The sequence below is a fragment of the Hyla sarda genome, chromosome 1, assembly GCF_029499605.1.
Source record: "Hyla sarda isolate aHylSar1 chromosome 1, aHylSar1.hap1, whole genome shotgun sequence".
Classification (NCBI taxonomy): Eukaryota; Metazoa; Chordata; class Amphibia; order Anura; family Hylidae; genus Hyla; species Hyla sarda.
The window spans coordinates 229,446,157-229,723,844 of NC_079189.1; the positions used below are offsets into that span (position 1 = coordinate 229,446,157).

General features: G+C 44.3%; 3 protein-coding genes and 1 long non-coding RNA gene across 15 annotated transcripts in view; 2 read left to right on the forward strand and 2 right to left on the reverse strand.

Moving 5' to 3' along the window:
- The window catches only part of LOC130304568 (protein spinster homolog 1-like), a 5,795-nt gene extending 1,386 nt beyond the window's left edge, over positions 1–4,409 (reverse strand). The window contains exons 1-2 of the mRNA XM_056551943.1: positions 4,278–4,409; positions 1–167 (exon numbers count right to left, since the gene is read on the reverse strand). The exon at positions 1–167 is cut by the window's left edge and continues 1,386 nt beyond it. Of these exons, the coding sequence (XP_056407918.1) occupies positions 1–142 (142 nt within the window). The 5' untranslated portion in view covers positions 143–167; positions 4,278–4,409. The remainder of the gene's footprint in view (positions 168–4,277) is intronic.
- Positions 4,410–81,205: 76,796 nt separating this feature from the next.
- On the forward strand, positions 81,206–146,142 carry LIN54 (lin-54 DREAM MuvB core complex component). Its single transcript, XM_056568910.1, has 14 exons — positions 81,206–81,417; positions 81,568–82,304; positions 97,426–97,549; positions 98,996–99,138; positions 100,725–100,880; positions 109,899–110,103; positions 114,168–114,241; positions 114,535–114,717; positions 126,379–126,470; positions 127,437–127,508; positions 127,748–127,850; positions 134,890–135,027; positions 143,166–143,368; positions 145,473–146,142. Exons 2-14 carry the CDS (start codon positions 81,666–81,668, stop codon positions 145,672–145,674), a joined length of 2,334 nt encoding a protein of 777 aa, XP_056424885.1. The 5' UTR covers positions 81,206–81,417; positions 81,568–81,665; the 3' UTR covers positions 145,675–146,142.
- On the forward strand, positions 145,596–242,399 carry SEC31A (SEC31 homolog A, COPII coat complex component). Of its 12 annotated transcripts, none has more exons than XM_056568900.1 (29): positions 145,596–145,620; positions 188,846–188,925; positions 193,083–193,206; positions 193,779–193,977; positions 194,162–194,257; positions 196,720–196,860; positions 197,852–197,994; positions 198,205–198,304; positions 202,178–202,339; positions 202,473–202,625; positions 203,981–204,214; positions 204,539–204,613; positions 205,655–205,693; positions 208,935–209,012; positions 209,312–209,387; positions 211,116–211,294; positions 211,791–211,917; positions 213,547–213,692; positions 224,457–224,630; positions 225,851–226,006; positions 227,312–227,407; positions 227,775–227,907; positions 229,158–229,475; positions 231,007–231,045; positions 237,258–237,313; positions 237,433–237,663; positions 237,861–237,980; positions 239,132–239,203; positions 242,040–242,399. In XM_056568900.1, the coding sequence occupies exons 2-29, from the start codon at positions 188,847–188,849 to the stop codon at positions 242,217–242,219; spliced, it is 3,726 nt and encodes a 1,241-aa protein (XP_056424875.1). In that variant the 5' UTR covers positions 145,596–145,620; position 188,846; the 3' UTR covers positions 242,220–242,399. The 12 variants fall into 12 exon arrangements, with proteins under 12 accessions (XP_056424875.1, XP_056424874.1, XP_056424873.1 ...); XM_056568899.1 differs by lacking the exon at positions 145,596–145,620 and adding an exon at positions 175,636–175,656; XM_056568898.1 differs by lacking the exon at positions 145,596–145,620 and adding an exon at positions 175,663–176,077.
- On the reverse strand, positions 167,399–175,501 carry LOC130366002 (uncharacterized). The gene is made up of 6 exons (XR_008891900.1): positions 175,451–175,501; positions 174,455–174,545; positions 173,380–173,430; positions 170,335–170,396; positions 169,928–169,972; positions 167,399–167,542 (listed from the first exon to the last, which is right to left on the reverse strand). It is a non-coding gene; the product is annotated as an uncharacterized LOC130366002 (long non-coding RNA).
- Positions 242,400–277,688: the final 35,289 nt, after the last annotated feature.

A 277,688-nucleotide genomic window follows, 5' to 3' on the forward strand; every position in this document is an offset into this window, starting at 1 on the left:
TGATGGAACGTGCGGTGGACATCACGCTTAGAGATGGCAGGTTCTGCCTCTCAGGGATATCGCCCTTTTCTACATCCATATCACTATGGTCCTCCATTGCTTCTTCCTCCTCCTTCAGCAATGGGTCTTGTGGAGAGGCCATGGTCACAGGTCAGAGCCTGAAAACTCTAGAGAGAGAGAGAGAGATAAGTGAACACATTAGACAACATGTCATCATTTCTGTCATTATACAATAGATCCTTCATACAGAGCAGAAATGTCCAGCACAGAACCACAAGATAACACTAAGACCATCGCAGTCTCAGAAGAAGACGCTTCTCTATAAGTGTTTTATATGGAGACGTCTTCCCTGAGGTTACCAATGTCTGATAACCCTGAACCTGTCCGGTCCTAGTAATATCTGATAACCCTGAACCTGTCCGCTCCTAGTAATATCTGATAACCCTGAACCTGTCCGGTCCTAGTAATATCTGATAACCCTGAACCTGTCCGGTCCCAGTAATATCTGATAACCCTGAACATGTCCGGTCCCAGTAATATCTGATAACCCTGAACCTGTCCGGTCCTAGTAATATCTGATAACCCTGAACCTGTCCGGTTGTTACGCCTAGCGCTCCGGGTCCCCGCTCCTCCCCGGAGCGCTCACGGCGTCTTTCTCCCTGCAGCGCCCCGGTCAGTTCCGCTGACCGGGAGCGCTGCACTGTCATGGCCGTCGGGGATGCGATTCGCACAGCGGGACGCGCCCGCTCGCGAATCGCATCCCAGGTCACTTACCCGTCCCGGTCCCCTGCTGTCATGTGCTGGCGCGCGCGGCTCCGCTCTCTAGGGCGCGCGCGCGCCAGCTCTCTGAGACTTAAAGGGCCAGTGCACCAATGATTGGTGCCTGGCCCAATTAGCTTAATTGGCTTCCATCTGCTCCCTGCCTTTATCTGACCTCCTCCCATGCACTCCCTTGCCGGATCTTGTTGCCTTGTGCCAGTGAAAGCGTTTAGTGTGTCCAAAGCCTGTGTACCTGAACTTCTGCTACCCATCCTGACTACGAACCTTGCCGCCTGCCCCCGACCTTCTGCTACGTCTGACCTTGCCTCTGCCTAGTCCTTCTGTCCCACGCCTTCTCAGCAGTCAGCGAGGTAGAGCCGTTGCTAGTGGATACGACCTGGTTGCTACTGCCGCAGCAAGACCATCCCGCTTTGCGGCGGGCTCTGGTGAAAACCAGTAGCCTCTTAGAACCGGTCCACTAGCACGGTCCACGCCAATCCCTCGCTGACACAGAGGATCCACTACCTGGAAGCCGAATCGTGACAGTAGATCCGGCCATGGATCCCGCTGAGGTGCCGCTGCCAAGTCTCGCTGATCTTCCCACGGTGGTTGCTCAGCAATCGCAGCAGATTGCCCAACAAGGACAGCAGCTGTCGCAGTTGACCGCCATGTTACAGCAACTTCTGCCTCTGCTACAGCAGCAACCATCTCCTCCGCCAGCTCCTGCACCTCCTCCGCAGCGAGTGGCCGCTCCTAACCTCCGCTTGTCCCTGCCGGACAAATTTGATGGGGACTCTAAACTCTGCCGTGGATTTTTGTCTCAGTGTTCCCTGCATATGGAGATGTTGTCGGACTTGTTACCTTCAGAACGGTCTAAGGTGGCGTTCGTAGTAAGCCTTCTTTCAGGAAAGGCCTTGTCTTGGGCCACACCGCTCTGGGACCGCAATGATCCTGCCACAGCCACAGTCCAGGCCTTCTTCGCTGAACTCCGGAGTGTCTTCGAGGAGCCAGCCCGAGCTTCTTCTGCCGAGACTGCCCTGTTGAACCTGGTCCAGGGTAATTCTTCCGTTGGCGAGTACGCCATACAATTCCGTACTTTTGCTTCTGAACTATCCTGGAATAATGAGGCTCTCTGCGCGACCTTTAAAAAAGGCCTATCCAGTCTCATCAAGGATGTGCTGGCCGCACGAGAGATTCCTGCCAACCTCCAAGAACTCATCCATTTGGCTACCCGCATTGACATGCGTTTTTCTGAGCGACACCAAGAGCTCCGCCAGGAAAAAGACTTAGATCTCTGGGCACCTCTCCCACAGCATCCTTTGCAGTCTTCGCCTGGGCCTCCCGCCGAGGAGGCCATGCAAGTGGATCGGTCTCGCCTGACCCAGGAAGAGAGGAATCGCCGTAGAGAAGAAAATCTCTGTCTTTACTGTGCCAGTACCGAGCATTTCTTGGTGGATTGCCCTATCCGTCCTCCACGCCTGGGAAACGCACGCACGCACCCAGCTCACGTGGGTGTGGCGTCTCTTGGTTCCAAGTCTGCTCCTCCACGTCTCACGGTACCCGTGCGGATTTCTTCTTCAGCCAACTCCTCCCTCTCAGCCGTGGCCTGCTTGGACTCCGGTGCCTCTGGAAATTTTATTTTGGAGTCGTTTGTTAATAAATTCAGCATCCCGGTGACCCGTCTCGTCAAGCCGCTCTACATTTCCGCGGTCAACGGAGCCAGATTGGACTGCACCGTGCGTTACCGCACAGAGCCCCTCCTCATGTCTATTGGACCCCACCTTGAGAGGATTGAGTTCTTCATTCTCCCCAACTGTACCTCTGAGGTCCTCCTCGGTCTGCCTTGGCTCCGGCTTCATTCCCCCACCATTGATTGGACCACCGGGGAGATCAGGAACTGGGACTCTGCCTGCCATAGGAAGTGCCTCTCCCCCCCTCCCAGTCCCGTCAGGCAAGCCTCTGTGCCTCCCCATGGCCCCCGTCCTGGTGTCACACTGCCCCGTGCCAGGCCTCGCCCTCTGCCCTCCCTCCCCATTCCCACTCCTGCTGTACTGCCTGCCGTTGAGGAAACCCTCCATTCTTTCCCGGTGTCCTCATCCCAGGGGAGGCAGTTACCGGACAAAGAGAAGGGGAGACCTAAGGGGGGGGGGTACTGTTACGCCTAGCGCTCCGGGTCCCCGCTCCTCCCCGGAGCGCTCACGGCGTCTTTCTCCCTGCAGTGCCCCGGTCAGTCCCGCTGACCGGGAGCGCTGCACTGTCATGGCCGTTGGGGATGCGATTCGCACAGCGGGACGCGCCCGCTCGCGAATCGCATCCCAGGTCACTTACCCGTCCCGGTCCCCTGCTGTCATGTGCTGGCGCGCGCGGCTCCGCTCTCTAGGGCGCGCGCGCGCCAGCTCTCTGAGACTTAAAGGGCCAGTGCACCAATGATTGGTGCCTGGCCCAATTAGCTTAATTGGCTTCCATCTGCTCCCTGCCTTTATCTGACCTCCTCCCATGCACTCCCTTGCCGGATCTTGTTGCCTTGTGCCAGTGAAAGCGTTTAGTGTGTCCAAAGCCTGTGTACCTGAACTTCTGCTACCCATCCTGACTACGAACCTTCTTGCCTGCCCCCGACCTTCTGCTACGTCTGACCTTGCCTCTGCCTAGTCCTTCTGTCCCACGCCTTCTCAGCAGTCAGCGAGGTAGAGCCGTTGCTAGTGGATACGACCTGGTTGCTACTGCCGCAGCAAGACCATCCCGCTTTGCGGCGGGCTCTGGTGAAAACCAGTAGCCTCTTAGAACCGGTCCACTAGCACGGTCCACGCCAATCCCTCGCTGACACAGAGGATCCACTACCTGGAAGCCGAATCGTGACACCGGTCCTAGTAATATTTGATAACCCTGAACCTGTCCGGTCCTAGTAATATCTGATAACCCTGAACCTGTCCGGTCCTAGTAATGGCGGATTATAAGGGCTTGGCTGTATGATTACTAGGCCTTGGGAAGTTCGTACTGTAGATACAATTGGGCTATCCTGCTATATACATTTACTATTAATGAACCTGCCCAACCTCATTGGGATCTATTCGTACCCTATATGACTTTTTGCCAATAGTTGATTTAAAAAAATGTTTCCCTTTCGGAGTACCCGGAGTATTTCTATTGTTAGTATACACAGAATACTATTATATACTATTATATTTCTGCCCTAATCTTTCTGTCATTCTTTTACTACACCACCAAATCTTTCTCATAGACTTATATCTTTTAGAACTTCATGAATTAGGACTCATTTTCTTGGGGGCTTTTTTGGGCATAATTGCATTTTAGCAAGAAAAAGCTCTGGTCATGATACTATCTGTGCATTTTATTATGTTTAATGCCTAAGCCAAGTATTGTCACAATGCTATGAGAAATATAACTTTTGTTATTTCATTTTTGTTATAAAAAAAAAAAAGCAACAAAAAAATAAATAAAGTAAAACCTGACAAACAAAATGCCCTGTGTATGTATGAATAGAAGAGGCTGAGACTTACCTTGTGGTTCTCTCTTCAGACAAGGAACGGTCAAAATCTTGAATTCTCTATCGCAAATAGAAACTCTCTAACAAACACTTTACACCACAGGTTGTGAATGCAAAACACACTGAAGAGACTGCAGCCGGCGCGCACCTCCTTGTACAGCTTATGGTGACATCATCACAAGCATGTGTGACATCACAGGGTTCTAAACCATCTTCAGGTATGTGTATATCTGTATAGTAAATGTGAGTAGCCATATTAGTCCAGTGATGCAGATTGTAATACCTTTTTTATTGGACTAACAGAATTTTGTAGAGACAAGCTTTTGGGATTCCTCCCTGACAATTTATTAAGTCCTTTGATCATTAGTCCTTGACTATTGGACTTGATAAAGGGAGAAATCCTGAAAGCTTGTCTCTACAAAATTCTGTTAGTCCAATAAAACAGTAATTTGAAGATACTGCAACATTTTTTGATTTGTATATATATATATATATATATATATATATATATATATATTTATATTAATATACACCTAGAAATACATCAAGTACATAAAAACATCTTTTAGAAAAATATTACTCCAAGCCTGCCATGTATATCGCTGTACTTCACAGTGTCTTCTCAGTTTATGTATTTTAATCTTTTGACCTTTTAACCCCACCAGGACCAAGGGCATCCTGTGACTTAAGGGCTCTCGGTGTTTCTGTTCACCACTGGTAACAGGGTGTTGAACGGAACAGGATGCCAGCTGAAATCGTTCAGGGGTCATCCCATGCCAACTCCTGGGGTGGTCCTGAGACCACCCCCCCTCTCATGTCAGCAATCGCGATCTGCGACCATTCCGGGTAAAACGGGTCTCCAGTGACCCGGTGACCAGGAAAATAAGGAGGATCGGGGCTGACAAGACAGCACTGTTCCCCCTGAAGGGATAGGAATGAGGTGCTAGGGGTGCCACCCCTCATATCCCTGCTATTGGTCAGTCAGAAGCAACCAACCAATAGCAGATCGGGGAGGGGGGGTTAAAGTTCGGTCCTGCTCTGCCCACCTACGGTAGTCTGGGAAGAGCGGGGGAACTGTGCTGGGAGCCGCGTCGGAGGTCCCTTACCGAAAGCGGGCGGCGATTGGCGGCGGCCGGCGATCTTGCTACTAACAGAAGCCAGTAGGTGAGTTGTTGCCTTGCAACATCTGGAGGCCCACAGTTTGGAGACCACTGTACAGTGGTCTCTTATCTGTAGCCCTCCAGATGTTGCAAAAGTACAACTCCCAGCATGCCCAGAGAGCCGTTTGCTGTTTGGTTATGCTGGGATTTGTAGTTTTGCAAGATTTAGAGGGGTACAGTTTGGAGATTACTGTGCAGCGGTCTCTAATCTGTGGCCCTCTAGATCTTGCAAAACTGCAACTCCCAGCATGCACGAACAGCAAACGGCTGTCTTGACATGCTAGGAGTTGTAGTTGTGTGCCTCCAGCTGTTGCATAACTACAACTCCCAGCATGCCCTTCGGCGATCAGTACATGCTGGGAGTTGTAGTTTTGCGAAAGCTGGAGGCACACTGATTGGAAAATACTGAGTTAGGTAACAGAACCTAACTCGGGTTTTCCAACCAGTGCCTCCAGCTGCTGCAAATCTACAACTGCCAGCATGCATAGTCTGTCAGGGTACACTCACACAGGCAGGTTTACGGTGAGTTTACTGCTTCAAGTTTAAACTGCGGCAAATTTTCCGTCACAGCTCAAACTCCTAGTGGGAAACTCACCATAAACCCCGTCCCTGTGAATGTACCCTAAAAACACTACACTACACTAACGAAAAATAAAGGGTAAAACACTACATGTACACCCCCTTACACTGTCCCCCCCTTCCCCCCCAATAAAAATGAAAAACGTCTCGTACTCCAGTGTTTCCAAAATGGAGCATCCAGCTGTTGCAAACTGACTTTCCAAAATAATTTTTACACTAACATGCTGGTGTAGCTCCATACTTTTCATTTTCACAAGAGGTAAAAGGAAAGAAAAGACCCCCAAAATTTGTAACACAATTTCTCATGAGTACAGAAATACCCCATATGTGGACGTAAAATGCTAGGCCGGCGCACAACAGGGCTCAGAGGTGAGAGAGAGCCATGTACATTTGAGGCCTAAATTGGTGATTGCACAGGGGTGGCTGATTTCACAGCGGTTCTGACATAAACGGAAAAAAATAAATACCCACATGTGACCCTTTTTTGGAAACTACACCCCTCACGGAACATAACAAGGGGTATAGTGAGCCGTAACACCCCACAGGGGTTTGACAAATTTTTTTAAAAGGTGGATATGAAAAAAAAATATATATATATATATATTTCAACACCTTATCGCGGTGGGACGGTCCAAGCTATTTGACCGCCGGCGGAGACAAATTTGCGAGCTAAGTGCCTCACTATTTCATAGTTTCACATTTGCATCTATTACACCATAGCTGTATAGCTCTCCATGTTTTAACTGCATATTCATGTTGCACCTATATCCTTGTGCTGGCAGTGTGCTGCTGCATTCTTCTGTTGCTGTATATCTAGCCTAGTAGCGTGCACCTGTAGGCCAGGTCTATATAATAGTTTGGTATCAACTAAAGTGCTGGCTGACTTATTCTTTGTCTATATATATATTTCACTACAATGCCGTTGTTAATTTTTCATTTTCACAAAGAAAATAGGAAAAAAGCTCAATGTCGCTCCTTCTGAACATTGTAGTTCACCTGCAGAGCACTTTACATCCACGTATGGGGTATTTCCATACTCAGAAGAAATGGTTTACAAATTTTGGGGGGGCATTTTCTCCTATTACCCCTTGTAAAAATGTAAAATTTGGGGAAAAAACTGCATTTCAGTGTAAAAAATTATTTCATTTACACATTCGATTTTAATGAAAAGTTGTTAAACACCTGTAGGGTGTTAAGGCTCACTGTACCCCTTGTTACATTCCTTGAGGGGTGTGGTTTCCAAACTAGTATGCCATGTGTTTTTTTTTTGTTTTGTTTTTTGCTGTTCTGGCACCATAGGAGATTCCTAAATGTGACATGCCCCCCAAAAACCATTTCAACAAAATTCTCTCTCCAAAAGCTCAATGGTGCTCCTTCTCTTCTGAGCATTGTAGTTCGCCCACAGAACACTTTACATCCACATATTGGGTGTTTCCATATTCAGAAGAAATGGGGTTACAAATTTTGGGGCGCATTTTAGTGAAAAAAATATTCATTTACACATCTGACTTAAACAAAAAGTCGTCAAACACCTGTGGGGTGTTAAGAATCACTGTACCCGTTGTTACATTCCTTAAGGGGTGTAGTTTCCTAAATAGAATGCCGTGTGGGTTATTTTTTTTTTTTTGCTGTTCTGGCACCATGGGGGCTTCCTAAATGCGACATGCCCCCCAAAAACCATTTCAGGAATCCCTCTCCAAAATCCAATTGTTGCTCCTTCCCTTCTGAGCCTTGTAGTGCACATGCAGAGCCCTTTACCTCCACATATGAGGTATTTCCTTACTCAGAGAAATTGGGTTACGAATTATGGGGGGCTTTTTCTCCTTTTACCCCTTGTAAAAATAAAAATTAGTATAAAAGAACATGTAAGTGTAAAAGATTAAGAGTTTGAATTTTCTCCTTCACTTTGCTGCTATTCCTGCGAAACACTTAAAGGGTTAACAAACTTTCTGGATCACATTTTGAATACTTTGTAGGGTGCAGTTTTTATAATGGGGTCATTTATGGAGTATTTCTAACATGAAAGCCCCTCAAGTCCACTTCAACTGAACTGGTCCCTGAAAAATTCCGATTTTGAAATTGTTGTGAAAAATTACTGCTGAGCTTTGTCCTCTGATGTCTTCTAAAAGTAAAAACATCTCAACTTTATGATGCCAACATAAAGTAGATATGTTGTAGATGTGAATCAATATATAATTTATTTGGAATATCCATTTTTCTTATAAGCAGAGAATTTCAAAGTTTAAAAAAATGCAACATCAAAATCAAGTTTTGGAATTTTTCACCAAGAAATGATCCAATTATCTCCGAAAATTTACCACTAAAATAAAGTAGAATATGTCACGGAAAAACATTCTCGGAATCAGAATGAAAAGTAAAAGCATCCCAGAGTTATTAATGCTTAAAGTGTCCATAAGGTGAAAACAGGCTTGGTCCTTAAGGGGTTAAAAAATACTTTTGCACCTCAATTTGCCCTTTGGATTGTTTATTTATTGCATTCTCCACCATTATAGTGAGTTTCACAGTATTCCCGTAGGTCTGGTATCTTTTTGCTCGCGCTTTGTTGCACCTTTGACATTTTTTATATTTATTGCAGTTTGACCCATGTGCTCTGTATACTTACCTTTGCGGCCGTCTGCCCATTTTACATTTAATTTACACAGTATTTTCTTAAATTCACCACTAGTTTTTAGTTTATTTAATTTAATTGATATACTCTCTATTCACATGACACAATCCTATTTCATTATTTGTGAGTGTTTATTTATTTATTTTTTATCATTTTTACATTATGCCTTATTATTTATGAATGTTTATTAATAAATAATCTTCACATTATACCATATTTATACAATGAATGACCTCCTTATTCCTTTTTGTCCATCACATACATTATGGTTGTCGTCTTGTCTGTGGTGTCTTTCTCGGCCTGTATCCTCGGCACTGTGCACTTCCTCACCGGTCCCCTTTGTCATTAGGTCCCTACAGCACTATCTTTTTCTCTCGCCTTCTCTACGTTGTTCCGTGTCATGTCGTCTTGCGCACGTCACTTTTCATCCGGCTGTAGAGATCCATGACACTCGGAGGCTCTGGCTCAGAACTGACAGCAGGGATTACAGTAAGTCACCACAAGGCAAGCTGCGGGGAAGTGGGGTTTCTCTATAAACAATAAACATGTCGCTAATATTGGGGTACAATTATTGGAAATGGCCTGCCAAGGGGTACTCAGTGGAAAAAGGGAAAAATATATATATATATCAACTGGCTCCAGAAAGTTAAACAGATTTGTAAATTACTTCTATTAAAAAATCTTAATCCTTCCAATAATTTTCAGCTGCTGAAGTTGAGTTGTTCTTTTCTGTCTGACAACAGTGCTCTCTACTGACATCTCTGCTTGTCTTGGGAACTGCACAAAGTAAGAGAGGTTTGCTATGGGGATTCACTTCTTGTATGGACAGTTCCTGAGACAGGTGCCATCAGAGAGCACTTAGGCAGAAAAGAACAACTCAACTTCAGCAGCTCAAAAGTACTGAAAGGATTAAGATTTTTTTAATAGAAATAATTTTCAAATCTGTTTAACTTTCTGGAGCTAGTTGATATATAAAAAACATTCCCTGGATAATCCCTTTTAGAACCACTGCTCTAAACGAACGGCGGGTGCAGCAGGGAGATCGCGAGGGTCCCCAGTGGCGGGACCCTCGCGATTAGAAATCTTATCCCCTATCCTTTGGATAAGGGATAAGATGTCTAGGGGCAGAGTACCCCTTTAACCCCTAGGTGTTTTTCTTTACAGCAACCTGCTGTTCACTGCTTGTTGTTAGGCTTAGTCCATCTCTAGTAACAGAAAGACTTTTATGGAACATAGGAAGTGGGGGTGGGGTTTAGCTTTTGCAGGAGAGTGACAAGGCTGTATACCTTCAGTCTGTGAGCCTGACTGCTTCCTTCAGATGGTTCACACTGTGTATTTAAATCAGTGTTTCGTTTCTCAACCAGGGTTCCTCCAGCTGTTGCTAACTTACAACTTCCAGCATGCCAGGACAACCTTTGTTGCTGCTCATATGGCAAATTGATTGTATACCAGAAACCCCCATCTCCCCCCTATATGCCATCTATAGTAGTGTACTGCAAATCATCCCTCAGCACAGTGCCAGCTATCTGTCTTCTTTCCTGGTACATTGTTAACCCTTGATAGGGACGAAGACAGATAGCTGAGTTATACTATATTTCTTATATTTCCTCCTCCCCGTAAAAAAACCTCATTAGACCAGTGTGTCTCCAGCTGTTGCCAATGGCTGTCTGGGCATGCTGGGAATTGTAGGTTTGCAACAGCTGGAGACACACTGTTTGGAAAACACAACATTAGACCTTCTGGCTGTGCCCATCCGTAACCCCCCCGGCCTTCACCTGCACTGTTCCCGGCCTCTGGCCTCCGCCCCCACCAGCATACCCTCTCACCCCCCCCCTGGCCTTCACCTGCACTGTTGACAGGCTTAGTAGTGGAAGCTGTCTTATAGACGGAGTCCATTACTGAGCTGGGCTTAGCGTTAGCCACAAAAACAGCTAGCGCAAACCCCCAATTATTACCCCGGTACCCAACACTACAGGGGTGCTGGGAAGAGCCGGTACCAACAGGCCTGGAGCATCAAAAATGGCGCTCCTGGGCCTAGGCGGTAAAAGGCTGGCGTTATATAGGCTCGGGAGGGCCAGTAACAATGGTCCTCGCCCACCCTGGTAATGTCAGGCTGTTACTGTTTGGTTGGTATTTGGCTGAGAATAAAAATAGGGGGGACACTATGCGTTGTTTTTTTTTTTAAATAAATAATTAAATATAAAAAAAAAAACATATAAGGGTCCCCCCTATTTTTATTCTCAGCCAAATACCAGCCAAACAGTAACAGCCTGACGTTATCAGGATGGGCGAGGACCATTGTTACTGACCCTCCCCAGCCTAAATAAAGCCAGCCTGTTACCACCTAGGCCCAGGAGTGCCATTTTTGACGCTCCAGGCCTGTTGGTACCGGCTCTTCCCGGCACCCCTGTGGTGTTGGGTACCGGGGTAATAATTGGGGGTTAGAGCTAGCTGTTTTTGTGGCTAACGCTAAGCCCGGCTTAGTAATGGACTCCGTCTGTAAGACAGCTTCCACTACTAAGCCTGTCCAGTAAGTTAAAAAAAAAAAAAAAAAACACAGCAGGTTTAAAAAAAAAATTATTATTACAAAAAACACTCCCCCACAAGCCCTCGTTAACCATTTTATTAACATCAAGCAAAGAAAAATGCTGGTCATCGAAGTAGTATACCGAATCCGAAGGAGTCCACAGGATACACGGATCTGTAGAAGAAGTAACAAAATAAAAAAATGAGTAAGTACATTTAGGGAGAAAAAACTGTGTTAAAAAAAAATGTAATAAACATACACACACATTATATATATATATATATATGCACATTTTTTTTCAAAGCTGCATAGTGGTGTTCTGTAGTCATTATTTGGTTTTTGGTCATGTGTGCTAAAAAAAAAATGGTATTTAAAAGTGATTTCTTGGTTTTTGCTCATGTAAGCCAAATTTATCAACCCCCTGTGATAGTATGACAAATATGTCATACATAAGCAAAAAAATAGCAAGAAAAAAATGACTACAGAACTTGCTTACCAAAGCAACGATGATAAATGTCCCCGATTGTCTTTGAGTCTTGCTTAAAATTGCTAATTCAAAAAGTACCATGTATTTGTTATCATCTACTGGACAACTGGAATCACAGTCCAAACTCTGGAAGACATGTGGGATTTGATATCTGTCCTCTACATAATCTGTACTTAGAAAGCATCCATCTTCCTCCTCAATAGGGTATGTTCACACTGAGGAATTGGAGAGGAATTTCCATGAGTAATTCTGCTCGCTTTTTCCTCTCCAATTCATTCAGCAGTGAAAATCCCCATAGAGCTCTGCAGAATTTCTGCCCCTCAGTTCACACTGAGGAATTTCCTCAAGCAGAATTCTGACGAGGAAGTCTGTTCCGCTTGAAGAAAGAACATGTTCTTTCTTTCAGGCGGAATCAGCGTCTTACTCCCATAGAGATGAATGTTAATTTTTTTCTTCAGTCAGAATCATTTCCACGCAGAATTGGTGTGGAAATGGCGCGGAATTCGCGTGGAATTTCCGCATGAAAAAAAAGAGGATAATATATATATATATATATATATATATATATATATTATACTCTTCTCCTCCTCCGCTTGAAATTTTCATTTCCACGTGTGGAATTCCGCTCGAATTCCACGCCAATTCCGTGCGAAATTCCACGCAAAATCTCTGTGAGATCTTGTGGAAAAGTAACAATATTTTAAGGCAGAAAATTTCTGCTTGATTTCCGCCCCAATTCCTCAGTGTGAACATACCCTTAGAGTTATAGTAACCAAGATGAAAGGCATCAATTTGGGTCATCTTCGGACTGAATATTAGATGTTACAGTTGACTGTAGCCTTTCAGATATTATTCCTCTACACAAATGACAAGCATTTGTTATGTTAATAGGTGCTACTTCAGTACCTATTAATCCAAAAGGACTAATATATTTTTATGGAAGATTTACTGGTCACAAAGGTTTGACCTCCCTGAGGTATGGATGTGAAAACATTCAATTGTTCATTTTTATTGGTATTGTAAATAAAAAAGTTTTGTGAATTTCTATACTCCAGCAGAAAAAAAAATGTTTCAACTGATGCCAGAAAATTACCGTATTTATTGGCGTATAACACGCACTTTTTAGGCTAAAATTTTTAGCCTAAAGTCTATGTGCGTGTTATACGCCGATACACCCCCAGGAAAGGCAGGGGGAGAGAGGCTGTCGCTGCCCGCTTCTCTGCCCCTGCCTTTCCTGGGGTCTAGAGCGCTGCTGCCGGCCCTTCTCTCCCCCTGGCTATCGGCGCCGCTGCCCGTTCTGTCCCCCTGACTATCGGTGCCGGCGCCCCATTGCCGGCGCCGATAGCCAGGGGGAGAGAAGCGGCGCTGACAGCCAGGGGGAGAGAAAGGGCAGCGGCACCCATTGCCGGCGCCGCTGCCCCGTTGCCTCTCCCCATCCCTGGTGGCATAATTACCTGGGTCGGGTCCGCGCTGCTGCAGGCCTCCGGCGTGCATCCCCGGCGTCGTTGCTATGCGCTGCACGGCGCGGCGCATGACGTCAGTGCGCCTCGCCGTGCATAGCAACGACGCAGGGGACGCGCGCCGAAGGCCTGCAGCAGCGCGGACCCGACCTAGGTAATTATGCCACCGGGGATGGGGGGAGGCAACGGGGCAGCGGCGCCGGCAATGGGTGCCGCTGCCGCTTCTCTCCCCCTGGCTATCGGCGCAGGCACCGATAGTCAGGGGGACAGAACGGGCAGGAGCGCCGACAGCGAGGGGGAGAGAAGGGCCGGCAGCAGAGCTCTAGACCCCAGGAAAGGCAGGGGGAGAGAAGCACGCAGCGACGGCCTCTCTCCCCCTGCCTTTCCTGGGGGTGTATTGGGGTATACATGCGCACACACGCACCCTCATTTTACCATGGATATTTGGGTAAAAAACTTTTTTTACCCAAATATCCTTGGTAAAATGAGGGTGCATATTATAGGCCGGGGAATGGTATGCCCCGATAAATACGGTAAACAGATTTGTAAATTTAGAAAACAAGAGAGTACTCAGTCCTCAGTCTCCCACCTGTACAAACAGGTATGTGATGGAGGAATGGATTCACTAGACAATAATTATAAAATGTATTTATACAAATATAACCAATCCACAAACCGCAGGGCCCTACGGATGTGTAATGGGATTACAATAAAATATTCAATAATGACTTCTGCCCATATTCAATCATACAAAGATTCAATTTGAATAATACAAATAATAAACGATAATCTACTTATGACAAGAAAAAATAATAAAAAAGATTTTATCTATAAGAATGTCCTGAAAGAAAAAATATTTTGGTGGCCGTCCTGTAACAAAAAAGAATGATGTGGCAAATCTCTGGATATCGTATATCAATTTCATAAATAGCTTGTGACAGTTCCGTAGACAATTTATATCCAAGGATAAATTATAACAGTTTTTAATCCTGGAAAGGAAACATATAATATTTCTCCTGTGCGGTAATAGTATTAAACTGTATGTTTTCTGGTACGATCAAGTATATAATCGTCTCCGCTATTAATCCTGAAAAGGAAAACGTTCTCGGCACTGTGTGGAATTCACCACCCTTAAAGTTCGGGGTCCCGGTATCTAGAAGTTCAGTCCGTACGCTGGAGGCTGCAGAGGTACCGTATCTCGATGCAGCCGCTGCTCACAGGGTGTTCCTCGGTAATCCCCGGTGGCGTGTGATGTCACAGGTCAGCTGATTTCAGTCAGCTGACCTCTAGAGCCGGTGTGAGCCGTATACGGGCAGGTCGATAGAGGCTCCAAGGGTAGTTTCAATAATGATACAAATTAGCGGGGATTCGTACACAGAATTTAGAAGGTCATGCTGGGACTTATAGTCCGTACCGCTGAGTGGAGATAGATAGTCTCTTATTTCTGTCACAGCTGTAACAATAGATGTTCCATCAAAAGATATCCAGATAATGTCCAAAAAATGTCCAAATAATTAATCCATATAAATCGCAGGTAAAACGCTAAATATGAATAGAGCAGTAGTCCAAAAAACTTCAGATCTCAAAACAAAAACCGAACGCGTTTCGGGGTGTCAAAAGGAATAAAATATTAAGAATATTAAGACACCACTGTATCAGGCATTTAATATGTTTCTTAGACCATAGAGAGCGGATTTTTTTTTTTGCTGAATTCCGCTTGTAAATTCTGCAATGTCTGCAATGGGACCTAAGCCTGTGTATTATCACAAGCCACCATGTTTAGAGAAGTCTTAAGTACCAATATACAATATCTCACATAAGTGAGTACACCTTTCACATTTATCTTTTATGTGAAAACACTGAAGAAATCACACTCTGGTATAACAACAAAGTACTGGGTGCACAGCTACTGTATAACTGTGCTTAATTTTGCTGCCCCCTTAGAATAACTCAACACACAGCCTAAACCATGTCTAAAACTTGGCAACAAAAGAAAGTACACCAAATGTCCAAATGGTGCCGAAAGTGTCAATATTTTGTGTGGCCACCGTTAATTGCCAGCACTGCTTTACGCCTTTTTGGCATGGAGTTCACGAGAGCTTCACAGGTTGCCACTGGAGTCCTCTTCCATTCCTCGATGACATCACGAAGCTGGTGGATGTTAGAGACCTCCATCACCTGCCATTTGAGGATGCCCCACAGATGCTCAATAGGGTTAACCCTTTAAGGACCACAGGTTTTTTTCATTTTTGCACTTTTGTTTTTTCCTCCTCACCTTCTGAAAATTATAACACTTAAAAAAAAATTTGGGGTATAAAAAGTGACCAAAAATAGGCAATTTTGCACTTTGGTATTTTTTTACATATACGCCATTGACTGTGCGGTTTAATTAACATTATAGTTTTATTGTTCGGACGCACATGGCGATAACACATATGTTTATTTTTAATATGTTTATATGTTTTTAATATGTAATTTGGTAAAAGGGGGTGATATAAACTTTTAACCCCTTAACGACGCAGGACTTAAATGTACGTCCTGGTGAGGTGGTACTTACCGCACCATGATGTACATTTACGTCCTATACATTAAGCAATCAGGCAATAAAACAATAAAAGAAACAAATCTCACTATCTATAATAAAACAGAGTATTGACAAACATCAACTTCATAACATCACAATATAAAACGTTGCTGATAGTTGCGGAGGGCTTCGGATGTTCGGGGCGTTACACTTCCCATATTTATAGTAATTTACTGGATATTTTTCATAATTATTATTATTATATTTTTTTTTTTATTATTGATTTTTTTTAATTTTTTTAATTTTGGTTCCTTCTACATACCGCTGTCTGTCTTACTAACAAACTGCCAGCATGTCCACTATGGCTCTTTACATTCCACCACATCGCTGCCCATTTTTACATTATGCAACGTGCTGCCAGCACATCACATATGGCTACGGATTATCTATGTCCCACTATTTACAGTGGTGGCCCGAAAGAATACAGCGCTATGCCAGCGATGTATACATCGCAATTCCTCCCGCAGATCGTCCCTCCCTGTAGCTGTCATTTTAGAAGGTGCAACGTTCTGCAGCTGATTCTTTTAGCTCCGTTAGTGCCCTTTTTTCTTCTGCATTTTATGTTAACCTTCTACTGGTCCGAAGCCCTCCGCAACTAGCAGCAACATTTTATATTGGGATGTTATGAAGTTGATGTTTGTCAATACTCTGTTTTATTATAAATAGTGAGATTTGTTTCTTTTATTGTTTTATTGCCTGATTGCTTAAGGTCATTGTGGGTATGTCTTTCAATTAACCCGGTGCATTGCCATAGAATGAGATTTGCCATAGAATGAGATGGTCCACCTCCATCACATCCTATTGGCTCACACTTGTCACGTTAAATATTTAAATGTCATGCATCAAGGCGTACAGCAGTCTCAGTTTGACTATCACAGGGAGAGGATCTCCTCTCCCTGTGATAGCTGAAGCTGCACGGAGCTCTCATGGCCTCTGTGGCCCGACAGAAGCTCACACATTTACGCAGCTCATACGGCTGGCTCATATACATTTACTCTATTATTACATGTACTGTTGATCCACAGCGCTATCGGGATCCCTATGCCCGATGGCGCTGTCATCCCTATGCCCGCAGCTCTACTCCCCGTCCCCCGTTAACGCTCAGGGAGCGATCCACAGCGCTATCGGGATCCCTATGCCCGATGTCGCTGTCATCAGTGTACCTCTCCACGAGCGTCCCCCGTTAACGCTCAGGGTGCGGGGAACAGAAAGTAGAGCATCGGGCGCAGGTAAAGTAGTACTGCGCATGCGCAGCACTACGCAAATAGCGTAGGGCTAAAGTTAGTACTGTGCAGGAGCAGCACTACACAAATAGCGTAGGGCTAAAGTTAGTATTGCGCATGCTCAGTTGTCCTTCCCTATGCAATTTGCGTAGTGCTGCGCCTACGCAGTACTAACTTTATCCCTATGCTATTTGCGTAGTGCTGCGCATGCGCAGTACTACTTTACCTGCGCCAGATGCTCTACTTTCTGTTCCCCGCTCCCTGAGCGTTAACGGGGGACGGGGAGTAGAGCTACGGGGGACGGGGAGTAGAGCTGCGGGCGTGGGGTGCTCGCGGGGACGTACACTGATGACAGCGCCATCGGGCATAGGGATCCCGATTGCGCTGTGGATCAACAGTACATGTAATAATAGAGTAAATGTATATGAGCCAGCCGTATGAGCGTGGATCAACAGTACATGTAATAATAGAGTAAATGTATATGAGCCAGCCGTATGAGCTGCGTAAATGTGTGAGCTTCTGTCGGGCCACAGAGGCCATGAGAGCTCCGTGCAGCTTCAGCTATCACAGGGAGAGGAGAGCCAAACTGAGACTGCTGTGCGTGTCGATGCGTGACGTTTAAATATGTCACGTGACAAGTGTGAGCCAATAGGATGTGATGGAGGCGGACCATCTCATTCTATGGCAATGCACCGGAACTAATACACGGCCATGTATATTACCTGTGTCTTGTACTCATTTTATTTATCTCATATGTATACAGGCATTATCTAAAATTCTATCCATCTTTATATGCTTTTTCTATCTATATACACTGACCTACACATACAAATGTAATTTCACAATCCTTCCCTCACCTGAATTTTTAGCAAAAAATCTGATTAAAAAAAGATGGCTATTGTATGCATTTTTCCAGAAAGAAGGAGCCCTTTTCACTGAGAGGAATCACTAGTCCTTATGTTGGCAGGGGATTGAATAAATACAAATGCAGGAAGGTAACATACAGTAAGATCATTGGTCCTGAGGAAACTATCATGCAAGTGTGTTGGGCTGTCTATCCCCGAATGCTATACTGCAGAGCAGAGGGCTACAATACATTAGATGAAAGCAGGTGCATATGTGGTCATAATTATTCTGGATTATCAGTTCTGCTGCTTCTATGCATCAGGTTATACAATGACACCTGCTACTTGTCTGACATGCTGCACACCCATTTACATTAGATGATGACAGGTGTACCTACTGTAATTCATAACCTAATGATATACTGCAGAGCAGAGGGCTACAATACATTAGATGACAGCAGGTGCTTGTGTTGTCATGATTATTCTGGATTATCAGTTATGCTGCTTCTATGCATCAGGTTATATAATGATACCTGCTACTTGTCTGACATGCTGCACACCCATTTACATTAGATGATGACAGGTGTACCTACTGTAATTCACAACCTAATGATATACTGCAGAACAGAGGGCTACAATACATTGCATGACAGCAGGTACTTGTGCAGTCAATGCTGTTCCGGATTATTGGTCCTGCTGTTTTCTATGCATAAGGTCATACAACAATACCTGTTATTTTTCTGGCTGAAATTAGATCACAGCAGGTGTATCTGATGTCATCTAATGTAAATCAATATGCAGCAGGTCAGAAAAGTAGCAGCTATCATTGTATGAAGAATAAATAAAATCAGCACTATCCCATCCAGAACATGAAAAATTTGCAGATTCAGCCTGGTCTCCTGGATTTGGAGGAAGAAGAGCAAGAGTATGTGCTGGAGCAGAAATTCTGGAATAGTACTCTCTCAGCTGAGTTTCCAGAGCAGGGTTGCTTGTCTACAGTGGATACAGGATGCCGATCAGGACTATGCAGCCCTGGCTGGAGCAGCACCACTCCACCAAGGGATTTTGTTTCATCAGCAATGAGGGCTTCAACCTGGAACAGGCAGTTCAGTGTGATTAGTCAGTGTAAAGTATTGAGAACATACATTGTGGGACCAATAATCCAAAATAGCAATATCAGGAAAAGCACCTCCTGTCATCTAATGTATAGTAGCCCTCTGTTCTGAAGTACAGCATTAGGTTATAGATGGTTTCCTAATGCTATACTGCACAGCATAGAACAAATATCCAATAGATGACAGCAGGTGCTTGTACTGTCTTCGCTATTCCAAATTTTCATTCCCACTACTACTATGCATCAGGTCATACAATGTGACATGCCATTCATCTGACATGTTGCACACTGTTGTATAATAGATGACAGCAGATATACCTAATATTATCTAATGTAAACCAGTGTGCAGCATGTTACTACCGTACGCTATCCACTAAACCGACAAAATTAATGTATTGCAGTCCTGCGCAGGTGTAGCAGGGAACAGAAAGGAACACTGAGACGCAGAGACTGGAAGCACCATGTGATCTCTCATAAATCCACATTGATATGGACAAAGAGGTCGCATGATGCTCCATTAGAAGGCATCTTGGGAATGTTCAATGGACACAACATACTTTGTCTCCTATACAGATCGTCTTGGGACATAGGAAGTGTGGGAGAATAGATCTAGCAAAAGAAGCAAAAAGGCTAATTGAAATTTTTTTTTTCTTTATTGAAATCATGGCTTATAGGGGTTTCCATACCATCCAGAACATAGTCCTGTCCGACTGCAGCATCATCTTTGTCCCAGCTGAAGCACAGACTAGGATAAAGTCCAGTAAGTGAGAGTGAGACTAGCAATTCTTTTTTTTTTTTTTTTTTTTATAAATGTTTATTTATATGGTTTTCAAAAAGAAAATAACATATACATTTTCAAAATCAACAAATGAGAAAGACAGTAGTACAAAGAGAAATTAGAAAGTAAGCTAATATTCCCAGGTACGTCTTTGCCAAATATAAAGAGAGTACACTGCTCAAAAAAAAAAAAAAAAAAAAAAAGAACACTAAGATAACACATCCTAGATCTGAATGAATGAACAAATAGTATGAAATACTTTCGTCTTTACATAGTTGAATGTGCTGACAACAAAATCACACAAAGATTATCAATGGAAATCAAATGTATCAATCCATGGAGGTCTGTATATGGAGTCACACTCAAAATCAAAGTGGAAAACCCCACTACAGGCTGATCCAACTCTGATATAATGACCTTAACCTTTTGGGGACGAAGGGCGTATGCATACACCCTTGCGTCCTGGTACTTAAGGACTAAGGGCGTATGCATACCCCCGTGGGAATTTTGGTCCCCGTCGCGCTGGGACCGGATCGGGGTGACTGCTGATATCGATCAGCAGGCACCCCGTGCAAATGCCCAGGGGGGTCATCAGACCCCCCCCATGTCGGCGATCGGCGCAAATCGCAAGTGAATTCACACTTGCGATTTGCGCCAATTCCGGGTCATACGGGATCTATGGTGACTCGGAATATAAAGGGGATCGCGGTTGAAGAGCTTAAAACTCGCAATCACGGCAGATCTCAGGACAGAGACACAACTGCGATCTGCTGCGATTGCGAGTTTTAAGCTCTTCACTCCCTTGTCAGTCAAATTCGATTTTTTTTCTGCAGGTTGAATTTGCTGGCCAGCCTGAGAATGGAGCACGCAGCTGCCGGCTTATAACTCACGAATACAGCAGATCTCAAGACTGACATGCCGACTATAACTTTTGACATGTCTGAGCCACAGGTCAATTGTATTTCTTAATAGTAGTAACCCTTTAAGGCAATGTTCACAATGAGACCATTCGGCTCCTTTTTTTTGCATCCAATGGCCCCAAAACTGGTCTGTGCACAACTCATCCCACGGGATCACAACCTGGTACCGACTTGGTAATGGGGTCCGTAGGGATCCATTCGTTTACTAGTGCATGCACTTTTTTTTCTCCAGTAAACTCCTGTTTTGACAGAATTACTGACACAGTTCCATATAGCGGTACCCGACGGAATTGTGAAAGAGTTCCGTCATCCTGCACCCTCCCGATGCTGATTTTAATCAAGGTGGAATAAAAGATATGCTTTTTATTGGAGATATATAGTTACATAGTTAGTACGGTCGAAAAAAGACATATGTCCATCAAGTTCAACCAGGGAATTAAGGGGTAGGGGTGTGGCGCGATATTGGGGAAGGGATGGGATTTTATATTTCTTCATAAGCATTAATGTTATTTTGTTCCAGGAATGTATCTAATCCTGTTTTAAAGCTGTTAATTGTTCCTGCTGTGACCAGTTCCATAAATTCACAGTCCTCACGGTAAGGCGTGTCGCCCCTTTAGACTAAACCTTTTCTTCTCCAGATGGAGGGAGTGCCCCCTCGTCCTTTGGGGGGTTTAACCTGGAACAGTTTTTCTCCATATTTTTTGTATGGGCCATTAATATACTTATATACGTTTATCATATCCCCCCTTAAACGTCTCTTCTCAAGACTAAACAATTGTAACTCCTTTAATCGCTCCTCATAGCTAAGATGTTCCATGCCCAATATTAGTTTAGTCGCGCGTCTCTGCACCCTTTCCAACTCCGCAGTGTCCCTTTTATGGACAGGTGCCCAAAACTGAACAGCATATTCCAGGTGAGGCCGTACCAATGCTTTATAAAGGGGGAGTATTATGTCCCTGTCCCTTGAGTCCATGCCTCTTTTGATACATGACAATATCCTGCCGGCTTTGGAAGCAGCAGCCTGACATTGCATGCTATTCTGTAGTCTGTGATCTACAAGTACACCCAGATCCTTCTCTACCAGTGACTCTGCCAGTTTAATCCCCCCTAAGACATACGATGCATGCAGGTTATTAGTACCTAGATGCATAACTTTACATTTATCTACATTGAACCTCATTTGCCAAGTGGATGCCCAGACACTTAGTCTATCCAAGTCATCTTGTAACTTATGCACATCCTCTATAGACTGTACTGTGCTACAAAGCTTGGTGTCATCTGCAAAGATAGAAACAGAGTTGTTAATACCATCCTCTATATCATTGATAAATAAATTAAACAACAGCGGGCCCAGTACTGAACCTTGGGGTACACCACTAATAACCGGGGACCAATCAGAGTACGAATCATTGACCACCACTCTCTGGGTACGATCCATGAGTCAGTGTTCAATCCAGTTACAAACTAAAGTTTCCAAGCCCAAAGACCTTAACTTACCTGTCAGACGTCTATGAGGGACAGTATCAAATGCTTTAGCAAAATCCAGAAACACTATATCCACAGCCATTCCTCTGTCAAGGCTTCTACTCACCTCTTCATAAAAGCAAATTAGATTGGTTTGACAACTTCTATCCTTAGTAAACCCATGCTGGCTATCACTTATAATACAATTATCCCCTATGTATTCCTGTATGTAATCCCTTATAAGTCCTTCAAACAATTTACCCACAATGCACGTTAAACTTACCGGTCTATAGTTTCCTGGGGGAGTGCCGTGATCCTTTCTATCTTATGTGGTGGATGTGTTGTGAAAGAGGCCTAAAGTCCCATCCTATGCACCCTATGTGAACCCCAGAATCAATAAAAAAATTAAAAGGCAGCACTAGCATCATATGGACAGAGACAGGTGTACACTTACTTCGCAGTCAGGGAAAAATGGACACTATAACTTATGCGCATAAGTATTACCACCATACAGTAATTGAAGAGCGCCGTTGTATACCAGGTATATGACCCCTGTGCAGAGTATTATCACTCTGCAGACAATAAAAGAGAATATAGCATTGATCTGATGCAGAAGGCAGAATACAGTATGTAATTAACTTAGAGCAGTGGTCTCCAACCTGCGCACCTCCAGATGTTGCAAAACTACAACTCCCAGCATCCCCGGGCAGCGCCAGCCATGCTGGGAGTTGTAGTTTTGCAACATCTGGAGGTCCGCAGGTTGGAGACCACTGTCCTAGAGGATATGACATGTCGAACAGCCCCAAAATGGGTCGGAGTACAACTGACACCTCCAGGTCCCGAGGGATCCCATTGACTTGAATGGGGTCTGTAGGAGATCCGGTATTATATCGGAGTTTAGATGAGAAAAAAATGGTCATTTTCAGATGTGATCTAAAGTTTTAGACTGCACCATTTTTGTTTTGATTTAACTTTTTTTTAAAGCTTTTTATTATTTTTTTCTGAGATATAATGTGACCACAAATTAGCATTTCTGATTTCTGGTATTTTTATCACACTGTTCACTGTGTGCGATAATAAACATTATATTTTAATACCAAAATAAAAAACATGAAATATGTCGTATTTTCTTTTTTTTTTTTTTTATTATGAAAAAGGGGAGGTGAGGAGACCTCCAGCAGCCATTTGAGCTCATCAGACCACAATGATTGCACAGCTGAAGTCTGACGAGCCCGCCTGAATGTGCTGGAACTTGTATTTTTACTATAGATGCCATATTTGGTATTGATCACACCATCTATAGGGTGATCTTGAAATCTGCCATTATCGTGAGTCCCAGGCTGCTGATAGCATCTGATGCTCACTAGTGTTGCTTGCGAATATTCACAATACGAATTTTATTCGCGAATATCGCATATTCGCGAATATTCGCGAGTATAGCGCTATATATTCGTAATTACGAATATTCGTTTTTTTTTGTTTTTTCACAGTACACATCACAGTGATCACCCCTCTCTGCTTCCAGCTTGTGTGGTGTAAAGAAGGCTCTAATACTACTGTGTGAGACTGGTGTGCGAATTTTCACATATGCGAAAATTAGCATATGCTAATTTTCCATTGCAAATTTTTTGATTATACTAATTTTGTATATGCTAATTTTCGCATATGTTATTTTCTCATACGCGAATTTTCGTATATGCGAAAATAAAACCAGAATATTACGAATATGCGAATATTCACGAATATATGACGAATATTCGTCCATATATTCGCGAATATTCGCGAATTCGAATATGGCCTATGCTGCTCAACACTAATGTTCACCTGCTAAGCAGTGGCGTTGCTAGGTTTGGTGTCACCCGGTGCGGTAGAAAATGGTGTCACCCCATACCTCCCCCCCCCCCCCTCAGTAAGTTTTTAGCCTGTTGTGACAGACACCACTGTTGTAGCGCATTGTGAGAAATTCCAGTATAATAATCAGATATACCGGTTGCCACAGAATGGGAAAGTGTTAAAGAAGTTTTCACCATTTAAATATACAGCTCCCAGAATTACTTAAAGGGGTACTCCACTGGAAAACATTTACTTTTATATCAACTGGTGCCAGAAAGTTAAACAGATTTTTAAATCACTTCTATTTAAAATCTTAATCCTTACAGTACTTATAAGCTGTTATATTCTCCACAGGAAGTTGTGTAGTTCTTTCCAGTGTGTCCACAGTGCTCTGTCTGTCCATGTTAGGAACTGTCCAGAGCAGGATAGGTTTGCAATGGGGATTTGCTCCTACTATGGACAGTTCTTGACATGGACAGAGGTGTCAGCAGAGAGCACTGTGGTCAGACAGAAAATAAATTAAAAAAGAAAAGAACTTCCTGTGAATCACTTATACAGCAGCTAATAATTACTGGAAGGATTAAGATTTTTAAGTAGAAGTAATTTATAAATCTGTTTAACTTTGTAGCACCAGTTGATTATAAAAAATGTTTTCCAGTAGAGTACCTCTTTATGCAGTAGTAAGGTTATGCTGGGAGTTGTAGTTTAACTCACCATAACTGTAGAACTTACAAGTGACTAAAGCTCTGATAGGACATAGAGAGGAGAATGTACAATGATATCAGTGACTACAGGTGACTACAGGTGACGTCTTCTCTATAGTGAGGAGAATACAAAATGATATCAGTGACTACAGGCGACGTCTTCTCTATAGTGAGGAGAATACACAATGATATCAGTGACTACAGGTGACGTCTTCTCTATAGTGAGGAGAATAGACAATGATATCAGTGATTACAGGTGACATCTTCTCTATAGTGAGGAGAATAGACAATGATATCAGTGATTACAGGTGACGTCTTCTCTATAGTGAGGAGAATACACAATGATATCAGTGATTACAGGTGACATCTTCTCTATAGTGAGGAGAATAGACAATGATATCAGTGACTACAGGTGACGTCTTCTCTATAGTGAGGAGAATACACAATGATATCAGTGACTACAGGTGACGTCTTCTCTATAGTGAGGAGAATAGACAATGATATCAGTGATTACAGGTGACATCTTCTCTATAGTGAGGAGAATAGACAATGATATCAGTGATTACAGGTGACGTCTTCTCTATAGTGAGGAGAATACACAATGATATCAGTGATTACAGGTGACATCTTCTCTATAGTGAGGAGAATACACAATGATATCAGTGACTACAGGTGGCGTCTTCTCTATAGTCTTCCCTTATCTAATTCAGATGGTACATACCGCCAGGACTTGTTCCAGCTAAAACTTCTGTCTGTAGAATGTGACGCCCAGACGTCTCCTCACTATGTCAGTGCATTCTCATCCACTATATGAAAACAAGTAGTATTATAAACCTGCCAGACACTGTATCCTCTAAATATAATACTACTATACACTACACTCTTTGATTATAAACCTGCCATACACCATACCCACTGAATATAATACTACCACACACTGTACATTCTGAATATAATACCAACACATACTGTACACTCTGAATATAAATCTGCCACATACTGTACTCTCTGAATATAAATCTGGTGGTGTTGCTAGTGGATGATGGGGGTGCTAGTACTGGGGTGGGGGTGTTGCTGGAGGATGATGAGGGTGCTACTGGCCATCCCCCCTGGCAGTATCACCCCCATCATCCATCGGCAGGATCATTCTCCTGGCAGGAGCACCCCCATCATCCACCATCAGGATCTGCTGATGGAGGTGCTGCTGCTGGGGTTTTTTCTGGTGGATGATGAGGGTGCTACTGCCGGGGGGGAGCATTAGGTAGGCAGCAGTTCCCCCACTTAAGGTAGGTAGCAGTTCCCCCACATTAGGTAGGTAGCAGTTTCCACACATGAGGTAGCATAGATTCCCCACATTTGGTACCAGTTACCCCACATGAGGTAGTAATTTCCCCACATTAGGTAGCACAGATTCCCCACATTAGGTAGCACAGATTCCCCACATTAGGTAGCAGTTTTCCCACATTAGGTAGCAGCTTTCGCACATTAGGTAGCAGTTTCCCCACATTAGGTAGCATAGATTCCCCACATTTGGTAGTAGTTTCCCCCCATTAGGCCGCAGGTTCCCTTGCATGTTCCCTCGCATGTTCCCCACAATAGGTCAAAATCTCCCCACATTAGATCGTTGGTTCAAACAAACCTCCCCCCCCTCCCCCCACATAAAAAAAAACTCATACACACACAACACAGAGACACACACACAAATAGAGAAACACACACACAACCAGAGAGACACACACACAGTCAGAGAGACACACAGACAGTCACACACACACACACACACACAGAGTCACACACAGTCACACACAGACAGAGAGTCACACACAGACAGAGAGCCACACACAGACAGAGAGCCACACATAGACAGAGATAGCAACAGACACACACACACACACACACACACACACACACAACACAGAGACACACACTCTCAGAGAGAGACACACACACAGACAGTCACACACACACACAGACAGTCACACACAGACAGTCACACACACACACAGTCACACACAGTCACACACACACACACTCACAGAGTCACACACACAGACAGAGACACACAAACAGAGATAGAGTGAGACAGACACACACTCACTCACCCATCCAGCACAGCGCTCCTTCTCTCCACGCGCTCTGCGAGTGACGTCACGTCCTCCTGCGCGGCCCTGCAGAGGCACGTCGGGCCGGCGCAACAGAAGACGCGGGGGCGCAGGCCGGTTCACTGTGCAGGTGACGGGGGGGTATGTTCCTACTAGTACAGAGACAACGCAAGTGAGGGGTGTGGTTGGTTTGCTATTACAGAGACAGCGCAAGTGAGGACGGGGGGGGGGGTGCTAGTACAGAGACAGCGCAAGTAATGATGGGGGGGGGGGGGGTGCTGCTAGTACCGAGTCAGCGCAACTGAGGTCCGGGGGCGTACCCGCTGTCACCCTGTCACCCCATCAGGATGGTGTCACCCTGTGCGGGCCACACACCCCGCACCCCGGTCGCAACGCCACTGCTGCTAAGTAGCAAGTGCAACTCCTGCACTCTCTCTGCCATGACCTGTATAAGGGCTGATTTTTACAAGTCAGAGGTCATTTCACTGGGGTGATAGAGGCTAAAATGACCCCCAGGGTTAGGAATCACCTGTACAGATACTGTGGGCTGAATTTCATAACTAGCCACATCAGCCTCTATACTTGTTCATACTCCAGCCCCCCAGTCTGGGGCAGCTTGTGAGAGCTGGGATGGCTCCTAGGAAAACGTAGGGAACTTCTTCATACAAAGATCACTTCCCGCGCAGAGCGGCCTAAGGTCTGGGGGGTGGAGCTACCATGTGTAATGGGCGGGGCTACAAAAGACCAGGGGCGGAGCTACGAGCACTCCCAAGGGCTGAGGAAGATAGGATGCAGGCTATGCATCTCAGCTGAGTGCGGCTCAGCCAAGCAGTGCCGCACAGAAAGACGTCCTCCTGGCTCCTGAACAGACTATAGTAAGATAAGAATATATTACTGTGTGTGAGCAGGAGACTGTGCGTGCGACAGCCACTGAGTGTCCAGGCATGCTGGGAGTTTAGCAACAGCTGGAGGCACCCTGTTTGGGAATCACTGGCGTAGAATACCCTTATGTCCACCCCTATGCAATCCCTAATCTAGTCCTCAAATGCGCATGGCGCTCTCTCATTTCGGAGCCCTGTCGTATTTCAAGGAAACAGTTTAGGGCCACATATGAGGTATTTCCGTACTCAGGAGAAATTGCACTACAAATTTTGGGGGGGCTTTTTCTCCTTTTACCCCTTGTGAAAAGGAAAAGTTGGGGGCTACACCAGCCTGTTAGTGTAAAAAAAATTTACACTAACATGCTGGTGTTGCCCCATACTTTTTATTTTCACAGAGTTATTAATGCTTAAAGTGACAGTGGTCAGATATGCAAAAAATGCTCCCGTCCTTAGTGTCATAATTGTTACGCCGAGCGCTCCGGGTCCCCGCTCCTCCCCGGAGCGCTCGCAGCGTCCTCTCATTCGCAGCGCCCCGGTCGGACCTGCTGACCGGGCGCGCTGCGATATTACTCCCAGCCGGGATGCGATTCGCGACGCGGGACGCGCCCGCTCGCGATGCGCATCCCGGCTCCCATACCTGACCCGTTCCCCGTCTGTGTTGTCCCGGCGCGCGCGGCCCAGCTCCTTAGGGCGCGCGCACGCCGGGTCTCTACGATTTAAAGGACCACTGCGCCACTGATTGGCGCAGCAGGCCTAATCAGTATCCTCACCTGTGCACTCCCTACTTATACCTCACTTCCCCTGCACTCACTCGCCGGATCTTGTTGCCATTGTGCCAGTGAAAACGTTTCCTTGTGTGTTCCTAGCCTGTGTTCCAGACCTCCTGCCGTTGCCCCTGACTACAATCCTTGCTGCCTGCCCTGACCTTCTGCTACGTCCGACCTTGCTCTTGTCTACTCCCTTGTACCGCGCTTATCTCAGCAGTCAGAGAGGTTGAGCCGTTGCCGGAGGATACGACCTGGTTGCTACCGCCGCTGCAAGACCATCCCGCTTTGCGGCGGGCTCTGGTGAATACCAGTAGCAACTTAGAACCGGTCCACCGACACGGTCCACGCCAATCCCTCTCTGGCACAGAGGATCCACCTCCTCCCAGCCGAATCGTGACAGTAGATTCGGCCATGGATCCCGCTGAGGTCCCGCTGCCAGTTGTCGCCGACCTCACCGCGGTGGTCGCCCAGCAGTCGCAACAGATAGCGCAACAAGGCCACCAGCTGTCTCAACTGACCGTGATGCTACAGCAGCTACTACCACAGCTTCAGCAATCATCTCCTCCGCAGCGAGTGGCTGCTTCCAGCCTCCGATTATCCTTGCCGGATAAATTTGATGGGGACTCTAAGTTTTGCCGTGGTTTTCTTTCGCAATGTTCCCTGCATTTGGAGATGATGTCGGACCAGTTTCCAACTGAAAGGTCTAAGGTGGCTTTCGTAGTCAGCCTTCTGTCTGGGAAAGCCCTGTCATGGGCCACACCGCTCTGGGACCGCAATGATCCTATCACTGCCTCTGTACACTCCTTCTTCACGGAGATTCGAAGTGTCTTTGAGGAACCTGCCCGAGCCTCTTCTGCCGAGACTGCCCTGTTGAACCTGGTCCAGGGTAATTCTTCTGTTGGCGAGTACGCCATCCAATTCCGTACTCTGGCCTCCGAATTATCCTGGAATAACGAGGCCCTCTGCGCGACCTTTAAAAAAGGCCTATCCAGTAACATTAAAGATGTGCTGGCCGCACGAGAAATTCCTGCTAACCTGCATGAACTTATTCATCTTGCCACCCGCATTGACATGCGTTTTTCCGAAAGGCGTCAGGAACTCCGCCAGGATATGGACTTTGTTCGCATGAGGCGGTTTCTCTCCCCGGCTCCTCTCTCCTCTGGTCTTTTGCAATCCGTTCCTGTGCCTCCCGCCGTGGAGACTATGCAAGTTGACCGATCTCGCTTGACACCTCAAGAGAGGACACGACGCCGCATGGAGAACCTTTGCCTGTACTGTGCCGGTACCGAACATTTCTTGAAGGATTGTCCTATCCGTCCTCCTCGCCAGGAAAGACGCACGCTGACTCCGCACAAAGGTGAGACAGCTCTTGATGTGAACTCTGCCTCTCCACGTCTTACTGTGCCTGTGCGGATATCTTCTTCTACCTTCTCCTTCTCTGCCATGGCCTTCTTGGATTCCGGATCTGCAGGAAATTTTATTTCGGTCTCTCTCATCAACAGGTTCAACATCCCGGTGACCAGTCTCGCCAGACCCCTCTACATCAACTCTGTTAACAATGAAAGATTGGACTGTACCGTGCGTTACCGCACGGAACCTCTCTTAATGTGCATCGGACCCCATCACGAAAAAATTTAATTTTTGGTCCTCTCTAACTGCACTTCAGAGATTCTTCTTGGATTACCGTGGCTTCAACGCCATTCCCCAACCCTTGATTGGACCACAGGGGAGATCAAGAACTGGGGTACTTCTTGCCACAAGGACTGTCTTAAACCGGCTCCCAGTACTCACAGTCGAGACCCTGTTGTTCCCCCGGTATCTGGTCTTCCTAAGGCCTATATGGATGTTTTTTGCAAGAAACAAGCAGAGACTTTGCCTCCTCACAGGCCTTATGACTGTCCTATTGACCTCCTCCCGGGTACTACTCCACCCCGGGGCAGAATCTATCCTCTGTCTGCTCCAGAAACCCAAGCCATGTCGGAATACATCCAGGAGAACTTAAAAAAGGGGTTTATCCGCAAGTCCTCCTCTCCTGCCGGAGCTGGATTTTTTTTTGTCTCCAAAAAAGATGGCTCCCTACGCCCTTGCATTGATTACCGCGGACTTAATAAAATCACGGTAAAAAAACGCTACCCCCTACCTCTTATCTCGGAACTCTTTGACCGCCTACAAGGCGCCCACATCTTTACCAAGCTGGACTTAAGAGGTGCTTATAATCTCATCCGCATCAGGGAGGGGGACGAATGGAAGACTGCATTTAACACCAGAGATGGACACTTTGAGTATCTAGTCATGCCCTTTGGCCTTTGCAACGCCCCTGCTTTTGTAAATGAAATTTTTCGTGATCTTCTATATACCTGTGTTGTGGTTTACCTGGACAATATTCTGATTTTTTCTGCCAACTTGGAAGAACACCGCCAATATGTCCGCATGGTTCTTCAGAGACTTCGGGACAATCAACTTTATGCCAAAATGGAAAAATGTCTCTTTGAATGTCAGTCTCTTCCTTTCCTAGGATACTTCGTCTCTGGCCAGGGACTACAAATGGACCCAGATAAACTATCTGCCGTATTAGATCGGCCACGCCCCTCCGGTCTCCGTGCTATCCAACGTTTTTTGGGGTTGGCCAATTATTACAGACAATTTATTCCACACTTTTCCACTATTGTGGCTCCTATCGTGGCTCTAACAAAAAAAAATGCCAATCCTAAGTCCTGGTCTCCTCAAGCGGAAGACGCATTTAAACATCTCAAGTCTTCCTTTTCTTCTGCTCCCGTACTCTCCAGACCTGACCCATCTAAACCCTTCTTATTGGAGGTAGACGCCTCCTCAGTGGGAGCTGGAGCAGTTCTTCTACAAAGAAATTCTTCCGGGCATGCTGTTACTTGTGGGGTTTTTTCTAGGACCTTCTCTCCGGCGGAGAAAAACGACTCCATTGGTGATCGAGAATTACTGGCCATAAAATTGGCACTTGAGGAATGGAGGCACCTGCTGGAGGGATCCAAATATCCAGTTATTATATACACTGATCACAAGAATCTCTCTTATCTCCAGTCTGCCCAACGACTGAACCCCCGCCAGGCTAGGTGGTCGTTGTTCTTTGCCCGTTTTAACTTTGAAATCCATTTTCGCCCTGCTGACAAGAACATTAGGGCTGACGCCCTCTCTCGTTCATCGGATGCCTCTGAAGTGGAAACCTCTCCGCAACACATCATTCCTCCGGACTGTCTGATCTCCACTTCTCCAGCTTCCATCAGACAAACTCCTCCAGGGAAGACCTTCGTTTCTCCACGCCAGCGCCTCGGGATTCTCAAGTGGGGACACTCCTCCCACCTCGCAGGCCATGCGGGCATCAAAAAATCCTTTCAACTCATCTCTCGATTTTATTGGTGGCCTACTCTGGAGACTGATGTTGTTGATTTTGTGCGGGCCTGTACTATCTGTGCCCGGGATAAGACTCCTCGCCAGAAGCCTGCTGGTCTCCTTCATCCTCTGCCTGTTCCTGAACAACCTTGGTCACAGATTGGTATGGTCTTTATTACTGACCTGCCCTTATCCCGTGGCAACACAGTTGTTTGGGTGGTCGTTGATCGATTTTCCAAGATGGCACATTTTATCCCTCTTCCAGGACTTCCTTCTGCGCCTCAGTTGGCAAAAATTTTTTTACACACATTTTTCGCCTTCATGGGTTGCCCACGCAACGTCTCGGATAGAGGCATCCAATTTGTGTCTAAATTCTGGAGGGCCCTCTGTAAGCAGCTCAAGATCAAATTAAACTTCTCTTCTTCTTATCATCCCCAATCCAATGGGCAAGTAGAAAGAATTAATCAGGTCCTGGGTGACTATTTACGACATTTTGTTTCCTCCCGCCAGGATGACTGGGCAGATCTTCTACCTTGGGCCGAATTCTCATACAACTTCAGAGTCTCCGAATCTTCTGCTAAATCCCCATTCTTCGTGGTGTACGGCCGTCACCCTCTTCCTCCCCTCCCCACTCCCATGCCCTCTGGTTTGCCCGCTGTTGATGAAGTGACTCGAGATCTTTCCACCATATGGAAAGAGACCCAAAATTCTCTTTTACAGGTTTCATCCCGGATGAAAAAATTTGCTGATAAAAAAAGAAGAACTCCCCCCATTTTTGCTCCTGGAGACAAGGTATGGCTCTCCGCTAAGTATGTCCGCTTTCGTGTCCCGAGTTATAAACTGGGACCACGCTATCTTGGTCCTTTCAAAATCTTGTGCCAGATCAACCCTGTCTCTTACAAACTCCTTCTTCCTCCTTCTCTCCATATTCCCAATGCCTTCCATGTCTCTCTCCTTAAACCACTCATACTTAACCGCTTTTCTCCCAAAGTTGTTTCCCCCACTCCTGTTTCCGGTTCGTCTGACGTCTTCTCGGTGAAGGAGATTCTAGCGTCCAAGACAGTCAGAGGTAAAAAATTCTTCTTGGTTGATTGGGAGAATTGTGGCCCAGAGGAGAGATCTTGGGAACCTGAGGACAACATCCTAGACAAAAGTCTTATCCTCAGGTTCTCATGCTCCAAGAAGAGGGGGAGACCCAAGGGGGGGGGGGGTACTGTTACGCCGAGCGCTCCGGGTCCCCGCTCCTCCCCGGAGCGCTTGCAGCGTCCTCTCATTCACAGCGCCCCGGTCGGACCTGCTGACCGGGTGCGCTGCGATATTACTCCCAGCCGGGACCCGCTCCTTAGGGCATGCGCGCGACTGGTCTCTACGATTTAAAGGACCACTGCGCCACTGATTGGCGCAGCAGGCCTAATCAGTATCCTCACCTGTGCACTCCCTACTTATACCTCACTTCCCCTGCACTCCCTCGCCGGATCTTGTTGCCATTGTGCCAGTGAAAGCGTTTCCTTGTGTGTTCCTAGCCTGTGTTCCAGACCTCCTGCCGTTGCCCCTGACTACGATCCTTGCTGCCTGCCCTGACCTTCTGCTACGTCCGACCTTGCTCTTGTCTACTCCCTTATACCGCGCTTATCTCAGCAGTCAGAGAGGTTGAGCCGTTGCAGGAGGATACAACCTGGTTGCTACCGCCGCTGCAAGACCATCCCGCTTTGCGGCGGGCTCTGGTGAATACCAGTAGCAACTTAGAACCGGTCCACCGACACGGTCCACGCCAATCCCTCTCTGGCACAGAGGATCCACCTCCTGCCAGCCGAATTGTGACAATAATGGGCTCCGTCCCCAAGGGGTTAAAACAAGTCAAAATGAGGCTCAGTAGTGTGTGGCCTCCACATGCCCGTATGACCTCCCTAAAATGCCTGGGCATGCTCCTGATGAGGTGGTGGATGGTCTCCTGAGGGATGTCCTCCCAGACCTGGACTAAAGCATCTGCCAATTGCTGGACAGTCTGTGGTGCAAAGTGGCGTTGGTGGATGGAGCGAGACATGATGTCCCAGATATGCTCAATCGTATTCAGGTCTGGGGAACGGGCGAGCCAGTCCATAGCATCAATGCCTTCCTCTTGCAGGAACTGCTGAAACACTCCAGCCACATAAGGTCTAGCAGTGTCTTGCATTAGGAGGAACCCAGGGCCAAGCGCAACAGCATATGGTCTCACAAGGGGTCTGAGGATCTCATCTTGGTACCTAATAGCAGTTAGGCTACCTCTGGCAAGCACATGGAGGGCTGTGCAGCCCCCCAAAGAAACGCTACCTCACACCATTACTGACCCACCGCCAAACAGGTCATGCTGGAGGATGTTGAAGGCAGCAGAACATTCTCCACGGTATCTGCAGACTCTGTCACTTCTGTAACGTGCTCAGTGTGAACCTGATTTCATCCGTGATGAGCAAAGGGCGCCAGTGGCGACTTTGCCAATCTTGGTGTTCTCTGGCAAGTGCCAAACGTCCTGCACAGTGTTAGGCTGTAAGCACAACCCCCACCTGTGGACCACCCTCATGAAGTCTGTTTCTGACTATTTGAGTGGACACATGCACATTTGTGGCCTGCTGGAGGTCATTTTGCAGGGCTCTGGCGGTGCTCCTCCTTACACAATGGCGGAGGTAGCGGTCCTGCTGCTGGGTTCTTGCTCTCCTACGGCCTCCTTCACGTCTCCTGGTAGCGCCTCCATGCTCTGGACACTACGCTGACAGACACAGCAAACCTTCTTGCCACAGCTCACATTAATGTGCCATCCTGGATGAGCTGCACTACCCTGAGCCACTTGTGTGGGTTATAGACTTCGTCTCATGCTACCACTAGAGTGGAAGCACCACCAACATTCAAAAGTGACCAAAACATCAGCCAGGAAGCATAGGAACTGAGAAGTGGTCTGTGGTCAACACCTGCAGAATCACTCCTTTATTGGGGGTGTCTTGTTAATTGCCTATAATTTACATTTGTTGTCTGTTCCATTTGCACAACAGCATGTGAAATTGGTTGTCAATCAGTGTTGCTTCCTGAATGGACAGTGTGATTTCACAGAAGTGTGATTGTGTTTTTTTTTTTGTGTTCCCTTTATTTTTTGAGCAGTGTATATCAAATAGGAGCACAAGTAATTTAACAGGTATCTATAGCTAGTTCTGACATAAGTAAAGTAGATTTCATCATATAATACAATACCTATAGATAGGGTATATTCTAGACCTTATTGTGCCTCTCAACTCATCCCATTTATTTAGTTTAACCCCTTGAGAACCAAGCCCATTTTAATCTTAAGGACCAGGCCAATTTTATTTTTGCGTTTTAGTTTTTTCCTCCTCGCCTTCTAAAATCCATAACTCCTTTATATTTCCATCTACAGACCCATATAAGGGCTTGTTTTTTGCGTGACCAATTGTACTTTGTAATGAAACCTCTCATTTTACCATATAATGTACGGCGAACCCCAAAAAAATTATTTTAGGGAGGAAATTTAAATGAAAACCACAATTTTGCACATTTTGTAGGGTTTTGTTTTCACACTATACACTTTACGGTACAAATGACATGTGTTCTTTATTCTGTAGGTCAACACGATTAAAATGATACCCATGGCTAGATACTTTTATATTTTTGTACCACTTAAAAAAAATCTAAAACTCTTTGTACAAAATCAGTAATCTAAAATCACCCTATTTTTACCACCTATAACTTTTTCATTTTTCCATATACAGGGAGGTATGAGGGCTCATTTTTTTCGCCGTCATCTGTACTTTTTATCAATACCACATTTGCATATATAAAACTTTTAGATCATTTTTTATTAATTTTTTTTAATAAAATGTGACCAAAAAGCTGCACTTTTGGACTTTTTTTTATTTTTTACGTTTACGTCATTCACCTTACGGGATAATTAACATTATATTTTGATAGTACGGACATTTACACACACGGCGATACCAAATATGTTTATAAAAAAAATTACGCTTTTCGAGGATAAAATGGGAAAAACTGACAATTTTCATTTTTATTGGGGGACGGGATTTTTCACTTTTTTTACTTTTTATTTTTACATTTTTCAACTTTAATTTTACACTTTTTATGTCCCCATAGGGGACTATCTATAGCAATCCTTTGATTGCTAATACTGTTCAGTGCTATGTATAGGACACAGCACTGCTCAGTATTATCGGTGATCTTCTGCTCTGGTCTGCTCGATCTCAGACCAGAGCAGAAGACCCCGGGAGATGGCCGGAGCAAGGTGAGGGGACCTCCGGCTGCCATGCTGGATGATCGGATCGGTATTGATCACGGCATCTGAGGGGTTAATGTAGGACATCCCCGCGGATGTTGCCCATTACCACCGGGTCCCTGGCTGCTACTAGCAGCCGGAACCTGCCGTGTATGACGCGAGCAGCGTTCCGATGCTCGCGGTCATACACAGGACGCAAATGTACGTCCTGGTGCGGGAAGTCCCGCCAAACCAGGATGTACATTTACGTCCGTGGTCGTTAAGGGGTTAAGGTCAGGAAAATCCTATTATATGGGGAAGAATTCTTAATAAGAGGTAAAGAGAGTGAAGCTATCAAGGACAGACCAGCTATCCTGACAGTTACGAGAACAAGTGGCATTAGGGAGGAGGAGTGAAAATAATGACTAGAGTAATAGTCAGCCCCTGCTAGCCTGTGCACACACCAGGCACCACCTCAGGTCCCGCTTCCTCCGTGCACCGATCGCTGGAACTCACGTGAAGAGCAGCGCCATGCTGCACATGGAAGCGCGGCCTCCTCCCAGTCCTCTCATACATCTCCTGGGAGTGGAGGTCCTTCCCCACCAGTGCACGCAGACACCAGATGTGAGCCAGAACCCCACTAGCTATCTCCCGGACCGCAGAATACCCCCTCTCCCCTCACTATTAGAGAGGCTGCAACCTCCTCCATTAACCCCCTGCACACCTAATGAAGGGATGAACCTGACCACCAGGGGAGCCTCACTGCGGCCCTCTCCTCATGCCCAACCTCCTCCACAATATGCCACCAAGGGGTCCACAAAACCCACCCACCGACTCCTAACCGCTCACCAGTGCCGTGCACCCGAAGCTATGCTGCTACATTGGCGCCTACTGCTCACCCTGTTACTGACCATCAAGTTCCACTGACATCTTACCAACTGCCTGTTCTTGGTCCTCCTGCTGTTAATGCGCTTACCTAGGCCGATACTATGGACTCAGATGAGTCACACTCAGACAGTCACCCTCAAGACTCCGCGGCAGACAGTGATACCCATGACTACTGGGGTACCAGCCCTCTTGCCAAAAAGAAGTTGTTTAAAATGCCAATAAAAACATATGCAGGCTCTGCTTTGCACGCCAACCACTCATCCTCAGATGACACCCTGACTGAACACAGACAGAATCGCCGCTGAACCCGCACTCCAGATCGCCTGTTCAGCTCCAGCTGACCCATCTTTACCGTCTCCTGAGATGGCTACAAATATATTAAAAAAACACCCAGAGCTACAAGCCTAACTAGCTCTACTGCCGCCGAAATCAGATATCCAAGCAATGGCGGTGGACTTACGCCTTGCATGGCGACAAAACCTTAAACCTGTCAAAACAGATGTGCAACACTTGAAGGAGGAAGTGCACTACTTAGAGGACTTTCGTACCACTGTTACCAATCAAATCCAAATTCTACAAGAAAACCCACAGAACCTTTCTCTGCACCAGGCAGCTGAAATTGCTCACCTAGATGACCTAGATAACAGAATCAGACGAAATAATATAAGGATCAATGGCTTGCCGGAATTGGTCCCACCTCAAGAAATTACACCAACCCTGCAGAAAATCTTCAATGACATTCTACAAAAAACTCTGGACTCCCCTCTGGAATTAGACAGAGCCCACAGAGCACTCAGGGCGAAAAACCCTGACCCAGCAAAACCCAGAGATGTCATCTGCAGAATCCACTACTTTGTCCTGAAAGACAAAATAATGATAAAGACCAGGAACCTGAAATCTATTTCATACAATGGTCATCCACTTCATCTATTTCCTGACCTCTCTTTGCACACACTCAAACTGAGGGCCGCACTTAAGCCGCTTCTTCTACTACTACAGAATTCACAGATCGTCGACAGATGGGGATTCCCATTCTCCCTAATAGCTAAATACGGGACTACTACAGCAGAACTCCACTCCCCTGCGGATTTCCAGAACTTCCGATCCACTTTTCGACTGCCTCACATACCCCTACTGGATTGGGCTAGACTCTTTCAACTCACTTCTGCTCCCCCACTGACGCAGAACCCCTCTCAACACCCAGCACCACTTCGCCAAGAAGTGCACCATCAGACATCTCGAATGCCTCCGACACGATGCAAGACCTGATGCTCGCACCGCCCACCTGGAATAATCATCCTGTGAGACGGTCCTGAATGGCAACGGACTCCTGTGTGGACCTCTCGGTCCTGTCCCAGTTGCTACGTATTTCCTCTATTTTACTATTTTCTTGTATTGTCGAATTAGATATATTTACTGCTTGATGTCTAGTCACACTCCTAGGTACTGCCCACCTTCTATTAGCTTTCCTCCATGTTGCTGGGTCCTGATATAGGCCACCTAGTTCTATACGGTTTAGTCCCTGTTGTGCTGTGGCATATAGTTTTCTGCCCACTCCTTACCTGCTCTGTTGCAGTAATACACCCACTTTAGTACTGACATGTAGGTTGGTCATATCCTCCCATACATCCGCTATCACCCGAGGCGGCCTAACGGCACACCTCACTAATTGCCCATGGCTCCACCAAGACCACTGCAGACACTCTGGTGTCTCCAGTAGTGCCTTCATTTAGTTGTTATAGCGGTCACGGCTTAGGCCCATTTGTCTTTTTCCTCGCTACTCAACCCTTGTGCTCTTTCTGCGTACCCCCAATAGCTACATGGTTAGGCTGGCCCTAATCTCCTTACTGGCCCTTATGGCCTCCCTTCTAGCCCCCGCATTCCAATTTCCTTATGGGTACTTTTTCCCTCCTTCGCTCTGTCACCATTTAATTCTTTTTTCCTTTCACTGTTCTATACAGGACCACATATCTTATTCATGGACTGGCAGGCGGTTTGGACACCGTGGAGCCTCCATTGTCTGGAGTAAGTGGCCCTCACTCAAATTGACTGACTATGTCGACTGACCATAAGCTAGCATCCCTCAATGTTTAGAGATTTAACACACCGGAGAAGAGGGCCCAGACCCTCTATTCTTTTCACAAACAGGGAGTACATATCCTTTTTTTTGCAAGAAACCCACTTTAAGGAAGGCCATATCCCGAAACTTGCTAATCAATACTACCAGACCTGGTTGCACAGTGTGAACCCCGACTCCTGTTCTAAAGGGACTTCCATAGCCTTTCACAGATCCCTCCCAGTCACTATTACTTCTTCTAACCTAGACCCCCTCTCCCGCTATGTATTCGCGAATTGTGACCTCCAGGGCCATAAGCTCACGTTTACGAATATTTATGCCCTGAATCGGGACCAAATTCCTTTCCTCCTTAGGACTCTGGATGCTCTGGAAGCTTTCGCCACTGGCCCGATACTACTGGGTGGCGATTTTAACCTCCCACTCCCAGGTTGATACATCCACTGGCTCCTCTACTATCTCTCATAACAAGCTCAGTGCTCTGAGGAGGAAACTCCATACGCTACAACTGAGTGATATCTGGAGATCTCACCACTGTCAGGAATGGGATTACTCCTCCTTCTCTCATGCACAGCAAATGTACAGCAGACTCGACTATCTGTTTTGCCTCCACCATCTCCTCGGCTCCATCACGCAAAGAGCAATCGGTACCATGACCCACTCAGACCATGCCCCAGTGTTCTGTTTGCTTTCGCTTCCATTCTTGGCCGGGCCCCATCCTATGTGGCGCCTAAACTAATCACTGCTCTCTAATGCACTATGTCTCCAGAATCTCAAGGATTCTATATCTCATTTAATCTCTGATCATGCCTCTGATACATCCTCCTATTTAGTCAAATGGGAGACCCTGAAATGTGTATTAAGGGGGGTCTTAGTAAAGCATGGGGCCCAGCTGAAGAGGGAAGCGTTGGCGAAATTCCTTGCACTCCAGTCAAAACTACAATTCCTTGAATCCTTACACAAACGCACTCAACGAGACATGGTCTATAGGGATCTTATTAAAGTTTGCACCGACCTACTGGCGCTTATGAATGCCAAACACAGACACTACAGACAATTGACAGGAAAACTTTTTTATGAATGGGGTAACAAGTCAGGAAAGCTTCTGGCTAGGGCGCTTGGGAATAGAAAATCTTCCCTCTTTATCCTGTCTATAAAGTCCCAGACTTGAACTCCCTCATTCCTGACCCCCGATATATTAGAATCCTTCCGGCAATACTACATAACTTTGTACAACCTCCCGGGGCCAAAAACCCCATCGACCCCTACGCCTGAGGCACCAACACTATCCCAATACATCTCAGACACGGTCTCCCCCGGCTGTCGACTGAGGCCATTCAAGCACAGGAGGAATTGATGGACGCCATCGCTTCGACGCCTGCCGGCAAAAGTCCAGGCCTGGACGGCTACACCTCCAAATTCTACAAAGCTCTCTGAACAGAGATCGCTCCTCCTTTAATATTTTTGCTACCCCCCCCCCCCCATCCTTTCTGAGAGCATTAATGACAGTCCTTCCCAAGGAAGGCAAAGATCCATTACTCTGTCCCAGCTACAGTCCCATCTCACTCCTCAACTCTGATACCAAACTGTTCGTGAAGTTACTTGCCAACAGACTGGCCCCGTACATGGGATCCCTAGTCCACCCGGATCAAGTGGGATTCGTTAGAGGCCGTGAGGCCAGGGATAACACCCTTCGCACTTTCTCTGTCATCCAACACACTCGTAAAAATACTATACCCTTGCTTTTTTGTCCCTAGATTTAGAGAAAGCCTTTGACTGGGTGGACTGGGACTTCATGACGGCTTCTTTGGCCCAAATAGGTATAGGGACCACCATGCTCTCTTGCATTTGTGTGCTCTATTCCTGCCCCCAGGCCCAGATTAGAATAAACGGCCAATTATCAGATCCATTAGAAATTTGTAATGGCACAAGGCAGGGATGTCCCTTATCCCCATTGCTCTATGTGCTCTGTATGGAACACCTTCTGGTGGCCATACACCACAACCCGGACATAAAGGGTCTTCCCATGCCCTTGTGCCATAGCAAATGTGCTGCGTTTGCCGTTGATCTCTTACTCTACCTTTCCTCTCCCCTTACCTCCCTCCCATCCCTATTATCCACAATTAAACGCTACTCGCCCCTCAGCAACTACAAGCTGAATATGGCCAAATGCAAAGCACTTAACATCACCCTCCCCCCAAACACAGTGCACCTCTTTAGATCCTCCTACCCATTTAAGTGGCAATCCACTCAATTAAATACCTAGGGATCCAGGTACCATCACTCATCTCAGACGCCTACAGACTTAATTACCCGCCGATCCTTCACGCGATACGGAATGACTTAACCAAATGGGAGAAAAAAGATTAATATTCTTAAAATTAACATTCTACCCCGCTTGCATTACCTTTTCTCCTGTCTGCCCGTGGTCCCCCCCCCACCGGCACTTTTTCAGGGAACTCTCAGCAACCCAAACCAACTTTGTATGGGCCCATAGGCATCCTAGACTAGCAAGACATACCTTGATCAGGCGGAAACGTGACGGGGGCTTAGCCCTACCAGATTACTATTCCTACTACTTAGCGACTATCCTCACCCGCATCCTCACCCGCACCCGCATCAAGCCTCGGATAAGCAATGGATTCAACTCGAATCCACTGCACTAGGGTGTGACCCAAGGACAATATTATGGCGCCCTCGCACGACTGTTTGCTCCTCAGACACTTATACCCTCTCACCGGTCCTCTCCTCTTTATGTCAGTCTAAAAAACTGTATATGACCCGCCTACCTTTTTTTACCCAAGATGGTCCCCTCATGCCCCTGTTTGACAATCCCACATTCCCCCCGACACAATCCTGTAGCTCCTTCCTTTCATACTGCAACCTTGTGGATATTTTGACGGTGCCCTTCTCCCAACCAGCTCTTTCAATACGCCCAATTACAACATTTCTATTTGTCTTCTAAAAACACCCTACATCTTCATCGCCAGCTCACTGGGTTTGAAAAGCTGTGTATGTCTACAGCGCCGATACCTCACACCATCAGCGTGCTCTATCCCTTAACCCTGGAAACACAAACTAACAAACCCCTTCCCTTCAGAGCTGGATGGGAGAGGGACATCGGGCACCCAATCTCAGAGACGGACTGGACGAATGCACAATGCCACACCGCCTTTGTCTCCTGCAGAGCCCAGGAAATAAATTATAAGATATTATCAAGGTGGTACAGGGTCTCAGCTCTGCTGGTCACTATGTACCCGGGGTCCTCCGACCTGTGCTGGAGATGTTCCACTGAAAGGGGCACAATGCTACATATGGCTTACTTGCCCATCCCTGTCGGCCTTTTGGTCCAGAGTGATTGAAGTAATTAAACACATAACCTCAGCGGGTCTCCAGTGCATGCCCGAATCCCTATTGCTCTCCATCCTTCCCTCATCGATCCCCAGGGCCTCCACACGCCTAATCTCATTCATGCTCCTAGCGGCTAGGATGGTAATTCCAAGACTTTGGAAAACGCAGACTTCCCCCTCTATTTCAGCATGGCTACAAGAGATCTCCCGGCTCCACAGAATGGAGGAGTTTTTGGCTGAATCCCCCAGCCAAATAGCCAAATATAGTCTCAATTGATCGCCCTCGGAGACTTGTGTCTTCAACGGATTACGACCATCTATACCTCCCCAACTGACCCATACTTTTTATTTTTTTTTAAAGCCGATGAACGTGCTCTTGATTCACCCAAAGTGCAAGAAAAAGTGCAAACGTGTTACACTAAAAAAACGTGCACAAAGGATGCGGTCTATCGCAAGCCCTTCTCCGATAGGAGAGAGGCCCCCCAACAAACCTTACCCTTCGCCTCCGGACCAAAAGGTACCTGCGAGGTTCCAGGTTCGATGTCCCTTTTCGCCGAAGCTACTAGGGGACCACAAATGCTCCCGGCATCCCCCTTGACGTTAGCCAAGGTATCTGCCCGCAGAGCCGATAACGGTAGGTACCCTGCCAAAGCAGGAGTACCCGGGGTGTTTGCAGGGAGTTGCGGAACCTAATGGCCACACACACCTCCCCTAGACCGCCAGGAGGGACACCCAGAAGGGCTACCGCATCCTGACAAATCCTGTGAACACACAACACGCAAAAGTGACACAGTGAGACAAAAAATAAATAAATAAGTGAATGTGTGCAGATATACTGCCCGGACATCCGGCCGGATCTATAAAAATTTCTCTGATCCTAGCCAGAAGGCCGGGAATCAAGAGGTGAGTGCCACAAGGTGAAGAGATTATGGTGCCCGTGCTTCAACTCAGTGAGCCTATCCTCCCAGTGAGCTTCGGCACCTCGGGGTCACCACTCCCCGAGGCACAAAAGTACCTCGGCTCTAGACCCTCTCAGCCTCATGGCGAGACCCGGAGGGAACAGGTCACATCGGGGCAGCCGTCGAGCTGATTCCTCAGAACCAGCCCCGGAAAGCCCTGGTACACCTGCATCCTCCATGCAGCACCCATCCCCACCAGCCCCATACCGGCGTCACCGTACACCGGCATGAAAAACTCATAAGAACAGATACTACACTTGATCTTAGCCAAAAGGCACCACCCCTCCCTCAGCGATCCCAACGTCCTGGACTTTGTACTCTCTACTGACCTGACTGCTTCCCCCTTCTACTAACACTTGATGAGACGCCGCTAGATGGGGCCGCTTGGTAAGTCCTATGTCCTACGCTTTAGGTTCTTTCCTCTTTCCTACCATTGCTCCACCTTACCCTTACTTTCTTTCATTTGTTCTTTCCTGTCCCTTCCTCTTTCTTCCTTAGCCTCTATTATCACATCAGGGCCCATGTGCCATTTACAGTGCCAGTAATGACCAGTAATGACCAGTTTTCATGTTAATCTCCTTTGTCCTGCATCTGCTGACACCTGATCATGCATTCCTGGTGACACTGACCGCAGCCAGATGCCAAACTTTTTTCTTTCCTGCTCTTTAGAAGGCTTCCTTTTTACTAATATAGAATCTTAATTTCAGATTTTTTTACTATGTTTCATGTCCTGACTGTTACTGTCATACGAGTGCTCGACACTCTTATTTACTTTACTTGTTCATTGTATGTACCAAGTTACAAACTTAAAACTTAATAAGGTTATATTGAAAAAAAAAAACATTTGTTTTCCACCGGAGTACCCTTTTAAGTCTCTACTACAGATTAAAGGGTTACTCCGCTACCCAGCATCCGGAACATTGAGTTCCGAACGCTGTGTGCGGGCTTCCGTGTTCACGCCCGCTCCCTCGTGACGTCACTCCCCGTCATGTGACGCCACGTCCCGCCCCCTCAATGCAAGTCTATGGGAGGGGGTGTGAGGGGCTAAATCCTATTTACTGCTGCTGAAGAAAAGGCCCGAGGCCTTGAAACGCATCTAGCCATTATAACACGAAGTCCAACAAGTATAGATATGGTATGCCAACTATAAACCTCTTTCCAGCACTTGCAACAGCTGGAAGTCCCCTATTTGAGGACCACTACAGCACACGTGCTACTAGCGCTTCATTCACATGAGGACACTGGCATCCACCTCCGTACCATCACTTACCCACCGCTCTTTCCATTTCAAGTTTCTCAGTCATGGATACTATCCCTTGCCAGGCCAGACACAGTCTGTACTAGCCGAAGACTACTAAGAAACAAGGAGATTCTGCGACCTTCACCTGATCAGACGGGCACCATTCAAGTCACTTCTTTGCCAAACCTCTCTCATATACTTTGTCTTTAGGAGAATTACTGCTCCTACTATACCATCAACAATTTTGTCCTATAAACGGAACTTTACTTATTTCACTACACCACCAATGAACATTTCTGCATAATACGGACAAAACTATGGACATAACCAGTTGCTGCTAATAAAATATAGCCTGATACCATAAGCTATAGTCAATTGGATTACGCTATTGAGTTGGTATATCTGCATGTTCTTTTTAACACAATTTTTATTACCATTTTATTTATGTATTAGCCTCTTCATCTCATACAAGGGCCCTGCTAAGGTGACAGTAGGTTAATACATTTTTTATGCATAATAAATAGTCATTTAGTTTACTATATTGTCCCTTTTTCTATCACTGGATCTAATCTTTTTCAATTTCTTGTCATTCTATGTACCTTTGAGGACTGGTTTCAATTTAAATGTATTTATATATCTTCTCACATTTCTTTATTTTCACAGTTGATTGTTCAAAAAATCTTGGAATTACCTTTGGGGTATAAATGCTTACTGCACAGCTTGTTACATTACTTCTGGGGTCTAGGGAACAAAATATAAAAGTTGGAAAAAAGGGAGTGTAGAGTGTAGAATGTATATATATATATATATATATATATATATATATATATATATATTTGTAAGTTCTCATCTTTTTGCCTATTGTTGCCTATTGTCTTTTTTCTCTTCCTCCTCTGGTGAGACTAACATTCAGCATTTGGGTACATTCTCATGTGCCTATTTTCTGCTGCAGATTTGCTTTAGCAAATTTTGCTACCTATTTAAGTCAATGAGCAGTAAAATCTGCAGCAGCAAAATTATGCACGTGTGAACATACCCTTTGGAAACGTTTCCACAGTGCAATTTCTGCTAAGAACAAAGCTGCAGTTTGCAAAAAAAAACTGCATAGACAGTGAGGGAGGGCAAATATCAGTAGGCAGGACCTCACCACTAATGACGGCCATTAACCCATTAGATGTAGTGATTAATGCCGATCACGGCATCTAAAGTATTAACTCCCACATGCCAGTAGCTCTATGGTGCTTATTGGAACCCAGCAAAATAATTGCAGGGGTCAGATAAGCTAAAATGTTGGGAGGGTACCCTTACCAGCTGCTGGATCGATGCTGCAATGATGCCGCTTGGCAGAGCCAATGCAACAGGTATAGCAATGAACAGTAAATACAATCTAATGACCGCATGTAAAAGTCCCCTATGGGAATGTAAAGTAAAAAAAAAGTTGGAATTATTATTTACCGATAATTCAGTTTTCATGAGTCCATCACGACAGCACCACAGGAGATTGTCCCCTATCTGCATAGGAACAGGAAGCACAAGAGAGGTTAAAAAAGCCCCTCCTTCCATACCCCCTCAGTGTTTATAAATTACTTAATTATTAAGAGAACAGTTATTAAATATACATGTACGGATACATATAAAGAATAAGGGTGGGAATAAATAGGGGCTGTCATGATGGACTGATGAAAACTGAATTATCAGTAAGTTATAATTCCGACTTTTCACGTCGTCCACTCATGACAGCACCACGAGACATACCAGATAAGTGTAGATATAGGGAGGGACCACGGCCTGCAGCACCTTTCGGCCAAACCCAAGATCCTGAGAAGAGGCCCCATCCAGCTTCTAATTCTTGAAGAAAGTATGCAGAGAAGACCATGTTGCCACTCTGCATATCTGTTCTAGAGAGGCCGAAGCTCTCTCATCCCAGGAGACTGAAACAGCCCTAGTGGAATGAGCTTTGATGCCTACCAGAACATCTTGATCCACAGCAGTATAGGAATGACTGATTGCCGACTTGCCGGTGGAAAACATTTTTTTTTAAATCAACTGGTGCCACAAAGTTAAACAGATTTGTAAATTGCTTCTATGAAAAATCTTTACCCTTCCAGTACTTTTAAGCAGCTATATGCTACAGAGGAAATTCTTTTCTTTTGGAATTTCTTTTTTGTCTTGTCCACAGTGCTCTCTGCTGACACCTGATGCCTGTATCAGGAACTGTCCAAAGCAGCATAGGTTTGCTATGGGGATTTTCTCCTGTTCTGGACAGTTCCTAATACGGGCATCAGGTGTTAGCAGAGAGCACTGTGGACAAGACAAAAAAGAAATTAAAAAATAAAAGAATTTCCTCTGTAGCATACAGCTGCTTAAAAGTACTGGAAGGGTAAAGATTTTTTAATAGAAGTAATTTACAAATCTGTTTAACTTTCTGGCACCAGTTGATTTAAAAAAAAATGCTTTCCACCGGGGTACCCCTTTAAGCCATCTGGAAATGGAGTCGATCTACAGCTTTTCTCCAAGGCTTGGATTTCACTTACTCTTCTGGCAGATGCTAGAAAAACAGTTTTCCAGGTAAGGAACCTGATAGCTGATTCCGACAAAGGCTCAAAAGGACTTTTTGTTAGAGATGATAATACAATATTCAAAACCCAAGGGGAACCAAGATTAGATATTTTCAGTCTATTCTGGATACTGCTGAAAAAAAACAACCTTTTGACCCATTTGTGTTCAGCAATGCTGACATAAAAAAAACAGCCAAGGGCTGCCGCCTGAACCTTTAGTGTACTCAGAGATAAACCTAGATCAAACCCATCCTGCAGGAAATCTAATATTCTAGGAATATCTGGGTTAAGAAGATCTGGAGGAGAGGAGCCACACCAGGATAAAAAATTCCTTCCATTGTTTAAGATAAATGGAGCATGTAGAATCCTTTTTACTTTTTAGGAGAGTGTCGACCACCTTTTTAGAGAGACCCTTTGGTTCTAGCACAAGCTCAATAGCCAGGCTGCCAGCTGGAGATTCTTTAGATCTTTGTGGAATAGAAGGCCCTGGCACAATAGATTGTCCCTCTGAGGAAGAAGAATGGGCTCTACTTTGGCAAGTTCTTTTAGAAGACTGAACCAGCCTCTCTTTGGCCACATCGGGGCTATGAAGATACATTTTCCCTTTCTAGTCTCACCTTCTGGAGAGCTCTCATGATTAGAGTAATTGGTAGAAAAGCATATGAGAGATTGAACAACCATACTTGTGGAAGAGCATCCACCCCAAATTTGAGTCAGAGAGAGAAAGACTTGAGCATTCAGGGACCATTGGCCTGGATCTAAAACATGGCGACTTAAAAACTGGGCTGATGGGTTGTCTAATCCTTTCAGATGTACTGCAGAAAGGGATAACACATTTTGTTCTCCCCAAATAAATATTTTCTCTGCTAGAATCTTCAGGGGTGTGTGTCTTCTGCCCTGATGATTGATAAAGGCCCCCTCTAGATTTTTGGAAGCTTTTAAAGCTCTGAATATCGCTTTTAATTCTCAATAATTCGAGGAACAGGTTCGGGTTTCTTGGGACCAGGAACCCTGAAGTTCGATATCTTCCACCACGACTCCCCAGCCCCACAGACTGGCATCTGTTGTTATGTAGATAGATGGAAGAGATTTTCCTTCTTCAACCACCACTTTAGGGATTTCTTTACAATAAGAGGAACCTATCACGCCCCCTCCCGTAGGCTTGCATTGGGGGGCGGAGCGTGACGTCACACGCCGGCGCAGGCGTGACATCACACGCCGCCCGCCCTGTAGTCGCCCGTAATCAGACCCGGAGCGAACACGCTCCGGGGACTGATTACAAACGGGGTGCCGCGTGCATAATCCCGGGGGTCCCCAGCGGCGGGACTCCCGCGATCAGGCATCTTATCCCCTATCCTTTGGATAGGGGATAAGATGTTTAAGCACCGGAGAACCCCTTTAATTGGACTGCAGACCGCAGGTATTTCTGGTGAGGCTCGTAGATAGGAATATGGAAGTCTTTTTTATGTCGATAGTCGCCATCCAGGTGTCTTTCTGAATTACCGTAGTGGAATGGCAGCCTTCAACGTTTCCATTTTGAACTTTTTGTATGTAATACATTTGTTTAGACCCTTTAAATTTATAATGGTACTAAAGGAACCATTGGGCTTTGAAACTAGGAATAGGTTGGAATAGTGTCCTAGGCCTTGTTCTTGCTGAGGAACCGGAATAATAGCCCCAAGGTATAACAGATCTTTTATACCTGAGCTGAGCCTCCTGTTTGCATTTTTTGATCCTAGATCTGTAATATGATATCTTTGAGGAGGAGGGAAGGCAAACTCGATTCTGAAGCCAAACTCCAGAGAGTTCAGAATAAACAGATTTTTTTAAATGTTTCCCCACCTGAAGACAGTCATTGTTTTTTAGAAGAAATATTTTTCTTTAGGTAAGACCTTTTTCCTGTCGACAGCTTGTTCCATCTTATCTAAGACTGTGCCAAAAACAATGTTACCTTGGAAAGGAATACCACAAAGTTTACTCTTTGAGGTAGAATCAACCTGTCAATTTTTAAGCCATAAGGCTCGCCTGACTGAGTTGGACAGAACAGCCAATCTGGAAGACATTCTGATCGACTAAGTCGAGGCGTCAACTAAGAAAGCTTTAGCAAGTTTTAACATAGGTACTGATGACAATGTATCCTCTCTAGAAGTTTTATTAGATTCGTATTCGTATCCTTCTCATTAAATGGAAATCTGGAACGGAATTCCTTGGAAAGTAACAGCCTTTTCTCAGGTTCTTTCCATTCCTCAAGAATAAGATCCTTAATATTGTCATGCACGCAGAAAACCTATTGTTTTTTAGGTTTCAATCCCGCAAACATTTGATCTTGGATAGAAGTGGGCTCAGCGGTTTCAGGTATGTTCATAGCATTTCTGAGAGCATTAACTAGAATTTCCTTGTCTTCAGAGGAGAAATAATATCTCTTATCATTCCTCTGTGTACAAGGTTCAATGACTTCACCTTCCTCTTGAGAACTGGAACCCAAAGAAACAATATCAACCTCAGAATCTGAATCAGAATATACTAAGACAGTGGTTTTTGTCTTTTTAAAGGAGGAGGATCCGAAAACGAAGGAAGATCTGACATATGGGACGGATCAACCGGTGGAGATGGATCAACAAACTGAGCTTTAGGCAGAGCCGCAGCAACAGAAGTTTGAACTTCAGATTTAATAATAGAGCGAAGTTCCTCCAAAAAAGATGGGGATTCCTGCTGAATTAACCTATTTTTATTTTTTATTTCTCTTTAGTATACAGCCCCTAAAAAGTACTGGAAGGATTAAGATTTTTTAATAGAAGTGATTTACAAATCTGTTTAACTTTCTGGCACCAGTTGATTAAAAAATGTTTTTTTTCCACGGAAGTACCCCTTTAACTTTTGGTTCCTTTTAGTTATTTTCTTCGGGGCCTCCTTGTCTCCCTAAAAGGAGAGAAGGAAACCCATAAGAACAGGGAATTATAAAATAATATCCCTACCAAAAAGAAGTAAGTGTACCCCCAATGGGTCAGCTACTCACGGGGGTTGCTGGGTCCTGTGCGCTCCAGAGATGCAGAGCGGGCAGCGAACGAACTATCCATGGTGAACCAGAGGATGTTGGATAGACCTGGGCTTCCTTATATGTCCCAGGGTTTGGATTTGGCGCCTGCCTCCTGAAATCCGAATTCTGGCATCTTCCAGCAGGTGCCACCATCTTGGAGGAGGAACTTCTGGTCTCCAGCCAATCAACGAGCACGCACGTACGTGCTGCATCACACGCGCGTGCAACGTCCCCACCGACAGACCCAGAAGCAGCCAGGGGAACCAAGGAACCTGAGGCCAGCCAGATAACTAGGTCCCCTGCATAAACTCCTGGAGCGCTGCAGGGGACCGGAGAGGTGCCCAAGGGATAGGCCGTGACCCGGTACGGGAAAGAAGAGAGGGAGGTAGACTCACCCCGCCTGAGCTCCACCATACACAGGCCGTAACAAACAGGTACAGACCTCTCTGCACCCCTGCTCCATAGGAACAGGAAAGACTGAGGGGGTATGGAGGGAGGGGCCTTTTTAACCTCTCTTGTGCTTCCCGTTCCTATGCAGATAGGGGGCATTTCTTTTTTGCTGTGTGCAAAATTGTCTGAACTAGTTTAATATTCATAATCAGTAAAATAGAAAGCACAGTTAAACAAAAACAAAAAATATATATATATACCAAATGCCAGAAATTAAGATTTTTTGGTCACATCACATATCAAATTTTTTTTTATAAAAAGTGATCAAAAAGGCCCATCATAACAAAAACGATACTGATAAAAACTACAGATCATGGCCCAATATATGAAAAAATTAAGTTGATTGCAGCGTCCAAAGCAAAAGTAAAAGAATCCCGGCAGCTCTGTGGAGCTGATCGGGACTATCGCTAGAAAATCGCGATGTCCTGAACAGCTTACCGTACGACGGGAGGGTCCCCACCTGCCTCTCAGCCGTCCGATCGGCAATCTACTGCTCCATGAGCAGTAGGCTAGAGCAGCAGATCGCCTGTTACACTGATCAATGCTATGCAATGGCATACCATTGAACAGTGTCTGCAATCAGAAGATTACATGTTTTAAAAAATAATAAAAAAGTGTAAAACAGTCTGAAGGGTTAACAGCGCGCGGCACAACGATCGGGAGCGGGCTTAGGACGTACAGGTATGTCCTAATTCCTTAAGGGGTTAAACTATAAGTTTAGTTTAACCACACGGTAGATGGCGCACACATACAAAAATAATAAAATTCAAAATTGTGCATTTTTGGTCACTTCATATACCATCAAAACAAAAATGGTACTGATAAAAAACTACAGATGACGGCGCAAAAAATTAGTCCTCATACCGCCCCGTACATGGAAAAATAAAAAAGAATTTTACTGATTTTGGTGCATGTAGTTTTATTAAAATAAAATAAAACCTAAATAAATTGGGTAGCCCCGAAACCGTATGGACCTAAAGAATAAAGTTGTCATTTTTACAGAAACGTGCACTGCGTAAAAACGGGAGCCCCCATAGGTTACAAAATGGCGTTTCTTTTTTTATTTCCCCCTACAAATAATTTTTTTTTGTTTCGCCGCAGATTATATAAAATAAGTGATGTCATTGCAAAGTACAATTGATGACACAAAAAACAAGCCCTTATATGGGTCTGTAGGTGCAAAATTGAAAGTGCTATGATTTTTTAGAAGGGCAGGAGGAAAATGCAAAAATGCAAAAACGAAAATTTGCTTAGTCCTTAACCCCTTAAGGACCCAGCAATTTTACACCTTAGGACCCGGCCATTTTTTGCACATCTGACCACTGTCACTTTAAACATTAATAACTCTGGAATGCTTTTAGTTATCATTCTGATTCCGAGAATTTTTTTTCGTGACATATTCTACTTTAACATAGTGGTAAAATTTTGTGGTACCTTGCATCCTTTCTTGGTGAAAAATCCCAAAATTTGATGAAAAATTTGAAAATTTTGCATTTTTCTAACTTTGAAGCTCTCTGCTTGTAAGGAAAATGGATATTCCAAATATTTTTTTTTATTCACATATACAATATGTCCACTTTATGTTTGCATTATAAAATTTACGTGTTTTTACTTTTGGAAGACACCAGAGGGCTTCAAAGATCAGCAGCAATTTTCCAATTTTTCACAAAATTTCCAAATTTTTCAGGGACCAGTTCAGGTTTGAAGTGGATTTGAAGGGTCTTTATATTAGAAATACCCCACAAATGACCCCATTATAAAAACTGCACCCCCCAAAGTATTCAAAATGACATTCAGTCAGCATTTTAACCCTTTAGGTGTTTCACAGGAATAGCAGCAAAGTGAAGGAGAAAATTCACAATCTCCATTTTTTACACTCGCATGTTCTTGTAGACCCAATTTTAGAATTTTTACAAGGGGTAAAAGGAGAAAATGTATTGTTATTTTTGTAGCCCAATTTCTCTCGAGTAAGCACATACCTCATATGTCTATGTAAAGTGTTCGGCGGGCGCAGTAGAGGGCTCAGAAGCGAAGGAGCGACAAGGGGATTTTAGAGAGTATGTTTTTTTTAAAATGGTTTTTGGGGGGCATGTTGCATTTAGGAAGCCCCTATGGTGCCAGAACAGGAAAAAAAAAACACATGGCATACCATTTTGGAAACTAGACCCCTTGAGGTACGTAACAAGGAATAAAGTGAGCCTTAATACCCCATAGGGGTTTCACGACTTTTGCATACATAAAAAAAAAATTCACTAAAAGGTGTGTTTCCCCCCCCAAATTTCACATTTTTTCAAGGGTTAATAGCAGAAAATACCCCCCAAAATATGTATCCCCATCTCTTCTGAGTATAGAGGTACCCCATAAGTTGACCTGAAGTGCACTTCAGGCGAACTACAATGCTCAGAAGAGAAGGAGTCATATTTGGCTTTTTGAGAGCAAATTTTGCTCAGGGGGCATGTCGCATTTAGGAAGCCCATATGGTGCCAGGACAGCAAAATAACCCCCACATGGCATACCATTTTGGAAACTAGACCCCTTGAGGAACGTAACAAGGCATAAAGTGAGCATTTACCCCCCCCCCCCCCACTAATGTCTGTCAGATCTTTGGAACAGTGGGCTGTACAAAATTTTTAATTTGCACAGTCCACTGTTCCAAAGATCTGTCAGACACCTGTGGGGTGTAAATTCTCACCGCACCCCTCATTACATTCCGTGAGGGGTGTAGTTTCCGAAATGGGGTCACATGTGGGTTTTTTTTTTTTTTGCGTTTGTCAAAACCGCTGTAACAATCAGCCACCCCTGTGCAAATCACCTCAAATGTACATGGTGCACTCTCCCTTCTGGGCCTTGTTGTGCGCACCCAGAGCACTTTGCGCCCACATATGGGGTATCTCCGTAGTCGGGAGAAATTGCATTACAAATTTTGGGGGGCTTTTTTCCCCTTTACCTCTTGTCAAAATGAAAAGTATAGGGAGACACCAGCATGTTAGTGTAAAAAATTTATTTTTTTACACTAACATGCTGGTTATAGAACCAAAAGGAAAAGAAACCACTTGAAAACGGACCATGTATAAACTAAAATAAATTTTATTTGGAATAATATAAAGACATATAAAAATTCCACACACAGCGTGGGCAAACAAAAGTGGGAACCAGGGAGCAGGGGTAGATAGAAAGGAGGTAAAAATTATATATATAGTGTCCAGGTGTGCTAAACAAAAGTGCAAAAAAACAGTTATATCAAAGTAAGATTGTATACACATAAGGCACATATCAGGGCAACATTGCCTCACAAATATAATAATAAATATGCACTTATTAATTATAGTGCTACTCACATGTTTTAAAGTGCCAACAGCGTGCCAAATAAATGGATAGGACCAATATGTTTAAAAACGCACACAAGACGGATCACAGAGAAAGCCACATGTAGTAGTGGCATAGATCAGTAACACTCCCTCCGCTCCCCAGTTACCCACCAGACCTCCAATGCGTTTCACCCAACGGGGCTTTATCCAGACTCCTGCGGAGCGGAGGGAGTGTTACTGATCTATGCCACTACTACATGTGGCTTTCTCTGTGATCCGTCTTGTGTGCGTTTTTAAACATATTGGGGGATATTTATCAAAGTTGTCTATGTCCCGCATCAATATAGACCAAACTACAGAGGGTTAGTCTGGTCTATTGTGCACCTAATTTATCAAATGGTGCACAGCTCTTAATAAATTCTGTTCACAGACTGCATGATCTATGCTTTAGTCTATATTTAAACCTGCTCCAACATGGTCTGACATTTCGGCGTACTTTCAGCCTATGCGACTTGTCGCTGAAAAGTCGCTTTTGATAAATTCAGCACCAATGCATTTTTCAATGCATTTCAGTCTAAAATAGACTTGCATGCATCATGTTCTAAAAATCCTCTAGAGCAAAAGTCGCAGAAAAGTCGCACATATTTAGACTGCGACTTTCTGTGCGACAAATTTAGACAAGAAAAACCAGTCTAAATCCTTTGATAAATCTCCCCCATTGGTCCTATCCATTTATTTGGCACGCTGTTGCCACTTTAAAACGTGAGTAGCACTATAATTAATAAGTGCATATTTATTATTATATTTATGAGGCAATGTTGCCCTGATATGTGCCTTATGTGTATATAATCTTACTTTGATATAACAGTTTGTTTTTGCACTTTTGTTTAACACACCTGGACACTATATATATATATATAATTTTTACCTCCTTTCTATCTCCCCCTGCTCCCTGGTTCCCACTTTTGTTTGTCCACGCTGTGTGTGTAATTTTTATATGTCTTTATATTATTCCAAATAAAATTTATTTTAGTTTATACATGGTCCGTTTTCAAGTGGTATCTTTTCCTTTTGGTTCTATATTTAGAGTGTTTACCACAGGACCCTATACATTTATGAGCATATCTCCTTTCCTTTTTTGGCGCTTTGACTAACATGCTGGTGTAGACCCCAACTTCACCTTTTCATAAAGGGTTAAAGGAGAAAAAGACCCCCAAAATTTGTTAGGCAATTTCTGCCGAGTACGGCGATACCCCATATGTGGCCCTAAACTGTTGCCTTGAAATACTACAGGGCTCCGAAGTGAGAGCGCCATGCGCATTTAAGGCCTGAATTAGTGATTTGCATAGGGGTGGACATAGGGGTATTCTACGCCAGTGATTCCCAAACAGGGTGCCTCCAGCTGTTGCAAAACTCCCAGCATGCTTGGACAGTCAACGGCTGTCCGGCAATACTGGGAGTTGTTGTTTTGCAACAGCTGGAGGCTCCATTTTGGAAACAGTGGCGTACCCGACGTTTTTCATTTTTATTGGGGCGGGGAGGGGGATGTGTAGGGGGATGTGTATATGTAGTGTTTTTTACTTTTTATTTTATTTTGTGTTAGTGTAGTGTTTTTAGGGTACAGTCACACGGGCGGGGGATTACAGCGAGTTTCCCACTGCGAGTTTGAGCTGCCGCGCAAAATTTGCTGCATCGCAAACTTGCAGCCTGATACTCACTGTAAGCCCCCTGCCCATGTGAATGTACCCTGTACATTCACAGGGGGGGGGGACCTCCAGCTGTTGCAAAACTACAACTCCCAGCATGCACAGTCTATCAGTGCATGCTGGTAGTTATAGTTTTGCAACAGCTGGAGGCACACGGGTTGGGAAACACTGAGTTAGGAAACAGACAATGTTTCCCAACCAGTGTGCCTCCAGCTGTTGCAAAATCACAACTCCCAAACATTCTCAGGCATGCTGGGAGTTGTAGTTCGGCAACATCTTTAGAGCCAGATGTTGCCGAACTACAACTCCCAGCATGCTTGGAGTTGTAGTTTTGCAACATCTGGAGGACTACAGTTTGCAGACCACTAATACAGTGGTTCCCAATCTGTGCCCTTCCAGATGTTGCAAAACTACAACTCCCAGTATGCCTGGACAGTAAGGGCATGCTGAGGATTTGTAGTTTTGCAACATCTGGAAGGGCAGAGTGGTCCCAAAACTGTGGACCTCCAGAAGTTGCAAAACTGCAACTCCCAGCATGCCCAGATGCTAAGGGCTGTCTGGGCATGCTGGGAGTTGTAGTATACAGGGTCCCAATACAGCAATGCATGTCGCTTTACGGCAACGTGTATTGCTGTAAAGGGCCCGACCGCGGCTGAAGATCTACTCACCTGTCGCCGCCGCCTTCACACCGGGATCCGGGTCTTCAGGGACGAGGTAAGTACTGGGGCCGGTCCCCAGCACTCCCCCGTCCCCCGCCGCATCCTCCGGTCTTCCTCCCGTCCTCTCCGGACTTCAAGGGGCCGGGCAGGGCGGGAGGAAGTAACCCCCCCCCCCTGCGATTGGTCGGTTAGTTAACCGAAGAATCGCAGGGGATCGGAGGAGGTGGCAGGCTTGCCACCTCGCTCCTATTCTTTAGCATGGTCCTGGTCCTGCAAAATTACCGGGCGGTCAGGTCCCAGAGACCTGATCAGCCCGGTATCGCCGCAGATCGCAAGGGCGATTTCCCTTGCGATTTGCGGCGATCGCCGACATGGGGGGCCTACATGGCCCCCCTCGGCGTTTTACCTGGATGCCTGCTGAAGCATTTCAGCAGGCATCCGGTTCCGATCTCTGCCCGGTGTGCGGCAGGGACTGGAAAACGCCAGGACGTACGGGGGACGTCCTGGGTCCTTAAAGCCCAGGGTGCGGGGACGTCCCCGTACGTCCTGGGTCCTTAAGAGGTTAAAGGGGTATTCCAGGATTTTTTTTTTATTCAACTATGCTCCAGGGGCTGTAAAGTTAGTGTAGTTCATAATATAGTGTCTGTACCTGTGTGTGACGTTTTTTTCACAATTCTTCAGCTATTTTCACCCCACTTTTTATTTTTACCAGCATACAAAATGACTGTTGTCTCAGATTTTTCCCAGCTTGCAGTGCGGCCGAGACCTGACTCACTAGTCAGCTGATGACAGGGAGCCTGTCTGCTTCAATGGGTGGAGGGATCAATCTGCAACTAATGCAACAGCTGTAGGCACCCTGATTGAAAACCACAGGTCTTTTGTTTCAATGGGTGGGTGGCTGATGTGTGGGAGGGAGGAAAATGGCATTGTGGGATTTGTAGTCAAAAAAACATAAGTTAAACAGGAAATACAAGTTCACAAAAAGCTAGCCACAGTGTTATGGTAATCTCACAACATAACCATTTAGCCCCAAGACAAGCGCAGATCCTTCCTAAGCATGTCCATTACTGTCTGCCAGGTATGTACTAAAATCACTTTATGGTGGATAACCCCTTTAAAGGGGTACTCCGCTGCTCAGCGTTTAGAATACACTGTTCCGAACGCTGGAGCCGGGAGCTCGTGATGCCATGACCCCGCCCCCTCACGACATCACACCCCACTCCCTCAATGCAAGTCTATAAGACAGCCATCACGCCCCCTCCCATAGAAAAAAAAAATTTCCACTAAAATGCTGTTTTTTCCCCAAATTTTAAATTTTTACAAGGGGTAATAGGAGAAAACCCCATCCAACTTTAACGAAAATTCGTCAATCACCTGTGGAATGTTAAGGCTCACTGTACTCCTTGTTACATTCCGTGAGGGGTGTAATTTCCAAAATGTGTTCACATGTAGGTATTTATTTTTTTGCATTTATGTCAGAGCCGCAGTAAAATCAGCCACCCCTGTGTAAATCACCAATTTAGGCCTCAAATGTACATAGTGTGAACAACAATTTAACCCCAAAGGGGTTAACAAAAAGGAGATTTTTTTGGTACTCACCGTAAATTCTCTATCTCGTAGCCTTCATTGGGGGACACCTTACTGATGGGTATATGCTCTAGGAGGCGCTGACACTAGGAAAAAAAGTTGGCTCCTCCCTGGCAGGATATACCCACCCACTGGAAGTGAGTTAACCAGTTTTGTCACAAAGCAGTAGGAGAAGCCAACCAAGAACATGTCCGAAGGACCGTAGAAAAGAATCTCAGATTAAAAAAACAACAACCGGATAAGATTATCCGGACGAAGAGTGAAGAAATGGGTGGTAGCGGTGTCCCCCAATGAAGGCTACGAGTACAAAAAAAATCTCCTTTTCTCGGTCGCTCTGATGGAACGTACCAAAGCAGTCCCGTAGGGTGGGAAAACCTTACTCATGAGACGTACCAAAGCAGTCCCCTAGGGTGGGAAAAATAACCACCAGAGGAAAGGAATCAGTCCCGAGACTGAAATCACGTGTCCACAAGGCCTGCGGATGAGCCCCAAGGCCAGAGCCAAACTAGGCCCAGCAATTGGGCTCCCGGAAGATCCCCCATCCACGGGCCATATAGCGAGACAAGAAAGGTCTGGTGCATGAGAACAAAGACCTGAACAGCTGCAGACCCAAAAAACCCTTCCAAGGGGCCCACCATGAGTACCCGGAAGGCGACAGTAGCCGGGCTGGTGTAATCCGGATGATCTGAATGCCCTCTAACTCAGGAGGACATGAACCCCGAAGGAAGCGGATTGCCCTGAAAAGGGGGCATCCGGGGTACCGAAGAGACCGACATGGAAACTAGAGATGTCCGATGCACCCGAAAGACGAACCCGTAAATCAAACGGCCAAGGAACAAGCGGAAGACCCCGAAAAGGAACATCCTAGAACACTGGAGTGGCGTACATGGGAATTGGAGATTCCTGAGTCACCTGGAAGACTCATATGTGAAGAGTAAGGAAAACAGACGTCCGCAAAAACTCTCCGGATGACAAACTTCCCTGTGGAAACTTATAAAAAGTGAAGAAGTGCAGTACAGAACGATCGCACCACCAAAAGGGATCGAGGAGGAGCCTGGGCCGGGTCACTACACATGCCCGAGACCTCAACCATCCCAAGGCCCAAGGACCGGAAGAGCATCCTAGGACAGGACTAACCAGTCTTGGATCCTAGTGGTCCGAGCGGACCAGAGCACTCCGAAGAAATGTCCCGCCAGAACAGGAACGGAGGGGGAAATAAGGGAGGACCAAGCCGGGACTCTCAGGTACTGGGCACAGGAAGGTCACTCCAGAAGACTATGGTGACAATGAAGTACAACTGACACAGACAAAAGGGAAGGAAGAACACACCCTTCCAGGGAGATTGCGCGAAGGGAGGAGAAGAGCAATGGCAGTACCCGAACAACAGACAGTGGCTAGACCAGCTGTCGCCAGCCATACAAGATAACATAAACTCCTCCAACAGAGGAGAGAGTCAAGGCCACTTGAGCAGCAGTAGATAACCAAAAAACTAAAAGAGAGCCAAGCTGCAAGGTGGACAGGAAGCACACAAGCCTAGACAGTAATAAGCCCTGTTGATCGCTCCAAGCAAAAAACAAGGGCCAGACAGATATCCCACTTACATAGTGGAACAGAGAAATGCCATCATCTTGGCGGTAGAAAAAACTCAACAAAAATAGCCCCCCTAGAGGAGGGAAAACAAGGGTGGCTGAGATGAAACTTAGATACAGCACAGAAGGAGCAGGGAAATGCTGCCCCACAGCCACAGACCAGAACTGGGAGGACGTAGCCCCCAGACCCCAGCGACAACCCCTTGCTGTATGGAGGAGCCACCTCGTGTCCTCAGGGGGATAGGAATCCTGCACACTGGAGCTGGGGAAAAATACAAGATGTATGGAGAGCCAGTCCGGACGATGATTAACCCCTTAAGGACCAGGCCATTTTACACCTTAGGACCGGAGCGTTTTTTGAACATCTGACCACTGTCACTTTAAACATTAATAACTCTGGAATGCTTTTACCTATCATTCTGATTCCGAGGTTGTTTTTTCGTGACATATTCTACTTTATGTTATTGGTAAAATTTTGTCGATACTCTCATCGTTTCATAGTGAAAAATTTCAAAATTTGCTGAAAAAATTGAAAATTTTGCATTTTTCGAACTTTGAAGCTCTCTGCTTGTAAGGAAAATGGATATTCCAAATAAAAAAAAAATGTATTCACAAATACAATATGTCTACTTTATGTTTGCATAATAAAATTAATGAGTTTTTACTTTTGGAAGACACCAGAGGGCTTCAAAGTTCAGCAGCAATTTTCCAATTTTTCACAAAATTTTCAAACTCACTATTTTTCAGGGACCAGTTCAGGTGTGAAGTGGATTTGAAGGGTCTTCATATTAGAAATACCCCACAAATGACCCCATTATAAAAACTGCACCCCCAAGGTATTCAAAATGACATTCAGTCAGCGTTTTAACCCTTAAGGTGTTTCACAGGAATAGCAGCAAAGTGAAGGAGAAAATTCACCATCTTCATTTTTTACACTCGCATGTTCTTGTAGACCCAATTTTTGAATTTTTACAAGGGGTAAAAAGAGAAAATTTATACTTATATTTGTAGCCCAATTTCTCTCGAGTAAGCACATACCTCATATGTCTATGTAAAGTGTTCGGCGGGCGCAGTAGAGGGCTCAGAAGCAAAGGAGCGACAAGGGAATTTTGGAGAGTACGTTTTTCTGAAATGGTTTTTGGGGGGCATGTTGCATTTAGGAAGCCCCTATGGTACCAGAACAGCAATAAATCCCCACATGGCATACCATTTTGGAAACTAGACCCCTTGGGAAACGTAACAAGGGGTAAAGTGAACCTTAATACCCCACAGGTGTTTCACGACTTTTGCATATGTAAAAAAAAAATAATAATTTCACTAAAATGTGTGTTTCCCCCCAAATTTCACATTTTTGCAAGGGTTAATAGCAGAAAATACCCCCCAAAATTTGTAACCCCATCTCTTCTGAGTATGGAGGTACCCCATAAGTGGACCTGAAGTGCACTACGGGCGAACTACAATGCTCAGAAGAGAAGGAGTCATATTTGGCTTTTGGAGAGCAAATTTTGGTCGGGGGGCATGTCGCATTTAGGAAGCCCCTATGGTGCCACAACAGCAAAAAACCCTCACATGGCATACCATTTTGGAAACTAGACCCCTTGAGGAACGTAACAAGGAATAAAGTGAGCCTTAATACCCCACAGGGGTTTCACGACTTTTGCATATGTAAAAAAAAAAAATTTTTTTTCACTAAAATGTGTGTTTCCCCCCAAATTTCACATTTTTGCAAGGGTTAATAGCAGAAAATACCCCCCAAAATTTGTAACCCCATCTCTTCTGAGTATGAAGGTACCCCATAAGTGGACCTGAAGTGCACTACGGGCGAACTACAATGCTCAGAAGAGAAGGAGTCATATTTGGCTTTTGGAGAGCAAATTTTGCTCGGGGGGCATGTCGCATTTAGGAAGCCCCTATGGTGCCAGGACAGCAAAATAACCCCCACATGGCATACCATTTTGGAAACTAGACCCCTTGAGGAACGTAACAAGGTGTACAGTGAGCATTTACCCCGCACTGGTGTCTGTCAGAACTTTGGAACAGTGGGCTGTACAAAATTTTTAATTTGCACAGCCCACTCTTCCAAAGATCTGTCAGACACCTGTGGGGTGTAAATTCTCAGTTCACCCCTCATTATATTCCGTGAGGGGTGTAGTTTCCGAAATGGGGTCACATGTGGGTTTTTTTTTTTTTTGCGTTTGTCAAAACCGCTGTAACAATCAGCCACCCCTGTGCAAATCACCTCAAATGTACATGGTGCACTCTCCCTTCTGGGCCTTGTTGTGCGCCCCCAGAGAAGTTTGCGCCCACTTATGGGGTATCTCCGTACTCGGGAGAAATTGCATTACAAATTTTGGGGGGCGTTTTTCCCTTTTACCTCTTGTCAAAATGAAAAGTAAAGGGCAACACCAGCGTGTTAGTGTAAAAAATAAATTTTTTTACACTAACACGCTGTTGTAGACCCCAACTTCACCTTTTCATAAGGGGTTAAAGGAGAAAAATCCCCCCAAAATTTGTAACACAATTTCTCCCGAGTACGGCGATACCCCATATGTGGCCCTAAACTGTTGCCTTGAAATACGACAGGGCTCCAAAGTGAGAGCGCCATGTGCATTTGAGGCCTGAATTAGGGACTTGCATAGGGGTGGACATAGGGGTATTCTACGCCAGTGATTCCCAAACAGGGTGCCTCCAGCTGTTGCAAAACTCCCAGCATGCTTGGACAGTCAACGGCTGTCCAGCAATACTGGGAGTTGTTGTTTTGCAACAGCTGGAGGCTCCATTTTGGAAACAGTGGCGTACCGGACGTTTTTCATTTTTATTGGGAGGAGAGGGGGGCTGTGTAGGGGTATGTGTATATGTAGTGTTTTTTACTTTTTATTTTATTTTGTGGTAGTGTAGTGTTTTTAGGGTACAGTCACACGGGCAGGGGATTACAGCGAGTTCCCACTGCGAGTTTGAGCTGCCGCGCAAAATTTGCTGCATCGCAAGCTTGCAGCCTGATACTCACTGTAAGCCCCCTGCCCATGTGAATGTACCCTGTACATTCACAGGGGGGGACCTCCAGCTGTTACAAAACTACAACTCCCAGCATGCACAGTTTATCAGTGCATGCTGGTAGTTATAGTTTTGCAACAGCTGGAGGCACACGGTTGGGAAACACTGAGTTAGGAAACAGACAATGTTTCCCAACCAGTGGGCCTCCAGTTGTTGCAAAACCAAAACTCCCAGCATTCACAGACATGCTGGGAGTAGTAGTTCAGCAACATCTTTAGAGCCAGATGTTGCCGAACTACAACTCCCAGCATGCTGGGAGTTGTAGTTTTGCAACATCTGGAGGACTACAGTTTGCAGACCACTAATACAGTGGTTCCCAATCTGTGCCCTTTCAGATGTTGCAAAACTAGAACTCCCAGTATGCCAAAACTGTCCAGGCATGCTGGGAGTTGTAGTTCTGCAACATCTGAAGGGCCAGATGTTACAGAACTACAACTCCCAGCATGCCTGGACAGTAAGGGCATGCTGAGGATGTGTAGTTTTGCAACATCTGGAAGGGCACAGTGGTCTCCAAACTGTGGACCTCCAGATGTTGCAAAACTGCAACTCCCAGCATTCCCAGACGCCAAGGGCTGTCTGGGCATGCTGGGAGTTGTAGTTTACAGGGTCCCAATACAGCAATGCATGTCGCTTTACGGCGACGTGCATTGCTGTAAAGGGCCCGACCGCGGCTGAAGATATACTCACCTGTCGCCGCCGCCATCTTCCTCGCCGGGATCCGGGTCTTCAGGGACGAGGTAAGTACCGGGGCCGGTCCCCAGCACTCCCCCGTCCCCCGCCGCGTCCTCCGGTCTTCCTCCCGTCCTCTCCGGACTTCAAGGGGCCGGGCAGGACGGGAGGAAGTAACCGCCCCCCCTCCTGCGATTGGTCGGTTAGTTAACCGACGGATCGCAGGGGATCGGAGGAGGTGGCAGGCTTGCCACCTCGCTCCGATACTTCAGCATGGTCCTGGCTGTCTGTGACAGCCGGGATCATGCGAAATTACCGGGCGGTCGGGTCCCAGAGACCCGATCAGCCCGGTATCGCCGCAGATCGCAAGGGCAATTTCCCTTGCGATTTGCGGCGATCGCCGACATGGGGGGCCTGCATGGCCCCCCTCGGCGTTTGCCCTGGATGCCTGCTGAAGGATTTCAGCAGGCATCCAGTTCCGATCTCTGCCCGGCGAGCGGCAGAGACCGGAAATACAACAGGACGTTCTCTAACGTCCTTGGGCATTAAAGCCCAGGTAGTGGGGACGTTAGAGAACGTCCTATGTCCTTAAGAGGTTAAAGGGGTATTCCAGGCAAACACTTTTTTTTATATATATCAACTGTCTCCGGAAAGTTAAACAGATTTGTAAATTACTTCTATTAAAAAATCTTAATCCTTCCAATAGTTATTAGCTTCTGAAGTTTTCTGTCTAACTGCTCAATGATGATGTCACGTCACGGGAGCTGTGCATGATGGGAGAATATCCCTTGCATGATGGAAGAATATCCCCATAAGAGCTGGACAGCTCCCGGGACGTGAGTCATCAGAAAGCAGTTAGACAGAAAACAGCAACTCAACTTCAGAAGCTGGTTGATATATAAAAAAAAGTTTTTGCCTGGAATACCCCTTTAACCCCTTAAGGACCAAGGACGTACCGGTACGTCCTTGGTCCTGCTCTTCTGATATAACGCGGGGTTACACAGTAACCCCGCGTCATATCATGGCGGGCCCGGCGTCATAGTGAAGCCGGGACCCGCCTCTAATAGCGCGCAGCGCCGATCGCGGCTAAAAGTGAAAGTGAAAGTTCCCGGCTAGCTCAGTCGGGCTGTTCGGGATAGCCGCGGCTAATCGCGGCATCCCGAACAGCTGACAGGACAGCGGGAGGGCCCCTTCCTGCCTCCTCGCTGTCCGATCGCCGAATGACTGCTCAGTGCCTGAGATCCAGGCATGAGCAGTCATGCGGCAGAATCGTTGATCACTGGTTTCTTATGAGAAACCAGTGATCAACATAGAAGATCAGTGTGTGCAGTGTTATAGGTCCCTATGGGACCTATAACACTGCAAAAAAAAGTGAAAAAAAAAAAAGTGAATAAAGATCATTTAACTCCTCCCCTATTAAAAGTTTGAATCACCCCCCTTTTCCAATAAAAAAAAAAACACAGTGTAAATAAAAATAAAAATAAACATATGTGGTATCACCGCGTGCGGAAATGTCCGAATTATAAAAATATATCATTAATTAAACCGCTCGGTCAATGGCGTGCGCGCAAAAAAATTCCAAAGTCCAAAATAGTGCATTTTTGGTCACTTTTTATATAATTTAAAAATGAATAAAATCAATAAGATATGATCAATAAGTCCTATCAATGCAAAAATGGTACCGTTAAAAACTTCAGATCACGGCGCAAAAAATGAGCCCTCATACCGCCCCATACACGGAAAAATAAAAAAGTTATAGGGGTCAGAAGATGACAATTTTAAACGTATTAATTTTCCTGCATGGAGTTATGATTTTTTCCAGAAGTATGACAAAATCAAACCTATATAAGTAGGGTATCATTTTAATCGTATGGACCTACAGAATACATATGAGGTGTCATTTTTACCGAAAAATGTACTACGTAGAAACGGAAGCCCCCAAAAGTTACAAAACAGCGTTTTTTTTTTTCAATTTTGTCGCACAATGATTTTTTTTCCCGCTTCAACATAGATTTTTGGGCAAAATGACTGACGTCATTACAAAGTAGAATTGGTGGCGCAAAAAATAAGCCATCATATGGATTTTTAGGTGTAAATTTGAAAGAGTTATGATTTTTTAAAGGCAAGGAGCAAAAAACGAAAATGCAAAAACGGAAAAACCTCCGGTCCTTAACCCCTTAAGGACCAGGCCATTTTATACCTTAAGGACCGGAGCGTTTTTTGCAATTCTGACCACTGTCACTTTAAACATTAATAACTCTGGGATGCTTTTAGTTATCATTCTGATTCCGAGATTGTTTTTTCGTGACATATTCTACTTTAACTTAGTGGTAAAATTTAATGGTAACTTGCATCCTTTCTTGGTGAAAAATCCCAAAATTTGATGAAAAAAATGAAAATTTTGCATTTTTCTAACTTTGAAGCTCTCTGCTTGTAAGGAAAATGGATATTCAAAATATATTTTTTTGGGGTTCACATATACAATATGTCTACTTTATGTTTGCATCATAAAATTTATGAGTTTTTACTTTTGGAAGACACCATAGGGCTTCAAAGTTCAGTAGCAATTTTGAAATTTTTCACAAAATTTTCAAACTCACTATTTTTCAGGGACCAGTTCAGTTTTGAAGTGGATTTGAAGGGTCTTCATATTAGAAATACCCCATAAAAGACCCCATTATAAAAACTACACCCCCTAAAGTATTCAAAAAAACATTCAGTAAGTGTATTAACCCTTTAGGTGTTTCACAGGAATAGCAGCAAAGTGAAGGAGAAAATTCAAAATCTTCATTTTTTACACTCGCATGTTCTAGTAGACCCAATTTTTGAATTTTTGCAAGGGATAAAAAGGAGAAAATTTTTACTTGTATTTGAAACCCAATTTCTCTCGAGTAAGCACATACCTCATATGTCTATGTTAATTGTTCGGCGGGCGCAGTAGAGGGCTCAGAAGGGAAGGAGCGACAAATGGTTTTTGGGGGGCATGCCGCATTTAGGAAGCCCCTATGGTGCCAGGACAGCAAAAAAAAACACATGGCATACCATTTTGGAAACTAGACCCCTCAGGGAACGTAACAAGGGGTAAAGTGAACCTTAATACCCCACAGGTGATTCACGACTTTTGCATATGTAAAAAAAATATATATTTTTTTTACCTAAAATGCTTGGTTTCCCAAAAATTTTACATTTTTAAAAAGGGTAATAGCAGAAAATACCCCCCAAAATTTGAAGCCCAATTTCTCTCGATACAGAAAACACCTCGCATGGGGGTGAAAAGTGCTCTGCTGGCGCACTACAGGTCTCAGAAGAGAAGGAGTCACATTTGGCTTTTTGAAAGCAAATTTTGCTCTGGGGGCATGCCGCATTTAGGAAGCCCCTATGGTGCCAGAACAGCAAAAAAAAAAAACACATGGCATACCATTTTGGAAACTAGACCCCTCGGGGAACGTAACAAGGTGTAACGTGAACCTTAATGCCCTACAGGTGTTTCACGACTTTTGCATATGTAAAAAAAAAATTTTTTTTTTACCTAAAATGCTTGTTTTCCCAAAATGTTTACATTTTTAAAAAGGGTAATAGCGGAAAATACCCCCCAAAATTTGAAGCCCAATTTCTCCCGATTCAGAAAACACCCCATATGGGGGTGAAAAGTGCTCTGCTGGCGCACTACAGGTCTCAGAAGAGAAGGAGTAACATTTGGCTTTTTGAAAGCAAATTTTGCTCTGGGGGCATGCCGCATTTAGGAAGCCCCTATGGTGCCAGAACAGCAAAAAAAAACACATGGCATACCATTTTGGAAACTAGACCCCTCGGGGAACGTAACAAGGGGTAATGTGAACCTTAATACCCTACAGGTGTTTCACGACTTTTGCATATGTAAAAAAATATATATTTTTTTTACCTAAAATGCTTGGTTTCCCAAAATTTTTACAATTTTAAAAAGGGTAATAGCAGAAAATACCCCCCAAAATTTGAAGCCCAATTTCTCCCGATTCAGAAAACACCCCATATGGGTGTGAAAAGTGCTCTGCTGGCGCACTACAGGTCTCAGAAGAGAAGGAGTCACATTTGGCTTTTTGAAAGCGAATTTTGCTCTGGGGGCATGCCGCATTTAGGAACCCCCTATGGTGCCAGGACAGCAAAAAAAAAACCACATGGCATACCATTTTGGAAACTAGACCCCTCGGGGAACGTAACAAGGGGTAATTTGAACCTTAATACCCTACAGGTGTTTCACGACTTTTGCATATGTAAAAAAATATATATTTTTTTTACCTAAAATGCTTGTTTTCCCAAAAATTTTACATTTTTTAAAAGGGTAATAGCAGAAAATACCCCCCAAAATTTGAAGCCCAATTTCTCCCGAGTACGGCGATACCCCATATGTGGCCCTAAACTGTTGCCTTGAAATACGACAGGGCTCCAAAGTGAGAGCGCCATGCGCATTTGAGGCCTAAATTAGGGACTTGCATAGGGGTGGACATAGGGGTATTCTACGCCAGTGATTCCCAAACAGGGTGCCTCCAGCTGTTGTAAAACTCCCAGCATGCCTGGACAGTCAACGGCTATCTGGCAATACTGGGAGTAGTTGTTTTGCAACAGCTGGAGGCTCCGTTTTGGAAACAGTGGCGTACCAGACGTTTTTCATTTTTATTGGGGAGGGGGGTTGTATAGGGGTATGTGTATATGTAGTGTTTTTTACTTTTTATTTTATTTTGTGTTAGTGTAGTGTAGTGTTTTTAGGGTACAGTCGCATGGACGGGGGTTCACAGTAGTTTCTCGCTGGCAGTTTGAGCTACGGCAGAAAATTTGACGCAGCTCAAACTTGCAGCCGGATACTTACTGTAATCCTCCGCCCATGTGAGTGTACCCTGTACGTTCACATTGGGGGGGGGGGGGGGAACATCCAGCTGTTGCAAAACTACAACTCCCAGCATGTACGGTCTATCAGTGCATGCTGGGAGTTGTAGTTTTGCAACAGCTGGAGGCACACTGGTTGTGAAACACCGAGTTTGGTAACAAACTCAGTGTTTTGCAACCAGTGTGCCTTCAGCTGTTGCAAAAGCTACAACCCCCAGCATGTACGGACAGCGGAAGGGCATGCTGGGTGTTGTAGTTATGCAACAGCTGGAGGCATACTACTTTGGCTGGGGATGCTGGGGATTGTAGTTATGCAATAGCTGGAGACACACTGGTTTACTACTTAACTCAGTGTGCCTTCAGCTGTTGCAAAACTACAACTCTCAGCAGTCACCGAGAGCCAACGGGCATGCTGGGAGTTGTAGTTATGCAACCACCAGATGCACTACTACAACTCCCAGCATGCACTTTAGCTGATTGTGCAAGCTGGGAGTTGTAGTTACACAACAGCTGAAGGTACACTTTTCCATAGAAAGAATGTGCCTCCAGCTGTTGCAAAACTACAAGTCCCAGCATGCCCATTAGGGCATGCTGGGAGTTGTGGTGGTCTGCCTCCTGCTGTTGCATAACTACAGCTCCCAGCATGCCCTTGTTGCATGCTGGGAGCTGTTGCTAAGCAACAGCAGGAGGCTGTCACTCACCTCCAACGATCCTCGCCGCACCAGGTCAGTCCCTCGTCGTCTCCGCCGCCGCCGCTGCTCCTGGGGCCCCGATCCCAACAGGGGCGCCGGGGATCGGGGTCCCCAGCACCCGGGGTGCACGTCCCGCACCCGCTCACGTCCTCCGGAAGAGGGGCGGAGCGGGTTGCGGGAGTGACACCCGCAGCAGGCGCCCTGATTGGTCGGCCGGTAATCCGGCCGACGAATCAGGGCGATCGTGAGGTGGCACCAGTGCCACCTCACCCCTGCTGGCTATGGCTGTTCGGGGCCGTCTCTGACGGCCCCGATCAGCCAATAATTCCGGGTCACCGGGTCACTGGAGACCCGATTGACCCGGAATCCGCCGCAGATCGCTGGACTGAATTGTCCAGCGATCTGCGGCCATCGCCGACATGGGGGGTCATAATGACCCCCCTGGGCGATATGCCCCGATGCCTGCTGAACGATTTCAGCAGGCATCGGGGACCGGCTCCGCTCCAGATGGTTGTGGGGGGCCGGTAAAACACATGACGTTCTCATACGTCATGTGTCCTTAAGGACTCGGAAATGGAGACGTATGAGAACGTCATGTGTCCTTAAGGGGTTAAAGGGGTACTCCGGTGAAAACCTTTTTTCTTTTAAATCAACTGGTGGCAGAAAGTTAAACATATTTGTAAATTACTTCTATTAAAAAATCTTAATCCTTCCAGTACTTATTAGCTGCTGAATGCTACAGAGGAAATTCCTTTCTGTTTGGAACACTGATGACATCACGAGCACAGTGCTCTCTGCTGACATCTCTGTCCATTTTAGCAACCATGCATAGCAGATGTATGAGAAGGGCAGCATGGTGGCTCAGTGGTTAGCACTTCTGCCTTGCAGTGCTGGGGACTTGGGTTCAACTCCCACTAAGGACAACAATAAATAAAGTGTTATTATTATTATTATTATAATAACATCAGCAGAGAGAACTGTGCTCGTAATGTCATCAGAGAGCATTCCAAAAAGATAAGAATTTCCTCTGTAGTATTCAGCCGCTAATAAGTACAGGAAGGATTAAGATTTTCTAATAGAAGTAATTTACAAATATGTTTAACTTTATGCCACCAGTTGATTTAAAAGAAAAAAGGTTTTCACCGGAGTACCCCTTTAATCCCTTAAGGACTCAGGGTTTTTCAGTTTTTGCACTTTCATTTTTTCCTCCTTACCTTTTAAAAATCATAACCCTTTCAATTTTCCACCTAAAAATCCATATTATGGCTTATTTTTTGCGTCGGCAATTCTACTTTGCAGTGACATTAGTCATTTTACCCAAAAATGCATGGCGAAACGGAAAGAAAATTATTGTGCGACAAAATCGAAGAAAAAACGCCATTTTGTAACTTTTGGGGGCTTCCGTTTCTACGCAGTGCATATTTCGGTAAAAATTACACCTTATCATTATTCTGTAGGTCCATACGGTTAAAATTATACCCTACTTATATAGGTTTGATTTTGTCACTCTTCTGTAAAAAATCATAACTACATGCAGGAAAATGTATACGTTTAAAAATGTAATCTTCTGACCCCTATAACTTTTTTATTTTTCCACGTACAGGGCGATATGAGGACTCATTTTTTGCGCCGTGATCTGAAGTTTTTATCGGCATGATTTTTGTTTTGATAAGACTTTTTGATCACTTTTTATTCATTTTTTAATGGTAAAAAAGGGACAAAAAATGAGCTTTTTTTGACTATGGAATTTTTTTTGCGTGTACGCCATTGACCGTGCGGTTTAATTAATTATACATTTTTATAGTTCGGACATTTACGCACGCGGCAATACCACATATGTTTATTTTTATTTTTTTTTACACTGTTTTATTTTTTTTATGGGAAAAGGGGGGTGATTCAAACTTTTATTAGGGAAGGGGTTAAATGACCTTTATTAACACTTTTTTTTTGCAGTGTTATAGGTCCCATAGGGACCTATAACACTGCACACACTGATCTCTTGCACAGATCACTGGCGTGTATTAACACGCCTGTGATCAGTGTTATCGGCGCTTGACTGCTCCTGCCTGGATCTCAGGCACGGAGCAGTCATTCGCCAATCGGACACCGAGGAGGCAGGTAAGGGCCCTCCCGGGGTGTCCTGTAAGCTGTTCGGGACGCCGCAATTTCACCGCGGCGGTCCCGAACAGCCCGACTGAGCAGCCGGGTCACTTTCACTTTAGAAGTGGCGGTCCGACCGCCGCTTCTAAAGGGTTAATACCGCACATCGCCGCGATCGGCGATGTGTGGTATTAGCCACGGGCCCCGGCCGTTGATGAGTGCCGGGACCGACGCGATATGATGCGGGATCGCGGCGCGATCCCGCTTCATATCGCGGGAGCCGGCGCAGGACGTAAATATACGTCCTGCGTCGTTAAGGGGTTAAGGCAACAAAGAAGTTGCGCGAGCCACCCTGGACAGAAACCCCAGAGATACCTGGAGGTATAGGGAGGGGTAGAACTGACTGCGTCCCCCCAGCAGGAACCTTGCCAGAACCAAAGTGCTCCACAGAACTGCGGAAACAAAATCCCAGGGTGCCCCGAGCCACAACCCACCGAACAGAAGGAAAGGTGGGTTCTACATTGACAGAGCGGCCTTATCATATGGAGGGACACAGACATGGGTACCTCACGATAGTAGTGGGGTACCAAGACTGCAGACACGAAAGAAAAATCCAAAAGGCCATGTAGGAAGGGAGGTATGCCTCTAGAAGCCCAATATTGCAACCTTAGGAAGGGGAACAGAGTGATGCTGCTGTGGCTGAGAAAGGCCCTGGCGCCTGCAGAAAAAAACCCACACGTGATCTCCTAATGGTGCCACACACCAAGACTGCAGGCACAGAATTAAGAGAAGAGCAATATATGTGGAGCAGGAAACATGCAGACAACATTGAACTTTACAGGTAGAAAAAGGTCTCATGTATCCACCGAGACCCACTTTGCGGAAGGTCACCTGGAAAGAGAGACACCGGACTACAGCCGTGGCATCGTCAGAAACGGAGGAGGAAACCTGGTGGATTAGAAAAGCATGCAGACCCAGACTGGGTATGTGGCATAGGGACCATGGCCATGGTCCTGCAGACAGAAACACAGTGAAGTGAGAAACCAGCCTTCAGACAGAGTATCAGGCATGCAGAGAGGGACCTGGTAAAGTAGGGAACCCTGCAAACCAGTATGTGGTGCATTGTAGAAGGCTCACGGAGCCATCCGAGGAGACTCACTCGGAACTGCACCTGGCAGTGGGTTATCTGAACCACCATCCACGGTGTGGAAAGAGTATGGTAGGTGACCCAACGTAGTAGTAAGCCATGCGGAAAACCGTCTGGCCGAACCAGAATAGGATTCCTGAGTGCACAGGATTCCTGAGTCACTCCATTCAACCACCCACAGAAAGCGGGGAACTGGAGTGCGGCCTATCCAACAGGCGACCTGGTGGCGTAGAAGACCCAACAGATAAAGTAATTTCTGACTGTCATCAATCCCGTGTAACTATAGGGACCCTCCTCCAGATCCCTCACCCAGCAGTGGGGTACAGGAAAACTGGCTATGTCCACGGCAGTCCTGAGATGAAATGCCAAAGGCGGCGGAAATCATGCATACAACAGCCTGGTTGAACAAGAACATCTCCAGGTGCTGGCGAAAAGGAAACAGACAGAATAACTGTGCCCATTTGTCATAGGCGTAAGGGCGGGGAGGCCTAGAAGACATTTGGAGAAAGGGGAAGGCAGAGGAGATGTGTAATGCATCCCTGTCATCCTGATAGGGTCCGCAGGAGACGCTTGGTCAGTTCTACATATACCGAGCACGACAGTGGGGCACCAGAACTCCAGTTGCAGATACATCAGCCGATGACGGGTTGTGTAGGAAATCATGCAGACCACTGTCCGGCATACTGGTACGGGTCCATAGTAAACAACAAGTCGTTCCAACGGGCACGACACACAGTAGTGAGGTACCGGAACTCTAGCCGCTTCTACATCAGCCGTGTGATGTGTGACAGGCGGTGTCTGGCTTACTGGTATGGGACCATAGTAGCCAACGAGTAACTCCATCGGACATCTAGCACAGTAGTGAGTTTCTGGAACCGATAGATGCGTGACAGGTGGTAGAGGAAACATGCAGACCACTGTCTGACTTACTGTTATGGTTCGTGGTGGACAACAAGTCATGCCGTCGGGCACCTCGCAGTAGTGAGGTTGCGGAACTCCAGCCGCAGCTACATCAGCCGTGTGATAGGCAATGTAGGAAACCATGCAGACCACTGTCTGGCTCACTGGTATGGGTCCATAGTAGACAACGTGTCACCCCATCAGACACCTCGCTCAGTAGTGAGGTACCAGAACGCCTGCCGCAGATACATCAGCCGTGTGGTGTATGACAGTCGGCAGAGGAAACAATGCAGACCACTGTCTGGCTTACTGGTATGGGTCCATAGTAGACAACAAGTCATTCCATCGGCACCTCACACAGTAGTCAGGTACTGGAACTCCTGCCGCAGATACAACAGCTGTGTGATGAGAGACAGGCGGCAAAGGAAACCACGCAGACATCGTCAGGCTTACTGGTATGGGTCCATTGTATACAGCGGAGCATTCCATCTGACACCTCGCACCGCAGTGTGATACCAGTGTCAGACGCAGACGTCGTGACATGCGAGACTACTGTCTGGCATAACGCTAACAGGAACAATCCATGCCCACGCAGGAATACTCCCATGGAGACACTCTGCTGAATGTGGGGATCCACAGCACTAGCCGTGGATGCGGTAGCCTATGGAGAAGGGAATCATATAGCATGACCTGCCAGGAACACCCCTAGGATGGGTGGCCGGCAGACCTAGGATGGGTGGACAGCAAATGCGGAATCTCAAAAGAAACCTGAGCATCTGACAGGAAAGCAAAAGGGCCTGCACATTATCTGAGCAGAGTGCTTGAATATATCCCCCGGCAGTATCCAAGGAAAACGGGAAGCCCTGGCAACAACACGCCATGGCTGTTTGCATATGCTCCATGATCGTGAGCAGCAAAGGATTAGGGATTCTTCAAGCCACAGAAATCAGAGTGCAAAAAGAGTATGGGCCACCAGGGGGTGCCAAAAAGGTGTGAGTGACCAAGGAATACTTACATATATATATATATATATATATATATATATATATAAAAATATATTTTTTCATTTTATTTATTTATTTTTATTTTATATCTGATAAAATATCATGCACTAAAGGCTGGAAGGCGGCATCAGGCGCAGTGCATATGTCCATATGCAGAAGCCCCTGGAGCAGCGACAGCTCATAGCAGCGTGCTATAGAAGCACCTGCTAGCTGTCTCGGGCCGGAACAGCGAACTCCGGTAGGTTCTGCCTCGGGGCAAAAGCTCTGCTCATTATCGGAGCACCGCCGACCCCCGCAGCGGGGAAGGAGGGCGGGGCTAGGCGTCATGGAGGGAGGGGACGGCCCCCAGCAGCGCGTGAGCCGGAGAGGAGGAGCTGTCTGACCTCCCGGCTCGTGCGTTGAGTCAGGGGAAGAAGAAAGGCGGAGCTACGGCCGCCATGATCCCCCCGAGCTCCCGCCGGCTGAACACCCTGGGAGCGCACTCCCCGCCGGGTCCGCACAGGCCGGACTGCAGAAGTGAAAGTGAAAAGGTCCCGCCGGGAGAAGGATGGCGCAGTTCCCTGGTAACCCCTCACCAGATAGGAGATGCAGCCGAAGCTGCATGAATAAAAGAGTGAGGGTTAACCACTCACCGCCGACCCCAAAACCAGCCCCAGAAATAGGGACACAATATGCTCGTTCGTCGAGGGGGGGGAAGGGAGGGGGTTTGTACACTCACCTCAGCCGCCGCATACTCACCCTCGAAGACTTCGACCAGCTAGGGCAACCTGCCTTAGGCCAGCCTGGCAAACGGGCAAATGGGGGACCTGGACCCAGGGTACACCGCCAGGCGCTGGTTCTTGGAGAGGAGGGGTTAATGGCCCATCCAGCAATGCACCGTGCCCCTAATTTGCAGGTGGGGGATCAGGCAGCGCCATGCCGTAGTCGCCCCACGCTAGAAAAAACAACAAAGGAAAGAAAAACTAAACTTCATACTGAAACTAGGAAAAAAACAAAGGGAAAAAAGACCAGGTCTGGGGAGCTCCAAGACCTGTGTCTTGCCTCCTGCTGACACTAGCTAAAACTTCCAGTGGGTGGGTATATCCTGCCAGGGAGGAGACGACTTTTTTTTTCCTAGTGTCAGCGCCTCCTAGTGGCAAGAGCATATACCCATCAGTAAGGTGTCCCCCAATGAAGAGAGACCAAGAAAAGCCTCTATATAGGTAAAAAAAAAAAAAATATGTAACTTTTAAACAAATAATATTGATTTCAGCAGACATCCTGGTCCGGTTCCTGCCAGGCGAGCGGCGGGGACCGGAATTCCCACCGGCGTACAGGTACGCCCTGGGTCCTTAGGATCGGGGATGCAGGGCATATGTATACGCCATGCATCCCCAAGAGATTAAGCATACTAGCCAATTTGCTTTGTAAAAGTAAAAATGTTTGTGCAGACCTCATGACAGGGGAGAGGGGAGTAGAGCAGCTCATGATGCTCCAGGGGTAACGCCCCCAGCATTTGAGAGGAATTCAGAAAGACTGATCAGATATAGATAGATCAAAAGGTATTTTACATATTAACACATGAATATTATTATGCATACAGGTCTTAGGGCACATTACTAAACTGATTTTAGATTACTAATGACAGTAATGTTTTAATGCCATATAGCAGTGGTTCTTAACCTTGCTGGAGGTACTGAACCCCACCAGTTTCATATGCGCATTCACCGAACCCCTCTTAATTGGAAAAATAAAATATGATTTTTTTCAAATTCAAAACATAGGAGGTATATATTTACGTATATATTTATACATAGGCGCACAAAATGAACAAAACCATTAAAGAACAAAACCATTAAGACACATTAGGCGCAGGGAGTGTTCCCCCACACATTAGATGCAGGCAGTGTTCCCCCACACATTAGGCGCAGGCAGTGTTCCCCCACACATTAGGTGCAGGCAGTGTTCCCCCACACATTAGGCGCAGGCAGTGTTCCCCCACATTAGGCAGGCAGTGTTCCCCCACATTAGGCAGATAGCGTTCCCCTACATTAGGCAGGCAGTGTTCCCCCACATAAGGCAGGCAGTGTTCCCCCACATAAGGCAGGCAGTGTTCCCAAACATTAGGCAGGCAGTGTTCCTCCACATTAGGCAGGTAGTGTTCCCCCACATTAGGCAGGCAGTGTCCCCCCACATTAGGCAGGCAGAGTTTCCCCACATTAGGCAGGCAGAGTTCACCCACATTAGGCAGGCAGAGTTCCCCCACATTAGGCAGGCAGTGTTCCCCCACATTAGGCAGGCAGTGTTCCCCCACATTATGTAGGCTAGTGGTCTTCAACCTGAGGACCTCCAGATGTTGAAAAACTACAACTCCCAGCATGCCCGGACAGCCAACGGCTGTCCGAGCATGCTGGGAGTTGTAGTTTTGCAACATCTGGAGGTCCACAGGTTGAAGACCACTGATATAGGCAGTGTTCCCCCACAGACATACAACCATCAGCCATATACAGTGTATAGCTGGAGGCTGTATGCCTGTGTACTGCCTACTTCAGTGCTCTGACCACCGCTCCGGTGACGTCCCGTCGTGTGCTATGTCCTGGCGGCCCTGCGTTTTTAAACTTAACGCGGGGCCGCAGTGAGTTAATAGTGATGGGGAGAAATGCCCCATCACTACAGGACGGACAAACACCGGGCCAGCTCGGGGCCCCAATCAATTGCTTGGTTTGCCTGTCCTGTTGCGACCTCCCGCGCCGAACCCCCGGGACTGACTCACCGAACCCCTGGGTTCGATCGAACACAGGTTAAGAACCACTGCCCTATAGAGTGATAATTTTACATTTTTAAGTACCGTATTTATCGGGGTATACCACGCACCGGCCTATAACACGCACCCTCATTTTACCAAGGATATTTGGGTAAAAAAAGTTGTGCATGTGTAGTCGCTGCCGGCTCCTCTCCCCCTGCCTTTCCTGGGGTCTAGAGCCCTGCTTCTCTCCCCCTGGCTATCGGTGCCGCTGCCCCCACTGCCTCCCCCATCCCCGGTTGTATAATTACCTGTTGCCGGGGTCGGGTCCGCGCTGCTTCAGGCCTCCGGTGTGCGTCCCCTGCGTCGTTGCTATGCGCTGCACGGCGCATCCCGCAGCGCATAGCAATGACGCAGGGGACGCACACCAGAGGCCTGAAGCAGCGCGGACCCGACCCCGGCAACAGGTAATTATACAACCGGGGATGTGGGAGGCAACGGGGTAGCGGCGCCCCTTCTCTCCCCCTGGCTGTCGGCGCCGCTTCTCTCCCTCTGGCTATCGGCGCCGGCAATGGGGCAGCGGCACCGATAGCAGGGGGAGAGAAGGGACAGCGGCGCCGATAGCAGGGGGAGAGAAGCGGGGGCAGCAGGGCTCTAGACCCCAGGACAGGCAGGGGCAGAGAAGCCGGTAGTGACGGCAGGTCTCTGCACCTGCAAAAGCCGCTGCAGTTCATTGATTTAAAGCACCCGCTTTAAATCACTGAACTGCAGCGGCTTATCTGCGTATAACACGCAGATAGACTTTAGGCTAAAAATTTTAGCCTAAAATATGCGTGTTATACGCCGATAAATACGGTAGTTATATTTATGTAGGAAAATTCACTGATTTGTCGGGTGTTTTCTATGCCTTATTGCGCCAGAATTCTGTCTAGAATTCTGTCTTATTGCGTCAGAATTGTTTTATTGCACCAGAATTCTGTCTTATTGTGCCAAAATTGTTTTATTGCGCCAGAATTCTGTCTTATTGCACCAGAATTCTGCCTCATTGCACCAGAATTCTGCCTAATTGCGCCAGAATTCTGCCTCATTGCACCAGAAATGAAAGAAACCCGACCAACTCTCCATTTTACTGAGAAAACCCGAAAAAGTGGCGTGGTTGTCTGGAAAAGGGTTTCCACATTTTCACAAAAATCCAACATATTTACTAAGGTTTCCACAGAAAATGTGGTGGATTTGAGCTGAGGAAAAACCTACAGATCAGAGCATGTGTAAAAAAAAAAAAAAAGCAGTAGGGAAACGTTAGTAAATACTGTGGAAAAAAAATTGTAGGGAGTTGAAACCCACAAAGAAACCTACACTCCACTTTTAGTAAATTAGGGCCATTGTATGAGCTCCTGGCAAGAGAAAGTGGGTGTTCCCCAGCAGGTGTGATGTCACTGAAGCCTGCGAGAGCTGTGCCTCGCCATGCCCCGCACGCACTGAGTTTGACTTGCGCAGGGAACACAACAGAGCCACCGAGTGGACGTTTTTTCAATCACATTAAAAACATAAAGGTTGAGAAATTTAACAGCAAGAAAATAGCAGTGTCTTATAATTACATAAGAAACAATATATTAAAAGTTTAGTTTGGTGACAGGTACTCTTTAAAGGGGTACTACCGTGCTGACAACTTATCCCCTATCTTAAGGATAGGGGATAAGTTGCCTGATCGCGCGGGGTCCCGCCGCTGGGGACCCCTGCGATCTCGCACGCAGCACCCCGCTCTCATCAGGCCCCGGAGCGAACATCACTCCGGGTCTGATGACGGGGCTGGTGATCGTGACGTCACAGCTCCGCCCCCTCAATGCAAGTTTATGGCAGGGGCGAGACAGCTGTCTCGCCCCCTGCCATAGACTTACATTGAGGGGGCGGAGCGTGACATCACCCGGGGGTGGAGCCGTGATGTCACGATACTCCGACCCCATGATCGGCAGTCATCAGACCCAGAGCGATGTTCGCTCCGGGGCCTGATGACAGCAGGGTGCTGCGTGCGAGATCGCGGTTGTCAGCACGGTAGTACCCTTTTAAGGCTTCAAGGTTTACTGTTGTAGTATGCACTTTCCTGATGAAGGGCCTAGTCCAGGTCAGAAACGTGTTGATGTGTGCCTCAATTAAATAGAATTTTATTATTACTTAATGGAATATTGCTTCATGAATTGGCCAGGATCAGCGCTGCATGAAATCCAAATTTTGGAGAATTTTCACTGTTTATATCTGAGCCGGACAAGCTAAGCTCTCGTTCAGAAAGATCCCAAGCTGCAGGACCGGGCATCTGATTTTCATATATAAGCGTATAGAGGCGTTGTGCTCTTAGCACAACTGCTAATGAGAAATGGAAAATAATCTTACCATTATGCCAATTTTCATTACGTATTTCACTAGGGACGTGTGTCCTTTTTATCTCTTTCTTTGGCTGTCCCAGTCCTGTGGATAGGAAATAAATATTTCTAAACCGGAGTGGTCCTTTAAAGAAGGGCAATCATGGAAAAACTATATAAAGTGCACTGTGTAAAAACAGCTCTACCCTCAAAGGTTGCAAAATTGCATGTTTTTTTTTTTTTTTTGCCCTCCTACAATAATCAGTTTTGGTTGCACTGTACATTGTATGTAAACATTAGAAAAGGAAAGGTGTCATTACAAAGTACAATTGGTTGCACAAAAAACAAGCCCTCATATTGGTCTGTTGATGAAAAAAAAGGAATGATGTCTCTTAGATTTATTTATTGTCTCTTTATTTCTGCGCGGAACTTGCCTGGAATTGCGCGCGGAAATGGGGGAGAAAGAAGTGAAGGGTTTTTCAGCCATTTCCACGCGAATTCTGTGCAAAAACGATGTCGGGCGGAATTTTTTTTTACCATTGACTTCTATTGATTTCTGCTAGCGGATTCCGCTTGAAGAATGAACATGTTCTTTCTTCAAGCGGAACGGAATTCAGCGTCGGAATTCCGCTAGCAGAATTTCCGCAGTGTGAACAGGCCAGAAAAAATAACATTAAAGACAATGGGCAGAGGACATGTGCATTTGGAGCAGAGAATTCAAGAGGAATTACTCGAGTAAATTCCTCTTGAATTACTCAGTGTGAACACACCCTTAAAAGGAATGGAGGGAAAAAAACTCAAAAATGCAAAAATGGAAATTGACTGTGTCCCGAAGACCAAAATGAGCCATGTCCTTAAGAGCAGAAGTAATGGGGAGCATAACATAAGAAATCTGACCGTGTAAATGGCAGCTGTGTTGACTACGATTATATATGTATTCAGGACCTCCCAAATGCAGATAAAGTCTGTGTTGAAAGATTTCCGTAATAATGACCTTGTGAATTTGCCTGATCCACTAACATCCAGTATCACTACCTCAGAGTACACAAGGGATTCCATGTCATCACAAATGTGAGGATAAAACGAGAAGGAGGGGCGCTCTCTCGTGTAGAAAAAAAAAAGCAGATGGACGACAAAACATCCACTGCACCTGGAGTGATGTGATGACCTGCTGGGGTGGTCAGCAAAGACAGCACTTCACTTGGGTTGGGTGCGGGGTGGGGAGTGGTAAAGGCAGTTGTGCAGCTCAAAGTCTCCTATCCGTATCCGCAAGGGTACGGAAACAATGGAGGCAGGAAGAAAAGTGAACACAAAAATGGGGGTTGGAACGAGCGCTACTGCTGATAAGGAAAGAAATCAGGAGGCCACAGTAGCACAGGACAGTTTATTGAAGTTCAAGTCAAAGGACTATGCGTTTCGGCACTATCAAGTGCCTTCCTTAGGTCCACAAAACAATTAAAGCATAGTGTCCTGTAGCTAGCACTACACAGGCTACAGGATGCTATGCTTTGTGGACCTGAGGAAGGCTGCCGGGGAAAATAGCGGGGGGGGGGGGGGGGGGTTGGGGGAGAAATACAGCTTACGCCATCTTTTTCTCCTGCTACTCCCACTGAAAAACAGGAGCCCCCCCCATTGTCTATAAGGGGGGATTAGAATCTAGGATAAGAAAAACAGCTAATTTCTATATAAAACAGCACCACACATGTCCTCAGGTTGTGTGTGGTAGTACAACTCATTGCAGTGACTGGAGCCAAGTAGTAATGCCACAAACAATCTGAACACTGGTGTAGTGCTGTTTTTTGTTATGAGAAATGAGCTGTTTTTCTATTCCTGGTTAACCCCTTTATGGTCTATTCACACGTACAGTATTCTGCACAGATTTCATTGTAAACTGAATGACTGAACACAGCTTCACATCAACTCTGCGCAGAATACTGTACATGTGAATAGACCCTAAATGTTCTCATTGACAGTAGAACTGATGCTTGGGTGAGGTGAATTCGGAGGATTTCTTGTCAAGTGGTCCGACCACATTGCCATCCTTAACCACCCAGAAATGGCCGCTTATACAGAACTAGTGAGCAGGTTTGGCGCCTCACAGCTAAAAAAAAAAAAAACGCTATATATATTCTTTTTTCTCTCGTCAAGTGACGCCATTTCAGTCGTCTACAGCTTATTGTCCCCTCTCCAGGCAGACCACTCCAGACCGCCCCACACTCTGCTCTTGTTCTGCAACAAATACTTCCACCCGCTAAAGCAAACAAGATCGTAATCCCGCCGTGCGGAGCACGCATGCGCAGGCCTCATTCGTGTCGCTTTGCAATTACTGATGACGCGAAATCCGCCTCGCGCAGGCGCAGTGCTGGTTGCCGAGTCCCCGAGAGGTGTCGTTGGGCACCGGCTGGAAAAGAGCGCTCTTTACAATCTACCGGCCAGCTGCTGAGGCGGCGGTTATGGCTGTGTCAGCATAACAGTCGTGCACGGTACTATAGGCAGATCCCAGGGAGCGGGGCAGATGTAGTTTCCGATATATGGGACGCAGCCGCTTGCAGACAACTTGCTCACTTCCTGGAGGTAATGCAGACTGGAGCTGGAAGCGCACAGTTTTAAATCTGGTGGCTGTTGTCGTAAAATGTAACGTCACCCTATGCGGTCTTTCTTTACTGTAGTCTGATGACTTGCTGTGCTGCACACATTCCACATTGTTTATGTCTTGTGTTGCAGGCCATGGAGATTGCCTAGAGTCTACCCCAGTCCCCTTATGTAAGGATATGCATCCTTCTTTTTACTGACTATTTGGAATTTGTCATTAAATCTTAAAAATGAGTGTGGTATCTGCAGAGGTGAACAGCACGCTACCGGATGAGATCATGGAAACCGGCATGTCCATAGCGGATGATGACAGCATTGAAGCCATTACGGTCTCCTCTCCCATGGCGGAAGAGGTGCCCATGGAAACCGAACTGGAAGAAATAGTGGAAGTAAGCAGCAGCGGAGAATGCATTACTACGTCTCAGGTTAAGGAAGGTGGCACAACCCCAAGTAACCATAGTAGTCACCTGGCGGCGGTAGTAAATGTAGCTTCAAAGCCAAGTCCTGCACCTTCGGCTACAGCCATGAAGACCGTCCTGCAAAGTGGCATCCACAAGTTGGGGACACCTCTGTCCGGACAGATGGTTCTCAATAAGTCATCTGAGCTAGCGGCCGGCAGTCGGATAAAACAAGAGAAGGTGTATGTGACAACTCTGGGAAAAGGAAGCAATCCCATTGTCTTTATTCCACAGAACACAATGGCAAGCACACAAAAAGCTGTGCAAAACCAGCACTTGGATACAAAAGGGACACCACAGCAGATCAAGCTGGTCACTTTAGGAGGTCAAGGTGGGGTGTCTTCTTTGACGTCAGCTCAACTCTTCAACACCAAGTCTTCCCTTCAGGGCCAGCAAATACAGAATGTCCAGGTAACAGAAGCAGAATGTCACCCTCATCATGTCATTCTTGCTCATTCATAAGGTCTTCTGTTTCTTCAGTCACATGCCACATTCCTAGAAAGTGTTTAAATGTTGTGTGTATTCTAAGAGGTTGTTTCATGAACGCTCCCATTTTCCTTAGGAGTTATAGACATCAACCCAGAGGTAGGGCCCCACTCTGTGAGCCACCCTGTCATCTGAATTGCTACCATTTAATATAAATTATCTGACCAAAAGCTTTCCTTGTGGAAAACATAGATGTTTGCCAGGGGTGTTGGACTCCTAGGTGGCCTGTCATCTCCTAGGGTAGGCCATCAGTGTTTACATCAGTTTCTGGCAGGTACCTGCAAACCCATACATTTTGTAGCGGCACTGCAAGGTATTGCTGTTTTGTTCCATTGGAGTGAGCAGGACAACATGAGATACCTTGCTGCACCATCACGAAGTATGGCGTGTATACCAGTGTAAACATTGAAGAGGCTGCGTTAATGTGCAATACCACCAGTTGAAATAGTACACCTGCCATTGAGCAGATGCAATAGCACCCACTGGATTATCTTACAAAGAGCTTACTAGAGATAAAAATGTTCATGGTAAAAATAAACTATAAATTATAATCACCTTCTCTGGTAGGGATGAACCGAAAGAGAAATTTTGGTCCGAAACCGAAAATTTAGGCTGTGCTTAACCGAAAATGTGTTGCCCAGCTCCCTTTTTTTAAATATAGTTTTTGTTACATTTTATTAAGTTTTTTTGGGGGGGATGTGATGTGACCAAAATCAGCAATTTTGCATTTACGTCATTCACAGTGCAGGATCAGAAACATAATTTAATAGTTGGGACAATTATGCACGTGGCAATTCCAAATATGTTTTATTTTTTTTATATGGGAAAAGGATGGTGATTTAAACTTTTACTATGGAATTCCATTTTTTTTTTTATTGGACTTTAACCAGTTAAGGACCAAGGACGTTCTGGAACGTCCCCGCACCCTGGGCTTTAAGGACGTTCCAGAACGTCCTGGTGTTTCTCCGGTCTCTGCCGCGCGCCGGGCAGAGATTGTAAGGGCATTCCTGCTGAAATCCTTCAGCAGGCATGCCGTGCAAATGCTGAGGGGGGTCCCGGGACACCCCCCCCCCCCCATGTCGGCGATCGCAGAAAATCGCACGTCAATTCAGACATGCGATTTTCTCCTATTCCGGGCTGATCGGGTCTCCTATTCCGGGCCGATCACCCGGAAAATTGTGATGATCTAACTTGTCATTGACAGCCCAGATCATCCTGAAGGGTAGGAGTGAAGTCGCAATGCTGCGATATCCTCCTATCCTCTGCCATTGGTCAGAATTGATTATGACCAATGGCAGAGCAGGACAGTGGGTTGCCATGGCAACCCAACAACCCCCCCCCCCCCCACCCCCCCGTTCTGGCCACCCCTGGATGTCGAGGGGATCGTGGGAAGAAGAGGGAGGTCGGTACCTGCAGAAGAAGATGCCTGGAGACCCCGATCGTTGCTGTAGACTGCTGGATCCTGGGTCAGGTAGAGAAACTACTGTGGGGGAGGGGGGAATTGAAAGTGAAAGTAAAGTGATCTTTACTGTGGCAACAACTAGGAAGGCCAAACTGCAACTCCCAGCATGCCCAGACAGCAAAGGGCTGTCTGGGCATGCAGGGAGTTGTAGTTTTGCAACATCTGGAGGGTCACCGTTAGGAGACCACTGTTACAGTGGTGCCCAAACGGTAGCACTCCAGATGTTGCCAAACTACAACTCTCAGCATGCTTAGACTGCCTAGGCATGCTGGGAGTTGTAGTTCTGTAACATCTGTCCCTTCAGATTTAGCAATTTTCATGAAATTTTTGAAAATTGCTGCTTTACTTTGAAGCCCTCTAATTTTTTCAAAAGCAAAAATATGTCCATTTTATGATGCCAACATAAAGTGGACATATTGTATTTGTGAATAAAAATTAAATTTATTGTGAATATCCATTTTCCTTACAAGCAGAGAGCTTCAAAGTAAAAAAAAAAATGCAAAATTTTCATGAAATTTTGGGATTTTTCACCAAAAAAGGATGCAAGTAACGCCGAAAATTTACCACCAAAATAAAGTAGAATATGTCACGAAAAAACAATCTCGGAATCAGAATAACTAAAAGCATCCCAGAGTTATTAATGTTTAAAATGACAGTGGTCAGATGTTCAAAAAACGCTCTGGTCCTAAGGTGTAAAATGGCCTGGTCCTTAAGGGGTTAAAGGAGTATTCCAGGAAAATACTTTTTTAAATATATCAACTGGCTCCAGAAAGTTAAACACATTTGTAAATTACTTCTATTAAAAAATCTTAATCCTTTCAGTACTTATGAGCTTCTTAAGTTAAGGTTGTTCTTTTCTGTCTAAGTCCTCTCCCCCATAGCAAACCTCTTCTAAACTGGGCAAATCCCCATAGCAAATCCCCATAGCAAACCTCTTCTAAACTGGGCGTTTCCTGAGACAGGTGTCATCAGAGAACACTTAGACAGAAAAGAACAACCTTAACTTCAGAAGCTCATAAGTACTGAAAGGATTAAAGATTTTTTAATATAAGTAATTTACAAATCTGTTTAACTTTCTGGAGCCAGTTGATATATATAAAAGTTTTTTCCTGGAATACCCCTTAAGGACCAAGGACGTACAGGTACGTCCTTGGTCCTGCTCCCGTGATATAATGCGGGGTTACACGGTAACCCCGCATCATATCACGGCGGGCCCGGCGTCATAGTGAAGCCGGGACCCGCCGCTAATAGCGCGCAGCGCCGCGCACTATTAACCCTTTAGCCGCGCGCTCAGAGCTGAGCCGCGCGGCTAAAAGTGAAAGTAAAAGCTGACGGTTAACTCAGTGGGCTGTTCGGGATAGCCGCGGCGAACAGCTTACAGGACAGCGGGAGGGTCCCTACCTGCCTCCTCGCTGTCCGATCGCCGAATGACTGCTCAGTGCCTGAGATCCAGGCATGAGCAGTCAAGCGGCAGAATCATCGATCACTGGTCTCCTATGAGAAACCAGTGATCAATGATAAAGATCAGTGTGTGCAGTGTTATAGGTCCCTATGGGAGCTATAACACTGCAAAAAAAAAAGTGAAAAAAAAAAGTGAATGAATATCATTTAACCCCTCCCCTATTAAAAGTTTGAATCACCCCCCTTTTCCCATAAAAAAAAAAACAGTGTAAATAAAAATAAACATATATGGTATCACCGCGTGCGGAAATGTCCGAGTTATAAAAATATATCGTTAATTAAACCGCTCGGTCAATGGCGTGCGCGCAAAAAAATTCCAAAGTACAAAATAGTGCATTTTTGGTCACTTTTTATATCATTTAAAAATGAATAAAAAGCGATCAATAAGTCCTATCTATGCAAAAATGGTACCGTTAAAAACTTCAGATCACGGCGCAAAAAATTAGCCCTCATACCGCCCCATACACGGAAAAATAAAAAAGTTATAGGGGTCAGAAGATGACCATTTTAAACGTATTAATTTTCCTGCATGTAGTTATGATTTTTTCCAGAAGTACGACAAAATCAAACCTATATAAGTAGGGTATCATTTTAATCGTATGGACCTACAGAATAAAGATAAGGTGTCATTTTTATCAAAAAATGTACTACGTGGAAACAGAAGCCCCCAAAAGTTACAAAACAGCGTTTTTTTTTTTCAATTTTGTCACACAATGATTTTTTTTTTCCGTTTCACCGTAGATTTTTGGGCAAAATGACTGACGTCATTACAAAGTAGAATTGGTGGCACAAAAAATAAGCAATCATATGGATTTTTAGGTGCAAAATTGAAAGAGTTATGATTTTTTAAAGGCAAGGAGCAAAAAACGAAAATGCAAAAACCGAAAACCCCCCGGTCCTTAAGGGGTTAAATAGGAATCATTAGATTCCTCATACAGATCAATGGAGTTCCATGTGCTCATTTGGTTCAGCCAATTGAATATTCATGGATGCTGGTCATGTCAGTGCTCAGTAGGCACAGGCACTCACGTGACCATTGCTCATTAATATTAAAATCCAGCCGGCAGGCTCACCTTCAGCGTGCAATTCACCGAAGTCAGAAGATGATGGTCCATAGGACTTCAGTTGTTGCAGAACTACAACTCCCAGCATGCCCAGACAGCCAAAGGCTTTGTAACAGCTGGAGACACACAGGTGCACTCCTGTGCTTGCAGACTCTGATCAATGTAGGAGCCTATAGTACAGCACTGATCAGTGTTATTGGCGCTCCAAATATTATTGGAGCGTCGATCGGACAGGACGGACGAAGGTAGGAAACCGCCGCCCATCCTCTCAGCTGATCGGGACGCCGCGGATTCGGCTGCGGGTGTCCCGATCAGCTCCACTGAGTTACCGAAGATTGTTTTCGCCATTTTAAATGCCACGATCTACTTTGATAGCGGTGTCTAAAGGGTTAATGTCAGGCATCCCCGGATCGGTGATTTTCCGGCATTACCAAGTATGAAGCGAGCTCAGCTCCATTGAACCATAGGAGGGGTAGACACAGCACACATTATCCCACTGATACTTGGCACCAACTGTGCATTTTCTGCCGGACTTTCCTATATAAGTTCCAAGCCATGCACCCTGAACTTATCGGCGGGAAAATCCCTTAGCCGAAAAGGCTGAAAGGGCCATTTTCGGACGATAATTTTTGGCGCCCAAAATTTCGGTGCATCCCTATTTGCAGTTGAAGTCAATTTGAAAACTGTGCTGACTTGTATGTCACATAAGCCACATTTTGTCTGCAATATGAGAAAGTCTAATGGTTTTCCCATCTCAAAGTGTATCACTAGGATATCACCTGTGAACCCTATTGATTGTGGGGGGGGGGGGAAAGTGATGTGTCCACGTCTGAGTTTTTGAGGTGTAAAGGGGTCTCCGCGCTACACAGGACTATCTTAGTGTTATGCCATTACTTTCAGTTGGGAGTACCCCTTTAGGGACCTTTCTCTTGGATAACCAAGCGGGTTGTCTGGGATTTTGAAAAACTGTTAACTGAAACAGACATATATAAAATTGGCTCTAGATTGGGGGATTTATAGCATTTTCTCATGATTTCTTTTATGTTTATACCATCTGTAGCTTGTAGCACAATAAAAAAAAAAAAAAAAAGCTTTTGCAGGGTAATTAAGAAATAGGCCATTTTCATGTTGCTGTATCTTAAGCAACAGATTTTTATTTTTCCATTGATACAGCTTTATGACGGCCTGTGTGTTTTTGTATAATGAGTTGTAGTTTTTATAGGTACTTATTTGTGGGTACATATATTTTATTGACTGACTAATAACATTTTGCCATAAGGCAGGGGTCTCAAACTCAAATTATCTGGGGGCCACTGAAGGTAGCAGGGGGGCGAGGCTGGGCTGCATGCGCCCCTCACATATAATTCCCCCATCAGGCGCCCCTCACATATAATGCCCCCATCATGCACCCCTCATCATCCACCAGCAACACCCCCCACCAGCAACACCCCCCACCAGCAGTAGTGCCCCTCTGTGGTAATAACATGAGCTGACGGATGATGGGGGGTGCTATTTCTGGGGGGGGGGGGGAGCATTAGGAAGGTAGCGGTTTCCCCACATTAGGAAGGTAGCGGTTTCCCCACATTAGGAAGGTAGCGGTTTCCCCACATTAGGAAGGTAGCATGTTCCCCACATTAGGAAGGTAGCATGTTCCCCACTTTAGGAAGCAGTGTGTTCCGCACATTAGGTGGCATTGTGTTCCCCACATTAGGTGGCATTGTACAGAACTACTCCATATGTGGGCGTAAAATGCTCTTCGGACGCACAACAAAACTCAGGAGTGAGAGCGTACTATGTACATTTAAGGCCTAAATTGGTCATTTGCACAGGGGTGGCTGATATTACAGTGGTTCTGACATAAACGCAAAAAAATAAATACCCACGTGTGACCCCATTTTGGAAACTACACCCCTCACGGAATGTGACAAGGGGTATAGTGAGCCTTAACACCCCACAGATATTTGACGAATTTTCAGTTGGATGGGAAAACAAATACATTTTTTTTTACTAAAATGCTGGTGTTACCCTAAATTTTTCATTTTCACAAGGGAAAATAGGAAAAAAAAGCCCCCCAAAATGTGTAACCCCATTTCTTCTGAGTAAGAACATACCCCATATGTGGATGTAAAGTGCTCTGGGGGCGAATTACAATGCTCAGAAGAGAAGCAGCGCCATTGGTTTTAGAGAGAAAATTTATCCGGAATCGAAGGCCACGTGTGTTTACAAAGCCCCCATGGTGCCAGAACAATGGACCCCCCCACATGTGACACAGTTTCAGAAACTAAACCCCTCACATAATGTAATAAGGGGTACAGTGAGCATTTACACCCCACAAGTGTCTGACAGATTTTTGGAAAAGTGGTCTGTGAACCTGAAAAATATAGTTTTTCATTTGCACAGCCCACTGTTCCAAATATCTGTCAAACGCCAGTGAAGTGTAAATACTCACTGCACCCCTTATTAAATTCTGTGAGGGGTGTAGTTTCCAAAATGGGGTCACATGTGGTAGTGGGGGTCCACTGTTCTGGAACCACGGGGGGCTTTGTAAATGCTCATGGACCCCGACTTCCATTCCAAACAAATTCTCTCTACAAAAGCCCAATGGCACTCCTTCTCTTCTGAGCATTGTAGTGCAGCAGCAGAGCACTTGACGTCCACACATGGGGCAGGGATGTGGAAATGATATCACCCGATGCCCGGGACATGCAGTTAAATTCTTCAGGCATTTAGCCCTGCTTCAGGCAAGCAGGGATCGACCGATATCGTTTTTTTAGGGCCGATACCAATAATTGGTGGAGGTTAGGGCCGATAGCCGATAACTTATACCGCTATTCCAGTATAAGTTATCTGCTATTTATCCCCCCGCGACACCGCTGCAGATCATTGATTTAAAGCGGGCGCTTTAAATCAATGCACTGCAGTGGCTTTTGCGATGCCATAGGCCGCCGCCGCCGCCACCCGCTTCTCTCTCCTGAGTCCTATCACCGGCGCCCCCCCACCGCCGCACTGCTCCCCCTCACCGCCGCTCCGCGCCACCTACCGCCCCGCCGCGTCGCATCACCCACCGCACCGCCCCGGCCCCATTGCCTCCCCAATCCTCTGTTTATAATTACCTGTTCCCGGGGTCCACTCTACATCTGGCTCCGGTGGCGTCCTCCTGAGCTGTCACTGTGCGCACTGACGGTGACGGCACGTCGCGCAATTCACGTCACTCGTCATTGCGCACAGCGTAACGCAGGACACAGCAGGAGCCAGAAGTAGCGTGGGCCCCGGGAACAGGTATTTATAAAACCGGGGATGGGGGAAGCAATGGGGCCGGTGTGGCGGGTCAGGGGAAGGGGGGGACGGGGCATTATCGGCAAGGTAATTGCTGATAGCGATAATGCCCAAAATCGTGATTATTGGCCAAACCGATAATCGGTCGATCCCTACTAAATGCCTAAAGAATTAGCATATAACGGGGCAATCAGTTTTGCAGCCTATAGCAAGCCGTGCAGGACGACAGCGTCCCGGCGTAGGCACGTGGCGCATGGGGCATCAGGGGGGGAATATAATGGCGCAGGGGGCATCAGGGGGGGAATATAATGGCGCAGGGGGCTCGGGAATATAATGGCGCAGGGGGCATCAGGGGGGAGAATATAATGGCGTGGGGGTGAATATAATGGCGCAGGGGGCATCAGGGGGGAATATAATGGCGCAGGGGGCATCAGGGGGGGAATATAATGGCGCAGGGGGCATCAGGGGGGAATATAATGGCGCAGGGGGCATCAGGGGGGGAATATAATGGCGCAGGGGGCATCAGAGGGGAGGAATATAATGGCACAGGGGCATCAGAGGGGAGGAATATAATGACGCAGGGGCATCAGAGGGGGGGAATATAATGACGCAGGGGCATCAGAGGGGGGGGGGAATATAATGGCGCAGGGGCATCAGAGGGGGGGTATATAATGGCACAGGGGGCATCAGGGGGGAATATAATGACGCAGGGGCATCAGAGGGGGGGAATATAATGACGCAGGGGCATTAGAGGGGGGGAATATAATGACGCAGGGGCATCAGAGGGGGGGGGGGAATAAAATGACGCAGGGGGCATCAGAGGGGGGAATATAATGGCGCAGGGGGCATCAGAGGGGGGGAATATAATGACGCAGGGGGCATCAGAGGGGGGGAATATAATGACGCAGGGGGCATCAGAGGGGGGGGAATATAATGACGCAGGGGGCATCAGAGGGGGGGGAATATAATGACGCAGGGGGCATCAGAGGGGGGGGTGAATATAATGACGCAGAGGGCATCAGAGGGGGGGAATATAATGACGCAGGGGGCATCAGGGGGGGGAATATAATGACGCAGGGGGCATCAGAGGGGGGGAATATAATGATGCAGGGGGCATCAGAGGGGGGGGAATATAATGACGCAGGGGGGCATCAGAGGGGGGGGGAATATAATGACGCAGGGGGGCATCAGGGGGGGGGAATATAATGACGCAGGGAGCATCAGAGGGGGGGGAATATAATGACGCAGGGAGCATCGGGGGGGGGGGGGCCCTACTTGATACCTACCTGATAAAGGGACATACCTACCTGAAGGGGGACTACCTACTTAAAGGAATACTGTAGTGCAGAATAACTTGTCCCCATAAGTGATAGTTCGCGAGGGTCTGACTGCTGGAACACCTCCCCCCCCCCCCCCCCCCCATCTCTTGTATGAGACCCCAGCAGACGGCATGAAGGGAATGTTCCGTCCCTGCATGACAAGGCTGCTGAAATGCCCCCTCAATGTATCTATGGGATGCATGGGGGGGCGTGTCGGTCGGTGCATCATGCAGACAAGCCCCCATTTCTGCCGGGGCCCCTTATAAAAGATCGGGAGGAGGGGTTTCACAGCAGTCAGGATAAGTTATTTTGCACTTCAGTATTCCATTAATGGGGCGGACTTACTTATCAGGGACCCTATACACCTAATGGGGTGACATACTGGTCTGCCTATCAAGTTTTTATTGTTAAAAGACCTTATTTACGTACTATGTGGGTTAAAATTATTTTGTACCAGGACAGGTGGATTTTTATGAGGGACAAGTAGATTCTGCTCCGTTTTAGTCCCTTGGACAAATAGTTAAAAAAAAAAAAATTCCACACCTGTGGGGTATTTCCATACTCAGATGAAATGGAATTACTAATTTTGGGGGGCATTTTCTCATATTACCCCGTATAAAAATGTAACATTTGGAGAAAAACCAGCATTTTTTTTACATTTCATTTATGCATCCAACTTTAACAAAAACTTTAACAAAAACACCTGTTGGGTGTTAAGACTCACTATACCCCTTGTTACATTCCTCGAGGGGTTTAGTTTTCAAAATAGTTGCCATGTGTTTTTTTATTTTTTATTTATTTATTTATTTATTTATTTATTTATTTTTCCTGTTCTGGCACCAAAGGGGCTTCCTAAATGCGACATGCCCACCAAAAACCATTTCAGCAAAATTTGCTTTGCAAGAGCCAAATGTAACTCCTTCTCTTCTGAGCATTGTAGTGCGCCCGCAGTGCATTTGACGTCCACACATGGGGTATTTCCATACTCAGAAGAAACGGGGTTACAAATTTTGGGGGGCATTATCTCCTATTACCTCTTGTAAAAATGAGAAATTTGTGGAAAAAACAGCATTTTAGTGAAAAAAAAAAAATTTAATTTACACATCCAACTTTAACAAAAAGTCGTCAAACACCTGTGGGGTGTTAAGGCTCACTGTACCCCTTGTTACGTTCCTTGAGGGGTGTAGTTTTCAAAATAGTGTGCCATGTGTTTTTGTTTGCTGATCTGGCACCATGGGGGCTTCCTAAATGCAACATGCCCCCCAAAAACCATTTCAGCAAAATTCACTGTCCAAAATCCCATTGTCGCTCCTTCCTTTCTGAGCCCTCTAGTGCACCCACAGAACACTGTACATCCATGTATGAGGTATTTCCTTACTCGAGAGAAATGGGGTTATACATTTTGGGGGGATTTCTTTCCTTTTACCCCTTGTAAAAATTCAAATAATGGCTCTGCAAGAACATGTGAGTGTAAAAAAAAAAAAAAAAAGAAGATTTTGAATTTTCACTTTGAGGGGTGCAGTTTTTATAATGGGGTAATTTATGGGCTCAAATCCACTTGAAAACTGAACTGGTCCCTAAAAAAAATACCAATTTAGAAATTTTCGTGAAAAATTGGAAAATTGCTGCTGAACTTTGAAGCCCTCTAATGTCTTCCAAAAGTAAAAATATGTCAACTTTATGATACCAACATAAAGTAGGCATATTGTATATGTGAATCAATATATAATTTATTTGGAATATCCATTTTCCTTACAAGCAGAGAGCTTCAAAGTTAGAAAAATGCAACATTTTCATGAAATTTGGGGATTTTTCACCAAGAAAGGATGCAAGTAACGACGAAAATTTACCACTATGTTAAAGTAGAATATGTCATGAAAAAACTATCTCGGAATCAATATAATTGGTAAAAGCATCTGAGTTATTAATGCATAAAGTGACAGTGGTCAGATGTGCAAAAAATGCTCAGTCCTTAAGGTGAAAAAGTTCTCAGTCCTGAAGGGGTTAATCATAAGGGGTATCCCGGAAACAGAAAATATTTAAATATAGCTATATCTCCAGACATGTAACTTGGTAAATTAGGCCCATATTTATAAATCTGCCTGAAATCAGAACTGTCTGGTTCTGCCCATAGCATCCAAACACAGCTTAACTTTCATATCTTTTCGAGCTCTGGTAAAATGAAAGCTGAGATGTGATTGGTTATTATGGGCAAAACCAGACCGTTTATGTCTCAGAATAATTGATAAATCTGGGCCATCACATATTGTACTGGTTTCAGCATGTTTTTGCTTGGCTCACCCCTGACAGGACATTGTGTAGTCCTTAAAGGGGTATTCCAGGCAAAAACTTTTTTTTATATATCAACTGGCTCCGGAAAGTTAAACAGATTTGTAAATGACTTCTAATAAAAAATCTTAATCCTTCCAATAGTTATTAGCTTCTGATGTTTTCTGTCTAACTGCTCAATGATGATGTCACGTCCCGGGAGCTGAGCATGATGGGAAAATATCCCCATAGGAGATGCACAACTCCTGGGACGTGAGTCATCAGAAAGCAGTTAGACAGAAAACAGCAACTCAACTTCAGAAGCTAATAACTATTGGAAGGATTAAGATTTTTTAATAGAAGTAATTAACAAATCTGTTTAACTTTCCGGAGCCAGTTGATATATAAAAAAAGTTTTTGCCTGGAATACCCCTTTAAATTTTCAATGTGTTATTGTGTTCAGCTCCCCTGCTCCTCTCTCCCGAGATGACATGGCTTGACTAGATCTTGTCTCTGAGCTTTAGCCACACCCCATGAGTGATGATACCACATAATATGACCAGCCCCTACAACTCAAATCACTACCTTCTCCCAGCCTAAACAGCCCTGCCATAGATAAATGAGTATATAAACACTAAATTTTTTTTTTTGTACCGTTCTTTCCTGTGATGAACAATGCCACAGAGGAGCAGACAGGTACATGAATACAGCAGCTGCTGTGTGGATGTATAGGGTATGTTCACATTTAACACGCTAACCACACAAGGTGTACATGTACTCCCCGATTGCTGTTCCGGTGTAATGAGCGTGGAAACAAGCTGAGTAGGCTTCATAGCCGATGAGTAGCGGCTGCTATCAGCAGCCAGACTCGCTGGTAATGCTGGACAATGTCATTGACCCTCTAAATTCAGTAATCAAAGCTGATGTCATCTAAAATGTTAGAAATGCCTGGAGTTTGGGAGTTCTCATTGCCCCCAACCATAAATATATATTTTTTCTGTTTTGCCACTGATGATGTCTATACCTTCTTTACATAGCTTTGTGTCTTATTACTGTAGTCTTCTCCAACAGAATAATTCTTAGCTGTTCTTTACTTGCTTACCTGCCGAATATATTATGTTAGCAAGATGTAGCAAACAGATGGTAGGTAGTATGAGTGCAGGATCAGACTACACAGGATTGGCACAATTTTTTGTATTTGATGTGTCCTAGAGAAAACAACAAAATATATATATATTTTTTTTTTTGTAGAATGACCTCTATATCGGTCTCCAATTAATCTGGATGGGACTGGTCCTTTCTATTGTTATCTATGGTCCATGAGTCCTGCAGTAAAGCATATCACTAAATGCTGTTAAAAACAGCTCAGGCAAGATGCCAGCCTCAATGAAAATGTACAAACATTTTTGAAAAAATGTACATTCAGAATATAGAAACAGATTGGAGAAAAAGAACAGGTTTCAGTATATGCCTTTAATCAGGAAAATAATCTAGGTAACACATTCATTCCTTTTAAGGGTGCATTCACATCACTATTTGCTCCTCCAGTGGCACGGAATACCTAAAGCTCAAACTCGACTTCCAATGTATATGTGCATGAAGCAGCACCCAATTCATTTTGATGACCCAAATGTAGTCAACTAGTGACCAGGTCTTTTTTTTTTTTTTTTTTAAAGCATTTGATGTTTTGATTGAAAATTGTGGTCTGGCACAAATTGTGATGTGAATGCACCTGTAGTTCTCTGTGCTTCTTCATAGCAACCCGTCTGTGTGTGAGGAGAGAAAGATATACAGCATGAGGCAGTTAAAGGGGTATTCCAGGAAAAAAACGTGTTGTGTTTTTTTTTTTGTGTGTTTTTTTTTTATATCAACTGCGTCCGGAAAGTTAAACAGATTTGTAAATTACTTCTATGTAAAAATCGTAATCCTTCCAGTAGTTATCAGCTGCTGAAATTGAGTTGTTCTTTTCTTTCTGACAACAGTGCTCTTAAGATTAAGATTTTTTTAATAGAAGTAATTTACAAATCTGTTACTTTCTGGAGCCAGTTGATATAAAAAAAATGAATACCCATTTAACCCCTTAAGGACGCAGCTCATTTTCACCTTAAAGGGGTACTCCGCCCCTAGACATCTTATCCCCTATCCAAAGGATAGGTGATAAGATGTCAGATCGCCGCGGTCCCGCTGCTGGGGAGCCCCGGCATCCCCGCTGCGGCTCCGCGCTATCATTACAGCACAGAGAGAGTTCGCTCTGTGCGTAATGACGGGCGATACGGGAGACGGAGCAGCGTGACGTCATGGCGCCGCCCCTCGTGACATCACGGCCCGTCCCCTTAATGCAAGTCTATGGTAGGGGGCGTGACGACCGCCACGCCCCCACCCATAGACTTGTGTTGACGGGGGCGGGCCGTGATGTCACGAGGGGCGGGGCCGTGACGTAACGATGCTCCAGCCCCTGTACTGCCCATCATTACGTGCAGAGCGAACTCGCTCTGTGCTGTAATGATAGCGGGGTGCTGCAGCGGGGATCCCGGGGGTCCCCAGCAGCGGTACCGCAGCGATCTGACATCTTATCCCCTATCCTTTGGATAGGGGATAAGATGTCTAGGGGTGGAGTACCCCTTTAAGGAGGCAGCCCTTTTTTGCAGTTCTGACCGCTGTCACTTTATGCATTAATAACTCTGGGATGCTTTTGCCGATTATTCTGATTCTGAGATTGTTTTTTTGTGACATATTCTACTTTATTTTAATGGTAAATTTTTGTCGTTACTTGCATCATTTCTTGGTGAAAAATCCCCAAATTTCATGAAAATGTTGCATTTTTCTAACTTTGAAGCTCTCTGCTTGTAAGGAATATGGATATTCCAAATAAATTTTATATTGATTCACAAATATAATATGTCTTTTTGTTGGCATCATAAAATGGACACATTTTTACTTTTTGAAAAAATTTGAGGGCTTCAAAGTAGAGCAGCAATTTTCTAAATTTTCATGAAAATTGCAAAATCTGAAGGGACAGATGTTACAGAACTGCAACTCCCAGCATGCCTGGGCAGTCTAGGCATGCTGAGAGTTGTAGTTTTACAACATCTGGAGGGCTACCATTTGGGCACCACTGTAATAGATTAAAAATTAGAGGGCTTCAAAGTATAGCTGCAATTTTCTAAATTTTCATGAAAATTGCAAAATCTGAAGGGACAGATGTTGCAAAACTACAACTCCCAGCATGCCCAGAAAGCCTTTGGCTGTCTGGGCATGCTGGGAGTTGCAGATTGGCAACCACTAGAAGGGCAGCAGTAAATATTGCTTTACTGCCACCTTCCTTTCTGTTATGTTTTAGTGCCAAATTCAAGTATACAGTTAAAGAAAACATTTTTTTTTTATATCAACTGGTACCAGAAAGTTAAACATATTTGTATTCTATTTAAAAATCTTAATCCTTCCATTACTAATCAGCTGTTGTAGGCTCCACAGGAAGTTCTTTTCTTTTTAAATTTCCTTTCTGCCAGTGCTCTCTGCTGACACCTCTGTCCATTTAAAGGTGTGTACTCCGGGATAAGGATAGGGGACAAGTTTCAGATCGTGGGGGTTCTGAGATCAAGACATCTCTATGGGAAAGCCAGAGTGCTGCATTCAGCTGTCTCCTTCTCTGCCATAGAAATGTTTTGAGGGGGCGTCGGCTGCTGGGTCATGTGGTGGTCGAAACGTACTATTCCGGCAAAGAGCCAAGGGCCCCATATGGGAGATCGCGGAGGGGGCACCTGCGGTCACACCCCTCCACGATCTGAAACTTATCCCCTATCCCACGGATAAGTGTTCTTACAGCAATATACACTGTTACAGGTGATGGCAGGTGACCTTGTGATTTGATGTGACACAACAATGATTGCAGAGAAGCTAATAGTGTTCATGTTTTATTTGAAATCTTTTTTTTTTTTTCTTCTTTTTCCCTCAGGATTCCAAAAGTAAATAAAAACATGGAATTACCTGCCACCTGTCTTTTCTGGTGCTGGTCCAGCTACTCAGAGCATCCTTTGTTCCGTTCCGTTCTGACTCATCCAATGAGTCGTGACAAAGCAGGAAGCCCTGAACAACAGAACCAGCAATAGAAGTGTTGTGCTTGTTAGAAAGCAACTAATTTTCATCGGCATTCTATTTGTATTCTAATGTTTTTTTTTTCTTTCTTTGTTGTTTAGATTGCTAAAAAAGTTCCTTTATCAACGTCATCAGGTGCTGTCATCACAAAGCTCATCATTGCAAAACCATCAAACAACAAACCCCTCAGCTCTGGACAGACTCAATCAACTTCAGTATATACGGGTAAGATTCCACCAGTTGTCCTAGTGCACATAGGAAATGGGTAGTAAGATTACTTGCCATAATTTGTTTTGCATTCAGATGCATTCAAGTCATTAAAGGGGTACTCCGCTGCTCAGCGTTTGGAACAAACTGTTCCGAACACTGGAGCCGGCGCCGGGAGCTCGTGACGTCATAGCCCCCTCATGACGTCACGCCCGGACCCCTCAATGCAAGTGTGTGGGACGGCTGTCACGCCCCCTCCCATAGACTTGCATTGAGGGAGCAAGGCGTGACGTCATGAGGGGGCAGGGCTATATCGTCACAAGCTCCCTGCTTCAGTGTTTGGAACAGTTTGTTGCAAACACTGAGCAGCAGAGTACCCCTTTAACCTTTTGCTGCCACTTTTTGCACCTCTGAATGACATTTCTGCACCAAAATGACTAAATACAAAAAAAAAAAAAAACCATACTGACTTCTTCAAGTAGATGCCTTGCACCCTATTAAAATGCTACTCTGCACATTACACACTGGCACCTTCATGCAGTTTCTTGTCAGGGTAAGGTTTCATATAAATTGATAATAGTAACTAAAAGTATAATACGTGCACAGTTTTTACATAATAGGGGAGATTTATTAAAACCTAGAGTAGAGGAACACTGGTACAGTTTCATTTTTTAAGAGGCCTTTTTAAATATGAAAGAAGTGATCTGATTTGATAATATGGGCAACTGCGCCACTTTTCCTCTACACAGGTTTTGATAAATCGTCTCCATCATCTGTATCTGGTTTTAACTCCTTCCTCCGTATACATACGTCCATTTACGATTCCAAAGCCACAGCTGTGTAAGCAGGGATCGCAGAGCAGTGTGACTGCAGCATCGATCAGGGTGACAGAGAAAGGGAGCTCCAAATGGCCTCTGGTTTCCTGGCTATGGAAGATGATCAGGATCTGCCTTAGACAAAACCAGATCTGCTATGCCTGTCAGTGTAACACTTGACTGCACTTGGGTCTCTCTGGCACACCCATAGAAATGAATGGAGCGCATGCTGTCTCTAGCACACACCTGTCAGAGAGTCAGACACTTCCCCTATCCTGTAGGTAGGGGATAAGTTGATTTTCGTCCGACTACATCTTTTAAATTGGAAAAAAAAATGTTTTAAAAATATGCATGAAAACAAGTTTGTTCCTAAAACTCAACTCAATAATGACTATTGCTATGTATGTAGCATATAACGGGTATATGTAGAGAAGAGGTCAATGGATTTCATGATAAAGATTGGGTATGAGCAGGATAGAGACAGTATCTGATGTATGAACATTACTGATATTTATTTGTGTATTGTGGAAGTGTTTGGTGCAACTTATCTGACACCATGATCCGCATGCTGGTAAACATCCTGTTCATGGAATGTGATGGTTGGATGACCCCTTTAACTATAGTGTTTTTAATATATTTCCTTTTACAGGCAGGGTACTTCCTCATAGTAATTCCGGTGGTGCAACCAAAGCTATCACAATCTCTGAAAGCGGAGTCGTTGGGACATCTATGGAATCAGCTCAGACATCAAACAAAATTGCTATATCCCCTCTAAAGTCTCCTCCTACAAAGGTAATGTTTAGGGTAGATTACCCTCCCTAAGTGTGCAGAACTCTACTGATATGTTTTACTACCTTAGGTCAGTGTACTTAGGTGAAATGTATGAATTCAGTATTTATTTATTTATTTATTTTATTTATTTATTTTTAAACCCAAACTATAAATAAATCCAGAAAAAGAATACTGAATTGCCTAAAAAATATAAAAAAAAACAAAAACTGCTTGAAATGTATAGTGCTAAATGGGTTGTCAAAAAGTCCTGTTTTCAGTTAAACGGGTACTCCCATGGAAAAGATTTTTTTTTTAAAGCAACTGGTGCCAGAAGGGTAAACAGATTTGTCAATTACTTTTATTAAACAATCTTAATCCTTCCAGTACTTATCAGCTGCTGTATGCTCCACAAAAAGTTCTTTTCTTTTCGAATTTCTTTATTGTGTGACCAGTACTCTCTGTTGACACCTCTGTCCATTTTAGGAACTGTCCAGAGTAGGATAGGTTTGCTATGGGAAATTTTTTTTTTCTAACTAATTGAACCAGAGGTCAGTTTATTAGTTGAACTTGTGATCAGTTGCGTGAACTGTAATTGAAATCAAAATGTATTAACCCCTTAGTTACCACGCATACCGCTCAGCTCATATGTGGCAGGTGCTGTACTTGCCTGCAGCTGCTAGCAATCACAGCACATAGAGAGTGACTTGATAGGTGACCCGAAACCCCAGCATTTCAGATTTTGGTAACATCACATGTTAAAAAAAAAAATACATTTATGAATGCAATCAACATGTGCGTGTTATTTTGTGTTATTATTATTATATTTTAGGTAGTAAAAAAGAATTATCTAAATTGGTATTGTTGCAATCGTACTGACTTGAATAATCAAGATAACATATTTTTACTTAATAGTGAATCCTTCCCCCCCAAAATTTGAAAATGTTTTGCTTTGTTTTTCAATTCTACCCTACAATTTGTTTGGCTACATATTTCACAGTAAAATGAAGGATGTCATTACAAAGTCCAATTGCAAAAAATAAGTCCTCAACAAAGTTTGAGCCAGGTTTCACATATCATAAACTCATAAGAAAAATACAGCCTTGAAATAAGGGGGAAAAAAACTTCAATTTTTTTAATCTAATGATGTGGTCTATGAGTCTATGGAAAAATCTATGGAAGTCCATAAGTCTATGGAAAAGGGGTTGTCAATTTTCTCATTTATTTTTCAATAATTGTGTGGGTTTTTTTGTTTTGTTTTTTCTAAATGGTATGACAAGCACTTTTTGCATAGACTTTCATAGAGCACTTATTAAAGATAAAGCCATTTTTTAACTTCTATTTTACGGATGATTTGTGAAACCAGCCTTAGGCTAAGTTTCCAAGATTTCCGCTGTGTCTAATGGCAGCGGGAGTTTACTAATGACCAGTGTGTGAATTGTTGGTCTTAGTAAATTCCCTAAACTACTTTAGCCTTTTATTATGCTTGTTTTCTGTTAATGAACAAAATTATGGAGATTAAACCATTGTAGCATATAACTACAAATCGTGTGTACTGTATAATTTTACAGATATGTCGTTCCTGTAACTTTAACTGTATATATTTTTAGGTGACAGTGGTGTCTGTTGGCTCCCAACCTTCCAATTCGCCCCAGAAAACAGGTGGAGTTCCTATAAGTGTAGCTCTGAGCCAACAGCTCTTGACTGTGCAGTCATCAACTTCCTCTTCTCCTGTAAAGGCTGTCACCAATAGCACAACTGCTCAGGTAGCACACTTTCATCCTTAGTCCAAGTTAGTGAACATCTTAAAGGGGTACTCCGGTCCTAATACATCTTATCCCCCATCCAAAGAATAGGGGATAAGATGTATGATCGCGGGGGTCCGCAGCGCTGGAGGCTCAGTGTGTAGCGTGACGACCACGGGGCCGAAGTATTGTGACGTCGCGACTCCACCCCCATGTGACATCACGCCCCCTCCCGTAGACTTGCATTGAGGGGGCGGAGCGTGACATAACACGGGGTGGAGTCATGACGTCACGACACTCTTGCCCCGTGGTTGTCACGCTACATACTCGAAGCCTTCAGCGCTGCGGAGAGCTCACAAAGGTGGGTGCGCAATGACAGATTGCGGGGTCTCCAGCGGCAGGACCCCCGTGATCATACATCTTAAAAGAAGTATTAAGGCCGGAGTACCACTTTTAAAAGGGTTGTGTGAGAATTTGAAATAAAAAAAAAGTATAGAAGCAGCAAATGTTCCAAGATAGCAAAACCATAAGTACTCTTCTCTTCAATCTCCCATCAGTCCAACGCAGATGCTTCTGCCATTCTTAGTTTAGGATGTGACAGCTGCAGTCACTGGCCTCAGCTTTCTACTGGCATAATGCTGAACCCTGCTAAGTGGGCAATAAATAGATCTGAAATATCTTACTTGCTTGTTAATTTGCACCTTTGACCATACACTTTTATTATGGCAGGGACAAGAAAGGGAATTTGTGAAATGTCTGGTGCCACTTATCAAGTCAGAAACTAAGACTGTAATCTTGGGACTAAAAACAAAGGTGGGATTTATCAAAACCTGTCCAGAGGAAAACCCGAATTGCCCATAGCAACCAATCAGATTCCTGCTTTCATTTTTGAAAAGGCCTCTGAAAAATGAAAGAAGCGATCTGATTGGTTGCTATGGGCAACTCAGCAACTTTTCCTCTGGACAGGGTTTTGATAAATATATTCCAAAATACTTATCTTTAAAATTGTATCCCTTTATCCACATATATTAACATAGATGGACCTTACTTTGTAAGACAATAGACATAGGCAATCCGTCTATTATAATGCAGTAAAGTAAGGACTATGTTAAACAGCAGTACACTCCAAAGATCAAAAGCAGATAATTTGACAATAGAATTTGAATGAAAGATAATGGCATATGTTTAGCTTTTGCAATTGCTTGGTGTCACAATGTGCACTGTACAATGTATTTGTTAATTCAGTTGTCTAATAGGAAGTTAAATGGAGCTTATCCATTAAGGAACCTAGTTTAACAAGATTGATTCACTTGATGACCAATGTGCCAATATTTTAAAACGTATGGCAGTATTCTAAAGCTCTTTTTCTCTATCGGCTCCATTGGGGGACACAGACCATTGGTGTATGCTGCTATCACTAGGAGGCTTGACACTATGGCAACAAGAAAAGTCGGCTCCTCCCAGCAGAGTATACCCACCCACAGGCACCTGAGGTAATCAGTTTTAGCTTAGTGTCTTAAGGAGGTGGACATGGTCTGAAGTTCTCCAGGTCTTCTGTTTTATTATTTTTCTAGTTAGGGATGTGTTAGTTTTTTATTCCTTTTTCTTTCATGTTTTCAGGTGGGGATTCAGGAACTGCGGCTCACTGTCTCCCCATTGCGATTGAGGGGGCACAGACATTGCGTATATGTGCTGTTATCCCCCTCTCGCCAACGGTCAGCGCCTGGGGTTGTACCTCATGGGTCCGGGTCCCCCTATCTCCCTGCTTGCCTCGCTCGCACATGGTAGCCCGGCATGATGCAGGTGACAAAAGGCTGACTGAAAGCTTCATAGAAGACTTCATTAGGTAAGTTCTTCTGACTGAGGTGAGTATTTTTCCCTTTCTCCCTTAGGTGCAGATTTGCAACCTCTGGAGACCCTCAGTTTTCGGCCCACCTTTCTCAGGGTCTAATGGGGCTGGCCTGGACAGGGGGTCTCCTTATTATTGGCATTTTGGATAAAAAGGGGCACAGTTTATTTCACATTGCATTCAAACAGATGTGGTTGTTTTACTTTAAGCGGCTGACAGCCGCGGCGTTCTTCTATGCGGGCGCACGGAGCGCCGGCTTACTTTCACTTTTGGCAGCAGGCTGCTGCCAGCGGCGTCTCGCCCCCTCAGTTCCCCATGAGCGCATATACGAATGACATGTGCGCTCGGGGCAAGGAGCGGGCGCCATTACTGTGTTTCTTGTTTAAATGTCGGTGGCCGGGGCGCTTTAGCTCCACCCACCCAGGCCGCCGGAGCTTCTAGGGGCGCGAACTGACCACCAATCAGCGCTGTGTGCGCGATTATGGTGGCAGGGGCCAATCAGCAGTGCCCCTGCTTCTGGCACACCCCTCTCTTGCTATTGGCCGGCCTTTCTCCCTTCTCTATCTACACTAGAGCGGAGTTCTCCTCACAGCAGCTGCCCTGGGGACACAGACTTGGGTGAGAGAGTTCTTTTTTCACTATGTCCGTGCCCAGACCTGTTCCTCCCTCTAAACAGACAACTGGAGCGTTAGTTTCCCATTTTGTCTGTAAATGCTGTAACTCCAAAATGCCCGGTTCTGCTGAACCCATTTGCTCTGCCTGCTCCACTGCTCCCCAAGACCCCCCTGCTATTCTACCCCGGTTGTCTTCCAGACCTGGTGGGTTCGGCCACCCCTCCAGCCTGGGTTCTCTCCCTCCCCCAGTCTATATCCGACTTGGCTCAGGTCACCCGTTATGTGGTGATTGCATTGGAGTGGCCCTTCCGGCCTTCTGGAGGGTCCCGCTCTCACCCTATACTGACGCTCTCGCAGCGTCATAGGGGTGTTTTTCATCTGACTCATCCTCCGAGTCTTCTGGCAGGCACGGGCACTCCCCTCACAGACATCGCCCCGTTACTCAGCCCTCTAGTAAGCGTTGTTCTCCTAGAGGACGCTCCCATGGTCGCCGCTCTGGCTCTCCAGACCTGCGTACCAGGTCCGTCTCCCCCTCCTCCAGGGCAACCTCACACGTTCCCATTCACCTGGAGAACTTGTGGATGAAGTTTCTGATTCGGCCTCTGATTCAGAGGACCACACGGATATGTCGGACATGGTGCACTCATTGGTCTCGGCCATAAGAGACACCTTCCATCTAGAGGACCAGGAACTTCAGACGTGGCTCCAGAAGTTCCTTTCATCGTTCCCAATCTCCAGGGCTGTCTCACCTCGTTCCCATTCCCCCGGAGAACTTCTGCATGAGGTCTCTGATTCGGTCTCCGACTCAGAGGACCGCACGGATATGCCTGATGTGGGTACTCATTGGTTTCGGCCATAAGAGACACCTTCTAGCTAAAGGACCCAGGAACTTCGGACGTGGTCCAGAAGTTTCCTCTCATTGTGCCCGAGCTCTTCCAGGGCTGCCTCACCTCGTTCCCATTCACCTGGAGAACTGGTGGATGAGGTTTCTGATCGGCCTCCGACTCAAAGGGCCGCAAGGATGCCTGATGTGGTGTACTCATTGGTTTCGGCCATAAGAGACACCTTTCATCTAAAGGACCCAGGAACTTCGGACGTGGCTCCAGAAGTCTCCTTTTTTCGTGCCTGACCGGCACCCAAGACCTTCAGCTCTCACGCTGAATTTTACGCCCTGCTGGTATCCGCCTGGAGGCACCCTGACAAGAAGTTTCAGGAAACGAAGAAGGTTCAAGCGCGGTATCCCTTCGCAAGGACCTAATTGCCCGGTGGACCTCCTCTCCAACTGTGGATCTGCCGGTCTCCCGCCTCTCTGAGGCGCCTACCTGGCCGTTGACTGATGCGGCTGCCTTCAAGGATCCAGCGGACATGAAGGTGGAGACTTGGCAAACTTTGCCTTTGAGACAGCAGGATCTTCCTGCTTTTGCTTCGGCCTGGATGTCAAGGGCCCTTTCAGTATGGTCTCCCATCTCCGCCAGGGTAGTTTTCAAGATCCCTCTGGAGAATGTATTTAATCTAGCTCTCCGATGCTCCGCAGCTGGAGATTTTCTATGTTCTGCTTCCATGCGCAGCGACTGTGCTGCCTTTGCCACAAGCTACCTGGTAGCCACCGTCCCTCCATGTGGCTTAAAGACTGGAATGTGGACGCCGACTTCAGAATGTGAGGCGAAGAGCGGAAAAGAGTTCTTTATTACCTCTGGATAAGGCTCACAGAACCGCTTTCCGTTGTAAGGACCTTTGCTGCCACCAAAGGGTACCAACAAAGGGTCCAGCTGGGCGCCTTCACGGGAAGAGGGCTCCCTCCTTCCGGACCTGTTCCTCCCGTTTTGTGGCCCCATCAGACACCCGCAGGCCTTTCTCGGTCTGAAGGGTCGCCCCCACCCACCGACCTTTCTTGGGTGGTTGGTCGCCTCTTCTGGGATGCCTGAACCATGCACATTCAGGATCCAGCTCCTTTTTTATCCAGGCAGTAAATGTCCCGGTTCCTTCAGGGGAACGTTTTTGAGGTTTATTCCAACCTCTTTGTGGTCCCCAAGAAAGGCGTTTCTGTTTGCCCAATCTTGGTTCTCCAGTATCTCAGCCAGCATCTTCTGCTTTCCCATCCCGAATGGAGTTTCTCAGCGGTACCTCCGCTTTGCAGTTCTGGACGGTCATTTTCTATTGTGGCTCTCCATTTCGGTCTGACCACTTCTCCACGGACCTTTACCAAAGTCCTGGCGCCTGTGATAGCCCTTTTACGGACAACAGTTGTTTCCGTAATTCCTTACCTGGACGACCTCCTGGACGAGCTCCAGCCAGGGCCCAGATCCTGGAGAGTCTTAGTCTCAACCTCCAGACCTTGTCTCACTTCGGTTGGATGGTCAATCGGGACAAGTCCAACTGCTCTCCTGGGGCTCCAGTTCGACGCGGCCTCTGCCCGCTTCGACTCCACCGACCAATCGGCTGACTCTCTTATCAGGAGTCTGATGACTTCGGCACCCTGCTCCAGTTTCCATTCGCTTTTGCATGGATGTCCTGGGTCGGTTAGCGGCGGCCGTGGAGGCCGTGCCATTTGCCCAGTTTAATCACCGACCTCTTCAACTGGTGATTCTCTTCCGGTGGGACAGGTCTCCATTGTCTCTTGACCGCAAGATCGTTCTCTCTCGACAGTCTTGTCGGTCCCTTCTATGATGGCTTTGTTTCCCCCCTGCTTTTTCGGGGGCGCTCCCCTATTTGCCGTCTCTGCTTTCGATGGCGTGGCGGTTGAGACAGTGGTTCTGAGGACCCGCGGTTTCTCTTCCCAAGTGGTTAGCACCATGCTGAAGGCTTACAAGCCTTCCTCTTCAAAGATTTACCATCATACCTGGCGGTCTTATTTCTGTTGGTGTGAAACTCTGCCTTTTTCTTCGGTCGTGGTTGGCTTTGAGCTCCCTTAGGGGTCAAAGTTTCGGCCGTTTCCATTCTTTTTCAACGTCCTCTGGCGTTCAATTATCATGTACGAACCTAGTTCAGGGCGTGGCACAAGCTGCCCCTCCTTATTAGTCCCCTTTTTTCCCTTGGGACTTGCACTTGGTCTTAGATGCCCTGCAAGGCCCGCCTTTTGAACCTCTCAGGGACATTTCTGTTCGCCTCCTTCCCCGGAAGGTGGCGTTCCTTATTGCTCTTCCCTCTGTTAGGAGGGTGTCAAAGCTGGCAGCTCTCTCCTGCCGTTCTCCCTTCCTGGTTGTATACTAGGACAAGTTATGTTTTCCGTCCAGGTCCGTCCTTGGTACCTGATTATGGTTTTGGCTTTTTCATCTTAATGAGAACATCATCCTACCGTCCTTTTGTCCGGCCCCTTCTCATCCCTGGAAGCGTTTGTTCCACAACCTGTTGTGGTCGTTGGACAAGAGAACCATTTTGGGAGCTTACCGCTGCAAGGGGAAGATCCCACCCTTCATTCCACCCGTTTTTCGGGGCATCCTGGGCCCTCCGCTACGTGGCTTCGGCCTTGCAGTTCTGTAAGACGTCCGCATGGTCGTCTTTGCACTCTTTCTCAAGGTACTACCAGATTCATACCTTTGCATCAGTTGATGCTACTCTGGGCTGTAAGATGTTGCAGACGGCAGTGGTCCCACCGTCCACCTGTCTCCTTCCTTAACCACCCAAAGGATGGCTTTGGTACGTCCCATTGACTGTGTCCCCCAATGGAGCCGATAGAGAAAATTTGATTTTTTATGCTTACCGTAAAATCTCTTTCTCGAAGGATCCATTGGGGGACACAGCTCCCACCCTTTTTTCTGGTGTTCCTATTTCAGTTATCTGTCCGAAGGTGTGTTCAGTTGCCTTTTCTTCTGATTGCTCGGACAGTTTGTGGTTTTCTCTTGACCTGTCAGTCTTCTCCTATTGCAATGGGACTAAAACTGATTACCTCAGGTGCCAGTGGGTGGGTATACCCTGCTGGGAGGAGCCGACTTTTCTTGTTGCCATAGTGTCAAGCCTCCTAGTGACAGCAGCATACACCCATTGTCTGTGTCCCCCAATGGATCCTTCGAGAAAGAGATTTTACGATAAGCATAAAAAATCTCCTTTTTTAAAGCCTTTTTGAATCTTGGCCTGACATGAGGAATCAGCCAAGACGTCGGAAAAAGAATAGTCAACCTACACAAGTCTGGCACATACTTAGGAGCAATTTTCAAACACATGAAGGCACCATTTACACCATTATAAATATTTAAGTGTAACCACTATGGGCCCATGCCTCATACCATACTGCTCAGGAAGGCAATGCTTTCCATCTCCCTAAAGGGCGAACAGACAGACTTTGGGCAGTCCAAGGACAACAGCAAAGGGCTTTGTGAAGATGCTGAAGGACACTGGTGTAAAAATATCTATTTTGACAGTAAAATGTGTCCTATGTTGACAAGACCTGACGGGCCGCTGAGCAAGGAAGAAGACAATGCTCAAAACTGCAAATAAAAACATGTTACAGTTACATGGGCACTGTCAAATTCAAATTACTCCTCTGTGCTCTCTCCTGTCTGATAGGACTCCTTTGTGCTCTCTCCTGTCTGATAGGACTCCTCTGTGCTCTCTCCTGTCTGATAGGACTCCTCTGTGCTCTCTCCTGTCTGATAGGACTCCTCTGTGCTCTCTCCTGTCTGATAGGACTCCTCTGTGCTCTCTCTGGGGGCCCCCCGCGATCTCCTGTTTAGAGCCCCGCCTCACCTGTACAGCGGCACGTCACGACCCCCACCTGAAGTGGGGACCACCACGCCCCCTCCATATAGCTCTATGGGAGAGCCGTTCAGCAATCCTCGTCTCTCCCATAAAACTATATAGGGGGTGCGTGGCGGCTATAGCTTCGGGCGGGGGTCCTGATATGCCGCTGTATAGGCGAGCCGGGGCTCTAAACAGGAGATCTCGGGGGGGCCCCCAGCACTCGGACCCCCCTTCGGATAGGGGATAATAAATGGCGTGCTATTTATCCGTACATAGAGAGGCACAGGTCTCATAGATTTCAATGGTCAGAACACAGTGATCTAGTGACCACCTTTGGATCATATTCCCAACATATACATGTTTAGACTTGGACCCTCAAGTGCATCAAACCACATTTTTGGGTTCTAGACAAAAACTTGGGAAATGACCTGAATGTACTTATTAGCTGCCTAGGTTTGAAACATTAAAGTCTTTTGGAACCTATGTCTCTCCATGCAAGGATATGTCTAATTCCCATTTTGACAGGATGCCGATGTGCCTGTGCAACAGAAAGCATGATGTAAACATACACTCACACCTATTTTGTCAGGAAGAATGTCCAAAACTCCACCAACTTACTGTTCTTAAATTGATTTGCATTTTATTGCACTTAAACCTCTCTGAAGACAACCACATGGTGTGATGGGTGCACGGTCCCAAAGGGTTTAATTTTACATATCATTTGAACAGATGAATGTGGGAACTTTTTAGTTGATCAGAAATTGCTCCCGAGGATGTACCAGACTTATGGGGGTCCACAATTCTTTTTCTGATATCTTGGTTGATTGTCTTTTCTAGTGATGCCAAGTTAGCCTTTTTGTATCATGTATTTATATTATACTTAAAATACTTTTTACTCTCGTAATGCATCACCTACTAACTGCATTGAATTAATTGGGAATAGCCTCTGTTACACATGCATTTTTGTTTTTATTAATTAATTCTATGTATTCTTATGTGTATGCATATTGTAGTGGTCTGCATTGTTATAAATAAAATAAAAGCATAAAAATAAGCTTAGAGGCAGACGCTTGCAAAATAAAAAAAAATGCTTGTAAAATCTGTGTAAAACACTCATTTCGGGTGTGTATTTTTTGCTTTTATCTATCATGTGAACATACTTCCAAATATACACCTCCAATTACTCCACATGATTTAAATGAGCCAGAAAATTATCAGAAGCTTCTAAAGCGATCACATAATTTTCTATAATTTTTTGAAGCTATTTAAATGCACAGACTACCTGGACTAGACTTGCCCACTAGAATTTTGTTATAGGGAATTATAAATAAAATCATTTGTATGTAAACATTTGATGGAAATATTGCTTGTTATGTAGATATCATAAATAACTTGCTTACACTAAAGTTTCTTGACAAGAAGTTTAAGTGGAAGAAAAGTTATGACTTATGTAGTGATCTTACATAATGGTAGGGTCACACAAAGCACATCCGCAGCATATTTGATTCTGCGGATGTGCTACTGACGTCCCTAGAGTGTGCCTCCTGCTGTGCCCATGTGTTCTGCTTTTAGCAGCAATCCGGTGCTATGAGCAGACACACGGTGATCTGCCAGTCGCACATTCATGCGCAGTGTACTCACGGACATCGTGGCCGCTCTCAGCCTAGCTCAGGGAGCAGGAGAGTGACCTTGATGTGTGTGAGTACACTGCACATGCACGCGTAAGACTCTGTGTATCTGCTCGTAGAGTCGGATTGCTGCAACAAGCAGACCAAAGCAGGAAACACAGGCACAGAAGAAGGCACATCCGCAGTGTCAAATATGCTGCAGATGCGCTACGTGTGACCCTATCCTATCGAAACTTATGACTTAAACAATAAACTATTTTTGTTCTTCCAGAGCATGAAACCAACAGTTCAGACTATAGCAGTTGGTGGGGTCAACACACCTCAGTTTAAAACAATTATACCCCTTTCAGCCGCTCCTAATGTACAACAAATTCAGGTTCCTGGAAGCAAGTTTCATTATGTCCGGCTTGTGACTACTTCTACTGCAAACAGTTCCATACCTTCCACTCAGAACCCCAGTACCAGCACACAGCAAGGTATGCTTTTTCTGCTTGTCATTTTTATTTTTTAAGGAAATCTTAATGCCGTTTTTTTCTAAAGACACAGTACGCATAGCTTTTTTCAAGTACTCACCGAACTCAACTACCAATACATCACACTGCATCCATTTTTCCTTTCAAATCGGCAGTTGCGCAGTAAGGATAGATAAAAGGACATGAAGTAAGTTATTTGCATTGCTTGTAACTAGGGGAAATTATCCTAGAAGATGTGTCCATCATCCATGTCGCAATCACATTTTGTGTGTATATGGCTTTTAGTAGGCGAGGAGAAAAAAATCAAAATGCTAAAATTAAAATTGCTATGTTCTTAAGAGTTAATCAGAGATTCCAAACAAGCAAATTGAAGGGGTAGAGCCCACAGGGCTAGTTAAGAAGTGTATTTAATATGCACACTGTGTTAAACAGAGGGAGATTTATCAAGGGATTTAAGCAGTTTATTTTGCTTACAGAAGTCGCACAAAAAGTTGCACGTGCACCTAACCAAATTTTTGTGCGACTTTTGTGGGTAAGCAAAGGTCACACCTGGCTTTCAAACTTGCCTTTGACGGCATTTTTAAAAAGTTACGCAAAAAAGTCGCTGTTGCGACTTTTTGTGTGACTTTTTGCACAGCTCCACTCCCTGGCACCCGCTCACAACTACCCACCTGCCAGCAAGCTGTTGGGACTACAACTCCCAGCATGTCCTCTAGGGATCGACCGATTATCGGTATGGCTGATATTATTGGCCGATAATCACAATTTTGGGCATTATCGGTATCAGCAATTACCTTGCCGATAATGTCCAGCCCCCGCACCGCCCCCACCGCACCGCGAACGCCCCCCCCGACCCACCGCACCGCGTCGCACCCCCCACTGTAGTGCTGGGCGGTATACCGGTATGAACCGGATACCGTTTTTTTTTCTCCCACGGTATGGATTTTTGCCGATACCGCTATACCGGTCAGGCCCCTCCCCCACCCTCCGAGTCAATAAAAAAAAATTACCCGTTATGGGCGTGGTCCAGGCCATCCATCCTTCCTGTAGAGTCCGGCGGCATTCCAGGTGGAGGGTGAACCGGTCCGGGCTGTCCTTCTTCTCCGGGGGTGCTCTTCTCCACTCCAGGCAGGCTCCGGCCTAGTACGCTGCATAGACGCCGCTACGCCGTGACGTCAGGTGCGTCGCTGCGCACGGGCGTCACTGCGCAGCAGCGTCTATGCTGCGTTACTAGGCCGGAGCCTGCCCGGAGTGGAGAAGAGCACCCCCGGAGAAAAAGGACAGCCCGGACCAGTTCACCCTCCACCCGGAATGCTGCCGGACACTACAGGAAGGATGGATGGCCCGGACCACCCTGACAGGTAGGGGGAGAGAAGCGGGTGGTGGCTGCGGCGGCCTATGGCACCGCAAAAGCCAATGCAGTGCATTGATTTAAAGCGCCCGCTTTAAATCAATGATCTGCAGCGGTGTCGCGGGGGGATAAATAGCCGATAACTTATACCGGAATATTGGTATAAGTTATCGGCTATCGGCCCTAACCTCCGCCGATTATTGGTATCGGCCCTAAAAAAAACGATATCGGTCAATCCCTAATGTCCTCACTGTAAGGGCATGCTGGGAGTTGTAGTCTTGCAATAGCTAGCGGATGGGTGGTAGATGCGGGCGGTTGGCCGGGGAGAGGAGAGTTACAAAACTTTTTGTAAAGCTCCGCTCCCCGGCCATCCGCCCGCATCTATCACCCGTTCGCTAGGCTTTGCAGAACTAAAACTCCCAGCATGCCCTTACAGTGAGGACATGCTGGGAGTTGTAGTTGTGCAATACCTAGCGGGCAGGTGATAGATTTGGTGGGTGGATGGGGAGTGGAGCCGGCCAACAGGAATATGAAATGACAGCACTGTAATTTCATATTTCCCGGGAAGACCTGTGATTGGTCCAGACCTCCTGTCCAATTACAGCTGCCAGGGAGGAATATGAAATTACAGTGCCGTAACTTCAATTTCCCCGCTGGGAAGCCAGGGAGCAGAGCACAAGCTGCACACTTCCCTGGCTTCCCTGTCACCTGCCTGTACCGCACTACTACAACTCCCAGCATGCCCTTATAGTAATTACATGCTGGGAGTTGTAGTGGTGTGTCGCAGGCAGGCGGAAGATGTGCGGGCGGGTGACAAGCTTGTCTCCCGCCCACGCAGTACCACTACAACTCCCAGCATTTCTTACTGCAAGAGCATGCTGGGAGTTGTGGTCATGCTGCAGGGGAAGGTGACAAGCTTGTCACTTGCCCCCGTCGTACGACTACAACTCCCAGCATGCCCAGTAAGGACATGCTGGGAGGTGTAGTCCTGCGGCAGGGGCGGGTGACAAACCTGTCACCTGCCCGCGTAGCACAACTACAACTCCCAGCATGTCCTTACTGCAAGAGCATGCTGGGAGTTGTATTCGTGCTGCAGGGGCAGGTGACAAGCTTGTCACCCGCCCGCACATCTCCTGTCCGTGCTGCACGACTCCAACTCCCAGCATGTTCTTACTGCAAGGGTATGCTAGGAGTTGTAGTCATGCGGCGCAGGTGGCAGAAGATGTGTGAGCAGGTGACAAGCTTCTCTGGCTTGCTTGTCACCCACCTGCATATCTCCCACCAACCTGCTGTTGCATGACTACAACTCCCAGCATGCCCTTATAGTGAGGACATGTTGGGAGTTGTAGTCGTGCGGCAAGGGCGGGAGATGTGCGAGCAGGTGACAATAAATGTACTAGCCTATTTTCCATGGGGTTTTTTTTTCTCCACATTTCAGATCCATATATATCCTGTGGACTACGTTGACGATCAGCATTTTTTTGTTTTGTTTAATGTTAATAAAATGGTTAACGAGGGCTTGTGGGGGAGTGTGTTTTTGGAATAAAAGTTTTATTAAACGTGTGGTGTCTTTTTTTAATTTTATTTACTTTACAGGCTTAGTAGTGGAAGTGTCTTATAGACTGAGTCCATTACTAAGCCAGGGCTTAGCATGAGCACCAAGAACAGCTAGTGTTAACCCCCAATTATTAACCTGGTACCCACCACCACAGGGGTGCCAGGAAGAGCAGGTACCAACAGGCCCGGAGTGTCAAAAATGGCTCTCCTGGGCCTAGGCGTTATTTAGGCTGGGGAGGGCCAGTAACAATCGTCCTCGCCCACCCTGATAACGTCAGGCTGTTGCTGCTTGGTTGGTATTTGGCTGAGAATGAAAATATGGGGAACCCTACGCGTTTTTTATATTTAATTGTTTATGAAACAAAGTGTGGTTACCCATATTTTCTTAGCCAGATACCAACCAAGCAGCAACAACCTGACGTTACCAGGGTGGGCGAGGACCATTGTTACTGGCCCTTCCCAGCCTAAATAACACAAGCTAGGCCCAGGAGCACTATTTTTGACGCTCCGGACCTGTTGGTACAGGCCCTTCCCAGGTACTGGAGTAATAATTGGGGGTTAGCGCTTTCTGTTTTTGGGACGAACGCTAAGCCCGGCTTCGTAATGGTTTCCGTCTATAAGACTGCTTCCAGTACTAAGCCTGTCAAATAAAAAGAAAAAAACACAACACATTCAAAAACGCTCGTCATCGTACTCCACCAAATCCGACGTAGTCCACAGGATACATGGATCTGAAATGAGAAGAAAGAAAACAAACAAAAAATGGGTTAGTACAGTAAGGGGGGAAAAAGTGGTACATTTTTTTAAAATAAAAACACACACAAACAGATTATATATATAATGTGTGCGACTTGAGCTGGGGTTAAAAATTGATGTTCTGAAGTCATTTATTGGTTTTTGCTTATGTGTGCTAAAAAAAATGGTATTCAAAAGTGATTTTTTGTTTTTTGCTTATGTAAGCCAAATTTGTCAACCCCTTGTGATAGTATGATAAATATGTCACACATCAGAAAAAACAAAAGCAAGAAAAAAATGCCTTCAGAACTCGCTTACCAAAGCAACAATGATAAATGTCCCTGACAGTGTTTAAAGTTTTTTTTTTCCCCTGTGGTAAGTCATGATGTATAGTAGTCATTGTCACATTTTGTATTTGTTTCAGCTAAACCAATGGTGGTAAATGCAACTCCCGTACGGATGTCTGTTCCAATAGTTCCAGCACAGACTGTAAAACAAGTGAGTAAAAAGGTCTGAAATCACCAACTGCCTTAATAAGAATTTTTTCAATATGAAAATCTGGCCTCATTGCCTGATACTAGGGAAGGTTAGACAATATAAGATTAATTGATTCCTCATTTGATATAAGAATTGTATAATTTCTTTTTGATACCAGCCTTCATATTTTCACTGTTTATATACAAAAATTCTCCGCCCTTATATTCTTTCTGGTATGTTGATTTATTTTATGTTTTTAAACGTATGTGTGTTTACATTGTATGTAATCATTCCATGATTAATTCTATGCTTAGGTTGCGCCAAAACCAGTAAATGCACCTATTGTGACTACAAGCCAACCACAGCAGCGACTTCTTATGCCTGCTACGCCACTCGCACAGATCCAGCCGAACCTCACAAATCTTCCTGTCTTGACACCTGCTCCAGGCACAGGAAATATGGGTTATGCTGTCCTGCCTGCTCAGTATGTTACCCAGGTTAGTAAATGACTATTTGGTGACTTGCATCTTTGAGTTCTACATAACCCCTACTGCATTTTATCACTGCTTTCCAAACATGTTAAGGCTGGTGTCGCTTATTACATACTAGCGTTGCCCAGTTTTTCCTTCCTAATCCTTGTTTGGGAGGAAAATCCACAAAGGAGGAAGCTTTTGACTTCTTGTCCCGTCCCAATGTCCCTGATCATGACTGATTTGTGATGAAGACATTGTAAGCTAAAAAAATAAGAGGAAATGGCTTTGTGGGACCGGGCGTGATTTGCAAGCCAGAACAATGCACAAAAAGGGCAGAGAATAAAAGGGGTGGGGCTTAAACAGTGGGTGTGTCTTTGTGAGATGGGCTGTGGCATGCGAGGAGGGTGTGGCTTGAAAGCCGGACTGACACATTCAACAGGAGATGCAGAGTGGAGCTTGTGGAGTAAGGTACTGGAAGTCCCATATACTTGCATGGGACTTGAAACAAAAACCCTGACCCTGACAAATGGGGGTAGTTAAGGGTTAAATTATCCTATATTTTAAGTGGACATATAAGTAACATGTGACCAAGTATTATCGAAATATCTCCAGCCGTTTGGAAGTTATGCAGTAACATATATTTCCCATAAACTTGTATGGGACTTTAAACAAAAACCCTGACCCTGGCAAATGGGGGTGAGTAAGGGTTAAATCACCTATCCTAGGTTTGTTGTTGACATATAAGTAACATGTTTACCAAGTTTCATGTTATTATATTTAGTCGTTCGGACGTGATGCTGGAACTTACACACAAACACACACACACACATTGGGGGAGATTTATCATTATGTGTCTATTGTAGACAGAGCTCTACCCCTTTACACTGCTTGTCTATTGTACACTCTTGCTCAGAATTTACTAAGGCTGTACACTCCTTTGATAAATCTTGTGCAAATATAGAAACGCCCCCCTCGCTTTACCGTAGACTCCTTCTCTACCTCACAGGAAAAGTGGACGTAGGGATTTTGTTCGATTGCTTTGAGGCCGGAATGCCATTGAGGTTTTTTGGTCATCATAAAAAGCGCCAGAAAAACTGTCCCAGCTTTTTCCTGCGTTTTGTCAGTTTTTTTGTGGGGGGAAGTGTTTTTTTTTTCAATGTGTTGTGTTTTTTTATAATTGAATTTTCAGGTTTAGTAGTGGAAGGTGTCTTGTAGACAGAATCCGTTACTAAGCTGGGGCCCCCAAATCAGCTAGCGCTAAACCCCAATTATTACCCCAGTACCCACCGCCACAGGGGTTCCAGGAAGAGCTAGTACCAACAGGCCCGGAGCGTCAAAAATGGTGCTCCAGGGCCTAGGCGGTAACAGGCTAGCGTTATTTAGGCTGGGGAGGGCCAGTAACAATGGTCCTCGCCCACCCTGGTAACGTCAGGCTGTTGCTGCTTGGTTGGCATTTGGCTGATACTGAAAAAATTAGGGAACCACACACTTTTTTTTTTTTTTTATTTATAAAAAAAAAAAAACGCATAGGGTTCCCCCTATTTTTAGTATCAGCCAGATGCCAGCCAAGCAGTAAAAGCCTGACGTTACCGGTCCTCCCCTGCCTAAATAACGCCAGCCTGTTACCGCCTAGGCCCAGGAGCGACATTTTTGACGCACCGGGCCTGTTGGTACCGGCTCTTCCCAGCACCCCTGGGGCGGTGGGTACCGGGGTAATAATTAGAGGTTAGTGTTAGCTGATTTTGGGGCTAATGCTAAGCCCTGGCTTAGTAATGGATTCCATCTATATGACAGTTTCCACTACTAACCCTGAAAATTCAATTATAAAAAAAAGACACATTGAAAAAAAAATTTATTTAAAAAAAATACTCCTCCACAGCCCTCGTTAACCATTTTATTGAAATAAAAAAAAACGCTGGTCATAATCGCATTCCACCGAATCTGACATAGTCCTCCACATTCACGTATCTGAAATGAGAAAAAAAGAAAAACAAGAAATATGGGTTAGTACATTTTTTGCTCTCCCCTGGGAAGAGCGCACATAATGCAGCGTGTTCCTAAACATGGAGCCTCCAATTGTTGCTTAACTACAACTCCCATCATGGGGGGCTGTAGTTAAGCAACAGCTGGAGTCTCTCTGTTTGGGAACACAATGCCAGAAAGGCTCTGTTCCCATTATGCAAAACGTGTGCAAAAAATTTGAACAGAGATCTGTCCCTCTGCCCTTGGACTACTACTCCTATCATGGGACAGAACCTGTCCCATGATGGGAGTAGTTGTAGTACCACGGCGCTGCTGAGGGATGGCACTAGCACATCCCCCGCTGCGGTACTTTTAGGACTACTACTCCCATCATGGACAGACTCTGCTCAATATGGGAGTTATAGTTCAGGGGCTGAGGTGCAGATCGCACTGGGTCATTCTGCAGAGACCCGCTGCGATCCGCATTTATTAAGATAACAAGCCGGCGGCACATGCGACTACCCCGGCTGCCGCCGGCTTTTTAACTTAAATACGGATCGCAGCAGATCATTCTCTGGAGATCTGTTGCAATCCGCATTTATTAATTATACAAACCAGCGGTACATGTGTCTATACTGCGCTGCCACCGGCTTCTATATACACTAATAATTCATAATCCCCGCCGGGACAAGGGAGCTCTGATTGGTGGATAGCTATTGACCAATCAGAGCTCCCCTCTCCCGGCGGTGGGGATTATGAATTATTACAGTGTATATAGAAGCCGGCAGCAGCGCAGTATAGACACATGTACCGCTGGTTTGTATAATTAATAAATGCGGATTGCAACAGATGTCCAGAGAATGATCTGCTGCGATCTGTATTTAAGTTAAAAAGCCGGCGGCAGCCGGTGTAGTCGCATGTGCCGCCGGCTTGTTATGTTAATAAATGCGGATCGCAGCGGGTCTCTGCATAATTTTTTTTTTCCCCTCACGATATGAATTTTGCCCATACCGCAATACCGGTTGGGCCCCTCCACCCCTCAAATGAGTGAATTATCCGCCGCAGCGCGCTGTCCCCACATTGGGGAACTAATCATATTTGACCCGCGAGCGCTGTTCTGCTTACCCGACCCCCCCCCCCCGAATTATCAGCGCAGATAATCTTTTCCCACATCATGTCACCCGCGTGCGCTCCTCTGCGGGCCGCTAGCGCTAGAAATCTCTACAACAAATAACGCTGCAAAAATAAACAAAACAAACATTAACTTACCTTCCGACGTGGTCCCTCCTCATGGCCCCTCCGCTGCGGTCCTGAGGATGGGAACGTCACAGAGCCGTTAGCCTATCACCAGCCGCAGCGATGTCCCCCCTCGGCCGCTGATAGGCTGAGCCCACTGTCATGTAAGGAGCATACGTGACAGCGCGCTCAGCCTATCACCGGCCACAGCGATGTCCCGCCCCGGCTGATGATAGGCTGGCTCTGTGACTTTCCCGTCCCAAGGTAACAGCAAGAGGACCACAGCGCAGGACAGTGAAGACGGTAGCAGAGCAACGAGGGAACGTAGGCAGGTTAGTTAAAGTTTATTTTGTTTATTTTTGCAGCCCGGGAAACGTTATTTGTAGTACAGATTTCTAGCGCTGGCGGCCCGCAACTCATAGGAGGATGAGCAGAGGAGCGCACGCGGGTGACATGATGTGGGGACAGATGTGGGGACAGTGCAGCTGATAATTAATTGTGAGGGGGGGGGGGGGGCTGTTGGGAGAGAAGCGACGCCCAGTTCACATGGGGGGGGGGGGGGAAATATCGTTATATACCGTGAAACCACCGTCACTTAAAAAAGTACTGTGATACACGCTTTTGCTCATACCGCTCAGCCCTAATAGGAGTAGTAGTCCAAGGGCAGAGGGGCAGATCACTCTCCTGCGATCCGCATTTATTAACTATACAAGCCGCGGCTGCCCGCGGGCTCCTATATACAGTTCTTATAATTCATAATCCCCGCCGGAAGAGGGAGCTCTGGTTGGTGGATAACTATCAGAGCTCCCGTGTTCCGGCGGCAGGTATTATGAATTATGATAGTGTATACAGGAGCGGCGGGCAGCGCAGTATAGCCGCATGTACCGCCGACTTGTATAGGTAATAAATGCGGATTGCAGCGGATCTCTGGAGAATGACCTGCTGCGATCTGCACCTCAGCCCCTGGACTACAACTAGCAGTCCTTGCTCTGTCAAAATAGACACTTCTCCGAGGTGGTTATATTTGCGCAAGAAAATGCTTTTTTTTTTTTTGCTAAAAAAAACAAACAAAATGCATTTAGTAAATTCGATTCTGCAGTAGAAAGTGCTCTCTGGTAAACTTAACCATAGACAAGGGGATGAAAAATTCTATCAAAATTTGTGCAAAAAAAGACTCAAAAAAACACTTGCGCAAAATTTTTTACAAAAAACAGCTCTATATACAATGATAAATTCCCCCCATTGAGTTATATATATATATATATATATATATATATATATATATATATATATATATATATATATATTTTAAAGGATAACTGTCACCAGGTTTACCCTATATAACTGGTGGCAACACGTTACTTAGGGTAAAATAAAGTTTCTTACCAGGTATGGGTGTCTCTTTTTTTCACATCTGCAATATTGCAAAAGGAGTTTTACAATACATTACATGGTATGTTAAATTGTGCCATTAACCCCTTGGGGACCGAGCCCATTATGACCCTAAGGACCAGAGCGTTTTTTGCACATCTGACCACTGTCACTTTAAACATTAATAACTCTGGAATGCTTTTACTTATCATTCTGATTCAGAGATTGTTTTTTCGTGACATATTCTACTTTAACATAGTGGTAAATTTTTGTGGTAACTTGCATCATTTCTTGGTGAAAAATCCCAAAATTTGATGAAAAATTTGAAGATTTAGCATTTTCCTAACTTTGAAGTTCTCTGCTTGTAAGGAAAATGGATATTCCGCATACATTTTCTTTTATTCACAGATACAATATGTCTATTTTGTTTGGATCATAAAATTTACGTGTTTTTACTTTTGGGAGACATCAGAGCAGCAATTTTCCAATTTTTCTAAAAATTTTCAAACTCACTATTTTTCAGGGACCAGTTCAGTTTTGTAGTGGATTTGAAGGGTCTTCATATTAGAAATACCCCATAATAGACCCAATTATAAAAACTGCACCCCCCCCCCCCCCCCCTGAAGTATTCAAAATGACATTCAATCAGTGTTTTAACTCTTTAGGTGTTTCACAGGAGTAGCAGCAAAGTGAAGGAGGAAATTCACAATCTTCATTTTTTACACTTGCATGTTCTTATAGACCCAATTTTTGAATTTTTACAAGGGGTAAAAGGAGAAAAGGAGAAAATTTTTACTTGTATTTGTAGCCCAATTTCTCTTGAGTAAGCACATACCTCGTATGTCTATGTTAAGTGTTCGGCAGGCGCAGTAGAGGGCTCAGAAGGGAAGGAGCGACAAGGAGATTTTAGAGAGTACGTTTTTCTGAAATGGTTTTTGGGGGGCATGTCGCATTTAGAAAGCCCCTATGGTGCCAGGACAGCAAAAAAAAAAAAAACACATGGCATACCATTTTGGAAACTAGACCCCTTGAGGAACGTAACAAGGAATAAAGTGAGCCTTAATACCCTACAGGGGTTTCACGACTTTTGCATATGTAAAAAAAAAAAAAATTTCACTAAAATGTTGGTTTTCCCCAAAATTTCACATTTTTGCAAGGGTTAATAGCAGAAAATACCCCCCTCCCCCCCAAAATTTGTAACCCCATCTCTTCTGAGTATGGAGGTACCCCATGAGTGGACCTGAAGTGCACTACGGGCGAACTACAATGCTGAGAAGAGAAGGACTCATATTTGGCTTTTTGATAGCAAATTTTGCTCGGGGGGCATGTCGCATTTAGGAAACCCCTATGGTGCCAGGACAGCAAAAAAAAAAAAAACACATGGCATACCATTTTGGAAACTAGACCCCTTGAGGAACGTTACGAGGGGTACAGTGAGCATTTACACCCCACTGGTGTTTGACAGATCTTTGGAACAGTGGGCTGTGCAAATGAAAAATTAAATTTTTCATTTTCACAGATCACTTTTCCAAAGCTCTGTCAGACACCTGTGGGGTTTAAATTCTCACTGCACCCCTCATTACATTCCGTGAGGGGTGTAGTTTCCAAAATGGGGTCACATGTAGGTGTTTTTTTTTTTTTTATGCTTTTGTCCGAACCGCAGTAACAATCAGCCACCCCTGTGCAAATCACCTCAAATGTACATGGTGCGCTCTCCCTTCTGAGCCTTGTTGTGCTCCCGCAGAGCACTTTGTGCCCACATATGGGGTATCTCGGTACTCAGGAGAAATTGCGTTACAAATTTTGTGGGGCTTTTTTCCCTTTTACTGCTTGTGAAAATGAAAAGTATAGGGCAACACCAGCATGTTAGTGTAAAAAATTAGATTTTTTTAAACGAACATACTGGTGTAGACCCCAACTTCACCTTTTCATAAGGGGTTAAAGGAGAAAAAGCCCCCCCAAAATTTGTAAGGCAATTTCTCCCGAGTACGGCGATACCCCATATGTGACCCTAATTTTTTCTATGAAAAAATGTGCATACAGCTGTTGCAAAGCTACAACTCCCAGCATGATCAGACTACCCAAGGGCATGCTGGGAGTTGTAGTTGGAACTCCAGCTGCTGCAAAACTACAACTCATAGCATGTATGGACTATCAGTGCATGCTGGGAGTTATAGTTTTGCAACAGCTGGAGGCACACGGGTTGGGAAACACTGAGTTAGGAAACAGACAATGTTTCCCAACCAGTGTCTCTCTAGTTGTTGCGAAACTACAACTCCCAGCCTGCTGAGACTGTCCAGGCATGCTGGGAGTTGTAGTTCTGCAACATCTGAAAGGCCAGATGTTAGAGAACTACTACTCCCAGCATGGCTGGGCAGGCTGAGATGTGTAGTTTTGCAACATCTGGAAAAGCACAGATTGAAGACCATTATACAGTGGTCTTCAAACTGAGGCCCTCCAAATGTTGCAAAACCACAACTCCCAGCCTGCCCAGACAGCCAAAGGCTGCCTAGGCATGCTGGGAGTTGTAGTTTTCAAACTGTTAGCAGCAACAGTGAAGATCACCGGATCTTCACTGTTGCTACTAACAACGCCGCCGACGTCCACTTACCCACCAACGACCCGCAGCCGCTCCTGGTCCTCTGCTCCTCCGGTCCCCGCCGCAGCTGCTCCTCCAGAGATCCAGGTACCGCGGTCCCTCTGGTCCCCACCGCCATCTTCTTTCTTCCCCTGGTCTCCCCGCACGCCTAGGGGCGGGGAGACCAGGGGAAGTTAACCCTGACCCCGGTCTGAGGCCTGCGATAGGCCATTCACAAGAGAACGGCCTATCACAGGTGATAGGAGCGGTGTGTCACCTTGCTCCTATCAGTTAGGATGATCGGGGTTGTCTATGACAACCCCGATCATCGCCATTTTCCGGGCTGGTCGGGTCACAATAGACTCGATTAGCCCGGAATAGCCGCAAATCGCAGGTGCGATTTCACCTGCGATTTGTGGTGATCGCCGACATGGGGGGGTCTCAGGACCCCCCTCGGCGATGTCAGGGAATGCCTGCTGAATGATTACAGCAGGCATTCCCCTCAGATCACTGCCAGGCGCCGCGGCAGTGATCTGTTTTTGCTAGGACGTCTGAGAACATCCTCGGTCCTTAACTACTCTAGACCGAGGACGTTCCCAAACATCCTATGTCCCCAACAGGTTAAGGACAAAGCGTTTTTCTGTTTTTTGCACTTTCATTTTTACCTTTTAAAAATCATAACCCTTTCAATTTTGCACCTTAAAAAAAACCATACCAGGGCTTTTTTTTTTTTTTGCGCCACCAATTCTACTTTGTAATGACATCAGTCATTTTTCCCAAAAATCTACGGTGAAACGGAAAAAAAAAAAATTGTATGACAAAATTGACAAAAAAAGCCATTTTGTAAATTTTGGGGGCTTCCATTTCTACGCAGTACATTTTTCGGTAAAATTACACCTTACGTTTTATTCTGAGGGTCCATATGATTAAAATGATACCCTACTTATGTAGGTTTGATTTTGCCGTACTTGTGGAAAAAAATCATAACTACATGCACGAAAATTAATATGTTTAAAATTGTTATCTTCTGATCCCTATAACTTAATTTTTTTGCGTACGAGGCTGTATGAGGGCTCATATTTTGCGACATGGTCTGAAGTTTTTATTGTTACCATTTTTGTTTTGGTCTGACTTTTTGATCGCTTTTTATTCATTTTTTTTATGGTATAAAAAGTGACTTAAACTTTTAATAAGGAAGGGGTTAATATGTGTGTGTGTGTGTGTTAAACTTTATTTTTTTTTTTGTTTTTTTTTACTTTTGTAACACTTTTAATCCCCTTAGGGGACTTTGAGGAGGAATCATTTGGTTCCTCATACAGATCAATGTGGTTCCATAAAACCACATTGATCTGTGTGCTCTGCGCTCGATTGAGAAAGCCTGGTCCTGCCAGGCTTTCTCATTCTGAGCGCCAGAGCAGCCACAGGAAGAGAGGTAAGCCCTCAGGCTACCTCAGCTGTCGATCTGACATTCATCTACTTATTTGATAATAACTTTGAAACGCTTTCACTTATGAAAGCAATTCTGAGATAGTTTTTTCGTGACATATTGTACTTTACCTTAGTGGTAAATTTTGATTGATATATTTAGTTATTTTTGTAAAAAAAAAATTTAAAATTGCATTTTTCTAGATTTTTATATTTTCTGCTCATACGACAAATAGCCATGCTGCACCAAATTAATGATTAATTCACATCTACAATATGTCTACTTTATGGGGGAGATTTATCAAAACCTGTGCAAAGTAAAAGTTGCCCAGTTGCCCATAGCAACCAATCAGATTGCTTCTTTCATTTTACAAAGGGCTTGTTAAAAATTAAAGAAGCGATCTGATTGGTTGCTATGGGCAACTGCATCACTCTTCCTCTGCACAGTTTTTGATAAATCTCCCCCTATGTTCCCATTATTTGATAAACATTCTTTAACTTTTTAGAATGTTAGAGGGTTTATAAATTTAGTATCAATTTTCCAGATTTTCAAGAAAATTGCAAAATCAGATTTTTCAAGGACCAGTTCAGTTCTGAAGTGGAATTGAGGGGCCTGTATGTTACCCCCATAAATCACCCCATTTTATAAACTGCACCCCTTAATGTAGTCAGAATGACATTAAAGAAGTTTATTAACCCTTTAGGCGTTTCACAGAAATAAAAGCAAAGTGGAGGCGGAATTAAATTTTTTCAAATCTTTTTGTAGATTTTTCACTTTAATCCATTTTTTTTCTGTAACACAGTGGGTGTTGACAAAGAAATAAAACTCAAGATTTATTCCCCGAATACTGACATACTTAAAAATATCCCATATGTGGCCTTTGTGCACTACGTGTCTCTCACATAGGCCTCAGACTTGAAGGCGTGCTGTGTGGATTCTGGGGCATCCTTTTAGTTTAGGATATTTTGTTGGCATCATATAAAATTACAGGGGCCTTGGGGTGCAAAACTATTTTTGGGAGACAAGTTGACGCTTTCATTGGTACCATTCTGGGGTACATGTGACCCTCTTTTTTTTATTTTTTATGAGGTGGTATACATAAAAAAAAACTTTTCTGCTGCTGTTTTATTTATTTTTTTTAGGTCCTTCGTCATGCGGTTTAACTGAGATCTTTACGTTGCACTGCAGGTTGATAAGATTACGGCGATACCAAATTTATATATATATATATATATATATATATATATATATATATATATATATATAAAGGGGCTGAGTATTTACCTCAGGGCAAGGCCACCACTCCTGGTGTAACGGAGCTTCAGAAGGCCATTAAGCACTCCGCGGGCATTCTGGGTAGGGGAATATGCAAAGCAGCTCATTACATCACCTTATTCAGGTAAAGTTCCCTGGTATCAGATTAGCTCCTGTTAAGGAATATAAAAGGCTGGTCGGGATTTTATGCCAAGCCAGACTACTTCCCAAAAGGGAAGTTTCTACCCATCTGCAGACAGCTGTTTCATGGTTTTTGCCACTCGTCAGTACAGAGCAGGGTGATCTGGCTTGGCTGGGGTAAGAGGCCTGAGAGCAGCTAAAGGGGCTGAGTATTTACCTCGGGGCGCGGCCACCACTTCTGGTGTAACGGAGCTTCAAAAGGCCATTAAGCACTCCGCGAGCATTCTGGGTAGGGATATATATATATATATATATATATATATATATATATATATATATATATATATATATAGTTCATTTATGGCATTAAATCAATTTTCTTTAAAAAAAAAAATCATGTTTGTAAGTCGCCGCATTCTGTGAGCTGTAACTTTTTATTTTTTCACTGACGCAATTGTGTGAGGAATCTTTTTTTTTTTTTTTTTTTTTTTTTTTTTTTTGCGGGACATGTTGATGTATTTGGGGGGACTATTTTTGTGGGTGTATTATACACATATGTAACTAATTTTATTTTTCTATATTTAAAAAATAAATAAAATCTTTGTTATTAAATTTTTTCCAAATTTGTTTTCACTTTATTTTTCCACTTTTTTTCCACTTGTTTTTTTACTATTATACACATAATTCAATGGAGTACACATCTGTACCCCATTGAATTATGCCTATGTCTGTCAGTACCTTAGGTAGGGACTGAGCGCTCATGTTGCCATGACAACGGGGGCCAGCGTAAGGCCTCCGGTTGCCATGGCAACCATCGGCGCTCTGCCTTTTCTTTGCCGGATGCCGATCAGTGACAGAAGGAGTTCCCTCCCTCTGTTACCCGAATAGACGCTGAGGTCTTAATGACCGCAGCGTCTACAGGGTTAACCCAGGATCGGAACACAGTTCCGATCCTGAGTGCCCATGGGTGGCCTCCTCTGATGGGGCCCCCCTCACCACCGATCGCTTCACAAAGTGAAGCGACGGAGGAGAGGGGGGAAGGAGGAGACCCGCACCAGATCCCTGCTATTGGTCCGTCTGTACTGAGGCTCGCGAACTGCAGCACAGCCGAGCTCAATAAACTGTTGCAGCGCCCGGCGGCACTGTGACAGTTTATTCTCGTCAGGTACATGTACGCGGTGATGCAGGAAGTCATCCCTAATCATCAAGTACATGTACCTGATTTTGCGGGAAGGGGTTAATCTCCATCTGACGATGTTCTCAAAGAATCCTTGTCTCACTACGCAGCCTTATGGTAGGTACGCAATATTGCCCGCTCAATAAGTGGCTGCAGCAGTGTCCTGCCTTAGCCACGGATTGGTTGAGTGAGCAATTGTGTGTGCTGTTCCCTACCCTGGAATTGCTGCGCAGCTATACCGAGGGAGTGAGGAAGGTAAGTATTTTTTTTTCCCCCTTACATTCTGTCTGAGCACAATTATAAAAAAAAAAAAAAAAATTTTTAGTAGCATGCTAGTTGTGGAGGTTTATAAAGTCTTTTCATACATCCAGAAATAGCAAGCTACTATTTAGTCAGCTACAAATCACAGCAGTTCCTTTAAATTAGTCTCATAGAGGGTGTTCACATATATAAAGCTTATGAGTTTTCATGTTGTCGTATTTTATGTCTATAAACTTTACACATTGTTAGTCTCCCAATATTTTCTTTTCTTTGATATAGTTGCAGCAGTCGTCTTATGTATCTATTGCCAGTAATGCAGGAATATCTGGGACACAAAATTCACAGAATCAAGCTCGGGCACCACTGAATGGGTAAGTAAAATGTTTCCAATGTAAATGTGATATTTTTTTATTTTATTCTGAGGACCTCCTCACTGAGCTGTATTGTTTCTTGTCCTATGGACCTACATAGTAAGTGCAGTGTGATGCGACACTGCCTCCTCTACTCTGGAAAGCCAGAGTTATAATGGAAAATGTAGCAGAGGAAAGGATGTCAGAGGAGAAGAGGAAGCCAAGTTTGCAGATGGCCCATATATATGGGCATAGCATAGGCAACAGCTGCTACATTAACTTATGCTGCTCTTTAGAGGCCACTCATTGAGTGACAGCCTTCCCTGTATAAGGCTGTTCACACGGTGGAATTTCTGCAATTCCGCACAAATTCCATTTAGCAAAGCTTGCTTAGCGGAAGTTCTGTGTTCTTAAAACACCAAATTCTGCAGATATTCAAGCCCCATTGACTTCTGCCTCAGAATTCCGCAAAAATAAGACAGATATTATCTTTTTGCGGAATGTGGAATTTCCACGGTGGAATAAAGTCCACTTCCTGAATGGGACTGCAGAATCCGACGGAAATCCAGCTGTGTGAACATAGCCTTAGTGTCTTATAGAAATAGCTGGCATATAAAATGGACACGGAAAGATTTCTCAAAACCAGTGGACAGGCAAAGTTGACCAGTTGCCCATAGCAACCAATCAGATCGCTTCTTTCATTTTTCACAGGCCTTGTTAAGAATGAAAGAAGCGATCTGATTGGTTGCTATGGGCAATTGGGCAACTTTGCCTCTCCATACATTTTGATAAATCTCCCCCATAGTGAATGAAATGTAAGCATCTTTTCCCAAAAAACTTAATCTTCCTCTCCCACTTAGCTTCCTTTCTTAGCTCAGTATTGTATGCTAAGTAGTAGTTTCCATAATTTCATTAGTTGTGACAAGAATTAATCTACACTTTCTTTTGTTAAAATGCATTAAAAGAGAATATATATATTTTTTTAAGCATAATGCCTTCTGAAGCAACAAATCGCCCAAGAAAGCCATGCAACTGCACAAAGTCACTATGCTTGAAACTGTAAGTAGATTTTTAACTATTATGACATCATTATAACATATTTTTAATCACATGTGTAATTTTGAATGCTTGTTTATGTAGAGATTGTAAAGAAGCTTGTTGATATTGCCATAGATAAATATGTTCCCTTTGTAGATCTTCAAATAATTATGATGCTATGGGACTGCTACACCAATTGTAACACCAATTTCTACTGTCTCATGGGACACTTGTCATTCATTACTTTCTGTCTCTTTCAGATATTGTGACTGTTTTGCCAATGGAGAGTTTTGCAACAACTGCAATTGTACGAACTGTTACAACAACCTCGAGCATGAGAATGAACGGCAAAAAGCTATTAAGGTTAGAAAAATAAATAGTGTTTCTCGGTCAGTCTTCATTGGGGGACACACAGACCATGGGTATATGCTCTTGCCACTAGGAGGCGCTGACACTAGGAAAAAGTCTGCTCTTCCCTGGCAGGATATACCCCCCCACTGGAAGTGAGGTGATCAGTTTTAGCTAGTGTCAGTAGGAGGCAAGACACAGGTCTGGGAGCTCCCCAGACCTGGTCTTTTTTTTTTTTATTATTGTCTAGTAAGGGCTGTTTAGTTCAGGTTTTTTCCTCCCTTTTGTTTCCCATTTTCAGGTGGGGATTCAGGAGCTTGGCGCTACCTGTTTCCCCATATGCGACAAAGGGGCACAGACATAGAGTATGTACTGTTAACCATTTCTCGCCAGCGCCTGGAGGTTGTACACAGTGTCCGGGTCACCCACGGCCCCTGCTCGCCCCGCTATCTTAGCCTGGTATGATGCAGCTTGGCCATAAGCTGCTTGAAGCCGTCTGGGTGAGTATATGAAGACCGTGGGTGAGAATATAACTCCCGCCCGCCCGCCAGTGGACTCACAGTTACAGCAGCGGCTCCCTGTAGTTTCTGCGGCCGCTGATTTTCTTCACTTCAGCTGGTCGGATCTCCTCCGGCGCTTGCTGGCCAGCGGGACCCCCCTTCTCGTCGTGCTCGGTGCGGGAATCTGGAGACTGAGGGAGGACTCTCCCCCTCTGTCGGTGCTGTCTTGGGAGCGCCGGACACGAAAAGCCCAGCCCTTTTCTGCACCTCTCATGAACGGAGGTTAGCTCCGCCCCTCCTCCCACAGCGAGCCCTCCATGCTTACGGCGCTGCAGTAGCTGTTCATGCTACCACAGATGTCAGAGGCTGTCGCCCTCTTCTGACTCTCTGGTTCAGGGCCATTTATCATCCAGCTCAGCGGAAGCCTGTCTAGCCACGCACCGCTGTCACCCCCTGGCCTCGGAGTGGCAAGCGCTCCTACAGCACGCTGCATCACCGCTCCTGTTTAGTTTGCAGCTCCCTGCGCTCACAGTCGCCGCTGGCTGTACACAACTGCTGGCTTAGTGCAGCTGTGCAGCGACTTGCCGGGGCACACGATTTACTGTTTAGGCACCGGCCCTTTTCCCAGGGTGTCTCACAGGACACCCGTAGTTCCTCTCTTCTCCCGTCCTGACGGGCAAGGATCGGTGCAATTTTGCGCCTTTCTCAGACGGAGTTTAGCTCTGCCCCTCTCCTCCCCCCCCCCCCCCCATAGTACGTCCAGGCTTGGGCTCAGGGGTTAATGCCAGGAATTTGCCAGGTTCTTTTTAAAAAAAAAATTGTCTTCCTTTGGTCTCTTTGACTGGAAAACGCCCTCTAGCGGCTGTTAATGGTATTGTGTTTTTTGTGGCTCCCTCTGTGGTAGCTCATAGCTATTACAGTTTTTTGCCCGTAATATCTGTTTTTATCTGATTAATATCTGCTGGGTCCTTTTCTGGGACTGTATATGGGGTTCGCCTTTTTCCATGTAGCACTATCGGCACAATGGTTTTTGCCCTATGCCTCTGCCATACCTAAGGCTAAGTTTCTACTTGTTTTTTTGTCCTGCGTTTTTTGGTTTGATAAAAACGCCTGAAAAAACGCCAGTGCAATTTCCTGCGTCTGGCGTTTTTTTCTGGTGTTTTTTCATTTGTGTGGAAATTGCAGGACTCATGACCCCCGGACAGGCAGGGGTAGAGTAGCGGGTGGCGGCGGCGGTCTATGGCACCGCAAAAGCCACTGCAGTTCATTGATTTAAAGCGCCCGCTTTAAATCAATGATCTGCAGCGGTGTCGCGGGGGTAAATAGCCGATAACTTATACCTGAATATCGGTATAAGTTATCGGCCCTTACCTCCACTGATTATCGGTATCGGCCCTAAAAAAACTATATCGGTCGATCTCTACACTCTGCTCCATGCCGGGAGCTTTAGTACCTGCATTAATAGACAGATCGCAGCAAGTGTAACTTCTGACACCTGTTGCGATCTGTCTATTAATGCAGGTACTACAGCTCCCAGCATGGAGCAGTGTGTGCTCCGTGTTGGGAGTAGTAGAACCTGCAGTTAAGGAAAGATCACAGCGGATGTCACTCCTGACACCCGCTGTGATCCTCCTGTATAATGTATAGATGCGGCTGGCCACTCTTCTATGGTCCCCTGCACTGACGTATATATACACATATTCATATTTCCCACAGAGAGCTGTGATTGGCTGGAACCATCTGGCCAATCACAGCTCTCTCCGGGAAATATGAATAGGTGTATATATAAGACATATAATCTCCCATCACTTTTTTGGATCGCTAAAGTCCAAAAAAGAATAAAAACCGCCTGCAAAAATGCCAAAGTTAAAACCCACATATCGTTTTTTTTTTGCGTTTTTCACTCCCATAGACTTATGGAAGAAAAACGCCACGATTTTGCCCAAAAAATTGCCAGTGGCTCAACATGCTGTGACTTTGGAAAACCGCCAAGGAGTTGAAAAACGCCAAAAAAGAGTGAAAAAACACCAAAAGGATTTTAAAAAAACGCCAAAGTGAAAAATGCGTGGAATAAGAATTTTGCGATTTCTCATTGATATACAGCTAACATCTGGCCGCAGCGTTTTTTGCCCGAAAAAACGCCATGCGGCAGAATTGGCATTTTTCTTGGCGTTTTTCCCCCCAAAAAACAAGTTGACACTTAGCCTTATTCTTGCTCTGTGAGGGAGCATATGCCAACCGTGGTGGTTACGATATGCTGTCCCTGGAGGTTCCGGGATTACATTCTGTGCCTGCTTTCCCCTTATGCTGCATACCATGCCATGTTTACTGTGCCCACGGCCAGTCCTAGTCCCTCCCTATCGGGGCACGGCTGCGGTCCGGTGCCCTTACAGGGCTTTTGCATTCCTGACGGACGCCTAGGGCCTTTTCGGGGTTCTTCCTCCGGTCATCCATCGGGAGGATTCTTAGCGTGTGCATACACTATGATTCCCTCCTCCACAGATCACCGATCTCATATCTACCGCATCCGCTGTTAATATTCCGGTACCCCTCTTCCAGTGCAAGGTGTCCGACGGAGTGACCTGTTGCATACTATGGACCCATACCAGTAAGCCAGACAGTAGTCTGCGTGGTTCCTCCACCGCCTGTCATTTTTCACATGCCTGATGTCTCTGCGGCTGAAGTTTCGGTACCAGTGCGCGTTGTACGAAGAAGCTCCTCAGCCTCCCCCGATCTCCCAGGGTGGCGGGGATTCTATCCATGGCTCCTAGGCCTCCCCCTCCTCCCACCTGCGACCAAGGGGGCACAGTGATCTGCAATATGACTGTTGTTCCTTTTTCGCCAGCACCTGGAGGTGTACTCGTTCAGCCAGACTGTTGTCTGCACAGTTTTTGACGCAGTCTGTCTCCCATGCCTGGGCTGCCGCGTGCATGGCTGTGGTTTCCAGTACCTCACTGCTGTTGGGAGAAATCTGGAAGAGGGTCCCCTGCAGGTCAGTCAGTCAGACTTTCTTCTGCTTGAGGGTCGCCCATCAGATCGGCCGCACTCCAGTACCCCACTTTCGGTGGGAGGGTGACTCTGTGCGTTCAGGAACTCTATACCAGTCAACCAGACGGTGGTCTGCGTGGTTTACTACTACGTTTGGTCACCTACCATACACTTCCCACATCTTGGCGGAAGTTCAGGTATCCAACTGCCGAGGTGTAGTTCTGAGCGAGGGACCCCATGTTGCTCCATGGGCCTCTCACAATGCACCACGTAGTGGTTCGCAGGTTTCCTACTTTCCCAGGTCCCTTTCCACAGGCCTACTGCTATCACGGATAAATGCCGGTAAGCCACTTTCAGTGTGTGGTTCTGAAGACGGGACCGGTGTGACTATGGTCCTTATGTCAATTAGCCAGACTGTCTGCAAGGTTTTTTCATCCACCAGGTCACCTTCCCCATTCCTGACGCTCCAGCGGCAGATGTCCGGTGACTCACTTTCAGTTTGAAGTTCTGAAGATGTGGCTCTGTGGATTCATTGGACCTTTCTACCAATAAGTCAGACTGTCTGCATATTTCCTGCACCTCATTTGTCCTTCATCTCTTTAGTCTGCGACTGCAGTTCTGGTGTGTAGCACCATTAAGAGATGGGGTGTGGGCGTTTCCTGCAAGTTCTATGGACCTCGCAGCAACAGCACTCTTGGTTCCCCTTTCTAACAGCGTAACGTTAGTCTTCTCAGGGCATGATTGTGGCACGAGATTGAGTGCTAAGTCTAGTTTCCATGCTTCTGGACATTTGGATGTCTGTGGTTCCCTTCGTGGTGGCAGTCTTGGTACCCCTCTACTATCATGAGGTACCTATGTCTGTGTCCCTAGATATGCTCTGGACACCCTGCTCATGTAGAGCCTTCCTCCTCTCCTTTTCTTTGGGGTGTACCTCAGGCCTTCCTCTGTAATTGTTTCCACAGGTCTGTGGCGGTAAAGCACCTCTGTTCGAGCATGGGGCCTGCTGGGGCAATGGCCGGTTCTGCAGCACCCCTGCCACCAGGTATCTTTCTGGGTTCCTGTATGGTGTGGCTCAGGAGCCTGTTCTGTTGCATTATTAATCAGCCAGGATGGCTCCGTGGCTGCACCATCTGCCCTCCTCCCTTTTTTTTGCAGTTGCAGGGTCCAAGGTTTCGCCCCAATGGGTTGTTTCCTCCCAATGCTGTAGGTTACTACGTGTGCGTCTGACTTGCATTCATAGTTATGTCTTTGTATCTCCCAGCTCCAGTGTCCAGGATTCAAATCCCTCTGGGGACACAACATGGCTCCTCCGTGCCTTGGTATGTTTTCGCAGGATTCCTGGGGGCTACGTCCACCCAGTGCTTTGATCAGTTACCGTAGGGCGGCATCTCCTTGCTCCTACAGTACATGGCGCTCTTGGGAAATTCCTTTCCACAGGGGGTACTGGGATCAGGAAGCTTGGCACGGTCAGTGCCTGAGTTTAGTCTTCACCTCCTTTTTTTCCCCTCCACTAGGGGGAATATTTCACTGAGCACTTTCTTCTGCCAAGATGGAGTCATGTCGCACTTCCCCCTACATGGTGGGGTACCTTGCTGGGCCTTCGTTTTTTTGCTGGGAGCAATCGGAAGTGCTTTCTGCGGGCTCTGCTTGTGGGCTTACTGCTCACTATTGCAGCCTGGCTCTCCTCCTGTTTCTGGTTGTCTACTGCTGCTCATGCAGCTAGGGCATTTTCCTTGTAGGAGGTGTTTATGCAATCGTGTATAGCTCAGCCACAGTCAGTCTGCCATTGCTCTCTTCCTTCCTTGGCCAATATCCAGGAAGGGTGTGCTCATCCTTCCCTTTGCCAGTGTCGGTGGTGCTACTCTGCCACTCCAATCTTTTGGAGTAACTTTCTTGTGCTCCGAGCCTGGAAGTCCCAGCTGGGTCTCCTTTTGCTCTTCCCTCCATTTCCGTCCTGACGAGACGTTGCTGGGAGTGCTCTGGTTTGCTCTGACCGCTGCGTCCAAGACTAATTAATCCTTGTTTTGGGCTCTCTCCTAGGCTGCTGTGGTGTACCTTATTTTCTGGGTCAGTCCTCCTAGTCCTTCGGGCCTTCGTGATGATTGTGGTCCCGGGCACATAAAGGGCATAAAGTTCTCCACGATTCCATTGTGGGGCAGTCATTCTGTACTGCTCTTCTTGTCCCGACATAGCAGTATATTTCCCGGAGTGTTTTGCAGTTGTTGGTTTTGCTCCTCCTACAGGTGGGGCACCTCCCGGTGTCGCGAGAGTCTCCAGTTCCATGTCGCCGTTCCGGCTTTCCGGGTTACTCTTTACTTTCCTTTTCCTCCTTTGGGGTCCATTTACTCCGGGGTTGGACGGCACGTCTGTCTACTGGATTGTTCCAGTCCAGCCATTTTTCTGCTGCAGCATGGCTGTAATTTCTTCCCGCTGTTCAGCCTGTGTGGCATCCTCTCTGAGTCAGCTCTTCTCCCCGGGTGCTCATGTTGTGCCCCTGGGACAATGTTTTTTGGCGCCTACAGCTTTTTGGTTCGGATCTTCTGCACTATGCCTCTCCGGAGACGGTTCCTGTCTCTCTCTCTTCACCTTGACTGACCCGCCTTCTGCTCTCCCTGGCGTTTTCTCACCAGGTTCTATGGTTTCGGTTGGTTCTCTGTATGGGGTTCTCTTGTCATTCCCTTTTCCTTTTTTGTTCCCAACCAGGCTCTCCCTCTGTCTGGTTCTGTGCTTCTTGGAGTTGGTTTCCTACCTCCTTCCAGGTTGGTTCGGCCCATCGGGTCTCTGCATCGCCCCTTCTTGTCTCTCTCTGTGGCCTGTTGGTTTTGAGTCTCTTCTAAGGATGGTCCCTTCCTTGGCATCCTAGGCCATCTCCATGGACAGTGGGAACTGCCGGAAGCTCAGTTCCAGGCATTTTTCCCCTTTTAGCCCAGGGTCTCGTCTGTGAGTCTTACGGCCGGCTGGGGTTCTCTGGACTGACTCTCTTCCTCTGGTGGTGTTCTTCCCACCCCAGGGACTGCTTTGGTACGTCCCTTGGTCTCTGTGTACCCCAATAAAAAGCGACTGAGAAAAGGAGATTTTTTTTGTACTCACAATAAAATCTCTTTCTTGTAGCCTTCATTGGGGGACACAGCACCCACCCATGTCTTCATTGTTGTCCGGATAGCCTTTTCCGGTTCTTGAGTGTTTCTTCGGGATTCCTTTCTAGGGTCCTTCGGACTTGTCTCTTGGTTGGCTTCTCCTACTGCTTTGTGATAAAACAGATTACCTCACTTCCAGTGGGTGGGTATATCCTGCCAGGGAGGAGCCGACTTTTTTCCCCTAGTGTCAGCACCTCCTAGGGGCAAGTATATATACCCATGGTCTCTGTTTCCCCCAATGAAGGCTATGAAAAAGTGATTTTACAATGAGTACAAAAGAAAAAATCTCCTTTTTTCCGTAATTTGAAGCACAGCTACCAAAACTAATGTCCCTATAGTATGTAAAAACAATATAAGTGTGTGTGTTATTTTGTTGTTGTTGTTGTTTTTTTTTTTTTATGTTTCACCTATGCTTTCTTCTGGGTACAGGCGTGCTTAGACAGAAATCCGGAAGCATTCAAACCAAAAATTGGCAAAGGAAAGGAAGGGGAATCTGACCGACGACACAGTAAAGGCTGCAATTGCAAACGGTCTGGATGCTTAAAGAACTACTGTGAATGCTATGAGGTAAAAAAAAAAAAAAATTTTAGACTCTTTTTAGATTAACAAAGTTAGATTAACACCGTTACCCTGTTAATCAAGGACGCAGGGCGTACCTGTATGCCCCGATCCCGTTACCAATGCTTGAAGCTTGCTCTTGAGCTGAGTGTGCTTCATACACTGTGGGTCCTGACTGCTATCAGCAGCCAGTACCCAGGGTTAATGCCGGACATTACCAATCAGGCCGATGCCTGGCATTAACCCTTTAGATGCCACAATCAAAGTTGATAGTATCGTCTAAAATGTTTTAATAAAAAACACAGGTCAGAAGAACTGATAGGGACAGTCGCTGTGAAATTGCGATGTCTCGATCAGCTGAGAGGACGGTGGGACGGCCCTTACCTGTCTCCTTGCCGTCTGATCGGTGCTCTGATGTCCCCAGCCAGGCTCTGGAGTCTGGAGCAGCAGAGCACCTATAACACTGATCAATGTTGTTCTATGGAGCAACATTAATCAGTGTAATCAAACTAAAGATTGCATGGTATAGCCTCTATGGGGACTAAAAAAAAGTTGATAAATGTGACTAAGCCCCTCCCCTAATAAAAGTTTGAATCACCCCAATTTCCCATTTTTTTAAATAAAAAAATGTAATAAAAAATAAATATGTGGTATCGCCGTGTGCATAAATGTCTTAACTATTAAAATATAAGGTTAGTTAAACCAGACGGTCTGATAAAAAAAATGCCGAAGTCCATATACCATAAAAAATTAATAAAAAGTGATCACAGAGTCCCATCAAAAAAAAATTTCACCAATAAAAACTAAAGACCACAGCGTAAAAAATGATCCCTGTATGTGGAAAAATGTAAAAAGTTATAGAGGTCAAAAGATGAAAATTTTAAAAACGAATTTCTCGGTCGCTCTTCATTGAGGGACACCTTACAGATGGGTATATGCTCTTGCCACTAGGAGGGGCTGACACTAGGAAGAAAAAAGTCGGCTCCTCCAAGGAAGGATATACCCACCCACTGGAAGTGAGGTAATCCAATTTTAGCTAGTGTCAGCAGGAGGCAAGACACAGGTCTGGGAGCTCCCCAGACCTGGTATTTTTTATTATTTTCTAGTAAGGGCTGTTTAGTTAGATTCTTTACTCCCTTTTGTTTCCCTTTTCAGGTGGGGGTTCAGGAGCATGGCACTTCCTGTTCCCCCCATATTAGGGATCGACGATTATCGGTTTGGCCGATATTCACGATTTTCGTTATCTGTTTCTGCAATTACCTTGCCGATAATCCGATAATGCACCGCACGCCGCCCCCACCGCCGCTGCCCCATTGCCTCCCCCATCCCCGGTTTTATAATTACCTGTTCCCGGGGTCTGGGGCCCGCACTACTTCTGGCTCCTGCTGCGTCCTGCGATACGCTGCGCAGCACAATGACGAGTGACGTCCTCACGCGACGTCACCATCAGTGCATACAGTGACAGCGCAGGACAGGAGCCAAAAGTAGCGCGGAACCCGGGAACAGGTAATTATTAAACCGGGGATGGGGAGGCAATGGGGCAGCGGCGGTGGGGGAGGCAATGGGGCAGCGGTGTGCAGTGGGGGGTGGGGGTCAGCGGCGGTTGTTTGGGAGGACCCCCGGACAGGCAGGGGGAGAGAAGCGGGTGGCAGCGTTCTATGGCCCAGCAAAAGCCACTGCAGTTCATTGATTTAAAGCACCCGCTTTAAATCAATGATCTGCAGCGGCTTCTTGGGGGCCTGGGGGGTGGAGAAATAGCCGATAACTTATACCGGATATCGATATAAGTTATCGGCTATCGGCCTGAAAGGCTACAGATTATCGGTATAGGCCCTAAAAAAATCAATATCAGTCGATCCCTACCCCATATGCGGCTGAGGGGCACGGGGCGGCAGAGTATGCACTGTTAACCCCTTCCCGCCAAAGGCCAGCGTCTGGGGTTGCACCTTGGGTCCAGGTCCCCCTATTTTCCCTGCTCGTCCCACTGTCGCAGCATGACGTGATGCAGGTGACTAAAAAGCTGGTTGAAGACATCTTGGGTGAGTATGTGGCAACTGAGGTGAGTACACATCCCCCCCTCCCCTTGTCGTAGGGCAGTGGTGTTAGGCCCCTATTTCTGGGACTGTTTTGGGGGGTCCGAACAGTGAGGTGTTAACCCTTGCTATTTTATTCATGCAACCTCGGCTGCATCTACGGTGTGCAGCGTCTATAGTGGGGGGTTAAAAGGGAGATGCGCTAACTTTTCCCTGCCGGGAGTTTTTTTTCACCTCCTCACCTCTGCGCTGGGTCTGCTGTGCGGACTCGGCAGGGGTGCGCTCCAAGGTGCTCAGCCGGCGGGGGGTTAACCATGGCGGCTAGTAGCTCCGGCCTTCTTCCCGCGAGCAGGGAGGTCCGGCAGTTCCTCCTCTTCAGCTCGCGCGCTGCTAGGGGCCGTGTCTATGGCATCTAGCTCCGCCCTCCACGCTGCAGGGGCCGGCAGCGCCCCGTTAGTGAAGTTCTTTTGCTCCCTAGCCAGTAGACTGCAGGGAGCTCATTATAATGGAGCTAATATCCCCTACCTCGAAGCTTGCGACTGTTATAGCAGGTGCTTCTATAGCATGCTGCTATGAGCCGTCCCTGCTCCAGGTGATTCTTCTTTGCCTGCATGATAGTTTTATAGATTCAGCAGGCAGCACTTTGCAAGGCACCCGGCCGCCCCATGCTCCATTTCAGCTACGAAACAAACACACACATGTATTCCTTGGTCACTCATGCTATTTGTGGTGGTTTGGCACCCTCTTGTGGCCAATAATTGTATTGTACTCTAATATCTATTGAAGCCTGCCGGGCATATCTGTTCTCTCATGGCTGCTTTATTTGTTTCACTCTCCCTGGCAGGTGACCTACTATTCACAGACAAGCATATGTAATCCGCCGTGGCGGGTTGTTGCCGGGGATTCACTTTCCCTGGGAAACTACCGGGGGATATTTTAAAGCAAACTGTTCTCTCCTACCACTGTGCCAAACAATGTGCAAGCTCTTTTGCATTCCTGACAGAGGCTCCGTTTTTTTTTTGAGATTCCTCATCTGTCAGGTCTAACAGCCACCCATCCTGAGGGTGTCCTTGGCATGTCAATGCTATATGATTCCCTTCCCCACAGGCTGCCGCATCCGCGCTTGTGCTCTGGATCCCCACATCCAGCGCAAGGTCTCCATGGGAATATTCCAGCGGGGGCATGGATTGGATCCGATATATTATTATGCTAGTCTTGCCTGTCACTCTTCAGGCACGCCGGTACCCCACTACTGGTGCGAGGTATCCGAAGGATGACCCGGTTTATACTATGGACCCATACCAGTAAGCCAGACAGTGGTCTGCATGGTTTTTCTCTGCCGCCTCTCTCTCATCACACAGCTAATGCATCTGCGGCTGGAGTTCCGGTACCTTTCTCCTGTGTGAGGTGCTGATGGAATGACTCGTTGTCGACTATGGACCCACTCCAGTAAGCCAGACAGTGGTCTGCATGGTTTCCTACACCGCCTGTCACACATCACACGGCTGATGTATCTGCGGCTGGAGTTCCGGTACCTCACTACTGTGCGAGGTGCCTGACGGAATGACTTTTTGTCTACTATGGATCCATACCAGTAAGCCAGACAGTGGTCTGCATGGCTTCCTCTGCCGCCTGTCACAAGTCACGCGGCTGATGTATCTACAGCTGGAGTTCCGGTACCCCACTGTTGTGTGCGGTATACGTAGAACTGACCCAGAATGTCCTACGGACCCTATACAGGATGACAGGGATGCATTTCACAGCTCTTCTGCCTCCCTCTATCTCCCACCTATGACAAAGGGGCACAGTTATTGCCTATCTGACGGTTTCATTTTTACCAAGCACCTAGAGGTGTTTTTGTTCAGCCAGACTGTTGTCTGCACGGTTTCCGCAGCCATCGGTCTCTGACCTCAGGGCTGCCGAGGACATAGCCAAGTTTCCCGTACCTCACTGCTAGGTGAGGGATCTGGAGGAGCGTCCCTACAGGTATGCGGGATTGATGCCAGTCGGACAGTCCTTCATCTGTTGGGTCTTGTACACCATCAGGTCGCCTGTTGGATAGGCCGCACTCTGGTACCCTGCTTTCTGTGGGAGTTTGCATGGAGTGACCTTGTGCGCTCAAGACTCCTATTCTGGTTGGCCAGACGGTTGTCCGCATGGCTTACTACTACGTCGGGTCAACTACCATACATTTTCCACACCGTGGACGGTAGTTCAGGTAACCCACTGCCAAGGGTAGTTTTGAGTGTGTTACCCCGTGCTGCTTCCTGGGCCCCTCTCTGCGTGCCTTCTACTTTATCTGTAGGCTGGAATCTCACTTCACTGTGTGTTTCAGTATGCTGGATACGGCGTGGCCATGGTCCCTATGCCGCAAAGCCAATCTGTCTCTGCATGGTTTTCTAATCCACCAGGTCACCTCCCCGGTTTCTGCCGCTGCTGTAGTCCGGTGTCTCTCTTTCATGGTGTAGACCAGCAATGTGTGTATCTGTGGGTTCTTGGGACTACTTCTACCTGTAAGGCAGAGACTGTGTCTGCATGTTTCCTGCTACACCTAGGGGCTACGTCCACCCAGTATTTGTTCCGTGACTGTGGGGCAGCATTTTCTTGCTCCTACAGTGCCTGGCGCACTTTGCCAGTCCCCTTTCTACATGGGGTATGGGGATCAGGGTGCTTGGAACCTAAGTTTTCTCTCGTCCACCCTTGTTTTCCCTCCTCTAGGGGGACTATTTTGTTGTTTTTTCTTTCACCAAGATGTTGCCATCTCGCTGTTTTCACTATATAGGTGGGGTATCGGACTGGGCCCTTGGTTTTTGTTGAGAGCAATCAACAGAGCTTTTTGCTGTCTAGGCTTGTGTACTTACGGTCCATAAATTGCAGCCTGGCTCTCTGTTTTATGGTTATCTGCTGCTGCTCACGCAGCCTTGGCTCTCTCCTCTGGTGGGAGGAGTTTATGTACTTTTGTATTGCCGTTGTCAGCTGGTCTAGCCACCGTCTGTTGTTCAGGTCCTACCATTGCTCTTCTCCTCCCTCGGAGCAATCTCCCTGGAAGGGTGTGTTCTTCCTTCCCTCTTGTCTGTGTCAGTTTGTACTGCACTGACTCTATAGTCTTCTGGAGTAACCTTCCTGTGCCCAGGACCTGAGAGTGCCAGCTGGGTTCTTATTTGTTTCCCCCTCCGTTTCCGTTCTGGCGGGATATTTCTTCAGAGTGCTGTGGTCCGCTCGGACCTCTGGGGTCCAACACCAATTGATCTCCTTGGCTTTCTGTCCTAGGATGCTGTGGCGTGCCTTCCTTTCAGACGGTTCTTTGGGCCTTGGTGATGGTTAAGGTCTCGCGCATGTGTAGTGACTCCTCTGCGATCCCATTAGGTGGGGCGGTCTTTCTGTACAGCACTCCTTCACTTCTTCCTGTTTCGACATGGAACTTTGTCGTCCGAAGAGTTTCTTGCGGATGTCTGTTCAGGTGAGACTTCCATTACGGATCTGTCTTCCAGATGTCTCAGACATCTCCAGTTTCCAGGTCTCTCTCTCCGATATCTGGGATTCCCCCTTTTCAGGGCCTTCCACTCCTTTTTTTCCTTCGAGGTCCAGGTCCTCCTGAGTTACAGAGCGTTCAGGTCATCCGGATTACACCAGTGCAGCTACTGTTGCCTTCCGGGTGCTCATGGCGGGGCCCTGGGTCAGGAGTTATTGGGTCTGCAGCTGTTCTGTTCTTTGTTCTCTGCACCAGACCTCTCCAGTGCTGATTCCGTCTTTTGTTTATTCCTGTGGTTTCTGGTCTCCCCCTCCTGTGGAGATCAGGCGTACACTGATCTCCCTGTTGTGTTCCTGGGACTTTTTCCTATCTGCTTCTGGGATGGTTTCGCCCCATCTGGCTTTCTGGTCGACCCTTTCTGGTCTCTCTATAGGGAACGGGTGTCTTGAGTAAGGACGGTCCAGGTGTCTTGAGTCTACAAAGGACGGTCCCTTCCTTTGGCGTCCTAGTCCATCTCCATGGACGAGTGATCTTCTGGGAGCTCGATTTCTGGGCCTAGTTTGTCTCTGGCCTGGGGGCTCGTCCGCAGGCCTTGTGGACATGGGAGTTTAGTCTCGGGACGGACTCTTTTTTTCTCTGGTGGTTGGTTTTTTCCCACCCTAGGGGACTGCTTTGGTACGTCCCATCTGTAAGATGTCCCCCAATGAAGAGCGATCGAGAAAAATTTTTTTTTTTTTTGTGCTCGCTGTAAAATCTTTCTTGTAGCCTTCATTGGGGGACACCACACCCACCCATTTCTTCATCTTTTTTTCCGGATTACTTTTTCCGGTTCTTGGGTTGTTTATCTGGGATTCCTTTCTGGGGTTCATCGGACATTTCTTGTTGGCTTCTCCTACTGCTTTGTGACAAAACTGATTACCTCACTTCCAGTGTACGGGTATATCCTGCCAGGGAACAGCTGACTTTTTTCTTCCTATTGTCAGTGCCTCCTAGTGGCAAGAGCATATTTACCCATCTGTAAGGTGTCCCCCAATGAAGGCTACGAGAAAGATTTTACGGTGAGCACAAAAAAAATCTCCTTTTTAGTGCATGTAGTTATAATTTTTTTTATGTAGTAAAATAAAAACACCTATATAAATTGGGTATCCTTGTAATCGTATGGACCTACAGAATACAGATAAGGTGTCATTTTTACCGAAAAAGTGCACTGCATAGAAACGGAAGCCAGTTTTTTTGTTTCGCCCCAGACTGTTAAAAAGTGTAGAACCGTAAATTGGACTTGTCCTTAAGGGGTTAATATAATTATGTACATATATATATATATATATATATATTATTTTTTTTTAATCATAATTCCTTATTGTTTATCTAGTGTCAACAGTGATTGTCAGTACATTAATCCGTCCATGTCCACCATTGGGGCTCACAGGGTAATAGCAAGCCAGATGAGAAAACAATAACCGCAGTCTGGCAATTCATATTTGGTACTGTACAGATATATTGTGGGTTTTTTTTTGTCTTACAGCAGGAATTTTTTTTTGTATTGGTGGACATTCACATCATGTTTTTACCTTTCCATTAGACTATGGTAGGCTTTATATCACATGGATGTCAAAACAGCAAGCTAACTTAGAATCTTTCGACTTTAATGGGCCAAATGGTGTTTAAATGTATGTTCAGGTTTTTAATTGCAATTATTGAATACAAATCTGGGCCAGATAATAAATTAAGGACATGCATAGAGGAAAGACTGAGACTTCTACTGTTTTCCAATCCATTCCAGACTTTTTGTATTTAAAACCTCAGTGTGTGAACGCAGCCCAATTGTGACTCTGGTCCATTTACCGAACATTTTCACCTATGTGGTGCTGACTCTGTTAAGCCTATTAAAGTCAATAGGCACATCAGACTCTGCATCCACTTCCTTTTTTGACAGCTTTCTGGCATAGAGGCAACCAGTTAGCCTTTAAAGGAAAACTGTCAGCTTTCTCCCCCCACACTAACCAGTGGTAATGGCTGGTAGCGCGGGGGACGCTGATCAGTCTAATGCTTACCGTGCCCGGATCCGCCGTGCCATTTGGCCCTAATTTTCCATTTTCGGGATATGTTAATGAGGTTCTAACTGGCACCGGTTGGGCTAACTGGCACTCTGACATCAGTGCCGCTGGCCGCAGCGCCACCCAGCTCATCAATATTCCTCCCCTCTCTCTTAATTACAGAGTGGGGAGAAGTGGGAGAGGCGGAGGGAGGGGTAGGAATATTGATGAACTGGGTGGCACTGTGGCCGGCGGCACTGACGTCAGAGTGCCAGTTAGCCCTGCCTGTGCCAGTTAGCACCTCATTAACATATCCCAAAAATAGAAGATTAGGGCCGAACGGCGCGGCGGGTCCAGGCAATGTAAGCATCAAACTGTTCAGCGTCCCCCGCACTACCAGCCAGTACCGCTAGTTAGTGCGGGGGGACAAAGTTGACAGTTTTTCTTTCATTTTTCAGAGGCTTTTTTTTGAAAAATCTCCTCTATTGCCCCTACACACAGTCATGATACAAAAGCCAGAATAAAGTCCTGTGCTAACTAGACAAGAATACATTGTAGTTATCAGTTGATGGTTAAGTCTTTTTAAGTTGTTAATTTTCCCCATAGGCCAAAATTATGTGTTCCTCAATATGCAAGTGCATAGGCTGCAAAAATTTTGAGGAGAGCCCGGAGCGCAAGACTTTAATGCACCTGGCTGATGCTGCAGAAGTGAGGGTACAACAGCAAACTGCAGCCAAAACGAAATTGTCTTCTCAGATCTCTGACTTGCTTACAAGACCTGCACCATCGCTTACAAGTGGAGGAGGAAAGTAAGTAACTATGTGTCTTTTTATACTGATTTATTTTGGTATCACTATTAGATGCAGGATTAGAATATGCTTATTTATCAAAAGGATGAGATACACGTGTCCACTTGTTTACAAGGCAGGAAATAAAGGCTCAGACACTACAAAGTTGCAGACCACTAAATTACATTGCAATACACGTGGATGGGGTTATGCAAACCTGTCAACATATAATGGAAAAGATCTAATCACTGAAGAAAGACCGAGCAATTCGGCACAGCTTACTTCTGATCCTCTGGACTATATAGCTCAATAGCGGGTATGGCAGTGAGGTATGTGTGGTGCTCAGACTGATGAATAGGTAAATCCAAACAATTCATGTAGAAAGAGAATGAAGCAGTCGGCAACTCACCAATCCTCGGTAACTTACCACGAACCGAGGATTGGTTAGTTGTCGACTGCTTCATTCTCTTTCTAGATGAATTATATAATGGAAAAGGTTCCACACTGCTATGTCTGGACATAACCTAAAGCTATTCAGATTAGATTCTGCACCTTCGGGCACATGCCCATTGCACCACTGAAGCTGAAGACAGTACACCTCACTTGCCTACTCATGCAAGGTGTACTGTCCTGGACTTTATTGGCATAATGCACATGCACTCAAGGTCTCTGAAGATGAGTCCAGGACTAATCTTAAGTAAAATAAATGTTAGAACACAGAAACAGTTGTATTAATGCAGACAGCTTTGAGACACTAAACCCCAGCTGCATAAAAATTTGCCAGTGATTTAGTGCCTACAAATGTGATGACAGGCTTCCTTAAAATGGAAGGTGTCATCAGAAAATGACTTATTATTTAAATCAAGTTTTTATGTTTTTTTTGTTAGTATTTGGTGATTTTTTCATGTTACTATCAGTATGAAAAAATACTAAAATCTTGGGAGTTTTTATTATGCACTTAAAACCTTATAATAAGCTGAAGCTTTCTGTTCCATGTAGAAAACTTTTCAGCAGTATCCTCCGTATCTTCACAGGCAGTATTATAGTGCAAGGTGAAAAAAGTAGATAGGGAATCCCCCCTCTTACTGCATCCTGACCTCTTCACGCATCATAGAGCATGTCTAGAAAACTCTCCCAACAGGGTCAGCTTCAATCTATTTGTTGCTGTAAATCATATCTCTAAATGCTGGGCAGAAGTCTCCGGCAATATGGCATCCCCCATGTTCTTTTAGAATCATAAATGCTTTCTGCTGACAGCCATCTTAGTGAACTCATTAAATGTCCTCAATCATAAAGCTTTAACTTTAAGTATACCTGTAATTTGAAAAATGTTTTTGATATGTTGATGAAATATATTAAAGGAAAACTGTCACCCGTTCACCCACACTATACCCGATACACCGGGTCATAATGTGGGTGAATAGGAGACCGGTGCAGGGTTTCTGACCTATATACGTGCCTGCATTCCGGTGCCCGGTCCTTTTTAAAGTTCGGCTTCTTCTAGCAATGAATTGCACGCTGCAGGCGGGTCTGCCGGCTAGATTTGAATATTCTTGGGCTCTGGTCACGTGAGCACTTGTGCCTGCTTGATAGACCGGGCGCCGGAATGCAGGTACGTATATAGGTCAGAAAACCTGCACCGGTCTCCTGTTCACCCACACACTATAACCCAATGTATATTTAGTGTGGTTGAACGGGTGATAGTTTTCCAAGTTTCTGTTGGTTGGGGACTGAATGTTTAGACCCCAGCCGATCATGAGAAGGAGCGGGGAGAAGTCCGTACTTGGCGCTGGCTCTGTGTCATGTGACATAGTCAGAATAAGTGGACTGTTCAGGTATCCTTGATACGAAGTGGGCAGAAGAGCGCATGGCTGCCTGCTTTTCTCCCCATTCATTCTCCTCATCAGTCGAGGCGTGAACACTCGTAACACACCCCAAAAAAATGTCTTTGACATGTCCTAGGGACATGTCAAATGTTCTTAAGTCACAAGTACACTGATCCAATTTCACTTTAAAGGATTTAGTTATATGGTCATGCCGTTCTTTTGTTTTAAATGCAGTAGAGATTTACATTGCTAGTCCTCATAAATTGTTCTGCTTACAACAAGCCTTGTATTCTTTTAAGGCTACCGTTCACATTTGTCACAAAAGAAGTTGCGGAGGCTACATGTGCATGTCTTCTAGCCCAAGCTGAGGAAGGGGAAAAGCTCTCAAAGTCCAAAGCTGCCACAGAGCGGATGATCTTAGAGGAGTTTGGCCGCTGTTTAATGAGGGTAATTAACTCTGCAGGAAAAGCCAAAAGTGACCCTTGCCCTATGAGCTGTTAAACTTAAGGCATATGGACTGGCATGAGAGACCAGTTATTGTGGCAATGAAAGGGAGAGAGAGAGTGCTTTCTGGGAATGCATGGAGATCTCTGACCCAAAGTACTGAAGTCTCAGCCCACAATCCATGGAAGAACCTGAGTACTAATATCCAGGCTTTGATATTGACATTTAAAATGTACATAGCAACAGAAAAATAGATTTTATGACAAACAATACTTTTAACTCTTGCTGTTGACTTTTCTCTTAAACCCTGTATAGACGATATCCCACTGGGAATGCAGAATTGTTTTGCTTGTTTCCTTGTCGTGTTTTCCTTATTTGATCAAGTATTTTAATGTTTGTTTTCAATCACCATGTGTCTTATGATAGACAGAATTTCATTTTTTTTTTCATTCTGGAGTGGTAAGTGCAAAGTGCTCTGCGGATTGCTGTGCTCCTGTAAATGCTTCAACAGGATCTTAATGGACATGTAGTTAAAAAAAAAAAAAAAAAAAAAAAAAGACTTGGTGAAAGTTGGCGTAAAAAGTGTTACGCTACTGTGGGTGACAAAATATCAGTGATGTAAGTAGAGCTTGCTGCGTTCTTTCATGTTGCCGATTCCATGGAAGAAGCACAAGGAATTGAATATGGTACATGTTTTCCTCCGTAGTGTTTATCTACTGAACAGGAACATAAGGATAACGTTTGTGTTAAATCTGGTAATTGCTGTCATCTGTTTTTTCTACAGCATTATGTTAATTTAGATACTGTTGTGTGTGTTCTTTGGCATTACATCAAGTGAAACACATTCTAAAGATATCTGGGTGACCATTAAATATTTCAAGTATTATTTTTTACAAAAAATGACATTTATATCCTGGCCATAAGATAGATAGATGTTTGATTGCTGGGACCCTCAAAAACCACAAGACCATAGGTCCCCATTCCTCCTTACTGCATGTTCTTGAGGAGAAAGTGTATGAATTCGGCAGTGTTTGCGCTGCTGCTCCATCTCAAGTCTATGGGACTGACCGAGCTAGCAGAGTACAGTGCTTACTCATCTCGTTCAGTCCCCAAAACTTTAAATGGAATGGCAGCATGCATGCTGAACAGCTTCATGTGAACACATCTATTCTTGGTATTTTGGGCTGTCCCAGCAATGGGACCCCTACAATCAGACACTTGCTATCTATCCTGTGGATAGGTAATAAATATCAATTATGGGAGGACTTCTTAAAGAGGACTTGTAGTCAACCCAAATAAATAGAGATTTTACGGTCATTAAATAACTTAGGGTGTCCTAATCACACTCCTTTTTACAGTTTCTTGATATGCCCTTCTGTTCCAGTGATAAGTAAGTTTATAGTTTGTCTTACAATTCAGGGAATCAGTCAGATGGGTGTGAACCTTATTTTAAAAATAGGAGTTAATATACAGTCAGGGGTTGTGAATGTTGTTCATTGAGGTGCATGTATGTCTAATACACTCACCCTGACTATATAATCTTGCCCATTACCTGATGATCAGTCCCATTACTAAAATAAAGTCCACACCCATCTGACTGATTGTCAGACAAACTATAAACCCTCATGTCTCAGGAACAGAAGGACACATCAAGAAACTGTAAAAAGATGTGTGATCCAGGCACACCAAACTATTAAATGATAATGAACCTCCTTTTTTAAGGGTTCGCCACAGGTCCTCTTTAAAGGGGGGGTTCTGGGATCTAAGAAGTTATGTGCTGTGCTGACAGGATGGGCGTTGTTCCCAGGGCATGTACAATGTTGTGACTGATGCATGCGGGCAAAATCATGATGGCATGCAGTGGCCACTAGTTGCACAATGTTAATGGGGTTGTTTCCGCCCCCTTTAAGCAGGAGGAAAACTATTGGGCTGTGTCAGCATGTGCCATGGAGTGAAGCAAGTATAGGACTTATTAGATCCAAGGACAACCACAAGGCATCAATCTGGATGCACACAAAAATGTTCATCCTACAGCATCTGAAACACAAGGGGGTTCTATATAGCAGAGTGAGGTAGATTAAAAGTTAGAGGATATAGGCCAGCTCACCACAGGTTGGTCCCATCCACAGCACGGCAGGTGTATGGCAACACCGAAGCCCAATAGCAAATACAGAAGATAGCCAGCGTGGATTTTCATAATGCAGAGTCCCGTTTATTAGAATAAGTCAGAAGACACATGAAGTGAACACAAAATGCGTCATCTGTGTTCACTTTGTGTGCCTTCTAACTTTTACTCTAATAAACTGGACTCTGTATTTTGAAAATCCACGCTGGCTATCTTCTGTATAAGATTAAAAGATTTTTTATTTTTTACATCACCACTAATGCTTTCTTTATTTGATCTGAATTGCCTGTAGCACATATATGCTCTTGGGTATATATTGTGTACGTCGAAAGCATTCAACAATCTCTGGAAAGATGATCCAAGCTTAAGAGTGAAACTTAAAGGAAATCTGTTACTAGATTTTACCCTGTTATACTGCTCATATCAAGTTATGTGCCAATAAATATTAATTTCCATGTCATATCATGCAATTGGTGTAACCCAGAGAAAAATTACTTTTATTGTGTGCCGTATGCAAATTACAATTAGGTGAACATCAGGGCGGAGTCAAGGCTGAAACTAGTCAAGACTGTTTGCCTGTGATCAGGCGTGATTAATAAGCAAGGAGCTTGCCACAGCCAGAGAAATCACGTGCAGACTTCCTTGAGATTTCATGGCTACTTGCTTGTCAATCACGCCTGCCAAAGCTTGATCACAGGCAAACAGTCATGACTAGTTTCTGCCTTGACTCTGCCCCGATGCCTAGTAATTTACTTGTGATGCGCAAGAGAATAAAAGTTTTGTTTTTTTTCTCTGAATTGCACCAACAGCCTGCTATAACATTCTAGGAACGATTATTTGATTCATAACATGCAAATGTAGAAGCGCCTATTTCTAAGGTTATATGTAATTGATCCAATATGTTTTCTTGCTTGACACTTCTTCAGACTTCTGCAAGGTTCATGTACCAGATAGTTATTACTTTAAGGGTGCGTTCCCACAGTGCGTATACGCCACGTATTTGACGCTGCGCAAATTTTACGCTGCGTATCCCTTGCTCACTATACACACAGGGCTTTCCGGCAGCAGCCCTAGGTGTGTAGTGAGTTTTGGAGGCAGGGCCATGTGCCGGCGTGTCTGACACGCGGCCCCGCCTCCAAAACTCACTACACACATAGGGCTGCCGCCGGAAAGCCCTGTGTGTATAGTGAGCAAGGGATACGCAGCGTATTTCCCGCTGCTGCCGTAAATACACTGCGTATACGCCCTGTGGGAACGCACCCTAAGGATGGGGTGAGTTACTCCTCTCAGAGCAGGGGTTTTCATTTACATTTTTTAGTTTTATTTCTTTGACGCATATACCTGTCATTTTAAAAGATTGTTAAAAATGTTCTTTGTTTTGCTAGATTAACCCTTTAGAGTGTTCACAAGGACATTTTAGTGCTCTCATTGAGCCCCTGAGGGTCCCCTCCATGATGCACAGTTATTTTACATTTCCGTTTCCGGAGAAAGGACCAGTGTCCTGTTTGTGCTGTTTGTCAGTACTGCACCCACATTTTCCCTTTCTGGCCAAGCACAGCACCTAGTCCTAACTGTTTTTGCCATGACATAGTGCTGGTGAAAGTGCAGTGGATTGTTCAGGCTGCTCGGTGCTGGGGGATGATTATCAGTACTCCACTATAAATGGCAGGTGGGGATGGAGGGGTTACCAGCTTTGCAAGGAGCTGTGAAAGCAGAAAGAAAAAAAAGAAACGTCAGAAACACTGCAAGGAAGTGGTTACACTAACCCCTGAGCTGATGCTGCTTAGACGAGAAGCCTTTATTTACATTTTAGACACAGGCTTGCAGATTGTTGATACATAGCCCAGGCTCTCTTTTGCACAAAGTAGTAGCTAAGCCCTGCTCCCACCTATTGTGTTCTGTACTGATCTCTCTGTTACTAGAAACAGACTGAACCTAACAATAGGTAGTGAATAGCAGATTGCAGGGAAGGGAGCCACCTAGTGGTCAAGATGTTAGATAATTTTTTCTTAGGTAAGGAGGCATTTCGGGTAAATTGAGTAAGTTATTTATAAATATTTTACAGCTCACATAGGCTATCAAATGGAGGTTGTTTGAAGTAAAGGTCATTTAAGTTAAACTGCAGGATCTATGTTCCTTTAAAGAGAACCAATCATCAGATTTTACCCTATATAACGCTTGGCAAAGCGTTATATAGGGTAAAATCTTTATTTTCACCATTCCCGGGGGACGCTCCTGCCCCCAAGGATGGTGAAGATATGAAGTTATAAACTAGTCGCCGCCGCCGTAAGTAGTCACCTGGGCGGGGAGCTCTTCTCATCTACTCCCGTTCTTCGGCCGGCAGCGACGCCCCCTCCGCTTGATTGATGGGCCCCATCATCGTTCTGCTCACTGAACAGACGGAGCAGAGCAATGGCGCGGCCCATCAATCAAGCGGAGGGGGCGTCGCTCCCAGCCGAAGAACGGGAGTAGATGAGAAGAGCTCCCCGCCCAGGTGACTACTTGCGGCGGTGACTAGTTTATAACTTCATATCTTCACCATCCCTTGGGGCAGGAGCATCCCCCGGGAATGGTGAAAATAAAGATTTTACCCTATATAACGCTTTGCCAAGCGTTATATAGGGTAAAATCTGATGATTGGTTCCCTTTAAACAAGTAAATAAATACACACACACCATTTTTGATAACCTTAAAAATATTAAAGGAGGTATGCAGTGGTAAAAAAAAAAAGTAGTACCGATCTGCAGGATAAGGGATAAGTGGTTGATCGCGTCGGGTCTGACTACTGAGACCCCCCCCCCCCCCCTCCCCCGTGATCTCCCATTTGAGGCTCCGGCTCTGCTACTGTAATGACATGTCACAACCAGCACGTCAGCTGGTGGGAACTTGCCCTCTCCACTCCTCTCTATGAGAGAGGCAGAGACACAGGAACATATATCTCCCATAGAGATGAATGGAGGAGGGCGTGTTTCGTCCAGCTTCCGTGCTGGGTACGACATGTGCATTAGAGGAGCAGAGGTGGGGCTCCCTACAGAAGATCATGGGGAGCCCCAGTGGTCTGACCCCCACGATCAGACTTTTATCCCCTATCCTGTGGATAAGTGATACATTTTTCCACTGCATATCTCCTTTAACTAACTGGAGTATTAAAATAAACATTGCCCTAAGTAATCCCCTGCACTACCAGCTGGGTTATCAGATGCCCACACACAGTCTGGACTTTTTAGGGTACATTCACAAGCAGTAGCTTTGTTGCAGAAAATTCAGGGACCGGCGTCAGTTCCGTTTAACTGTATGCGGTTATTTCTGCAGGCCCAATCCAGATGGTTGAAACGGTTAGAACTTTTTGCAACAATTCTGCTGCGTGTGATTATCCCTAAAGCATGAACCCGCGTAGTTTCAGATTGGTCATGATACCGAATGGTGTTTGGAAATGACGCTGGTTTCAGAATAATAAATGGGGTTGTAAATAATAGCAGCTTAAATTCTTAAAATTCTTTATTCTTTCTGCTGATGTCCTGAAAAAAAGTATTAACTCGGAAACAGTGACTGCAGTTCTGTCTTATGTCTTCTGAGTGTTTCCAATTTTAAATCTTGTATAAACACAGTTACATAGTTTGGAGGAGAAAAAATGGAGGTATACAATATTATATATGTAATTTCTTTTGTAACCTAGCTTTAAGAATTATTCACAGATCAGATGTTTAAGACCTTTTTGTCCAGAAACCTCAACCTTGGTACCTGTATATTCTGCTTCTTTGCTCAGACACTTGACACCACCTTCCTGGGAAGTTAAAGGGAAATGTAAAATGGTAAATTTCTTATTTCTCTCATCCTGTCGTGTATTAACTTTCTATGTTTATTGAAAATGTATAAATGTAAATTAATATGTAGATTTCCGGATGGATTTTGCAATGTGTATGTGTTTTGTAGGGCAACAACTATTAGTATTGTACATAGTCTGTGCTTAACTCCCACTTTTGCACCTATTTTGTGATGTGTATTTATACCTTGCGCAGAAAATGTGAATTTTAAAATGCAGTTGTAGATTATGTATACTGACTTTTTTGGCTTGTGAAATTAAGGTGCAACTAATGCTTTTCCTAGTGTTTATTTTCCCTAAAATAATTATATATTAAATAATTATATTGTTTTTCTTTTCTTTCTTTTTTTTTTTTTCTTGGAACAAAGCCCAATCATTTTAAGGGGTTTATGTTTCAAGCTCTCTGATTGGATTAATAACTACTGCAAATAATATAGCTGTCTTTTTAATCTACAGTGATGAGTGCCATGTTTGAGAACACCTCCATTATATTGTACAATTTGTCTGGTTCCTATTTTCAGGTTTGGTTCACACACCATGTTTAGCAGCATTTTTTGCTGTGTTTTCGTTGGCTTGATTTGGTGCCATTTTTGGGTCAGCTGGTTTTTTTATTTATTTTTTTTTCCAAAATATAGCATGCTCAGAGTATGTCATTTCCCTCCCCATAGGCTTCTCTATTGGACTTAAACAGTGGCATTTTATTAAAGTTTGCAAATAAGAGCTCCACTAGGAACACATGAAAAACGGTCTTAAAAAAACAACAGAGAGACACTGGAATTCAGCAAACCCTAATCTTGACAAGTGCACTATATTAAGATGCACCAAAATTATTTAGAGCTGAAAGCCTCTTAGTAAATTTTCCACAAGCAAGTGTTGATTTCTGGCATAATTTATAAAAAAATTTAGTGTAAATTATATTAAATCCCACTGTGTCACTGGAAGCGCCGCCATCGCCTATTAAACCATGCCTAATTAGAGAAGAAAAAAAAATGAAAAGTAGAGGATTGCACAAAAATGTGTGGCTATTATGTCATAAAACTACTACACAAGCTTAAAGGGGTACTCCGCCCCAGACATCTTATCCCCTATCCAAAGGATAGGGGATAAGATGTCTGATCACAGGGTTCCCGTCCCTGGGGACCCACATGATCTTGGCTGCGGCAACCCAGACATCCGGTGTACAGAGCGAACTTCACTCCTTGCCGGATGTCTGGCGAGGCGGAGGCTGGTGACGTCAGGGCCACGCCCCCTCCCATAGACTTTCATTGAGGGAGCGTGGCCGTGACGTCACGAGCCTCCGGTGCTGCACCAACTCTCTAAACGAATGCCGGGTGCAGCAGAGATATTGCAGGGGTCCCCAGCGGCAGGACCCCCGCCATCAGACATCTTATGCCCTATCCTTTTGAATAGGGGATAAGAGGTCTAGGGGTGGAGTACCCCTTTAAGGGTAGGGTCACACATGTCCTAGTTTGCTTCTTATTTGCTGCTACATATTTTTTTTACCCATTTAAGTCAATTGGTAGCAAAAATCAGCTGCAGAAAATATACAGCAAAATACGCAACATGTTACCCTACCCTTAAAGGGAACCTGTCATCAGCTTTTACCTTATATAACCTCTGGTAACAGGTTATATAGGGTAAAAGCAGCTTGCTTACCATGCCACATTGTCTTCAGGGGCGGCAGCAATAGTGAAAGAAAGGAGACTAAAAGTTGTCACATGCTCTATGCTTATCTGACCTAAGTAATCCTAGGGGTGTTCTTCTTCCTTGGGCATTCACTCCTACTCTGGCTTGATTTACAGCTTTAGCGCCTCCGATGTCACCAATCTTCCCCCTCTACACATTGAATCTTGCGAGCCCAGAAGTTGCCATAGAGATGCTTCTGGACCTGCGTAAGATGATGTTGGAGGTGTCAATCACGCTGCAGTAGATATGAATCTGATGACAGGTTCCCTTTCAGGCTATGTTCACATAGAGGAAAATGTACAGAATGTCCACCAGAACATACTGGCATAATTTTGCACATTTGCATGTTCCACTAGCGCTAGGACTGCTTGGAAATGGGTTGTCTATTAGATGGCAATGCATTTCTGTGCGGCATCTGCAGAAACAATGAACCTGTTCATTGTTTTTTGCGGCGGCCGAAATGAGGATTTTCACAGCAGTAAAGTCCCGCCGTGTACACAGTGCAGCAGAATTCCATTGAAATCAGAATTCCATTGAAATCAATGGGACACTGCTACAGCAGAATTTCTGAGGCAAATTTTTCAGGTGGATTCCACAGTGTGAACATGGCCTTTATGATTTTTATTTTTTTCAGCTTCTTTAAAAGTGTGTGAAGGCGAAAGAATTCCAAACCCATTCATTGTCACGTCATGCAGACCTGTCTCTCATCTTCGGCTATGTCCATACTGAAAATCATAGTTAAAAAAAGACTATAAAATAGGTATAAAAATCTGCCTTCTTTGATAATGTGTTTTATTAAAGTCTTTGGAAACGCAGTTGTCGGTGCAAATATTGGGGAAGATTTATCAAAACCTGTGCAGAAGAAAAGTTTGACCAGTTGCCCATAACAGCCATTCAGATTGCTCCTTTTATTTTTCAGAGCCCTCTTTAACAATAAAAGAAGAATTCTTATTGGTTGCTATGGGCAACTGGTCAAACTTTCCTCTGCACAGGATTTGATAAATTCCTCTTATTGTTTATTTAAAAAAAAATGGAATTACAGTTGTTTGCTTTTCTCCATTAAACAATCTTGTGCACTGATGCTTTTCTATAGACTTTAGCACATTACACTTTTTACAGTGTGTTAACAAAGCCTTCCTATATGAAGGTTTTTCAGTGTACAATTCTGATGACAGAAAAATAAATGTGCTGTAAAGAGTGACTTACATGGTACCAAAGGGCTGGTTTCACACACAGTATTTTGGCCAGTATTTGAAACTCATTTTGGTCAATATTTTTACCAAAACAAGGAGTGGAACCAATATAGAGACACTATTCGGTAGGGTCACACGGGACGTATCCGCAGCATATTTCACCCTGCGTATGCGTCATCGGCAGTTGAAAGAGGGACTGCAGAACAAGCTGCCGGGTAGCTGTAGTGGTGGATTTTCTGCTTTAGAAATCTGCCGCTATGAGCGGATACACAGAGCTACCCTGCAGCTAACCCTACCTTTCCTCTTGTGACTGCCATCAGTGTATCTGCAGCGTGAAATACACTGCAGATGCACTCTGTTACTTTATGTGCTCACATAAATCTTTGGCAAATATTTTCTGCCCAAAAACATATTTTTTTCACTGAGGAAAATTCTGGAAATTTCAGACATGTTTTATGTCATTTGGTCTATTTTGTGTTTTGGCTATTTTGAAAACATTTTTATCAGGCATTTTTATTAGCTACAGCCAATGCTTTTGATTTGTTTGTTTTCTTTGTTCAAAAATTTTAGGCCATCTAAATGGCTGAAGAAAGGCTTTACAGTTAGTTTTATGACCATAAAAGTTCACTGAATTACCAGTGGATTTTCCAAAAAAAGATATAGAATTATTATTTTTTTATTTTTATATTTTTTTAGCAGTTTTTGGTCCGTTTTGTGAGTTGCAAATTAACTGGTATAAAAAAATTGCCTGATGAATAACACTTTTCTCTGTTTTGGACCCGCTACTGGTATTACTGACAAAAATATATGTGAACCCATCCTTTCATTCATCATTACCTGATGTGATTATGCATATGACATGTCAGTAAGTGGCTGAGGTTGATGTAGAGATGAACTGTTCAGAGAGCAATTTATGAATGGGTAAATCGCAAGATAAAGGATGACATAAAAATCTGCGCTGATGTTCAAGAAACAGTGTTGTGGCACGAAAATGAAATCTAGTGATTCAATCCTACTCTTGTTAAAGAAAACTAAATACAAAGGGAGGCACAATTGCGTTGATAAGGTGACCTATGGGGCTTGTTTGCACAAAATATAATGGATTGGCATGCTACATTCAGACTAAGTCTCCCTAATGCAAAGATTTCTGTAAGATGGACGTATCAGCCTGTAATATCACACTGATCTATTAAGAACTATGTAGATATGTGACACTAAAGCTGGCCAAGATGTAGAGATTTCCCCTACTATGAGCATTAGAGATGAGCGAACTTACAGTAAATTCGATTCGTCACGAACTTCTCGGCTCGGCAGTTGATGACTTTTCCTGCATAAATTAGTTCAGCTTTCAGGTGGGCTGGAAAAGGTGGATACAGTCCTAGGAGACTCTTTCCTAGGAATGAATCCACCTTTTCCACCCCACCGGTTGAAGGCTGAACTAATTTACGCAGAATAAGTCATCAACTGCCGAGCCGAGAAGTTCGTGACGAATCGACTTTACTGTAAATTCGCTCATCTCTGAGCATCCATCCAAAAATATCACTATTTCCTACAATAAAAAAAAAATAATTTTCCCATGGAAAAATCAATTTATAAAATGGGAAATATTGGACAGTTTTTTTTTTTTTTTTTAAGTGTAATAAATAGTGATTGCAACATTTACTAGTAACAGCCGAGAATTTATGGACTCTTGAATGGCGTGTCCTCTGCAAGCATAAGCACTACAGATCGATGTAGCCAAGAATTCAAAGCTTGTTTGGTCTTTATTTTAAACGTTATCACATTAGTCTGCCTGGAATTGTATGTCATTGTTCTTCCTGCTTTGAATATTTTTTTTTAAAAACCTTGTACTTTTTCTAGTTCTGTGTACATCTGAAAATAGAATAACAGACAAATTTATATTTACTAGAACTAATCAAAGATACTTTCTATATTGTAAAAAGCTAAAGAAATCACAGAAAAAAAATAAACATTTATACTATTCTGTAATTCTGTGTCGTTTCTAACATCATTATTGGATACTCAGTACTGACACTGATATTTGTTTTGTTAACCCCTCCCCGATTGGCCAACATAAATTTGGTATATTACCATTTGCAAGAAAAATGACATAACAAATTGTGAGGTGTTTTCTCCTGTTAACCAGACTGTACAGGCTGGCACTTTGCTGGGAGATCTTTTACAGTTTGCAAGGTGCTATGTGATCAGAGTGTGGGTCCTCTGGAGGACGAAGACCAGCTCATGGATTGAAGGTACATATCCCAGGTGCGCTCTTTGTTCTGCACATACCCGTAGTTAAAGGGAACTTGTCATCAGGATTAGGGTTTTACAACTATGGCTAGTGTGTAGCAAATACAATAACTGTTTCCTACCATCTCCTTGTAGTCTTGGCGCTGACCAGGAGAGAGGAAACAGGAGTCGCAGTACTTCAAATGAGTGACTTTATTCTGACCAAGATGCAATGCGTTTTGCTGCGCATGCGCAGATTCTTCAGGCATGACAAGTTGGTCTCAAGACACTTTACAATGATCCATCAGAATTCAGATTAGATTTTCTTAATTTAATTATATTGGAATCCATTCCTATAGATACTCCGAATAGATACCAATGTATCATCAACGGTGAATCCTTTTAGATGCATAAGTTGATGACATTGGTTCTGCATGGTTTAAATGAAACCATTGAAAATGTACGATAAGGGAACACTACTGATATTTTTGGCTCTGCTTTTTAGTGTATATGTATGTGTTAGTGTGTATATAATGATTATTATACATTTTTTTTGTTTTTCTAGATAATTTGCATATTGTGTTCTATATTTAGTTTTTTTATAAGATTTTTATACATAAAATTTGTTAACAAGTACTAGTGTTATTGATGCGTCTTTTTGTGATACATATAATTATGTTTATGTGTTGCTATTTAAGGTAATATATTGTGTTAGCTAGGCTAGATACACTGCTCAAAAAAATAAAATAAAGGGAACACTTAAACAACACAATGTACCGTATATACTTGAGTATAAGCCGAGTTTTTCAGCACGATTTTTCGTGCTGAAAACACCCCCCTCAGCTTATACTCGAGTGAACCCTCCGCCCTCAGTGGTCTTCAATCTGCGGACCTCCAGATGTTTCAAAACTACAACTCCCAGCATGCTGGGAGTTGTAGTTTTGAAACATCTGGAGGTCCGCAGGTTGAAGACCACTGCCCGGGCCTTTGTCATCATCCAACCCCCCCCCCCCCCCTTTTGTTTTGTACTCACCTCCGCTCGGCGGGACGTTAGGGTGAGCTGGTCCGGGCCAGCTGTACTTCAGGGACCGTCTGGTGGGGAGGGATAGTCATTCCGGGCTGTCCATCTCCACCGGGGGGGCCTCTTCTCCGCCTTGACGATGACGCACAGGGACGTTGCTCTTGAACGTCCCTGTGCGTCGTCGTCGAGGCAACGTCATTACTCCGGGGCCGGGAGCGGAGAAGAGGCCCCCCCCAGTGAAGATGGACAGCCCGGAACGACTATCCCTCCCCACCGGACGGTCCCTGCAGCACAGCTCACCCTAACGTCCCGCCGAGTGGAGTACCAAACTAAAGGGGGGAGGGAGGGGGTCTGGATGATGACGAAGGCCCGGGCAGTGGTCTTCAACCTGCGGACCTCCAGATGTTTCAAAACTACAACTCCCAGCATGCCCGGACAGCGGATGGCTGTCCGGGCATGCTGGGAGTTGTAGTTTTGGAGCATCTGGAGGTCCGCAGGTTCAAGACCACTATTAAATCAGACATTGACAAGCGGTGATGATGAAGGAGGTGGTGTGGGATGATAGGGGGGGGATGATGTATTTCCCACCCTAGGCTTATAGTCGAGTCAATAACGTTTCCTGGGTTTTTGGGGTGAAATTAGGGGCCTCGGCTTATATTCGAGTATATACGGTAACTCCAAGGCAATCACACTTCTATGAAATCACATTGTCCACTCAGGAAGCAACACTGATTGACAATCAATTTCATATGCTGTTGTGTAAATAGAACAGACAACAGGTGGAAATTATAGGTAATTAGCAAGACACCCCCAATAAAGGAGTGGCTCTGCAGGTGGTGACCACAGGCCACTTCTCAGTTCCTATGCTTCCTGGCTGATGTTTTTGTCACTTTTGAATGCTGGCGGTGCTTTCACTCTAGTGGTAGCATGAGACAGAGTCTACAACCCACACGGCTCTGGTAGTGCAGCTCATCCAGGATGGCACATCAATGCGAGCTGTGGCAAGAAGGTTTGCTGTGTCTGTCAGCGTAGTGGCCAGAGCATGGAGGCGCTACCAGGAGACAGGCCAGTACATCAGGAGATGACCTTAGAAGGGCAACAACCCAGCAGCAGGACCGCTTCCTCTGCCTTTGTGCAAGGAGAACTGCCAGAGCCCTGCTAAATGACCTCCAGCAGGCCACAAATGTGCATGTGTCCACTCGAACGGTCAGAAACAGACTCCATGAGGGTGCTTTGAGGGCCCAACATTCACAGGTGGGGGTTGTGCTTACAGCCCAATACCGTGCAGGACATTTGGCATTTGCCAGAGAACACCAAGATTGGCAAATTTGACACTGGTGCCCTGTGTTCTTCACAGATGAAAGCAGGTTCACGCTGAGCAGATGTGACAGTCTGGAGACGCCATGGAGAACGTTCTGCTGCCTGCAACATCCTCCAGCATGACCGGTTTGGCGGTGGGTCAGTAATGTTGTGGGGTGGCATTTCTTTGGGGGGGCCGCACAGCCCTCCATGTGCTTGCCAGGTAGCCTGACTGCCATTAGAAGTGGCAGAAGCTTTACTCTAAGTCTGGGAGGACCAGGAATGCCCAGGAATTGTAGGGAGGTCATACAGGCACGTGGAGGCCACACACACTACTGAGTCTCATTTTGACTTGTTTTAAGGACATTACATCAAAGTTGGATCAGCCTGTAATGTGGTTTTCCACTTTGATTTTGAGTGTGACTCCATATCCAGACCTCCATGGGTTGATAAATTTGATTTCCATTGATAATTTGTGTGATTTTGTTGTCAGCATATTCAACTATGTAAAGATGAAAATATTTCTTATGATTAGTTCATTCATCCACATCAAGGATGTGTTATCTTTAGTTTTTTGAGCAGTGTATATATGTATTGTTTGTTTAAATGTTATTTTAAAATGTTTTTATGATATATGTGTAGTTTATTGTGAGTCTGTACTTTAAGGGTTTAACACCCTCTGGTATATAATCCAGAGGGCTTGGCATGTCTGCAGAAGCTGCACATGGCAGCGAAATGCATTGCATCTTGGTCAGAATAAAGTCACTCATTTGAAGTACTGCAACTAGAGATGAGTGAATTTACAGTAAATTCGATTAGTCACGAACTTCTCGGCTCGGCAGTTGATGACTTATCCTGCATAAATTGGTTCAGCTTTCAGGCGCTCCCGTTGGCTGGAAAAGGTGGATACAGTCCTAGGAGACTCTTTCCTAGGACTGTATCCACCTTTTGCAGCCCACCGGAAAGCTGAACTAATTTATGCAGGATAAGTCATCAACTGCCGAGCCGAGAAGTTCGTGACTAATCAAATTTACTGTAAATTTGCTCATCTCTAACTGTGACTCCTGTTCCCTCTATCCCGGTCAGCGCCAAGTCTGATTCTGTGAATCCTTGAAGCTTTTATACAGATCCACTCTACACATCAGGAAGGCTACAGAAGGGACAAAGTATAATCTAACACTTTATCCATTGTTGTGTATGCAGGTACACAACCAGTAGTGGTAAGCAAATGCTCACCATTGTATCAGTGATACTCCACAATGGAGGCCTTTGCTTCTCTCTAGATCCCATTGTAGTGTAAAACAAGCAGAGAAGCCTGTCACATGTTGCTGAGACTTAAGAGCCGGGCCAAGTTCCACATCGCCCAGGAACTACTTGCTGTTCAGTAGAATAGACCACATTCAGGATTATAAATTCTCATTCAGGCACTTACACACTGGCCGTACAGTAGTTGTATAACCCTTATCCTGATGGGTTCCCTTAAAGGATAGCTCCCACCATCACTTCCCCCCCCTGCCTATTACCCATCTATCCCTAACCCCCTCCCTGCCTTTAATAAATTTTTTTTTTACATATTAAAAATGCCTTTTGTCTGCCTGGCAGTGTGCTCACGCCACGTCACTGATGCCTACTCAGGCCAACACTTCTGCCCATAGTTCACCTATACAGGGTGCCTCCAGCTGTTTCCCCACTGCAACTCCCAGCTTGCCCTGACATCTATTGGCTGTCAGGGCATGCTGGGAGTTGTAGTGGGGAAACAACTGGAAGCACCCTGTCTAGGTGACCACCGGATCTATGATGGCCGCACATACCGCTCCCCGCCACACAGCCCACAACCCCGTCGCACCACTCAACCCACTCCCCGGCAGAAGAAGTCACAGCAGCCCACAAAGGACTATGTTGCTCATTTAATTTTACAGTAGCCTTTTATTTTTTTGCATATATTTTTATCCTATCAGCATGGCTTTAACAATGCAATTTTGAGTGTCATTTTTACTTATGGTTGTAATATTTTCTGACTTTGCAGCGATCCTGATTTAATAAACATTACCAAATGTCACTAGTAAAAAGCAGTGATGGGGGCTCAACCCCTGCCCTTTTGAACCCTCCTCCAGGTGCCCTTGTTCTTGGCTCTGTCAACAGCACTGCATCACCACAGAGTGGCCGGCTGGACTGAAGAGCACAGTGCACGTCTTTTTTGCAAGGATGAGGAGTCTGCTAAAGTGACTGGAAAGAAATCACTCTAGAAGTGAAGAAATTTTATCTGGCTGCAGCTGTGCATGTGAAAAAACCAAATGTCTGGGGTAGTATGTGAGCTGCTGGGGCCTGGGAAGTGTGACAGGTGGAGGCTTATAGCATGAAGGAAAATAAAAGGGACTAGAATAGTGTTTCCCCACCAAGATGCCTCAAGCTGCTGCAAAACTACAACTCCCAGCATGCCTGGGCATCCTTTAGCTGTCCGGGCATGCTGGGAGTTGTAGTTTGCAGCAGCTGGAGGCACCCTGGTTGGGAAACACTGGACTAGAATGAAGGTTATTTTAAAGTTCAAGACCGTTTTATTCTGATTTGGCAATCAACACAACTGGGCATAGGTTATACTTCTGCTAAAAAGTGTGCTGAATTTTATAACTATTAAAGGGCAACATCCATACTTAACTTTTCCCTTAGCCACAGGCTAGGGGAGGAGTGTCTGATCCAACCGCTGGGACCGCTGCAATCTCTTGCCACTGCCCCAGTGTTAGATATATGTTCAGAACTTTGGCTCTTGTGCACAGAGTAGCAGCAGTCACACTGTACTTATTTATCTTTGGCTCACCCATATTCCTGGAGGGGAAGGGTTGAAAACCACTCCGTGCATGAGTCAGTCGAACCCCCCACGATCAGACACTTAACCCGGGGACAAGAATTTAAGTAGAAATGCACCCTAAAAACTTAAGTTTCCCTGTGCCCGGGCTGTAAAAACAAACTCTCCTTCCTACGTGCCACCAGTCTCGGCATCCTGTTCCTCCGGCTGGACATTGCTGCAGCAGGCGATACGCTGAGTGCAGTGTGATGTTCTGAGCAGTGCCGGAGGAATGTCGGAAGGAGAGTTAGTTTCCCTGTGCCCAGGCTACAAAAATGTTTTGGGCCATATTTCTCCTTTAAGTACCGGAGTTCCTCTTTAACCCCTTAAGGACCCAGCCATTTTACACCTCAGGACCCGGCCTTTTTTTGCACATCTGACCACTGTCATTTTAAACATTAATAACTCTGGAATGCTTTTAGTTATCATTCTGATTCCGAGATTGTTTTTTCGTGACATATTCTACTTTAACTTAGTGGTAAAATTTTGTGGTAACTTGCATCCTTTCTTGGTGAAAAATCCCCAAATTTTATGAAAAATTTGAAAATTTTGCATTTTTCTAACTTTGAAGCTCTCTGCTTGTAAGGAAAATGGATATTCCGAATAATTTTTTTTTTTATTCACATATACAATATGTCTACTTTATATTTGCATCATAAAATTGACGTGTTTTTACTTTTGGAAGACACTAGAGGGCTTCAAAGTTCAGCAGCAATTTTCCAATTTTTCACAAAATTTCCAAACTCACAATTTTTCATGGACCAGTTCAGGTTTGAAGTGGATTTGAAGGGTCTTCATTTTAGAAATACCCCACAAATGACCCCATTATAAAAACTGCACCCCCCAAAGTATTGAAAATGACATTCAGTCCACGTTTTAACCCTTTAGGTGTTTCACAGGAATAACAGCAAAGTGAAGGAGAAAATTCACAATCTCCATTTTTTACACTCGCATGTTCTTGTAGACCCAATTTTTGAATTTTTACAAGGGGAAAAAGGAGAAAATGTATACTTATATTTGTAGCCCAATTTCTCTCGAGTAAGCACATACCTCATATGTCTATGTAAAGTGTTCGGCGGGCGCAGTAGAGGGCTCAGAAAGAAGGAGCGACAAGGGGATTTTGGAGAGTACGTTTTTTTGAAATGGTTTTTGGGGGGCATGTTGCATTTAGGAAGCCCCTATGGTGCCAGAATAGCAAAAATCCCCCACATGGCATACCATTTTGGAAACTAGACCCCTTGAGGTACGTAACAAGGAATAAAGTGAGCCTTAATACCCCACAGGTGTTTCACGACTTTTGCATATGTAAAAAAATAAAAATAAAATTTCACTAAAATGTGTGTTTCCCCCCAAATTTCACATTTTTGCAAGGGTTAATAGCAGAAAATACCCCCCAAACATTGTAACCCCATCTCTTCTGAGTATGAAGGTACCCCATATGTTGACCTGAGGTGTACTATGGGTGAACTACAATGCTCAGAAGAGAAGGAGTCATATTTGGCTTTTTGAGAGCAAATTTTGCTCGGGGGCATGTCGCATTTAGGAAGCCCCTATGGTGCCAGGACAGCAAAAAAAAAAAACACATGGCATACCATTTTGGAAACTAGACCCCTCGGGGAACGTAACAAGAAATAAAGTGAGCCTTAATACCCCACAGGGGTTTCACGACTTTTGCATACGTAAAAAAAAAATAAAAAAAATCACTAAAAGGTGTGTTTCCCCCCCAAATTTCACATTTTTGCAAGGGTTAATAGCAGAAAATACCCCCCAAAATTTGTAACCACATCTCTTCTGAGTATGGAGGTACCCCAAAAGTTGACCTGAAGTGCACTACGGGCGAACTACAATGCTCAGAAGAGAAGGAGTCATATTTCGCTTTTTGAGAGCAAATTTTTCTCGGGGGGCATGTCGCATTTAGGAAGCCCCTATGGTGCCAGGACAGCAAAATAACCTCCACATGGCATACCATTTTGGAAACTAGACCCCTTGAGGAACGTAAGAAGGCGTAAAGTGAGCATTTACCCCCCACTGGTGTCTGTCATATCTTTGGAACAGTGGGCTGTACAACATTTTTTATTTGCACAGCCCACTCTTCCAAAGATCTGTCAGACACCAGTGGGGTGTAAATTCTCACTGCACCCCTCATTACATTCCGTTAGGGGTGTAGTTTCCGAAATGGGGTCACATGTGTTTTTTTTTATTTTGCGTTTGTCAAAACCGCTGTAACAATCAGCCACCCCTGTGCAAATCACCTCAAATGTACATGGCGCACTCTCCCTTCTGGGCCTTGTTGTGCGCCCCCAGAACACTTTACGCCCACTTATGGGGTATCTCCGTACTAGGGAGAAATTGTGTTACAAATTTTGTGGGGCTTTTTTCCCCTTTACCTCTTGTCAAAATGAAAAGTATAGGGCAACACCAGCATGTTAGTGTAAAAAGTTTATTTTTTTTACACTAACATGCTGGTGTAGACCCCAACTTCACCTTTTCATAAGGGGTGAAAGGAGAAAAAGCCCCCCAAGATTTGTTAGTCAATTTCTCCCGAGTACAGCGATACCCCATATGTGGCCCTAAACTGTTGCCCTGAAATACGACAGGGCTCCATAGTGAGAGCGCCATGCGCATTTGAGGCCTGAATTAGGGATTTGCATAGGGGTGGACATAGGGGTATTCTACACCAGTGATTCCCAAACAGGGTGCCTCCAGCTGTTGCAAAACTCCCAGCATGCCTGGACAGTCAACGGCTGTCCGGCAATACTGGGAGTTGTTGTTTTGCAACAGCTGGAGGCTCCATTTTGGAAAGAGTGGCGTACCAGGCGTTTTTCATTTTTATTGGGGAGGGAGGGGGGCTGTGTAGGGGTATGTGTATATGTAGTGTTTTTTACTTTTTATTTTATTTTGTGTTAGTGTAGTGTTTTTAGGGTACAGTCACATGGGCAGGGGGGATTACAGCGAGTTTGAGCTGCTGCGCAAAATTTGCTGCATTGCAAACTTGCAGCCCGATACTCACTGTAAGCCCCTGCCCATGTGAATGTACCCTGTACATTCACAGGGGGGGGACCTCCAGCTGTTGCAAAACTACTACTCCCAGCATGCCTGAGAATGTTTGGGAGTTGGTTTTGCAACAGCTGGAGGCACACGGGTTGGGAAACACTGAGTTAGGAAACAATGTTTCCCAACCAGTGTGCCTCCAGCTGTTGCAAAACCACAACTCCCAAACATTCTCAGGCATGCTGGGAGTAGTAGTTCGGCAACATCTTTAGAGCCAGATGTTGCCGAACTACAACTCCCAGCATGCTTGGAGTTGTAGTTTTGCAACATCTGGAGGACTACAGTTTGCAGACCACTAATACAGTGGTTCCCAATCTGTGCCCTTCCAGATGTTGCAAAACTACAACTCCCAGTATGCCAAAACTGTCCAGGCATGCTGGGAGTTGTAGTTCTGCAACATCTGAAGGGCCAGATGTTACAGAACTACAACTCCCAGCATGCCTGGACAGTAAGGGCATGTTGAGGATGTGTAGTTTTGCAACATCTGGAAGGGCACAGTGGTCTCCAAACTGTGGACCTCCAGATGTTGCAAAACTGCAACTCCCAGCATGCCCAGACGCCAAGGGCTGTCTGGGCATGCTGGGAGTTGTAGTTTACAGGGTCCTATTACAGCAATGCATGTCGCTTTACGGCGACGTGCATTGCTGTAAAGGGCCCGACCGCGGCTGAAGATTTACTCACCTGTCGCCGCCGCCGCCATCTTCACCGCCGGGATCCGGGTCTTCAGGGACGAGGTAAGTACCGGGGCTGGTCCCCAGCACTCCCCCGTCCCCCGCCGCGTCCTCCGGTCTTCCTCCCGTCCTCTCCGGACTTTCAGGGGCCGGGCAGGACGGGAGGAAGTAACCGCCCCCCCTCCTGCGATTGGTCGGTTCACTAACCGACGGATCGCAGGGGATCGGAGGAGGTGCCAGGCTTGCCACCTCGCGCCGATACTTCAGCATGGTCCTGGCTGTCTGTGACAGCCGGGATCATGCGAAATTACCGGGCGGTCGGGTCCCAGAGACCCGATCAGCCCGGTATCGCCGCAGATCGCAAGGGCGATTTCCCTTGCGATTTGCGGCGATCGCCGACATGGGGGGCCTACATGGCCCCCCTCGGCGTTTGCCCTGGATGCCTGCTGAAGGATTTCAGCAGGCATCCAGTTCCGATCTCTGCCCGGCGCGCGGCAGGGACCGGAAAACGCCAGGACGTACGGGGACGTCCTGGGTCCTTAAGGCCCAGGGTGCGGGGACGTCCCCGTACGTCCTGGGTCCTTAAGAGGTTAAAGGCTTGTCATAACAGGCAAACTTAGTCCAGGGACAGTGTGCGAGTTTGAGACTTCTCTAACCGTGTTTCCCAACCAGGGTGCCTCCAGCTGTTACAAGACTACAACTACCAGCATGCCATGACAGTCTTTGGCTGGAGGCACCCTGGTTGGGAAACAGCTCTAACAGGACAATTCATTTTGACTCCTAAAGCCAGTGTTGTTTAAAGTGGCCATTTAACCCTTTTCAATCCACAGCCTTCAAGTGCCCAAATCTGCACGTCAATGAGTCACTGTTCTACAAAATACAGCAAGAATGTTGCTACAACATCTAAAAACAGATGTTACCCATGAGACCCCCAGTTCATATCCTGGATGTGACAGTGATATGGGAGGACGTGTACTTGATTTACGCCATCTCTTCCGGTGCTGGGGAACACCTCCTGGGCTTTTGAGCCTCATTAACAAATTTCAGGGTTTTTCTTCATTATTTGAGCCCATGATGCCAAGTTATACTGTATAATATGCTTCAACACCTCTGTATGACGCTTTGTCTTTAATTCACAGTGCCCCCACACGGCAGTGCTGTAGTCTTAACCCTGTAGAGGGGGGGGGGGGAAGGGCAGTTGCCCATAGCAACCAAATTGCTTACATTTTTGTAAATCCTCCAAGTTGAAACACCAATCTGATTGCTAAGGACAACTACATTACATTTTCTGCTGCACAGGTTTTGCTAAATCTCAATATTTAAAGGGTGTACCTATGCTTCAGTGGGCGAGTGTCATTACTTCAGTAAATCCCTTCCACCCACTGCAGCAAAGCCATGCCCCCTGAAGACCAAGTGGCTTGTGACATTGTCTCAGACTGCAAGGAATGCTGGGAAAGGTCAGAGGCAACAGTAAAATAAAAATCATGGGGGAGATATATCAAAACCTGGGCAGAGGAAATATGGTCCATAGCAACCAGATCGCTTATCTCATTTTGCTGAGGCCTTGTCAAAGATATAAGGGCTCTGACTGATTGCAGAGTCTCCTAGTTGCCCAGAGCAAAGGTTTTGAAAAGTCTGAATGACTAGCCTTATGCTCTTCATAGTTGTATTTACGTCCCCGTTTTTTGCTGAAAGGTCTGCCCTCAGCTTGTACAGTTTTTTTTATTGTAGCTGTAATTGAGAACAGTGGCTTTGCAATAACACTTTGCATAAAGTAGTGTAGTCTGTTATCTGTATAAGTAGTATGGCTTTCAAGGTTTACTTATGGTGAGGACCAGGAATTAAGTTATTTAAAAGTAGAATTTTATTAGTAAATGCCTAATGACAAATAACCAGTACAATATATACAGATTATTATAACTAAAGTATGAAACTGAAGACTCAAAACAGATTGCTTGGCTGGAGTGTCTGCATAGACATGTAATCTGTGTGGGAAAAAAATAAAATAAGGTTTAGCAAAGTGAAAAAGGACATTTCCTAAAATTAGTGCCGCTACATTTTAATTATGGCACCCAATATTCTTTTGCTTTATAAAACTAATGTATCCCATTCTCTGTAGATTAACTCTAATAAAAGCAATTCATGCCATTGTGCAGCTCTGCTCAAAAGAATCAGCGCACTAGGAACAGTCCTCCAGAGCACTGAACGCTAGAGATGAGTGAAGTTAGTGATTCGAAACAAACCTTGCGGCTTGGCTGTTGCTGACTTTATCCTGCATAAATTAGTTCAGCTTTCAGGTGCTCCGGTGGGCTGGAGATTCTCCTAGGACTGTATCCACCTTTTCCAGCTCACTGGAGCACCTGAAAGCTGAACTCATTTATGCAGGAAAAGTCATCAATTGCCGAGCCGCAAGGTTTGTTTCGAATCACTAACTTCACTCATCTCTACTGAGCGCATTAGGGCAGGAGTTGCTTTTTTTTATTCCCACTGAGAACATCCACCTAACAGGTAACAGCAATATCCAAATACACATTTAACCCCTTAAGGACTCAGGGTTTTTCCGTTTTTGCACTTTCGTTTTTTCCTCCTTACCTTTTAAAAATCATAACCCTTTCAATTTTCCACCTAAAAATCCATATTATGGCTTATTTTTTGCGTCACCAATTCTGGAAAAAAAAATTGTGCTACAAAAGCAAAGTAAAAAAACGCCATTTTGTAACTTTTGGGGCTTCCGTTTCTATGCAGTACATATTAAAAATTACACCTTATTCTGTAGGTCCATACGGTTAAAGTGATACCCTACTTATATATGTTTGATTTTGTCGTACTTCTGGAAAAAATCATGCAGGAAAATTTATACGTTTAAAAAATGTCTTCTGACCCCTATAACTATTTTTCCACGTACAGGGCGGTATGAGGACTCATGTTTTGCACTGTGATCTGAAGTTTTTATCGGTACCATTTTTGTTTTGATTGGACTTGATCATTTTTATTAATTTTTTAATGGTATAAAAGTGACCAAAAATATGCTACTTTTGAATTTTTTGCGCGTACGCCATTGACCGTGCGGTTTAATTAATGATCTATTTTTATATAGTTCAGACATTTACGCATGCGGGGCGATACCACATATGTTTATTTTTTTATTTACACTGTTTTATTTTTTATGGGAAAAGGGGGGGGGGTGATTCAAACTTATTAGGGCAGGGGGTTAAATGACCTTTAACACTTTTTTCCTGCAGTGTTATAGGTCCCATAGGGACCTATAACACTGCACACACTGATCTCTCATGCGGATCACTGGTGTGTATTAACACGCCTGTGGTCAGTGTTATTGGCACTTGACTGCTCCTGCCTGGATCTCAGGCACGGAGCAGTCATTCATCGATCGGACACTGAGGAGGCAGGTAAGGGCTCTCCCGGTGTCCTGTAAGCTGTTGGGGATGCCGCAATTTCACCGCGGCAGTCCCGAACAGCCCGACTGACTAGCCGAGATAGTTTCACTTTAGAAGTGGCGGTCAGCTTTGACCACCGCTTCTAAAGGGTTAATACCGCACATTGCCGCGATCGGCGATGTGTGGTATTAGCCGCGGGTCCCGGCCGTTGATGAGCACCGGGACTGACGCGATGTGATGCGGGGTCGCAGCGTGACCCCGCTTCATATCGTGGGAGCCGTGCAGGACGTAAATATACGTCCTGTGTCGTTAATTTTCAGTAAATTTAAAAGAAAAAAAAAAAGCTTAGTAGAGGAAAACATCCCACTTGAAAATGTAAGTGGGATAAGTGGTCTACTAGATGGACTAAGCTGAAGGAAAATAATCATTTGTAGGAGAAAAAAAAAAAAATGCAACAAGGATGGTTATACCTTCCAGTAATAAGTGTTTGGGACTTCCTACCCTTTCGGGCTCTAAACTGTCTGATGGAGCTGAGTGTAGTCCAAAGAAATGCATAAACCTTATATGTGCTAAATGTAGAGCCAATGGCAGAGATCTGTTCAGCTTTAGTTTCTCAAACTATTCTTGTCTCAGCAGTCCATTTTGTGATTGATGTCATAACCAGCCACGTGCATAAGGTTTCATAACAGTCATGTTGGGCTTGCCTAGTAAAGTGACCTCATTAATACATGAATTCAATCTTATGGTAGGCACAATGCCTAAAATCTCTAGCATCTATCTCATCTGCAGAAAATAAGCCTAAATTCTGCACAGGAATTCTATTTTTAAAGCATAATCTACTTTGTTTTTACAGCTGTGAAAGCTGCAGATTTTCTGGGTGGAAAGTCTGCAGCATCTACTGCCCATAGACATAACCCAGCTGGAAAGTCACATGGCGGTTCCAAGACTACTACTGAAGGATCCTACAAACCTTACCTTTAGTTGCGGCTGTGGAATATTCTGGGATGCTCCTTTTTCACCCTATAAACATAGCAAAGTTACTAATCTAAAATGGAAAGCTGCATACATGAACACACTTGTTTCTATGTCCTCATATGTAAAAATAATAATCATGTGCATCATAATGTGAACAGCAGTAGAAGGTTTTAATCACTGGACATAGATGTAAAGGAGGCACTATTGGGAGGTTTATCGAGACCTGTGCAGATGAATTGGAGCAGTTGCCTATGGCAACAAAATTGCTTTAATTTTTAAAATGACCTGTGAATAAAAGCAATCTGATTGGTTGCCATCAGCAGCAACTAGTCAGCATTTCCTCTATACAGGTTGACAAACCTCTCCAAATATATGTAAAAATAGCCACAAGCAAGATGTTTTGTTACCTTTGTCAAGTTCCCTAGTAAATGCAACCTCATCTTTATAACGGACCAGCACACATAGAAGCCTAAGGGGAAAAAAGGGGGATTTTAGTATATAAAGTACTATATAGCAGAAATATCCATTTCTTGCTAAGGGAACATTACTAGTTTAACATACCGACACTTACATTAAAATAGCCAACAGATACTAAAAAGTGCATATGGCATGCTAAACACCCTGAAAGTACTGATCATAATTTTATAGGCTATGGACACCTTAAATGGTCACTGTCTGATACAAAAGCTTTACATGTTCTACATCTTAGCAAAACATTAACCTTTCTAATATACTTCATAAGAAAAGGTTATTTCCTTTTTATAGAAATCATGGCTTTGCCCAAGCTGAAGCACAGGCATGGACAAAGTGCAGTAAGTGAGGGTGGGCTAGCACTCCTGTGGGGGCTCTCGGCTGTCTGATAGCACTCCTCTGTCCTATCAGACAGGAGTGCTAGCCCACCCTCACTGGACTTTGTCCAAGATGAAGCACAGGCATGGACAAAGCCATGAATTCAAGGTTAATGTTTTACCCAGATTTACATTAAAAGTTTTTGAATCTTACAGTGCCTATTTCAGGCATTATATAATCTACTGTACTTTATTCATATATTTGTTTACAGTTCATATTTTATCTCCATGTTGCAGTTGAAAAGCTGAACTGGGAAGAGCAGTCAGGCAGTTCTTACAACAGAACAACCTTTACTATACATATACACATGTAGGAGAAACTGACAAATTGTACTCAATGTATGATGCAGTTAAACTCAAAGATGTTCATATACTCCTTTAAAGGAGAACTCTGAATATAAAAATTGTCACCCATAATGCCGACAGTAAAAAAAATAAAGATGTACATACCTTCCTACGCGCTCCCCCGGGGCCTCTGGTAACCGGCTCCAGCCTCCTCCGTGATCCCCTTCCCGATTGCCGGTGGTTGAGAATCTTACTGCACTCAGCCAATCACCGGCCGCAGTGAAGTCTCGACTCGGCCAGCAATAGGCTGAGTGGCAGTGTGATGTTTTCGGCCCCGGTCACAGGTGCCGCTGTAGTGAAGAATTGTGTCCTGAATTGTTTTCACACTGCCGCTCAGCCTATCGCCAGCCGAGTCAGACTGTGCTGCGGCTGGTGATAGGCTGAGTGCAGTATGATTCATCCGACCACCGGCAACCAGGAAGGGGATCGCGGCGGAGACCGGAGTAAGGCATGTACAACTTTATTTTTTACTGCCGGCACTATGGGCGACAATTTATATTCCGGAGTTCTCCTTTAAGTATCTGCTTTAGATATATTGCTAGTTTTTTTTATCTTCTACTGTAACCACCACCAAGTTGGAGTTTCACAGTATCAAACTTATTCCCTATACACTGGAGTGTAGTTAAATATGCTATTCAATTTTCCACCCACATGCCAGGAGAAAGATATTGTTCTTTGAGATGTAAGCTCAAGCAGTCTGGCAGCACCTTGCCCTTCTCCATTCAGAACACATGAATGTTTAGAGGGAAAGATGCTGGCCAGACAACCATGGTTTATGGCCACCAGCAATAATTATGAAAGTAAAGCTATTTATTGAGCCGCTACATTCTCAGACAGCAATACTCAACATTAGGCAAAGCAATTTACTAAATCTGTAGAATCCTAGTTCTAACCGTAATTCTGTCTAACCACTCAGAAACAGCCTCTAGTTTTCAGCACATGCGGTGCATCAGATGGCAAAATCATCATCGGTCAAGACAGTTCTGTTAGAAGTCAGGCTGGGGCTGATGTCTCTTAAAGCTGTAGTCCAAAGCAATCACTTGTGTAACATGTCATCTTGTGGCTGGTAGTTAAAGAAGCACTCCATATAAAATAAGCTAAAATTCCTGATGTGGCAGGCATGAGTTTACAGCAATACTAGTCGCAATTTATTCAGTAACATTTTCTAATGCCGACTCCATTTCCCATAATTGCTCTGGCTTTGCAGAATGGTGGAGTCTTATCACTGCACCTAGTCATCTAACCTGGCTACTGGTGCTGTAGTTCAGCCAGGTGACCTCAGACTTAGAGAGGTACTCTGGTGATTTTTTTTTAAATCAACTGGTGCTAAAAAGTTTAACAGATTTGTAAATTACTTAAATTTAAAAATCTTAATCCTTCCAGTACTTTGCTGTGTGCTCCACAGGAAGCATGACCAGTGCTCTCTGCTGACACCTTTGTCCATGTCAGGAACTGTCCAGAACAGGAGGTTTGCTATGGGGATTTGCTATTGCTCTGGACAGTTCCTGACATGGACAGGGGTGTCAGAGAGCACTGGTCAGACAAGAAATTAAAGAAGAAACTTCCTGGGACCATACAGAAGCTCTTAAGTACTGGAAGGATAAAGATTTTTTTAATAGAAGTAATTTACAAAGCTAACTTTCCAGCACCAGTTGATTTAAAAAAATAAAATAAGTTTTCCACTGGAGTACCCTTTAAGTGGACTGGAGTCAGGTCTCATTGGGGGAGATTTATCAAAACCAGCACAGAGGAAGAGTGGTGCAGTTGCCCATAGCAACTTATAAGCTCACTTTTTTTAAAGAGGCCTGTGAAAAATGCAATCTGGTTGTTATGGGCAACTGCACCACTTTTCCTCTACACAGATTATGATGAATCTCCCCATTATGTGCAGTTTTGACACGTTTTGGCAAAATCCTGCCATAAGGCAAGGTGATTTGACCTATACAAAGATGGGAGGCAGCAAGGAACAAGCGGGAGCTGATGAGTGTCATCCAGTAGTTCACAGGAGGAGGTCACTTGACCCAGAACAGACCATTTCCTCCGACACATTAAGCACTGATTTTCTGTGGGCCAGACTGGTGATTACATGACCCTGTCAGTGAAATGCATGGATGAAGCTTTGCTAGAATAAACCAAATGGCACTGTAAGACTTGTGCATGATATGGGCAAAGAAAAAAAATCCCAGAGTTTTTTTTATAGAGTCAACCAGCAGTGCTACAAGAAGGCAGAGTGGACCCGGCCTCATTTGGAGATCCTACCTGTTCAGAGAATCCAGTCCTTATGACTTGTGTCAATTCATCAATAATGTCCTGGCAGAAGTGGGAGAAAAGAAAAACAAGTGAAAATCCAACCTAATGTATCTGCACTGGTTTTATATCAGTCTACTAAAATAGTTTTCTAAGTTGACCAAGGAAAAACCTTCCGCCATTAATCAGACATCAGTTTTCCCGACAGCAACCCCCAACCACAAATGTTCCAACATAAGGAATATTCGCACATCAAGGCTAAATAGCTGCCCTGCCGCCACATGGCACCATATCAGGCTAACCATCCAGTTCTGATGCACTTCATGCCGACCGGTTTATACACATGAAACAGAGGCCAAATTCTCCGTGTATCTGACACTCCGCTGTCATCAAAAGTAGGGATTGACCGATTATCGGTTTTGCCGATAATCATGATTTTGGACATCTGTATCAGCAATTAACTTGCCGATAATGCCCCACCCCCCAGCCAGAGATAAGCGTCACCGCCGCTGCCCCATTGCCTCCCCCCATCCTCTGCAAACATACCGCCGCCCCATCGTGGGTGAAATAGCCGATAATTTATACTGATATTCTGGTATAAGTTATCAGCATGAAAAGGTGACAGATTATCGGCCCAAAAAAAAAAAAATAACACGATATCGGTTGATCCCTAAGCAAAAGTGACATCTGCCATCCCTGGAATACCTCTTTAAAACAAAGTTTAAGTTTGTAACTTTTCAGCAAAATAATCTCTAGCTACACAGAGGTACTTTACAGGATAGGAATAAAGTGCCCTCTGGGATGGTAACAGTCTCCAGAACAGAGACCTGTCCGCATGAAGTGATGTGTCCGCACGCTCTCCATGCACTGTATGAGAGCAGTGGCAATATCTACCGCTATGTTTTACGGTGGTGTAACCCGTTATGTGAATGTGGTACCACATCGCCATCCTCAGCCAGTCATTTGCTAATCACAGATAAGTCATGATGTGAACAGCAGTAAAAAGGCTTCATCACTGGATGTCATTGGCACCTCCACTACGATTATAGGAAATATTCCTTAAAACCTTATAATGTGACATACTCACTTCGTCTTGACTTCAAGTCAGGGGCCAGACCCCCTCATGGAGGCTTGTATAATTCACCCGCATTCTTTCCCGGCACAGGTCTCCAATGCATCTGAAATAGTAGAGATGTGTTAGTGATGGTCACTGGATGTATAAGGGGATACTCTGCCGCGCACATCCTCATCATCTATACATCTAATCACAGCCATCATGATGTGAACAGCAGAAAGATATTTAAATCATTGGATGTGGAACATGAAGGCACAGGCAGAGTTACACAATAAGACCTGGAGACTCGTAGATTTACATTGCTGATAAGATAATCCTTACGCTAAGTAAAAGCCATTACAATCCATGTGGATCGCCTAACAATGCCACAAGGCATATTGGTGCTATACCCTGAAGTTACAATGTATCAGCAACAGACAGTATGCTTCTATAGAGACTCCAGCTGTAACAAAACTACAAATCCCAGCATGCCTGGACAGCCAAAGGCTGTCCAGGCATGCTGGGAATTGTAGTTTTGTAACAGCAGGAGGCATGCTGTTTGGAATTTACTGTTTAACTACAAATCCCAGCATGCCTTCACCAAGTGATGAGTTGTGATGTAGCTCAAGCCCTTTTAAAGCTGCAAAACTACAACTCCAAACAGCCAGCTTTCCGAGCATGCTGGGAGTTGTAGTTTTACAATATATGGAGGATTACGGTTTAAATACCACTAGTCTAGAAGTAAATTTGTAAGCTCTGAAAGGAGATGTTTTCCCGCCATTTCGAAGGTAAGGGCTCAGCATCAGTTATTTCTGCACCTTAATACCGCATGCAGTATACGTCTGTCTACACGATGCGTCACCTCTATATCGCAATATAATTAGAATATCTAGGATCACGGATCGCTCCCCTTAAACTGAGCATCATTTAAGAGATCACATAGTAAGAAAGGGAGTCTCAACCTAAACGTTCAGAAAAACCCTTTCCCATAGGGAAAAATCAGCCAAGAACAGGACCGCAAGTACTCACCTCCACAAAGCTCAAGGAGGAAATGGCCGAACTGTCGTAGCCCACGAGGTTATATCGTATTTACGTGAATAGGTCACGTGTGGCACGTCTCTGCCAGATTTTTACATAGACGGAAGTCGTTGCGCATACGTCACTTCCGGCGCGTACATGGCAGCCATATTTGTTTCTGGTTTTGGAAGTTTATGACAGTTCTCAGGTTGTGTTTTGTAAGTGAATGAACAGTGACGGGTGTAAGATATTGCGGATTAAAGAAAATATATAACGGAAGAGTAAAATTGAGCAATAGCCTTATGAGAGGGCGCATGCGCGTCGGTGCTGCTCCTGTACAGTTATTACTGTAGTGACCGGTGTGGGCGGAGCTCTGGTTGCCACGTTGAGCTGGACGTGGAGGGGAGGTTCTGCGACCTGAAGAGCCGGCCTGAGGCCGAAGGTACGGAAGCTCCAGAGCAGCCCAGAGACCCGGAGAGAGCCACATTCACCATTGCCTAGGGCATTGCTTTGGCAGCTTGCGTTGTGCCCGGGTTGGAGGACATTTCCTGTGCCAGCTTCTATCCTGTGGACCGGCTTTAGCAGGAGTAGCCCTACTGCCTACGTGTGGAACAGGCTGGTTCCCTGCCCTAGAGACAGGTGAGTGCGGGGCTTAGGTGGGCATTAGCTGTATGCCCAGCTGGCACCTCAGAGGAGGGGCACTAGTGATAAGAAGATGTCAGCTGCCCTGCTGGCAGATTATACAGGGTATGTCACCAGGCTGGGTCTAGGCTCAGTGCCTAGGTGTCCTGGCAAGTTGATGGCACTGCCCATCCTATTATAGTCACATATGGGCAGCCTTCTAATTCTTACTTTCTTTCCTACTTGGTCTCGTTTGTAGACGTTGCAGTCACACAAAACATCTGGACCAACGTCACCAATACCAACCTAGCAGGGTGTTATGGGGTGCCAACAGGTATTCTATCCAGGCACAGTATGTGTGTGATAGTCCAGCTGGCATTACATGAAGGCTTTGGAGATCATGTATTTTGTCAGCCCCTTCCAATAATGATTGACTATATGTAAATGACTTTCTTCCGTTCCTGTGCTTTTCCCCATTTCTGCCTTGGCGTTCCAGTGTTCCTAAGCAGTACGGAGCGTCATTGTCGAGGCTGCTGATTGGTTGCGACAGTCACTTGACACCAGAGAGATGAGATGAGGGGACACAGGAGATGAGGGGACACTAATGACTGATCATATGATGTCACATTGTGTAGTGACGTGATGTGCGGCATCCTGGCTCTATTCTAACACTTCTTTTATTTATTTGCTGGCTGCTAGATTTATAAGAAATGTGTTAAATCCTGCATTACATGTATCACCCAACATCTGTACATCCAGCCATAGCCAGTTGGTGCCTAGCAACAAACTATGACGTTATGAGCAGCATATCTCCCAGCCTAAACCTGGAGTCGGAATGAAAACAACCCAACATTCATCTGAATGGAGCTTTCAGCAAACCAGGCAAATGCCGCTAAAACAACCCCATTCATATAAGTGGAACTGATGATGATTAGGAAAAAGTTCGGCAACAAATAAGCCACATGTGAATATGTCCTAAAAATAAAAAAAATTCAGAAGCAAAGTCTCCTCCTGATGAAGCCCCCCCCCCCCTTTTTTTTTTAAAATAAATATTACCAGGTAGTCTGCTATAAAAATAAAGAAATAACTATGCTTACTTCCCTCGCTCCCCATAGGCTGTGGTATAGCAGCACCCATTCCTTTCATGCTCTACTTCCTATTGCTGAGGGTCAATACGTCATATTGTCGCTTAGCCAATCACTGACTGCAGTGGAGATCCACCTCAGTGATTGGCAAAGCGGCAATGCAATTAACTGTCCATAGCACCAGGACAATGCGACAATGCTGCAGTCTTTGCTACAAGACTGGAGATTACGGGAAAGTAAAGGAGGTAAGTACATTTTTCTTTTTTTGTTTAAGCAGGCAGCCTGTCATGTCACTTATTCTAAGAGCAGTCCCTGCTAAAAGTGCCTCCGAAATACAGGATGTCGATTAGGCCTAACCTGCAGTTATTGACAAAAAAAATAAGTATCAAAAGTCAAATACCGGTACATGACAGAAATCACAGCATATTTTACAGACATTTGGAAAAATATTCTGTGTGCACATACCCTAAAAGTCACAGTGGTGGGGTCCAGCACCTATGTCAATATAAAATCATGGGTACCCACACAATCTGTATAAAACATATAGGGAAAGATGCACGTGGGACTGGGTTTGGACTTAGGTCCACTACTCATTTAATAAGTGGGCATCCCATCTGTCAGACGGGCACCGATATGATTGTTATACGTCTGATTGGGTCATTAGCATGTTATTCACTAACTGTTAAATTGAGGGACAGTATAAAAATGAAATGGACCTACATTAAAGGGGTAGTCCAGTCCTGACAAACTTATCTGAGATCAGACAAACTTGTTTGTCCGAACGCTGGCGAGATAGCGGGTGTTGACCACCGCAGGAAGCGGCGGCTGACACGCCCCCTCAATACATCGCTATGACAGAGGCGGAGATTGCCGAAGGCAGCGCTTCGGCTCTGCCATAGAGTTGTATTGAGGGGGAGTGTCAGCCGCCACTTAGTGTGGTGGTCAACACGCCCCCTTCCCGAAGGCTGCCGGGGCCCCGTACAGGAGATCGCGGGGGGCCCCAATGGTCGGACTCCCCGCAATCTGAAACTTATCCCCTATCCTTAGGATAGGCGATACGTTTTTCAGCACTGGATATCTCCTTTTAAGTCTAGAACAGTTTGGCACAAGCCATAGTTTTCCAAACCCGTATCTTTCAATACCTTGTTGGCATGTTCTAGAACAGTGGTTAACTACCTTTTTTAGGTTGGAAGCCACACTAACAGCTGATGCTAAACAAAGACAAATTTAATGGTGAAAGTAAACAAACCAAACCTATTAAAGAATTCAGGCGAAAGTAAAATTATCCCCCCATCAACAGGATAGAGGATAAGCAGCTGATCGTGGGGGGGACCAGACCGGGATGCCTGCTGAAATCATTGAGCAGGCATCCCGGCTCATCGCAACACCCCCACTCCCCCTATATCAGCTAAATACAAACCGGCGATCTGTTCCGGTTCATTAGGGTCATGTGACCCAGATGACCCGGACAAGGAGGGTGACCAGTGGTGTAATATACACCACCAATCACCCTCCTTACTGTACTGGCATCCCAGGGCCAACACTTTCCAGGTGAGGTCCACCACACAAAAAAAAAGGAAGGGACGATCCCAGAAAAAATGCAGTTTGTGTCGCAAGAGGGGGATACGGAAGGACACCACCACTCATTGCGACACTTTCCCCGATCGTCTAAGCCTCTGCATTAAAGGGGTACTCCGACCATAAGACATCTTATCCCCTATCCAAAGGATAGGGGATAAGATGCCTGATCACGGGGGTCCCACCACTTGGGACCCCCGCAATCTTTCATGCAGCACCCCGCTATCATCAGCCTTCGGAGCAAACATCTGATGAATCACGATCACAAGGCCTGAGTATTGTGATGTCACGGCCCGCCTCCATGTGACATCACACTCCGCCCCCTCAATGCAAGCCAATGCATGCTCCGCCCCCTCAATGTAGCTGCCACGCCTCCTCCCATAGGCTTTCATTGAAGGGGCGGAGCGTGATGTCACACAGGGGCCCCGTGATCGTGATTCACCAGACCCGGAGCGATGTTCGCGGGGTGCTGCATGAAAGATTGCGGGGGGTCCCCACCGGTGGGACCCTTGCGATCAGGCACTGTATGCCCTATCATTGGATAGGGGATAAGATGTCTTAGGGCCAGAGTACCCCTTTAAGGATTGCTTCTGGGAGTATCATAACTCCCTGGAGTTGTACATTTTTAATCCTTTTCCCTAATTTTAATTCCCCAGAATTCAACTCCAATGTACCAGTGCAGAGTACATTGTCTTCCAAATTTTAAACCAAAGCACCCCCCACCCCCAATAAAAACCCCAAAAACCTCTTTCCCAATACCCCCAACATCTTTTTATTTATTTTTTTCCCCCCCAAAAAATTGGTCATGGGACACAGAGTCAACAGCATTGGAGCATTGGGTGTTTGCAAGTTGTCTCAAATGCGCAGCGATCTCCCCACCTGAGCGGGATGCGAATTTGAGGTAACAGAATAGGGACGGCCACACACATCATATTCCCAGAATGATGATTAAGAGCATAGGGTTTGGGGTGGGCACCATTTTTACTTTTAATTCCACCCCCATAGTACACTTCATCCAGTCCTGGAAAATAAATTTAGGGAACACCCGTCTGTTCCAAATCTCCACTTCACCCCGATACTCCTTCCCTAGGGGTGTACTGTTTGTAATAAGCTCATGTATGTAACTGTTAGGTAAGTAAGAAACCTCGGCCTCAAACGCGAAGAGTTCTCGCTGAGCTCTGTCATATTTCCAGGCAACAATTCGGAGTCACATGTTAGTTGTTCCCAGAAAGATGAAGCAGAGTATAGGTTGAAAATTGCAATTTTCAAAATCTACCCTTCATCCATTCCTGGAAAATAAATTTAAGAAACACCTGTGCATTCAAAATGTCCTCTTTACCCCTATACCCATTCCTCAGGGTGGGTACTTTCTGTAATGGTGTCACATGTGGGTGTTTCATTTTTGTATTTTCCTCTGAATGTAATAGTCAGCTACTGATATACCATAGGCCTCAAATGCAAACAGACCTCTATGAGTTCTGAGCCTTGTTGTGTGCCCGCCCAACACGTTACCCCATATGTGGATGTATTTCCATAAAAAAAAACCCTCGGGAGAAAAAACCCTCCAAAATTTGTAACCCAATATCTCCCATTCTCAAATCTAATCGGTGCTCTCACTCCTAAGCCCTGTGTTGCCCCCGTATAGTGCTTTACCGCCATATATGGGGTATATCCTTATTCTGGAGAGATTGGGCTACAAATTTTGAGGAGCTTTTATTCTCTTACTACTTGTGAAACAAAAAAAATGTTTGGTTAATACCAGCAATTCAGTGTTAAAAAAAACAATTCTTTAACTTTTACAGCCCACTGTTCAAAAAAAAAAAAAAAAAAAGTGAGGTGTAAGTACTCACTATAACCCTTGTTACGTTCCTTGAGGGGTGTAGTTTCTAAAATGGTGTCACATGTGTGGGGTCTCTGCTGTTCTTGCACAATGGGGGCTTTGTAAACACACATTGCCCCCGACTTAAATTCCATCAAGCTTTTCATTCCAAAAGCCCAATGGCATTCCTTCTATTCTGAGCATTGCAGTGCGCCTGCAGACCACTTTACATCCACATATGGGGTATTTTCTTTCTCATGCGAAATTGCACTAAACATTTTGGGGTCCTATTACCCCCTGTGAAAATGAAACATTTGGGGTAACACTATCAATATAGTGCGAAAAATAAAATTTTACACTTTTATGGCCCACTGTTCAAAAAACCTGTGAGGTGTAAGTATTCACTGTAACCCTTGTTATGTTCCTGGAGGGGTGTAGTTTCCAAAATGGTGTCACATATGGGGGTTTCTGCTCTTCTGGCTCCATGGGAGGTTTGTATATGCACATGGCCCCGACTTCAATTCCAGCAAAATTCTCTCTCCAAAAGTCCAATGGCGCTCCTTCTGTTCTGAGACCTGTAGTGCGCCAGCAGAGCACTTAACGTCCACATATGGGACATTTTCTTAATCGGGAGAAATTGGGCTTCAAATTTTAGGGTCCATTTTCTCCTATTACACCAGGTAAAAATGTGTTGAGTGTTTTAGTGTTAAAAATCTAATTTTTTACTTTCTCGTCCAAGTTCAACGCAAACCCACCGAGGGTGAGGTGTTAAGGCTCATTATACCCCTTGTTGCATTCCTTGAGGGGTGTAGTTTCCCAAATAGTGTGCCACGTGTAGTAATTTTTATTTTTTTTTGCTAAATGCAACATTCCCCCCAAAAAAACCATTTCAGCAAAATTCTCTTCCAAAAAGCCAAATTTTGCTCCTCTTCTGAGCAATCTCGGAATCAGAATGAAAGGTAAAAGCATCTCAAAGTTATTAATATATATAAAGTGACAGTGGTTAGATGTGCAAAAAAGGGCTGCATCCTTAAAGGAGAACTCCGGAATATAAAAATTGTGGCCCATACTGCCGGCAGTAAAAAAAAATAAAGATGTACATACCTTTCTCCGCTCCCCCGGGGCCTCCGGGGATTGCGGCGGAGGCGGTTACTGGAGGCCCCGGGGGAGCGGAGGAAGGTATGTACATCTTTATTTTTTTACTGCCGGCAGTATGGGCCACAATTTTTATATTCCGGAGTTCTCCTTTAAGGTGAAAATGACCTGCGTCCTTAAGGAGTTAAGTATATTAGCATGGTTAATGTTTTGCCAAGATGTACAACATATAAAAAGTTTTGGATTCTGACAGTGCTCAATTAAATATATGCTCAGCAATATAGCTTTAATTCTAGTGTTAAATGCCAGTAGTATGGTTTTGACCCATTACTACGATCTAAAAATGTTATGACGTGTCTAGTGCTTAATAGGGTCTAGTGCTAACAAAAGGTGGAGAGTCCCTTGCAAGGGGCCCCACATTAATACTAGTTGGGGACCATTGGTCTAGACTAGAGCACGAGCAGTAACTACACACCGACATCAGTGCTGTATCTGTGAACCAGAAATCTCTAGACAGCTTCCAAGTCACCCTGGTGTGGTAGTTCATGTTGAACACTTCTTTAATGACCGAGGATACCTTCACACGTGCATATTTTCTGCTGCATATTTGTTGTAGCAAATGTTGCTGCCCATTGAAGTCAATAGGCAGCAAAATCTGCAGCAGATCCACAGCAAAAAAATGTGTGAACATACTCAAAGAATAGAACCTGTTACCCATTAGTGTTGACAATCTTAAACCTTCGCTGCATAGATACGTTTTTCTATTCTAGGAAAGTATGCTGATATGTCTGTGTTCATATACAGTATGCTTCTCAGAGGTAGGTGACTGCTACATTGTTCCTGGGCCATGTAATGTCACAGTGTGTCCATTTCTCCTCCCAGAAATATAAATCCTCTATCCTCCAACATAACTTAACTTACATCATCTCTTCAGTGAGGTTTATACATTTTTATACAAAGTAGCCCAACAGCTGCCACCAGGGAGGGCAGTTTTGTTAAATGACTGACTTTATCCAATATGGAGGTAAATATAATCATTGTTGTGGTTTTCTATGACCTGTCATTTCAGCTGTCTCTAGGTTCCCAAAAAATCTCTGATCCTCTAGGTGAATTGTCAGTTCAAAGAGATCCCAGATGCCACACAGATGGGGCCCCAGATGAGGGAATCTATTCAATGCCTCATGAAGCTAAAAGCTAACCTTAAATGGGCACTGTCAGATACAAAAACTTTTGATATGTTGCAAAGCATGTATAACCAATAGGTTTTGCATTTGGTCTCATTAGAAAGTTTTCAGTATTTCATACTGAAAAACCCAGTCAAACAACTGCCCCCCTGTCTGCTTGGACACATACTAGTCCTGCTGTGTCCATGCATCATCACCTATGTCATGGACACACTTCCTTGATTGACAGCTGTGAGTGCAGGGCTCACAGCTGGAGGAAAAATCCTCCCACTGTCAGCTTGTGTTCCGCTACTGTCAGTGAGGACAAGCTGGTTGTTGTAGTTTTGCCAATTCTTGGGGAGATGTGAGCAGACAGCATACTCGGGGAGGGGGCGGAGACATGCACAGCGAGGCCACGTCCCATCCCTTTGAGAGGAATTCAGACTAGAGCTAAATTAAAAGTGTAAAAAAAAATAATAATAAAATAAATGAAGGAGCTAGACACATAAAAATCCGATGTACATGTTCAGGATTAGGTCCTGAGTGATATATTAAAAAAAAATTTTAGTTGGTTCTGACAGGTACACTTTAATGTTTTTTTGTGACTAGTATCCATCCATTAGGCTTCTTTCACACTGCCGTTAGGACATGTGCATATGCAGTCTTTTTCTCCCACTAGTCCCGCTACAAAATAACGGCGCCCGAAGGACCCCGTTTTAATAAATGGGATCCATCGGGACCTGTTATTGCCTGTTGTGCCCGTCCCAAAAAAATAAATAAAAAGGGATTGGGACGTCACGACTCCACCCCCGTGTGACGTCACACCCTGCCTCCGCAATACAAGTCTCCCATAGACTTGCATTGGGGGGGAGAGACGTGACCACACACGGGGGCGGAGTTGTGATGTCATGATACTCCGGCCCCGTAGTCGTGACACGGAGGCTGCAGTGCTAAGATGTATGTGAGATTGCGGGGGTCCCCAACGGCGGGACCCCTGCGATCAGACATCTTATCACCTATCCTTTGGTAAGGGGATAAGGTGTCTTAGGGCCGGAGTACCCCTTTTAAAGGCTGAAGAAAGGAGCCTAATGGCCGTTTAATGATTGGGCACAACGGTAGTGTGAAAGTAGCCTTGTGGAGGGAACACTGTGGATTCAGTTGCACTTGCTTAGATTAGTTAAAAGGCCTCATGTAGTACAACGTAATAAACCAATTTTCCCCTAAATAAATATTTTTTTTTCTGTCTCGATACAAACCATGAGTGACTTTTCTTTTCAGTTAAGTGCATTTCTTGAATACAAGGCATTTACTGCAAATGGTCAAAGATTTTCAGTGGGAGGAAGGTTATAAATTGTGCTCTGTGGATGTAGTCAACCTGTACACCTGCATCCCTCATGATGCGGTTGTACAGACTGTGAGAGAGTTTTTGCAGCATACTGATAGGTCATATACATTCATAGATTTTGTTTGCAAAGGTTTACAATTCATACTTTCTAATAATATATTTGTATTTGCTGAACAATGGTACAGGCAGGAGACACCTATGGGGACCCCGGTTTCCTGAACGTATGCTAATCTTCTGGCAGTCTTTGAGAAGCAATACATCTATACCTCCCATAACCCTTACTTACAATATATAAAGACCTATGCTAGGTGTGTGGATGACATCCAAGTTATATGTTCAGGATCAGAACAACAATTTATAGATTTTGCCACCTAGTTTAACAATAGAAATACTGTTAATATGGCTTTTACACATCATTTCAGGAAAGATGCTTTAGAATTTTTAGATGGGAAGTTGATGTCTTGTGACAATGTTCTTATTACAGAAGGCTATAGAAAGGAGGTTGCTAGGAATACCCTGCTCCACTATAACAGTTCCCATCAGTTTACAGTTAAAAAAGAAATACCCACGGGCCGTTCATTAGACTAAAAAGAAACAACACAAAGGTAGAATCGTATCATCAGCAAGCAGATGAGCTAGAAATGAGATTTAAAGAAAGATTGTATCCAGAGGGATTGATTAAGAGAAGCAGATCGAGCCAATGAAAGAGAGAGACAGAAACTCCTTTCTTCTAAACCTAGACAGAGCCATGAGAGACACTTTGCGTTTGAATTTGAGAATTTCCCCAATGAATAAAACTATAGAAATGGCTATAAGGTGCAACTGGTATGTAGTCGAGACGGACGAGGATTAAAAAAAACTTTGCAAGTAGGAAACCCCTAATTTCATATAAACGCAACAAAACAATAGGGGACACACTGAGCGTTACGGGAGAGAAAGAATAGAAAACAAATCTAAGAGGACCTGGTTAGGAGATCTTATACCAAAAGGGAATCTAAAATGTAAAAATTGTAACTTCTGTAAATACAATATGACAACTAAAAATCTAAGGATAAGATCTATCCATCATACAGTGAATGAATTAATCACGTGTTGCTAAAAAAAAAAATGGTGTACGCCATATTCTGCCCATGTGGCTTTTTTACGTCCCAATCCCTTTTTATTTCTGCCCATGTTGGCTGTCCGGGCATGCTGGGAGTTGTAGTTTTGCAACATCTGGAGGTCCGCAGGTTGAAGACCACTGGATAGGAGGTAATACTCACGTGTCCCCGCCGCTCCGGACCCGTCACCGCTGCCCTGGATGTCGCTCAATCGCTGTCGCCGTGTCCCCGTCGCTCCGGAACGTCTCTGCTGCCGGCCGGGTATCCTCGCTCTCCATCGCCGCCGCACGTGCGTGACGACGTGATGACGAGGAAGGAGAGCGCCGGCCATACAGGGGATCCCGGCACGGAGCAGACACTGAGGAGGCAGGTAAGGTCCCTCCCCGGTGTCCTGTAAGCACTAACCCGGCTGTTCAGTCGGGGTGTTCGGGACCGCCGCGGTGAAATCGCGGTGGTCCCGAACAGCCCGACTGAACAGCCGGGTTAGTGTCACTTTCCCTTCAGACGCGGCGGTCAGCTTTGATCGCCGTGTCTGAAGGGTTAATGCAGGGCATCACCGCGATCGGTGATGTCCTGTATTAGCCACGGGTCCCGGCCGTTGATGGCCACAGGGACCGCCACGATAGGGGTGTATTCGCCGTATAAGACGCACCAACTTTTCCCTCCCAGTTTGGGGAAGAAAAAGTGCGTCTTATACGGCAAAAAATAAGGTATGCCTGTTGATGTACTTTAACTGCAGTCAGAGCACTGCCATACATCTTGTCAGCGAGATCAACCTGTATACCCCTACACCCTCTCCTACATTACCGCAGTGCCGAACATCTCTTGCTTGTTGGCATTTCTAAATATGCTTACTTACTGATAAGGTCTGCTGTAGACATATAGCATATAAGGTCCAAAGTGCAAGCAGTTTATGCTTTAGGGCATGTCCACGGTGAGGAACTAGAAGCATTTTACCTGCAATGCTTTCCTGTCATACAAATGGTATCTAAGAAACCTAAAGAATAAATCTGTTCTTCCTAAGCACATTTGGTTAGGGCTTTCTTTTTCCTCTTGCATATATTAGTTTTCTGTATAGATTTTGTCAGTATGATATGCAGTCTTTTTTAGACTTAGTTATAGGATGGATGTTAACTGTTAGATCAGTAGAGATCCAACCACTGGGACACCTCTGTTCCTCTACCACTGGATCTCTCTTTTGGGTAGACTAATTCCCAACATGCTTATGTCTTGCCCCATGCATGTAAATAGGAATTTAATTGTTTAGGACCATTAAATATTTACCAATACCTTTTTCACACTTAAAAAAAGACTCCCGTGTGTCTCCGATGTCAAGCCTGATCCTTGCCTAGCCTAGTCCCCTATTGGTTTGCCAACGCTCTCCTTTGAGGGTGTTCCGGTGTCTGTATTTCCTTCTTCTGAGACAAGCAGCTGGTTGCAGGACCTCGCGGCTCAGCCACTCACTGACCGCAGCAGTGTGCTTTCTTGGCTATTGATTGGCTCAGCGGGAAGGTCCGGAGATAGGTAAGCAATAGGTTATGTTTCCCCATGCCCCAGCATCCTATTATATTTGGCATAATCCCATATTTGCTAATGGCATATGAATTGGGGGGAGTTGAAATGGGGCAGAGCACAGGTGGGATATGAAATGGGTGGATGGGACATGAAACGGAGAGGATTTCACTATTTATTATATGACATTGAGATTGCAATATTTACCTTCAAAACGCAACATTATGTTTTTCTCAAATCATTTACACTGAATGTGTGTATTTATTTTTTATTATTTTAATGTTGCTTTGTTTCCTAAACGCAGAATGAGGCAGCCTTCTTTAGACAGAAAGTGTGAATTATATTGGTTGTGTAACAGAATATGAGCTGTATAATTGAGGAAATGGGTATCAAGAGAGCTCATAACTAAATCGGCTATAATACAGGGCATGATTTTTATTTCAACTATTGTTGGAATCTGGCAGAAAGGTGTGAGAGGGTGGTTGTTGTTTTTTTGTGTGTTTGTCTCATACAATTGTTTAAATTTATCTAAAAAAAAAAAAAAAAATCAGATTGGAATGGAATCACCATCAGGTAAGAAAAATCGGAGCACTAACCTCAGACAGCATAGGATGCAAATAAACTTCTTCTATTGAAGAAGAAATGACATTGCAGGGAGGTAGGAGGTGATGCGGGAACGGGGATGTGTGCTGCTGGTGGGTGACGGTCCGTTATCACCTGACGAAGCGCGATACGCACGATAACGGACCATCGCCCACCGGCAGCACACATCCCCGTTCCTGCATCACCTCCTACCTCCCTGCAATGTCGTTTCTTCTTCAATAAAAGAAGTTTTTTGCATCCTATGCTGTCTGAGGTTAGTGCTCCGATTTTTCGTACCTGATGGTGATTGTATGGACTCTGTGTATCCGTGAGCACCCCAGACCTAGATGCATTGCCGGATCTAGTGGCTTGGACTCTGCTGAGCAAGGAGTGTCACAGACTGAATAAATACAGACGGTGCCCAGTTACTATTTTCTATATATGGAAATTGATTGGAATGGAATCTTTCAGCTCTGTACAAGGAGCAGAAGACAGCAACAGAATGGTCTTAGTGAGATAAAACTAACTGTACCTGTTCTGATAGCGGTTAGTAAGGTTATAAAATCGTTGTTTTGTAATGTTGAAGTGTCATAGAGGCGGTTAAATGTTGCAGCAGCACGCCTCCTGCCACCCCCTCTCTTTTCCATGTCCTGCATGGGTTTGGGTTCCAACATGGAGCCCTGTATGTCATTCAGTGAAAGCAGGGCAAGGGAGATTCATGAAACAACGCTGTGCTGCATTCTCACAACAGAAATTCCGCCTATCTGCATGAATTCTGCATCCACATTGGTTCGGTGCAGAATTATGTAGTTTTTAAAAGCATGTGGAATCGGAGCAGAATCCGTGCAGAAGTTTCCGCACAGATTCCGCATCTCAGGAAAAAGATAGATTTTATTTAATTCAATAGTTTGTGTGGATTTGGCATGCATTCCGCACAAATTCAGCAGAAATCAAGCCCCATTGACTTCATTGGGATTCCACAGCCGAAGTCCAGAAAAATAGAAGACCAGACTTATATTTTCTGGAGCGTGGAATGCAGTATTTCAGCAGCGGAATTCCGCATACTGAAATTCTGCTGTGTGAATGACATTGTGGAATCCCATTAAAGTTAATGCAGAATTTCAGTCGTGTGAACGTGGCCTTACAGGAAAACGGCTGTGTTTGTTGTACTTATTTTTATCATATGTTTTCATCTAGCAGCCAGTGAATATGTTGTTAACCTAGGGATGTCATATTGAAAAGCATAGTGTAAAATTGTAAATGATACATGTGTAAGGAAAGCTCCATAGTTAGAGTATTTGGTATTCTAGTGTTCTAGCAGAACATTGGGAAAAGGTAGAAACTATCCTAACCTTCATATTCTTCTACAGATGACTGATAATCATAAATTAAGAAGTCTGCTTAATCCAAATGTACATATAAAGGCATGGACAATCCTGTGAAGACAGCTAACCAGTGCATGTAGAAATTGTCCTCATGATTTTTTTCCCCACTTGTTTTTATGTAGAATGAAGCTAAAAGAAATTGACCGTACTGCCATGCAGGCCTGGAGCCCCTCTCAGCAACATCCCATATATCTGGCAACCGGTAAGTGCTGTTGTGTGCTCCAAAGCATTGTAGGAACCTATCGGGAGCATTATGTTGCTGAACCACAGGAAGCATGAAGCAGGCACATACTCCCTCATTACACTATCCAACATTATTTTCTGAGGAATGCCCTGGCATTTCAGAGAAGTCATACTTTAAAACTTAGCTGGGAATGGGAAGAATAGTTATCAGAGCTTCCCCCTACCTCTCTGGGCTTGATAGACATGTCACTGTGTATAGGAAACACCTGTCAATAAAGCCTAATGAGGTAGAGTGAAGCTCACAGGGAGTCCCAGCTAAATACTCTCCTCTATTCCTTACTAATTTTTTTATTCAAATTTCTCTATAGCTCTACAGCGGGACCAGTTTTACATTTACATGATATGAAGACTATTTAAAAAGTACCTGTCACCAAATAAATAGTTCTAAACTACCCCAGGCTATGTTCCCTAACTACTCCTAACACCCCTCCTGCCCTTAAAAACTATTTCAGAGCTTTAAAAAGCTCTGTATCATATGTTTCTCCTAGCAGGAGAAAGTGGGCATTTCCCAGCAGGCATGACATCACTGAAGCCTGCTGGGGTACCACTTCAACCTTCACATGGTTGCAGTGCTGTGATGAATAGAAGACCTAAGGCTCTGTGCATGTTTCAGTCTGTGTTGCTATCAGTGAGGCTCTCCTGCAACTGTCAGTCTGTGCAGCTTTCTGTGAGAATCTGTGGAGCTTTCACTTTCTGTGCAGCTGTCAATCAAGCTCAGTGCAGAGAAACACTTCCTGAGTTTGGTCTCCTGCCAGGCCAGGAGGAGACCAAACTCACTGTATTAATTGTAGCATGGAACAGAACAGAGCCACCTAGTGGCCGTTTTTATATTAAATTTTAAACATATTTATGTTGATAATTTTAAAAGCAAGTGAATGGGTAAGTGTCTGATACTTACACAAGGAACATTATATTCAAGTTTTATTTGGTGACAGGTTCTCTTTAAAGTCAGTATTCTGCCCACAAGTCCCTGTCTGACCACAGGTCTGATGACCCCAACAGGCTTAGGCTGGGTCCACACTACGTTTTGTCCCATACGGGAGCGCATACGGCAGGAGGGAGCTAAAACCTTGCGCTCCCGTATGGGACCGTATGCGCTCCCGTATGCCATTCACTTCAATGAGCCGACCGGAGTGAAACGTTCGGTCCGGTCGGCTCATTTTTGCGCCGTATGCGCTTTTACAACCGGACCTAAAACCGTGGTTGACCACTGTTTAAGGTCCGGTTGTAAAAGCGCATACGACGCAAAAATGAGCCGACCGGACCGAACGTTTCACTCCGGTCGGCTCATTGAAGTGAATGACATACGGGAGCGCATACGGTCACATACGGGAGCGCGAGGTTTTAGCTCCCTCCTGCCGTATGCGCTCCCGTATGGGACAAAACGTAGTGTGGACCCAGCCTTACTTTAGAGTAAATCATAGATGGTTGTAATGAGAGCCTGCCTCTTTTTGGGCTGCATACGGCTCTTCACAGGTTCCTCTTTAGCTATTTTCCTACCTGATTTCTAATATGCACACGTGTTTCACAATAAATCTGGGGAAGTTCTATTGTAAAATTCATTATTGTACAGAGAAAATGTATGTTGTGTCTCCTCCCCTTTTATGATAAAATAAGATTGTAGTAGTTTAAGGGGCAATTCCTAAGCATAACTCCCTTAGTAAGGAATAGGGTTTGCTGATTATAATTCAGATTTTCTATTCTGGATTAAAAATGTAAATAATTTACTGTATTTTTCAGACTACTAAGACCCACTTTTTAGTAGGGATGTCCCGATACTAGCCATTTACATGGTATCGGGGACTCGTTTAATGTCCCCAATACCATGTCCATACCTGCTGCCGCTCCGCTGCCCCTCCGTTGCCCTGTTCTCCGGTCCTACAGTCCGCTTCATAGTCTTCCATGGAGGAGCATGTGACACAACGCCACTCCGCCTCCTCCCCTGCGCCCAGCGTAACGCTACGGAGGAAGCGTTCCTGCATAGGACGCCATGATGCGGACTGTAGGACCGGGAGGACGGAAGAACAGGGCAGTGGAGCGGTAGCACCCGACGGAGGACAGCCGCAGGTGAGCTGTGTGCTGCTTTTAATGTCTAAACGGGAAGCCCCTGTCTATAGGGGGGCTGCAGTCTATGGGGGGGGGGGGCGCTGCTGCTAATGTCTGTAAGGGGACACTACCTACTATTAAAGGCAATCTTACAGCAGTCACCTGCACTAACTTGAATATATAAGTAGATAGTGCAGGTGACCCAGTTTCTACCGCTGCTTATCATGTGGTCATCGGTCTCGCTACCAATGCAAATTCCCTGTTGTGCCCAATGGAGAAGAGAGAAATCTTGGCTCATACTACAGCAGCCGCCTCCATTGTGCACAACAAGGAACCCACATACCAGCACGGTAAAAGGCGCCAGAAACCGCATCACCCTGCTGTCAGATTCCCTTTAAAATATAAGTACTCGTACTTGGTATCGGCGAGTACTAGAATTAAAGTATCAGTACGGGACATCCCTACTTTTTAGCAAGAAAAAATGTTGCTAAAAAGTCCCAGCGTCTATTAGCCCACGTAGCCTGACTTCCCGGAGTTCTTTATGATGGGGAAAGCTTCTCTAAAGCTTTCTGCCTGGTCACTGAAAGAACTGCACAGTTGTCTTCCCCTGGCCTGTGATCGATGTGCAGAAAACAGAGAAGCCAGGAGGGAGCCTGCCTCCATCATAAGGGGTAAGGTGGGTGGGAAGCTTAGTCCCAGGCAATGCAGTGGAGGTTGCTTAGGAGAGGGTGCCATGAAGGCCCAGTACAGAAGATAGCATATAAGTTCCTCCTGCTGCCAACTGGAATCCCAGCCTTAGGATTGAGCTATTTTGGCCTTAAGGCAACAGGTTAATTTTCCTTTTTGAGTCACTGCTTTCGAAATACATAACTTTTTAATTGTTTTGTTAATGTATCCATGTCAGTGTGTTTTTTTTTTTTGTTTTGTTTTTTTTGCAGGATGAGTTCTATATTTTTAATGGCATTGGGGGAAAAAACTTCAGGACTTGTTGTTTATATTTTTCTTTTTCTGAAATTCACAGTATAATGTTATCAGTATAAATAATGTCACATTGCCATAGGTTGATACTATTAAAGCAATTTCAAGCTACTTACTTTTGACAGTAAAAATTTTAATTATGTAAACATAATTTTTTGACAATAAAGCATTCATGAATCTGCGGCCAGTGCTATGAATGTATGGTAACTAGCACCAAGGGGTTTATTATATTTTTAATAATTTTAATGCCATAGTCTTGTATTTTCTATTGTGTTGCAAGAATTCGACTTACGATGTTTGTATGTGGCTCTAACAAGAACCCCTACTACACCGTTCTTAAATGGATTCTATTCTGTCAGTGGTTTTGTTTGAAAAAGATAAACTTTCATTGTCATGACTGAATTCTGTCCCATACCTAACACAAAGTATACAGCTTATTTACAAAAAATTCTTACAGCTGCCTAAATGCCATCTTAGAAAAAGCTTTCAAGCATTTACCATCATTAAAAACAACTGTTGACAACTTGACATATATCGATCAGACTCCTGAGACCCGCCATGCAAGTAATAAGCCAGGAAGCAGGTGGCATTGTGCTCCACTCCCCGGCCCGCTGAGACATTAGTACATTAGTACATTTCTCTATGCAGAGAAGGCATATAACTAAAGGCTTATTACTCACGATCACATTGGGTCTCAGGAGTGAGACCCCGTGCAATTGACAACTTTTGATCTGTCTATTTGATATTTCAGCAGTCGTTTCTAACAGTAACAGTACATGGAGATTCTGTTCCTGAAAAGGTTCTACCCAGCTTTTCCATAATATAGGCATTTTGTAGCCTTTTTTTAGTATATTTTAATTTTGTATAGCGTGTTCACAACCCTTGATGGTGATGGGCACAAAACTACACCACTGCCACTTCATAAGCTGCCAGACTCCTATAGTTGTTGGCAGCTGTGCTTAAAATGGTCTATAGTGTTTTGTGTGTGTGTGTGTGTGTGTGTGTATATAGTGCCACAAGTGTGCTTTGGAAAATCTTTTTTTATGATGATCACTAATATAGCTAAGACTGTATATTTTACTTTATTTCTAGGCACCTCTGCCCAGCAGCTTGATGCCACTTTTAGTACTAATGCATCTTTGGAGATTTTTGAACTGGATTTGGATGAGCCATCTCTGGATATGAAGTCATGTGCTTCCTTTGTGTCCTCTCATCGGTATTTATACTTTTTTTTTTTTTTTTATTGTGTCTCACAGACCACAGTTACCATATCTGTTCATTTAGTTGAGGTGTCATCCAGTCATGACTGTATTTTATGTGCAATATGAACTTTGCACATTGAGTCTTGGAGAAAGCAGTTCCACTGAAGGATTTTGCTCAGCTCTGGACTGGCAGCCATTGACAGTAGGATGATTCTGCTTGGCATGCATATCTGAAATTGTGCTCCACTAACCACTGGGAGCTCCTGCCCCCTCATGACGTCACGCCCCGCCCCCTCAATGCAAGTCTTTGGGAGGTGGAGTGGCGCCTGTCACGCCCCCTCTGATAGACTTGCATTGAGGGGGCAATGTGTGACATTAAGGGGCGGGGCTATGATGTCACGAGCTCCCAGCTCCAGCGTTCGGAACAGTTTGTTCCAAACGGTGAGCAGCGGAGTACCCCTTTTAAGGGGTAAAATGACAACAGGGATATAACTGTTATTTTTCTGCAGTAAGTGACTATTGCTTTGGCCTTTTAATGTATGTGTGTTTTTTTACATTACAATGTGTTTTTTTTTTTACTTTTCAGGTACCATAAGCTTATTTGGGGACCACATATCGTAAACTCTGAAAGCAGCATTTCAGGTGTTCTCATTGCTGGAGGAGAGAATGGAAATGTAATTCTTTATGACCCAGCTAAGATTTTGGCTGGTGATAATAACGTGGTGATCTCTCAGCAGGATAAGCATACTGGACCAGTTAGAGCTTTGGATGTAAACCCATTCCAGGTAAGGTCTCTTAACATTCATTGTTATTTGCGTCTGTAAAACTTAATTTGTAACATCCATTTCCCTATAGGTTGGCATTACCTGGCACATATATAAAAAATTGTAGTTTATGTATTCTGTATGTACTTTTGTTTGTTCTTTATCAATATCCGTTAGGTATTTGTGCTCTTCTCCTACTTTACAGATTAACCTTTTTGCATCTGGTGCCAATGAATCTGAAATTTACATTTGGGATTGTAATAATTTAGCTGTGCCCATGACACCTGGTGCTAAATCGCAGGTAAGGTGAAGTGAATTCCTTTGTACTCATTTATATTCCTGTCTGTGCTTATTGCATGTTTAAAGGTACACCAAATGAAAGTTTCCTTTAATGTCAGTCTGCAGGATTCTGTCTGCACCTGAAACAAATGGAAGAAAAAACGACCCTTTGTAGCCAGTGCTGCAGACTCGTGGAAAAAAACTTTAGAAAAAGATTTTTCTTTCAATGCTGAATGATGTGACTTTATTGATAAAAACAATAAAACATTTCTACACCAATGACATGTTTACGATTCCCTCTCCCTTCCTCAGATTGAGTGCAACCCAAAATACATCACTGCTATAGAGATGTTTCACTGTTATCAACAAAGTCACATTCAGCATTCTAAAAAAAGAAAAATCTTTGAAGTTTCCCCCACAGGGTCATTCTTTCCATTTGGATTGTGCTACACGATTGTACTTCCTTTTCTGATCCCTGGGTTTGCAGCATCTCCTCTCTTGGTACCCTCATATTTGTGGGGTAATATGCTTGTAAAAATAGAAAACAGTTTCCAGCTCACCTGGCTCATCCCTAGCAAAGAAAAATTAAAAAAACTAGTGCTCAAGACCTAATAGATACAGGACAACTCGCATACATTGATGAACAAAATGTATTAAAAGATGCAATGGCAGCATAACTCGCATGCACCAGCAGGGCCCTTGCTGGTGGGAATACAAAGTAGATACAAACAGCTGATAAAAGTATAAAATATTACATTAAAATAAACATAAGGAATTAGGTACAATAGATTATTAATAGCACCCTTGCTTGTGTGCAAACACTAGCAACACTGACACGTTTCAGGTCAAAGATTTTTAGTCATGTCATGACTAAGGGTTTTTGACCTGAAACGCGTTGGTGTATACCTGTACCATACATATGTCCATGTTTTCTACAGTTGCCTTTTCTATGGAATGTTAAGAATGTCTGTCTCATAAATAAGATTTTACTGTTGCGGGGCTGGCTGCTTGTACCATTTTTTTTCTTTGGTTATATGTGTGATTATCTTTTGATTTCACATGAGTGGCTAATTTATAGACTTCATTGCCTAGACCCCTGAAGTTGGGCAAGAACGCTGTTTGGTTAATACCCCCAATTAAAGGGGATTTTCGCAAATGGTGTAGCTTGTGAGCGACACTGTTTGTGTAACTCCCGGAGTAAACAGTATCCCTTGAGGCTACGCCTCTTAATGCAACTCCCATTAAATTCAATTGGAGTTACACAAATTGTGTAACTTCCCCAATTCGGCTGCATTCGACTTTCCCGACAGACTCCAGCTGCTGTGAACAGGCTGTAGGAGTCGGAGAAAGCCAGAAGGAGCTAGCTAGGACAACCCCCTTTTTAAAAGGTATTCCAGCATCAGAGAATCTTCATCTCAAGTATTATAACTCACTAACACAGTCTTATCGCAAATTATACTGGCTTGAACATGCTTTTGCTTGATTCACCCCTGACAGAAAGTTATGTAGTCCTGTCATTGTTAGTGAGGCTTGTCTCAGCAGCTCCCCAGCTCCTCCCTCTCTACCCAGATGACATGTCATCCTCTGCTGCCTCAGAAGGCTGGGCATGATCTCGCCTCTGTGCTCTAGCCCTGCCATCTGAGTGAGGTCATCACTTCTGACCAGCCCCTAGGTCCTACTTAAACAACCCCCTGCCGTCAAAGGCACACATACATATATTTCCTTATTGGGACATTAAAGGAAAGATTTGTTGTCTTTACAGCATGCTGCTTTGTGCCAAACAATGCCAAATACAGAAGAGCAGACAGAGAATAAATAAAGCAGCTACTGCAGATTTACTGACTGGACTAGGCATAAAGTCAAGGAGGTGACTCTCCATCTGCTCCTTCCTGCCCTGCTGGGCTTTATTGACAGATCTCTCCCTATATATTTTCCATCCCTGTCCCAGGTCCTCATTAAATTGTGAATTCTCTGAAATGCTGTGTTTAGGTTTGACCAAGCGTGTATGTGTTCTGAATGTCTAGAATGAACATCACTGCTGTTGACCACCGCACGAAGTGGCGGCTGACACGCCCACTCAATAAAACTCTATGGCAGAGCCGGAGCGCTGCCTTTGGTGTGTCAGCCGCCGCTTCATGCGGTGGTCAACACGCGCTATCTGGCCAGCGAGCCGGGGCCCCGTACAGACAGATCGCGGGGGGTCCGACCGCTGGGATAGGGGATACGTTTTTCACCACTGGACTACCCTTTTAATGTGTATGGCCACCTTTTAGTGTGCCTGGCCTTCTGTTTTCAATGCGATTGAGGAGTATTTTTTTCTGCAACCACTTTAAGTGATTCGCACATTAGAAACAGTCCCGTGTAATACAAGGACAACTTGAGTTCACCAGAACGGGGGCATCTTTTTATTATAAATACTTTTGACGTTAATAGAGGAATTTCTTGACGTTGGCATGTTTGTAACCTATAATTTTTACATTTTAGCCTCTAGAGGACATCAGCTGCATTTCATGGAACAGACAGGTTCAACACATTCTGGCTTCTGCTAGCCCCAGTGGTCGGGCCACAGTATGGGACCTACGGAAAAATGAACCAATTCTTAAAGTCAGCGACCACAGCAATAGGGTATAGTAAACACACAACTCTAATGTTGTAATTCTTAAATGATGCATGTGTTATTAAAGGAGTTATCTGGGACTTTTAAGTTGATGTTTTGTCATTATTATTGGGGGCTGTTTTGCAATACCTCTGCTGATCAGCTTTTTGAAGGGCCACTCGCTGAGCTGTAATACCAGTCACAACAGCATCTAAAAGAACAGTGCTAAATACAGTATAGGGGAAAACTATCTGATTAGTGGGGATCTAACCACTTGGTCAATCGCTAAAACAGAGCATTGACCTCCACCTACTCAGGCATTTTTCTATTCACTGTGTCTAAGGGACTTCCAAACATACTGAAGCACATCGCTCGGCTATGTTTAGAAGTCCCACACAGAGTGCGTGGAGCTATGCTTGAGCATGCGTGCTGCTGCTTCATTCACTTGGAACAAGGGGTTTTTGTTTTTTGTTGTTGTTTTTTTGTGATCATTCCCAGCAGTTGTACCCTGTTTAATCAGCTAGTTACCACCTTGTTGGAATCTCTTAACTCCCAGTTATCAGTCAACTCCAGTCGTCTGGATTAGAAGACAGATTTATTACAGGTGTATATACAAACGGGTGGACTCTTACAGCCAAGCAAAGGAGCAGCAGAGTCACTTCCAAGGTCAGGAAAAATAATAGTTTGAGTGCTAGCTGATTGGCTAAAGGCACACTGGTGGCTAATTGTGCATAAGTAGCTTTATTGCCAATCACAGTGCCCCTCTTACAGGTATTTCCTAATATAGCAAAAGCTTGTTATTCTTCTACTCAAGGTCCGTTCCATAGTTTTAAGCTGGGCGCTGGCCAGAACAAGGAAAAACCAGCTAACACAATTTTAACTAGAAGTCACACATAAAAATACAGGGAACATAGGTATAAAAATATAAGTTTCCCAACACCCCTATCTTGTAAATTGAAATAATATCCACCAAATAACCCTTTTAAATAAAAAAATCATCTTGCTCCAATCCCTTTGTAGATGCATTGTTCTGGCATGGCTTGGCATCCTGATGTTGCTACACAAATGGTCTTGTCTTCAGAGGATGATCGCTTGCCTGTAATACAAATATGGGATCTTAGATTTGCCTCTTCACCATTACGAGTAATGGAAAACCATACAAGGTATGTAAATCATCCGTTATCTAGACACAGCAATAAGGTCAGAAGTTTGGAATTGTTGCATCTGCATCTTACATCTTGTTTCTTTGGGCCATGAACATTTTTAGAAGCTTACTGATTATTATTATTTATTTATTTTATTTACTTATTTTATTTTATTTTTTTATTGTATAATTGAGTGTATTTTCTGAGCTATATGCTTTGACCTTTTAGGGGCATTTTGGCTATTGCTTGGAGTATGGCAGACTCTGAACTGTTATTGAGCAGTGGGAAGGACTCAAAAATACTCTGCTCAAATCCAAACACTGGAGAAGTAAGTGGCTATAAAAAATAGTAAAAATAGTGCATTGTTCAAATGTTGATTATAGTTTATTCTAAACATATATTTAGGACACTGATTGTGTGTGATAAAATATTTAATACTAATAATAGAGCGTGTACACATTTTAGATTGGTTAATGATTTAATAGAGCTTCAGTTTGGACTGTAATAATCTTTACCAGTATCTAACTTTTAGAATAATAACAGAGCATGGGGAAGTGTATTTTCACAACATAAGGTTGCCATGCGTACCTGCTTCTTAGCCTCTGGCATCATTTGAAACAGGACTTATAGTAAACTGTCATTTTTTAGTCATACATTTTAGTTTTGAAATCAGCCAAGCTTTAGGAGGGTGAGAGTGGGACCTTCAAGTACTCAACCAATTTATTACAATTAAAACCATAAATTGAGGTAAATTATAGCGGTAAGCTACACCACCTCATTGTTGCTTTAGGCTAAGATTCCACTTGGTTTTTTTTTTCTTGCGTTTTTTTTCACAGAAAAAAATGCCAGAAAGAACTCAAGTGCAATTAAGGAAATTTTTATTTTTTATAATGAACTTTTAATAAATTTTTAATAAAGTGTGTATGTGTGTTTCACTTTATTTTTATTTTTGTTAAATTTTTTTGGTAGTACTACTACTTCTAGCATGGAACAGACTTCCATGATGGGAGTAGTAGTACCTGTACTAATAGACATATTGCCATAATATAGCAGAGATGCGGAGCGGCTCTATACAGCACTCACATCTCTGCACTATTCTGGCCAGTGATGTGAATAGAACATCACTCATTCATATTTTCCGCCCAGAGTGGGGATTGGCCGGATGGTTGCAGCCAATCACCGCTCTCAGAGGGAAATATGAATGAGGGATGTTCTATTCACATCACTGGTCGGAGTATAGTGCAGATAGATAGGACTCTGCAATAGATAGGACGATCAAAGCAGATGTCAGGAGTGAAACTCGCTGTGATCTTTCCTTAACTGCAGGTACTACTACTCCCATCATGGAACACACTCTGCTCCATGCTAGGAGCTGTAGTACCTGCATTAATAGACAGATCACAGCGAGTGTAACTTCCGACACCTGTTACGATCGGTCTATTAATGCAGGTACTACAGCTCCCAGCATTGAGCAGAGTGTGCTTCATGTTGGGAGTAGTAGTACCTGCAGTTAAGGAAAGATCACAGCGGATGTCACTCCTGACACCTACTGTGATCCTCCTGTATAATGTATAGATGCGGGCGGCTGCTCTTCTATGGTCCCCTGCACTGACGTGTGTGTGTGTGTGTGTGTATATATATATATATATATATATATATATATATATATATATATATATATATATAATATATTCATAGTTCCCACAGAGAGTTGTGATTGGCTGGAACCATCTGGCCAATCACAACTCTCTGCGGGAAATATGAATAGGTGTATACAGGTTCTTCTATAAAAAATTAGCATATTGTGCTAAAGTTCATTATTTTCCATAATGTAATGATAAAAATTAAACTTTCATATATTTTAGATTCATTGCACACCAACTGAAATATTTCAGGTCTTTTATTGTTTTAATACTGATTATTTTGGCATACAGCTCATGAAAACCCAAAATTCCTATCTAAAAAAATTAGCATATTTAATCCGACCAATAAAAGAAAAGTGTTTTTAATACAAAAAAAGTCAACCTTCAAATAATTATGTTCAGTTTTGCACTCAATACTCGGTCGGGAATCCTTTTGCAGAAATAACTGCTTCAATGCGGCGTGGCATGGAGGCAATCAGCCTGTGGCACTGCTGAGGTGTTATGGAGGCCCAGGATGCTTCGATAGCAGCCTTAAGCTCATCCAGAGTGTTGGGTCTTGGGTCTCTCAACTTTCTCTTCACAATATCCCACAGATTCTCTATGGGGTTCAGGTCAGGAGAGTTGGCAGGCCAATTGAGCACAGTAATACCATGGTCAGTAAACCATTTACCAGTGGTTTTGGCACTGTGAGCAGGTGCCAGGTCATGCTGAAAAATGAATTCTTCATCTCCATAAAGTTTTTCAGCAGATGGAAGCATGAAGTGCTCCCCAAATCTCCTGAGATAGCTAGCTGCATTGACCCTGCCCTTGATAAAACACAGTGGACCAACACCAGCAGCTGACATGGCACCCCAGACCATCACTGACTGTGGGTACTTGACACTGGACTTCAGGCATTTTGGCATTTCCTTCTCCCCAGTCTTCCTCCAGACTCTGGCACCTTGATTTCCGAATGACATGCAAAATTAGCTTTCATTCGGAAAAAGTACTTTGGACCACTGAGCAACAGTCCAGTGCTGCTTCTCTGTAGCCCAGGTCAGGCACTTCTGCCGCTGTTTCTGGTTCAAAAGTGGCTTGACCTGGGGAATGCGGCACCTGTAGCCCATTTCCTGCACACGCCTGTGCACGGTGGCTCTGGATGTTTCTACTCCAGACTCAGTCCACTGCTTCCGCAGGTCCCCCAAGATCTGGAATCGGTCCTTCTCCACAATCTTCCTCAGGGTCCGGTCACCTCTTCTCATTGTGGATCGTTTTCTGCCACATTTTTTCCTTCCCACAGACTTCCCATTGAGGTGCCTTGATACAGCACTCTGGGAACAGCCTATTTGTTCAGAAATTTCTTTCTGCGTCTTACCCTCTTGCTTGAGGGTGTCAATGATGGCCTTCTGGACAGCAGTCAGGTCGGCAGTCTTACCAATGATTGCGGTTTTGAGTAATGAACCAGGCTGGAAGTTTTTAAAAGCCTCAGGAATCTTTTGCAGGTGTTTAGAGTTAATTAGTTGATTCAGATGATTAGGTCAATAGCTCGTTTAGAGAACCTTTTCATGATATGCAAATTTTTTGAGATAGGAATTTTGGGTTTTCATGAGCTGTATGCCAAAATCATCAGTATTAAAACAATAAAAGACCTGAAATATTTCAGTTGGTGTGCAATGAATCTAAAATATATGAAAGTTTAATTTTTATCATTACATTATGGAAAATAAGGAACTTTAGCACAATATGCAAATTTTTTGAGAAGAACCTGTATATACGGCAGTGCAAGGGACCATAGAAGAGCGGCCGCCGCATCTATACATTATACAGAAGGATTGCAACGGAACCCGGGCGACCTGTCAATTAGTACAGGAACTACTACTACCATCATGGAACAGTGTGTTCCATGCTGGGAGTAGTAGTACCACCTTAAAATTAAGAAAAAAAAGTGAAAAACACACTACATTTTAATTGTCTGCTACATTTTTAGTGCCCTACCCACACACATAAATTGATCCGTGTTTAAAAATGAATAAAAATGTTGTTATAAAAAAGAAATTTCGTTAAATACTATTTTTTCCATCACTACTGTATCTTTTTTATTATTATTTTTAATGGTACCCTACGAAATTTTATTAAAAACGGTATCTCCAGCACTTTTTTGGATCGCTAAAGTACAAAAGAGAATAAAAAACGCCTGAAAAAACGCCAAAGTTAAAACCCACATGGCGTTTCACTCCCGTAAGACTTCTATAGGAGAAAAATGCCATAGGCTCAACGTGCTGCAATTTTGCAAAAGGATTCAAAAAGAATTTTGCGATTTCTCATTGATTTACAGCGAACATCTGGCCGCAGCGGTTTTTGGCCGAAAAAACACCATGTTGCAGAATTGTCGTTTTTGTTGTTGTTTTCCCCCCCAAAAAAACTGTGGAATTCCAGCCTTAGATTTTTATTTATGGCGGGTGGACAGCCGCAGATGGGACACATTTATTAAGAAGTGAGATAGAGTCCTATTCTTGGAACAGTAATACATTCTCTTAGGTATTGTGTAGAATAAACTTTTTTTTTTCATATCCTTCTAGGTTTTATATGAGCTTCCAACAAATACACAATGGTGTTTTGATATTCAGTGGTGTCCACGGAATCCGGCCGTGCTTTCTGCAGCGTCTTTTGATGGACGCATCAGTGTATATTCCATTATGGGTGGAGGCAATGACAATCTTAATCAGAAACAGGCGGATAAGGTAAATTGTGCTTTTAACCCAGGTTTTCATTGTATCACAAAGCTACTTAATATTTCTACTGCTTTTTTGTTAAAGCCTTTTTGTCTGTACAAGTGAATGTAGTGCATTTGGTTATGGATTGTTTTCTGTGTAGCTTTCTTCATCTTTTGGGAACTTGGACCCATTTGGAACTGGACAGCCCCTCCCTCCTCTGCAGCTTCCTCAGCAGACCACACAGCAGAGCAGTGTTCAACCTTTGAAAAAACCACCAAAATGGTTGCGACGACCAGTTGGAGCTTCATTTTCTGTAAGTGATCGCCAGCTGGTGTAAATGCAGTAAATGTTTAAAAATCCCTTAAAGGGGTTCTTTGCCCCTAGACATCTGATCCCCTATCCAGTGGCCAGACCGCCTATGATCTCTGGACCGGCACGGCGGCGTTCTGAACACAGAAGCTTGAAGCTTCCGTGTCCGTGACGTCACAGCACACTCCCTCTATTCATGTCTATGGGATGGGGCGTAGCTTGTATTACATATCTGTTACACCTCCTCCCATAGACACAAATGGAGGGGTGGCGGCTGTAGTTCGCTCCGTGCATCGGATGACTGGGGTACCGTGCTGGAGAAAGCGGGGTTTCCCAGCACCCGGACCCCCACGATCAGGCATTGTATTTCTTTGCCCGTAAGGTGTAGTATCCTATTTTTAGTTCTTATGAATTGTATTGAATATAGTAAAGTTAACCTTTCATCACTAATATTGTCATTATACTTCCTGAACCATGAGTTATTGGGGATGGTCCCCAGCAGCTTCTTCCTGCCTTACTGGCTTTGATGGGGTATAGGGAGTCATCTTTCTATAAATGCCAGTTTTTACGGTGGTTACTAATGGGTTTTTGGGCTGGGCCACTGCCTATTTAGGTCAAAAGCCTCATGCTTAAGTTCCAGGCCCCTCCCATGTCCTAAATTAATTGACAGGACTCATCCTGGGACTGTAAACACAATGAACCAATCAGCATCCCGGTGGGTATCCATGACAGCCAGAGGTTCCCAATGCCTTCCATGTATGTGCCAAAATGCAGCTGTACCAAAAGCATGGCTCTATACGTTGCCTGGTTTCATAATGCTTACAGCTATAATGCATTGCAAGGGTGCTGCTGTGTTATTGATGTAAAATATATGTTACTATGCAAGGCTGAAAAAAATATTTTTCACCGAATAACTACTTTAAAATATTTTTGTATAAAATACAAGATAATTAAAAAAGAACTATACATATTTGGTATTGTTACATAACGACCAACACTATAAAAATATATCATTATTTGTCTTGTAAGGTGAATGCTGGAAAACAAAAAAGGCAGTATTTTTGTTAGCCTGCCAAAGAATGGAAAGGATAGCAATCAAAAAGTACCTGAAAATAATACCAATAGAAATTTTACGTTTTTTCACTGAAAAAAACCCCACCTAGCTCCATAAAAAAAATTGTTATAGGTCTTGAAGTTATTGATTTATTTAGTTAATGAATTGAATTAAAAGTTGCTATTGTGCCAAACTACTGAAAACCCCCAAAAAACTGCACAAAACATTTGATTTTAGTATTGCTAAAAAGCAACACTTGTCCCTTAAAAAACAAATCCTCCATGTTTTTTTTTGTTTTTGTTTAGTTTGGAGGAAAATTGGTTACATTTGGAGCTGAGAAGTCTCAACCAACCCCACAGCATCCACAAACTGAACGGTTTCACATTTATGTCAGTCAAGTGGTCACTGAGGAAGAGTTCTTGAAGCGCTCTAACAAACTTCAAGATGTGGTCAGCACAGGTGCATTCCTGGAGTACTGCCAGAAAAAGATTGACGATTCAAAGAATGACTTTGAGAAAAATGTCTGGTCATTCCTAAAGGTTAGTTTATAATTTCCATTTGTCATTGTATTTTATGGTTTCCATGTTCCATTCATTCTTCAGAGCACATTTTACCCTATGCATTGCAGAAACAGAATTGACAGGCTGGGGATTAGTTAATGCTCATCATGCTTTTACTTTAAGAAGTATTTTGTGCTTGGGATTGTTAAACCCCCATCCACATATATTGTACTGCACTGAAAATCCTCAGCAATTCAATGGTATATTATTTTGCCCTTTTAGTGTGCAGTGGAGCGAATGTGTAGGGTGCTGTCGCTGATGAAGCTTAAAATTCTTAGTTTCACTTGAACTTTGTGTTCTCAGGTAAATTTTGAAGAGGATTCTCGGGGCAAGTATCTTGAGCTTCTAGGATTCAGAAAGGAAGATCTTGGGGCAAAGGTAACAACAGCTGTGGATGAAAGTTGCGTTTCTACTTCCTGTTTTCTTTCTAAATTTTTTTCTCTCTGGCTACTATTGTCCAGTTGTTTTGCTGACTGCTTGCATCCTATCATGACAAGTAACCTGCTTAGGGAACATTTACATCTATACTACACATCTGTTTGTGGTATACTACAAACAAACTTACCAAAATAAGACCAATTTGGCTCAGTGTTGCATACATTTTTGTATCCATTTGTATGCATTTTTTGTGTATGTAACTGTAAAACGAAAAACAAAAAAATGAATGTCACACAATACGTCACTGATATACTTTTTTGGATTAACCTCTTTTGCTTGTTCTGAAGCCTTTTCCACTTTTTCTGAAGCTGATTTTCTTAGTTAATTTTAAGTGTCTGGCCCAGGCATTTTTCTTGTGGCATCATTGACTATAATTGTACAACATAAATAGAGAAACATAGCCGCACATCCACCATTTGTATTTTATCTACTTGCTTCTCAGCATAATTTCAAAAACTAACAGGTTGATAGTATACATTTTGTTCAAAAAGTACAAGCCCACTCGCCACGTCAAAGCCACCTAGTCAGAGTGGGTCCCTAACAGAACTCTGGCATAGTGCCAGGCGGCGACCACTGCCTCCAAGACACCATGCCCACAGGGGGGGGGGGGGGCCCAGTGGCCAGGCAGCACCACTGCTGCCCAACTAAGCCCCTGGCTCTGGGCCGCACCACCCCACAAACAAAGCATCAAAGAAACAATGACCGCCATAGAGCATCACACTAGTGTTCACACCTACCATGTACTCCCTACCAGAGGGCTGGGAGAATGTTGGGAGGAAACCCTTATGCAGTCTCCTGCTAATTAAAAACACCTGGAATAATGGACTATAATTGTGGCCAAAAAAATTTAACTGCGCTTGCCCTAATGTTCCTTTTATGGGAAGGTATCAGGTGAAACCAATATGCCTAGGTAAAGAGAAATTTTAGTACTTACAGTAATTTTTTTTTTTACAGTGGTTTTTTTTTTTTTTTTCCTTACAGATTGCATCCGTTTTAAGCCAGGTTGATGGAACAGATCAGGTAAGTGTAAAATTGTGGGTTTAGTTACAAAGTGGGAAAGTTTTTACCAGAGTGTAACAGGAATCTTCTACATCTGGCAGTCAATATATAATTGTAACCTTTACAGAAAACACTTCTGAAACTAGTCTGCTGAATTTCATCTTTTATGTTTTTCTTCTGCTTTAAACTCAAACTCAGTTTTTTTTTTTTTTTTATAAGCTTTACTTTCTGTTGTACTGTCTAGTTGGGAATGCAGCCGACCTAATCTCCCTCTCACTATACCTTCTTGACTATAACTATGCCCAATTGGCTGAATTGCTGGCTACAGTGTCCAGCAGGAACAGGATGTACATAAGATAAAGGAGACAACAGAGACATCAGTTGGCTTCAGAAGCAGAGAAAAGCATAATTTTACCAATATTTGTTCATTTATTGAACCATTACAAAATAGGTTTCATAACCTCCTTTAAATCTTAATTAGTGAGGTTTCTTACCAAAGTTGATAACTGATGACCTCTCTAGCAGGTGTGTGTGTGTATGTAATGCCAGATAGATAAGAGGCAAACCAAAGGAACCCCTTAAAATGAAGGTACTGCCGCAGTAGGTAAAAATAATGTTCCTCTGTTTTTTGCACTAGGGAATCTTTCACAGTATTAGTCCCCAACTAGTGGCTTGTTGTAGCCATCCCAAGTTAAGATCATACACACTGGCAATTGACATTACTGCAGAAATGTCACAACCATTAAACTGTGTACTTTTGCATGGTATAATGCTAGTGTTAAATTTCACCTTGAAGTATGATTTCCTATTCCTCCTTACTATTCAATTTCAAGATTAATATGGTTTTGATCAATCACTTAAAGTTGAATATCGCTCTCAAGGGACAAAAGAATGTGGGGGTGGGGGGCTCTGCTGTATGTGGAGAACTGCATGTGTTGAGGTGCAAAGCATGGGGGACCAAGTAAGACCCCCCATCTGTCCTTTTCTAATTAAATGGCTATAATTTACTCAAGTAATGCCATTGTTTATTATGTAATGAAGTCTTTAAGCTATCATGAATTAAAATGGCTCTTGTCTAAAGCATTCACTATTCGCGCTGATTGCTAATAAACATATCTCTGGAAGCATGATATGCCTTTTTAGCCTTCCCAGTGGATTTATTACATGCATGCTGAATTACAAACTATAGCACTGTAGTTTAAGATATGCCCTCACTGGGCACCAAATTGTCATGGCATAAAATTGCATTAATTAATAAGAAAATTCATTCAGCTTTCTCAGTTTTTAATAATCTTGAAAATCTTTTTTTTCCGCTGAATTTTTCATGCACCCCTTATTTTTTGCCAGATGTGCATCCCTTAATACATGATGTGGGATTTATAGCAGAGGATTTTCTGACAGGTCAAAACATTGTGATCAGCTGACAAACAAGCAGTTTAGGCGGATTGCCTGTTCAACTTTATTTGTTCGTTGTTAAAGGGCTCTAAGTTATACAAAGTATGCATTCCATCCTTATACAAGAGCTATTGCTCTAACAATATCATTCATGATTTTTCAAAATGTTTGCTATTCTAGTGCATATGCGTCTGATCCAGTAAATCTCTCTCAGTGGCAACCATCATCCACAGGCTACAATGGTTCCTATAATAGTCTTTCAGTGATGGATGCCACTGTCCGGTGTCCACCCCAGCCGGTGTTTATAATATATAGGTTGAAAGATGTCTGAATAAACTGAAAGAGTTTTTTTTAAACCAATGATGAACAGCATTCTGAAAAATCCTTCTGAGAATCTCAAGACATTTTCTGTCACTACAATTATTTGGAGTGAGTTTTCTCTTTTGAGACGATCAGGCAAACCTAATGTAAATGTCCTTGCTGATAGCAATGGCTTTTAGGGCATTTGTACCGTACAACTATTATTGTGATATCAAGGAAAGGGACAGAACATAATGATATACTTCCCAGTGTGAACAACGTTTAAGACTAAGTTCAGCTACTGAGATAGGACAGTGCACTTACTCTTGTGTCTGTCTAGTAAAGATGGGTACATTTTCTAGTCTCTGCATTCTGTACTGTCCATTACTTTGTTTCTTTTCTACAAATGAGAAATCACATCCATTAGTTTAAGCCCTTAACAGTTCATGTTGGGTTATTTTGTTTTTAATTTTTAAGTCCTCTTCCTTTTAAATGGGGTTTCCACCCATATGTAAATAAAACTTAGTGTACCTGTCATTTGCAAAAAAACTTTTATATAATGTAGATAATGACATATGTATATTTGTAATATATATATTAGTTAGAAAATGTGTATTTTTTTGGGTCAACAAATGCTGTCTTGTTCCTGCAGCTATTACCTGTGTATCTCTCTGTGCAGAGAGAAAATACAGGAAGTGTGGGGGTGGGACAAGCAGGACTCTGTGCAGGCTCCTGATTTGTCAATCAGCCTGCTGTGTGTGTTGGGGGCATGTCATAAAGCCTTAGGGGGAGATTTATCAAAACCTGTCCAGAGGAAAAGTTGCCCATAGCAACCAATCAGATTGCTTCTTTCATTTTTCAGAGGCCTTGTTAAAAATGAAAACGGCAATCTGATTGGTTGCTATGGGCAACTTTTCCTCTGGATGCGTTTTGATAAATCTCCCCCTTAGTGTACAGAGCCCAGCTTGTCCTCGGTGCGCAGAGCCCCCGCTTGTCCTCGGTGCGCAGAGCCCCCGCTTGTCCTCGGTGCGCAGAGCCCCCGCTTGTCCTCGGTGCGCAGAGCCCCCGCTTGTCCTCGGTGCGCAGAGCCCCCGCTTGTCCTCGGTGCGCAGAGCCCCCGCTTGTCCTCGGTGCGCAGAGCCCCCGCTTGTCCTCGGTGCGCAGAGCCCCTTATTTTGTCCCAGCCAAGACAAACTGACAATAGCTTCAGAGAAAAGACAGCGTTTTTTCACCAAAAATATATATTCTTTTAATAAAGGTATATTATGAATTTCTATAATGTTATCTTCATTATATAAAACATTTTTGCAAATTATTGAATGAGAATATGTGCAACACTTTAATGTTGTGCATCACCATTAAAAATATATAAATGTAAAATCTATCTTTTCATTGGGCAATAAGTAAACTTTATTACACAGACCTAGAAATCCTGTTTGTTTCCATGATCACATGACCCACCATGAACTTCATCTCCTCAGTGATTTCTATCTTATCCACTTGATTTTTCTTCTAGTCTTTAATTCTTCCGTCCTTTGTTTTGCATTTCTTACTATATTTTCATAAGACTGTCAAAGAAACTGACCAGGCTGTAGTGAATGATGAGGACGAAAGTGAAGCAGCAGAGGAACTGATCTTGGGGGAGGTACTTTTTACCTTCTTTAATGCTATTGTGCCCTGTCCTGTGGTCTCCGTGCTGTTCATCACTGTATTGTCCCAGCTGCCCTGCTTGCAAGATACTTAACAATCAAATACTTATTGAAACATCTCTCTGGGGTTGCGTGTTGTTGAAATTGTTTCTACTAATAATTTTACTAAAATTTGTGTAACTGCTTTGCTCTTTAGTTGCTGAGAACATCGTCCAGAACTGTGTTACTATACCTTCCATGTCATCTCATGTTCAGTGCGGACCCTGAATTTTATGTTTTTCTTACTGTTTCCTAGAGTGTAAACCAAGAGAAAGGAGAAGGTGGTGTCTCCATCCCGTCAGGTGAAACATTTAATATATCAGTGAGCGGAGGTAAATTCATTACCAATACAGTGCATGACTTATACTGACACTTATTTTCAGAAAGCTATTTAAGTCCTGACAATGTTTTGGGGATTTTAGGATATCTTTTGTGTTAGTGTATACATTCATGTTTGGATTCATGTCACCAGAGTGACAACGTATGAGTAACAGACTATAAACCAGAAACACTGGTGTTTCATGGCTGCTGCTTTAACTGAATCTATGTGCAACGGCACAAAATTCAGTTGTTGAGACGTGGTTTTCCCCAACAAGTGTTAAATGTACCTTTTATACACCTTTTTACAGTTCCTAAAGGAAGCCTGTCACATTGAAAATGTAGTCAAAACTGCAGGGATCATTTTAAAGAGTAGGGGCCTGAGCAGCTTAATACATAAGTTTATGGGAAAATATTCAGTACAACTTCCCATTCTGAGATAAGCACTCAGGTGAGTAGTCCTACTGACTGTGACAGCGTTCTGTGTAATGTGAATAAGAAAGAACAAGGGAACAGAGACGGCGCTATATAGTGCAATGATTTTTGGTGGATAACCATAAATACAGCAGAAGGATGAATCTGCTAACCTTGGAGTGTTGCGCTATCAGGCACAACACTGTGAAGCGCTTTTGAATATACAGATGTTGGGAGGCAGCCGGCTGTCGATGCCGTTGTCATAACAGTGCGGGATATGGGTAGACAATCTGGATAAGGATGACTTGACGGGGTTCCCCTTTTTCCATATAAATTTGACTTATGGCTTGCAGCGCATCAAACGAGGACACAGTGAGTGTACAAAACAGTTTTGTGGACAAGGCGTTTCAAAGGACTCTTCCTCCTTCCTCAGGTCCTTGTACACGGACCTTAGGAAGAAGGAAGAGTCCTTTGAAACGTGTTCTTGTATACTTAATAAATGACACATTGTTCTCACCATCACTGTGTCCTCGGGTGATGCGCCGCAAGCCATAAGTCGAATTTTTATGGAAAAAGAGGAACCCCGCCAAGTCATCCTTATCCAGATTGTCTATCTACCTTTAGCTCTATGTGCATGTATATTTATACATATAGCAGTCATTCATTATGTAGGACCACTCACTTGGCCCAGAAGGAGCAGAGGTTTAGATGAAAATATAAATATCTGCTCAGCTTCTACTGCTGTTTACCATGCTGCCTGCAGATTGGCTGTGTTTTCAGTGTGATAGGTTTTCTTTACTACTGAGACCGTAGACCTATCACTGCTGCAATACTAAGGAAAACCTGAAAACATGATGACCTCTATTCCTCAAATTTGAAGTTCTCTTGGCTTCTGTTTGCATGTACATTTGTTAGCACATTAATTGTTTTAAACTGAGTGCACTCAATTCCTGTCTGCTCACTAATTTAGTATCTAGCAAAGTTGACTATATTTATAAATGTGATAAGCATAAACTTGGCAATGCACAGCATCCAATGGGCATGTTCTTGGTATTACAAGTTGATCTGAACAGGCAGGAAAAAGCCTGGAACTATAAGCATTTTTGCAAAGCCACCTGAGGTGACGTATTCCGTCCTGTATGTCTTGGTAGACATCCTAGTCATTACACTACCTTTCATAGCCATTTGTGTATGGCAGTGTATATCTGAATTGAATGTTTTCTAGTTTGTCTTTAGTCAGGCTGACCTTTTCAAAGCTATGTACTAAAAAGCATTTTAATATTGCATCAGTTCTTATCCTTACTGATACATTTACTTTATGGTTCTAGATGTTGATGGACTTATCACCCAAGCTTTGCTGACGGGTAACTTTGAAAGTGCAGTTGATCTTTGTTTGCATGATAATCGTATGGCTGATGCAATCATTCTTGCCATTGCTGGAGGACCTGATCTATTGGCCAGAACACAAACAAAATACTTTGCTAAATCACAAAGCAAAATAACAAGGGTATGTGCATTTCTCCTTTTTGTTCTGTGTATATTTGTGTAAATGACATTAAATAATGCATTACCTTGTATTTTGGCTATACATGCTGTTCAAAATTCAAACAGTAGGGAACAAAGCAGTTTGTAGGCCTGGTAGCCCACTCATTATATTGCTAGGGCTGTACTTGCCAACCGCCAATCCCCTTGCAGGTCCTGCTGGAGCTCCTGTTTTCTATGTTTCCTGCTACTGAGACAAGCCCGAAGCAGGAACTGCTTGCTCAGCCAGTCATTTACCGCAATGGTGTCCTGTCTATAAATACGGCAAACTCACTTGGCAACTTTCTGATAAGACTATGCCAGATAATAAACTTACCTCAAGTGAATTAGCGCAGATAACAAATAGGTTCCTTCCTCTACCTGCCGTTCAGATGTCAATATACTGCATATATTTATGCTCTTGTAAGGCTTAGATTTTTTCAGTTTAGACACTGATGGCTGCTTTTTGTGTTTTAATATAGTTGATCACGGCTGTTGTTACCAAGAACTGGAGTGATATTGTTGAATCATGCGATCTTAAAAATTGGAGAGAGGCACTCGCTGCAGTACTGACCTATGCAAGGCCTGAAGAATTTGCTTCTTTATGTGGTAGGAATGTGTTTTTTTTTTTTTCTTCCATTTGTATTATTTTTAAGTTAAACCTTTCTGTTTGCAATACCGTATATACTCGAGTATGAGCCGAGTTTTTCGTGCTGAAAACACCCCCCTCGGCTTATACTCGAGTGAACTCTCCGCCCTCAGTGGTCTTCAACCTGCGGACCTCCAGATGTCTCAAAACTACAACTCCCAGCAAGCCCGGAGTTGTAGTTTTGAAACATCTGGAGGTCCCCAGGTTGAAGACCACTGCAGCCTTCGACATCATCCAGACCCCCCCCTCACCCCCTTTAGTTTTGTACTCACCTCCGCTCGGCGGGACGTTAGGGTGAGCTGGTCCGGGCCATCTGTGCTGCAGGGACCGTCTGGTGGGGAGGTATAGTCATTCCGGGCTGTCCATCTTTACCGGGGAGGCCTCTTTTCCGCGCTTCGGGCCCGGCCCCAGAATAGTGACGTTGCCTTGACGACAATGCACAGGGACGTTCATGAGCAACGCGTGTCGTCGTCAAGGCAACATCTCTATTCCGGGCCCGAAGTGCGGAGAAGAGGCCCCCCTCCCCGGTGAAGATGGACAGCCCGGAACGACTATCCCTCCTCACCGGAGGGTCGCTGCAGCACAGATGGCCCGGACCAGCTCACCCTAACGTCCCGCCGAGCGGAGGTGAGTACAAAACTAAAGGGGGTGAGGGGGGGGGGGGTCTGGATGATGTCGAAGGCCGCAATGGTCTTCAACCTGCGGACCTCCAGATGTTTCAAAACTACAACTCCCAGCATGCCCGGACAGGCAATGGCTGTCCGGGCATGCTGGGAGTTGTAGTTTTGGAACATCTGGAGGTCCGCAGGTTGAAGACCACTGTAAATCAGACATTGACAAGCGGTGATGATGAAGGGGGGTGGGTGGGCTGATGACAGGCGGTGGTGATGGAGGGGGGGTGTGGGAGAATGACAGGCGATGATGATGAAGGGGTGATGATGAAGGGGGGGGATAATGACGGGGGGGATGATGACAGGCGGTGATGATGAAGGGGGTGTGTGGGATGATGACAGGGTAATGATGAAGGGGGGATGATGACAGGGTGATGATGATGTGGGTGTTAATGACGGGGGTCTGGATGATGACATGGGGGATGATGTATTTCCCACCCTAGGCTTATAGTCGAGTCAATAACTTTTCCTGGGTTTTTGGGGTGAAATTAGGGGCCTCGGCTTATATTCGGGTCGGCTTATACTCGAGTATATACGGTATCTATAAATTACTATTGTCATTGATACTATAGTTTGATCTTGTGGCACATTATTTAAGGATATATGTCATTGCCATTGTACATTTAATGTTCAACCTATTTGCTTGGATCCAATATAGCCAAGAAATAATTAAAAATGAGATCTTTTTTTGTAGTTATGGGTAAGATTAGTGAGGCTAGTGTCTATCATTTTTCAGATAAGGTGAGAAATTGCATTAAATTAGTGTTATATAAAGATGTGACTAGTTTACCTGCTGTAATGTTAGGAATTGCAATAGAGATCATGTTATCATGTGTAATATCAACTTCAGCAAGTTTGTTTAGTAAAAATAATTAGTAGTTTAGGAAGACTGATCATGATTAAACCCTGTGATTACAGACCTCTTGGGCTCCAGACTTGAAAAGGAGCGTGATTTGTCTCTTCAGGCACAAGCTTGTCTGTGCTACATCTGTGCAGGGAATGTAGAGAAACTGGTGGCTTGCTGGACCAAAGCCCAAGATGGAGTCAGCTCTCTCTCTCTTCAGGTGAATATTAAGAAATCTTTATCTACAGTTCTCTAGAGATTATGCTTTTCATTTTTTTTAACGTTCCTCATAGTTTAAAGGAGAAGTATCCTGCCCAAAAACTAAGCGGATTGGGGATAAGTTTTAGACCCCCTGCGATCTCCTGTATAGGGCCCAAGATCTCCTCAGGAACGGATTGTGACAACACCCGCACGAAGCGTCGGCTAACGTGCCCCCTCCATATATCTCTATGGCAGAGGTGAAGCTAGCTGAATAGCTCTCCCATAGGGGATACATTTTTGAGCATTATATATCTCCTTTATGATATGTTGGCATTGATTATTGTCTACCAAAAAATAAGTTAGGATCCATGCTGGGACTTCAAATTAAGGATTTATAATCCAAGCGGGGGTACTCAGCTCCAGGACCTACAAAGGCTCTATTGTGAAGCCGTAACATAGATACTTGTAACAGATGGGTGAATAAAGAACACTTTTCCTGACTTGGACGTGTGCAGTGCCGCTTCCTCCTTGTATGGGCATTGATTATAATGTCCATTTCTCTATCGGCTCCATTGGGGGATACAGACCATGGGTATATGCTGCTGTTACTAGGAGGCTTGACACTATGGCAACAAGAAAAGTTGGCCCCTCCCAGCAGGGTATAACCGCCTTACAGGCACCTGAGTTAATTAGTTTTAGTTTAGTGCTGTAGGAGGCAGACCAGGTCAAACATTTTTTATTTTCCAGATTAGGGACGTTTTAGATTTTTATTTCCCTTTTCTTTTCCTGTTTTAGGTGGGGACTCAGGAACATAGCGTTCACTGTTTCCCCATTTGCGATTGTGGGGGCACAGACATCGTGGATGTACTGTCAACCCCCTCTCGCCAACGGTCAGCGCCTGGGGTTGTACCTCACGGGTCCGGGTCCCCCTATCTCCCTTCTCATCTCGCTGTTACAGCCCGGCATAATGCAGGTGACAAAAGATGACTGAAGACTTCATTAGGTAAGTTCTTCTGACTGAGGTGAGTATTTTCCTGCCTTATTCTTCCACGTTTTAGGGAATTTCAGCCTCTGGAGACCCTCTGTTTTAAGCACACTGCTCTTTATTAGTGCTGAGAAATATAAACTGGGCATCCCCTATCTACTTCTGGGCTCTGGGGATCTTTAGTCAGAGGTGTAGGACTGTATTCCCTTTCCTTCTCCCCTAAGCGTCTGCTACCGCTGCAAGGTGAACTAACGCTGGCACCTCAGCGGTCATTTTACTCTCATTTCGGCGCCCGCGCGCTGCTAGCAGCTCCCCACACTGCAAGCGCCAGCTTTTAGCTCCGGCCGTGTCGCTTGCAGAGGCGCCCGGAGCATCATTCTCCTCATCCTGCGGGCTGCCGGCGGAGTTTCCACGCTCCCTCATATAGAGCTATCGGGTGCCATTATAGCCGAGCATATTTCTCTCCTCGACCGCGACTCCTGTCTGCTATTAGCCCCGCCGAACCGTGGCCAGCGGGAATATCTTTCTTTAATGTGTGGCCACACATTCTAGTCAATGAGCGCTGTGCGTGCGCAGAGGTGTTACCAGGGCCAATGAGAGGCGCCTTTTGTTAAGCTGGCCCCTCTCTTCTCATTGGTCCAGTATTCCCCCCTCTCTCTTTCCTCAGCTGCGGACCGAATTCTCCTCACAGCTGCTACCTTACTGGGGACACACACTGGGTGAGGCTGTTTTGATTTGCTATGTCCGAACCCAGAACTGTCCCTCTTTCTAGACAGCTAACTGGGGCCCTGGTCATCTATTACACTTGCAAGGCCCGCAATACAAAAATGTCTGGTTCCGCTGAACCAACTTGTTCCGCCTGCACCACCGCACCGCCCGACCCTCCTGGTATTTCTACTCAGGCCTGGGCACCTGGGTGTCAAAAGCTCTCTGTCTGGGCTTCTCAACTCCGCCAGGGTATTCTTTCTGGATCCCTTGCAGAGGAATTGGCTGATTTAGCTCTTCAACTATCCAGGACTGGAGACTCTCTGTACTGCTTCTATGCAATTAGCCCGTTGTGCGGCCTTTGCCACAGGCAACTTGGTGGCCCTTCGACGTTCTATGTGGCGCAAGGCCTGGAACGCCGATGCCGCTTCTAAGAAGTCTCTGACGGAGCTTCCTTTTACTGGTTCTCATCTGTTTGGCAAGCGCCTAGATGAGATTATCTCAGAGGCGACAGGTGGTAAAAGTTCCTTGTTACCCCAAAATAAAGCTCGCAGCACTACCTTTCATTGAAAGTCGACCTCCTTTCGTGTGTTTGGTTCCAGTGCGACGTCCAGACCGGTGCCCTCGCGGGACAAGAAGGCTCCCTCCTTCTAAACCCGTTCCTCCTGGAAATCGAATAACTGTTTTGGTCGTTTCTCGGCCAAAGCGGGCAACCGCAAGCCTACCTCTGCCTGAAGGGACGCCCACACCCGCGTTTTTTTTTCTCGGGTGGGTGGTCGTCTGCTTCTCTTCCGGGACACTTGGTCCGCACACTTGCAGGACTCCTGGGTCAGGGACGTGGTGTCCAATGGATACCTGATGGAATTTGCCTCCCTTCCAAGGACCGCTTTTTTCTTTCCAGGGCTCCCCGGTCCCCCTCTCTGGCGAGGGCCTTTCGGGGAGCGCTCTCCAGTACCTCCCCATTCAGGGAGTTATTGTCCTGGTTCCTCCAGAAGAACATTTTATGGGTTTTTATTCCAAACTCTTTGTGGTCCCCAAGAAAGGGGGTTCTGTGTTCCCAATCCTAGATCTGAAGCACCTCAACCAATATCTTCTCCACCATTTCCGCATGGAGTCTCTCCTTTCGGTCGTGGCATCCATGGATCAAGGAGATTTTCTTTCCTCAGTGGACATTCGGGATGCCTATCTCCACATTCCAATTTTTCCAGGACATCAGCGGTATCTCCGGGGGGCCATTTTCAGTTTGTTGCCCTTCCTTTCGGTCTGACCACTGCTCCAAGAATCTTCATCAAGGTCCTGGCTCCTGTGATTGCCCTCTTACGGGTCAAGAGGTATCTCAGTGATTACATACCTGGATGACCTCCTGATCAAGGCCCCAACCAGAACCCTGAATCGGGAGAGCCTCAGTCTCACCCTTCAAACCTTGTCTCGTTTTGCTTGGATGGTCAATCAGGACAAGTCCAACCTAACTCCCACTCAGTCTCAAATTTTTCTGGGACTCCAGTTCAACACCACGTCCGCCCGGATTCAGCTTCCACCGGACAAACGGCTGGTCCTCTTGTCAGGAGTTCAGATGCTTCTGAACCCTGCTGCAGTGTCCATTCGCTTTTGCATGAAGGCTCTGGGTCAGATGGTGACGGCCATGGAGGCTGTTCCATTTACCCAGTTCCATTACTGTCCGATCCAACTTGCTCTTCTATCCTGGTGGGACAGATCTCCATTGTCCCTCGATCGCAGGATCATTCTGCCTAGGAGGTCTCGCCAGTCCCTTCTGTGGTGGCTTCATGATGGCAATCTATCTTTGTCTCTGACATTGTGAGATCCTTCTGAGGGACTGTCCTGTTCGTGTCCAGTCGGACAACTCCACTGCTGTGGCCTATATCAATCGCCAGGGTGGCACTTTCAGCTTGGCCGCGATGGCTGAGGTGTCCAAGATTCTTCTCTGGGCGGAACTGAAAGTGGCGGCCATCTTAACAATACACATTCCGGGAGTAAACATTTGAGAAGCTTACTTTCTCAGCTGATCCTCCGCCGACCCAGGCGAGTGGTCTCTTCATGCGGAAGTGTTTGCAGAGATCTGCAACTAATGGGGCATTCCAGACGTGGACCTATTCGCATCACTCCACAACCAGAAGGTCCCCCTCTTCGTGGCGAAGACCCGGGATCCCTTGGCTCTGGCCGCGGATGCCCTGGTGGTCATTCCTTGGTCGGACTTTGCCCTACCTTATCTTTTCCCTCCTCTTCCCCTCCTTCCCAGGGTCCTGAGGAAACTCAAAGCAGAGGGCGTTCCGGCCATTCTCATGGCTACGGACTGGCCCAGGAGGGCGTGGAACACCGACGTGGTCTGACTTCTGGACGACGTTCCGTTGCGCCTTCCTCTTCTTTCGGACCTTCTCTCTCGCGGTCCTCTTTGCCACCCCAATTTACTGTCGCTGCATTTGATGTCGTAGTGGTTGAGACGGCGGTTTTGAGGGCTTGGGGTTTCTCTCCAGAGGTGATTTGCACTTTGTTCAGGGCATGCAAGCCCTCCTCTGCGAAGAGTTACTACCTTACTTTTTGTTCTTATTTTTGTTGGTGTGAATCTCGCTCCTTTTCTCCTGTTATGTTCTCTCTCCCTCGACTCCTTACTTTTTTGCAGTCAGGGCTGGAACAACAGTTAGCTCTCTCAGTTCTCTTAAGGGTCATATTTTGGCCCTTCCCATTCTTTTTCAGCGTCCTATAGCGTCCGATCCCCACTTTTCTTCAGGGAGTGGCCCACGCGGTCCCTCCTTACAGGTCCCCTACACCGCCTTGGGACTTGAACTTAGTTCTTTGTGCCCTGCAGGGTACTCCCTTCGAACCCCTCAGGGACATTCGTTTTCGCCTCCTTTGCTGGAAGGTGCAGAAACAGAAAAACGATTCCAAGCAAGGGCGCTAATCCTTAGAATTTGCGGTAGGTGAATGAGCAAATAAAAGTATAGGGATGAATTTAAATAGAGATAAATAATAAAAAATAAAAGTAAATAAAATATAAAAAATGATGTATTAAAAGAAATGGTTGACTCAATGGATATAGCAGAACTTATACTTTATTTTCATAAAAAGAGGTCTGCATGTACATCCATGGGCAAGACGCGTTTCGGGTAGAACATTACCCATATCTGCAATTGAGAAAGGGTAATGTTCTACCCGAAACGCGTCTTGCCCATGGATGTACATGCAGACCTCTTTTATGAAAATAAAGTATAAGTTCTGCTATATCCATTGAGTCATCCATTTATTTTATTTTAATATATAATTTTTTATATTTTATTTTATTTACCTTTTATTTTTTATTATTTAGCTCTATTTAAATTAATTTCTATACTTTTATTTGCTGATTCACCTACCACAAATTCTAAGGATTAGCGCCCTTGCTTGGAGTCTTTTTTTTCCCCTTTCTGCACATTATTTCACCGGACCTCCTGCCAGAGTCTCCAGTCTAAACTCCATCGGCCTGCTATTCCCTAAAGACCACCCCGTTACCAGGGGTTACGTGACTGTTACCTGCACATATCAGGTGAGAGTCTCCTAGAAAGCTGCTCACCCCTTTCCCATACAGTCGCAGGATTATACGAGGCGCTGCCCTCCCTTTTCTTCTTTCTTCTCTCTTTCCTGGAAGGTGGCATTCCTTATCGTTATTACCTCTATTAGGAGAGTTTCAGAGCTGGCTGCTCTCTCCTGCTGTTCTCCCTTCCTGATCATACGCCAGGACAAAGTTGTCTTTCGTCCGGTTCTGTCTTTCTTACAAAGGTTGTTTCTGCTTTCCATATTAATGAGGACATAGTCCTTCCGTCCTTTTGTCCGGCTCCATCTCATCCCAAGGAACGTTTGCTCCACAAACTGAATGTGGTGAGGGCTGTTCGGACCTATCTCTCAGTCACTTCTTCCTTTTGGCAGAGTGACTCCTTTTTTTTGTTCTTACGGAAGGTCGCCGTAAAGGACAACCTGCTTTTAAGGCCACCTTTTCTCGGTGTATCCGATCTGCTATCTCAGAAGCCTACCGCTGCAAGGGGAAGGCTCCACCCTTCAGGGTTTCGACTCATTCCACTCATTCTGTCGGAGCATCCTGGGCTCTCCGCAACAATGCTGCGGCCACTTTGTTGTCTTTTCACACCTTCACAAAGTTCCACCAGGTTCATACCTTTGCATCCGCTGATGCTAGTCTGGGATGCAAAGTGTTGCAGGCGGCTGTGGTCCAGCCTTCCGCCTGACAGTTTTTACTGTGCCCACCCTAGGAACTGCTTTGGTATGTCCCATGGTCTGTGTCCCCCAATGGAGCTGATAGAGAAAAGGAGATTTTTGTACTTACCTTAAAATCTCTTTCTCGAAGGATCCATTGGGGGACACAGCACCCGCCCTCTTTTTCTCTGGTATTCCTGGTTTGGTTACCTGTCCGAGGGTGTGTTCAGTTAATTTGTATTCTGTGGTTTCCTTGGACGGTTCATGTTTTTTTTCTGACCTGTCGGTCCTCTCCTACTGCTCTGGGACTAAAACTGATTAACTCAGGTGCATGTAGGTGGGTATACCCTGCTGGGAGGGGCCAACTTTTCTTGTTGCCATAGTGTCAAGCCTCCTAGTGACGGCAGCATACCCATGGTCTGTGTCCCCCTAATGGATCCTTTGAGAAAGAGATTTTACAGTAAGTACAAAAATCTCCTTTATTTATTTTTTTATTTTTTATAGGAATGGTTTATCCTTTTTTTGGGCCATTGTTATTTGAGATCTTGCTTGTGTGGAGTCTGTAGTTTGGGGTAAAGCAAGTACACATCTTTCTGTGTAAAGTAAGACAATCCCTTTGAATCCTTGTCTAGGCAGCATACAATAATACATAAAATAAATTCCATTTAAAACAATTTAGTTCATTGTTTGGTGCTGCAGTGTTGTGAATTTAATGGGATTTATGCTAGGTTTACACATTGTAAAAGAAAAATACAGCCATAAATTAGGTATTAAAAAGGCTCTATTTTTAATCTATTAATGTGCTCTATGAAAGCCTATGGAAATGCACTTGTCAGTACACAAATTGCTTAACTCCTTGGGGACGAAGGGCGTATCCATACGCTGTCGGCATTTCCGTTTACCGCCGCTCGCCGAGCGGACCAGGATGACTGCTGATAACGATGAGCATGCATCCCGTGGCAATGCCTAGGGGGGTCCTGAGACCGCCCCCCATGTCAGCGATCACGGCAAATCGTTGGTCAATTCAGACCAGCGATTTGCCCGTGATCCGGGCTAATTGGGTCACTGTTGACCCGATCGCCCGGAAAATCAGAATGATCGGAGCTCCGACCATCCTAAAGGATAGGAGCGAGGTGGCAGTGTTGCCACCCCATCCTATCCCCTGCCATTGGTCGGTCAGGCTGACCACTAATGGCAGGAGGGGGACGGGGGGGGTTAGAGTTCATTTCCCCCGCTCTGCCCACCGATCGAAGTCGGGGCAGAGGGGGGGGAACACGGGCGGTGAGGGGGGAGTATGGCCCGGCTTACCCGGACTGGCAGAGGCATCCTGGAACAGCGGCGGCATCGACACAGGTGGAGCGGCCGGAAAGTGCGGCAGAGAAGGTGGTCTCCAAACTGTAGCCCTCCAGATGTTGCAAAACTACATTTCCCAGCATGGCCAGACAGTCAGGGATGCTGGGCATGTAGTTCTGCAATATCTGGCCCTTCTTATGTTGCAGAACTACAACTCCCAGCATGCCTGGACAGTTTGGGCATGCTTGGAAATGTAGTTTTGCAACATCTGGAGGGCTACAGTTTGGAGACCACTACTTAGCGGTCTCCAAACTGTTCTTCCCCAGTTGTTGCATAACTACAACTCCTAGCATGCCCAGACTGTCCAGGCATGCTGGGAGTTGTAGTTCTGCAACATCTGAAGGGACAGATATTGCAGAACTACACGCCCAGCATCCCTGACTGTCTGGCCATGCTGGGAATTGTAGTTTTGCAACAGCTGTAGGCACACTGGTTGGGAAACACTGAGCTAGAGCTTGTTTCCTAACTCAGTGATTCCAACCCGTGTGGCTCCAGCTATTGCAAAACTACAACTCCCAGAATGCACTGACAGACACTACATGCTGGGAGTTGTAGTTTTGCAACAGCTGGAGGAACATTGGTTGGAATCACTGAGCTAGAGTCTGTTTTCTAACTCGGTGGTTCCCCACCAGTGTGCCTACAGCTGTTGTAAAACTACAACTCCCAGCATGTACGGTCTGTCAGTGCATTCTGGGAGTTGTCATTTTGCCACAGCTGAAGGTTTGGGGCGCCCCCCCCCCCCATGTGAATGTACAGGGTACATTCACTCGGGTGGGTTTCCTTCGAAAAGTTTGAGCCACAGCAAATTTTCCACCACAGCTCAAACTCCCAGCGGAAAACTTACTGTGAACCCCCGCCTGTGTGAATGTACTCTAAAAACACTACACTACACTAACAAATAATAGAAAGTAAAACCCTACATATACACCCCCTTACACGTTCCCCCCCCCCCCCCAATAAAAAGAGTAAATGACCCCCAAAAATTGTAACACAATATCTTCTGAGTACGGAAATACCCCATATGTGGGTGTAAAATGCTATGCGGACGAACTACATGGCTCAGAGGTGAGAGAGTGCCATGTACATTTGAGGCCTAAATTGGTAAATTTGCACAGGGGTGGCTGATTTTGGAAACTACACCCCTCACGGAATGTAACAAGGGGTACAGTGAGCATTTACGCCCCACAGGTGTCTGACAGATTTTTTGAACAGTCGTCCGTAAAAATGAAAAATTTTATTTTTTATTTGCACAGCCCACTGTTCCAAAGATCTGTCAAATGCCAGTGGGGGTATAAATGCTCACTGCACCCCTTATTAAGTTCTGTGAGGGGTGTAGTTTCCAAAATAGTATGCCATGTGTTTTTTGTTTTTTGTTTTTTTTTTACTGTTCTGGCATCATGGGGGCTTCCTAAATGTGACATGCCCCCAAAAACCATTTCAGCAAAATTCGCTCTCCAAAAGCCCAATGTTGCTCCTTCCCTTCTGAGCCCTCTAGTGCACCCACAGAGCACTTTACATCCACATATGAGGTATTTTCTTACTCGAGAGAAATGGGGTTACAAATTTTGTGGGACCTTTTCTCCTATTACTCCTTGTGAAAATGAAAAGTTTGGGGTAACACCAGCATTTCAGTGTTAAAAATCAAATTTTTCATTTTCACATCCTACTTTAACGAAAGTTCGTCAATCACCTGTGGGGTGTTAAGGCTCACTGTACCCCTTGTTACGTGCCTTGAGGGGTGTAGTTTCCAAAATAGTATGCCATGTGGGTATTTTTTGCTGTTCTGGCACCAAAGGGGCTTCCTAAATGCGACATGCCCCCCAAAAACCATTTCAGCAAAATTTGCTTTCCTAAAGCCAAATGTGACTCGTTCACTTCTGAGCATTGTAGTGCACCAGCAGAGCATTTTACGCCCTAACATGGGGTATTTCCATACTCAGAAGAGATGGGGTTCCAAATTTTGGGGGGCATTTCTCCCATTACCCTTTGTAAATTTGGGGGAAAAAACTGCACTTTAGTGAAAACATTTTTTTTTTTTTTTCATTTACACATCCGACTTTAACAAAAAGTCGTCAAACACCTGTGGGGTGTTAAGGCTCACTAGACCCCTTGTTACGTGCCTTGAGGGGTGTAGTTTCCAAAATAGTATGCCATGTGTTTTTTTTTTTTTTTGCTTTGTTTTTTTTTGCTGTTCTGGCACCATAGGGGCTTCCTAAATGTGACATGCCCGCCAAAAACCATTTCAGAGAAATTCACTCTCCAAAATCCCATTGTTGCTCCTTTCCATCTATGCCCTCTACTGCGCCCGCCGAACACTTGACATACACATATGAGGTATTTCCTTACTTGAGAGAAATTGGGTTACAAATTTTGGGGGGCTTTTTCTCCTATTACCCCTTGTAAAAATTCAAAAACTGGATCTACAAGAACATGCGAGTGTAAAAAAAATGAAGATTTAGAATTTTCTCCTTCACTTCGCTGCTATCCCTGTGAAACACCTAAAGGGTTAACAAACTTTCTGAATGTCATTTTGAATACTTTGAGGGGTTCAGTTTTTATAATGGGGTCATTTATGGGGTATTTCTAATATGAAGGCCCTTCAAATCCACTTCAAAGCTGAACTGGTCCCTGAAAAATTCAGAATTTGAAAATTTCGTGAAAAATTGGAAAATTGCTGCTATACTTTGAAGCCCTCTGGTGTCTTCCAAAAGTAAAAACATGTCAACTTTATGGTGCAAACACAAAGTAGACATATTTTATTTGTGAATCAATATATAATTTATTTGGAATGTCTATTTTCCTTACAAGCAGAGAGCTTCAAATATAGAAAAATGCTAAATTTTCAATTTTTTCATAAAATTTTTGAATTCTTCACCAAGAAATGATGCAAGTATCGACAAAAATTTACCACGAACATGAAGTAGAATATGTCACGAAAAAACAATCTCGGAATCAGAATGAAAAGTAAAAGCATCCCAGAGTTATTAATGCTTGAAGTGACAGTGGTCAGAATTGCAAAAAATGCTCCCGTCCCTAGGGTTATAATGGGCTCCGTCCCCAAGGAGTTAAAAAGAAAGAAAACATGTAATTCTAACGTAGGAAGGCTAGGAGGTACAGGTGAGCAAAGAGGCGTGCCAAGTTTTGGCACTTGAGCAGCTTGGCCCTGCCTCATTGAAACTTGACTGAGATATAAAAAGATAATTTTGGCAACTACGATCTGCTCCAGGAAAGGTACAATTTGCTTTATTACCCCATCAGCTATTCAATGGTGTTTGCAGCTCTTGGGTTTATTGTATCAGACAAGAGCGGTTCTGTGTTAAGTTAGTAAAGGGTCGGCAAATCCCAGTGAGGTCCTTCTATCTCCTGTTCCAGCAGCTTTCCAAAGTATACACTATCAATTATGTTCTTAAAAAATAAAAAAAAACTTGTTTCGTGCTCCCCAAACAAATCCCATCTTGAAATCCCATCTTGCAGTATGCTTAAATATTTTTTTTTATTTTCATTTTAATGTTTTTATTTTCTTTTGTATGTATTGTCTAGGATCTTATAGAAAAAGTTGTTATACTTCGTAAAGCCGTGCAAGTCACACAAGCAGTGGACACACAAGATGTTGGCATCCTCCTTGCAGATAAGATGAGTCAATATGCCATCTTACTGGCAGCACAGGGAAGTCTTGCAGCTGCTATGGCATTTTTACCCAACAGCACCAATCAGGTGAGTGGAACTGGGTAGGCAGTCACGAAGTCTGACTATTACATTTCAACTAAAACAATACTCAGTCACTGAAGCACAAGTCTAAATCCCCCTCTTCTCCTACCTCAGAATTTATTATCTACTGTGTTTTTTTTATGACAATATATGAAGGTTATTGGAACACAACTAATAACTCGCCACAGTAGTTCCCTAATAGGTCATATTGACAATACAGAGGGAGTTTTCCCAATTTGTGGAAATTCCTATTTTGGTGTTTTGGTGGACTGCTTAGACAGAGATTCATCTGAATAACTTGCATGTAATACTACAGTTGCCTTGTAGTTTAAAAGAAAAGCTTCTGTTTAAAGGGGTTATACAGGCTTTTAAGATTGATGGCCTGGCCATAATATTAAATCAATGAGCTGTTGGAAGAAGCCATAGCATTTGGGCGAGCATTGCAACCTTTTTTTTATTGTTTCTTTGCTTGTAGCTAGAGATGGGCGGACTTACAGTAAATTCGATTAGTCACGAACTTCTCGGCTCGGCGGTTGCTGACTTTTCCTGCATAAATGAGTTCAGCTTTCAGGTGCTGCGGTGGGCTGGAAAAGGTGGATACAGTCCTAGGAAAGAGTCTCCTAGGACTGTATCCACCTTTTCCAGACCACGGAAGCACCTGAAAGCTGAACTAATTTATGCAGTCAACTGCCGAGCCGAGAAGTTTGTGACAAATCGAATTTACTGTAAGTTCGCTCATCTCTACTTGTAGCATCCAATGAAGCGATTCTAATATTTATTGCCTGTCCTTAGAACAAGTTATTAATTTTAAGGGTACTCTTACATATAGTGCTATCCACGGCTGGAAGAACTGCGTGTTACTGCACCCTAAAAGTAGGAAGATGGGAAATATGAAAATAAGGTTAACCTGCCACATTTAAAGTACTCTTTGTACATTGAATTCTTCCCTATTCATCCAGAGCTAGAGACAAGTAGAGACTGACATAAAGAACAGCCCAGTTAGGCATCTATCCTATTCATCAGGCTGGCTGGATAAAATATTTTATTTGGTTTATTTTTGATAACATTTTAAAATTGAGCTATTCAGTCACAAATTGAGTCATTCAGAACACAAATAGTAGAAGTCATGCATCAATATAGTTTTACTCTATTGTGCCAATTGCCATGCACCTTGTTACATACATATTGCAATCTGGTTTATATTTCTCTTTAATTCCCTTCACCAGCTAAATATAGTTCAGTTGCGGGAGAGATTGGCACGAGCACAAGGAGAGACTGGCTTGCCTTCCACAAACACGACTGCATCCCGCACAACACCAATGGTGCCACAGCGCATGACGACGCACCAGAATCCAACACCAGACAACCAGTACTACCCACAGGTAAAAATTGTGTCATTGTTTTCTAGAATTAGGTGAACATGAATGTCATCATTTTTGTATTGGAAAATGATGCATCTTTTCTTACCAGCTGTTGTCAGTAAAAAGGCTAAAAATAACTGTGCAGATCTTATACTTTTCATAACCGAGAGTTTTCCACAATTTTATCTACTGTTGGTAAGAAAAATACAGCACAACATTTTCTACTACAGGATCCCACTTGCCTAAATGTAGCCTAGACTGGATACAGTGTATATAAAATAAAAATAAATGGGCAGGCTTATTCTGCAAAATGTGACAGAATCTGGCTCGGTTTGCACCATATAAATGGCATGCATGCATTACACCAGATTATAAAAAATTGTGTGTTTCAGAGAAAAGGGGATATTTTGGACAAAATATTGATCTACCATAATAGTGTAGCAAGATGTGCCAGATCAAGAGCTGTAGCCTGTGATACATTTGGCACATTCTCTGTCTGACTGATCTAGTTTTAAGCTATTGTTGTGTAAAGATGGTTGGAATATGTTTGTTTAATGTGCCTGCTCACAGACAGCTGAAAGAGCTCTTAAAGTGATACTGTCATGAAAAAGAACTTTTGATATGTCACTCAGACATGTCAAAAGTTGGTGACTACACTGACTCTAACTCCTGAAGTCTATTCAAAGAAATAAAAAAAATCTGACGTGCCACCCAGCCGGGGAGTGGAGCACGTTGCTGCCTGCTTCCCGGCTTATCTCTGATGATCACAGTGGGTCTCAGGAGTAAGACCCTGTGCAGTCAACAACTTTTCGACTTATTTTATTTTTTTCATGACAGTAATGCTTTAAGTGGTGAGAAGTTTTAATTCAATAAACCTGATTTGAATGCGATGCGTCATAGTAGTATGTAGTCATATAGCATCATTCTCTAAGTATTGCAATTCTCTGTGGTGTTGAAGTAGGATTTCATTGTTTGCTATTGTTGAAGATACTTTGTGCCATTTTTATTCCCAGGTAATAGTAACATTGTTTGAACCTGTTGAATTTTATTTTACATTGCTCCAATATGATACTACAGAAAGTTGAATGAAGTCGTCTTTTGTTCTCCTATTCCCCTTCAAACACCTTTCACACTATACTGTTACATGTATTATGGCAGCCCTTTCTTCCCACATGAAGTCTCTATAAAACCTATCAGACAGGATTTAGTTGGTGGCATTTATCTCTCTAGAACCAAAAGGAAAATGTCCACCCTTTGACCAAGGCACAATTTAGTTCTTATCTCATAGTTTTTTCAGTGATTTTTTTATTTCTTTGTTTACTTCAGGCTAGAATTGCCCCTACTGTCACTTCCTGGAGTAACAAAAACCCTACTGCCCTTACCAGCCTTGCACCTGCTGCCTCCTCTTCCTTTGACACACAGGTATAACATTACAGTACATGGAAGGTTTGCCTCTTATTTTCCTTTGCAGCTTTGCCAGGCATGCTATGATCTTGCACAGCAAATCCCATATTGTGCAGCACTAAATATCCCAAAAAATACTTTATCTGCTTGGATTATGGTACATCTCCATGAGACCTTAAGTTGGATATATATAGCAGGTAGTCTTCAGATATATTTGTTTGGCACGCTGATATTTTAATGTAATGTAGGTTTCTTGGTAAGATAGACCTATTTCACTTGTAAGCTTGGAGATTGTAGCAAATAACCCCTACTAAAGTTAATTAACAAGATACTACAATTAATAGTTATAGTAGCATGTAAATTGATTGTTTTTTAAATTTTACAGAGAGAAAATGCCCCCCCACCAGGCTTCAACATCCCTGGTAACTTGTATCCACCTCCTACTGGAGCTTCCGCTCCTACACCGGATTCTAATGCCAACCCGTATAATATTGGTGCACGGCAAACGTACCCCCAAAGTATGTATCTGCACACAGTTAAATGTGAATGTATACAGATAGAAGTGTATGTGCGTATGTCGTCTCTATACTGTATATGTTTTTCATACATACAGACAATTTTGCATAACACCTGGACTGTTGCAGGAACGCAGCAAATCTCTATATGATACAGTGCTGTTGCTTATTCACCTTTCTTTTTCTGTTGAATTCGATATAAGGGTTTGCAGTGCATATGTTTTGAATGGGGAGAAAGCAGGAGTCAGACTCTGGTGTTGGTGTCTTCCCCCCCCCCCCCCCCAAATCAGAAGAATCAATCAGTTCAACATACCTGATCTTTCTTTTCCCCAATGATAGTGAAGAGACTACCATATACATTAGATGGTTGACCAGCTTCCGAAACATGAAGTTCCTCTGTCATATGTCACATGTGTGTATGACCAGCTTAAGTTTTACTCTTTACTATACAGTGGTCCCTCAACATACGATGGTAATCCGTTCCAAATGAACCATCGTTTGTTGAAACCATCGTATGTTGAGGGATCCGTGCTATGTAAAGTATAGGAAGTTGTATTCACCTATCCCCGCCGCTCTGGACCGTCACCGCTGCCCTGGATGTCGCCCTCCATCGCTGTCGCCGCGTCCCTGTGATGTCCCCGCAGCTCCGGAACGTCGCTCTCGCGTCGCAGTCATCACGTCACTACGCACGCCGCTCCTATTGCATAAAGGGGACGGCGTGCGCAGCGACGTCATGATGACGATGGAGAGTGATGGAGGGGATCCCGAAGAGGACTCTCCGGAGCCCCGAGGACAGGTAGGAGACAATTACCGGAGCACACGAGGCACCGTAAACTGCTATCCGGTGGCAGCTGAAGCAGTCAGCGCTGCCGGATAGCCGTTTATGCGATGGCCCCGACATACAAAAGCATCGTATGTTGATGCTGCCTTCAACATGCGATGGCCTCTGAGAGGCCATCGTATGTTGAAATGATCGCATGTCGGGGCCATCGTAGGTTGGGGGGGTCACTAGTCCAGAGCTGCATTCACAGTTCTGTTGGTTTCTGTTTGAGACAGTAGCCAAGACTGCCAACAGATTGTGTTCTAAACAGACTGTATTATATCACAAACTGTAAAATTTGTTCAAAGGTGGGGGATATGCTTTAACTATTCATTTTAAACCTATCCTTATTAAATGTATTTAATATTTGCATGATACTACTTTCTTAAAATGTGCAAACTAATTTTTTTTTTCTCTTCTTTCTTTGGTATAGCATATCCACCTTCTCAACAGTATTATGGTTCTGAGGGATCGGCTGTCTATCAACCTCAACCCTCAGCCTCAATTCCCTCTGCCTCATCCTACCATAATTCTTATGTCTCTTCTCACTCTGCTCCTCAACCTCACTATCCTGTGCAGCCTCAACACCCTCCAGTGCCAACACAATCTTCTTCTTTCCCTCCTCCTGGACCATCTTTCCAGCATGCCAGGCCAGGAATGCCAGCTACCTCTGCTTCTTATGCAATACCTCCACCTGGATCTACAGGTACTCTGCCTGCTACCAGTGAGCTGCCTGCATCCCAGAGAACAGGTCTGAGCATGAAATGGGGTGGTGGGAGCATGGGAGTTTTTTATTTATTTTGTTATTTATTTATTTTTTTAAACATAAATGCATGTGTTTTGTTTTGGTGTTTGTTTTTTTTTGTTTGTTTTTTTTGCTTACAGGTTTATGCTTTATTATTAATAATAATAATAATAATATTATTATTATTTATTTATTTATTTTTTACCGTAATTTTTTAGTTTGTTATAATAACTACTATTACAAAAATGCATGTATGTAGTTAGAGCCCCATTCCACTCTTTGTAATATGTGCAACTTTTTATTTTAACCAGATTTTTTTCCTAATTTTCCATTTAACTATTTATACAATAGTCCCAAAATCATGTTATTCATTTTGTAGCATGGTCACCAGGCTTAATAATCAGCTAAGATTCCCTGTACAGTACAGATCACTTTCTAGTAGTGTCTTCCTGATCGCAGACAGGATTACAGTGAAATCTGACACCAGAGCATAGCTAACATAGCATATACCATTCACAGTAGCTGATGTTTCGAACTCACCCTCACCTTAAGAGCTTTTCAGGTAGTCCAAGTAGAATATATTTTACTATTTAACCAGCTCCGTCATTCATGGTATATTCATGTACAAGTGGTGGCAGGTTTTTGTCCGTTTTTCTAGATTCCTTGCTGTATGCCTTCCTTAGGGTCTATTTACACGTACAGCATCCTGCGCAGATTTGATGCACAGGATTTGACGCTGTGTTCAGTCATTTAGTTTACATTGAAATCTGCAGCATCAAGCATTTCATATGACGTAAAGCTTGTGCCCATGTGAGTTCTCTGATAGAATAGCAGAGCGCAGGGGCAGCTTCCTTTTCATCACTCACATCCTAGTGATATGGAACCTATGTTCCCATGAGTGCTCTGTTATTCTATGCAGATTTACAGTTTGATATAGGGTAGGGTCACACGCAAAGGATCTGCAGTGTAAAATACATTGTGCCTCCAGCTGTGCCTGCCTATTTGTAGTGGCAGTCCACCACTAAGAGCGGCACACAAATTTGTAGTGTACTTGCAGACATTGCGACCGCTCTCCCTGAGCAAGGCTGAGAGCAGCCGCGGTGTCTGCAAGTACACAAAGTACACTACACTACGAGCAGGCACAGCTGGAGGCATCCTGTAGGGTCCAGCTGATCCACAGTTTAAAATACGCTGCTGATCAGTTTTGTGTGACCCTACCCATACAAAGGAAATGGAGCTTATCTGCCTGTGGCTACCTTTTATGGATTGTGTGTCACGAAGTGACACGTCGCCATCCCAACCCCCCAAACACACACAAACAAAGCAAATTTCAAATCTGCATAATAAAAACTACAGCACTGATTTGTATGGAAAGCAATAGGCTGCAGATTTTAGCACAGAGTCCCATGTAGAAAAACTCAATGTAAACATGTCCTAAGAGTTTGACATGTAGTCCTAATAAAAAAAAAATGTATGACATTACTGTCCAGAAACCTACTTTGTTACATAATAAGTTATCTTTGCATCTTATCTGCAGAATATTCCACAGTTCAAGATATGACAACTTACCTGCAAGGTGAACAGCATGCTGTAGCACAAGTGCAATAAAAAAAATCTAATAGAAGATGTAAAATGTTTTTGATGCAATATATTTATTGTGCTTTAGCCTAAATTTAATGTACAAAATGGTTAACAATATAGTAGAGATGATCAATAATTAAAAAAAAATTACAATGGAAATTAAATGTTAATCATGCTAATTCTTTAAAGATTTAAGATCAACCATTTTATTGCTCCAGTGTATCTAAAATAGAAAGAAAATGAAACAACCTTAAGGATTACAAAGTTTCTTGTTCACTTGTACTATTGATTTATGCAAAGTTAGTTGAAAGTTTAGTGACCATTTACAGATGTTTCTAAATGGTCTCCATTAAAAATAAAAAACGTTTGGTTGCTCTTCATTCGGGGACACCTATACTGAATGGTATATGCTCTTGCCACTAGGAGGCGCTGACACTAAGAAAAGAAGTCTGCTCCTCCCTGGCAGGATATACCCTCCCACTGGAAGTGAGGTAATCAGTTTTAGCTAGTGACAGTAGGAGGCATAACACAGGTCTGAGAGCTCCCCAGACTTGGTCCTTTTTTATTATTTTCTAGTAAGGGCTGTTTAGTTAGGTATTTTTTTTCTCCCTTTTGTTTCCCTTTTTCAGGTGGGGGTTCAGGAGCATGGCACTACCTGTTCCCCATATGCGACATTGGGGCGCAGACATAGAGTATGTACTGTCAACCTCTTCTCGCCAACGGCCATCACATGGAGGTTGAACCCTGGATCCGGGTCCCCCACAGCCCCTACTCGCCCCGCTATCTTAGCCTGGTATGATGCAGCGTGGCAATAAACTGGGTGAAGACACCTGGGTGAGTATGAGAAGATGGAGTCTGTTGGAGAGTATGTCTTACATCCTCCCCCCCTTCTCCCCTCCCCTTCTGTACTCCGTTAGGGTGTCTCCATCCTGAGGTCCCTTTTCCCCAGCGCTAGCTCCTCAGCCGCCATTACACATTGCTGTGCTGGGCTAACCTTGTGGCCTCCTGGTCATGCTACCGGCAGCCCCATCTGCAGCAATCCTCAACGCCCACCTGCCCTCCGCTTTTACCCTGACAGGGGTTAATCCTAAGGATTATTGGGGGTTGTCGTCAGGGGATATCACTGACCTTTTTTATTGGGGCTCTCTGGTGTGGGGGCTCGGTGGGCTGTGCGGTGGCGCATTCTCTCGCCGCACAGCGGTACTGTACGTATATAGACAGCCGGCTCTGCTCCTTTGCCGGCCGCCTTTTTTGCTGCCCGCACTTTCACTTTCCTTTCATCAGCGCCATTATGTGCCTCTCATGCTCCGCCCCTCTCACTCACCTTGTTCCCAGGGCGAAGAGAGGCCGAGCGGTGGGAGGACTGGGCCCATCATTCAGCTCCAGCATCTCCCCGCAGCACGCATGATATCCACTCCTCAGTGCTCGGCGGTGACTGGGCACTCTGCAGTATTCCCTGGAGGGTGCTGGGAAACGGCAGTGGTATAAATTTTCACCCACAGGTCCTTAATGGTCTTCGGAATCTGTGGCTAGTGTGCTGGATCTCCCACTTCTAGTTCGAGGTATTCAAGCACATGTTCCTACGTGGACATAGACTGGACCCAATACCACAGACAGTGTTCTGCGTAGTTTCCTCTTCAGTGCCTGAGTTTCATCTCCACCACCCCTTGTTTTCCCCTCCACTGGGTCATCTCTCTCTTTCCACTTTATAGGTGGGATATCTGGCTGGGCCCTTGTTTTTCGCTTAGAGCATTCAGTAGAGCTTTTCGCTATCTCTGCCTGTGTGCTTACTGCCCACTATTGCAGCCTGGCTCTCTTCCTGTTTCTTGGTTATCTACTGCTGCTCAGACAGCCTTGGCACTCCCCTCTGTCGGAGGAGTTTCTGTTATCATGTGTGGCTCGGCAACAGCTGGTCTAGCCTCTGTCTGTCGTTTGGGTCCTGCCATTGCTCTCCTCCCCCCTGGCACAATCTCCCTGGTAGGGTGTGTTCCTCCTTCCCTTGACGGTGTCAACAGCGCTACACTGACTCCACGGTTTTCCAGAGTTAACTTTCTGTGCCCAGAGCCTGGGGGGGGGGGGTCCCAGCCGGCTTCCCTTTTTGTTCCCCCTCTGTTCCCGTTCCTCGTTGTTGGTTCGGAGTGCTCTGGACCGCTGGGGCCCAGGTCCGGTTGGTCTCCTTGTCTTGGCCACTATCCTGGGATGCTGTGGCATGCCTTCTTCTCTAGGTCGGCACTCCTGGTTCTTTGGGCCTTAGTGATGGTTGAGGTCTTGTGCATGTGTAGCGGTCCTGCCCAGATTTCTCTGCAATCTCATTTATGGGGCGGTCTTTCTGTACAGCATTTTTTTTTTGTCTCTGCACGGATCTTTGCCACCTAGAGCATTGCGTGGACGTTGGGTTTCCTTACCCTTCCAGTGTAAGTCTTCCGGGAGACTTGGAAACCTCCAATTCCCATGTTGGCTGCTCCTGTGTTCCGGATACTCCTTTTCAGGGTCTTCCACTCCTTTCTTGGCCATTTATTCTTCCGTTTCCAGGTGACTCAGGAACCTCCATTTCCCATGTCCGTTTCTGTGGTGTTCCGGGATGCCCCTTTTCTGGACATTCTGCTTCTTCTTGGCCATTATTTCCTTCCATGTTCTCTCGAAATGGAGGGCGTTCTGGTCATCCGGATTACACCAGTTGAGCTATGTCTCCTCCCGGGTGTTTGCGGCAGGCTCCTGGATAGGGGTTTTGGGTCTGCAGATGTTCAGATCTTCGATCTTCCACACCAGGCCTTTCTAGAGTCGGTTTACTTTTTTCTTTTGTTGTGCTATTTTCCATTTTTATATAAAAATGTTTGAGAGGCTCTTGTTAGACTAGCAACCTATGGACCCGAGTTTCCCATATGGCACCTATACCCACGGTGTTGAAATAGTAGGCAAATTGAAAGAAGAAATTGGGGCACAGGGTCATGAATATTGAACCAAATTGTGTTTTTATTATTGTTTAAAAAATATATTAATCAGCATTATGTGCTGTGACTCACAGGGCCCTTGTGATTCAGCAGGGACACAAGATAGCAATATAAGATAATATATAATGGCAGAAAAAGCTAATACTTAATAAATACTTAATAATGGTGGTCACTGGGGTAATATGCAGCTGTATATTACCCCAGTGACCACCACTATCTACATATACAGCTGATAAGAGCGAACACTCAAAAACAGAGTAAAAGCACAATATACTGCACAGTATTTTATCCAGGAAATGTGTGGCCACATTTTATTATTTATTATATTTTATTACATATTATTTTATTAAGTATTAGCTTTTTTGCCATTATATATTATTATTTTATTTTATCTTATATTGCTATCTTGTGTCCCTGCTGACTCATAAGGGCCCTTAATATATTTTTAAACATTAATAAACACAATTTGGTTCAATATTCATGACCCTGAGCCCCAATTTCTTCTTTCTATTTTCCATTTTTGTTTCCCAGCCAGGCTAGTCCTCTATCTAGTTTTGTGTTCCCTAGAGTTGATTTCTTACCTCTTTCCGATATGGTTCAGGCCCCTCTGGCTTCCTAGTCGACTTTTTCAGGTCTCTATGAGGACCGTAGGTTTAGAGTCCCTGCGAAGGACGGTCCCTTCCTTTTGGCGGCCCAGTTCATCTTCATGACTGGGGGATCTTCCGGGAGCTCTGTTTTTAGGCCTCTGTTTTCTCTGGCCTGGAGTCTCGTCCGCAGGCCTTACGGACAAGTGGGTTCGGTTTCGAGACTGATTCCCTTTCTCTGGTGGTTGTTATTCCCACCCTAGGGGACTGCTTTGGTACGTCCCATCAGTATAGATGTCCCCCATTAAAGAGCGACCGAGAAAAGGAGATTTTTTTGTACTAACCGTAAAATCTTTCTCTTAGCCTTCATTGGGGGACACCGCACCCACCTATTTCTTAAGGTTTTTGTACGGATATTCTTTTCCGGTTATTGTTTTTTTTTTTACCCGGGATTCTTTTCTAGGGTCCTTCGGACATATTTCTTTGTTGGCTTTTCCTACTGCTTTGTGACAAAACTGATTACCTCACTTAAAGTGGGCGGGTATATCCTGCCAGGGAGGAGCCAACTTATTTTCCTAGTGTCAGCAGCATATACCATACACCATCAAGAGATTTTACGGTGAGTACAAAAAGTCTCCTTTTTCTGTTGCACTGGAGAAATAAGAAAGATGTTGCAAGTCCACATAGCCTTTGCGTGTTACATGTCAATATAATACAATAGCAAGATAATTTTAAGTAATCGCAATTAATCCTAAAAGAAAAACGTGGACAAAACAAAATCGCCCTTACTCTTTATTTCTTGTGCCTCCTCATCTTGTTTCTATTTGGCCCAAAAATTGGAAGGACTAAATTTAAAGCTTGCCTTAACTCACCTTTTTGTCAGGTCATTGGTGCAGGTCTTTGAGACCTGAATACAACTAATGGCTAAAAAGAAGGATTCACAGGATTGGGGCATGGAATTGGGGCATGGAACATCTTAGCTATGAGGAGCGATTAAAAGAGTTACAATTGTTTAGTCTTGAGAAGAGACGTTTAAGGGGGGATATGATAAACGTATATAAGTATATTAATGGCCCATACAAAAAATATGGAGAAAAACTGTTCCAGGTTAAACCCCCCCCCAAAGGACGAGGGGGCACTCCCTCCGTCTGGAGAAGAAAAAGTTTAGTCTCAAGGGGCGACACGCCTTCTTTACCATGAGAACTGTGAACTTATGGAACAGTCTACCTCAGGAACTGGTCACAGCAGGAAAAATTAACAGCTTTAAAACAGGATTAGATACATTCCTGGAACAAAAGAACATTAATGCTTATGAAGAAATATAAAATCCCATCCCTTCCCCAATATCGCGCCACACCCCTACCCCTTAATTCCCTGGTTGAACTTGATGGACATATGTCTTTTTTCGACCGTACTAACTATGTAACTATGTAACAGTGGTGCTCCGAGAGTTGTCCCACTTTAACTTTTGAAGGGTTACCTGATTGTTTTGCAGTTTTAGGGTGCGTTCACACTGAAGAATTTCCGTTCGCTGCGGAATCTCCATTCAGCGAGCGGAGACTCCGTCTGGCGGCCGCCGCCGAAAATACTTCAGCGCTAGGGCCATGGGGCACTGAGCCGTCCCCGTTGACGGCTATGCAGTGCTCACGGAATAATCCGTGCAAAGAATGAACATGTTCTTTCTTTGAGCGGAACAATTTCAGCGGCGGAATTGTCTGCAGCTTAAATTCCTCAGTGTGAACAGGTCTCGTGGAGACCCATTCACTCAAGTGTGAACGTACCCTTAGACAGGGCTCACTTGTAGTGTGTTTAGTCAGTTTTTTTTATCCAAAACCAGGTTTTGGTCCAAAACGCAGAAAAGAATGTGTATATATTTCTATTATAGTTTTTGTTTTGTTTATTCTTAGACCGTTCCACTCCTGATCTTGGCTAAAAATACATGATACTGATCAAATACTATGTGAGGAAGATGTTATAGGCCGGCTTCACACAAGTATAATACAGGTGTAAATCCTGGCCTAATAACCTGAAAAACAGCATCATATTGAGCTGTGCTCTCCAAATTGTGTTCCACCAGCTGTTGAAAAACTACAACTCCCAACATGTTGGAGTTGCAGCCATTTTACTTTTGGGCGATTAGCTACAGGGCACACCGGAGCTATACATAACCGCTGACCTCAGAACAGCAGGATTATACAACTCTTTTTCCTTAAATTACCATCATACCTCAAACAAGGCTTCCTGGTCTCATCTAAACAGAGATAAAGCATTATAAAATGAAAAAAGAATTAACTGATAAGTGTTGGTTAGACTTCCTTTTCCTATACTACATGATCCACAACATGGACATCACAATAGTCCATAACAATTAGGAGGTTGTTCCATAAATATTCTCCATATCAGAATAATAAGTGTCAGCTATGTACAGTATTTACAGTACTTGTATATCATTTTGCCCCACTCTGTTTGCTCCTCAAGCCCCAGGACCAGCACTAGAATGTAGGGAAAATGTGTAGACCTTGTCCTTCTACTAACATCAGGAATTTGCGAATTCTGTAAAATCCTTGAAAACAAATTTGCTAACTATAATCTTATAATAATCAGTGACAATTCCTGCTCTACTAGGTAAAGTCCTTTCAGTAGTATAAGCTGATCAAATCCTTCTCTTTCAGGGCCTCAGAATGGCTGGAATGACCCACCTGCCCTCAGTAGAACTTCAAAGAAAAAGGTTGGTGACAGAAAGTGTCTACCTACTTTTCTGTATTTATATAGGAGATCCCTTATTAATAGCGAGACACAGAATGAGGAGATTAACATTGCTGAATGAATTACATGTGTTTTGTTTAGGTAGTTGAAAACCGCCTTCCTCCTCCACCAATCACAGCTCCAATAATGAACCCTATGGCAGACCCACGGGCCCAACAACAGCCAGCTCCATTGCCTGTTACCCCTACAGCATCAGTACCAGTACCATATCAGCCATCTCACATGCCAATTCCACAACCAGGAGTACTCCTTGATTCCTCAAAGCCCAGTACAGAAGGTGCTCCAGGTGCACCAATTGGCAACACCATGCAGGTTATTTTAAGATGTCTTTGGAGAAACAAAACTTTATGCGCTTATTTATCAAAGCTCTTGTATGTTTATATAAAACATGGTAGACGTTTGGATGGGTCTCCATCAAATAAATATATTTTAAAGGAATTACATGTAAATGATTTTACATAACATCCATTTATTCCTGAAATGAATCTGTGAATTTGAACGTTTCTCAGACTATACGCAGTTTGCCTGCTGAGAAGATCACCAAGAACCCAATCCCAGAGGAGCACCTGATCCTGAAAACCACTTTTGAGGCACTCATCCAAAGATGTTTATCATCAGCCATTGATCCCGTGAGTTTCATTGAATTGAAGTTGTTTTCCAGCAGGAGTTTTTCTTTGTTTGTTTTTTGTTTATAACTATGCGCAGATATAAAAAAAAAAAAAACTTCTACTCATATCCAGCCCTCCTGCGGCGTTTTAGGTATTCTGCTTCAGTTCCTGGTGCAATCATTATCCTGCTTCTTGGACCCATTACATCACCTTGAAGCTCAGCGAATTGCTGACCGGAGCAGTGTAGCTTCTCGGACAGTGATATACTGAGCGGCAATGTGACATATTGGGCCCAGGAACCACAGCAGGATACCGAAGGCACCGTGGGAGCACTGAAAGTGGATAGAGGTTTATTTTTTTTATATCTAACACAACGGGCATAGTTTAAACTCCCCCTCCCCCCCCACCCCAAACGGATATTCCCTTTAATAGGATTTAGTTACCAATTAATTTGTTTACACCTTACGTAATACTTCTAATAATACATTTAAATTGGTCTCTGTTGACACTGCCATATAGCACATCTGTCAGCAATTCCATTACTTTGGCAGCAAGAAAGTGTAACTTGCGACACTGTTTTTGGAATCCAAATGATAAAAGAATGAACAGGATCCAGTTTCAGTTTATATGGATTTTTAAATAAATTGGAAGCCATGATGGAGTTTTGAATGTAGTCTTAAGAATAGAACACTAATACACTAGAACACTAATACTATTTTCTACCATTATGGAAAGTCCATATTAAAGGAGATGACAAACAAAGCTAATTTCTTCCAAAAACATCACCACACCTTTCTTCAGGTTGGGTGTGGTATTACAACTTTGCTCAATTCACTTCAAGGGAACTGAGCTGCAATACCACATACAACCTGAGGACCCATGTGGTGGTGTTTTTTTCTTTTTTTAAGATACAATTAGAAATTATGTTTTAATATCCTATGTATTGCAAACATTCAGAAAGGATTACATCACTAAGTTTTTCCCCAAAACTGATGCTTTAGGGGGACTTTTTTTTGTCCCCTATTCTGAGAGCTTTTGCTCTTTTTTTCCACATGCTAGTTATAGTTATTAGTTACAGCCCATTAGAATGGCTTTTGATATAATAATTACAAATATAAGTCAATAATGTAAACATATATCTATTCTCTTTTTTTTTTTTTTTTTTTTCCCAGCAAACCAAAAGGAAATTGGATGACGCAAATAAGAGACTGGAGTCCTTGTATGACAAGCTAAGAGAGCAAACGGTAAATTCTAAAGTTTCCAGTATGGCTCAGGGAGAGACTTTATCATTTATTTCAAGGATACATTTCAGTCATATAATCAAAAGTCTTGAGTTTAAGTACAGCCTCTGAGACCTAATAGGGCACTTACTGACCTCTAGGGAGCCCTGTTGTACCTCCAAATTAGTCAGATTTTGTGTGGAGGAATACAGACTGTAAATTTTCAGTTTTTCTAATGAAACTGTTAAAAATGGGACATGCTCAAACAAATGCCACACTATGGGAATTACTTGAAGGATGATTCCAACTTAAAATACTCATCCACTATCTATAGGATAGGAGGTCAGTTTCTGATCATAGGAAGAACAGTCATTAGCACCCCCCAATTAGGAGAACCGAGACAAAGTCACTCATGCACGTTGCTGCTCCATTCACTGTCTATAGAGCTGCTGTAGAAAGCCAAGCACCCTGCCCTGCTTTTTCTGGGAGATCCATAGACGGAGTGGAGCGGTGGCACACATAGGCAACTCGCCACTCTATTTCGTATTGAGATTCAGGTCCCTTTTCTCCACATTACGGAGGTTCTACTGGGATGCTTTCTCTTTATTCTGTGGATGGGGCTAAGTGTTTTAAGGGGGATCTGCCATTAGTATCAACCACACTAACCTGTTGTACAGGCTTGTAGTGCAAGTGACACTGATGACAATGGTACTTACAGGTCCTCGCTTTGTGCCTCTGTTCTGCCACAATCCTGGTTCTTCAGTACATGTAAATGAACTCCTTGGTGCACAGGTGGCCTTCCCAAGCTCCCCGTGCACGGTCACTTCTGACAGACTTCTTGCATCTTCATGTACTGCAAAACACAGGCACAGAGCGAGGACTGGTAAGTATCTTTGGGGGAGATTTATCAAAACTTGTGTAGAGAAGGGGTGGTGCTGTTCTGCCTAACCACAGTGCTCTCTGCTGACACCTCTGTCCATTTCAGGAACTGTCTAGAGCAGGAGAAAATCCCCATCCTATACTGCTCTGGACATTTCCTGACATGGACAGAGGTTTCAGCAGAGAGCACTGTGGTCAGGCAGAAAGGAAATTCAAAAAGAAAAGAACTTCCTCTTGAACATACAGCAGCTGATAAGTACTGGAAGGATTAATATTTTTAATAGAAGTCATTTACAAATCTGTTTAACTTTCTGTCACCAGTTGATTTAAAAATCATCGTCATAGCGGGTCTGGCCCGGCCTGTAACAACGGCCGGGACCTGTGGCGATAGCGTGCGGCACTGATCGCGGTGCCGTGCACTATTAACCCTTTAAACGCGGTGTTCAAAGTTGATCGCCACGTCTAAAGTGAAAGTGAACTACTCCCGGCTAGCTCAGTGGGCTGTTTGAGACTGCCGCGGCAAAGTCGTGGCGTCCCGAACAGCTGGAGGACACAAGGATAACAATGATCAATGTAAAAGATCAGTGTGTGCAGTGTTATAGTCCCCTATAGGGGCTACAACATTGCAAAAAAAAAAAAGTTAATAAAGATCATTTAACCCCTTCCCTAATAAGCGTTTGAATCACCCACCTTTTCCCATTTAAAAAAAACAAAACAGTGTAAATGAAAATAAATGTGGTATTGCCGCATGCGGAAATGTCCGAATTATAAAAATATATAATTAATTAAACCGCTTGGTCAATGGCGTAGGCACAAAAAAATTCCAAATTCCAAAATAGCTTATTTTTGGTCACTTTTTATATCATGAAAAAAATTGAATAAAAAGCGATCAAAAAGTGCGATCAATACAAAATGGTAGCGCAAAAAATGTCAGAACCCGGCACAAAAAATTAGCCCTCATAACGCCCTGTTTGTGGAAAAATAAAAAAGTTTAATTTTAACCCCTATCCAAAGGATAGGAGATAAGATGTCTGATCGCGGGGGGGCCCTCCGCTGGGACCCCCAGCGATCTCCCTGCAGCACCCGCATTCTATGTGGTAGCTGCGTCTCCAGTTTCGGAAACCTCCGGGTTTCCGGGAATGGGGACGTGACGTCACGCCACGTCCCCTCCATTCATGTCTATGGGAGGGGGTGTGATGGCTGCAGCTGTAGTCCTACCAGGTTCTGAGGATATTTTCTGTTCTGTTTTCTGCTGGGCTGTATTGTCTCTAGGACCTTACATGAATCCAAATGACATAAAATTGCAATTAGAGGGAGAATTTTCAGAATCTAGTACCACTGTGAGGTTTTATCGTCACAACACATTAACCTACATACAAGAGTGTATACTGTGCTTGGAAACTACTGTCTTGCAAAACAGAGTAATTGATCATTAGAATGTGTTTCGTGAATGTTTGAAAGTACTGTACAGATGTGGACTCTCATACAATTGACCACGCATTTCACGCTGCAAGGCTTAAAACGTTCCTATGGAATATCAAAGTTATTTGAAATGATAGCAACATATCCAAAGTGTTGATCAGTTGGGATGTGAGTGTTCAATTGCTAAAACAAGCCAGAAATGCCCAGTTGAGAGCTTTTCTACCCAGCTCGCTACACACCCCTAATATCGATGCAGAAGATTGTTTCTGTAGTAAGTCTATGGAGCCCATACTGTGAAATTGGGAGAGGAAGAAAGAGCTCAGCCAAGTGGTTCTCCTGGTATGGTCTGATGATTAGTGGGGGTCTAAGCGCCCAAACAATGACCAACAAACCTTACCTTTTTACATATTTTTTTTTATATTTTTTTGTAGTACCACCCTGGTACTATAAGGCAGTTACTATATTACACAATTCACTCATGTAAGACCACATATAATTTCCATATGCTGCGTAGCTGTGCTTCTAACCTTTTCTGTTTTTTATTTTTTTTATTTTCTAGCTATCTCCTGCAATTATTGCAGGGTTACACAACATTGCCAGAAGTATTGAGTCTCGAAACTATATGGAAGGTCTCAACATCCATACCCACATAGTGAGCACCAGTAACTTTAGTGAAACATCTGCCTTCATGCCAGTACTCAAAGTAGTGCTTACCCAGGCCAATAAACTTGGAGTGTAAACTCTTTACTCAGAGACTTCCTTCACCATTTCTTAAAGAGGAAACCAACACTTCTGCACCTTTGTATTAGAGGATGGACCAAGGACTAGCATGTTTTTAAAACTTCCAGAACACAAACATTTGTTTTTATGTTTAAGAAGTTTGTTTTATCTAAAGTGTTTTTTTTTTTTTTTGTTTTTTTTTAAACCTTCCTTAAACGTTATTGTATTTCATGGATTATTCACAACGCATGCCAGTTGAGTTTCCAGAATCATGCTATCAAATATTTGACCAGGGATATATACATAAATATATTTTTTAATTTTAATGGTTCACATTTAAAAAAAAAAGATTTGGTTGCCAAATTGTGTCATCTAAAATAAAGTATGTGATCCAAATTAAAAATAAGGTGTTTTTTGTTTGTTTTTCCTCCCTATTTGAAACATGCTCAACTGCAGCAGTCTGTTTAGAAATGCATATGTAGCAATTTCTTCAAATCTGTTTACTAACGCACATGAGGGGAAGACTAATGGAAGAGATACACAACATCCACATAAATGCTCAGAACAAGGGGAGCTTTATAATTCATGCACATGGCTGTATTACAGAGATACAATATAATATGCTTCATTACCATCCACCGGCAAATTCGTATGCAGACTTTCTGGACCCAGCCAATTTTCCCTGTAGGACTCGGCCATTTTTTGCACATCTGACCACTGTCACTTTAAGCATTAATAACTCTGGGATGCTTTCACTTTTCATTCTGATTCCGAGATTGTTTTTTCGTGACATATTCTACTTTATGTTAGTGGTAAATTTTTGTCGATACTTGCATCATTTCTTGGTGAAAAATTCCAAAATTTGATGAAAAAATTTAAAATTTAGCATTTTTCGAACTTTGAAGCTCTCTGCTTGTAAGGAAAATGAATATTCCAAATAAATTATATATTGATTCCCATATACAATATGTCTACTTTATGTTTGCATCATAAAGTTGACATGTTTTTACTTTTGGAAGACATCTGTGTGGTTTTAAAGCTCACTGTACCCCTTGTTACGTTCCTTGAGGGGTGTAGTTTCCAGACCCAGGGTGTCATGACGTAGTGGTACGTCATGGATCCTGTAGGGGTTAAAAAAATGTTTAAAAATGTGTGCTTTTCTTTATTGTATCTAGAGTAGAGTATCCTTGACGTGCGGCAATGGATTATACCATCATACAGCGCCATACAGATCTGAGTCTTTAGACTACATCAAGACTAATTTATGGTATACATTTCACTCTAAAAATGTGGTGCAGATCTATAGTACATTGCAAGCAAATGTTGTTTCATAAAAAAAATTTTTTTTACTGTATATACTGCAGACAAAGTCTGGGCAGGTTTGATGGCATCCTGAATTTTGTTGATTTTTGTTCTCTGTGTTTTATCTTCACAGCTCCTTCTATTGACATGTGCCCCTATCCTTGGGATTTTGCTTACCCAGCTAAAGATAAGCACCCTTTCAGTGCTACACAATGTTATCTCTGAAAATCTCTACATCTTGATTAAAAAGAGGAGGATCTCCTCCTGGTTAAATGGGCACTGGGACTTTAAAAAACTTCTGATATTGTTGTGATTGGTGGGGGTCCGCATGTCACTAGAGCAAGTCGGGATAAGTGTGTGCTATGTGCAATCTTTCCTATCTCTGTAAATGTCATGACAGAGATGGACAACTAAAGTAGGCAATGGGATCATCTCGTGTTATGCGCACAATTTGCAGTTAAAGAAACACTCAGTTTGGTCTTTTAAATCCTTGAATACTTTGTATATTCCTGTTTATCCAGTCAGTCATTGACCCCTTACAGTCTGGTTTACACTCCACAGAAACTGCCTTAAACAACGTCACTTATGTGTGCATAACAACCACATCTGAAGGCAATCTCTGACATTCATTTATCTAGATTTCTTTGCAGCATTTGACACTCTAGATCATAAATTCTTCTCCATAGTCTCCACTCCATTGGTCTTATGAACTCTGGTTTTCTTCCCACCTCTCTGACTGCTCCATTAGTGTGTAATCCTATGACTCTACTACTACTTTTGTCGTAGTGACACACGAATGGAGGGGGTCTGGGTGCTGAGACTCTTACCACTTACTAAGTGCTGTGCCTTTTTCGTTCCTGATGGGCTCTCCAAGGCTTTTCTTAGAGATCTTAGTGTGCAGAATGAAGAATTTTAGAAAACCTCAACCTTCTATAAATGTGTACATTGTATAATCTCCTTTTTTGAGGAAAATTGAGGATAGATGATCAGAAAAGAAGGGGCCCAGCTCCTTTCAAAGAATTAACTTTTTTTTCCCCATTTCTAAAAAAAAGTCACACCCTGGATGATAGAGCTGGGCGGTATGACCAAATATGTCTATCACGGTATTTTTGTAACTTATGGCGGTTTCACGGTATATAACAATATTTCTTTCCCCCCCAAATCATGTGACCCGCGAGTGCTTATACGGTCCTTAAGGTATAAAAAGGACCAGGCCATTTTATACCTTAAGGACCGGAGCGTTTTTTGCAATTCTGACCACTGTCACTTTAAACATTAATAACTCTGGAATGCTTTTAGTTATCATTCTGATTCCGAGATTGTTTTTTCGTGACATATTCTACTTTAACTTAGTGGTAAAATTTTAGGGTAACTTGCATCCTTTCTTGGTGAAAAATCCCAAAATTTGATGAAAAAAATGAAAATTTTGCATTTTTCTAACTTTGAAGCTATTTTTTTTGGGTTCACATATACAATATGTCTACTTTATGTTTGCATCATAAAATTTATGAGTTTTTACTTTTGGAAGACACCATAGGGCTTCAAAGTTCAGCAGCAATTTTGAAATTTTTCACAAAATTTTCAAACTCACTATTTTTCAGGGACCAGTTCAGTTTTGAAGTGGATTTGAAGGGTCTTCATATTAGAAATACCCCATAAAAGACCCCATTATAAAAACTACACCCCCTAAAGTATTCAAAAAAACATTCAGTAAGTGTATTAACCCTTTAGGTGTTTCACAGGAATAGCAGCAAAGTGAAGGAGAAAATTCAAAATCTTCATTTTTTACACTCGCATGTTCTTGTAGACCCAATTTTTGAATTTTTGCAAGGGATAAAAAGGAGAAAATTTTTACTTGTATTTGAAACCCAATTTCTCTCGAGTAAGCACATACCTCATATGTCTATGTTAATTGTTCGGCGGGCGCAGTAGAGGGCTCAGAAGGGAAGGAGCGACAAATGGTTTTTGGGGGGCATGCCGCATTTAGGAAGCCCCTATGGTGCCAGGACAGCAAAAAAAAAACACATGGCATACCATTTTGGAAACTAGACCCCTCAGGGAACGTAACAAGGGGTAAAGTGAACCTTAATACCCTACAGGTGATTCACGACTTTTGCATATGTAAAAAAAATATATATGTTTTTTTACCTAAAATGCTTGTTTTCCCAAAATGTTTACATTTTTAAAAAGGGTAATAGCGGAAAATACCCCCCAAAATTTGAAGCCCAATTTCTCCCGATTCAGAAAACACCCCATATGGGTGTGAAAAGTGCTCTGCTGGCGCACTACAGGTCTCAGAAGAGAAGGAGTCACATTTGGCTTTTTGAAAGCGAATTTTGCTCTGGGGGCATGCCGCATTTAGGAAGCCCCTATGGTGCCAGGACAGCAAAAAAAAACACATGGCATACCATTTTGGAAACTAGACCCCTCGGGGAACGTAACAAGGGGTAATTTGAACCTTAATACCCTACAGGTGTTTCACGACTTTTGCATATGTAAAAAAATATATATTTTTTTTACCTAAAATGCTTGTTTTCCCAAAAATTTTACATTTTTTAAAAGGGTAATAGCAGAAAATACCCCCCAAAATTTGAAGCCCAATTTCTCCCGAGTACGGCGATACCCCATATGTGGCCCTAAACTGTTGCCTTGAAATACGACAGGGCTCCAAAGTGAGAGCGCCATGCGCATTTGAGGCCTAAATTAGGGACTTGCATAGGGGTGGACATTGGGAATCACTGGCGTAGAATACCCCTAACAGGGTGCCTCCAGTTGTTGTAAAACTCCCAGCATGCCTGGACAGTCAACGGCTATCTGGCAATACTGGGAGTAGTTGTTTTGCAACAGCTGGAGGCTCCGTTTTGGAAACAGTGGCGTACCAGACGTTTTTCATTTTTATTGGGGAGGGGGGTTCTATAGGGGTATGTGTATATGTAGTGTTTTTTACTTTTTATTTTATTTTGTGTTAGTGTAGTGTAGTGTTTTTAGGGTACAGTCGCACGGGCGGGGGTTCACAGTAGTTTCGCGCTGGCAGTTTGAGCTACGGCAGAAAATTTGACGCAGCTCAAACTTGCAGCCGGATACTTACTGTAATCCTCCGCCCATGTGAGTGTACCCTGTACGTTCACATTGGGGGGGGGGGGGGGGAATCCAGCTGTTGCAAAACTACAACTCCCAGCATGTACGGTCTATCAGTGCATGCTGGGAGTTGTAGTTTTGCAACCGCTGGAGGCTCCGTTTTGGAAACAGTGGCGTACCAGACGTTTTTCATTTTTATTGGGGAGGGGAGGGGGGCTGTGTAGGGGTATGTGTATATGTAGTGTTTTTTACTTTTTATTTTATTGTGTGTTAGTGTAGTGTAGTGTTTTTAGGGTACAGTCACACGGGCGGGGGGTTCACAGTAGTTTCTCGCTGGCAGTTTGAGCTGCGGCAGAAATTTTGCCGCACCTCAAACTTGCAGCCGGATACTTACTGTAATCCTCCGCCCATGTGAGTGTACCCTGTACGTTCACATTGGGGGGGGGAAACATCCAGCTGTTGCAAAACTACAACTCCCAGCATGTACGGTCTATCAGTGCGTGCTGGGAGTTGTAGTTTTGCAACAGCTGGAGGCACACTGGTTGTGAAACACCGAGTTTGGTAACAAACTCAGTGTTTTGCAACCAGTGTGCCTTCAGCTGTTGCAAAAGCTACAACCCCCAGCATGTACGGACAGCGGAAGGGCATGCTGGGTGTTGTAGTTATGCAACAGCTGGAGGCATACTACTTTGGCTGGGGATGCTGGGGATTGTAGTTATGCAACAGCTGGAGACACACTGGTTTGCTACTTAACTCAGTGTGCCTTCAGCTGTTGCAAAACTACAACTCTCAGCAGTCACTGACAGCCAACGGGCATGCTGGGAGTTGTAGTTATGCAACCACCAGATGCACCACTACAACTCCCAGCATGCACTTTAGCTGATTGTGCAAGCTGGGAGTTGTAGTTACACAACAGCTGAAGGTACACTTTTCCATAGAAAGAATGTGCCTCCAGCTGTTGCAAAACTACAAGTCCCAGCATGCCCTTTTTGCATGCTGGGAGCTGTTGCTAAGCAACAGCAGGAGGCTGTCACTCACCTCCAACGATCCAGCCGCATGAGGGTCAGTCCCTCGTCGTCTCCGCCGCCGCTGCTGCTGCTCCTGGGGCCCCGATCCCAACAAGGGCGCCGGGGATCGGGGTCCCCAGCACCCGGGGTGCACGTCCCGCACCCGCTCACGTCCTCCGGAAGAGGGGCGGAGCGGGTTGCGGGAGTCACACCCGCAGCAGGTGCCCTGATTGGTCGGCCGGTAATCCGGCCGACGAATCAGGGCGATCGTGAGGTGGCACCAGTGCCACCTCACCCCTGCTGGCTCTGGCTGTTCGGGGCCGTCTCTGACGGCCCCGATCAGCCAATAATTCCGGGTCACTGGAGACCGGATTGACCCGGAATCCGCCGCAGATCGCTGGACTGAATTGTCCAGCGATCTGCGGCCATCGCCGACATGGGGGGGTCATAATGACCCCCCTGGGCGATATGCCACGATGCCTGCTGAACGATTTCAGCAGGCATCGGGGACCGGCTCCGCTCCAGATGGTTGTGGGGGGCCGGTAAAACACATGACGTTCTCATACGTCATGTGTCCTTAAGGACTCGGAAATGGAGACGTATGAGAACGTCATGTGTCCTTAAGGGGTTAAATGAGGTACAACCATGAATTAAACTCACACTGACATATGATGCTAATACTATTCATTTCTTAGATGTGCCAAAAATGTGTTCTCCCGAAAAGCCAATTCATTTAAGCAAGCAGAATTACAAGTACAAACGAAGAATATAAAAAGAATAATAAAATTTTTTTTTTTTTACATTTTTCAGACAGAGGTTACAATTGTAAAGAAGTAGAAAAAAACAGGAGATGCAGTTGCATCTCTTGAACGAACAAAACTAATGAGTTGAGAAAATACAAACCCAAAAGAAAACAGAAACAAATTGCATAATGTATGCAGGGACTTACGATAGACATACATCCATGATAAAATAAATACAGAACAAATATTGGATTCTTCTGAGATTGGATCCTGAATATGGGACCCTGGTTCATGAATTTCCAATGTTTGTTCACAATAAAGGAAAAACTGTTGATGACAAATTAGTGAAGGGTGATATTGGCACTAAAAGAAAGCTTAACCCCTTAAGGACCGAGGGTTTTTCCGTTTTTGCATTTTCGTTTTGTCCTCCTTGCCTTTAAAAAATCATAACTCTTTCAATTTTGCACCTAAAAATCCATATGATGGCTTATTTTTTGTGCCACCAATTCTATTTTGTAATGATATCAGTCATTTTGCCCAAAAATCTACGGCGAAACGGGAAAACAATTATTGTGAGACAAAATTGAAAAAAATGCTGTTTTGTAACTTTTGGGGGCTTCCGTTTCTACTTAGTACATTTTTCGGTAAAAATGACACCTTTTTATTCTGTAGGTCCATACGATTAAAAGGTATAATACCCTGTTGAAAGGTTTCTTTACCTGGATGTCAAAATTTTTATATATTTGTTGAAATGTCCATGTGGCAGTGTGTACATTGGTCAGACAAGTAGAATGATATGAACGAGGTTAGTAGAATGATATGAACGAGGTTGACAGAACACAAGTCGTTCATAAGAGAGGTTTTATAAACTAGAAAGTGTAGCCATCAGGATATGGTAACAACTAAGTATGGAGAAACGATGTTTTAGAAAAAATGGGCACACATTGAATGAACTAACATGGCAAGTATAACACGCACTTTTTAAGCTAAAATTTTTAGCCTAAAGTCTACCTGCGTGTTATACGCCGATAAGCCGCTGCAGTTCAATGATTTAAAGCGGGCGCTTTAAATCAATGAACTGCAGCGGCTTTGCAGGTGCAGAGACCGCCACCGCTGCCGGCTTCTCTGCCCCTGCCTGTCCTGGGGTCTAGAGCCCTGCTGCCGGCCCTTCTCTCCCCCTGGCTATCGGTGCCGCTGCCCGTTCTCTCCCCCTGACTATCGGTGCCCCATTGCCGGCGCCGATAGCCAGGGGGAGAGAAGCGCCGCCGGCAATGGGGCAGCGGCGCCGACAGACAGGGGGAGAGAAGGGGCAGCGGCACCCATTGCCAGCTGCCCCGTTGCCTCCCCCATTCCCGGTTGTATAATTACATGTTGCCGGGGTCGGGTCTGCGCTGCTTTAGGCCTCCAGTGTGCGTCCCCTGCGTCGTTGCTATGCACTGCGAGATGCAATGACGTCACTTGTCATTGCGCCGCGCCATGCAGTGCATAGCAACGATGCAGGGGACCCGACCCCGGCAACAGGTAATTATACAACCGGGGATGGGGGAGGCAATGGGGCAGGGGCGCCGGCAATGGGTGCCGCTGCCCCTTCTCTCCCCCTGGCTATCGGCGCCGGCAATGGGGCGCTGGCACCGATAGGGGGAGAGAACGGGCAGCGGCGCAGATAGCCAGCGGGAGAGAAGCGGCAGCAGCAGGGCTCTAGACCCCAGGAAAGGCAGGGGGAGAGAAGCGGGCAGCGACGGCCCCTCTCCCCCTGCCTTTCCTGGGGGTGTATCGGGGTATACGCATGCACACACACGCACCCTCATTTTACTAAGGATACTTGGGTAAAAAACTTTTTTTACCCAAATATCCTTGGTAAAATGAGGGTGCGTGTTATAGGCTGGTGCGTGCTATACCCCGATAAATACGGTACCTGCATGTCTGAACAAAGCCACAAATAACAGAAGCGTTTTACAAGGTGAGACGTTTTGGATCTTTGAACTAGAGTGTATATCCATCAGGTTTAAATAAAATTTGGAGTTTAAAAGCTTACGCATATATAAAATGAAATGTATGTATTTAAAATGATAGGGATAAATATTAAATATAGGGTTGAGATTTGGTAATGATAGAACTGGCTGTAGGTAAATTGTTCTCAGTAATCGGATCTAGTATGCATGAGTAAAGTGGTGGACCCCAGATCCTGGTGAGCCTCTGATATTTCACATATAAAAAAAGAAAATGGCAGCAGCACACTTGGTCAACAAAATGGAGACTCTTAGTGCACTTTTTGATCAAAACGTGTCGTCGTCCCCATCCACAACGTGGAGGTGAACTCTGTGATATTTAGACCATGGTATGTTTGTAAACTTTGTTAATATGAATTTTCCTTACTGTAATGAAAACAAAATGATGAAAAATAAAGCAAGCAAAATGCTATGAAAGCACCTAATCGTAAGTTATTTTAAAGACTTATACTGATATGAACAATATTTCAATAAATTTTGCCCACACTGCTGGCAAAAACTTGTAGTATGGGTCTCAATGCTCCACAGACAGCAACTATTGTCAGACAGTATTACACAATATGTGCCCAGAGGTAAGAGAACACTTCACAGAAATGATTCCTTTATTTTGGCTTCTACAGTACTGGATTTACCCTGATCTAAAGGGTAGAGAGTCCCCTGTAGCCTTTCTAGGAATATATGACCACATAGACCTCCTTTTCCTCTGGCTCTTCCACAGTCCTCAACTAGATTAAACTAGGAGAAGTCACAGAGGTGGTCCTCAGTTACCTGAAACCTTTTTATCAGGTTGACAAGTTGATCTGTGTCCTTTTGATCTCCATGCTAAACGCCGCATTGGAACTGAGAAGGGATGGCTTGGATGTAGTGATCCACCATCACAGCTATGTGTGGCAGTTTAGAGGAGTCTTGATCCTGCTTTTTTCTCACAATGTGAAAGAGATCACAACTCTAGGACCTGGCAGTCTTCTCTATTCTCAAATATGGACCCTTAGGGCACAAACAGCAGCTATAATGCAAAGATGAGAATGGATTTCAGCCAGATGTCCCGGCTGCCATGCTTATATAATTATTTAATATTATTTTTTGTTACTATGTGTTCGCATTTGTAAGTCATAATTATCTTTTAGGGGAAATGGTGTCCTTTTTGGAAGTCCCCCCTAGAGATTTAGGGGCGATGAGTGTCAAATTCCAAGCCTTTCCAGAAGCCTTGAAGGGAAAGGGAATGGTTTGGGGGGATTTGTGTAATCTACTTTCCTCACAATACTAGAAGAAGGCTAATCTCCAAAGGAATTATTCCTATGATGACAGATAAGGACAAATTTACCATCAGGGGAATTAACTTTTATCACAAATCTGATCCCTTGCATAAACAGTACTGAAACAAAACAGTTGTTAGAATGACGGATGAGAACACTAAAATGATTAAAGGGGTACTCCAGTGGAAAACTTTAACATTTCTTATTTTATTTTTATTTTTTATCAACTGGTGCCAGAAAGAGAAACAGATTTGTAAATTACTTCTATTAAAAAATCTTAATCCTTCCAGTATTTATTAACTGCTGAATACTACAGAGGAAATTATTTTCTTTTTGGAACACATTGCTCTCTGCTGACATCTCTGTACAGAAGAAGTAATATAGTATGGGAACAGCAGAGGAGGCCTATGGGACTGACATACAGCAGCACTTATCATTTGCAACAAAGCAGTGACCAGAAAATAACATCACTTCAGAAATCATAGATAAATAGTAAAAAATAAAAATGGTGAAATGTAATGTGATTTAATTTTTGTTTCCTAAACCCTTTAACTGGTTATTGTTGTATGAGTTTGCTATTACAATTTTATTTTGTTCATTTTTGTTAAAATAGGAAGGATATGTTAAAAATTGTAAAATTTACTCTTCGATATGTGTTATGCTTCAATAAATAATTGGTAGAAAACCTTGAAACATTATTACCTAGAGGAGAACAATACAGTAGGTACATTGCTCGCTTTTCTTTCCAATGTCAGCCTATCAGATATGTACTCTCTGTTTTAGCACCCACTCATCAAACCTCTTGGCACATCTCTGTGAAAGCCTTAAATTTGCTTACCTGAAATTTTCATTTCCTGAAGGTCCGTAGGCAGCACATAACAGTATGAGTTAATGTTCCCTTCCCCTAGCCCCTTAAGGACCCATGACGTATGCATACGTCTCCGCACCCTGGGCTTTAAGGACACATGCCAATCACCTGCCGTTGCTGGGGAGCGGTGACCATACTGTCACCGCCCCAGCAACGCTGCTATTGGCTGGCCAGCGACCAGCCAATAGCAGAGCGGCAGAGGAGGAGTTAACGGTCCTTCCCGCCACTGTACCCGCTCTCTGTGTTCAGTCAGCGGGTGCAGCAGCAGGAAGGGGACCGTTGATCCCCCCCCCTCGGAGCTCTGGAGCCCCCTCAGTAGCCATTAGAATAGGGACAGAGGCTTGCAGGGACAGGTAGGTGTAATAAAGTATAATAAAGTTTAAAAAAAAGTAAACAAAAGTTAAAAAAAAAAAAAAAAAAAAAAAGTAACCCCCCTGACCCCCTAATAAGTCCCCAAGGGTCCTATTAGGGCTTGATCCCTGACCCCGGGCCCTATTAGGGGTTCAGGGAGCTGCGTGCGCCATCCTTTTTTTTTTCTTCTCCTGATTAAAAGGGTCAAAAAATCCACCCCCCCCCCCCCCCCCCCGACTCCCTAATAGGTCCCCCAGGGTCCTTTTAGGGTCTGATCCCTTACCCTGGGTCCTATTAGGGGTTCAGGGAGCTGCGTTTGCCCCCCCCCCCCTTTTTTTTTGGGCCGCAGCTTTTTTTTTTTTTTTTTTATAATAACGGTGTGTGGTTGATAATCACACACCGTTATATACACCAAGCACCACATACACACTAACACTAAAAGGGAGTATCACACTTCCATGGAGCCCTACATTTTCCCTTTTCAGTTAAATTTTCCATAATTTGACCAATGTACCAAGTCCAGAGTACATTACAAAATTTAACCCCCATAAATCACTAAATTGCCCAAAAAAACCTGAAAAAAAAAATAAATTATAAGACCTCTGGGGGTGTTTTTTCAAAAATTGGTCATAGGTCACTGAGTCACTATCATCGGGGACTTTTTTTATGTTGCGTCAAATGCGCAGCGCTCTCTCTCCACCTGAACGGGTGCGCATTTGAGGCAACAGGTTAGGGACGGCCACACACATCACATTCCCAGAATGATGATTCAGAGCATAGGGTTTGGGGTGGGCATATTTTTTTTTAGTTTTGGCTATGCTCTGGGTCATCATTCTGGGAACATATCCTATTTTATTATGTTTTATAATTTTCTGGCACACTGTACCCCATATTACGGGCCTCTGTACTCCACCTGTCTACCCCAGTTACGGTCCGTTGTCCCCCATAGTGTTCCCCTATTTTAGGGCTCAGTGCTCGCCCCATTAACGCTCCTTGAGGGGGGGTCCCACATCCTGGCTCCATATCAAGCTCAAGGTCCCTGACTGCGTTCCCACTCAAGCAAGACCTGCTGTGCACCCGCCAAGCTAAAATCATCAAAAAATAAGGTATGTCCTTACTCCAAAGAAATGTATTTACAAATTGTGGGGGGTCTTTTCTGCTATTAACTCTTGTAAAAATGTAAAATTTGGGGAGAAACACACATTTTTGTGAAAAAATATATTTTTTTTACATATGCAAAAGTCGTGAAACCCTTGTGGGGTATTAAGGCTTACTTTACCCCTTGTTACATTCCTCAAGGGGTCTAGATTCCAAAATGGTATGCCATGTGTTTTTTTTTTTTTGCTGTCCTGGCACCATAGGGGCTTCCTAAATGCGACATGTCCCCCCTATTTCAGCAAAGTTTGCAAATGTGACTCCTCTTCTGAGCATTGTGGCACCCCTGCAGTGCACTTGACGTCCACTTATGGGGTACCTCCATACTCAGAAGAGATGGGGTTACAAATTTTGGGGGGTCTTTTCTGCTATTAACCCTTGCAAAAATGTGAAATTTGGGGGGAAACACACATTTTAGTGAAATTTAAAAAAAAATGTTTTACATATGCAAAAGTCGTGAAACCCCTGTGGGGTATTAAGGCTCACTTTATTCCTTGTTACATTCCTCAAGGGGTCTAGTTTCCAAAATGGTATGCCATGTGTTTTTTTTTTTTTTGCTGTTCTGGCACCATAAGGGCTTCCTAAATGCGACATGCCCCCCGAGCAAAATTTGCTCTCAAAAAGCCAAATATGACTCCTTCTCTTCTGAGCATTGTAGTTCAACCGCAGTGCCCTTCAGGTCAACTTATGGGGTACCTCCATACTCAGAAGAGATGGGGTTACAAATTTTGGGGGGTCTTTTCTGCTATTAACCCTTGTAAAAATGTGAAATTTGGGGGGAAACACATTTTAGTGAAATAAATTTTTTTTTTTTTTACATATGCAAAAGTCGTGAAACACCTGTGGGGTATTAAGGCTCACTTAATTCCTTGTTACATTCCTCAAGGGGTCTAGTTTCCAAAATGGTATGGCATGTGTTTTTTTTTTGCTGTTCTGGCACCATAGGGGCTTCCTAAATGCAACATGCCCCCCAAAAACCATTTCAGAAAAACATGCTCTCCAAAATCCCCTTGTCACTCCTTCGCTTCTGAGCCCTCTACTGCACCCGCCGAACACTTTACATAGACATATGAGGTATGTGCTTACTCGAAAGAAATTGATCTACAAATACAAGTATACATTTTCTCCTTTTACCCCTTGTAAAAATAAAAAAATTGGGTCTACAAGAACATGCGAGTGTAAAAAATGAAGATTGTGAATTTTCTCCTTCACTTTGCTGCTATTCCTGTGAAACACCTAAAGGGTTAAAATGCTGACTGAATGTCATTTTGAATACTTTGGGGGGTGCAGTTTTTATAATGGGGTCATTTATGGGGTATTTCTAATATTAAGACCCTTCAAATCCACTTCAAACCTGAACTGGTCCCTGAAAAATAGTGAGTTTGAAAATGTTGTGAAAAATTGGAAAATTGATGCTGAACTTTGAAGCCCTCTGGTGTCTTCCAAAAGTAAAAACACGTCAATTTTACGATGCAAACATAAAGTAGACATATTGGAGATGTGAATAAAAAAAATTATTGGGAATATCCATTTTCCTTACAAGCAGAGAGCTTCAAAGTTAGAAAAATGCAACATTTTTCATAAAATTTTGGGATTTTTCACCAAGAAAGGATGCAAATTACAACAAAATTTTACCACTAAGTTAAAGTAGAATATGTCACGAAAAAACATTCTCGGAATCAGAATGATAACTAAAAGCATTCCAGAGTTATTAATGTTTAAAGTGACAGTGGTCAGATGTTCAAAAAATGGCCGGGTCCTAAGATGTAAAATGGCTGGGTCCTTAAGGGGCTAGATACAACTAGAAGAGACAATTAGCAATGTATCTTGATTACAAATTCAACACCTTATATAAGGATCCAATAAACACACACTTTGAGTTGTTTGCAGCAATAATACTAATTTATTGGGAGGGTAATTTGTGCTGCCTACGGACCTCTAGGAAATGAAATTTCAGGTAAGCTAATTTAAAGGGGTTATCCAGGAAAAAACTTTTCTTTATATATCAACTGACTCCAGAGAGTTAAACAGATTTGTAAATCTTAATCCTTTCTGTACTTATGAGCTGCTGAAGTTGAATTGTCCTTTTCTGTCTAAGTGCTCTCTGATGACACGTGTCTCGGGAACTGTCCAGAGTAGAAGCAAATCCCCATAGCAAACCTATTCTACTCTGTGCAGTTCCCGAGACAAGCAGAGATGTCAGCAGAGAGCACTGTTGCCAGACAGAAAAGAACAACTCACATTCAGCCGCTGATTATTATTGGAAGGAGCAGTCTGTAAGTCGGACCCAAAAGCTTTTGTAATTGCGCACTGGCCCCTGTTTTTTGCTTATCATGCACAGGCAGGTTTAAGGTTAGGTCCCGTGCCATTTGAGAAACCTTGGCGTTGGTGTGCAGGCTCAGGTATGTCCTTCATATATGGATATACTGGCTAATGTCTCAATTTTATATCAGTTTTGAGGGTTAGCTAATTTCATTGTTACATCCACCACAATTGTGCACCTATATTTGTAGTTGTTATGTTTTTGTACTACTGTACTTTATATGATTTATATCCACACCCATCATCGGGTAAGGATGCCATTGTGGTAATTGCGGTCGGTTGCAGGCATCCTCCATTGTATGCATTTTTTTCTGGGGATTGCCCATAGCAATGGACCACAAGTGTAGGACTTGCTTTACCTTAGTATAAATGCACATCCGCATTTTGGTTTTGAGCACTTCCTACCTGTCATCTTAGATAACGACCTTGTAGTCGTGTTTATTATTGGAACGAGTAAATTTTTTTTATAGAAGTAATTTACAAATCTGTTTAACTTTCTGGAGCCAGTTGATATATAAAAAAAGTTTTTTCCTGAAATACCCCTTTAAGGCTTTCCTGGAGGTCCTATGGCAGCACATAACAGTATGGGATATGCAAAGCAATATAAACTTAAAGGGGGGCATAGATACAACTGCACTTTCCAAGACCTGCTTGCAGAAGGGTGAGCCCTCAGAAATGTCTAACCGGTAATGCTTGACGAAGTTAGAAGAACTTGCCCACGTCGTTGCATGGCAAATCTGCTGAAGAGGGATGTACCCGAACTTTGCCCATGAGGCTACAGTCGCTCTGGTGGAATGAGCTTTAATTTTGAGGGGTGCCTCTTGACCAGCTTGTTGATAGCAGAAAGAAATCACACTGGTGAATCATCTTGAAAGGATGTTCTTAGTCGCTCCTAACCCTTTCCGAGGGCCTTGGAATTGGAGGAACAAATGCTCAGATTTCCTAAACATTTGGAGCAATTGACATAATGCAAGACTACTTTGCGGACATTCAAGGTGGACTAAGCTGATTGAATCAAACAAAGGAAGAACAATTTCTTGGTTTAGATTTTTAAATGATGCCACCTTCGGGAGAAAACCTGGCATAGTACGCAGGACTAAACTGTCTCCTAGATCCCTGAAATAAGGTTCCCTGATTGACAAGGGAGAGTTCTTGAAATACTTCTTGGTGGAGTGACCAATCTGATGGACAGATTATTGACCTGCTGAGTAGCTCGGCTCGCGTATTCAAAGTCACTTGTATGTGTACCTCCAACAGACTTAACAGATTGCATTTTCAGCCCAATTCATAATTCGCCTGCACTCCTCCATCAGGGGAGGACTCCTGGTCATCCCCCCCCCCCCCATTTGTTCAGGTAATATACTACAGCCATATTGTCCGACTGTACTAGAACATGACAATGATATAGGAGATTCTGGAAATGGAGCAACGCTAGTCTTACAGCCACTAATTCTTTTAAGTTGGATGACTGAGCTCTTCTCCAAGTCGGCCATCTGTCTTGAACCCAATGTTGATTCAGATGGGCACCCCAATCCATGCCTGAAGCATCTGTGGTGACTACTGTTGTAAGATGAGGCACTAGACTTCTGCCCTTCCTCAGACGACTCAGAGTAAGCCACCAACGAGCATCTTGACAAGTCTGAAATGAGACTTCTATTCAGGAGTCTAAGGATTCTTGATTCCTGTCCCAGGACTGCAGAATGTTGGTCTGGAGGGCTCTGATGTGGGCATGTCCCCACTGGACTGCCTCTAGAGTGGAGGTTAGACTCCCTAAAGCACTCATTGCTCTTCTGATGGGATTTCTCTGGTGATTCAGGATATACCGTATATACTCGAGTATAAGCCGACCCGAGTATAAGCCGAGACCCCTAATTTCAACCCAAAATCCCAGGAAAAGTTATTGACTCGAGTATAAGCCTAGGGTGGGAAATACCTCATCCCCCCCTGTCATCATCCAGACCCGTCATTAACATCCTCATCATCATCCCCTTGTCATCATCCCACACATCCCCCCTTCATCATCCTCTTATCATCCCACACATCCCCCCTTCATCATCCCCTTATCATCCCACACATCCCCCCTTCATCATCCCCTTGTCATCATCCCACACATCCCCCCTTCATCATCCCCTTATCATCCCGCACATCCCCCCTTCATCATCCCCTTATCATCCCGCACATCCCCCCTTCATCATCCCCTTATCATCCCACACATCCCCCCTTCATCATCCCCTTATCATCCCGCACATCCCCCCTTCATCATCCCCTTATCATCCCGCACATCCCCCCTTCATCATCCCCTTATCATCCCACACATCCCCCCTTCATCATCCCCTTATCATCCCGCACATCCCCCCTTCATCATCCCCTTATCATCCCACACCCCCCCCTTCATCATCCCCTTGTCATCATCCCACACATCCCCCCTTCATCATCCCCTTATCATCCCACACCCCCCCTTCATCATCTCCTTGTCATCATCCCACACATCCCCCCTTCATCATCCCCTTATCATCCCACACCCCCCCCTTCATCATCCCCTTGTCATCATCCCACACATCCCCCCTTCATCATCCCCTTATCATCCCACACATCCCCCCTTCATCATCCCCTTATCATCCCGCACATCCCCCCTTCATCATCCCCTTATCATCCCACACCCCCCCCTTCATCATCCCCACCCCCCTTCATCATCCCCACACCCCCCCTTCATCATCCTCTTCTCATCATTCGCCCTCAGTGGTCTTCAACCTGCGGACCTCCAGAGGTTTCAAAACTACAACTCCCAGCAAGCCCGGGCAGCCATCGGCTGTCCGGGCTTGCTGGGAGTTGTAGTTTTGAAACCTCCGGAGGTCCGCAGGTTGAAGACCACTGCGGCCTTCAACATCATCCAGCCCCCTCTCACCCCCCTTTAGTTCTGAGTACTCACCTCCGCTCGGCGCTGGTCCGGTCCTGCAGGGCTGTCCGGTGAGGAGGTGGTCCGGTGGGGAGGTGGTCCGGGCTGCTATCTTCACCGGGGGCGCCTCTTCTCCGCGCTTCCGGCCCGGAATAGAGGCGTTGCCTTGACAATGACGCAGAAGCACCTATGCGTCGTTGTCACGGCAACGTGACTATTCTGAGGCCGGGCCCGAAGCGCTTAGAAGAGGCCTCCCCGGTGAAGATAGCAGCCTGGAACCAGTATCCCACCGGACCACCTCCTCACCGGACAGTCCTGCAGGACCGGACCAGCGCCGAGCGGAGGTGAGTACTCAGAACTAAAGGGGGTGAGAGGGGGCTGGATGATGTTGAAGGCCGCAGTGGTCTTCAACCTGCGGACCTCCGGAGGTTTCAAAACTACAACTCCCAGCAAGCCCGGACAGCCGATGGCTGCCCGGGCTTGCTGGGAGTTGTAGTTTTGAAACCTCTGGAGGTCCGCAGGTTGAAGACCACTGCGGGTGGGGGAGTTCACTCGAGTATAAGCCGAGGGGGGTGTTTTCAGCACGAAAAATCGTGCTGAAAAACTCGGCCTATACTCGAGTATATACAGTACTTCAATTCGGAATCCTAGAAACTGAATCTTCTGACATGGGATGAGATGAGACTTTGCTGTGTTTAATTCTAGGAAACCAGGAGTCTCTAGAATGTTCAATGTGATGCACAGATGACTTTGAAGCAGATGAAGTGAATGGGAGACGATCAACCAGTCGTCTAAATACGGTATGACGCAAATTCCTTGCAAACCGAGAAAAGCTGTTAGGACTATTGCCACTTTCGTAAAGACTCTTGGGGCGGATGTCAGCCTGAAGGGTATGAAGGTGAACTGAAGGTGGATTACTCTCTTCTCCCCTTGAAGAGCTACTCTGGGTAATTTTCTGTGTGATTGTAGAATCGGCACGTGAAGGTATGCATCTGTTAAATCTGTTGTTGCAAGGAAATCGTCTTTCTGAAGAACTGCAATAACAGACTTCATTGTCTCCATTTTAAAAGATTTTTTTTAGAAGATGCTTGTTGAGGTATGTGAGGTCTATTACGAGCCTTAGTTTGCCATTGGCTTTTGGGACAATCAACACTCTTGAGTACACTCCCATACCTTGCTGAAGAGGAGATACATGTTCCAGAGCACCTTTGTCGATGAACTCTGAATATATCTGTATATCTGAGGATTTTATGGACTGAAAAAACATGTCTTGAGGGAATGACTTAAACTCTATGGAATAACTTCTGTGGAGGAGAGACAAGACCCAAGAATTTGAAGTTGTGGTGGACCAAAGATTTTTTGGGAGAATCATTTCTCTTTTTGGAGAAAGAAGAGGAATTTCCCTGTTTGGGCTCTTAGAACCTCTGTCTACCCGACCTAAAGTTTCTTCTGAACTTGGTAAAGGTATGGGTCTTAGGTCAAAAGGACCGAGAACTTGAAGCCTTTGGAGCTGCAGGAAAGGAGACACCTTTATCTTCATTAAGATTTTTAAGGATCTGCTAAAGTTGCCCTTTTAACCTCAGGACCGAACAGGCTCTGAGGTTAAAAGGGCAAAGAACAGAAATTGTTCTTAGATGCCATTGTCACCACTCCACTGTTTAATCCAAAGAGCTCTTCTGGAGAGATTGCTGGACATCATACACTGAGATGAGAGGTGGAGGATACCAAAGGAGCATCTGATAACAACTCTGCAGCTAGTTTTAAATCTGGAATTTTTTTGAGAATATCTTCTTAAAACTCTATCCAAAAAATGTGGAAGCATCACTCCAATAAACGGTGAAATCAAAAATGTTTGCACATCTGCAAAAAGACACGTTTCAGTTTCTCACTGCAAAAGGGACCAGCTACAGAAGGGAAATAGATCAGCTCACCGCTTGGAGACTCCAGACACAGACGGATGATATTATGGAAGCACGGATGCAGGGGTCTGCCTATCCCCGTAGCATTCAGGCAGAGAAGAAGAGGAAAATCCAGATCCCAAGGTATAAGTGCAAAAAACTTAACGTTTACTTCATCCAATTAAAAATAAAATTCTGTGGTGGAAGTGAGTAGTGACATGTCACTTTAAAATCGAAGTGAAATGCCGACGCGTTTCGAGCATAAGCTCTTAGTCATGGCAGTGATATTACCATACTGAGGGTTTTAAATACACATTTGCAAATAACGCAAACCTCCTTTCAGATACGTCCACTGGTCTCTGCAGCCGGAACTGACATCAAGTTCCCAATACAGGTGCAGCCTGATTACTTACTCTCCCATCCTGTTGAATAACCAAGATACGTACAAGAATTCCAAACAAAGTTACTTGACATACAATGTGAAGACACATTTAAAAAAAATATATATGTATAAATGTTCACAGGACTTCATATTTCTCTCTATAATATAAAGCCAAATCATATCCAAAAAGTTTGTTGCACAAAATAAAACTCCAGAAACATTCACAGCATAAAAACCCGCATTTGAATTACTGCACAATGTGAACACACGCCAAATTGTAAACTCTAAGACGAAACAGGTGCAGTCTTCTTATGCACCTCACTCAGACCTCCAATACTTCATAAAAAAATGAATAAATTATTAATACAATTCACAACATTGAAAATGTATTTCTTTCATGTATCGAGATAGAAATGTACAAAAAGACTCAGTATACTATGCTCCCAATGTATACGGAAAAAAACTTAATTACGGACAAGGAAGCCGGTATATATTATCGCCCCGTGTGAATATGGTTCAAACAATAGATAAAATTCAAACAAAAGAAATTTTGAACAGAGAAAAAGCAACCAGGAAAAAAAAAAAGGAATGGAACGGCACAACAGACAAAAAGCTACACAAGAAATCCACAATCCATATGCAAATTCAGCCAGGAATTATAAATAGCTTTGAAAAACGTATTCACATACTGCCACATAACGCATTTTTAATTTCTGCATGCTGCAACATGTGAACATGTGCCTTAATCAAACATTCACAGGTGCAGCATGATTACTTACTCTCCCATCCTGTTGGATGACCAAGATACGTACAAGAATTCCAAACAAAATTACTTGACGTACAATGTGAATGCACATTAAAAAATATATATGTATAAACATTCACAGGACTTCATATTTCTCTCTATAGTATAAAGCCAAAGCATATCCCAAAAGTTTGTTACACAAAATAAAACTCCAGAAACATACACAGCATAAATACCACATTTTTAAAATGACTGCACAATGTGAACACACACCAAGGTATAAACTCTATGATGAAACATTCCTTCATTAATATACGTTTCCATTTGTTTATTGTAAACTTCAGCTTGCTGAGTCTTCACTCAAAAACCTCTGATTCTTCATTAAAAAACTGAATAAATTATAAATACAATTCACAAGATTGAACAGTAATTTCTTTCATGTATCGAGATATCTATCATGTATCTTTCAAATAAATAAATAAATAAAACCTTCATTTAAGACAGGGAAGCCGGTATTCCTTATCAGTGTGAACATGGTTCAAGCAATGAATAAGATTAGAATGAAAGAAATTTTGAACAGAGAAAAAGCAACCAGAAAAAAAAAAACATAATGGAACGGCACAACAAACAAAAAGCTACACTAAATACACACAAAAAGAGACCCACAATCCATATGCGAGTTCGGCGAAGAATTATAAATAGCTTTGGAAAACTTATTCACATGCTGCCACATAATGCATTTTTCATTTCTGCATGTTGCAACATGTGAACATGTGCCTAAATAAACATTTTTTTTTAGCATTTCATGAAGGTGAAAACAGACTTTTACACGGTATATGAATAATGAAAAAAATATACAAATGATATGTAAGTGACTATTATAAGTATGCAAAACACTAATTATGCGCAAGGTTTATGAACCTTATATAGATGTTATGAAACCTATGTAAACACACAACGATATATGTATTTTGTTAGTAAAAATACATCAGATCATTTCTGTAGATTAATCCTGAGGGAGCTCTGGTCTCCATTCTCAGGATCCAAATGGCTTCTCTTGTGAAGAGGGCATGAGCCCAGTCGCCCCCTCGTTTTGGACAGGGAACCTTTTCAATACCCTGTACATACAACGAGTTGATGCTACCTGCATGGACTTCAGTTATATGTCTTGTAAGGCCTGACATGGACTGGCTAGAAAACTCTGTATTGGGACGAAGATGTTCATACATTCATCTTATGAGTTTTCAGCTGGTACATCCGATATACTGTAAATTGCAATCGCGACAGGTGACGCTTTTTATGGGGTATGCTGTCTCCGTGGCCATGGATACTCTTTGGCGTGATACCAACATCATAGAACACATGTTACACCGTTAATACACTTGTGGTTTCCAACAGTATGTAACCATGTAGCTGTTTTATTTTCTGCCGGAAAGTCACTGGGCGACAACATGCTACCCAGAGATTTCGCTTTCTTTGCCACACATTGTATCCCACCATTCAGTATTTTAGCCAGCGTATCATCCTGCAATAAAACAGTAATATGTTTTTTAATAATTATTTTAATCTGGTCAAAATTACGTCTGAATGGAGTAGTAAATGTGGGAATAAAAGTGGATTCAGATGGTTTTTGTTTGATGCCAGAGACATCTAAATATTGTTCTCTAGTTTTAGCATCTGCAATTGATTTAGGCCTTTTTAACACAGAATTGCTATAACCTCTTCTTTTTAATCTATTTGTAATATCCATGCTGGCATTTCCATAGAAGGAATCTTTAGATGATGCCCGCTTTGCTCTTATATATTCTCCTATTGGGAGATTCCTTGAGGTATGAAAAGGATGACCACTATTAGCATGTAAAATGCTATTTCAGGCAGTGGATTTTAGGAAACCTCTTGGAATCTATTTTTCCCGTGGCACCATCTCCTATCAAGGTGACGTCCAAAAAATCTATTTGGTTTTTCTCTATGTGAGACGTAAAACGGAGAGTCATGTCATTATCATTACAAAAAGAAATAAAATCACCCAAGTGTTGTTCCAAACCATGGCATACTAGGAGGAGGTCGTCTATTTATCTCCCGTACCATATGATGTTAGATTGGTATGGGTTGATGTCAGAGTACAGACATTCCTCCTCCCAGTATGCCATGAAGAGGTTTGCCAAAGACAGGAAGAACTTAGCTCCCATAGAACAAGCAGTAACTTGAAAGAAAAAAAACCATTACATGTGTATTTAAACCCCTCAGTATGGTAATATCACTGCCATGACTAAGAGCTTATGCTCTAAATGCGTCGGCGTTTCACTTTGATTTTAAAGTGACATGTCACCACTCACTTCTACCTTGGAATTTTATTTTTAATTGGATGAATTAAACATTAAGTATTATTGTACTTGCACCTTGGGAGCTGGATTTTCCTCTTGTTCTCTGTCAAAAGAGACCAACGCATCCGCAGGGGCATAGTGTAATTCAGCGTCAGGATCGCCATAGTAGTAAGGGCAGCAATCATCGCGCAGAGACTTCAGACTTCATATACATCAGTAAGAGTCACAATATATCTATAACAAGCAGGTAAACCATTTATTAAATAACCTAATAAAAAATTAATATAATTACTGAGTAAAGTTACTGTGTGTGGTATGTCTCAATTTGATGGGGATAATAGGGCCATTGTTAGTATAAGGGTCCAATATTTCAGGGGTCCATCAGGGAACCGCATCCACCATAGGTTCAAGCGCTCCCACCTGGGACAGATCCATCTCTGGGAGGGCCTCCTTTCAATGGTTCCAATTCAGGACTCCTGTACTGGGATGGCCCCCACCTATGTCTGTTTCTCCCCCTCTCTGGATCCAAAAAACTCCCACACAAAGTATTCACTTCATGTAAAAAGCAAGCCTTACTGTTTTAACAAACTTCTTCACTCTTCTGGTGTATACTGTGTCTACCAAAATGTCCCATAAATGGAGAATTTTTTTTGACATACATAGATGCCTTTCTTGACTCAGGGATATAGTGCACCCACCTTAATCTGGCCCATTATGTGATTATCTAAAAGACAAAAGATAAGTGTGATACAGCTAAAAGTTATTTACAATATGCAGAACTTCTACTAAACATGAATAGACATCAGTTCCTGGTAGTACACATTAGGTCAAGTAAATCCAGAATACACGTGGAATAAATGTGACCAAAAGGTGACTTACCTATATAAACACTCTCAGAGGGAAATCCATGTTCAAACCATCCGGATGTAGAGCTCCTAACTTATGAATCCATGGTACTTCTCTCTGTTTGAGAATCCTAGTTCTATCACCTCCCCGTTTAGGGACAGGCATGTGTTCCACTATGGTAAACCTCAATTGATTGTTGGAGTGACCTTAGTTGATAAAATGTCAGGGAATAGGTAATTCCACTTTTTTAGTCCTAATAGATGATTTGTGATTATTCATTTGGATCCTACACTCATTGGTAGTTTCACCTACATAGACCATGTTGCATGGACAATAGATCACATAATCTGATTTACATGTCAAATGTTGTTGTATCTTGTATTGTTATTTTTGGGTGTGTGAAGAAATCTCTTTCATCCAACAAACCACAATTATCACACCCCAAGCAGGGGTAACTCCCCTCTCTGAGTTGTGATGCCAAATCCACTGATTTAGGGGTGATGTCAGATTTAACCAGTCTGTCTCTCAGACTGGTTGCTCTTCGATATGACAGAAGAGGTGGTGTAAGTAACTCGGGAATATCAGTTAAAGTGTGTGACAATACTGTTCAATGTCTGTGTATAATTTTGGCCACATAGGCACTCTGCACATTAAAAGTGGAAATAAAGGGTATTCTGTTCTGTTGTTAGTCCCTTGGAGATGAGTTTAACAATTGTGATCTCTCTTTACTTAATGTTTTAAGCTGTTGTTCCCTAACTAATTTTCTTGGGTACCCTCTAGTGATACATTTTTTACTCATGTCCTCGAGCCTTCTTTCAAGACTCACCGGATCCTCCACAATTCTTTTTACCCTAAGAAATTGACTATGAGATAGGGAACGAATCATTCTTTTAGGATGTAAACTATTAAAATGGAAAAGACTGTTCCGGTCAGTACTCAAAAAATTCAAAGAACTCAAACAATTGGATCTCATTGCCACACCAGATCACAAAAACATCATCTATACCTCCACTACTTTAGCACATGGCTGAAGTGGTCGGATATATAGATGCTAGATTTTTCTAGACCAGCCATCACCATGTTGGCATGAGTGGGGGCCATAATGGACCCCATGGCGGTACCTTTCAATTAGATGTAATATTTATTATCAAATAGGAAATAATTACAGGTCAAAATGATTTCTACAAGACTCAAGATAAACTCTCTGCATTCATCAGAAGATTTTGTCTCAGTCAGGGCCTTAGCAACACACTTTAACCCTCTCTCATGATCAATACTAGTGTATAGACTAGTTACATCAAACAATGTCAAAATTACATCAGACGGCAAAGTAGACTCAGCAATTTTATTTAAAATGTCTGCTGTGTCCTGTACCTATGATTTTGCTCTGGTGGCAAAACAACGCAGAACCCTATCTACAAAAAATATAGAAGAGCTGAGGACCGACTCCCAATCCGACACTATAGGGCGTCCTGGGGGACGTTCCAGGCACTTATACATTTTTGGCAGGATATACGTGATAGGTGTTACAAGGTGTGTTGGTAACAGAAATTTATGAAATTCACCATCAATTATATCAACTGCAAAGGCATGATCAACCAAAATTTTTAAACGTTTCACAATCATATTTTTCAGGTCTGCGCCAGTACATTTATATATATATATATTGATATATATATATATATATATATATATATATACATATATACACATACACACACACACACACACACACATAGACCAATCCATAATGACGATTGCTCACTCTTATCATCAGGTTTTATAACCAAATCGTCATTGTGGACCAATGAGTCTAATGCTGCCCTCTCCACTCTAGAGATATTAGGTAGGCCCCAATTAAGAATAACTCTCTGCTTATTCCTCAATGTCTCAATATCTTTATTCACAAGATCAGAGAAAGTGGCAACAGCCTGTGGTGAAATCTGGGGAATAAAATCACTTTTGTTATACAAACCCCACTTGTTGAGTGTTAACTCACTGGTGACTCTAGATTCTGTAGTTTTTACATTTGAAGTGAACAACACTTTCAAATTAATGTTCCTGTACAAAGAAGCTAAGTCAACCTGCAATTTAAGCCAATCCACCCCCGCTGGTGGGTAAAATGATAAACCTCTATTTAATACCTTAGTCTCTACTGTGGAGAGAGGATAAGAGGAAATATTTACCATTAAGTTCTGTTCTGCGCTGTCTTGTTCCCTCCATTGCTTCGTGTACTTGATTCCTTTTTGGTGTTGCCATCGGTGACCGCCCCTTCTGATTCTTCTCCTCTTCCATCCGTCATGGTTGCCTGGCCCACTCCTAAAATTTTTTGTTGTGGTGCCTTGCCTCCTTGTGGTTTCTCTTTCTTGCCTGGTGCTAATGTAGATTTAGATCCCCATGTCTTCTTATCTTGTTTATCAAGGAACTGCCAATTGTAGATTTGCCCTGTCTTGTAGTTCTCTTGGTCCGATGCCATTTTTTGCGCTTGTTATCTTCCTGATCCTGTTTAAACCTGTTGAAAATCCCCTTTGACTTCACCATATATGCAGTAAATTCATCAGGCTCAAAAAGTTCTTTCATCTTATCTTCACACTCTCCAATCTGTTTCTTGGTGTTATCAATTTCTCTTTGGAGAAAATCAATATTCAATAACATAACGTCCATAGCATATTTTTTGGTCAGTCCCACAAATCTGCAGCAAAAATCATCATTGGTAGGGAAAAGGTTAGGATGGAGATGTGGCCTCAAACCTCTTGGAATCATCTGTTGTAAAAGAGATTAATCTTCTGGATTCTGCCTCATATGTGCATTTTAAAACTATTCTGGAAGGAATGCTCAGGAAGGTACTATCGCCCAATGGGCCACTCAGCATCTTATTGATGGCTTTATCAGTGTAGACAAACAGATTATGCGATATGTTTTCCATATTGAATCAAATTCATATATAACTCACATGCTCACTTCCAGGTTAGAAGAATACGAATAATCACTGTAGAGGAGCACTGTGGTATAAGGGATTCCAGATCCAACTGGGTGCAAAGCTCAAGGATCAGACCAAGTCCTCAAACAATATCCAAAAAATGTGGAAACAGCACTCCAATAAACAGTGAACTCAAGTTATTCACACATCTGTATAAAGCGACATTTCGGCTCCTCACTAGAGCCTTTCTCAAGCATAACACTCTGTGCAGTGGATTACATATTTATAGGCCCCCAATTACACATTCAGATGAGGGGGGTGTCACTCAAATGTCAATATAGATTATAGATATATTGTTATAGATATATTGTCACTCTTACTGATTTATATGAAGTCTGAAGTCTCTGCGCAACGATCGCTGCCACTAATGGCGATCCTGGCGCTGAATTACACTATGCGCCTGCGCAGGCGCTGATTCCTTTTTGCAGGGAGAAATGGCTTGTATTGAGCCGGTGCGCATACTCAATTGCTAACAACTTCCGGCTGTGACCGGACGTGACGGACTTATGCAGTTTGTCTGTTTACAAACACACTATGAAGAACTGAATATGGACGTACATTGGCTCTGAATTACCATAACAGGTGAGCACTGCCCTACTGAAACCTGACCCTGAAGGAATATGATATGAATTTATGATCCACTGTATACACAGGTCATTATGACATAATGTATGATGTATAGGACATATGCACTGTACTTCACGGATGTATTTTTATGATTTGTACATGTATGATCACTGATATTTGAGTATCTTCATTATTTGTTTTGACATTTGAATGACATTCTCCTTTCATCTGAATATGTAATTGAAGGCTCTAGTGAGGAGCCGAAATGTCGCTTTTTACAGATGTGTGAATAAACGTTTTTGATTTCACCATTTATTGGAGTGCTGCTTCCACATTTTTTGGGATATTATTTGAGGACTTGGTCTGATCCTGGAGCTTTGCACCCAGTTGGATATGGAATATCTTATACCACGGTGCTCCTCCACAGTGATTTTTCGTTCTCTTGAAACTTCATCGTCTAGAAATCTGGTGATTTGTGATAAACCTACAAGCAGGGATCTGGCTACTGGTAGAGTGGCCATAGCTGAATTAGCCATAGCAGCACATGCAGTATAAGCTCTTTTAGAACAGGAATCAATTTTCTTCTCCATTGGGTTCTTACGTAAAAAGGATTCTTCTGACGGTATAAACGACTTTCTAGATAATTTTGCCACAGGTAAGTCGATTTTAGGAGGACACTCCCATGCTACAGATTGAGATGGATCAATGCTGTAGACTGCTTTAAATCTTCAACCAACATCAGTTTTCTTATCTGGTTCAATCTATTCAGCTTCAAACCAGGATTTCAACAAAGGATGAGCTGGAAAAAATTTCCCTTGACCAGGAGGAAAGTAATAGAGTGCTTCTCTCTTGGCATTACCCCGCATGTCTCTTTCTGATTCCAGATAGGCTTTGACAGGTCTCATTAGTTTAGCCATATCATCTTTTTGGAAAAGATAATAATCCTCTGGTAGACCTGCATCAGAAACAGCAGAAGAATCTGAATCTGAAGATGAGGAGACAGGAGGAGAGTAAAGACTTTTGGACACGTTTCTTTTTAGCAGGCAGCTTCATCAGTGAACTGGGATTTAAACCAGGAGAAGAACTGAGAAGCTTTCGATTGAAACTTCTCTCCACTAGGAGCATTAGGCTGGGTTCACACCATGTTTTGTTAAATACGGTTCCCGTATACGGCTGGGAGGAGGGGGACGGGGCTTAATCGCGGCGCCCGCACTCAGCTGTATTCGGGAACCCTATTTAATGCATGTCTATGAGCCGACCAGAGTGAACCGCAGCCTCCGGTCGGCTTCGTTTTCGGCCGTATGCGGTTTCCCGACCGTAGGCAAAAACGCGGTCGACCATGTTTTTGCCTGCGGTCAGGAAACCGCATACGGCCTAAAACGAAGCCGACCGGAGGCTGCGGTTCACTCCAGTCGGCTCATAGACATGCATTAAATAGGGTTCCCGAATACAGCTGAGTGCGGGCGCCGCGATTAAGCCCCGCCCCCCCTCCCAGCCGTATACGGGAACCGTATTTAACGAAACGTGTTGTGAACCCAGCCTTAATGTTGGGAAGACATAATTCACATATTTCTCCCATATATTCCTCCGGGAGAGGCTTCTGACATTTAAAGCAGGTGCAATGTCTTGACTTCCTGGTCCTTTTTCCTCCTGCAGGGACCTCGGAACATCTGTAAGAAAACAAGATATTAGAGACTTAATGCAGAGTAGATGTAGAATGGGACAGCGCTCCACTCTCTTAGGAGAGGACTTACTGTGAGTTCTGAGGAGCTCAGCTTCCTAGCGGGGTCTGGACATAGTACCAAACCTCGCCGCATTAAAAAGAGCTACGTGCGGAAGTGACAAGAGAAACGGCCGTAAGGACCTATGACACTGCGTCACTGCCCCAGAACACTGGAGCTGCATACAGGAGAACATGCACCACCCGGAAGTGACGACAGACACGGCCGAGACGACCCACGACACCGCGTCTCTGCTAGAGACGCCGAAAGCCGCGAACTGGAGGACACGCCCCCTACACCCGGAAGACACCTCGCGTCTCCCGGCACCAAGCGACTCCAGCAGCAATGGAGTGAGGCACACGGACACGCCCATAGCAACAAAACAAATAAGGACTCATCTAGGCATAGCCCGGAATCAGCAATCACTTACTGTACACCGGGCGGCACGCATGAAGTTAACAGACAGTCACCTCCTGCATAAAAACCTATGCAAAAAAGGGCTTGTGACAGAGAACACTCACTGTACATGATATAGCCTATAATATAGTATGCTGGGTAAGCAGCACAAGCATAAGGATTAACAGAAATCACCCTCTTAAACCCCTTATGCTGTTAGATATACAAATAAAACTTTTGAAAAAAGAAAATACAGACAGCGGTGTGTTCCAAACTGTCTCTTCTTGTGTATACTAAAAGATAAAAAAACTCAGAGTGTGCTCATTGGATTCTTTAATAAGGTGTTGAATTTGTAATCAAGATACATTGCTAATTGTATCTAGGGGAAGGGAACATTAACCCATACTGTTATGTGCTGCCGTAGGACCTCCAGGAAATGATAGTTACACTTTAATAATATCAGACTTTTAATTATTATTATTGAAATACTGGTACACCTACACTAGTGATCTCCAAGCTTCCTTACTTTATGAGCCACGTTCAGTGCTGAGAGAATGTTGCAAGCCACATGCAACACAATGAGATCATAGATGCAATATAGCTGATAGGAAACAGAAAAATAAATGTTTTGTAATGGAAAATGTGTATTTTTATTATCGTTTTTGTAGGGGGGGGGGGGGGGGTTATTTTTTTTAAATATTTTATTAACCTTTTAAGGACACAGTTTTGATTTTTGTGTTTTAATTAGTTTCGTCCTCGCCTTTAAAAGCCATATCTCTCTCAACTTTATGGTGTGAAATTGAAACAAAATGCAAAATGCATTTTGGGCAGTTTCTTTTTTGCCCAGTGCATTTTGCGCAAATACTGACAGGCTATCTTTAGTCAGTAGGTCATTGAAGCTACAAAGTGATGCAATTTATATGGATTTGGCCTTATTTTACAGCTTCATAAAAAAAAAAAAAAATATATATATATATATATATATATACATATAGACAAAGAATATATATGGGTGGGACGGTCCAAGCTATTTGACCGCCGGCGGAGACAAATTTGCGAGCTAAGTGCCTCACTATTTCATAGTTTCACATTTGCATCTATTACACCATAGCTGTATAGCTCTCCATGTTTTAACTGCATATTCATGTTACACCTATATCCTTGTGCTGGCAGTGTGCTGCTGCATTCTTCTGTTGCTGTATATATATATATATATATATATATATATATATATATGGTCTATAGAAACAAAAAAGATATCCGCACACACCGCAGGATTCGCGACTTGATCCTCCTATATAGAGCAGCCGGCGGGTCTATATAGGAGTATCAAGTCGCGAATCCTGTGGTGAGTGCGGACATCTATCCTTTACTTCATCCTAGCACCACCGACCACTTACTGCTTATTCCTAGGTCTCCATTATCGCAATTCTTTCTAATACTGATACAGTAATTGACCCTCTCATTACCTGCCGTGACAGTAGTGCCACCTGGTTCTATACTTCCCACATGAGTTATATATATATATATATATATATATATATATATATATATATATTCCTATAATTGCCCTCAACAACTTTATTTCTCTGTCTAAGGGGCTTTTAGGGGGTTCTTTTTGTGCTTTTACTCATGCTATTGCATTGATTATGGGACTTTAACCCCTTCAGGACGGAGCCCATTTTGGCCTTAAGGACCGGAGCGTTTTTTGCACATCTGACCACTGTCACTTTAAACATTAATAACTCTGGAATGCTTTTAGTTATCATTCTGATTCCGAGATTGTTTTTTCGTGACATATTCTACTTTAAAATAGTGGTAAATTTTTGTCGATACTTGCATCCTTTCTTGGTGAAAAATCCGTAAATTTGATGAAAAATTTGAAAATTTAGCATTTTTCTAACTTTGAAGCCCTCTGCTTGTAAGGAAAATGGATATTACGAATACATTTTTTTTTAGTTCACATATACAATATGTCTACTTTATGTTTGCATCATAAAATTGACGTGTTTTTACTTTTGGAAGACATCAGAGGGCTTCAACGGTCAGCAGCAATTTTCCGATTTTTCACAAAATTTTCAAACTCAGTATTTTTCAGGGACCAGTTCAGGTTTGAAGTGGATTTGAAGGGTCTTCATATTAGAAATACCCCATAAATGACCCCATTATAAAAACTACACCCCCCAAAGTATTCAAAATGACATTCAGTCAGCGTTTTAACCCTTTAGGTGTTTCACACGAATAGCAGCAAAGTGAAGGAGAAAATTCACAATCTTCATTTTTTACACTCACATGTTCTTGTAGACCCAATTTTTGAATTTTTACAAGGGGTAAAAGGACAAAATTTTTACTTGTATTTGTAGCCCAATTTCTCTCGAGTAAGCACATACCTCATATGTCTATGTAAAGTGTTCGGCGGACGCAGTAGAGGGCTCAGAAGGGAAGGAGCGACAAGGGAATTTTGGAGAGTACGTTTTTCTGAAATGGTTTTTGAAATGGTTACCTTTAGGAAGCCCTTATGGTGCCAGAACAGCAAAAAAAAACCACATGGCATACCATTTTGGAAACTAGACCCCTCGGGGAATGTAACATGGGATAAAGTGAACCTTAATACCCCACAGGTGTTTCACGAATTTTGCAAATGTAAAAAAAAAATAATAAATTTTACCTAAAATGCTTGTTTTCCCAAAAAATTTTTATTTTTAAAAAGGGTAATAGCAGAAAATACCCCTAAAAATTTGAAGCCCAATTTCTCCCGATTCAGAAAACACCCCATATGGGGGTGAAAAGTGCTCTGCTGGCGCACTACAGGTCTCAGAAGAGAAGGAGTCACATTTGGCTTTTTGAACGCAAATTTTTCTCTGGGGGCATGCCGCATTTAGGAAGCCCCTATGGTGCCAGGATAGCAAAAAAAACCCCACATGGCATACCATTTTGGAAACTAGACCCCTCGGGGAACGTAACAAGGGGTTAAGTGAACCTTTATACCCCACAGGTGTTTCACGACTTTTGCATATGTAAAAAAAAATTTTTTTTTTACCTAAAATGCTTGTTTTCCCCAAAAATTTACATTTTTAAAAAGGGTAAAAGCAGAAAATACCCCCCAAAATTTGTAACACAATTTCTCCCGAGTACGGCGATACCCCATATGTGACCCTAAACTGTTGCCTTGAAATACGACAGGGCTCCAAAGTGAGAGCGCCATGCGCATTTGAGGCCTAAATTAGGGATTGCATAGGGGTGGACATAGGGGTATTCTACGCCAGTGATTCCCAAACAGGGTGCCTCCAGCTGTTGCAAAACTCCCAGCATGCCTGGACAGTCAACGGCTGTCCGACAATACTGGGAGTTGTTTTGCAACAGCTGGAGGCTCCGTTCTGGAAACAGTGGCGTACCAGACGTTTTTCATTTTTATTGGGGAGGGGAGGGGGGCTGTGTAGGGGTATGTGTATATGTAGTGTTTTTTACTTTTTATTTTATTTTTTGTGGTAGTGTAGTGTAGTGTTTTTAGGGTACAGTCGCACGGGCGGGGGTTCACAGTAGTTTCTCGCTGGCAATTTGAGCTGCAGCAGAAAGTTTGCGGCAGCTCAAATTTGCAGCCAGATACTTACTGTAATCCTCCGCCCATGTGAGTGTACCCTGTACGTTCACATTGGGGGGGGGGGGACATCCAGCTGTTGCATAACTACAACTCCCAGCATGCCCGTTGGCTGTCGGTGACTGCTTAGAGTTGCAGTTTTGCAACAACTGTAGGCACACTGGTTATGTATCACTGAGTTTGTGACCTAACTCAGTGTTTCACAACCAGTGTGCCTCCAGCTGTTGCTCTTAGCAGTCACCGTACACCATGCACCGTACATGCTGGGAGTTGTAGTTTTGCAACAGCTGGAGGCACACCGGTCGTGAAACACTGAGTTAGGTAAAAAAAACTGAGTTTCACAACCAGTGTGCCTTCAGCTGTTGCAAAACTACAACTCTCAGCAGTCACCGACAGCCAACGGGCATGCTGGGAGTTGTAGTTATGCAACCAGCAGATGCACCACTACAACTCCCAGCATGCACTTTAGCTGTTTGTGCAAGCTGGGAGTTGTAGTTAGACAACAGCTGAAGGTACACTTTTCCATAGAAAGAATGTGCCTCCAGCTGTTGCAAAACCATAAGTCCCAGCATGCCCATAAGGGAATGCTGGGAGTTGTGGTGGTCTGCCTCCTGCTGTTGCATAACTACAGCTCCCAGCATGCCCTTTTTGCATGCTGGGAGCTGTTGCTAAGCAACAGCAGGAGGCTGTCACTCACCTCCAACGATCCAGACGCTGCAGGTCAGTCCCGCCGCCGCAGCTGCTCCTGGGGCCCCGATCCCAACAGGGGCGCCGGGGACCGGGGTCCCCAGCACCCGGGGTGCACGTCCCGCACCCGCTCACGTCCTCCAGAAGAGGGGCGGAGCGGGTGCGGGAGTGACACCCGCAGCAGGCGCCCTGATTGGTCGGCCGGTAATCCGGCCGACGAATCAGGGCGATCGTGAGGTGGCACCAGTGCCACCTCACCCCTGCAGGCTCTGGCTGTTCGGGGCCGTCAGAGACGGCCCCGAACAGCCAGTAATTCCGGGTCATCGGGTCACTGGAGACCCGATTGACCCGGAATCGCCGCAGATCGCTGGACTGAATTGTCGCCGACATGGGGGGGCATAATGACCCCCCTGGGCGATATGCCGGGATGCCTGCTGAACGATTTCAGCAGGCATCCGGCTCCGGTCCCCAACCGGCTAGCGGTGGGGGCCGGAATTCCCACGGGCGTATGGATACGCCCTCGGTCCTTAAGGACTCGGGATTCAGGGCGTATCCATACGCCCTATGTCCTGAAGAGGTTAAAGGGGTACTCCCGTGGAAAACTTTTTTTTTTTTTTTTTAAATCAGCTGGTGCCAGAAAATTAAACAGATTTGTAAATCACTTCTACTAAAACATCTTAATCCTTCCAGTACTTTTTAGGGGCTGTATACTAAAGAGAAATCAAAAAAAGAAATGCATTTCCTCTGACGTCATGACCACAGTGCTCTCTGCTGACCTCTGCTGTCCATTTTAGGAACAGAGCAGCATATGTTTGCTATGGGGATTTTCTCCTGCTCTGGACAGTTCCTAAAATGGACAGCAGAGGTCAGCAGAGAGCACTGTGGTCATGACATCAGAGGAAATGCATTTCTTTTTTGGATTTCTCCTTAGTATACAGCCCCTAAAAACTACTGGAAGGATTAAGATTTTTTAATAGAAGTGATTTACAAATCTGTTTAAAGGGGTACTCCGGTGCTTACACATCTTATCCCCTATCCAAAGGATAGGGGATAAGATGTATGAACGCGGGAGTCCCGGAGCTGGGGACGCCCGTGATCATGCACGAGGCTCCCCTTTTGTATTCAGTCCCCGGAGCGTGTTGGCTCCGGGTCTGATTACGGTCGACCGCAGAGCCAGCGGCGTGTGACGCCCCGCCCCCGTGTGACGTCATGCTCCGCCCCTCAATGCAATCCTACGGGAGGGGGCATGATAGCTGTCACGCTCCCTCCCGTAGGCTTGCATTGAGGGGCGGAGCGGGACATCACACGGGGGCGGGGGCGTGACATCACACGAGGCCCTGGGGTCGACCGTAATCAGACCCGGAACGAACACGCTCCGGGAACTGAATACAAACGGGGTGCCGCGTGTATGATCATGGGCGTCCCCAGCTGCGGGACTCCCGCGATCAGGCATCTTATCCCCTATCCTTTGGATAGGGGATAAGATGTGTAAGCACCAGAGTACCCCTTTAACTTTCTGGCACCAGTTGATTTAAAAAAAAAAAAAAAAAAGTTTTCCACGGGAGTACCCCTTTATGTATAGAGATGTCGCAAATTGTTCGCCAGCGAACGGTTCCCTGCGAACATAGCTTGTTCACGTTTGCCGCGCCGTGCGAACATATGCGATGTTCGATCCGCCCCCTATTCGTCATCATTGCAGTAAACTTTGACCCTGTGTGTCACAGTCAGCAGACACATTACAGCCAATCAGCAGCAGACCCTCCCACCTCCTGCGCGGACTCTATTTTAGCTTCATTCTGAAGCTGCATGGTTAGAGAGAGGAGGGATAGTGAACCTGCTCCTGATTTAATAGGGAAAGCGATAGCTAGTTGTTTTATTCAGGGTCCACTACACTCCTGAAGCACTAATCTAATCTCTGCTGTAAGGAAAGCACCCAAAAAAGCTCTTTTTAGGGCTCAAACATCAGTCTGCATTTTTTTGTTTTCCCCCTGTGTACTCTAATAGCATTTGCCTGCCTGGCAGCGTGATTGGCAGGCTCACAGGGTATTTTGTGCCCACTTGCCCAGTGGCACCACTCATATCTGCTGTCACCATAGCTTGCAATATAGCAGTAATATAGCAGTCAGTTTCTTTCACACGTGTGTTTTGCAACAGCTGGAGGCACCCTGGTTGGGAACCACTGGTTAAAAGGGGTACTCTGGTAGAAAACTTTTTTGCTTTCAAGCAACTACAGTATTCAGTGTTCACAAAAGTCCTGAAGGACTCATCTGGTCTCTGCTGTAAGGACAGCACCCAAAAAAGCCCTTTTTAGGGCTCAAACATCAGTCTGCATTTTTTCCCCCCAAAAACACTTTTTT

Excerpts from the sequence above, each read along its gene's own strand:
- LIN54 (XM_056568910.1), top strand. The coding sequence starts at position 81,666 with ATGAGTGTGGTATCTGCAGAGGTGAACAGCACGCTACCGGATGAGATC. Across the intron at positions 100,881-109,898 it reads CCAATAGCACAACTGCTCAG|AGCATGAAACCAACAGTTCA; the intron begins GTAGCACACTTT and ends TTGTTCTTCCAG. Across the intron at positions 135,028-143,165 it reads ACTACTGTGAATGCTATGAG|GCCAAAATTATGTGTTCCTC; the intron begins GTAAAAAAAAAA and ends TTTTCCCCATAG.
- SEC31A (XM_056568900.1), top strand. The coding sequence starts at position 188,847 with ATGAAGCTAAAAGAAATTGACCGTACTGCCATGCAGGCCTGGAGCCCC. Across the intron at positions 209,388-211,115 it reads TAATATATCAGTGAGCGGAG|ATGTTGATGGACTTATCACC; the intron begins GTAAATTCATTA and ends TTATGGTTCTAG. Across the intron at positions 227,908-229,157 it reads ACGGCAAACGTACCCCCAAA|CATATCCACCTTCTCAACAG; the intron begins GTATGTATCTGC and ends TCTTTGGTATAG.